Raw genomic sequence first — 288,358 nt, 5'->3', positions numbered from 1 at the left:
TCTTTCTGTTCTACCTAGAAGTGAAACCTGACTCACAGTGTTATGCTGGTCAGTTAATGTTGCTTACAATTAGATTCCTCCACTGTTTTTGAGAAAAAACAACAACAACAACAACAAAATGATATTTTGAAAGACTGGGTTTAAAGGTCCAGTGTTGAGTGTTGATTATGTTTCCTGGGCTTTTTAATCTTTCTGTGTAAAAGATTTTTGTGTAAAAGATTTTTGTGTAAAAAAACTCTGTGGAGAAGTCACACAACACCAATCAATTAATAACAGACAAACTAATATTTTAGTTGTTATGTAATGACAATAATTATTCCTTTATTGTCTTAAGACAATAGAAAAGAACAAGGAGTCAGAGAGAAAGAGGCTAATTTGCAGTCTCTTATATTATACTAAGATAATATGAGATTAGTACCATCCTCTTTTCTAGGAGGAAACTGTAGATTATCAAGGTCACTCTAAGGCAACTCTCTACAGAGAAACCTGCCTTCCTTTCCTCCTTTCTTTCTTTTCTTCTGAGAATTGAACCCCAGGGGCACTCTACCCTGAGCTATACTCCCAGTGCTTTTTTTTTTTAATTTTGAGACAGTCTCACTAAGTTGCACAGGCTGGCCTTGACCTTACCATCCTTCTGCCTCATCCTCCGGAATCACTGAGATTACAGGTGTGCACCAATACACTGGGTCAGAGAAACATTTTCTGCTTAATTGGTGGGTCAAAAGACAGGCCCTGGAAGTAGAAACTGGCTCTTACTAACTCTTAATGAGGAAGATGGGAAACTCTGTTGGTTCAATAGATCAAAAAGACAGAGTTTTTTTTTTTAAATTACTTATGGGAATCTAAGCAGGTTACAAAGTTCCACTTCTAAATAGGCTTTCATCTATTAAAAAAATGGAAACAATAATCATTCTAAAACAGGAAGTCTCAGGTCCAGATGGGTTTATTGATTCAAGCACCTAAGGAAGAGATTATACCAATTGCTTAAAATACCTTCCAGAAGATATAAGAACATGGAAAACAGCCTAACTCATTCTATAGGACCAGCAATACTCCTCATAATCCTATCAAGCCAGACACGTTTATTACAGAAAAGAAAACAATGAACCAATCTCTGTCATGAACATGGATGCAAACATCTGCAATAAAATATTGACAAATCAAATCCAGTAATGTATAGAAATAATTATACACCATAAAGAGGAGGGATTTCCCCCCACATACTGAAAGCTAGTTCAACATTCAAAACTGAACTATCATAATCCAGTACATCTATAGGCTAATGAAGAAACATCACACAATCATATCAATAGATGCAGGAAAAGTAGTTGTTAAAATCTAATAGTCATTCAAGATAAAAACTCTGAGTCAACTAGAATTAGAAAGAAATTTCCCTAACTCAATAAAGAATAATTTGCAAAAAAATCTATACTTAACTTTACATAATACTTAATGCAAAGAAAAAAACTTTTCTGTTAAAACCAGGAAAAGAACAAGTAATTCCTATTTCATGTCTCCTTTTCAACATCATAACAGAAGTCCTAGCTAATGCAAAAAATAAAAAAAAGAAAGGTATAAAGATTGAAAATGAAGAAATAAAACTATCTGTTTGCTAATGCCATTATTATCTACATAGAAAATATGAAAGAATCAACAAGAAAACAAGTAGTCCTATATCTAAGTTTCAGGATATAAGTTTAATAAATAAAAGTCAATTACCAGCAATAAGCAAATGAAATTTGACATTAAAAACATAGGACGGAGGAGGTTTCAGATGACAGAATATTGGAGGTTGCTTTCCTGGTTGCTCCATGGCATGAAACCAAGAAAGCAGATAGGCAGCTTCTCAGCAAGAAGGGTGCGGGGGAGACTTTACTGAAAATTAAAACTGGGCATTCAAGGCAGACTGGGAACTCAGGAGGTTGGATATAATAAAATAAGGAAGGAATCCCTAGTGCCAGTCCCACTGCCACCAGCGCCAGCCAAAGTGGTCCCTCCGTGAACAAAGTGGAGGGATCAGTGAATTAAAGAAATCAGCATTTATAGGAGGCCAGTGACATGTCTGGGCACACAGAAATCAGAGATCAAAGACACTGCCAGACTCACCCGAAAGGTGGGCTGCACAATAACCTTGGGCGGGAGAGCAGCTGCATCTCTCCCAGCTGCCCACGGTGGACAGAGGAAGAAGCCATTTTGCAGCCACACCCTGGGGCTGGGAGCTGGGGGAGCTGATTCCTGGGAAACCTGAGGTGGGCTCAACGTGTAGGTCTGGAAACCCAGACGGCATGACGTAAACAGAGCCTAAGGAATCAGGAGAAAATCAGAGGTGGAGATGGGCTAACATAGGGACATGCAGGTTGTGGAAGCCCACCTGGCTCCCCAGTCCCTCCCTGTTGAGTACTGGCTCCCAGGACCAGTTGGGGGAGTGGCCCCAGCCAGGAACCCAAAGGCAGGGGCAGGAGTGATTGAGTTCAGAGACTAAACTTGGAAGACCAGGAAACATGGGGTCCCTGGGTGATAGAGGGGAGAAAGGAAGTCAGGGAAGATTCCTGGGGTGCAGTCTCCTAGCGTGGGGCTGGCAAGTGCTAGGCCATGAAGGTGTACTGATTTAAAATCTTCAGACCCATCTCCACTCCACAAAGAACCTGAAGCCTACCTAGGCCTAAACTCTGCCTCCAGGAAGTCCACCTATAGAATCTCCTTTTATGCTTCTGCAACCCACCCTGAGGGTGGAGCACACATCACACTGCAGCCCACTCCAGTTGCTGAAACGGGAAGCTGAGAATTTCAATTATTTATTTCTTATGATTTTGCCATTATATTTTTTTATTTGTTCATGACCGTAGCATGTATTTTGGCATATTATACATACATGGAGTAGAACCTCACATTGTTGAGGTCCTACATGATGTGGAGTTACACTGGTCCTGCATTCATAACCAACATAGGAAAGTTATGTTAGATTAATTCCTATTTCTATTGCCCTTCCCTTCCCTTCATTCCAGTTCTGTTTCTCTGCCTCTACTTATTGTGCGTTAGCATCCACATAACAGAGAGAACATTGGACCTTTGGTTGTTTTGGGGGGATTGGCTTATTTCACTTAGCATGATAGTCTCCAGTTCCATTCATTTACCAGCAAATGCCATAATTTCATTCTTCTTTAAGGCTCAGTGATATTTCATTGTGCATAGATATGACATTTTCTTTATCCATTCACCATTTGAAGGCCACCTAGGTTGGTTCTGTAGCTTAGCTATTGTGAATTGAGCTGTTATGAACATTGATGTGGCTACATCACTGTAGTATGCTGATTCCAAGTATTTGGGCATATGTCATGGAGTGATATAACTGGTTCAAATGGTGGTTCCATTCCAAGTTTTCTGAGGAATCTCCATACTGCTTTCCAGAGTGCTCATACCAATTTGCAGTCTCAACAGCAACGTATGACTGTACCCTTCTTCCCACATCCTTGCCAACGTTTATTGCTGCTTGTATTTTTGATTGTTGTCATTCTGACTGGAGTGAGAAGGCATCTCAGTATAGTTTTAATTTGCATTTCTCTAATTGCTAGTGATGTTGAACATTTTTTTCATATATTTGTTGACCATTTTTATTTCCTCCTCTGTGAAATGTCTGTTCACTTCCTTTGTCCATTTATTGATTGGGTTATTTGGGTTTTTTTTTTTTTTGGTGTTTTTTTTTTTTAGTTCTTTGTATATCCTGGACATTAATGTTCTACCTGAGGTGAAGGTGGCAAAGATAGTCTCCCACTTTGTAGGCTCTCTCTTCTTGTTCTTGGTTGTTTCCTTTGCTGTGAAAAAGAATTTTTTAGTTTGATACTATGTCTTTTACTGATTATTGATTTTACTTCTTGAACTTTAGGAGTCTCGTTGAGGAATTTGCTTCCTAAGCTGACATGATGGAGATTTAGGCCTACATTTTTCTTCTGGTAGGTACAGAGTCTCTGATCTAATAGTTAGGTCCTTGATCCACTTTGAGTTGAGATTTGTGCATGGTAATAGATAGGGATTTAGTTTCATTTTCTTATGTATGGATTTCCAGTTTTCCCAGCACCATTTGTTGAAGGGGTTATCTTTTCTTCAATATATGTTTATGGCATCTTTGTCTAGTATGAGATAACTGTACTTATGTGGGTTTGACCTCTGTCTTCCATTCTGTACCATTGGTCTTCATGTCTGGTTTGGTGCCAATGCCATGCCATTTTGTTACTATAGCTCTGTAGTATGATTTAAGGTCTGGTATTCTGATGCCTCCTGCTTCAATTTTTCTCACTGAGGACTGTTTTGGCTATTCTGGGCTTCTTATTTTTCCAAATAAATTTCATGACTGCTTTTTCTATTTCTATGAATAACATCATCAAAATCTTAACAGGAATTATATTAAATCTGTACAGTGCTGGGGTGGTATGGCCATTTTGACAATATTAAATCTGCTATCCATGTACATGGGAGATTTTTCCATCTTCTAAGGTGTTCTTCAAATTCTTTCTGAACCTGATCTGCTTTAGGTTCTCATCTGTTTGTTGGCCTTGGGTTTGGGAATTCCCTCTGGTTGTCTGTTTTGTTTGTATCTGCTACTGCCCCTTTTAAAACATGGCCAGTGCTACATTAATTGTATAGGTAGTTACTTGGGAAAGATTTTGGCTGGTCAATTTAAAGGTTCCCCTCTGTTGACCATGGTTTGGGGGCTCCTTTCTGGTTGTCTCTTTCTTTTTTGTGCAATCTTGCAATTGGAGTTGATCTGTAAGTTGAAGATACCTATAGGTATAGGCCTGTGTAAGGTAATGTTTTTGCTGTAGCCATCTGGCTTTTGAATAGCTTTCTCGATTATTAAACGATCTTGCAGTTGGAGTTGGTCTGCCAAAGGTACAGTAAGTGGAAGACATTTGTATGTGCAGTTCTGCCTGTTTTAAAGCTTCCTGTCTGTCAATCCTAGTTTTGGTAATCCTCTCCTCTCTGTTTTCTGTATCTGTTACTGGCCCTTTAAGACCTTGACCATGCTGCATTGATCTTGCTGGTAGTCTCTTGAGCAGAGAGATCTTGGCTGCATGGGACACTATCAGTGTTGGTCTAAGAGAAAGACAGTTTACTATAACACAGTCTGGCCCTTGAATGGTTTTTCAGGATTATTATACAATATTGGAGTTCAGTTGTCCTGTTAGGGGTAAAGTATATAAAGGAGAATCTGTATGTACAGGCATTTATGCAGTTGCATGATAGGGGGTCTGAATAGTCAGGAATTAATCTGAAGGTAGGTAGCAAAAGGCACTGTCTCTGGTGTGCAAGGAGAGCAGGACACTAGAAGAGAGGGTGAAAAAAAGATTTAAATCTTTAAACCCGGTGCTGGCACTCCCAGCACTGTTCCTCAGCCCGGCCCCGGGCAGCCTCATATCATCTCACTGTGGGTCACACCTGTCCTAAACTGGAAAAACAACCCCAGAAAAGCTGCCTGGGTTGTAGAGAAATGGCCAAAGAGGACCTGGCCTCTGCCCTGCCTTCTAGCCCCTTTTGTCCATAGGGAGTGGAGGCTGCTGGACACAAAGGATGTGGCAGTAGGTTCCACCACTGTTCGTTTATGACCTGGGGACATGAATAGTCTCCCCTTTGAAGATCTAATGGGACACCCCATTTGGCCAGGGGATATCCATCACTGGGGCAAAGCAATTCTTGCTGTAACAGTATCCCATCAAACTAAATCCCTGGGGAGACTAGAAGAATAAAGAACTTCATCCTGAAAAGAAAAATACAGACAGCCTGTGTTTTGTAGGCAGCCTCTGCAAAAGGGATCTTCAAGGAAGCCTAAAGAAAATGATGGAAAGGGCCTCCTTGATTGCATTTCCATATGCCTAGTATAAGGAAAAGGCCCCAAAGTAGCCTCTGGGTACACCTGACTGTGGGTAACTCACTTAAAGTTGATGGCGTTGTGATAATGATAAGGAAGACAGATCAGGCTGAAATATTCAGTGTTCCAACTCCTTACATGCCATCTGGAAGGAAAAAAGATCAAAGCCCAGTTTTTGTATGTGCCAGGCTGTCCAACCCTCTCCTAGGGTAAAATTTGTTGTGTAAATCAAGTGCACAAATAACATTCATAAGGATTCATAAGGATTTAGAATGTAGATTGAAGAAAAGGTCCAAATCTAGAGAAGACAAAAGAAAGTTATAGGTATGAAAGTATATTTTAGTACAGAAAATCAGAAGGTTAAACAAATGTTTCTGGATGAGAAAGTATTTTGTCTGGTAAAGTGATATTTTTGTGCTAAATTCCAAGATAAAAGAAGACAAAACTGAGGATGTATACAAGTTGTGAATGTTTAAGTAAGTCACAGAAGGTTTTCGGAAGGTAAATCTCAAAAAGTTTGTGATTAAATTGGCTATAATTATCAAAAAGTTATTTAGACTTTAATGTACTGATATGAAGCAAAGTTGAAACACTGATGTGCTCTTATCTATCAAGATAATTTTCTTGTATCAGTTAAGTTTTATTACTTAGAGAAACTAATTATTAAAGGAGTTAGGATTTGTACCTGTTTTAAAGTGTTCTAAATGATTACTTTGTGATTGGTTAAATAAACAACTTATTTTTATAACAATATAGCTGACACTTTAAATATATAGACTTGGTACTAAAAAAGTGAGTTACTGGGCCACAAAAGAGACACAGTGGAAACTTGAATGCTGTTACTTCATAAAAAAGGTCAATCTGAAAATGCTACATCTGATATGATTTCCACTGCATGATATTCTGGTAATGGTAGGGCTGTGGAGACAGTAACATGACCCACGGTTGTCAAGGATTAGAAGGGAGGGAGGGATGAATAATTGGACCCCACTATTTTGGGGGATGTGAAACCATTTTGTGTGATACCATAATGGTAGATACATGACATTATATATTTGCTCAATTCCATAGAATGTACACCATTAGAAGTGAGCCCTAGTGTATACTGTGAACTTTCTGTGATTATTTGTTACTAACCCTAACAAATATACAACCATGATAGAGGATTTTGTTGAGGGGGAAGACTATGCATGTGTGGGGGTAGAGCATATATGGGGAAATGTCTATATCTGCCCTCAATTTGCTGTGAACTTAAATATTTTATAAAAAAGAAAATGTACTTAACAAAGTAGAATAAAGCTTTTTGAAATTAAAGAAATGTGGCAGAAAGGCTTAAAGTGAAAATACGTTTTAAACTATGAGTTTAGATTTGTTTTTATACATTTCTCAATCCTGGGTGTTGGCTATCTCAAGTATCAGGACTCTCTGCAACTATCTTAGGTCCTAACTTTTTATAACATTTATAATTCATTTATAACAAAGTCTGTGCTTCAGCTTCCTTCCTCCTACAGGCTGGTCGGATGTTCTAAGAAATAGATCTAATTTTTAAGTAAAGAAGTTCTACATTTAAAATCTCACAGCAACTACAGAGGAGGCATCAATATGAACTCGAATTTAGCTCCACATTAGCATAGATGGCTACATAAATAAATGTTTATAGATAATGTGTACACAAGGATTAGTGTGCATTCATTTCCCTGCTCTCTCAGCTGAGAGGCCTAGGAGAAGCTACCCCAGTAGTAATGAGCACACTTAGTGCTCAGGTCTTGGTCTCTAACACCTTTCTTCAGTAAAAGAATCAGGGATCCTTGAGGAAATGGTGGAGCCTAGGAGTGGACCAGGAAGTACATAAGATGAACCGGAGCAGTCCACAGTTACAGAAAGTAAGGGAGATATATTTTTTTTTAAAAGCTACAGTTTTGGAGAAGAGGGAGTCAAAGGAAAAATAGAATCCAACTGAAAGAACTTCTACTTGTCAAAACTGGAAGAATCTGAGTAGCAAGATGAAATGATATGACGTATAATCAAAGTATAAAGCAAAATGTTTATGAGTCCAGACTAGTATAAATAAATAATTGAATAAATCAATACATGAGGGAAAATGACACATCTTCCCCAAAGAATAATTCCAGGTAATTTAAATAGGTACTTCATTCCCAAGGAGGTAGCCCACTTTCTGAGTGTGGGCTGCACACAGTGACACTTGACCATTTTGTGTGATACCATAAGCTTCCCAGTGGAGACACTTGACCACCCACTGTGTCACCAGGGGAGGGTCAATGACAACAACGATAAGTTACATTAATTGCATGTGTCCTTGTTGTAATGTGATGAAAGGGGAAGTTTACTTCTGTGATCTTCCTCTCCAAAGTCCACAGTCCCAATTCAATCATGAGATAAACATCAGACAAATCCCAGTTGAGACACCTTCTACAAAACACTTGACGGGGACTCCTCAAAACCATCAACGTCATCGAAAACAAGGAAGATGAGAATCAATCAAAGCCAAGAGGAGTTTAAAGAGACATAATCACAAAAGTCCTATTTTATCCTAGATGAGCTCTTGGAATGGAAAAAAAGACATGAGGTAAAAACCAAGTATGGGTTTTAGTTAATAATAATGTGTGTCACTATTGGTTCATTAACTGTGACAAATGCAGATAAATTGTGTGAACTATCTGGAAGCTTCGTGTACTATATTATTAATTTTTTCTGTTAGTCTAATACTATTTTAAATCAAGAAACACTTATTAAAAAGAAAAAAAATACCCAAGCCTTCTTGGAGTCTTCCAAGTATAGTCTTCTGAGGTGGGTGGTGGCATTGAGTGTCTTTGCACATTTCCAAGCATGTTACGTGGTTATGAATGAAAGGGATTGAGAATGAATGTTGCTCTGACTTCCCAGGTTAAAGAATGTCCACCTGCAGAGGGAGCCAGGGGCCTCTACTCCTGTGTGCCCAGGTGTGCACGTCCATGCATGTCCCATGATTGTTTCTATGCAGGAAAATAAGCAATTTAATCAAAGGCAAGGATTTCACCCTGCCTACAGACTTGAGAGAGAATCTATTTATAAATGTGTGATATACATGCGTGCATGCAAGCGTGCATGCACACACACACACACACACACACACACATCAGATATGAATGACTTGGGTGCAGCTCCTTCACTCAGAGCACCTGCTGTCCAAGAAGTAGATTTTTTTTTTGCAAAGAGGATCCTAGAATTCCTGGGAGTAAGTGCCCATCAGGGCCAAGGCACATTCCTGCAGCCCTAGAGTTTTCCTTTAAACTGTCTTGTCACCACCACAGATGGGTGATTGCGCCAGTCTTTTTTACAATTCTTTCTATACCAGGAAACACCATTCCCTGGATGCCTACCCTGCGTCCTGCCCCCTGCTGGCCCCCATTCTGCTTTGCTCTTATTTTCAAGGCCCCAGGCATTACCTCAGAATAAACTAAAATCTCTTCAAATTGGATCCTTGAATAATTCCAGAGGGGAGAGTTTCTTTGTAAATTCTGTTTGCTTATGGATTCTGTACAGTGTTTGCAAATTCCGCAGGCCCGGAAAGCCTCCAGACTGATTTAAATCCCTTTTCCAATTACCCAGCACCATCAAAGATGTCACAGGCTGGAAGCAAAAATCCAGAAGGATTGTTTTCTACAGAGGGTGTGTGTAAAAGTCCAGAGTTTTTAACAAAGCATGTTGCTTGCAGGGTAAGGTCACCTGGACACCAAGACGTGTAGCTCCTGGAAGTCAGTCTTGTCCTGTGGGCTCCAGAAAAATCAGAGGATGAGGAGGTGGGCCCTGCCACTGGCAAGTGGTCAAGTCTTTCCCAGCATGTGGAAGATTTTGAACAAATTGAAAAAGAACATTTTAGAGCTCTGCCACCCACATTCAGCTTGGAAGCTCCCAAGAGCTGCAGAGACGCTATGGCTGCAAGCAGGTTGTTAACAGTTGGCCCTCCCACTGCCCAAAAGTTCTTGCATGTGAGAAATCTGCAGGTCTGATTGGCCAGCGGCTGGGTTTTTCTCTCTCTTTTTTTTTTTTTTTTTAGAAGAACCAGGTGGGTGATTGATGAATATTAGGGTGGGGATTCTTTGTTAGCTCATCTCAGAGCCCTGGGGATTTGGGGATTCTCACGTGGGAAGGGGAATCTTGGTCACCACTGAGAGGTCCTTTTGTGGCTTCTTGGAGCTGTCTCACTTCAAAGAGGATGAAGCCTCAGAGCATTTCTCCCCAGGAAAACTCACTCTCCCCTCCCTGGAAGAAAGAATGGTCCTATGCCCTAAAGTGCACGTCTTATTCAAGAAGTGAACCAGCGACAGCATGCAGCCTTCAGAGGTTCATAATGCATGTGCATTCATGTCCCTTACTCTTTACATAGGGGATGATCATAGGGACCTTTCATATGCTCCTCGTCCCCACCCCCGAGGCACTTCTTGGCTGAAGCTGGTGGCACTGTCAACAGGTTGGGAGATCCATGGCATTGGTAGCCTGGTCCTCTGCTGTGTTGCCTATGCTGATTTCCAGATCTCTCTGATCAGGGGACTTAGAACCTCTTCCTGTTACATTCTCATTCGATTTCTGATCTGGGATGATATGCAGAATATCTTCCATGAGCAAGAACTGATGCCACAAAGTTCTTCTGAGTCGACTACAGGGACTTTCCACTGCAGGGACCTTATTTTGGGGGGGAGGATATTGTCTCTCCTTCCTTTCATCCTGATCTTGGCGCTGTATAATAGCCCCTCCCCTTCTTTATGGGAGACACATTCCAAGGCCCCCATGTGGATACTAGAGACCATGGAGAGTATCAGACCCTAATACAAGCACTGTGATAGCAGTCTCAAAATCAGGATGGTTTTTTAAATTGATTTTTTATTTATATATGACAGAAGAATGCATTACAGTAGTGATCATCACATTTCATCATCTTTAATAACCCTCTTCACCTCCTATCTCACCCTATCTAGAGTTCATCTATTCCCTCACACTCCCCTTCCCTACCCCACTATGAATCAGCCTCTTTATATATATCAGAGAAAACATTCAGCATTTGTTTTTGGGGGGATTGGCTAACTTTGCTTAATATTATCTTCTCTAACTCCATCCATTTACCTGCAAATGTCATGATTTTATTCTCTTTTATTGCTGAGTACTATTCCACTGTGTATATATGCCACATTTTTTATTCATTCCTCTATTGAAGGACATCCAGGTTGGTCCCACAGTTTAGCTATTGTGAACTGGGCTGCTATAAACATTGATGTGGCTGTGTCCCTGTAGTATGCTGTTTTTAAGTCCTTTGGGTATAGACCAAGGAGAGGGATGGCTGGGTCAAAAGATGGCTCCATTCCCAATTTTCCAAGGAATCTCCATACTGCTTTCCATATTGGCTGCACCAATTTGCAGCCCACCAACAGTGTATGAATGTGCCTTTTCCCCCTCATCCTCACCAACACTTGTTGTTATTTGTCTTCATAATATTTGCCATTCTGACTGGAGTGAGATGAAATCTTAGTTTTGATTTACATTTCTCTAATTGCTAGAGATGATGAACATTTTTTCATGTGTTTGTTCATTGATTGTACATCATCTTCTGAGAAGTGTCTCTTCAGGTCTCTGGCCCATTAATTGATTGGGTTATTTGTTTTTTTGGTGCTTAGCTTTTTGAGTTCTTTATAAATCCTAGAGATTAGGGCTCTATTTGATATGTGAGGGGTAAAGATTTGCTCCCAAGATGTAGGCTCTCTATCCACCTCACAGATTGTTTCTTTCACTGAGAAGAATTTTTTTTTAGTCCATCCCATTTATTGATTCTATTCTTGATTTTAATTCTTGTGCCAAATGAGTCTTATTAAGAAAATTGGGGCTGGGCTGGGGATGTGGCTCAAGCGGTAGCGCGCTCGCCTGGCATGCGTGTGGCCCAGGTGCGATCCTCAGCACCACATACAAATAAAGATGTTGTGTCTGCCAAAAACTAAAAAAAAAAATAAATATTTAAAAAATAAAAAAAAAGAAAATTGGGGCCTAATCCCACATGCTGGAGATTGGGGCCTACTTTTTCTTCTATTAGATGCAGGGTCTCTGGTTTAATTCCTAGATCCTTGATCCATTTTGAGTTGAGTTTTGTGCATGATGAGAGATAGGTTTAATTTCGTTCTGTTGCATATGGATTTCCAGTTTTCCCAGCACCATTTGTTGAAGAGGCTATCTTTTCTCCAATGCATGTTTTTGGCACCTTTGTCTAATATAAGATAGTTGTAATTTTGTGGGCTAGTCTCTGTGTCCTCTATTCTGTACCATTGGTCTACCAGTCTGTTTTGGTGCCAATACCATGCTGTTTTTGTTACTATTGTTCTGAAGTATGGTTTAAGGTCTGGTATAGTGATGCCACTTGCTTTACTCTTCCTGCTAAGGATTGCTTTAGCTATCCTGGGTCTCTTATTTTTCAAGATGGCTTTAAAACAACTAACAGGTAGGTAGTATATACAGCATGGATACGCAAGACAAGGGAATGATTGATATCCCAGTGGGATGGATCAAGATGGGATGAGATTTCATTACTCAACTCAGACAGGTGCACAATTTAGAACTCATGAATTGCTCATGTCTGTATTTCTCCATTTCATGTTTTCTGACTTCTGTTTGAGATAGCAGATCATCTATGGAAATTTGGTAAACTATGGGAAGCCAAATTATGAATAAAGAAAACTAATGTAATATATCATCTGGCCTCTTCTGTGTCTTCTATCCACCAAGAATAGATCCCCCATTCCCAAGGGGCCTATCTCTACTCTGGTCTTGTGCGGTTAGTGACAAACTCAATCAAGTAAATGCTTCCTTGGTCTGAAAGCTAAAACCTCTTATTCCTTCTGTTCCAGGCACATGGGAGAACTACTAGCTCTATTGGTGGCTCATTGTGCTCAGGTAGGGGATGCAGTCTTGTAGCTGAATCATTTTCACAAATACGATCTGCCAAAATTCAGAATGACAACTTTTTCTATTAGGAGTTGACAAAATGCCACCCCATAGGCTTTATGTTACGTTGTATGAATGAATCTCTCCTGGTTGTGGGTGGTGACAGACAAATCAACTGGAACCCCAATGATGTGTATATGGAAATCCCAAGTCCCTGGAACCCTTTATGGAAAAGGGTGTATTACTTGAATGTTTCTTTGTATTTGAACCAGTGGATGTGCTCAGCTCTGCTGGATGAAAGACTTAGGAGAACACTGTTCAGAAGCCCTAGTTCAGCTCCTCGGGTGATGGGACTCATAGGTTCCCAAGGCTTGGAGCTATGTCTACCTGGCTTTTCTCACTGGTCTCCGAAAAACGAAACATGACCACCAAGTGTGCCATGAATGGAAGCCGTCTCTCTTGCTGCCATTGCCATAGTGCTGTCTGGCTTGAATAAGCACTGGGGTTTCTGAGAAGAGAGGTTTTGCTTTAGATTTGAGATGCCCAGGAAGGTTCCTGAGAAGCAAAAAAAAAAATTGACTTGTGCTTTGAAGAGTGACATTTGAAGGATCCGAAGGGACTCTCGGGAATTGTTCTAAAACATGGCACTGCACCATCATGAACACGGGCTTCCTTTCTCTTCCACCCTTCCATTTTTTGGAAATGAAAGACCACCCAAATGGTGTTCACCTCTACCCTTCTCCCAATGATCACGTCTGTCCCTGACCTCACTCAGGTATTTAGTTGATGATACTAATCAAGTCTTCCAAATAAAGGACTAATAGTAAGGGGAACTTCGTAAGCCATCTGAGTGATAAAACTTCTTCCAGCCAGTGTAGATTTTTCCCTTAGATTTCTTCTACTGTTCATGGGTTTTGCCTCGTCACTATTACCATGACTTCAGTTTGGGTTTTATTAAATTGTAGAAAGAATCACTTTAGAAACATCACTTTTTCCTCTGTGACCAAATCATGCCCTGTGAGCAAGATGGAAGAAAGTGTGTGTGTGTGTGTGTGTGTGTGTACGTACAGGAGTGAGGGAACATCGGTAGAAGTGGTGAGAAATTCATGAAGCCATTGGGAAATAATGAGTAAGATTCCTGGAACTATGGCTGCACTGATTTAATACTTCCTAAATAAGATAGGTCAGTCACAGGTGTGCATTAAGTTATGTGAGTCCTGCCTATTTTCTGCATCAATATCTTCCCTTCATTCTAATAGACTCAGATTATCTTATTTCCCCTCCCTTTCTTCCAATTAGGGCCTGCGCTTAAAATCTTTATCCACCCTACGATGTAAGTGATAGACGGCAGGTCATTCAAGGACTGCTTGTAAGGCTCTTTTCTACTCTAATTAGGTTATACTCAGACAATAAGCTCGGTGGTTACAATTTGTGAAATACCAATTATAGGATGATTGGTGTGGAAGGGTTTTTAAGTAGAGGCCTTTGGGGGACCCTACAGAATACCAATGATGGTATACCTGATCCACCTAAAGATAAGGCCAACTTTTACATGAAGGGATTTAGTGAAAGGTGAACATGAAGGTGAAAAATTATACTTGAACATAATAGTTCAGCACACTGAAAAACTGGTGCTCCTGAATTGGGTGAATATTTCCTCCCTTTTCTTTTGGCTGCTTAACTACAGTTATTTAAAATTCAGAATCTCCTCGTAAAGGTTTAATAGATTTGGACGCAGGCAACAGATTATCTGTTCTAATCAGTCAATCCTCCAACATTTCTTGAGGGTCTATACAGGAAAAGCATTTTTTTCTGTTAACACTACAGGATACACAATAAACACATGGCTACCTTTTCTGACCTGGTTCTTCAATAATCAGAAGTAATTTATGTAAAGCTCTCAGTACTTAGTACAAAAGAAATACCCAATGAGTCATTGCGATGGTGGATGTTTTATTACCATCATTACAGCTCCAACATTCCCTGGGTGCTTGGCTTTGAATGAGTTAATCAACCACTCCCAGCCTCAGTTTCCTCCTTCAGGAGGGAATGGAGATGATACGGCAGGTCTCATTTTATAAATCTGTTGTGAGTCTTAGATCACATAAAACTGCTTTGAAACTCTGAATCAGCAAACAGATTGAAAGAGCTGTCATTTGTTGGTTCAGTGGACAAGAGTTGAGTTCCAAACAGGTGCTCTTGCCAGCTCTCTGGTACCTGGAGCAGGCTTCAGAAGAGGTCTTGGGCCATATCTACTGAATTGGCTGCCAGGGGTATAAGTCCAATTCTTTGTTGAATTGGGTGTACAGGTGATTATGTCATCCATTTGATCAGTCATTCAACATTGATTTCTTGGTAGATTCATGAGAGACAGGTGGGGAGGTATGTGGATAAGGGATGACTGAGTCCCAGTGAGCTTCTGAGGTGACTCAGGCCTCTGACCTTGGACTTTAGCTGCTGCCTTCCAAGAACCATGGGGCAGGGCTATTGGAGATGCCACAGAGAACCTCTGCAGGACCCTTGGAAGGGCTAATGGTTTGTTGAGTTCTTGGCTCTATGATAACCGTTATGGAACACTATGTGGAAGGTTGTTGCATAATGAGCCTTTAGTTGACTAATAGGAAGACATTTTTATAATCTATCTAAGGGAATTGAACTCCCTTATTAAAACAAACTGCAGACTCTCTGAAGTCTTAGTCCTCGCTTGTAGTAGACTGCCCAGGTAAGGCAAGGCATTCGGGCCAAGTGCATCTCCTGTACTCCTCCTAAGTGTTATATGTCCCATGGGTTTGCTCTCTTTAATTACTGGGCCACCATTGCTTTGGCCTTCTTTCTAAAACTCTGTCCCAGCAGGGAACAAAAGTTTTCTGAGTTCTTGAATTTTCGGGATTAGAATTTTCTACAAGACTTAATACCATAGAGGTTTACAAAAAAGGAGAAAATAAAGAAATTGTCAAACGCGGAGCATGGTTTTTAATGGTTTCATCCACTGTCATTTGCAACACAATCTCCTGCGACGTGAACCAAGAGGTATATATTCTTAACCCAAGTATAAAAAAAAATTTTTCAAAATGCCCCAGCTTCCAGCTTTCCAACCCCTCCCATTCCCTGTTGATTGTACCTTAGTTACTTTATATATTGACACTTTATGTATTTTGAACCCAAGCCAAAGTCAATAAACAGCTTTGAAAGATCCTCCACGTAGCAGTTATCTTAGCCTAAGGTGCAGACCTTGGCCCCACTGACTGGCAGCTCTGTAATGCTATCTGATAAATGACCTCACACTTGTCACACTTCTGCACAGTGGCCTTTTCTCTATGACAGGTCCTGGCATTTAGATGAAAAAAAAAATCGAATTCAATGCAAGCATCTGCACAGGGATGGTGCTAACCAGTATGGTGACCTTGAAAAGGCACCACTTGGGTCTGTGTCAGGGGCAACGCCACTATGGTCTGGATCTGCTGTCATGCTCGCTTGAGACCACATTCCCTGAGGGCTGTTCTCAGCCAGACTGAGTGTACCAATGGCCACTTATAAGGCAGGTTCATTCTGGTGACACTCAGGAGACCTCCTCTAGGTAACTTAACTAGAGAACCCGCCAAACCTAACCTAGAACCGAGTTGCAGTCCAAGGCTCCTGCTGCCCAACTTTCTGCTCTGTTTCCCTTTCCATAGTTATCAGACCTTCACTGTGGTCTGAAGATGTTTCGTAACTCTCTGGAAGCCTCCCCCAGTAAATCTTCTGGACATCTAATCTCCTTCTGACATTTGCTTCTCAGCAGACCCAGACTAACAGCCAGGAACCCAGGGGCTGTTTGGTTTCCAATTGGAGCTGCATTTCCCAGTGTAACCCGTGTAAATTTGGAGATCCATGTGTTTCAGCCCTCCGGACATCTGCCGCCTCTGGGTGGTCCCTGTGGCTCAGAGCACCACCTTTGAGCTGGCTGCATTGGAGCAGAGTGGAATCTGCTTTCTTCTCTCAGGGCTTTTCCCTCTGTGTCCTATGACAGCTGTGTCACAGGAGAGGACATTAATACTTAGCAGCTTCCAGACTGGGAGGCTGACTTTTCAGGAATACAGCCAAAGCAACCCACCTGGGCCTGTCTATACTGTATTTTCCAAACCATTCCATGACTCTTTGGCAATCTAAGTGGTCAGAAGGTGCTGACAGTGGAAAAACAAACAAAAAACAAAAGAAAACCAGAAACCTCTTATTTTGGAAATTTTGAAAAAGGTGGACGTGCCATCACTGGGCCAGTCAACAATATGCTGATTGTTTGAGAAAGAAATTTAAAAAACAAACAAACAAACAAACAAACAAACAAACATCTGCCTGTATCCATAGTTGCATTGGAGAGGACTACACAGGCCAAGTGTGAGCTAAGGGAACTAAGAATGTCATGGTACAAAATGATTGCCAAGAGTCCAGTTTCCATAAGTCTCTGCAGAATTTTGCAATACAAACAATAAAGAAGCATTTAAGTAGGGCATCAGAATATTTTTGTTGTCTTATAATTTTGCATGTATTTTATTTTGTAACATGCCCACAGTCCCTATGCAGTTAGAAAACTCCTGACCCACTATGTGTCCTCAAATGTTTACCATTTCATCTCTGAGGAATGGACCCTGATTTGCAGTGCGTGCCGGTCTCCATGGCCAATCTCAGGCTCTCAGTATGATTTGACTGAACATGTTTTTGAGAAGAGATGCATACACTTGGCTCCCATGAGCAGTGGGGAGCAGCATCCCTCTTGTTCTAACTTCCCCTATACTTCTCTACTACACAACAGGCAAGGAAATCTCTGGGAGTAAGAAGACTAACTTTGCAAAATGTTATCTCAAGGAATCCTTGTCAAATTAGGATTAAGTTATGTTAAGGATTAAGTCATGCTTAACAAAATCCCTGATTTCTTCAGAATTTGTTTTTTGTAAATAATTTGTCTTATACTTTGGATCTGGAATGGGTTGATGGGTTGGTCCCCCACATGTGGCATGATTGGGAGGCAGTAGAACACTTAGGAGGTGGGTCCTGGTGGAGGATCACAGGGGGTGTGCCCTTGAAGGGGACAGTGGGACCCTGACTCTTTGTCTTTGCATTCTGTTATTAGGTGAGCAGCCTCCTCTGCCACACATTCCTTCATGACACACTGTGCCACCACAGGCATAAAGAACAGGGCCAGACAACCATGAACTTAAGCTTCTGAAACCACGAGCCAAAAAAAGTCTTTTTCCTTTAAGTTGTTTATCTTGGGTATTTTGTCACGTGATGGAATGCTGACTGACACAATATGCTTTATTCCTTAGTGTAAAACACCTATGAACCAAAGAAAATGATTAGAATGACTATTAGAAAGGTAATCAGAGGAAAAATGCCTTTCTCTTCCTAAAAAAAATACAATGGGGCTTCTCTGCCAGGAAGAAATTGTTTCCAGGTCCAAGTACTTGGGCAAATCAGGTTTGGAGATCAACTTCACACTTAACTTACCAGCCCAATAATAGCTAATAGATTTGAAAAGATTCTTATTGGGACTATGAACCACTAAGAAAAGTTGATAAACACTCTCATTCTTGCTACAGGAAAAAAATGCACTTACACTTTAAAGTGTGCCTATAATTACACGGAGATCATGGGATCCCCTTTCTCGCCTCTCTAGTTTATTCATAAGCCCTACATCAAGAACATCTAAAGTGATTCTATAGAACTCTTTTCTCTATACCTGCTACGATTTAAGCACGTCCTCCAAAAATTCATGTGTTGGCACTAAATCCCCTGTTTTATATATTAATGGTATTGAGAAATGTGGCCTCTGGGAGATAATTAGGATGATAGGAGATCATAGGACAGGGTCAATATTACGGTATTAGTGGATTTTTGTAACAAGAGGAAGAGAGACTTGAGCTAACATGCTCACCCTGTCTCACCATGTGGGTACCCTCTGCCATGTCATGACCCAGCAAGAAGGCTCTCATCAGATGCTGAGCAGATACTGGAACCATGCTTTGGACCTCCTAGCCTCCAGAACCAAGTGCGAAATTAACTTGTCTTGTTTATAAATTACCCAGCTCTTGTTATCCTGGTATAGCAACAGAAAATTGATGAAAAAAAAATACCTAAAACTTTCCAAATCTAAGCTGGTAGACCTCAAGAGAGTTTTGCATAGGAAATGCAATTGCTCTATATGTGAAAACATTTCTTGTAAGATTTATTCAGACCAAGTCTGTGGAATCCCACAAAGAGGTATGATTTTTTAAAAACCCTAATATTATATTCTTCAGTGGCATTTCTGTACACAGAGGTCTCTGACTTCTCTTAGGATTCTGTAAACTGTCTGAGTAATTAACATGCACCGGGGTGACCATATTTTAGCATTGCTTATTTCACAAGGGTGAGTGCTGATTAATGAGCCGACCTACGTTGAAGTGTCAGGAGTGGCAATGGGGAGGGAGAGAGAGCTGGGAGAGGTGCAGAGAGATGAGGTCCTTGGGTGAGATGGACTGGAAAGTATAAAGGAGTCTCATTAAAAATGCATGTGGTAGAGCAAGAAACCTCTAAGTGGCCTCATTTTTGTTCCTTTCTAAAAGATTTCCTGCTCCGGCAGGCCTCCAATGGGTGTATTAGGTCACTTTCTCTTTTCTGTTCCAAGCACTCTTCCATTTCTTTTAATTTCTGCAGTAATCGTCATCACTGTGCAGCGGTTCCTGTGCCACGATTTCACGGAAACAAACTTCCGTAAAAGAAAGAGCCTTAGCTTAGCATTAGCATTAACTTCTAAAAGTTGTCCCAATGGTCCCAGTTTTCTTCAGTACTGAATGGGCCAAATTCTGTCACATTGATCTTTAGGGATCAATAGGTGATCGATTGATCATTTTTTTTCCATTGGTCGTCACGGGTATTTGGTTTTGTAGGGATTTTAAATTATTTGTTAATTTTGTTTTTCAACTTGTGACAATGTTTTATGTGAGCTTTCCAAAGAGCCTCATATTAAAAGAAAACTTGTCTTCTTGATTCAATCCAGATCAGATGCCTTCCATGTGCTAAGCAGAGAACCTGGTGCAGGGGTTGAATGTCTGGTGAAAATAGACATGATTCCTGCCATCAGAAGCAGAGTGGAGACTGTTTACAGAGAGAGCACACAAATAAATCACACCTGAAATACTTGTGCAAAGACGAGGCATGAGGCGCTAAGAAAACGTGTCACGCAGGACTCGGTGAGGGAGGACCAGGGGTGACTCCCAGAAAAAGTGATGATGTGCTGCAGTCCTAAAGTGACAGAGAAGCAGCCAGGAACTTGAGCAGGTGGGGACATCTGAGCAGAGCAAACTTGTGCTCAAGGGAACCGTAGTGATGGGAGAACACAAAATGTACAAGGATCAGAAAAAGACGATGACTGCTCAATGTGAGTTAAAGAATAGGAATAAGGAGAGAGTGAAAATGATAAACATGAAATCTGGGATTGTTGTTATTTTTTAAAATATTTTAAGGTGCAGTTGGACACAATACCTTTATTTTTATTTATTTATTTTTATGTGGTGCTGAGGATCGGACCCAGGGCCTCCCATGTGCTAGGGGAGCGTTCTACCACGGAGCCACAACCCCAGTCCAGATTGTTGTTATGGTAGGTAGGTGAGGAATACCAGAGAGGAGTGATCTGGGAGGTGAGCACTGGGGACTGAAACTACATTGTAATACAAATGTTCCCCTTTATTCTCAGGGGACTGGTTCAAGGATTTCTCCAGAATACCAAAGAGGATGCTCATGTTCCTTATATAAAATGGCAGAGTGTTTGCATAGAACCTACACATCATCTCTTGTATGCTTTAAATCTTCTCTAAACGACTTATAATATAAAGTAAATTTTATGTAAATGGCTGCTCTACTGAGTTGTTTAAGGAATGATGACGAGAAATGAAGTATGTACACGTTCAGTACACATGATATTCTTTCCCCAAACATCTTTCCATCTGAGGTTGGTTGATTTCTTGAATGTGGAGCCCACGGAATACAGAGAGCCAACTGTACCTTTTTTGTTTTTTAAACTGGTTAGTGTTTGTGTTAGCTTTTTGTGGTTGTGACCAAAATACCTGACAAGAACAACTTAGAGGAAGGAAAAGTTTATTTTGGCTCAGAGTTTCCAGAGGTTCCGTCCTTGGCTGGCTGATTCCATTGCTCCAGGTCAGAGGAGAGGCAGAACCTCATGGCAGAAAGACCCAGTGCAGCAAAGCTTCTCAGTCCAGGGCAGCCAGGAAGCAGAGAGAGCGTGTGAGGAGCCAGAGAGACAAGATACAATCCCTCCTCCAGCCACACCCCTCCTGCCTGCAGCTACCACCCAGCAGAGAGTTGTCCTTTCAAATCACTAGTCCATCAAATGGTTTTATCTTCCAGTTAGTTATAACTCTCATGATCTAATCATTGAACCTTCGAATACTGCTGCATTCTATCATATGAGCTTTTGGGAGAACACCTCATATCCAAACCATAGCGTGGGTACATAAAAGTTCATTATAATATTGTTCATTTTTTTATATATCCAAAATATTTAATATGACTTTTTTTTCCTAAAATAAGGCCAATGAGCCTGAAAGGAAAAGAGAAGAGGAAAGAGGCAGAGAAATGAAGCTGTAGGTCACTTCCTCTGAGTCACCTTCATCTTCATCCTTCTCCTCATAACCACTTTCCTAATCTTTTTTGCCTAAATTCATCTCCTCGGTTCCTCTGGCTGCACACGTAGGGTTTTTCCAATGTTAGTGACATTCACATTCTCAACACAGCCACTTCTATAAATCCATTTACATTCCATTTGAATTTCATTTCTAGCATTATCACTTTTCCCATCTTTCCTATAACTTTTCTCTTTGTTGGCAAAGTCCCTCTTTTGAATATTCTTTTTGTGTGTGTGATGGGGGCCGGGATGTCATATTGGTTGATGATGACTTCCCCCTGGAAGACAAGGAGGCAGTGCAACTACATCGTTGGCTGTCTGTGCAGAAATCAAAACAGAGGAGCAGTGGCCAGCCATAGACAGACTTTGCAGGCGGTGATGTGGTTGGTCAATGACCATGATGCACATCTGTTATCTACACTGTGATTGTGGGCCAAAGACCAAGCAGTAGAGTTTGTACTTTCTGCTACTGCACACCATTAATATACTGTAGTAACTGAAATTGGAACCATGTTTTTGAAGGACTGGTGTTATTTAATGGAATTGTGGTACCGTGCATATGGGAACTCTGCAAAGTGCAGACTGCTTGAATCTACATGTGAGCCAGAAAGAATCTTTCCGTTTGGAGAACGTGGAACAGAGAAGAAAGCAGAGTTTTAAGAAAAATGAAAGACAGCACAGCTTAGATGGGAAGGAGGGGAAAATTTGGAATCTAGGATTCCAAGAAGTGAAATGCAATATTGGGAATGGTAGCAGATATCTGTTTAAAGAATACAGAAAGTTGGGGGGTGGAAAGGCAAAGATAATGGACACTGACTGAAGGAAGAAAACTCTCAAGGGAAAAATCAGAGGAGAACCAACACCGGCTACTCTTGCCTTAACATTTTGCTATGCTGGTCAAGTGACCATTAATAATTACATGGAGAATATCTGATTCATTTCTTTTTTCTATTTCTTGTATGTGATGTTTTCTTTTGTGTTTCAAAAGAAGAGATTATTATTATAAGGGCAAAGGTATCAAAAACATACATTTGAGAAAAGATAGCCTCTTCAACAAATGGTGCGGGGAAAACTGGAAATCCACAGGTAGTAAAGTGAAATTAAACTTCTACCTCTCACCCTTCACAAAACTCAACTCAAAGCGGATCGAGGACTTAGGCATTAGACCTGAGACCCTGTACCTAATATAAGAAAAAAATAGGCCCAAATCTCCATCATGTCAGCTTAGGAACTGACTTCCTCCATAAGACTCCTAAAGTGCAAGAAGTAAAATCAAGAATCAACAAATGTGATGGACATCATTATCCAAAGTACATGTATGAAAACGCTAATTGGTGTGAATATGCTTTGTATATAACCAGAGATATGAAAAATTGTGCTCTATATGTGCAGTATGAACTGTAATGCATTCCACTGTCATATATAAATTATAAAATTAATTTAAAAAAAGAATCACCAAGTGGGATGGAATCAAACTAAAAGGCTTCTTCACAGCAAGAGATTATTATAAAAATATGATCATCATCAAGCAGTTGTGGGTGAGTGGCCACTTAGATACTTGCACATATTTGTACACAAGACTTATGTTCGCAACTTTCCCCTTGCAGTGCAAGCTTGCCATACATAGTCATTCCCATGTTGCTACCAAGAGCTTGGGATTCACTGTGGGATGTGATGGACAACATCTGGATGAGAGTCAGTGAACGGGTTTGGAAGATGTTAAAGAGAATTGAGAGTGCACAAGAAACACTTTGCCCTACCCATGAAGTGAGCTCTCAAGTGATCCTCTGTAAATACAGAAATATGGGCTTTTTTTTTTTATCTTTTGCTTTTCAGATAGTGTAGATGAGTCAAATTCCCTTATAAGCTCCTATAGGATTGAAAAAGAGAATATTGCTTAGAGGTCTCCACGTGTACTTCTCAAAGGGCTCACGACAAATGACACAATATTTTGAGAATGAAGTGAAAACTGTGTCCTGAGCAATCAGACTAAATCCAAAGCCAACCTCTGAATGCATTCAGTACATTTGAAAACAAATGCCCCCCTACAAATGAAAGATCCAGGATTGGAACTTCTTGGAAATTGCTGTTGCTTAGATATAAAGCCACCTTAATATTTCACTATGGAGAAAGTCCCTACAGATCTCAGGTTAGTGTCTTAAAAAGCAGGGGGGGGGTTGCCGATAAATTTGGAGAACTGTCATCTCATTGGGTATAAAACATGATTTCTAATTTTATTATTTTGACTTCCTAAATATTCAGCCTAATGGTACAGTACCCTTAAAAAATCTGAGAATGTTTTTAGATTTAAAAGTAAAATGGATTCAGTTCTGGGTTTCTGCACAATTCTTGGGAGTACATTGAAACATCTTGATAGTTTTCAGAGTGGAGCTTCTTTGCATGAACTCATCAGCCTTTGGAATAATTTTAGGATTTTGAACTGTGAATATTCCTATTCCTAGGGGAAGGGGCGAGCGGGAGCAGGATTTAATAATATTATTATTATTTTTTTCTTTAGGGTACCATGGATTAAACTCAGGAGCACTCAACCATTGAGCCATATCCCCAGCCCTATTTTGTATTTTATTTAGAGACAGGTTCTCACTGAGTTGCTTAGCTCCTCACCATTGCTGAGGCTGGTTTTGAACTTTTGATCCTCCTGCCTCAGCCTCCAGAGCCGCTAGATTACAGGTATATGTCACCGCACCCAGCTATTATTTTAATTATAAAGAAAAATAAAATTAAATTCTAAGGTTTTCCCCCATTAACATAATGAAAATGGAAACCCTGTAATGTGGGGAGTGTATATTTCAGTTATCATCTAGAAGCTTTGTCTACACTTGTTGATATTTTATGCTAAGTAAACATGAGCCCTCTCCTTAACAACACAACAAATTTCCCCACTTTTTGAGAAGCCTAAAACAGAGCCAATCTTTAAAGTAAACAATGAGGGGTAACTTGAGAATTATATTTGTGGTTTTAGATGAAGATTTTATAGTGATTTCAATTGGGGAGTCTCTTTCTGAAAAGCAACCTGAATGCTGCTATGGTGACAGAAAGATAATAGTGTATATTTTACAAAGAAATAGGTATTAAGATTTTTATTTTGCCTAATATTCATAAGAGTATGTTGGAATTATTATCATTATGATTACCATATTTCTGATAAGAGAGTGAAATTTGAGATATGAAATGTAGTTTTCATTGGGATTATCTGCTTTCTGTAATAGCAAGGAAGATAATGTGAAAAAACTCTCCTGTTGAGTCAAGAGAAAAAAATAGATGAAAAGGAAAAAAAAATATTCTTAAAACTTTTGCTCTGAGGGTTTTTGCTGATGCAGAGAAAACAACTGAAAAAACGGAAGTTTTGGCAAACAAATTGGGCAAGGAGATAGAAGTCAAAGTCCGCCCAGCATGAGTGTCGGATATACCCTCACTCCCATTTAAAGCTAAGACTCAAAGGTCTTCAGTTTTTATCAAGAGTGAACCACACCCTGATTTACAGCCAGGGGCTGTGTCGGGGGAATCTCAAGACTCAACCGGGACCCCAGTGGTCTTATACCAGGGTTGCCCTCACAACTGGCAGAAGCAAATAAGCCTTGTCTCTATAGGAAGGTACCACATCCTAGGCCTTATACCTACAAGTTTTTATAAAATATCATGGTCAAAGATAGGAAGGTACACAAGGAAATATGACACCAGGATAAACCAATCAGAATAAATAACAGAAAAGAGAAAGAACCCACAGTAGCTTCAGATATTAGAATGATCAGATACAGATCATAAAGCAACACATAAGTTTTTTTCTTCTTTTGTGTGAAATTTCATTTGCTAATGTTTTGCCTATACTTTTCGCATTTATGTTTATTATCCTCGTTGAGTTTTGGTATCAAGGTTTTTCTCTAATCATAAAAGTACTTGGTAAATAAGCTCCTCTTTTTCTTATCTGAAGAATTTGAGAAACTTTTAAGTATTTTATTTCATTTGAATATTTTGCAGATCCATCTAAGCTAAAGAAACAACTGTCTTTTTGGGAAGAATATAGATGACTCAGTCAAGGTCACTGATAGTTATAGTACTATTTATTCATTTTGTTTCTTCTTAAATCAATTTTAAGAGAGGATCTTTTCCTAGGATTATTCTTTTTCAGTGCTGGGGTTCCAACCTAAGGCCTCATACTTGCTAGGCAAGTGCTTTACCACTAAGCTACTGTTTTACTCAACTTTTTCACTCCTATGATCAGAAGACATAACAGGAACAAACTAAAGAAGAAAAGTTCACTTGGGGATGATGGTTTCAGAGATCTCAGTCCATAGATGGTTGACTCCATTGCTCTGGGCCGGAGGTGAGATAGACCAACATGGTGGAAGGACATGGAGAAGGAAAGCAGCTCAGGACAGGGCAATCAAGAAGCAGAGAGAGCTCACTCCCCAGGGACAAAATTTTAAAAAACCCAAAGGCACAACCCCAGTGATCTACTTCCTCCAGCTATAACCTACTTATCTCTAGTTATCACCCAGTTAATGTCTATCAGTGGATTGATCCAGTGATTAGGTTACAATTCCCATAATTTAACCACGTCATCTCTGAACATTTTTGCATTGACTTGCACAGGAGTTTTGGTGTAGACTCTTCATATCCAAACCGTAACAGCTATATCCCTGGACCATTTTCTAGGAATTTGTCTATTTTCTTTGAATTTTCAAATAACATAAGTTGTTAAGACTATTTTCATATATCAAACGTCTGCAGAATACCTAATGATGCTCATTCATTTGTAATATTGATTATCTCAATCTTCATTGATAAACCAATTAGGTCAGTGTTGTTATTATCATCACTCTATAAATGAATGAAGTGAGGCAGGGACAAAAATAATCACCTGTCTTCTAAGGGATGAACCATAGATTTGGATCCAAGCAGGCAGTCTTCTTTTTCTGGTCTCTCCCTCCTAATAATGATGAAGATGGTACATCAAAGACCTGAGAAACTACAGCCTTTATATAATTTCGTGTTTTTAATCACTGTTCTGTAAAATGTTAACTTGGCGAGTTAAAATATGGATCTAAAAAGAGATCAAAGTTCCAAAACCTGGCAAATTTAACAACTTCTTTAGAATAAGACTATAGCAGTGAGATAGCCTTGCTAGATTAAAATTTCAGGCTTCTGTTTACAACAGGACCAGGCTTCTGTTTATGAGAAGAATGTGGGTTCTATAAACCCAGATTTACTCCTGGAATCAACAAGCAATCTATCTCCACTGCTAAAACCTTGGGCCAAGCCACCAACATGGCTTACCTGGGCTAATGCGATAAGTTACACTTGCTTCCCCTTTGATCAGGTTTCCAGAGAGCAGTCACTATTTTACCTTAAAAAAAAAACCCCAAAATATGTCATATCATGCTCTTAATTATAAACCTTCTTTTGGGGATATTTTGAAGTTTATTATAATGTTGTGGGGTTCTTTTTTTTTTTTTTGCTTTTATTACTAAGGAACCAGTCTTTGCCATGAACTGCTCAAGACACCCAGCCCTTGAAGAGATAGAGGATTAATTACCAAAGGACCTCGTAGATTGAGGAAGTGAGAGAAGGAGAAGGAAGCCACGGTGCTCTGCATCAATGAGCAGTTATCAGGTGAGCAGCTGAGGCTCCGTCCAAAGGAAGGGCTTCTGGGACACTGTATATAATCTGCTTCAGGGTTGTCCTACCTGTGGATGACGTGGGTCTGTTATTTAGCCACTCCCTCTTGACTGAGGTTGGTTGAGGTCTTTGGGGAAGGAATTAACATCCCGGCACTTCAGGCAAGTCCTGTGCACAGGCACAGTGTTTGGGGATGCCCTCAGAAAGACGTCCACGGGTGTTTGCAGCAAAAGCCACCTGCATGTAAGGCAGCAGTGGAGGTCAGAGAATATAGGGAAGCATCCATCCTTGTAAGGTTTTGATTCACTTCTCTTCTATCCTAAGTTTGCTCCATCTGACAGTTGATTCTTCAGTGACAGTGGGTCATAATTTTTTTTTAAACCCAACAAAACAAAACTCTGTAGGACGGTTAATGGGACGAGCCATAGTCCTTGATGCTTCCGATGGTCCCAAGGACGTAATAGATGCTCATCTCCCTCTTCTGCTATCCACTATAGATGACCTCTGTGCTTTTTGGCACTTCTGCTTTGATGGGTTGCTTGTGCAAGGGTAACCCAGACATTTGCCTTGAGCAGACTGAGCCACGGGTTGCTGTCTTCGTCCTGCCATGATTGATACGATGATCTGTGCATCATTATCACTGGGCTCAGAAGCGCACACACACACACAGAAAGCCTGGATTTCCTGCCATATTTTTCCCTGCCCCTCCTCCAGCAGCACCCAGGTATCCTAATGATAATAGGGATGGTTATTCCTACCAATAAAACAATCTTTTCTTTTTTTTTTCCTGCTTGTATATTGACATGAGGAGCCCAAATAAACAGGTGGAGGCCATAACTTTTGATTTAAAGGGTTTTTGGAATTCTTCCTGTAACTCTTGGTCCTTGGCCTTGAGCATCAGAACTTCTAATCAAGATGAATATAAAATTTCAGGATAGGATACACACATTTCTCTAGTCAGTTCCCTGACATTATGGGAAAGGCCGTTCCATACTAACCTCTTAGTTCCTGGACCCACATGGGCTAGCTCTCATGAATAATGCATCATAGAATGGTAAAAGCTTAGACTGTAAATGACCGTGCTCCATTCTAATTCTGTGGAGTGTCTTTGCTCTGCCAAGTGAATGCCTCAGCTGTGCCTTAGAAGACCAAACAACATTCAGTCAGCCTGATAGCTCCTGAGTGGAGGAACTCTGGGGTGTAGGGAACAGACGATGGATTTCACAGTCGCGTGCCCATCATCACATTTACTTGGCTGCTTCTGACTGAGTGATGGAGCTGCAGGCCCTGACTGAAAGACTCACATAGACTGTGCCCATTCGCACAGGCTCTTCCAATGTGTCTTTGATTTTTTAAATCTTGAACTTCTGGACCTCTGATCCAGTGCAGGCATTCATCAGTGTTCAAGAGACCTTACCTAGGACCACTTCTTCCACTCAAGAGCGGAGATCACAATGTCCCTGTCTACTGGGAGGATTTCTCCTCTGATGTCAGAGCAACTCCTGAGTAACGTTGTGGTTTGTGAGAAACTCACCTCTTCAGCTCAGGTAGCTGTGGTGAGGGAAAGGCAATGGAGATGTGTAGCAATGGTGTCCAGAGCACCTGTTTTGGTAACTTACTTACGCTTTCCAGAACTGCTTGGGCCCGATTCCAAGTGTGCAGGTTTAATAGGATGATGGATTATAGCTGAGCCTTGAAAATGCTATCACTTGTTGGCTGGAAGGATGACACCCCGTTCATGATGGGAAGCTTCTGTCGAATAATTTCTTGGTTGTTCCTTATCCCACACTCAATCTCTACCAGGGCCTCACTGGGCAAGTCAGAAATAGCAGTGAAAAATCTTTCAACAAAGAAAATCCCAGGACCAGATGGATTCTCAGCCAAGTTCTACCAGACCTTTCAAGAAGAACTAAGTCTAAAGTTCCTTAAATTATTCTATGAAATAGAAAGGACGGGAATATTCCCAAATTCATTCTACGAAACCAGTATGACCCTCATACTAAACCCAGACAAAGTCACATTAAGGAAAGAAAACTACAGACCTATATCCCTGATGAACACAGACACAAAAATCCTTAATAAAATATTTATTAACTGCATTCAAAAACACATGAAGAAGATAGTACACCATGATCAAATGGGTTTCATTCCAGGGATACAAAGTTGGTTCAACATCTACAAATCAATAAATTGTAATTATCCACATAAATAGAATTAAGGACAAGAGTCACAGGAGCATCTCAATAAATGGATAAAAATGCCTTTGATAAAAACTAGCACCATTCATGTTAAAAATGCTGAGAAAACTAGGGATAAAAGAACCCTACCTCAACATTGTAAAGGCTATATACAGAAAACTCTTGGGTGTACACTGTGTCTCTACTACTGAGATTAACAAACCTGAGAGTCCACAGAGTCCTTTTCTACCATAGGTTTTTTGAGCACTAGATCTGCTGACTTATATGGCCAAACTAGTAAAGATTCTCATACTAAAGAGTCATTTCTTGGTCTGGGTCCATTAAACACTTGCAGCTGTCTGAATAATCCTATGAATGGATAAGAGCAAGATTCCCAAGTGTGATGTAGAATAACTCCAAATTCCAAAGGTGCTTGTCAGATATTATATCTCTTAGAGGTAGGAGGTACAAAGTATAACAGCATGCCATTTACCTTGGATGGGATGCCCTGGCATACTCAGAATTTACAGTTCCACAAGCTTTACTAAATATTTACAGGATATCTATAGGTTTTTTTCTTACCTTCTGGTCTGAACAAGTCTTATCAAAGCTTAGGGACTACCTTCCATTTCCCAGTCCATAGGTCTGATTAATGTGATGAAATCAATATAATAAACCAGCATGATTCTATGTAAGTGTCAAGATGATAAAAATTCCTTTGGATTAAAGTATGACAAAGATCAGAAAAGGTAGAGATGGAAAATGTGTAAAAGTGTTTATCCCTGGTTATTGTGAAGTATCTTTGATCCATCTTGATTAGGCACAGAAAAGAGTGCATTTGCCAAATAAGTATCAAAGTACCAATGAGAAGAGGCTGCACGGATCTAGTTCTAAGTCTGGGAGAAATATCATATCCACACAACTGTAATTGGAACCATATCTTGGTTAAATTTATGAAATCCCCCTACCAGCTACCATGATCCATCTTGTCTTTGCAAAAGCCATATGGTTGAATTAAATGGGGTTATAATAAGAATCACCACCTCTGCATGTTTTAAATCTTTGAGGGTGGCACTAATCTCAGACATTCTCTCCTTACTGCAATCTCACTTCTGCTCTGTTATCATGGTTGGGGAAGAGGGCAGTTTCAAGGACATCCTCTTGGTCCTATCTGCAAATGTTTAGCTAGCTCTTACTCCTTCAGGAACCAACATAAAACCTCTGTCAGATGCAAGTAATATCTGTCCCTATTATGCAATCTGAAACCAAGGAAATGACCAGAGATTGTACATAGATCCATCAGAGTCACTGTGAGATGAGCTTCAATCAGGACTCAATACTTATCTCCAGGCATCTGTGAATCCTGACTCTAACAAGGTGCCATGATGTTGTCTGGGGCTTCAGAGCATCCATGTCAGCTCAAAATATCTGGGAATTCCTCTCTCCCCAGTTTATATTTACTCTGATAAATAGTTTTCGGCCTTTGGGGGAAGAATTGTGACAAGAACTACTGATATTCTTGCTGTTTTATGGCTGTTTCTTTTTCACAAAGAGACGGTTCTTGAATCAGTGGGCCCTGGTCTAGAACCCTCAATATGTTATCCTAGACATCTATTTTTCTGGTTCCTGCTCTTACATATTTTCCAGATCCTACAACTCTCTAGATAAATAATATCTTCCTTTCAAGAGAAGGGGCAATCCTTTGCACCTGTTCTGTGCAGTTAACCTTGGTCATGGGTCAAGAAACAATGACGGAGGGGGCCAGATCTTGAGGAGAACATTCTCCTCAGATCAGGTGTGTGTGTGTTCTCTGATGATGAGAGGCTGTTCTCCCATAACAAGGGGAAGACAAACACGTGTGCATATTCGGGTAAGTCAAGAAGACTTCAGGCACTCAAGTGCCTCTGTCCACCCCACATTCCACACCTCAGGTCTCCTGTTCCACCCCTTCTATCTCAAGACCCTTAAATTAATGTAGGAAACTTAGGACTCTACCACAGTTGCAATCAAATAGTGAGCCTGACTCTTGAGTGCAGTCTGTCCCCAGACTACAGGAGATGGGGTTGCCTCCAAACATCACTTGTACACCTCAGGCCAGACTCCGATGGCTGTCATTTTATTCTTTCAGGATTTCTGTGGTCATTGATAACAGACTAGCCATTCTACAGTCCTTCCTGCCTGTCATTATTGCCTCCATATGTTTCTAGAACGAAAGCTACTTGCAGAAGCCAATGTTATCTTCTTCCACCTGGGCCCCAGCCCCACCCTCAAAAAAGTTAGAGTCTTTTAGTATTTGGGATGCTTCATGCCACCAGATTGGTAAGCAAGATGATTCTAGAATCTCATCCTGAGGATCCTCCTAGGAGCTTTCTATTTCCAAAAGTTTTTGATAGGTATAAAAATGAGCATTTGCTGCATTTTCAATCACCGCAGAACTTGATGGCTTTGAAACATCACCTTTTTTTTTTTTTTTTTTTCCGTTCATGATTATGTAGGTCAGCAACTTAGGCTCAGGCTCAGCTTAGTATAATACAAAACGAGACATATGGGAGACCATAAATATTTGTTGAATGAATAAATCAACGGATGAATGAAAGAAAATAGCCTACTGGTGTCTTCTTCATTGATAGGATACCTGCCTTGATTCTGTCAGCCTTGGTCCCTGCCTAGAAGTGATGGCAAATCCCTTTTATATACACACTGTAGCGTCAACCACTTCTTCTAATTAGGAAATTTGACTTTTGACGTTGGGAGCTTGGCAAAAGCAGTTTCAGTGGAGTGGTGGCAACTAAGGCCTGACTGAAGTAGGTAAAAGGAAATGATCAGAGGGGTTTGCCATTGACTGCAGCAGCTTATCCCATCAGTCCTATCCAGTTAGCCTTGTAGCTCAAATACCACCTGTTTCTTGTTCCCATTCCAAACTCTCTCCAACAAATCCTTAATAAACCACTTGAATTCTTGCCTAAATGAGAACAAATTCAATAATCGGATTGATTGATCGCCTGTTTTTTGTTTTTTTTCTTTTCTTTTCCTGGTTACTATGTTGGGTAGCCTTCCTTAGCAGCAATTTCGAATGCTTGTCTCTCAAGGGTGGTAGTACAAAAGGGAAAGCCAATCTCTCTCTTCCAGCTAGTTTGCCTGTGAACCCTCTGTGGGCGTGTGACATTACAAAAATAGAAGTGGGAGAGCAGTACTCTCAGTTACTTAGGATTGCAACAGAGTGCAACGTGAAATTTGCTTTTGCAGCTGTTCTTTACAAAATGGATCCCATTCAAATCATGAGTGTTTTTCTTTTCCATTTCTTCTCCCCCACCCCCAATCCATATTAAACTCCATATAACAAGGTCGAGCGTTTTGGCATTGGTGAACTTGACTAGAACCCTGGCCAGGATTTGCTAGTGTGTGAGCAGGTGCCTTTCCTCCTGTTGAGAGTCCGATCAATTACAGAGGCTAAAATTAATAGGATGTTGGAATGATTTGGCATTTATTTATGGATATTATTTTGATTTTAAAGTCCAATATTTTCCAATTTAATGCATGTTTGAAGTGGTTCACTGGTGGTTCTGTGGAATTTAGCTTTTGATGATAATGGAGGAATCAGTATTTGTGAGCAGTTCAGGATCCAGCAGAATTGATGTCAAACATTTATTAGGGTTTAATGTTTAAATCTAAAAAGATTATTGAAATTAGTTTGCCTAACTAATGTGATAGCCAATAAGCTAGTAACCACATATGAAAATCTGGATGTAATATTTTCTGCATCCTGGAGATTAATGCTATTAATTATTGTTTGTCTAAGTGTAGATTATAAATATTACCAAATGCTTCCTTTTCAGATTCTGGGCAGTAAACTCTATTAGGAAAACAAAATTGACAGTAAATGCTTATTGGATATGCAGTCTTTTTGTCCAATATACACTTTTTGGAACATGTATTATGGTTTCTCAAATGTTTGAATATTGGATAAAGGAGGGAGTTTGGTTTAAGTAGAGAATGCAACCTTGGATTCAAGTCCCATTTCCCCCCACTGACCAACTATGTCCTCTTGGACAAGTAATCTTCCATTTTTAGGAAATTTTAGTTTGCTTATTCTTAATCAGGGTGTTATCTAAATCTCTTTCCTCTATACCGCTCAGGATTACAGTGAACTGAGAGGAGAAAGTGTATCCCATTCAACTTTCAGCCACAGCATTGCTATAAATGTTACCCTATTGTTTAACGCAAATACCCTGTGTCCAATGAACATAAAGACACCTTGTAAACAGTCACAACGTACCTGCCCAATGCAATTGCTCCAGATGTTTAATGGTCTAGGTCCTTCCTGGTTTATCTCCTCCTTTTCTTTCTCCACCTCCTCCTCTTCTTCCCCTTCTTCCTTCTCCTCCTTCTTAACTTACTTCAGTTACCACTCTTCCTCCTCCTCTTTTTCTCCTGCTGCTTCTTGTTCTCATAGAAAGGAAAAGAGTGTTTTTCCAGAGAAGCCTAAGGGTTTGTTCCCTGACACCGGACACTAGTGAAATCCATAGCTGATACAACCCTCTCTCTCTCAGCTGACTCTCTGAACTGTTTGTACATTCCCTCATTCATTTTCACTCCCCGGATATTTCGGGACATCTCCAAGGTGTAGAGTTGGCTCATTGGCTGATGGTAAGTGACTGAGACGTGGCCCACGTTTATGAACAGGTTTGTTTTAGAGACAAACAGCTTTGGCAGTGTACCAGGGACTGGCTATTTCATCATACTAGAAAATGAGAGGTAGGATTCCTTTCCCAATCCACAGGTCCTGCAATACCGGGGAATGAGGAGAAGGGAGTCATTTTTTTTTTTTCTGTTTCTATTGGAAATGGTCCTATCAGAAAGGCAAGAGACTGCATAGTAATTATCTAGAGGGTAGACTGTTCTCGTCCTACAGGGTATGTGTTGCTATGGAGGCCAAGGGGCACTAACATGGTGGCTGGATGCCAAGGAGGGGGAAAGAATAAAATTTGTATTTGTTTTGTTCATGAGACACTGAGATATGATTGAATCTTTGTAGAAACATTTTTTGGTATGTTGGTAATAAATACTTTTTCTTTTTTTTATTTTTCAAATATCTTCATCTATACACAAACACAAATTCAGAAATGCCTTCAGAGGTACTACAGGTCCTGTGGAACACATTGCCTTTGGGATTCTTAGAACTGGGAGTAATGAGTCAGGGAATTTAACAAGAGAATAGAAGGGATTATTTTCTAATGTTGAAGATAATAACAACAGTGAAAGCAAGTAATGGCAGATCTGAGCTGATTTCTATGTGCCAAGGGCTGTATATCAATTGCTTGATATGCATTCTATCTTTTAGGTCTCAGAACAAACACATGAGGAGGACTGAGACTATATGAGAATGAGGTCCAGCAAGGTTAAGAAAGTTGCCTGAAATAAAGTAGTTGATGAGAAACAAAGCTGAAATGCAAGCCTGTGTCTGCTGAATCCTAAAACTCAAGCATTTAATCATTACATTATTGAATTACTCTCTTTACATCACTATAATGAAATACCTGACAGAGGTTACTTATAAAGAAAAGGAGTTTCATTTAACTCACAGTTTTGGTGGTTCAAGGGCATGGCACTTGGCATCAACTCAGCTCTCTGTTAAGGGCCCATGGTACATGGTAGATGGCAATGAAAGGAATACATTGAGGGCAGTCATCTCTGGAGCCAGAAAGGGGAGAGAGGTGGGTGAAGTCAACCTACTCCTTTTATAACAGGAGACCTACCTTCCAAGATAAAGTCCCCAGGGATATAAGGACTGCCCACTTGTACCCACCTCTTAAAGATTTCAGAGCACCTCCTGCTATCCTGGGACCAAGCTTCCAATCACATAAACCTGTGGGGGGAACAGAATTAAATAAAATCCAAACAATAGCCCTTTTATTACATTCATTGAGATCTTGGATACCCCAGTTAGTCCCAAAGAATTGCATGTTACTTATTTATTAATGATATTTGATTTTGCTACTTGGTTGCATATCCAAATGCAGAATTCAAGGGTGTAATAAAGGAATATCATAATAAAGGAATATGTGAGGAAAGATACTGATCTCTGGTTCCTTCCCTGAATCTTATTTCTGGCCATCACCAGGCTAGCAACTCACAAGAGGATGTGTCATTCTGCTGGGGGAATAAAATTATTGTGGTCATAATGTGTTTGCAGGATATCAGAGAAAGTAGAAAATGTGTACACTGGGGTTGAATCCAGAACTCCATTCATTTAACTGTTTAAGAAATATGTATTGAAAATCTACAGAGTACTGAAGATCTAGCAATGAAGGATACAGCCTCCATCATGAATGGAATTATAGAGAGAAATAGATCAGAAAATTAGTGTCACACAGATTCAGGGTAGTGGAATAGAGGCATCCTCTGGGTGCCATTAGTATAACAAGGAGGATCATATATGCTATGATACATACTCTCATCCTTTACTCCAGGCCCCTCAGTGTGTACCACATGGTAAGTTGCCCAGGTCTTATCAACTGTGCACCTCTCCCATAGCCAAGTTGAATTCTTTCCTTCTCCCAGTGAGCCTTTGCCCTAAATAGCCAGACCAGCTTTCATGGTGCCAAGTTACTGGGTATGAAGCTTGCATATAGCAGAGTATTATAATTGACTGATACTTGTCTCCACTCTTCAAGTTCTCCAAGTCCTGTAGTTGGCCTAGCATAGGAAGAAAATATTAAATACATTGTTGAGAGAAATACTTGCCATGCTGAATTTCACCCCTAAGATAGGCATGGAGAAAAGCCTCATATATTGATTTTGCTTAATTTTGTAAACAAATATCAGAAATTCTAGATGAAAAGGAAAGGAAACATGGTCCCTGCCTTCACAGAGCATCCAATATGAGTCCTGGATTAGATGGTCCCTACCAGTGGGTAAGGTTTGCAAACAACTGGCCTTTGGATGTCACAATTATCCCCAAGTGATTGAAAAATCAGAATATATAGTCATTCCTGGAACCAAACATACCACAAGTAGATAGATAATCATCCTCTGTATGTGCAATCCCAAACACATAGACTACTGCCAAGCTGGGCCCCAGCTAACTCCTAGAAAAGAGACTCACTGATGATTGAGGAAGTCCATTGGGCTTCGGTCTAGTCCCTTTTAGGGATATATACATTTTAAGTGTCCCAAGGGATTTTTGTAAAAGTTTTTAGGAGCCAAAGAATGAAGCTATGGTGCTGTCATTATATCTACACATTTGAACTTCTAGTTGGGAAATAACCTCTGAAGTCATGCTGCCCTCAAGGGCTTCCCAGCTCACAATTGATGGAGCACAGGACTTGGGTGACCCCAACAAAAGCTCATGTCTTTCTGGAGCCTCATGGGAGCTGGGTTCTAGGAGAGGAGGGATTTCGTGTCCTTGTTTGGAAGAAAATTCTCCAGAATCGTATATATAGTCAAAGAAAGTCTTCAGAGGGAGCTTACTCTACAGGGGGAGGGGGTGTCACTCGGCTTCTGATTTCCTGACCCTGGGCCAGCAGCAGATCTCAGAACTGTTTCTCTCCCTGTTTTGTGACAAGGTGTGTATTTCCCTCTCTTTGCAGCTACAGCATAGCCCTTTTCTCTGAGAGTGAACTCTCTGCAGCAAAGTGAGGACAGCCCTCCCCTGAGCCCTCCCTGTAGGCTCCCTAGGCCTCTCTTCTCAATGCAGGAGGTGGTATGGGAGACTCAGTGAGGTTGGGAGCCGCTCACTGCCTCATGAGCTGCCTCTGCTCTACACACACTGGCTCCAAGGAGGTGGTTTATGATGGTGCTATGAAGATATAAAATTCTCAGAGGTGCCAAGGAGTTGAAGAAAGCTGGTAAGAGAGTAAGGGTCACCTGTGGAGTTTGCAGGACTGCTGGGTGGAATTGGAGCAGGGCAGGAATTGGGGATTCCTTGATAACTAGACAAGGAGAGAGCCCCAAGATCACCCAAACCCAAAGCCTTAAAATGACTGAGGTGAACATGAGGGTCTTGTTGGAAATTGGCTGGTGCAAATTTTAAAGTATGAGAATTACAATTTAATATTCTTTTTAACTAGGTTACTATCCTATAAAGCAATAGGTACCCCAGGAGACAAAGAATTTCCTCTCATTGTTAATGTGAATAGGAACTAAATGTCACCCACAGAAGAGTCCATAACACCACTACCCAATAGAAATCTGTGAGCCTGTATATATGATTTTCCAATTTCTAGAAATCCCATTAAAAATAAAGAGATAAAGTTAGTTTTAATGATGTATTTTACTTAACAAAATGGATCCAAAATATTATCATTTCAACATGTAATTAATATTCAACATAAAAATTATTAATGAAATGTTTTATTTCCTGTGATCTTGAAATCCACTGTGTTTTTTTATACTTAGGGCATGTCTCAATTCAGATGAGCCACATTTCAAATGCTTAATATCCGGAGTCCTATACCAGAGGAAATGTGGGACTAGATGATTTTTTTAAAAAAATGTTTAGTTGTAGATAGACACAATACCTTTAATTAATTAATTGATGGATTTTCATGTGGTGCTGAGGATCGAACCCAGTGCCTCACACATGCTGGGCAAGCACTCTACACTGAGCTACAGCCCCAGTCCAGGGCTAGATGATTTTTAATGTCATTTTATTCATTGCAAATGGACTGATCTCTACTTAGTCGACAAATATTTATTAAGCATCTACTCTATGTCATCACCGCACTAAGCACCTCAATAATGATGGCCAAGCTGAGAGGCTTCAGAATGCCTTAATGATTAGAGGAGACTCCACTCTGAAAAGAGCTGGTTTATAGCCTTTTATCTATTTTTTTTTTAACTGATGAGGAGAGAAGAGTAAGAAAGATGCTCAGACGGACCAGTGCTGAACTACAGGGGACACATACATTTTTGGAGAGAAGTAACCTTGAATTGGATTCCACACACCATGATTTACTGCTTACCATGTGACTAGTGCTATGTTAGATATGGTATTTGGGTGTAAAAGACAGTCACTGTTTTGCGGACAGATGAGGCAAGGCACCGAAGATAGCAGGAAACAGTTTTATTTGGCTGCAGCCAGGTTCAAAAGGCACAGCTTTTGCTGTAATCAATCAATCCCCTGAACCCCGAGTTCAGGGAGTTTCAGAATTTTATATCCAGCATGTAAGAGGAGGGACTCAGAAGTTCACAGTCTGTAGAAGTTCACATACAAGCAGTTTTTTTTTTTTTCCTTTCACTATTCTGGGCAAGTTAACCCTTCAAGGACAACACCTGAGAAGGGGAGAGCTTCTTCTCCCCTTTCTTTCCTCCCCCTGCCAGCTGTTACCATGGAGCCCAATTAGTAACTTCTCTTACCTTAGAAACGTAGACATCTCTGTGAATCCCCAGCTCACAGAAATGTACACATTTCTACAAACTACTCTACTGGATACATGTTTGTGAAAAACTAGTAAGGGGTGTCCAGCACCTGGAGTGCTGATTTCTTCCCAGCCAGTGGCCAAGTAAAACAGGGCAACACAAAGATAGGAAGTTCATCTACATTGAACTCGTTTGTAGAGACTCTTTTGTTGACAGTCCTAAAACCAACCATGGTGAAGGTTTCTGAAGAAGCCCAGTTATGACTTTTCTGTGGAGAAGGGGGTGCCACAACATCACAACCACTGCTCTCACAGAACTTACCATTTAAACATTCGTGAAAAGATGGGGACATCTCAGAGGTAGAAGAGTCCAAAGGCCACACATTTCTACCTCAGTATTACAGTCAATGCAGCACGGCTCCAGGAGGACCCCACCAGGGGAAGTGCTAAGTCAGAAGTTCCCTGGATAGCTCTCAGAGATGTGAGGACAGACCCATCCCCTCCCCGCATGCTACATCCTCACACAGCAAATATGGATTTCCAAGTCCTCGCTACAGGGCCTCTCCCTCCTGGGAGAACTCTGTCGATGCCTGTCCTAAAGCACACTCCGGAGCTCTGGCTCTGGTCTATCTGGTCAGTAAACAAAAGAAGATGATTATCTGGCATCGAACACTCATGTGTGAGGCATTTGCCCTACCAGATGCTTTATGGTAACTCGATCAATTATTATCTCATTAATCAAGGAGGAAATTCAGACTCCCTTCTAGAACCTGGACTTATCTTAACATACCCCAACTTCACTCACAAATTTTCCTTTTTAAACTCATAACTATCTTACATTGCTGTATGCATTTTATTTTATCATGGTGAGAACTCTTAATAGGAGATCTGCTTCCTTAACAAATTTTTGGCATGCTGCATGTTACAGTTGAGTATAGGTACCATGTTGAATGCCAGATCTCTAGAGCTTATTCATCTTGTTGGACTGAAACTTCATGATTGTTGATTTGTAATTTGCCCTTCCTCCTCCCCTTGGTTCTGCAAACCACCATTCCACTAGTTGATTCTATGAATTTGACTCTTCTTAGATACTTCGAATAAGTGGGAATTTGTCTTTATGTCCCCAGGGTTCATCCATGCTCTTGTATATTACAGCATTCCCTTGTTTGTCAAAGCTGAATAGTATTCCATTATACATAGATATTACATTTTCTTTGTGTATTTATCTGTTTGTGGACATTTTATGTTGTTTCCATATCTTGGCTATTGTGAAGATTAATGTAAAGATCACTGTAAAGAAGAGCTAATATCTCTTCAAAATTCTAATTTTGATTCTTTTGGACAACTACCCTAAAGAGGGATTGCTGCATCACGCTAAGATGAATATATTTTTAGTCTTTCGAGGAACTGCCACACTATTTCCTATATGCACTATCTTGCATTCCCACAAGCAGTATGGAAGGGTTCCAATTTCTTTACATCCCTTGCCTCTGTTTCCTCAATAAATGATACTGGGAAAGCTGCAAAAGAATGAAACTGGGATCAGTATCTCATATCATACACAAAAATCAATGTGAAATGCATTAAAGACTTAAACATAAGGCCTGCAATTATAAAACCCCTAAAAGGAATCTTAGGGGAGAAGTTTCATGACATTAGTCTCAGCCAGGGCTTCATGGGTAGGACACCAGAAGCACAGAGAGCAAAAATGGACACAAGTAGGAACTACATCAAATGGACAGTCTTCTGCAAAGCAGAGAACAGCAGCCTAAGGAGGAAGCCAGGGGAATGGGAGAAAATATTTGCAAGCCCTGTATCGTATAAAGGGCTAATCTGCAAAATCTATAAGGAACTCCTACAACTCAGCAGGAAAAAACTAGCAACCTGATTTCAAGTGGGCTAGGAAGTATTTGAAAAGATGATTCTCCAAAGAAGACATATAAATGGGTGACAGTTATATTAAAAGAATCACTGATCATCAGAGACATGTAAATCAAAACCATGAAATAATAGCTCATGCATCTTCTATTGCTCATAACTCACTACCCTTTTCCCCAATTCTGCATCAGGATATTGTTTTGGAGGCACCAAACATGACCATTTTGTTCCTGGTTCATCTTTCATTCTGTTGATTTTGTACTGCCCTCATTGGGTGATCCATCACCTTAGGTAATGTTCTCAGCTTCCCAAAATGTGATATCATGCGGTCACGGTCCTTATCTGAGACACTATTAAGTTTTAATAGAGCAGCATTCAAATATACTCCAAACTAGAGGGTTCTAAAGACCAGGTATGCAAACAAAGCTGTGCAAATCAGGATACAGTTTCAAAGAGGAGCCAGGTGGTTGGCAATGCCAAAGGAAATGAGGTCAAGCCGTGAGGTTCCCAGGAAGGGCCCAAAGAGTCATTTCATCAGCATGTGGGGCGCAGAAGCCAAACTGTGGGGCGTCAAGGCAAGAACAGGCAGAGAAGAAGTAACAGTGACCTTAATGCACCAAAGTCTTCCCTAAAAGGGAGCTCACCCCATTAACTCTGACTTCCTGCCATGAATGAGAATAGGTTTGAGAAAGAATCTAATACTTTAAGTGCTTCAAGTTCTTTGAAGGAATTTCTCCTAAATTTAAAGTGCTCCCAGGTAATAAAAACAGTGTTATTTTTCATCATCAATTTTGTTCTTGTTACAAGGAACCCATTCAAAAGAGAAATGAAAGAGACTGAAGGGGCAAGGTAAACTCAATTATCTTCATTCTGGGTGGGTTGTTCTAGAAGGGGCTCTCCTTTGTAATAGAAGTGCAAGCATTTTTTTTTTTTTTGGAATCTAATTTCTTATTTGCTGGCTTGCTACTATTCAGCTTACTCATAGTTTTTTTATCCATGGAGAGAAAAAGCAGCAAAACAGAGAACAGGAAATTTCACCACCTGCAGGAACTGTCGAAATGGTTGTTCATGCAAGAAACTCTGTATTCACACTAACCACAATCCCAGTCTTGCATCTTCATTTCCTTTGTAGAATGAGTATCTAGAAAAGAACTGGGTTTTAGATATCAGCCCTTCCAGAAACAATGCAAGAAAGCAAGTGGATTATTAAAAGAACACGTTGGACTCTTAGCTAAGAAATGTGCCTGTTGTAGTTCATTTAAGTTCTATCACCCCGTGAGGGCCACGTGTTTATTATCCTTACTTTACAGATGAGAAAATCAGTGAGAGAGCTGGAAAGAGACAGAGCCAAACAGTGGACACCAGAGCCCCACTTATAAATTAATGTTACGTGGTCTTCACTGCACACATCATGCATCTAAGTATGGAAAACACATCCTCCCTCAGTGTCTAATAAGTAAAGGAAAAATAATCAAGGGAATGTCAGGATCAGGGAAGCATTTGGAGAAGCAGAAGAAGGCTTAGAAATTCCATAAGTTGTATTTATCATAGGAGCAAATTGCCCTAGTGAAATGATGGCTATAAAAAAATCAAATCAAAAATCCCAGCAGTTACATTATTATTGCAAAACCTATGACAGTAACAATACAAATCAAACCTATCATGCAACCAGAAGTCTGTCGTTATTAGACCAATTCCAAGTGTTTGGTAAGAGGAAGGGTCGGAAGGACACAAAGCAGTTGCACTTCACAGTCAAGGTCATAAATGGGATGGTTAGACCAGTGCTGTCTGGATGTGGAGGTGGAAATGCTTTTGTCTGTTCTTCCAACATGGTAGCTCCCAGTCACGTGTGATAACTGAGTAGTTGGAATGTGGCTTGCAGGACTGAAGAACTGAGTGTTCATTTTATTTGATTCTCATTAACTTGAATTTAAACTGCTCCATAAAACCAATTGCTACTGTATTGAACAGTTCAGTTCCTTGAATTCAATCATCTTTTCCCAGAATTATGTTGTTTAAAAAAAACAACATCAATAAGCAAAACCACGGTGAGTTAATTTAGCATCAGATCTGAGCTCGATGCCCTAGGTTTTCACCTTCTTTCTAAAAGGTTGTAGTAGGATTGTCTACACATAATACCCCATCTAAATATTAACAGAAATGGGGAAAGCGATGATTTCTGGCTACTTGAACATTATCTGAAATTTAAAAAAGGAAGTAAGTCACTGAGTTGGCTGGTTAAGGAGAGATCCTGAAAGCCAAGGGACATTGACCCCCTCCACCCCTGCCCAAATTAGTGGGTAGTTGATATCATTTCACTGAAAACAACTCATATCTGAAAAGAAGTGAGCTTGCAAATTCAGATCCTCAGCTAACAGGTCAGACTGTGGAGTGATAAAAGGAGCTGTCACTCCTACCTGCTTTTGAAGAATCTCAGAAAAGCAGCTTATGAGCAAAAAAAAAGAGAGAGAGAGAGAGAGAGAGAGAGAGAGAGAGAGAGAGAGAGAAAGAAAGAAAGAAAGAAAGAAAGAAAGAAAGAAAGAAAGAAAGAAAGAAAGAAAGAAAGAGCAGGATTTGTGCTACCACATTTCCTCCTCAATAGTTGTACCTGCAGCTGGGTGTGGTGGCACACACCTGGAGTCCCAGAGACTCAGGAGGCTAAAGCAGGAAGATCACAAGTTCAAAGTCAACCTCAGCAATTTAGAGAGGCACTAAGCAACTTAGCCAGACACTGGGCTGGGGAGGTAGCTCAGTGGTTAAGTACCCCTGGGTTTAATCCCCAGTATGCCCCCCCCATAAAGTTGTACCTGGGCAGCCCTGTGCACCTGAGAAACACATGTCTTTTTCTTCTTGGAGGTAAATGTATGAATTCCAAGGAGGCTATGGCTGTGGGTGTCTATTTTCCAAAACATTTGTGCATCTTGCTCAAGCCCTGTTTTTTCAGGCTCCTTCACTCTCTTCCATCTCCATTTAAGAAACTAAAAGTACATCTTTGGCCCAAGTTCAGAGCTAGTTCTGACCTAAGCATGACAGCTCTCCTGCAAACCCGTCCATCTTGGGGGATGCCCACTGGAGAATACAGGAGACTGTCACACATGAGTACCCCAAGGACTGTCTCAAGGTAAGGGGTTAAGAATGAGAAAATGAGGACGTGGAAGACCTGGCATTCCTGCTGGATCCAGGGGATTTGGGCCACAGTAACCAAAGAAAATAGAGGCCCAGCAGAGGCATGTGGGAAAGAGAATTGGAATTTGTGTGCATTGCATTACTCGGGTATGGGACTTGGCAGACTCAACACAGAGGTATCCATTTCTTTATGGTGGTTCTATGCAACCTACCTTTGACAGATTTTGGCCCCCATCTAATTCTAATGAGAAAACTGTTCTAGAAGACTCTTCAGCAGCAGAGAGATAACTCAGGACTTGCAGAAAGTTGGAGGCATGGTTATGTTGGTGATGCCTTCCCAGGGCACAGGCTGCTACTGCAGGAAAGTCAAGTTTGCACACACTTGTTTCACACGTGTGTTTTGCACAAACCCCTGGTACATCTGGATTTTCAAATACAGTGATCCCCTTATCAGTGGTTTTTCTTTCTGTAGTTTCAGTTAACTGCTGTCAGCCATGGCCTAAAGTATGGCTGTACTGCAATGAGGAATTACAATCTTTTGAGAGACCACAATCACAGGGCATCTATTACAGTATCTTGTTGAAATTGTTCTACTTTATTATTAGCTGTTGCTGTTAATCTCCTCCTGCACCTAACTTATAAATCAAACTTTACCAGGAGCATACATGTACAAGAACAGCCTATTTCTATGTGCATATATGAGGTATATTGTTCAGTATTATCTGCGATTTCAGGGACCATCTGGGGCTATTGAATTATGTTTCCCAACAGTAAAATTCTACAAATTTGAGGGCTCAAGGAATTTTGCCAGAAGTAGCCAAAACCAGGTGGACAAAATGCAATTTGGGGATTCTGATGCGATAGGGAAGGCTGAGGTGCTGTATGATTTTAGTAGCATCAGGAGGACATCTTAAAACACTGCCCTGCCCCAACACTGCCTGAAACTGTGGCCAGTGGTGGATTTCTTAAGACCAACAAGCTTCCCTTTGTGACATCATTGTTCTGTCTTCCTTCTACATGACTCAGACCCCAGGGAGCCCGACCAAGTGGAGGGGGATCTGCATTTGAGTGTGGGGAAGGGAATTTGGGAGCATGTGAACCAGGGACCCAAGAATTAGGGAGGAAAAGGTGATAAGACATTGGTGACAAATTTTTCCTAAGTTTGCTTTAGGCTGGCACAGCTGCTTTAACTGTGATGGTTGGTGATACCCAAGCTCAGGACCGGTATTTCCAGGCACTTTGTGTTTGTTTTATATTGGTGTCATACATGCATCTCAAAATCACTGTCACATCCTAAACTGAACTTGGACTCCTTCCCAGCATCCCAGCTCAGCGAACGCCACTCCAACACTTGGCCACATGAACCTCACATTGTCTGCAACTCCTCCCTTATCCTCATTGCTCCCTAAGTTAGTCACCAAGTCCTGTTTTTCTATAAACCCTATAATGTCTCTTGGATTTTTCTCCTACTCCATTTGCTATTTGCACTTCTACAGCTACTGCTCTAGTTCAGATCATCATTACCTCTTGCCTACACAAAGGCAAGAGTCACCCTTGGGTTTCTGTACGGCTGGTGCATCCTACACAATGGCAACAGAGGGCTTGCCTGCTGGAAAATAATAGCTCCGATAATGTTCTGATTTAACACCCTTGCTGTTTCTTTCTTGCATACAGAATAAAACATACTCCCTAGCCTGGACTTTCAGATGCTTCCTGTTAGGAGCTGAATTCTGTTGTGTGTCACTTGACCTCCAGATTCCTTTGTGGAAGGTCTGACCCCCAGTGTCTCTGTGTGTGATTTAGAGATATGGGGCTTTAGAGAGGTGCTTAAGTTAAAGTGAGGTCATTAGGGTGGACCTCAATCCAACCTGACTGGTGTCCTGATAAAAAGAGGAAATTTGGACACTCAGAGAGACTCTGGGGATATACGTAGTGAGAAGATCACATGACGAAGCAGCCAGAAGATGACTGTGTACAAACAAAGGGGAGACCTCAGGAGAAACTAATCCGCTGACACTTTGATTGTGGACTTACGGACTCTAGAATTGTGAGAAAATAAGCCTGTTTTTAAGCTACCTAGCCTGCACAATGTGCTACTACAGCCTAGTAAGCAAATAAACTTGCCAATTACTCCCCATCTGTGTGTTCTAACTAATCTGCTAGCACTTTCCCTCACTTGCCCATGAGCTCTCATATGATTTATGGTCTCTGCCTTCTGTGGTGATCATTCTGCCTTGATTGCTCTCCCACTAAGCTTGCGCATGGATCCAGCTCATATCCTACGTCCTCCAAGGAGATTGAAGAGGAAAACTGAAGAAGTTCCCAGGGCCCATGCTGCTGGTGTCTCTTTGGGGAACTTGGTAGATGTGTCTTACTGGCACTCTAAGTGAATCAAGACCTGGCTCGACGGCAAGCCTAATCGCCTACAAACACAATTCCATTCAGGAAAGTGGAACTGGCTGCAAACGTGAGACTTTATCAAGTGATAGTAAAAGCGCTTCATCAAAGGCATTCCAAAGCAATCCCTAGTTTTTCAGGAACAAAGACATACCTGCAAAAATGCAAAGGCTCTGTAAATGAAGCTGTAGGTAAAGTAACAGATATAGATATGTTGTAGCAGACACAGCACAGGATGACCTTTTTTTTTTTTAACATTGTTGCTTCAATACTTTACTAGCTTAATAGACCATCCCATAAGGATGGATCTCTCTTTCTCTCTACTGGTACTGCCTACCTAAATCCATCCTCCTTTAAAAAAATATGCATTTCTCAGCTTCTTTGTAGGTTAGAGTCACCTTAGCACATCTGGCCAGTGAGATTATAGCAGAGTCATTGGGAAATACAAGAAGAATGTCCACCCCCAACATGAGCTGCAGATTCAACCAACATTTATTTACCTGCCTTTCAGTCTCTTTCTCCTCCCTTCTTCTTTCTCCCTGGAGTAGATATAGTGGCCAGAGCAGCCATCTTGAAACCACAGGGGCCAGTTGAGATTGTTGCAGATGTTAAAATATTCTCACCGTATAGAAGTAAGTGTGTGAGGTGGTAAGTATACCAATCAGCTTGATTTAATCATTTCATAATGTATGCAGTTATGCCCTGCATGACAACATCCTGGTCAATGAGAGTGGTCCTGTAAGATTATAAGAAAGATGAATGTTCCTATTGCCAGGTGACATCGTAGCCATGGTGATGTCAGAGAGCAATGCTTTAGTCCTGTGTTTACAGTAATGTTAATGTCGACAAAACTTCTGTACTTCCAGTTACATAAAACTATAGTCCATAGCATTGTGTATTGTACATAATACTTGATAAATAACCATGTTTTTGGTTTATGCATTTACTATGCTACATTTTTCTCTATTATAATTTTTATCGTTGTCTTAGAGTGAGCTCCTTCTGTTTATAAAAAAGTTTGGTGTAAAACAATACAATGAAATATTCCTGTAACAGCCACATACATCTCATATTTACCATGTCTTTCGATTGCATTTAGAATTCACACTGGAGAGTGCCAGGGATCCCAGCAGCCTGCAACAGGGCCCGGAGAGCCAGGCCAACTGATTCGCGTGGCCTGCCCTGTGGCTACAGAAGGCGTGGCGCCTCAGTGAAGCCATTAATTGGCAAGCAGGGAGGTTAGGGAAGGCCATTAGGTGGAATCCCACCAGCCAAGCCCACACGGACCCTTGGGCCGAGCACGGGTTCTCAGAAGGGGAAGGAAGCGGTACAGTCCCATCCCCCACAGCGGACACTCCGCCGAGCCAGTCAGCGGCCACCATCCGGGAAAGCTGAAGGATACACCGCCACTCTCCTTCAGAGTGCGACATCAAAACAGGTCGGTGTCATTCAGCTCACCCCCCAGACAGCGGGAATTCGCATAAAATCTCTCCTAGGCTTGCCGGGAGAGGGAGTATCAAGCTGAGCCTCCATACAGGCTAGGGGGAAACCAGAGACACCTGACCTCCAACCCCTCCTCCCAGTAGCAGCCAAAAGGAAACCTGGCTAGCCAGCGCTGGGGGAGGGGCAAGCAGAAAAAATCAAAGTGATAGAGTGCCAGGGATCCCAGCAGCCTGCAGCAGGGCCCGGAGAGCCAGGCCAACTGATTCGCGTGGCCTGCCCTGCGGCTACAGAAGGCGTGGCGCCCCAGTGAAGCCATTAATTGGCAAGCAGGGAGGTTAGGGAAGGCCATTAGGTGGAATCCCACCAGCCAAGCCCACACGGACCCTTGGGCCGAGCACGGGTTCTCAGAAGGGGAAGGAAGCGGTACAGTCCCATCCCCCACAGCGGACACTCCGCCGAGCCAGTCAGCGGCCACCATCCGGGAAAGCTGAAGGATACACCGCCACTCTCCTTCAGAGTGCGACATCAAAACAGGTCGGTGTCATTCAGCTCACCCCCCAGACAGCGGGAATTCGCATAAAATCTCTCCTAGGCTTGCCGGGAGAGGGAGTATCAAGCTGAGCCTCCATACAGGCTAGGGGGAAACCAGAGACACCTGACCTCCAACCCCTCCTCCCAGTAGCAGCCAAAAGGAAACCTGGCTAGCCAGCGCTGGGGGAGGGGCAAGCAGAAAAAATCAAAGTGATAGAGTGCCAGGGATCCCAGCAGCCTGCAGCAGGGCCCGGAGAGCCAGGCCAACTGATTCGCGTGGCCTGCCCTGCGGCTACAGAAGGCGTGGCGCCTCAGTGAAGCCATTATTTGGCAAGCAGGGAGGTTAGGGAAGGCCATTAGGTGGAATCCCACCAGCCAAGCCCACACGGACCCTTGGGCCGAGCACGGGTTCTCAGAAGGGGAAGGAAGCGGTACAGTCCCATCCCCCACAGCGGACACTCCGCCGAGCCAGTCAGCGGCCACCATCCGGGAAAGCTGAAGGATACACCGCCACTCTCCTTCAGAGTGCGACATCAAAACAGGTCGGTGTCATTCAGCTCACCCCCCAGACAGCGGGAATTCGCATAAAATCTCTCCTAGGCTTGCCGGGAGAGGGAGTATCAAGCTGAGCCTCCATACAGGCTAGGGGGAAACCAGAGACACCTGACCTCCAACCCCTCCTCCCAGTAGCAGCCAAAAGGAAACCTGGCTAGCCAGCGCTGGGGGAGGGGCAAGCAGAAAAAATCAAAGTGATAGAGTGCCAGGGATCCCAGCAGTCTGCAGCAGGGCCCGGAGAGCCAGGCCAACTGATTCGCGTGGCCTGCCCTGCGGCTACAGAAGGCGTGGCGCCTCAGTGAAGCCATTAATTGGCAAGCAGGGAGGTTAGGGAAGGCCATTAGGTGGAATCCCACCAGCCAAGCCCACACGGACCCTTGGGCCGAGCACGGGTTCTCAGAAGGGGAAGGAAGCGGTACAGTCCCATCCCCCACAGCGGACACTCCGCCGAGCCAGTCAGCGGCCACCATCCGGGAAAGCTGAAGGATACACCGCCACTCTCCTTCAGAGTGCAACATCAAAACAGCGGACACTCCATCCAGGCAGTCAGTGGCCACCATCCGGGAAAGCTGAAGAATATACCACCACTCTCCAACAGCTTGTAACATCAAAACAGCCAGCAGCAGGACCCCGGAGATCCAGGCCAACTGATTCGCGCGGCCTGCCCCGCAGCTACAGAAGGCGTGGCGCCTCAGAGAAGCCATTAATTAGCAAGCAGGGAGGTTAGGGACTGCCATTAGGTGGAATCCCACCAGCCAAGCCCACCGCCCACGCCCGGAAGAGGCCCAGCGATCTGCCAGCATTATAGTCACGACACCCCAATTGTAATAGGGACAGAGCAGAGCCGCCTTCCACTCCCGGAACAGGCCCAGAGAGCCGCCAGCGTGATAGACACGTCACCCCAATTGGAGTAGGGGCACAGCCGCCGCCCGCACCTGCAAGGGAGACTTTTCAAGTATACAAGAGCAACATAAATAAATAGGGGGTAAATTTCAAAACACAACAGTTGCACCAAGCAGAAAGAAACGCGGGCAGTATGAAAAGACAAGGAAAGAAAGGACCACAAGCAATGCAGGTCAACTCAACTTTAGAAGAGGTAATAGCTGCAACAGATGGAATATCAGATAAAGAGTTCAGGATATATATGCTTCAGATGATCTGGAGTCTCAAGGAAGACATGAGACAGCAAAATCAGACAATGAAAGATCACATTGACAAACAAATCCAGGAAGTAAAAGATCAATTTCACAGGGAGATAGAGGTAATAAAAAACAAACAAATTGAAATTCTAGAAATGCAGGAAACAATAAACCAACTTAAAAACTCAATTGAGAATACTACCAGCAGAGTAGATCACTTAGAAGAGAGAACATCAGACAATGAAGACAAAGTATTTCAACTGGAAAAGAACATAGACAGCTCAGCAAGTCTGCTACGAAACCATGAGCAGAACATCCAAGAATTATGGGACAATATCAAAAGACCAAATTTAAGAGTCATTGGGATACAGGAAGGCACAGAGCTCCATTCCAAAGGAATAAACAGTCTATTCAGTGAAATAATACGAGAAAACTTCCCAGAATTGAAGATTGAGACAGAATCCCAAATCCTAGAAGCCTACAGGACGCCGAATGTGCAAAATCATAAGAGATCCACACCTAGACACATTATAATGAAGATGTCCAACATACAGAATAAGGAGAGAATTTTAAAAGCTGCAAGAGAAAGAAAGCAGATTACATTTAGGGGTAAACCAATCAGGATAACAGCTGATCTCTCAACACAGACTCTGAAAGCTAGAAGATCCTGGAATAACATATTTCAAACACTGAAAGACAATGGGCTCCAACCAAGAATCGTGTATCCGGCGAAATTAAGCTTCAGGTTAGAAGATGAAATTAAAACCTTCCACAATAAACAAAAGTTAAAAGAATTCGCAGCTAGAAAACCATCTCTTCAAAAAATCCTTGGCAAAACATTACAGGAAGAGGAAATGGAAAACAACATTGAAAACCAACAATGGGAGGTAGGACAGTAAAGGGGGGAAAGTAGTCATAGAGGATAACAAATCAGGTTTAGTAACATCAATAAACAAATATGGATAGAAGAACAAACCATATCTCAATAATAACCCTAAATGTTAATGGCTTAAACTCACCAATTAAGAGACACAGGCTAGTAGAATGGATCAAAAAACAAGACCCAACAATATGCTGTCTACAGGAGACGCATTTGATAGGAAAAGATATACATAGACTGAAGGTGAAAGGTTGGGAAAAATCATATCACTCATATGGACCGCGGAAACAAGCAGGAGTGTCCATACTCATATCTAATAAAATAGATTTCAAGCCAAAGCTAATCAAAAGGGATATAGAAGGACACTTCATACTGCTCAAGGGAACCATACACCAACAAGACATAACAATCATAAATATATATGCCCCAAATAATGGTGCAGCTGTATTCATCAAGCAAACTCTTCTCAAGTTCAAGAGTCTAATAGACCAACATACAATAATCATGGGAGACTTCAACACACCTCTCTCACCACTGGACAGATCTTCCAAACAAAAGTTAAATAAGGAAACTATAGAACTCAATAACACAATTAACAACCTAGACTTAATTGACATATATAGACTATACCACCCAACATCAAGTAGCTACACTTTTTTCTCAGCAGCACATGGAACCTTCTCAAAAATAGACCATATACTATGTCACAGGGCAACTCTTAGACAATACAAAGGGGTAGAGATAATACCATGCATCTTATCTGATCATAATGGAATGAAACTGAAAATCAATGATAAAAGAAGAAAGGAAAAAGCAAGCATCACCTGGAGAATGAACAATAGGTTGCTGAGTGATCAATGGGTTTTAGAAGACATCAAGGAGGAAATTAAAAAATTCCTAGAGTTAAATGAAAACACAGACACAACATATCGGAATCTATGGGACACATTGAAAGCAGTTCTAAGAGGAAAATTCATTGCTTGGAGTTCATTCCTCAAAAAAAGAAAAAACCAACAAATAAATGATCTCATACTTCATCTCAAAATCCTAGAAAAAGAAGAGCAAAACAACAGCAAAAGAAGTAGAAGGCAAGAAATAATTAAAATCAGAGCTGAAATTAATGAAATTGAAACAAAAGAAACAATTGAAAAAATTGACAAAACTAAAAGCTGGTTCTTTGAAAAAATAAATAAAATTGACAGACCCTTAGCCATGCTAACGAAGAGAAGAAGAGAGAGAACCCAAATTACTAGCATACGGGATGAAAAAGGCAATATCACAACAGACACTTCAGAAATACAGAAGATAATCAGAAATTACTTTGAATCCTTATACTCCAATAAAATAGAAGATAGTGAAGGCATAGATAAATTCCTTGAGTCCTATGATCTGCCCAGATTGAGCCAGGAGGATATAGACAACCTAAACAGACCAATAACAATAGAGGAAATAGAAGAAACCATCAAAAGACTACCAACTAAGAAAAGCCCAGGACCGGATGGGTATACAGCAGAGTTTTACAAAACCTTTAAAGAGGAACTAACACCAATACTTTTCAAGCTATTTCAGGAAATAGAAAAAGAGGGAGAACTTCCAAATTCATTCTACGACGCCAACATCACCCTGATTCCGAAACCAGACAAAGACACATCAAAGAAGGAAAACTACAGACCAATATCTCTAATGAACCTTGACGCAAAAATCCTCAATAAAATTCTGGCGAATCGGATTCAAATACATATCAAAAAAATTATACATCATGATCAAGTAGGATTCATCCCTGGGATGCAAGGCTGGTTTAATATACGGAAATCAATAAATGTTATTCACCACATCAATAGACTTAAAAATAAGAACCATATGATCATCTCAATAGATGCAGAAAAAGCATTCGACAAAGTACAGCATCCCTTTATGTTCAAAACGCTAGAAAAACTAGGGATAACAGGATCATACCTCAACATTGTAAAAGCAATCTATGATAAGCCACAGGCCAGCATCATTCTGAATGGAGAAAAATTGAAGGCATTCCCTCTAAGATCTGGTACAAGACAGGGATGCCCTCTCTCACCACTTCTGTTCAACATAGTCCTCGAAACACTGGCCAGAGCAATTAGACAGTCAAAAGAAATTAAAGGCATAAAAATAGGAAAAGAAGAACTTAAATTATCACTATTTGCAGATGATATGATTCTATACCTAGCAGACCCAAAAGGGTCTACAAAGAAGCTATTAGAGCTAATAAATGAATTCAGCAAAGTGGCAGGATATAAGATCAACACGCATAAATCAAAGGCGTTCCTGTATATGAGCGACAAATCCTCTGAAACGGAAATGAGGACAACTACTCCATTCACAATATCCCCCCAAAAAATAAAATACTTGGGAATCAACCTAACAAAAGAGGTGAAAGATTTATACAATGAAAATTACAGAACCCTAAAGAAAGACATAGAAGAAGACCTTAGAAGATGGAAAAACATACCCTGCTCATGGATAGGCAGAACTAACATCATCAAAATGGCGATATTACCAAAAGTTCTCTATAAGTTCAATGCAATGCCAATCAAAATCCCAACAGCATATCTTGTAGAAATAGATAAAAGAATCATGAAATTCATATGGAATAATAAAAGACCCAGAATAGCAAAAACAATACTAAGCAGGAAGTGTGAATCAGGCGGTATAGCGATACCAGACTTCAAGCTATACTACAGAGCAATAGTAACAAAAACAGCATGGTACTGGTACCAAAACAGGCGGGTGGACCAATGGTACAGAATAGAGGACACAGTAACTAATCCACAAAACTACAACTATCTTATATTTGATAAAGGGGCTAAAAGCATGCAATGGAGGAAGGATAGCATCTTCAACAAATGGTGCTGGGAAAACTGGAAATCCATTTGCACCAAAATGAATCTGAATCCCTATCTCTCGCCGTGCACAAAAGTTAACTCAAAATGGATCAAGGAGCTTGATATTAAATCAGAGACACGGCATCTGATAGAAGAAAAAGTTGGTTATGATCTACACGCTGTGGGATCGGGCTCCAAATTCCTCAATAGGACACCCATAGCGCTAGAGTTAACAAATAGAATCAACAAATGGGACTTACTCAAACTAAAAAGTTTTTTCTCAGCAAAAGAAACAATAAGAGAGATAAATAGGGAGCCTACATCCTGGGAACAAATCTTTACTCCACACACTTCAGATAGAGCCCTAATAACCAGAATATACAAAGAACTCAAAAAATTAGACAATAAGATAACAAATAACCCAATCAATAAATGGGCCAAGGACCTGAACAGACACTTCTCAGAGGAGGACATACAATCAATCAATAAGTACATGAAAAAATGCTCACCATCGCTAGCAGTCAGAGAAATGCAAATCAAAACTACCCTAAGATACCATCTCACTCCAGTAAGACTGGCAGCCATTAGGAAGTCAAACAACAATAAGTGCTGGAGAGGATGCGGGGAAAAGGGCACTCTTGTTCATTGCTGGTGGGACTGCAAATTGGTGCAGCCAATTTGGAAAGCAGTATGGAGATTTCTTGGAAAGCTGGGAATGGAACCACCATTTGACCCAGCTATTCCCCTTCTCGGTCTATTCCCTAAAGCCCTAACAAGAGCATGCTACAGGGACACTGCTACATCGATGTTCATAGCAGCTCAATTCACGATAGCAAGACTGTGGAACCAGCCTAGATGCCCTTCAATAGATGAATGGATAAAAAAAATGTGGCATTTATACACAATGGAGTATTACTCTGCATTAAAAAATGACAAAATTATAGAATTTGGAGGGAAATGGATGGCATTAGAGCAGATTATGCTAAGTGAAGCTAGTCAATCTTTAAAAAACAAATACCAAATGACTCCTTTGATATAAGGGGTGTAAACAAGGACAGGGTAGGGACGAAGAGCTTGAGAAGAATATTTACAGTAAACAGGGATGAGAGGTGGGAGGGAAAGGGAGTGAGAAGGGAAATTGCATGGAAATGGAAGGCGATCCTCAGGGTTATACAAAATGTCATATAAGAGGTAAGGAGGGGTAAGTCAAGAGAATACAAATGGAAGACATGATTTACAGTAGAAGGGGTAGAGAGAGAAAAGGGGAGGGGAGGGGAGGGGAGGGGAGGGGGGATAGTAGAGAATAGGACAGACAGCAGAATACATCAGACACTAGAAAGGCAATATGTCAATCAATGGAAGGGTAACTGATGTGATACAGCAATTTGTATACGGGGTAAAAGCGGGAGTTCATAATCCACTTGAATCAAACCGTGTAATATGATGTATTAAGAACTATGTAATGTTATGAACGACCAATAAAAAAAAAAAAAAAAAAAAAAAAAAAAATAGAATTCACACTGAATGACTTAATTATTCCAGCTTTGTGTAAGTGCATGCTATGATCTTTGCACATTGATCAAAATACCTAACAATGTATTTCTTGGAACATGTCTCTACCATCAAGCAGCACATTATTGACATATATCAAAACATCATGCCATGCTCTATAATACATACAATTTTATTTGTTGATTATTCCTTAATAAAGCTGGGGGAAGTGGCTGTTGCAGAAACTTTGATGCTGACTTCTTCAAAGCCTTGGTGAACCCACCAGCTGCCATATACTTCTGGAATTCTTGATGTCTGAGTTTGTTCGAGCGACTTTTTAACTGAATCTCCATTATTGTCAATAATGTGCAATTCCTCAAAAACACATAGACTTGTTTCCTGAGTGTATCACTGTCTGGTCACATTGGGGCTCCTTCCATGTGTGCATCATCCTCCCCTTGGCTGTTCTCAGAGGGCAGGAGGCCCTGACTTTTATTTATTCTGAATCTCCCACCACTTCTAGCATATAGAAAGTACTCAGTAAATACTTGTGGGATTCTCTGAGTCTTTTAGGTCCCATTTCAGCCATGTCTTCTCCAGCCTGTGGTTTGTCTAATGCAGATTTCAAGATAAGAAAATGAAGATAGGCCATGCACTTGTGGTTAAAAGTCAGCCCCTGGTCCACAGTTGCATGATTTATCTTGGTATCCAAATTGAAGGTATTCCACTTGTACCTTTTGGGTCCAAGTCTGGCTCTTCCACACAAAACAAAACAAAGCAAAACAAAAAGAACCCTTCACTTCCTGCCATATTGCTTATATAGGTGGGGTGAGAGCATCCTCATGGATCTTTCTAGATACAGACAAGACACTGTAACATAGTTACAGAAATGCTCTTTACCTTTGTATTATTTTTCCAGGGCTGAAACAAGAAAATACCACAGATTGAGTACTTAAACTACATAGATTTATTTCTCACAGTTTTGGAGATTGGAAGCCCAGGATCGAGGGGTCAGCATCGTTGGTCCCCCCTGAGGCCTCTCTCCTTGCCTTGCAGACAGCCGTCTTTGCTCCGTCTCCTCCTGTAGCCAAGGCCATTTCTTCAAATAAGGTGTCATTCTTGAATATTGAGACTTAGGACTTCAACATATGAGCTTTGAGGGGACACAACCCATAACAACCTTCATATGTGACTTGAGTGTGTGTGTGTGTGTGTGTGTGTGTGTGTGTGTGTACTAATAGATATAGAACATTAGAATTCAAGGGACTTTGAAGAATTCCAAATCCCAAACTCCCACTACGGAGGTAAAGAGATGTGATCCAGCAGTTCCAGTGGCCTGAAACCTGTTAAGTTCCCCTGTACAGCATTTCATTAAGACATAAAGATGGATGGGAGGGTAAGGGGAATTATTAAGGAGTAAAATTGATCAAATAATGTCATATGCATATACCAGTGCACCACAAGGAAACCTACCATGCCGAATAATTACTATGCAGCAATTTAAAAAAAAAATGAAAGAAAGATGAGGACATAGTGGGAGGAAATTGCATTGAAATGACAAGGACACAGTAATTTATTAATCTCCATCCAATGTCCAAGACAGTATTATTTTTAAAGCTGTTTCTAGAGGAACCTTAGAAAAATAATAAATAAATAAATAATAAAGGAATATCTTGGGGACTATAGATAGACACTTTATGATAGAAAGACTTTGCAGTCAAATTTTTGGTAAGAAAGAAGGGAGAAGGAAAGAAGGAAGGGAGGGAGGGAGGGAGGGGAAAGTCATAGCTTATTCTTATTTAAACGTGCTTAAACCACAGAAAGGCATGTCCTGTAGATAAGGTACTCTCTTTTTCAGGCGCAGCCCCTGCAGTGAAATAGCTGCATAGGTAGCATTTACACCTGTGATTCCTGTTTTATAAGGGAAATAAATTTGCCTGTTATATGAGAAACAGTGGAAAATGAGCAGTTTTTACTGCATGCCAAGATCTCACCTTGAAGTCACGGAGGGTAATGGCTAATAAAGCTTTGGAGTGGGAGAGGCTGAGCCAGGGCGGTGTTCTCCTGATGAGCTGGCTGGGAAACAGCTGCGCGGATGGCAGGTCGCTGGAGCTGGATGGTTTATTAAACTGGAGGCAGAAAGGGGCTGCCTTCAGCTGTGGACCCCAATGCAGCTTGTGTGGGTCAGTCTGCCTGTGTGAAGGTGACGGAACATGGATAATGTGGCCCTTGGTGGCCATGGAGAGAAGGCAAAGTGAGCCCAGCAACGTTTATGCATGCCTCATTACTGCTGCCTTGAAGAAAGCCATGATCTTGGTTTGACAACTGCCCTGAAGCCATCTGATTTTTTTTAAAAACATCAGATTTTCAAAACTTATCCTCCCCAAATCTGTTTGCTCACCCCACCAACATTTAACTGAATGATCGTTGCAGAGCATAACAAGAGTAAATGCTCTGAGAATCCCCAAATAAACATATTGCATACTGAGTGTATATGTGAGTTTTAAATATTTTAATATTCAAACTTAAAATATTTGATTTTTCATGATTAGAATTGGAAATAGCCTTACGTACGAAAGTCTCCTGTTTTGTTTCTACATGAAAAAAAAAAAAAGTCTTAGAACTGAGTTGAGGGAGCATAGGGTGGATGTTGCCTGCTTTTTATGACGTCATTTCTTCAAGTATTCACATAAAAATAGTTCCTCAGAATCTTTTGGGTAACACTGTGTTGGAGGGAATGTGACCTGTAACACTTGGTTCCGAGGAGACTGAGGAATTAGAACTAAGATGAAGATGCGTTGGTCACTCCAGTTAGAGTCAGAGAGTCAATGATAAATAAAATATGGTTGAAGAGCAGCATGTTATTGCCTTAGGAGAAGCATTCTGGAACTCCCTGTTTACATGAAGGAACAGAAAAGAGTCTGTGCATTTGACAAATTCCAAGTTCTTTTGACTTCCATCTAAAAAATCCTTGAGTTGGTTGGTTTTATTTTTAAAGCCATCTTCCAGAACTATTTGTTTGTGGGTGAATACAGGAATGATATTTTTTAAAACAGAACTAGTATAATGGTTTAGGTGTGATTGGTGGGGGAAGAAACAGGAGGGAAAAAGAGAGAACACACTTTGGTAGGCAGAGTTTATGGGAGCCAGCCTACAGTTTTACTTCCCACACCTACTCTTGGGAAAACATCAGCATGAACAATTTAGTATTGCTGAACTCCAGGAACCTATGGTGTGATAGAAATCAAATCGGAGTGCGGCTTCCCCATCTTTAACCATTTCAGTCACACAAAGTTCCAGGGCTCTTCTGTTTCGTTCAGCATCCAGATTAACTTCTGGCACATGATAGGTGTTGAGTAAATGTGAGTTGGTCAAATAAGTGAAAAAGAATGAATCCCATGATTGTATAATTGATGACTGTTTTATGTTAAACCCACACACCTAACCTTACAGAACTCAGGGTTTACTGAAATAGCTACTTTTTACTTTCCCACAGTTAGCAACATATTTTAATTCATACACATGTCACAAAGCTTTCTTTCTGTTGCATCTGGTTGTCTCAGACTTAAGCAGGTTTATTCCTTAATCTGAGTTTGCCTAAAAGCAGATGCAGTCTTTGGAATAATGATGCTTATGGTTTTCGTACGCCAAAGAGAAATAGGTCTGCCAGGAGAAAGGGTTACTTCCCCAGACACATCAATCTATCGCAGTGCGTGTGTGCCCATGGAGACCACAGTCGCATACATTACAGGACAGAGCCTGCTAAAGTGGTGCAGTATGTAATGGTGTCATCATATACCCGTTAGGTTTGGGAACTGAAAGGGAGAGATTACACTGGTCCAAGGGTCATCGTTGCAACGTTGTGACTGGTGCCCATTCTACCAACTCAATCTAGTCCACTTTGACTGACCTTCATCTCCACTTCCGATTCCTTAAGTTCCCCCATATATTCTGGCCCCTTCCCTAAAGACCATTCCCTCAAGATGGGTTTAGGAACCCTGCAAAAGAACTTCCTGAGGCCTTTTTTGTTTCTATTTTATTTTGAAATGCAGATTCCAGAATCCCCATCCCTAGATCAATTGTGTGGTTATTCTGTTTGCCTTTTTGGTCACTGGTCCTTGTTGACTGGGTCCTTGGGTCCTTTGCTTTTTCTGTTGGTTTCAGTGACTGGGAGGCCCAGTCGGAGACTCTAGACCAGGAGAGGAGAGAGTTAGCTTGTTTCTCCCAGCTCCCTCGATGCAGCCTACCTCCACAGTAGCTCTGCTCCAACCCTGCTCCTGCTGAGTGGCTCCTCCTCAGTGGTCCAGCTAGCACTGGGCTTGGGAAACACAATCCAGCCAGGGAAAGTGATGGCAGGTTCCATGTTGTGAACTATGGAAGAATAACACAGGACTAGTATGTGGGAGGAGGATGTTGAAATGCTTTCTCCTGCGTGTACAGAGTCCACTGTTAATGTGAACTATCATGTCCCAATGGGTCTCACTTACAACAATGAAATAAACTGCAATAGAATGTACCATCTGGGAACACTGAACTTCATGGAGAGAGTAGTGGGCTCAGTCCTCCTCACCCCCACCCTCCTCACTCAAATGTGAGTGTGAAATACCTGTTTACTCAGTGTTGATCATATGATGCATTTTGAAACACCTGATTTTAAGGAAGCTCTTAGTGCCACATTTATTTTAGGGCAGTACCAATCCTTCACCTTTCCTGTTGTACAATGCATTTAAGGAAAACTGATATTCAAGTGATATTGCCAAGGCCATATTTCAAGGACTGTGGTGTATCTTGACTTGGCTTTGCTAGATCTTGGCTCCAGGCTCCCTCCATTAGCACATGGAGCCCATAGCCAATGTTTCCACCATATGTACAATTTTCCTGCAAGCTGTGTTTCTGCAAGAGAGGCTGCTAGAAATCCCACTTGTGAGGATTAAGGAAGATAATGTATGGAAAGTAGGTGCCCAGGAAATGTTTGTGTTCTTAGAAAGGGCCCAGCTAATGTGAACTGGCAGGGATGGGGAGATCTTGGAGTTGAATGTCACCTCCACGCTGTTCCCTTTCCTAATTTGCAGCAGGTGGTGATGGCAAGTTAAGGAGGTTTGTTCCACCCCCATCTGGATGTGTTTCATGTTTGGGTCATACTGGAGAATCAGACAAGTGTCTGTAAAGCTGCCTTGTTTCAATGCTCCAGCAACCACGAGGACTAATTGCTGTGCTAACAAAAACTAGAATGTATTCAGACTTGCCAGATCGATGGACACATTCAATTTTCTGCATGCACAGCTCAGCTCTGTCCCTGTCGCTGCCTGTGCATTCCAAAGAGACACTGATCTGGGGGAACCTCCAGATGGCTACGAGTCCCCTTGAAGCTTGGGATACTCCTCCTGAAGGGGAGAGCCCTGTGGGCTGATGACAGCCACATGGCCTCTGTCTATTGACTTCTTGAACACCTCTCCTAGGACCCTCTGCCTATAGGGGGTCTAATTTGTTTTCTAAACTCAAAATAGATATAGTATAAGTGAAGTAAATCCTGTGAGGCTCTGTGAAAATCCGGTTCTGTTCTTGGTGGATGACTAAAGGAAACAACACATATTCAGCTGCCTAAGGAACATCTCTACTTCATGCTTAATAGATCTTCCATATCCATACGTCGGCATCCATAACTAACATGTTGATCTTACTCCACGGCCTACTTTAGACTTTTTCAACCCATTTCATGACATCGACCTCTACTTATCCAGACTGAAAACAAAAACAGAAATTCCTAGAGTAATTCTGAACTCCTTTCCCTCCCACTTCACATCCCAAAGAGCAGCCAGTTCTCCAGCCTCACTACTACCACCCCGATCCAAGTTACTGGAATCTTTCACCTGAGTTATTTCAACAGTCCCCAAATGCCTCCTTATTCCCCTCTTCTCCCTGTTCAATCTGTTTACTAAACCCCAGCCAGACGGATGACTCTGAACCCTGAGTCAGATCAGGTTACTTCTCTGTGCAACCTCCTACAATGGCGTCTTACTTAGAAGAGATCCAAAGTCCTTCCCAAGGGCCACAAGACTTTCTATGATCTCTGCTCTTTGCTACCTGACCTTATTTCCTCTGCTACAACTAGACTCACTTCTTCAGAGCCACTTGAAGATGTCATGTGCCCTCCAATTTCAAGGCCTTTGCAGTAGGACCTTCAGCCTGGACGCGGTTCCCCCAGATATCCACAATCCGGTTCCTGCTCTTTATTCAGTTCTCAGTCAAAGCTACCTTTCCTGAATGGTCCTTGCTCATTACTCTAGATAAAAGAGGATCCCAACCATTGCTTTCTGTCTGCTCACCCTCTTACCCTGCTGTTTTTCTTCTTGACAATGGTAACCACCAGCTGATGGTTGAATGATATGTGTGGATGTGTGCGTGTGCGTGTGTGTGTGTGTGTGTGTGTGTGTGTGTGTGGTTACATGCAGTCTTTTCTCCCAATTTACTCCCTCTGGAATGTGAACCTCTTAAGAGAATTGTTCTTTATTGCATATGCTATTGTTAAAAATTTGCATGTTGCCAGGGATGGCGGAGCACACCTGTGATCCCAGAGGCTCTAGAGGCTGAGTCAGGAGGATCACAAGTTCAAAGCCAGCCTCAGCAACTTGGCGAGGCCCTAAGCAATTCAGTGAGACCCTGTCTCAAAATAAAAAAAAATAAGAAAGGTTTGGGGATGTGTCGGTGGTTGAGTGGCCCTGGGTTCAATCCCAGTACAAAATTAAAAAAAAAATCTGCATATTGGTAAAAATCCTAGAGGACAAGTTGTCACTAATCTGGGTGTTGGCAATTTCTGTCACAAGGAAAAAAAATGTCACTGTTGATTTCAGCATCCCCTGACAATGGTGGGCTAGGCATGGCCCTCTGCATTCATACCAGTCTTGGAGCAGTTTGATGCACACCATCAGAGAAGCAGCAGAGTTGGTTGGGTGTGGCCAATGGCAGGAATGATCCTAAGGAAAATGGGATGGGGAAAGAACACTGTGTCTCTTGGAGCAAAAGAACTAGCATTCAGAATATAAATGAGACAATCCCTAGGGAAGCCCAGAATCTTTCCCCAAGTGATGAGGCCCCCAGAGTAGGATTCATGACTGTTTTACTCACAGCTATGACTCATAGGTATGAGTAGCTCAACAGAGGCTTGTTGAATCTATATCTATATGAAAAGTTTGAGAATGACTAAAAGTTTAAAAGAAGGAAAAAGTAGAGACCCAGGAATATTAACTTAGGATTGTTGAAATCCTGTTTTTATCCTTCAACAGATTTGGCTAGGGCATTGTCTTCATCCATTTTCTGTTGCTTTAGCAAAATATCTGAGACTGAGTAACTGATAAAGAAAAGAGATTTACCTTGGCTCATGGTGCTGGAGGCTGGGAAGTCCAACAGCATGAATCCAGCATCTTTTTAACGTCCAGCAGGGCCTTGTATTGCTTTATATCATGGAAGAAGCTGAAAGGATAGGTGGGTGCATTCAGAAGGGGCTAAACATGAGCTGTGGGCTTGCTTTATGAGAGCCTGTTCTTATAGTAATAATCCAGTCCCACAAAAGGGAGAAGTGTTTCACTATTGTCAGCATCAACAGATTCCTACAAGAAAGGCATTCATCCAAACTCTTCCCAAGCCCCACCTCCCAACACTGCCACACTGAGGAACTGAGGTTCCAACACAGGAACTTTGGGGGAACACTCTCACACCAAAGCAGGCATATAGGTACACAAGGAGTATACCTACACAACATCCTATGTAACGTCTCTCCCCTCGTGAAACTAGGAATTGTGCGATTCACAACCTGGTGCTACAGTTTGTGGATCTGCCTTCACAACTCAGATTTAGGGGTCCTCGCCCATGAAACCAAGAGTTCTTGAAATCATGTTTTTCTTCCTTTTTCTGCTATTGCCATCCCTGGGTTTTGCTGGCAGTGAAATGGGAATACCCAACCCCCTTTCTTTAAACACAGAAATATTCTGGTGTTCACTGGGTTAGTAGCTGATTCATACCACAGGAAATCTGGGAATTGTAGATAGGACCAGATGGTTAATTCTCAACTCTCTCAAATTAACTCCTTCCCCTTTTCTACTATTCCATCTTCTACTATTTATTGTCAACTCTGTGCCAAGCACTGTGTCCCATATTGGGACTATGATGATGAAAGACATGTAATTTGTTTTAATTTTTTTTTGATAAGCAAAAGCAAAACACTAAACCAGGATGCTTGGGAAAAAAAACCCAAATTATTGTTTAGCTTAGATTCTGAAATTTCTATCTTCTGTTAGCCTGTGTGTGTCTGCAGCTGGAGACTGGTATGTGAATAAGAGTTGTGAATGTAAAGGGAATAAGATCCCCTAAAGAGGGTCCCCTCTAGAAGCTGGATCAAAAAGACTATGATTCATTCAATCGAGAAGCTGGACTTTTGAAGAGCTATGAAAGTGCTTTTGAGATTTGTCTATTACTATTCAAAACTTGGTATGTGTTATTCCACATAAGTGTTATGCAATGATTTGAAAATGAATACCACATTGAAATATGTCATAACAGTGCCTTGTACCACTGAGCTCTACCTCTGTGAGTAGAGGTTACCCAAAAGACCACATTGCGTGGTCGAGAGCCCACAGACTAGACTGTGCGTACAACTAGGTTGAGTTTTTCTGCTATTTTCAGAACTTGCTATTCAAAGCACTGCTTGTGTCGGCCGGGGCTGCCATACTTCCATGATTTATTTCCCATGTTTGCTTTTTATGTTGTGTTTTTACTATTTATAGCATGCTATTTTTTAAAATGGTAATTTGTGTTCAAGGTGGCATCTCCATTGGGGTATTTTGGAGGACACGATATTTTTAATTCTAAATTACAGTAACCATGATGTTGAATCCAGCATGCTTTTGACAGCTTTCCAGAGCTATGGAATCCTGGGCCAGTTTTTAACATTTTGTCTTAGAGATGGCTGAATCAACCATTTTCCAAACCAAAATTAAGCTGAGCATCTGTAAGATACGATATGAAGTTAAAGCCCTAGAAGTATATGAGAAAATCCAGAGGGTGTCATTGTTCACGATTTAGTTCAAAAGATACCAGGCAATGGCACCCACATGCAGGCCTTGGAGGTCGCAGCTGTTTCAAGTTTCATTTTCTTCTGAGGGACTCAGAGCCTCACGTTGGGCCTGCGCCATACGAGACAGGTCCAGAGCTCCTGCATTCCACTGTCTTCATCAGTGTAACAAAACTATTTCTAGAGGATCAGCTTATTGGAGCATGGCTGTAAGTCTCCCGTTATGCTGACTAGGCAGGGATGAAGCCTTCAAAGACACTTGAGACTACTTTTTTCCTAAATAGTTTAGAGTTAAATAACCATGATTTACAGTTAGTTATATAGAAACATTTAGACAATAATGTTCATTTATGTTTTCATCCTATAATATTCAATATGTGTTCAATGAATTATAGAAAAGTCTAACTTACATACTATCTCTGTGTTTGCAGTATCATTTCCATATAATTTCCATGCTATGGGTATTTGAAATTTCCTGGAGCGTGTGGGGTGGAGGTCATTGTACATGGTTTCCTGAGTCCCATTTAATATTGTACAATGACCTCAATCTAACATGTTCTCAACGCATTGCTGACCTTTCTGCTTATGATATCCTCAATCTGCTTACAAATATTTTCCTAAGTGCTGGACGGATTGGAGATACATGTGCACTGGCATAAAAGAGTTGAGAATATGCAGAATTTAGGATTCTTTCTATTGTAAAACCCTATTACTGCTGCATTCAAAAGACAGATATGTCAACCTATAGGTAAAGCCATATCAGTTGGCAAACACTGGGTCAAAAATATACACTTTTGAATAGCATGATTTTCTCACTCAAAACATAATGCAGGGGCAGGGGCTATAGCTCCGTGGGAGAGTGCCTGCCTAGCAGGTGTGAGGCACTGGGTTTGATCCTCAGCACCACATAAAAATAAATAAAGGTATTGTGTCGCATCTACCAACTAAAAAAATATTTTGAAAAAACATAATGTAGCTTCACTTTGTATCCTTTTCAATGATTTACATAGCTTTCCATTATAGGTATGTACCGTAATTTATTTCAACGAGTCCAATTAATTGACTTTTGGGTTGTTTCCCTTTTTGTAATTTGTAAATATGAAATAATTAATATCCATGGAAACATTCCTATTTGAACAAACATTGCTATAGAATAAATTCCTAGAAGATGAATTTTTCTTCCAGAGAAATGTACATTTAAGCTATGATAGGTGTTGCTAAAAATTACTTGTTTCTACATTCTTGCCAACTCTCACAGCATTTTTAATATTTGCCCATTTAATGTGCCAAAAATCATCTTTTTGTTTTAGTTTTTTTTTCATTTGGTCATTAAAAAGTTGAATTTTTTAATACATTTACTAGTCACTTTTATTTCTTCATTCAAAAACTATCTTTCATGCCAGATATAGTGGCACATGCCTGTAATCCCAGCGGCTCTGGAGGCTGAGGCAGGAGGATCGAAAGTTCAAAGCCAGTCTCAGCAAAAGTGAGGTGTTAAGCAACTCAGTGAGACCCTGTCTCTAAATAAAATACAAAACAGGGCTGGGGATGTGGCTCACTGCTTGAGTGCCCCTGAGTTCAATCTCTGGAATCCCCTCTCACCCCTAAAAAAAGAAAAAAAAACTATTCATGAATTTGTTTCATGATTCTATTGGATTGCTTTAATCTCATTGTTGGACAAGTCCCTTATAGAAAAATCTTATCACGTATGCTGTAATAATTTTTATGCTGATCAAATATTGATTACAATGAAGCCTTTTTCTGTTATACTCTATTATTAAAGTCATCTGCATTAAGAGACACAAATATCTTCTGTAGAGGAACAGGATTCATGAGATATCTATATGTCTCTCTATATGTACTATAATTTCTTTTAACCAGTCCCATTAATTGACACTTGGAGATTATATAAGTAAATATATATCCATCATGGGTTTATTAGATTATTTTATAGGATCAGAAACTACATAGTTCCACAGTGGCTGTCTCTGTCTGCAAGCTAAATTGCTGGAGGAACCTGTAGCTGCTCAATGTAAAAAGCCGGAGCCTCAGAAGGATTGAGACCAATGTCGCAGCCCCGGTCTCGAACTGAAGGCTTGGAAACTGCATGGAGAATTTCTGGCTAGAGTTTGCTTAGGAACAATGAAGGTGCTGGAGTCTGATGTCCTCAGGCAACTGCAGCCACAATCCAAGCACCTGCTCAGGAATAATGGAGCTTGCATCTGCTACAGCTTCCTCCTCCTTCTTCTCCATTTATCCATTCCAGCCATCAAACTATAGGACTGTGCCACCCACGTTCAGCCACATTCAGGGCACTCAATTTGCTGTCCCACATGCCCATCATTTCTGGAAACACCCCCACTGACACACCCAGAGATCTCTTAATCATAGTTATCTCTTAATCCAATCAAGCTAACAATCTAGATTAACCATCACAAATCTACCCTTTATCAATCTGGTACTCAAACATATCCCTTTAAGTCACAGTTACTCTCCAAATAAACACAATAACAAGGTCATAATTAGACATAACATGATATGACTATCTTTTGTACAGCCAAAACCATACTAATTCCTTTCCTAGAACGGGAGAGTTTTTTGAGGGATGCTTAGTCTTCTGAACTCCCACAACTTAAATGTAGATTTAACATCACTTTAAGTACTGACATTAAGTCAATCAATATTTTGCTACATGATAAAGGACAAAGAGAGAAATGTAAGCAAACATATATACTTATCACATGTGCATATATGCATAAACATATTCCTAATGTATTCCTAATAAGCATATCCTAATACTCATGGCAATTAAAATCCTCATTTCAAAATAGACATTATTATTGCTGTATGTATATATGTGACTGCATGACCCATGTGATTCTGCAACCTGTACACTCAGAAAAATGAGAAATTATACCCCATCTGATTCAAATGTATGATATGTCAAGATCATTGTACTGTCATGTGTATCTAATTAAAACAAATAAAAAAAATTTAAAAAATTTAAAAATCCTCATTTCAGTAACTAGTCATGTGCCCATGGTCATTATTTATGACTACCTGCTTGCATGACCCATTCTGTATTCCTCCTGCCTTCACCAAACACCTCAGCAGGTCTTGGTTCTTTACCTGGAGGAGAGATCCAGACCCTCATTCCTAAAGGGAATGAGACATTTGTCATCCTGTCTGGATGGGGTTGTTGTAGTTTCCCATTGACCTTAATAACAGGACATGGTAATACCAAGAGACACCCTAAGGGATCTCCTACACTGCAGGTGTACCCTTCCTTACCTCCATTGTGGAGTAATAGTTCAATCTCCCCTTGGTAATCTGGATCCCACATTAACTCCAACCTTAGACTATTAACTCAGAGGCATGAGGACCTAAGGAGCCCAATGTGGCCAGAGAGAGTCTTAAATTTCAATTCAATAGAATCATTGATGCCTCCTGGTAGAAGCTTTCCCCACTCTGGAGCTAAGACTTCTAAGCCAGCAGAACATAAGGTTGCGGGAACAGGAAGCAAACATTTTGCTCCTGGGTCACTAGAGGAAATGGTGAGTGTTACCATGCCTGTTTCCACCCCTTGATTCTCAGGCTCATGAACCCTACCTGTAGAAGAAATGATAGAGTAGATGCTAACTCAGTTCCTCTGGAGATGGTGGCTAAGGCATTCTCCAAGTCCACTGGTGGTAGTGTGGGCAGAAGCATTACAGGAAGGCAAGGCAAATCCATACCCAGAATAACGTTTATTCCAGTTAAGGACAAACTGCTGCCTCTCTCACAGTGCAAGTGGTCCAATATAGACAACCTGCCACCAGGAGTTGCTGGCTAGTCTCCCAGGGAATGACGCCATATCAGGGAAAATCTATCAAATATATTTATTTTAACATCATTATCAAAAAGAAGCAACATATATCGCCTAAATAAAGAGCAACAAATGTAAAGAACATTTTTGTTAAGTGTGCAAGACTGTACAAAGCTACGGAAATATCCATAAAGATAAAACATTCAATTTTTCCAGAAGATTCTTTTTATTCTTTTTAGTTATACAAGACAGTATAATCCATTTTGACATAATTATAAAAACATGGATATATCTTGTTCTAATTTAGTTCCCAATACTTCTCCTTCCCCTTCCCTCCCCCCATCCCCTGCTTCCTTCCCTCTACTGATCTTTCTGCCTTTTACCCATAGTTTTTTATTATTATTATTATTTTGTGGATGTGCACGATGGTGAGATTCACTGTGGTATATCCATATAGGTACATAATAAAGTTAAGTCAGATTCATTCCACTGTCTGCTTTTCCCTTCTCCCCTCCCTTACTTCCATTCTCCTTTGTCTACTGAACTTCTCTTCTTTTTTTAAATCCACCCTCTCCCATATTGTGGGTTTGCATACACATATTAGGGAAAACATTTGACGTTTGGTTTTTGAGATGGCTTATTTCACTTAGCATGACAGTCTCCACATCCATCCATTTACCAGCAAATGTCATAAAGTCATTCTTCTTTCTGGCTGAGTAATAATGCCTTGTGTATATATACCACATTTTCTTTATCCCTTCATCTGTTGAAGATTCTTGAAGACTAGATATTCTTGGAGGCCAAAAAAGTCTTGTACCACTAAAGAAGACACTTTGGTCATGATAGAAAGACCTGTATATAGTGGCTTAAAGCACAGCATTGTAAACCCCAGCAATGGTGGCACAAGTTGCAGATGGGACATGGGTCTTTCAGACAATCATCATTCATCAGGCATGTGACCCACTCTCCCAGACCATCCACTTCCTCATCTGTAAAACTCACATAATTATATCTAACCTCTGGCATTACTGTGATTATTAAATGATGGTTGATATACATACATGACATATGTTCAACAAACACTCCCATTCCCAACTCTACAAGTTATCTCATTAGAAAATCCTACCTGGACCTACTCCATTATGATATGAACATTTAAAATGTTTTGATTCAAAGTCAAAAGATATAAAGATTCAGCTTTTTTCCGGAAACACTCAATTGCTGAAATTTCTCACTCACAGGTAAATCAAGATTTCTATAAGGAAGCTGAAACTATGTTCTCACAGTCTCTGTGCATTTTAGATATTTAACATTATTGTTGGAAATGATGTTTACTAGGGAAAGGGCATGCTACAAGACAAGTATTCAAGCAAAATCAGGGTCTGGCCAAGGCCCAGAAAATGGATCAGGAAGCTTTTGTGGACTTGACCTTACAGGTCTACCTGTGCAAAGAGGATCTCAAATATTTGGAGGTAGTAATTTCTCAGGGGTTAAAAAAGGGACCTGTGATTAAACGTGTTCATAGTTTGTATTCTTGGTGTCATGTGATGAAAATGCACTTGACCTTTGCTGTCTGTCTCCCCAAACACCACAACTTCTGTTCAATCAGGAGGAAAGCACTGGGCTTTTTAATGTTTTTCATCCCAATTGAGAGACTCTACACAGTAACTGACCCATTTTTCTCAAAAGATGAGGATCAATGTACACTAAGAAAAATCTAATGAACTGTCACAACCCACAGGAGCTCCGAAAGATACAATGGCTGGGTTTGGCCGCCCACACTTGAAATTCCAGCAGCTGGGGAGGCTGAGGCAGGAGGATCCCAAGTTCAAAGCTAAATTCGGCCACTTAGCAAGGCCCTAAACAACTTAGTGAGACCCTGTGTCAAAATAAAAAATAAAAAGGGCTGGGCATGTGGCTCAGTGGTTAAAACAACAACAACAAAATGCACAATGACAACATGTGATGTGGCTTCCTGTATGGGATCCAGGAGCAGAAACAAGGCAGTGAACACAAACTAGGAATCTGCATAAGTGTGGGCTGTAGCTAATGTTGGTGTCCACTGTTGACTCATTAATTGGAATAAATGAAGTAGATAAGTGTTTGGTGTCAAGAACTGGAAAAACGGGGTATATGGGAAAACTCTTTGTGATGCTTTCACAATTTTTCTTTAAACATAAAACTATTCTAAAATTTAAAGTTGTTTTTTAAAAAATAAAAACAAAAGCGACTCCTTCACTCACAGTCTATTGTATTTCCACTTCCTACCCCAAAAAACAACAAAAAAATAAATAAATAAAAATAAAACTTCTCCAACGTGCCTAGGAAAATAGTATGCTTTCAAGAAGGTGAAAAGCCCCACCTCGAAGCTGACATTCAATTTTCTCAGGATGTGTCTCAGACACTGATCTCTTCTCCCCATCTGGGTTGTCCGCTGCTTGTTGGGCTGTTGTCAATTCAAGTTACTAGGAAATGTTCAAAAAATACTTACTGAACGGGTGTGATAATTAGGTCTTTGCTAAGCGAATTCTCAATTCGGGCCCTATTAGAGTCCTTGTCATAAAGTGACCTTATTCTACAAGAAGCCAGTCTGCAGACAAAGCTCTGGGGAGAGTGCAGGGGGGCAGCCTGCTCCTGCCCACACAGCCAGCCTTGTGTTGAGAGTACCATGGCAGCCCCGGCTCTGCTGGCTCACAGACTCTGGTTGGGTATTACATGGTCTTAAGCAGAACCAACGCAGGCAGAAACCACAGATCCAACATTTAAAAACAAACAAACAAAACTCCCTTAGCCAGATAACATGCTGGGAGCCTGCCGCATTTTATTTAAATTAATGAACCAAAGTATTTATCCGACTGAGTAATTGGCTAATGTAAATTTCATATTCAAATGAATGCACATTCCAAGCCAATTTGGCTTGCATTCCATCTAAAGACCCCAGAGTACTGTATTATTTGTACAGTATGTGAAATAGAGATATATCCCGTTCATATCTCATGTGTGAGTGTGTGTGCATGTGTGTGTGTGTGTGAGACATAGAGAGCACATACTGTAGGATGTGTACGTGTGTGCACATGTTTGGGTATGATATTGGTTACTAACAAGGTTGAGCTAGAGGAAGAAAAAGGTGAAATATCTTATATTTAGTGATTTTTTAAAAAATCACTTTTAAATGAAATTGTTGCTTAAGGTTTTTCTTTTATGTTGATAATGAAAAATGGTGGGGGTGACAAATGAGTCCTGACTTTTCAGGTCCCCAGGATGGTAACAGAAGGAGCCCAGCAGGTCTGCCCACTCCTGTTGTTAATTAAAGTATTTTCGCGTTCTCCAGGGTGTAATGCACCCCGGGCGCTGAGCCCCAGAGAGACTTGTGCAGTCTAATGATCACACATTTAAATAAACTCAGTTGGGGACCACTGGGGGAAAGAATAGATCCCTTCCCCACCTCATTAGGGCTGCCATGCTCTGCAGATGTCTGCCATGCACTGGCTCCATTTCTTATGAATAATGAACACTCTCAGGCTCCCAGTTGCTGGTGGCTGGAGGTAAGGTGGACAGCTCCTCGCCCAGCTGAGACCTGCATTGGGCAGGGAGTGCCATTCACAGTTCAGAGTTGGCTTTCTTGCCTTCACCAAGTAGGTCTTGCCAAAACAGATTTCCTCGGATTAGTTACACCCCTTGGTCTGGACTACACTGAGATTCTCATTTGTCAGCACTGTTAACAAATTTGTCTGTGTAGGAAAGGTGGAGGGATTTCCAGAGCTGAATTTGAGATGTCAGAGATTGAATGTGCCTGCACCAACATCAGCGAGAGCATGAAACACAGCATATATTTTAAATAGTCAACATCCTTCCAAACCGTGCACCTAAATTGTATAAATCTCCTGAATACTTGGAATTTCACTTGAGAGAAAGCAGGGGCAATTTTACTACAGAAGTATATAGAAGTATATAGTTTTTTAAAAAAAAGGGTGGAAATTAAGAGGACATAAACATAAATAATACCAAGATTTTGACATTTGGAGATGTTGGTAGAAGATTTGGTATCCTATTTCAGTTATGAGAACACAATACAATATACATCAGCAAGACTTAACAACCTACATTTTATTGCACATTGTATTTCCCAAAGTGATGTGGTATATGCCAACCACAATTGATCCTTCCAACAGCCTATATGAAAGATAAAGTCACTTGTTTTTCTAGATGTGTCACTTGGAGCATGTTCCAGAACCTGCCTGGACTTCCATTTCCCCATCTGAAAAGTTGGGGTAAGACAGGCAGCGGCAGTGTTGTTGTTGTTGTTGTTGTTGTTTTGGAAGTTTCAATGGGCTTAAGAAGGGCTTAGAATAGTGTACCCAGGAATAAGGTATATGTGTATCTGTCAATGGAATCCAAGATATTCAGAGACATGAATGTACACATTATATATATGTTACATATGTAAATAGATATAGACTTTATACATGCAATAGTCTCTCTCATTACACTAGGTCATGGGTTTCAAGTATATATATATATATATATATATATATATATATATATACACACACATATACACACATATGTAATATCTAGTATGTATAATATGTACATTAAAGTATATATTTTTAATATAATTACATGAAACAAAATACATTAATTGAAATGTATTTTCCATACTAACTGATCTGTCTTATATTGCATTAAACAATATACTACATTTAGACACTCATAAGGGTCTGTTTTTAAGTGACATCCAGAAGCCAGGGTAAGAGGGGAGAGTCCTGCATCCTTCAGGTCTCTGGGCTCCCTAACTGCCCCCATGAAGACGCACTTCTAAGCCCAGGAGGCAGGGAAGAGAGGAGGAAAGCAGATTCAGAGCCACTGTCCTTTCCTGCAGCTCAGGGCAGGACGGTGCACCTGCTGCGGCCAGCGCGGCCGCCTCCTCCCAGCCTGGCAGGCCCTGGTGGGATGCCTGCTCCGGGTGCACGCAGGCTGTGTGCCGGACTGTCCTCCTCTCTGGGTAAAGAAGCGGGTTCCACAGCCCCGACGAGGGCTCTGCTCCAGCCCAGGTGCAGGGACCCCTTCAGCGCTGGAAAGCCCCGCCTGCCCCCACCTCTTGCCAGAAATGAGTTCACGCTGCAGTTCACGTGTGAGAAAGAGGTGTCCACAGATTCTCCCTGCTGCCAGGGCTTACTGTGCCTGGGAGGGGTGCGTGTGTGTGCGTGTGTGTGTGCGTGTGTGTGTGTTCGTGTGTGGTGGAGGGACCTGTGTGCTATGCATGGTGTGGTGTGTGTAGCGGCCGTGGTGTGTGGGGCACACGTGTGGTATGTGAGGGTGGCATATGTGCATGGCAAGTCCAGTGTAAAACGGGCATATGTGGGGTGTCTGTGTGTTTCCTTTGTAAGAATTTCGGGGCTTTTCTTATTTGCCTGCACTTGGCCTTGCCTGATGAGGTTTGAGTTTTTAAAGGCACCTCCCACGTTCCTCTTAAGCACCAGGTGGGATCAGGAGGCCATTGCGCATCTTCTCCTGTTGGGAAGTTCCCCACACCCACCCCAGCAGGCTTTGGAGTGTTTGTCAGTAAGTCTGCCTCTGTCCTAATGCTGGCTCTGCACAGTGGCCCAGGGGTGGGTTAGAACAGCAGTCAGGACTCTCTCAAAGCAAACAGGACCCACAGTCAAGAGCTCTGCTGGGAGCTATCAGAGCAATTGCAAGGCCCTGAGTGTCCCGCACGTCGTAGCAGCAGAACTGAACCCCTGCCTCCCCACAGAAGGCCTCAGCAGCAGGGGTTGTCCTAAATGGAAGGAAATGGCTTCCTCTGCAACCTGGAGAAAAGCTCCTCCTGTCAATCAATGACAGCAGAAGCAAGCTGAACTCTTCCTTCTTAAAGGCAGGAAAAGCTTGCTCCAGGAGAGCTGGTGAGGACAGTTCTGAGTCTGTCATTTCAGTGCTGAGCATTGACTGATTTAAATTTAAACACGACCTGAGGACAGGAGTGGGCTCTCAGCTGCAGCCTCGTGTGACAGAGGCTGCCGACTCATGGGTACATCCACACAGACGTGGAGCATTCTCAGGTGGCCCACCCTCTGCCCTCTGGAGGTCCCCGAGTCTCCCTGCTCCCTGTCACCTCCCTGGAAGTTGAGCCAGAACCATTCCTCCCTGTCCCCTTCTTTCACAAGTGGGTGGCGTCACCCCCATCTGACGTGGGGACCTTGCGCCCCTTCCTCTTGTGAGTGCCACTTCAGGGATTCTCTTTGTAGGGCTCTCACTTCTTGTCAGGGACTTGATCGGGTTGAAAACACACGCTGACAGCATTTGGGAAAATCCCCTGGGCTACAGCCACCTCTGCACCCGTTTCCTTAGGACAGATGGTGTTTTGTGACAGCTGCCAGATTTACCAAGACCTTCGGAGTCCCAGGAAAGCTTCAAGGAACAGCACAAAGCTTACCAGAAGAGGGGCCGTGTCACAAGTTTCAGTTCTCTTTTCATTTAACTGCAGATCCTTCAATTTGGCGCTGCGTGTCCCTCCTGTGCCCCTTCGATTTCTATCCACATGCTCTTAGAGGAAGGGTTTTGAAAAATTTCAAGAACGTTGTCTTACTGGGAGTCATTTCCCTTGTCATGTTGACTGTACATTTCCACTTTGGCTACTTGATATGCTGTTCTCAAAATGCATGCTAGTCGGTTTTTATTATTTATTATTATTTTTTTTTTATTTCTGGCATGAATGCATCTCTTTTTCTCCATTTTATTTCCTCCGAATTAAAATCATTCCAAAGTATCCTCCAGTTTGCCTCTTGCCTGTGTCACATACTGTTAGAAATGACCATCTTTTATTACTCTGTCCATTGATTCTTCCTGAACAGACTCCACTTAGAATCTTGGTAGACCATGTGTCCGTTTTGGTATTGCGTTGCTATAACAAAATACGTGGAAACTGGGAACTTCATGAAGATAAGATGATTGTTCAGCTCACAGTTCTGAAAGATGGCAGCATTTACTTCTGGTGGAGACCTCATAGTGAAGAGCTTGTATGAGAGAGAAGTCATTTGTTGGAGATGAAGAGCAAGACTGGGGAGGGGCCAGTAAGCCTCTGACATTGCCTCTTTTCCCTTAAGCTACCTATGATAAGGTCGGCTGTGGACAACGGCCCTCAAGCTCTACCATGTGTGTCATCGTGGCCAAGTGGAGTCTTTTCACAAGTGTCTGAGTGGGACCCACCCTGTGTGAGCTGAGATCTCACGAGCACTGGCAGTTGATAGTAAAAACTCCACCTCCAGTGTCATTTCGACTTGAGAATTGGGGAAGCCATTTGGAATCACATGTGAGGCTAGTAGGTGGAGGAAACCATTAACAGTGAGATAAATGAAGGTAGAGGTGAAGGAGGTTATGTAGCTCCTGAGAGTCAGAATGAGGGGTGTCAATCCCAGATGTTTCTATTCTAGTCCAAGTGAGTCCAGGGTGTTTTGTTCTCATTTATGTGTTGATCCACAGTATCCTCAATATAGGTTTTCCTCTTAGGTGTGGTTTTTATGCTTTTACAACAAAGTTTTCAAGAACATGTACTTCATGACATGTCATACTTGTATTTTAGTATCTATTCTTTCCCTCATCTAAAAAGCCCTAATTTTTAACCAGCCCACGATCCAGCTCACAGATTGAATTTAGTATTTTTTTCCCTGTAGCTGCTAGTGGTCAGCGGACTGTACTAGTTTCACAAAGTCTTTCTTTTATATGACCACATTTCAAATATTAGAGTCAGGCCATTGACATGGAGACAATTCTAATCTGCGGACCTTATTCCTGTTTTGACAATGGTCCCCGAAGAGTGCTTTATAATGAGAGTCCCAAATGCTACATGATTGCACTCAGTTTTCTTTCTTTTTTAGTCTCTTCTGAAGGCTGGAATGATTCCATCTTTGCTTGATTTTTATGACCTTGACATTTTTGAAGGACAGGCTAGATATTCTGCAGAACGTCCTTCCCTTTGGGTTTTTTGATGTTTGCCCACAATAAGAACCAGGCTGTGCCCTTGGGGCAGCGATGTGAGAGCAATGTCATGTTTTGTGCGGTGCCATGGGGGCCAGCTCGGGTTGGTTTGTCCCCGTTGACTAGACTTGCCCTGAGAGCTCGGTTAAGGAACTCAATGCCAGTTTTTCCTGCCGCATTGCTACTTTTTTCCCAGTTTCATTCTTTTAGAACGACTGTTACTGGGGGCTTCTCTGGGCGGCTGTTCCTTACTGAGACGGCCGGATAATAAAGAAAGGATGGTGCAGATTTCGCTGGCTCTCTGAGGTTTTCCTGGTTCATCATGATGGAGCTGCGGCTCTCATTTAAAGACCTTGATGACTTAAATAGTCCCTTTCAATGTTGTGATGGCAGAAAAAAGAAATCAAGGGGCAAACAGACCCTTGCCACAAAGCTGCTTATTTTTACATAAAACACCCTGAACTGTGTACTAAGTTAAAGCAACACAGATGCATAGAAATAGAAGAGGATACGTCCATAGCCAGATGATCCAAATTAGGAATCTAGACTGTCTTCACTTCTTTAGTGTCTTTGACTATCAAGGAGGCTCTTGATGCAAGATTAGCTGGTGGGTGCAGAAAGAGTTGAGGGTTAATACGATGCTCAGTAATGAAATAAGGTTCTTAAAACTCTATTCCAGCTCTCTGGAAGCTCTGGGCCTTTTAAAACCTAAATCCCTTGAAGGTAAAAGAACTTTACTAATCTCTCTACTCCTAAATAAATAAATAAATAAAATGGGTAACTCTTGTGATGAGAATGGACAGATCCCACACAGGCAGTTGTTTTCGTTTTTCAAGTTGTCATCAAAGTCAGAGTGGAGAAAGAGGCAAATACACGGCTCCATTTCTAATCCATCAGGTCTGCCGCCTGTGGTTAGGCCTGGGCCCCAATGATGAAATACTTAGGGCCGTTCTGTTCCGCAGACCTGTTCCAGGTCCACACTGGGTACAGCCTTTTGTAGCTTTCAGCATTTTCAGGCTGCCCAATTGTCGGAAGATGATGAGAGGTTAAAAAGTTCAGTAAACATGCCAATTCAGGCAATTTCATAAGCCTAACCGAGGCCAGTACAAAGAATCCATTGTCAGAAACAATAGGCTGTTGTAATCCATGTGGAGCAAGAACCAGGCAAGAACACTGATTATTAAACTACCACTGTGTCACCGTGAGGGGAATTTTGAATCATTTTTGAGAATGCATCTACTCACCAATGTCAAAATTATTTCCCTGAAATGTTCTGGCAAAATTTATATAGACTTTTGATCGGCGTCTTTCAAAAAAGCGTGTTAAGTTGCCCAACATTAAAATCATCTCTTTATCGTCTTTTCAACATCAAAACCATTTTTAAAAAGGATGATTGGATACCACTCACATGGACTGCAGAAGCAAGCAGGGGTTTACATCCTCGTATCAAATAAAGTAGACTTCAAGCCAAAGTTAATCAAAAGGGATAAAGATGGACATTGCTTACTGATCAAGGGAACCATACACCAGCAAGACATAACAACCATAAGTATATATGCCCCAAACAATGGTGCAGCTATGTTCATCCAACAAACTCTTCTCAAGTTCAAGAGTCAAACTGACCACAACACAATAATCTTGGGTGACTTTACCACCTCTCTCACCACTAGATAGATCTTCTGAACAAAAGTTGAATAAAGAAACTATGTCAATCAATAACTTAGAATTAACTGACATATATAGAATATTTCAACCTGTATCAAGCGGATACACTTTCTTCTCAGCAGCACATGGATCCTTCTCTAAAATAGACCATATAATATGCCACAAAGCAACTCATATACTGCTGGTGGGACTGCAAGTTGGTGCAGCCAATATGGAAAGCAGTATGGAGATTCCTTGGAAATCTGGAAATGGAATTACCATTTGACCCAATTATCCCTCTCCTTGGTCTATACCCAAAGGACTTAAAAACAGCATACTACAAGGACACACCCACATCAATGTTTATAGGAGAACAATTCACAATAGCTAAACCTAGATGCCCCTCAGTAGATGAATGGATTTTAAAAAGTGGCATATATACACAATGGAATATTACTCAGCAATAAAAGAGAATAAAATCATGGCATTTGTAGGTAAATAGATGGTGTTGGAGAAGATAATGCTAAGTGAAGTTAGCCAATACCCCCCAAAAAACAAATGCTGAATGTTTTCTCTAATATAAGGAGCCTGATTCGTAGTGGGGTAGGGAGGGGAAACGTAGGAGAAATAGATGAATTCTATATAGGGAAGAGGGGGTGGGAGGGAAAGGGAGGGAACAGGGGATTAGCCAGGATGGTGGAATGTGATAGACATCATTATCCAAAGTACATGTATAGAGACACGAATTGGTGTCAACATAACTTTATATACAGCCAGAGATATGAAAAATTGTGCTGTATAGGTGTAATAAAAATTGTAATGCATTCTGCTGTCCTTTATTTTTAAAAAATCAATAAAAAAGAAAATCTAGAGATATAAGAAAGTAAATAATAAATGTAAAATATAGGGAAAAATCAACTGAATAATTATCTGAATAAAAAAACTTGAAGTGATCACTTATAAGAGGTGTCCAGAAATCAGCCCACATTGTATAACTAATAACCGATCCAGCTTGTAAAGAGAAATAAAAATTTATGACAAGAATATACGCTATGAAATCCTGATGAATAAACCTAATAATAAATCATTCTCAAAAAGTATAAAACTAGCCAGGCATAGTGGCATACGTCTCAGACGCCAGCTACTCAGGAGGCTGAGGCAGGAGGACTGCAAGTTTGAGGCCAGCTTCAGCAACTTAGCTAGACCCTATCTCAAAATTAGAAGGGGCAGTTGGGAGGGGCTGCAGATGGAGCTCAGCAAGAAATAAGTTTTTCTCTCTGATCCTGTACTTTCAGTATCTATCCCGGTCGGGTCGGGGGATACCTTATGATGCAACTTTAAACACCCAACCCATAATGGATATTCAACAAGTACTGGTTATGTAGAGGTATTAATTTCACTTTAGAAGTGTGTATCCCAAAATTTATTAAAAAAATCTCTAATACTGAACTCATGAGCCCCAGTTTTTATGGATGAGAGGGGAGAAACCCCAACCAATTCAATTTGAGCTGCAGAGATCCAAATTAAACTCCATGTATTTTGAGAGGATTTCCAGTGGATTTGCAGTTTCACCCTCTTCCTTCATCTTCCTCTCTTCCCAAGGATGAGGCTTATTCATCCTCTGAGTTTCAGAGAATTCCCTCCTCTGTGATCATGGGGCCATATCTCAGGCCTCCCTGACTTGTGTCATCCCCGTGGGTCTCTGGTCATTGGTACCATCTCTCAGCTGCATCCCATAGGACACTAGTTCTGCTTAAGTCTGCATTTTTCTGTCCTCTCCTCTCCTATCCTCTTCTCAACTTTTCCCCCATGTGGTTGATGGGGTGCCACCATGCTGAGTGAGTCTTTATTTTAAGTGGGGCCCAGGAAAAGAGAAAGAGAAAGGGCATCTGACCTCTAGTCTCGGAAGGAAGGGCTTGTTCTCCACCTCTGGTCTGGCCTCTTCTGCACACTTCTTTCTCCTATCACAGGAGTGACACATTTTAAAGGACAATCCCAGGGTGTGGTCCTAGGGAACAAGCCATAGGTTACTCACTCTGCTTTCAATCTCAGCCTCAGGACAATGATGTCAAAGTAGTTTTTAAGGTTGATCTCTTAACCAGCTTTAGTTCCCCAGGATAGAAAATCCAACCCAAGCTTTCGCTGTGCAGGTGTATGTTTTCATAGATTGTTCTTGGTTTTCTGAATGACAAAAGCCTTTGGAAATTTCCATCCTGACCATTTCTGCACTGGCATATGAAAGACAACCCACAAGCCCACAGGCTCCATGTTGTGACAGAGGATTCCTTGTTTAGTTAGATACGGAAGCAGAGATCTGCTTTGAACCTCAGTTTCTAGGTACAGAAATCTAGGGTCCTCTTTATGTGATGTATAAAACTTTCTTTAGCTCTAAATATTGCAATCCGATTTTCACATGAAATGGAGCAATGACTAGATGATAATATTCTAGATCATCTTCTACAACCGTCAAGTTCAGCAGTTTTAATTTTACCAGTTCCTAGTGTAGTGATTCCTGGAGGAGTGAATTCCTCACCTTGGGGATGCTGCATGCTTCCTTCCACTGATGAACAGAAGTCCTCCAGAAAGAAGCCAAACCACCAAACTTCCAGCAAAATCAAGGGCAGTTTCATTAGAATTCTTGAATATTGTTTGTCAGCCAGTGACTTGTGAATTGTGAGCAGATATTGCCTATTGTGACATTCTCGCTTGTTGTAACTGGAAACTGGAGACAAACCGGTCATGGCTTCTAATTGTGGTCATCTTTTGGAGAACTGCGGGATACTGCTTTATCTTGAGTCATGCTTGTCATCTTTAAAATATGTTACTCCAGACTTCTAGGTACTACGAATGATGAAAACTTCAGAATCCTATTTCCCAATTGTCCTTTCTCTTGTAAGATTACTTCATCCTGAAATCTCCCATCAGGGAACCAGGGCAAACGTGTGAAGAACTAGCAAGAGTTGGTCACGTCTCTGCTGGTCTGATCATATATTTCATTTTGTAAAAAAAAAAAAAATCATGCTGGATCTACTCCTTATGATCCTCCACTCCATGTTACAAAGAACAATTTTCTTGAAAGCTGTGCATTTTTGTGATATATGAAGTAATGAATAATGTAGTTTCAGTAACTGGAGATTTTTCTTGAAAGTCCAATTTGGTTTGGCTGAGAAGTACAACCTATCTAAGTACTTTGTCATCCAAAATCCAGCAATTGATGATCTTGTTTACAGAGTTTAAGTACCTACCCAATAATTGAGAAAGTCATGGATGTTATCCATTATTTATTATCCAACCAATTTCCCAACTCTACTTTAGAAAAAGAAAGATCGGTCAGAAACTAGTATTATTGTTATGGTTTGGATATGAAGTGTCCCCCAAAAGCTCCTGTGTTAATGCAGAAATAGTTGGAGGTGAAATGATGGGATGATGAGAGCTGTAACCTAATCAGCCCATCCTAGTTTGCATGGACTAACTGGGTGTTAATTGTAGCAGGTTGGACATGGTTGAAGGAGGTGGTCACTGGAGATGGTGCCTCTGAAAGGGTGCATCTTCCCTGAAGCCCCTTCCCTGGTCCCTCTTTGGGACCATGAGCAGAGCAACTTCCCTTCACCATGACCTTGGAGCATGATGCTGCTCCTCACTTCAGGCCCAGAGCAATGGAACCCGCTGGCCATGGGCCGAACCTCTGAAACCGTGAACCTAAAATAAACTTTTCTTCCTCTAAGTTGTTCTTGTAAGATATTTGGTTCACAGTGAAAAAAAGCAGACTCACAATTATGATAATTATCATCATCATCATCATTATCATCATCCTTATTTGAGGAAGGAATCTCAATGAACCAACAAGATCCTTGTGAACTTCAATTTCGGCCCCTCTAATTAGTTTGCTTTTAAGATGCAATATATTCATTCAGCTTGCTAATTCAGAAGAAGTGGCTGACTAATATCAGGATCTTCACATGCTTCTAAGAAGCCATTTAAAAAAGAGAGTTTAGGAATTTCTTGTAAGAGAGGAGGAGATCCCGTGAGAGTATAACAAATGATAAAATAACAATTGTCTGATTTCCTTGGAGAACAGCTAAAAGCAGCAACTGGAAAAGAGTCGGTCCTTAGAAGAAGGAAATGACAAGAGGTGAGTTTGCTGGTTTTGACAGCTTCTCACCAAAGGGCAGACAGATCCCAGCCAGGGACCTACAGGACATCAGCACCCAGATAGGAACAAGCCATGGTGTTACTGAAGACCCAGAAGACAGAGTTTAGGACTACCACGGCCACTGGAAAATAAGAAATTCTGCAAATAAAATCTGCCCCAATTTTTGTCTGATCTTGAAAGTATGTATGCATGACGTAAACCGCAAAACTCCAAAGATAACACAAATTCTAACTAATGCTATGTAATTAGTTTAGTCTGCAGAAAAGACCAAATTGAGTCTTTGAGGGTGAACTGACTGTTCAACAAATCAACGTATTTGAAGGAACAATAACAGAATCCGTGGTCTCTGTTTTACTCAGCTTTTTCGCTGCTATGACTAAAGGATCTGATGAGAACAATTTTAGAGGGAGAGTATATTTGAAGGCTCACGGTTTCAGAAGTCTTAGTCCATAGAAGGCTGGCTCCATTTCTCGGGATTCTTGGTGATGAGGATGAACTTCCTGGCAGAGTGTGTGGCTGAGGGAAGCAGCTCACACCATGGTGATCAAGAAGCAGAAAGAGAGACTCCACACTCCAGATACAAATATATGCATCAAAGCCATGCCCTAATTCCCACCTCCAGCCACACCCCACCACTTCAGTTACCACTCAGTTAATCCCTACCAAGGAATTAATTCCATCATTAGGTTAAGACTCTTACAACCCAATCATTTCTCCTCTGAACCTTCTTGCATTGTCTCACAGGTGAGCTTTTGGGGGACACCTCACATCCAAACCATAACACTCTACAGATCATCATCCATTATACCCAATAAATAATGTAGTATTACTCTACATATAAAGACACAGGCAAACATGACCCATAATCAAAGGAAAACAAATGAATGGAGATTAGCTCTGAGATGATTTGGTTATTAAACTTACCCAGTCAAGTATTTAAAAACATTTAGTACCTCCATGCTCATGAATACAGAACAGTCATTGCGAATGAACATGCAGGAAATCTCACCTGGGAAAAACAGGGTATAAAAAGGAAACCAATGGGAATTCCATAACAAGAATTTAAATAAGTAAATAAATAAAATCTCTGAAATAATAAATTCACTGATGGGTTTAACAGAGAACTGGAGATGAGTGGAAACAGGTCAACAGAAGTTATTCAGTCTTAAGAATAGAGACAAAAATGATCTGGATTAAAATTAACTATGCCTTGCTGGAAAAATATCCACAATCTTAGCATGAAAGAAAATAGAGGGTGGGCAGAGAAAATATTTGAAAAAGAAAAGAGACTACAAATTCCCAAATTTGGTAAAAAAAAAAAAAAAAAACATTAAGTGTGCAACTATGTTCCATACTGAAACATATTTTGTCCCTACCTATGAAAATTAAAATGTGGATCAGAACTCCAATTTGACAAACTAGGTTTCTTTCTTTTAAAAAAAAAAAGATGCTATTTTGATTACCAGATGTTGTTTTATTTGGGTAACCAGGCAAAATATCAGTAATTCTTAAAAACTCAATATATAAAATTCAAAACAGATGTTAGTAAACAATTAGCAGAATCTAAAAAAAGCAAAAGAGACAAAAGCAGTTAACAGCAAGAAGAAACTGGTGTGCTGGTGCTATTGAACCATGTTGGTTTGTAGGATGTGTCACAATTTATCAGCTTACCTTTCAATTTATTCTCAAAGAACCATATTATAGCAAAATTAAGTCAACTGGAGAGGTTATTTTAATAGTGAACTTCCACAGTACCTAAAATATATTCAGAATTTGAAAGATAGAAAGGACTTTTAGAGGTCAATGATATTGATAAGGACATTCAGCCTAATGAAAGTTTCCTCATTGTATTAAACCTTTTTTTTATTACTATAATAATGCAAGTTACTTTATAAAGAAAAGTTTTATTTTGGTTTGTGATTTTAGAGGTGCAAAGGCAGGGGCCACATCTAGTGATAGCTTTGCTGGGAGAGTCCCAAGATGATTCAGGATATCACATGGCAAGAGACAGTGTGCGTGTGTTTGGGGGTGTGTTTTCTGCTCTCTGTCTCTCTTCTTATAAATCCATCAGGATTCAGTCTTGGGGTCTCCACCCTGATGACCTCATCCAATCCTAATCAGCTCCATGACTTACACCATCATCAGAATAAGCTTCTGACTTTCAACACACCCAAGCCTCATCCAAGCCACATCAAAAGCCAAAAGCCAAAAACATCCCAATTCTGTTTCCTATCAACTGGCCTCAGGAATATCAATTAATCTAATCTTTCCTTGCCGAAGCCCGGCTGGCTGGGCAAAATAGCCGGGGGGTGATGAACAACTTGTGTACATTGATGCAGCAGGAGTGGGAGCCGTTGATTGTAGGACAGGAGGGGTAGATATACATTCCACACAGCTTATCTTAATTAACATAAACTAGATACAGCAGTCAACCAACGAGGAATCTCCACACTTAATGGCTCGCTGGCACCACCTCACAAACCACTCCCCCTGGCAAAATGCCAGGTGCCATCCTGACTTGTTTACATACTCTAACATTTCCTCACCTGGGAAACAGTTTTTGTAGATGTTGTTCTTGTTGTTTTGATAACAGGGATTGAACACAGGGGCACTTAACCTCTGAGCAACATCCTCAGCCCATTTTTATTTTTTCTGAGACAGGGTCTCACTAGGTTGCTCAGCACCTAACTAAGTTGCTGAGGCTGACCTTGAATTTGCAGTCCTCCTGCCTCAGCCTCCTGAATTGCTGGGATTACAGGCACGTGCCACCATTCCTGGTTTGGGAAATAGTTTTGTAGGAGAACTAAATGTGGAATTTGGGACCTGCCACAGCACTGGACCCACGGCACAGGTCTGTGCCCATCCCTAGTGATCTGACCAAGGCCACAGAGCTCTTTAGATGTGGGTCTACCCCCACTGGGCATGCGTCTTGTCATTTAGTGTTCTTTTCAATATTCCTCAGCCTCAAGAGCTTCCTGCCTTACTTTGTTCCCAGAGAACTCAAATTGGGCACACTCCTTTTTCTTTGGAATCCCGAAGTAATCCCCGAAGAAATTGCCAAATCCAACCCGAGGCTACATTTTAATTATAATATGAGAGTATTATGATACCCATCTGCTTCCTCCCCTAATTATCAGAAAAGGAAGTTGTGAGCTCAACGGTGCCTTCAGTGGGAATTACATCAAGGAGTGGTGAAAAAGAACCAGAACTTCTACGCTCTCCCTTACCAGCCTCATGACCCGGCAGAGGCCTTCATCTGGCTGAGCCCAGGTTTTCTCAGCTAAAAAGATGGAGAGGAGACCCGGCCCTGAGTCGCTCACAAAATTGTTTTTTTGACAAATGAAATCATACATGCAAAGGGGTCTGTAGATGACAAAAGGAAAAGGAAATGTGATATTCATTCTCTCTCTCTCTCTCTCTCTCTCTCTCTCTCTCTCTCTCTCTCCCCTCATCTCCCTCCTACCCTCTGTGCTGGGGATGGAACTCAAGCTCCACACAGGCCAGGCCAGTGTTCGACCACTGACCTGCATCCCCAGCCCTCAGTTTTGAAAGTTTTTTGAAGAGTTCGCTGCACAAATCAAATAGTGATTACTCTTGAAACTCAATTGGTCTGCGGTGTGCTTCTTTAATGTGGGCCACCTGGGCATCTTTGATTTATCTGATAATGGACCCTAAGTGTGATGCCAGGTGTTCCTTTGTCCCCACATCCTGGGAAGCATGTTGGAAAATGTCAGAGGTGACCACTGGACAGACACCTGATCTAACAAAGCTCCTGGTAGCTAAGACTTAGGGCCAAGAAAGCAGATGGTTTTAACTATTTAGTTATTCATTTGTAAGTCAATTGGTGAAGACCCAATGTGTTCAATTGCAAAAGTCTGTGTTAATACACAATACTTTCTAAATTAATATTTACACATTCTTAATAACCATCTAAACTCATATCTATGAAAATAAAGTGATATTTAATTCAATTAAGATTTGCTATGGAATATCTTCCTCTCTTAAATAAAATGTGTGCTTGAGCAAGTTAATTTCCTTATTTGTTTGCAAAGTACAGGTAAGTGTCCGTCTTATTATGTTTTTAATAAGTGATTTAATTCCCCAAGTAAAAACAAAATGAAGGTGGAAGTCAAAGGACAGATTTACGACCTCACATCCATCCAAATTGATATTCATTCTCTCTCTAGATTAATTTTGTTTTTATATGTCCTCTTTATTTAGCCATCTCCAGGTGAAATTCAAATCTGTCACCTTCCTTGGGAAAACCCACATCAAATAAGACGTATTTACTCTTTCCACCTGTTGGGGTGGAGAGTTTGCTATAAGTTCCCATGTCTGGTCTCAGCTCTCTTGTTGTTATAAGAAGATAAGAAAAAGACCTGGCCCAGCCTGTACCCATGGCATAGAATCTTATGGTGATGATCAAGCAGTTTATTGGTGTATTTTTAGAGAATGTGGTTAGAATATGCTTTCATATGCTATAAGTAGAAGCACAAGTGTACGCTAACACTCAGTCAACTGCTCTCCCTGCATTGGGCAAGCACCTCAGGCTTGGGTCTTATCCTATTTGGAGTTAGACTCTCTCTGTCTCCATAAAAATGCACAAATATACAAGATTTTTTTTTATCATATTCATGGATCCACCAGAAAGCAATTGACATCAGAATAAAAAACCTTGAAGAGTAAAGAAGTCAATAACTTCTCCTAATTTTTTTAAAAGGCCCTTTGTGTTCTCTTAACGCACACATGCAGTGTATGAGAGAGTGATGTACATTCACAGCAGATGGGTGGGTGCTTGTCCAAAACCAGGGGTCCCCAGTGGATCCCCAGTGGGTTCAGGGCAGGTATGTAATCATTCATTATTCTGTGGCACGTGGAGGACAGAAGCAGGACCAAGGCTGTGTGTGTGTGTGTGTGTGTGTGTGTGTGTAGGGTAGCATCTATAATCCCTCTCACCTTTTTCTTTCCTCATTTAATCTTGGGAAAGGACAGATTTTTTGAGGCATTTTGGATAAGATCAAAGAGGGGTGACCTTGTTTGGTTTATCTGTCTTGTAGATGCTCCACTCTGGGAAATCTGAAAGGCCTGAGACCTCCTCCTTCATAGCAGGTTGAGGACATGCCTTGCTAGTCTTGGAGGAAGCCCTGGAGAGAGTCCTGGAGGGAACCCTGGAGGGAGCCCGGAACATCACTCAGGACCTGCTGGTGCTCACCTGGGATGGAGCTGGGACTGTGGGAGGCAGCCAGAGGACAGGAAAGACTGAAGGGTGTGTGGGGAAACCGGCAGAGGGGTGAAGAGGAAGCCCAAAGTGGCTTCTTCATGGACTACATGGTAACTTGAAAGGAATGGCAAGAAAAAAACAAATCTTTTGCAACAGGAACTTTGTAAATAGGTGATAATCATTATAGTAAAAAAGTTTTCTTTCAAGTAATGAACTGAAGTAGCATACTACTCCAACACGGCAATTACTGGTGAAAGCTTGGCCACCCTTGTTTCTTTCACCTCCTGTTCCTTCCTCTTTCTTGAGGAAGACTGGCCTTCCTTGGGATGAATGTGGGCTTCCTCCATGGGAAGGTCTAGTTGGGAAAAGAAGTTCGGCTGAACTCCTTTGCAGACCTGTAACCAGTCTCTGGGTCACATTGTCAGTTGCACCGGACTAGAAAACACTAAATCAGTTAAACTAAACACTGAGAATTTGGGATGTGCAGACGAGTCTAGATGGGAATCTAGGATCTGACACTTTGCTGGTGGAGAGCTCTTAGGGAACTGGCTTCATTTTTCAGTTTATATAATCAGTGGAGATGATTGCGGTAGCATCTCTTCCGGTGGAGAAGATTTAAAAAATTCCCACAGGGTTCTTTAGCAAGTAGTAAGCACTCAATAAATGTTAATTGACAATGTTTCTTCTTATTTATTTATTGCATATTATTGAGTGTCTACTTTTTTTTTTGTCTTGGGTGATTACTTTTTACTAGGCCCTGTGATAATTGTTGGAGATATGAAGGGGAGTGAAATGCGTTTCCTGTACATAATGACCTCTTAGCTGAAACTCTTTCCACTTTAGAGATTCTAGATGAAGTGGACACATTGAGGTCAATCGCTCTTATGACTTCCTCCTCGGCATGCAGAGCCAGTGCAGACAGAAGATTAACATGCATGAATACTTCAAGTACAATGAAATGGAAATTTAAATGGCTTTCGCTGGAGGAAACAGGAAACACCAAATCCAACTGCCTGCAGCAATGGGAAATGTACCAGTTCATGTAACTGGAAGTCCAGAGCAGGGTGGGCCTCAGCACTGAGGGATCCATTGGCTTTATCTCTGGAGGGCTGGGGAGATCATGATAACATTTCTGATTTCATATTTTATACTTAACCTGGTCCAGAGAAATAAATCAGCGTTGCTTCCAGAAGTTTTCAGAGTAAAACAAGAATGAACCCTCCCAGACCCCTTGATTTTGGGGTCCCTCTTTCTTTCTTTCTTTCTTTCTTTCTTTCTTTCTTTCTTTCTTTCTTTTTTTCTTTCTTTCTTTCTTTCTTTTTTTTTTAATTTTGTACCAGGGTTTGAACCCAGGGGCACTTAAGCACTGAACCACATCTTTGTAGTATCTTATTTAGAGACAGGGTCTTGCTGAGCTCCTTAGGGCCTCACTAAGTTGCTGAGGCTGACTTTGAACTTGTGATCCTCTTGCCTCAGCCTCCTGAGCCACTGGGATTACAAATACGAGCCACCGCACCTGGCTAGTGTCCCTGTCTTAAGTCACAAGCTCACTTCTGAACCAATAACCTGCAAAGGAAATCGATGACCTTCCCTGCTCTCTGGGATCCTCAAGGGAAGGATCCTGAATGAGAAAATGATCTTGTTCCCAACAGATGTTATGAGAAAATGACAACAAGACCCTTCAGGAGTTCCTCGAGGAAAGAATTGCCATACTAAATGTCAGACTTTGCAAAACTCTTACAGAGGGCCCATTCCTGTGGCTTAGTTTATAGAAAAGAAATTGAAGGCAAAAAAAATAATAATAGAGTTTCCCCAGGTTGCAGAGCTGAATGTGGCAGAGTTGTAACCCTGGCTTAGATATCAGTATCTCAAATCTATTGTGCTCTCAATACCGGTCTCTTTTGTTTTCCATCCTAACTAATAAAAGCAAAAACAAACCACATAATTCTGATAGTTTTCCCATCATTTGGGGACTGCAGCAGCTGGCGGGTACCCAACTCCTACTGAGGAGAAAGGTAAGTGCAGTTTATTTGATATAACTTGTTTACAAGACCCCTCGGTTGCTTCTGAGGATATAGATTGCATTTCAGCATTCTGCTCCTGAGTAATCATTGCAGTTGTTCTTCTGTCCTTTATCAATAAAATTTTAAAAGGGCATCCGACGGTTGGAACAACTCTAGCACTTGGGGAGCAAAACTGTATTAATGTGCGGTGACTGTTGTCTTGTATCATAACCTTTCTAGATTTATGGCAAATGGATTCTTTGGATTTTTATGGTTTATTTTGTAGAATATAATTATTAGGAAGAAGTTTGTATGTATGTGTGTGTGTTGTGTGTGTGTGTGTGTGTGTTGTGTGTGTGTGAAACTTTCGCTTAATGCAACATTTCATGTTTGAAATGGAACTCAGGATCTTTTTTATTTTTTTGGTACCAGGGATTGAACCCAGGAATGCTTAACCACTGAGCCACATCCCCAGCCCTTTTTATTTTTTATTTAGAGACAGGGTCTCACTAAGTTGCTTAGGGCCTTGTTCAGTTGCTAAGCCTGACTCTCAAGCTGCTGGGATTATAGGCACGGGCCACCATCCTCAGAGGACAACTCTTATTCTAGTGATTAATACAGAAGTTCTTATGCTTAATATTTCTAAAAATAGCCAGTAGCAGGAAAAAAAATCATATACATTTAGTGAAGTTTTTTTTTTTGTGTGTGTGTGTGTGTGTGTGGGCATGGGGGTCCAAATACCTGAAACATTTTCTGGAATGAAAAGATGCGTGTGGGAAGTCTCAGTGACCTTCTGTCACAGGCCAGCAACTTGATCTTTGATGTCAAATCTTTGACGTATGAAGACAGTCACCGGGTCAGTAAGCCAAGCATTTTCAGCTGGCCTGTCACCACCAGGTCCCTTTCATTCCATAATATGTTCAAGTGGGATTCTAGTGTTCCATGAGAAGACACAGGGAAACCCAAAAAACCTTTAGGATACACAATCCCGTTCACTCTGTTTCTCAAATTCCCACTAAGAGACTTCAGTCACTGTTGAAAAATAATTCTGATGTTTAAATAATGCTTTGAGCTGGTGCTTGTTTATGCCACAGCACCCAAACTTCCCTTTCCTATCCACTGAGTCTTTTCCAGTGGGTATTGTACCATTTCTAAATATTTGATGAAAGCACCTAAGTGGATTATCCCTCCACCCTCCAGTGGCTTGTGGACTGACTCCCAGCTGGAGGTGTCTCTGTCCTAAGAATATCAAAACCCGTGACCTTTGGGATGTCAACTTGTTTCTCCATCTGTCCCCAGTGTGGATGTGAGAAGCTGGGATGCTGCTAGCTGGCCGCGCATCCCCTCCTTTGGAGTGTTGATAAGTTGATTCTTGTATAGGGAGCTTCTGTGGCTATTTTTCATACATATCCCTCTCTGAAGCCAGCTCAGAATTTAGGGTGACATTATAAAACTGAAGATCTGTGCTTTGTTCCCATCTCCTCTTTTTAGCATATGGCTTCTCTTAGTATCCTCTAATATTCTAATCCTTTTACTCCTGTCCCAAATGAAATGATCTACATTTTTCCAGCTAAGGAATATTAATTTGAGTACAATGCTACACCTTGAAAAAAAAAACAGCATGAAGGAAAATGTGTTTTAATCTGTTGCAATTTTGTCACTTTGGGCATACAAAAGACTGGATCCATGTGACCTATTTTAACAACAATCTATGAAATAATGTTGCACTCTTGCCCCCGAAGATTGATTTACATAATTATTTCTGAGCCTTTTATTATTGAATGACTAGATGGGAAGTTTGTAGAATATAGTCCTTATTGTCTCCATATTATTATTTCTTATAATTATTTTTATTCCCTGGTTTGGGTATATAACACCCACAACAACAGTTTCATTTTGTTTCATTTAAAATCTTTTAAAATTCTGCTTCTTTCCCAGGTTACTGCTTGTCATACATGCAAAGATGGATGCTTGCCGATGAAGCCCCAGTGTTCTTGGTCCCAACCATGTGTGCATGTAGTTCCTTTGTCTTTGAATCTGGATTTTGGTTTCTGATCCAAGTCATTCCCTTCACCTCCGTGCCTAATGCCAAGCTTGAAGGTAACCACCCAGATTACAACCCCAATCTTAGTGAAGCATGTCAGGCTCTGAAAGTCACACACAGGTAGAAATTGTGTTGATCCATCTTGTTTTCCCCTTAATTATAAACTACTTGAGGCCTGAGATTGGGTTTTGCCCAAAGAACAGAATCTACTCCAGTTTAATACAAATGTGGATCAAAACTTACCAGCAATGTGAATTGATGGCCCAGGCATAAGAGCCACTCACAGATGTGTTTTATTTGGCCAGAAGTGTGTTTTAGAAAACTCTGAGTGTGTTCAGACAGGGCATGCAGACTCTGGGTATGAATTTCTGCCACGCCAGTTGCATTAAATTACCTGTTGGGCTTACATGTATTTTAAATTGAGATTCTGAAGCTTGTTTTTGGCCATCCACCATCCATTTATGTTAGCTTTACCCCATTCCATCTTTCTTAGAAAAGTTATCTTTCCATTTTCTTTCTTTTTCTGTGTGTCTGTGTGCATGTGTACGCACATGTGCATATGTATGTATGTATTTTGATTCAAGCCATTAAGCACCTTGCAAGTGTCAGGCATGCACTCTGCAATTTTTCCATCTTCCTAGCCTGAAGTGTTTTGGGTGCTATGACGTCATCCCTTCTTACGTACTTGACATTATTTTATTCTTGGCAACACCACAAAGGCCAACACCCTTGACCGAATACAATGACCTCTGTACCATCCTGCACATTGTGAGCAGTTCTAACTCCCTAAACGTTGCAAGCGTGATGAGTTTCTATTTAAGACCCCAGTGAACGTGATTCCAGGAGGATTCGGAGTGACCAACTGCAGTCCTGTGTGGCATACATGTTCTTCCCAGGCCTTTAAAGGACAATGCAAGATTTATTTCTTACACATGGATTATTTTGAGGTTTTAATAGAAGTAAGTTGGGTTACAGATGGTTAAAAAGACAAGATGTTTTAAACTGGACACGTGGGTATTGCGTTCTCACCTAAAAGGCTGAGAAGGTCCGGAGCGGGAATGGGAACTCCAACTCATTCTGATTTGCTTCTTCATTCGCTGCCCATAAGGTTATGCTTTTGTGATCCACATGATGGTTGAGCTGAAGTCATCATGTTTACATTTCAGCCTGCAGGAAGGAAAATAGGGCAAGAAGGAACACATCCACAGCCTTTCAGGACTCACACCAGAAACTTCATATATACACATCTCCATGTATACTCCTTTCCCCCACAGTTCAGACAGCTGGCCACAAGTAACTGCAAGAGAACTTAGAAAATAAGATTCTCCTTGCAGACAAGTACTAAGCTAAAAACTGGAAGTTAAAGTTGTAGAAAAAAAAGGGAGATTGGATTTGAGGAAAAGCTAACGATCTCTAATTTCAATGTAAACAGAAGAATTATTTCAACAACCTAATCTTTTAATCTTTTGTGCTAAAAATATAAATGCCTATGCCCAAACAGAACCCAACACATTGGAAACCAAAGATGAAAAATTCCTGGTTCCCAGATGTATTATTTATATCAATAATATCTATTGAAAATAATATAAACACTTGCTTTAGACTTTTAATACTCAAATATGTTCCACTGAGTGCTTACGGTCATCTTAGGTTAGTGAACTCATCTAATGTGTGATGGATTTACTTGTTGAATCTTTCCATGAGAAATGAATCTATGTATGGAGAATAAATAATTCCCCAAAAACAGTTGATGAAGGGATGTCCCAGCATGTGAGCTTCGCTTAAGGGATGGAAGTAAGTGCTCAGGGCTCACAGGGCCTCCGGGGAGCCACACCAAGAAGATTTTCAGAGAGTGAGAGAAGCTGGGATAAAGGTGCAGCCCTGAAAGGTGATGTGCCATCGAGAGCTTGTCAGGAATCCTGAAGGAAGGACAGCTCTGATCCAGATGCGAGTTGGCAGCCCAGTTCCATGACCGGAGCAGCTGCAGACAGATGGCAAGAAGAAGGGGCAGCACTGCAAAGCCTCCCTGTGCTGTCTGGGGAGAGCTGCTGGGGGGCCTTCCTCAGCACTGGCCAGGGCAGAGGTGACCTCTCTCAGTGGCTTGGGAGCTGCAGGCCTTTAGGATGGAAGTTTGGCAAAAAGAACCTCATCGGCAGAGCCTCACTTTCCCTAAACCAGCAGATGAACAGAGGCCTGCCACTGCATCCATCCAACAGGAACCCGTGGGGCTTGGAGGCCTTGGCAGAGAGAACCCGATTGTCCTTCCAGAGGAGGTCAAGGAGAGGCCCGTGACTCTTAGTCCTTGATGCCTCCCAAGGAGACCTCGTGTCTCCATACAAGCCATGGCTTTCACCCTAAAAGCAGCAATGCAGTTCCAGGAGTAGGCTTTACTCAGGGGCAAACTGACCCACATCTCCTCCAGAAGAAGTTTGCTCATCATTGATTTGAGAGTGACAGAATCAGAGAAAAATATAGATGGGCTCCTGAGAACACAAGAAAAATCCAGAGATGGGTATTCAAACATCATCAGTTAAGTGGACTGAGGCTACAAGCCCACATATCCAGAAAACAACAACAACAACAAAAAAAAAACTAAACAAAAAAATAAATGAAGGCAGGATGACATCAAGACAAACCCTCCAAATCTAGAAATGAGAGAGCTGATATGTTGTCCTTGCCCCTTATTCTCAGTTATGCTTTCCACATTTTTTTGGTTATCTGGGGTTAACCATAATCCAAAAATGCTAAATGGAAAATTCTACAAATAAACAATCCCTAAGTCTTAAGTGAGTGTTCTTCTGAGTAGCATAAAGAAATCTCCCAATGTCCTGCTCCATCTTGCCTGGGACATGAGTCATCCCTTTGCCCAGTGTATCCATGTTGTATATGCTACCTTCTCATTAGTCTCTTACTATCTGCCTTAGTGCAAGTAATCTTTATTTTACTTAACAATGGTCCCACAATGCAATGCTGTGATCTTTTCAGAGTATGTAGTTATAATTATACTATTTTATTACTAGTTATTGTTGTTAAGTCTCTTACTATACCTAAGTGATAAAGTAAACCTTATCATAGGTACGTATGTAAAGGAAAAACATAATATATAAGGTTCAGTATTATTCTTAATTTCAGACATTCTTGGGAAGCTTTAGAGCACATTTCCCTCATATAAGGTTAGACTATTACATATAAATGGACATAGCTAGATCATATATAAAAACAGAACTCTGGCCCACAATCAACAACAACCTGCCCACAGATCAAACCTATTACCTATGTAGCCATCCGGGAAGCCAGAATGTAATCTTTAGGTCAAAGTTTTGAGGATTCAGACTGTTAAGGGTCTTAACAACCCAGGAAACCAAACAAATACTATGTAATAATTAGTCTAAAATGGCTAAGATTAATTAATAACTAACAACTTCCTCAATTTGTATCTCTACTTCTAATTTAGGATCAACCAGAGAAAAATGAACACACTCTTCATCAGTCCCAGTAGATGCCCTTCTCCTAATTAGCTGTGTCTAGTTTCCTGGTAGCAACAGTCTCCAATCCCAGCATACCTGCAACCAGCCAGCCCTTTTATCCACCATAAAGATTCCCCTCTGCCTGCCTGGGAGTCTCTGCCAAAATGCTAGCAACAGTGGCTGACTCTCTTGCCATAGCAAGCTCTGAATAAATACATTGCTTGTTCTCATTTGATTGCTCTTCATTTATTCTGCAGAAACTATGTTCCTGGTAAAAGTAATCCCATAGCTCTAAGTGCAAACTCTCCATTTATCACCTTTATTCTCTTTTTCCAGAAAGCCTCTTCCGTTTTCCCTCCACCCCTCCACATCATGTCCTTTCTCCCAAATCCTGCCACTTCCAAAACCCTATACCAGAGAGTAGTAACTAATCTGGTATATTCAGTTCACTGTACCCCCATCATCTGCAGAACACTGTTGGAATTTGATATCCCTAGAGTGCTGAAATATTTTGTCTTGTAATACTGGTTGTCTTATTCTCTAAGCTGAATGTGTTTCAGTGTCTTCCCACAAAACCCTGGAAATTTCTTTAGCAGCATCTCACAGCATCGCTACTCAAAGTGGGTTCATGGACCCAGCATCAGTATCCCCTTGAGAATTAATTGGGTCCTGGCTCAGACCTCTCTGATCAGAATGTCTCCAGTGATCTCCATGCACACACACTGCAGTCTGGGAGCCACTGCCCTCTAGCCTCTGGCACCGCTTCTGAGTCCTAGGAAGTATTCAATGAGTATTTGCAGACTAGAATTGATTGCTTCCCTTTGAATGAACCAAAGCTTCAAATAGCAGCACTGCCTTTTGTCTTCAAGGACTGAGCAAACAAAACTGAATGAACATTTCTTTGGCCTGAGAATACAGAGTGGGAAACACATTGAAAAGTAGCTCCTCCCTACCCATTCAGTCTTCACACACTTAAGAGCCTTCAAGGAACATTCTTATGGTCTGGGAAGAGTGAGTTAAATACTAGCAAGTTCACAGACTTCATGACTCTGTGGAAGATGCCTACTAGATGAGAAGTCTTGCAGAATGAAGTAAGCTAATGACTATGGAAGGGGCTGATTCTGAGCCAGGAGCTACATCAAAAGCCGGGCACTCGTGTGACTGAAGAAGTCCCTGGTATCTTAGAGCCAAGGGAGTATCTCCAACACAAATCCAACATAATGTATGTTCTCATGTGGACCAGTCAGAAAAAATAAAACAAAATACTGCCTGAACCAGTCTTTTCCTTTCTCCCCAAACAAAGCAATATATGCAAAACACAGACTCTGTTGACAGTTGAGACCAATTGGAGGAGTCAAGAATATACAGTTGTATTTGGGGGGATTCTTGCATATGATCTGTGCAGAGTATGTAGCTGCAATCACTACTAAAGGAAATCAGCTGCACTATGCAGAATGTTCAAACCACAGTGAACTTCACTTTAAGGAAGTAAGACCAGATGCCAGATGACTGAATTTTTTTTCTTCTTCTTATTTTTCTGAAAACACATGAAGTTGGCAAGGAAAAGGACATCTGAAATTGGTAAAAGAGATGGCAGCGCTGGCCTTCAACGAATGGAAAATCCCAGCAATCAGCAACTCTGCAAGCCTCATCACAGTAATTTCTGCATAGTCCATGGGGCCCATCAATAATAGAGGCTGCAAAGAGGGTTCTGGAAAAGAGAGTGAGAGGCACTCACTGGCTTCCCTAAAGTATCCAGAACCAATCTGAATCAAAATCCAGGTTGCAGTTACTGAGTAAGTGAGGCACCACTCCTTTGGCCAGTAGGCCTCATTTCGTACATAACCGTTTAAAAAGCACATTTCATACAAACAGCAGGCTTCATTTCCAACAGGCCTAGCTTCTGCTGCACAGATTCCAAACACTCCCTAAAAAATCAAACTAAAATTAGAAGAAGAACCTAAGATTTGTTATTGGCAGTGCTCTGAATGCAATGCCCCTGATGTGAAATACAGTTCATAAAACATAAAGAAAAGCAAATATATTTAGTCCAATAATACCTCCATCTCCCTTCTAAAGGAAAAACATGATTAAAATTCTGCGCCAAGATGTGAGCCTGCCTGCAGACGGCAAGGCTGGTAAATACATTAATGCCACCTTAAAATGTGAGTCTTATCAGGGAACCATCTCAGCAATTAGACACGACAGTGCAGAATAAAGAACTAAAAGCCAATTATGGGTCCCCTGGGCCCTAGAGAAATTTCATAAAAAATTAATGCTGAGTGAAATAGAAACCATCTGAACCACAGCTGGCAGACACGTGGGATGCACTTTGATCGCCAAGGCCCAGCAACAAAGAGCATTTTCCGTTATCGTCTGTTGTGCTGGAAAGTTCTTCTGTCTTATTTCCTGCTTGTGCTGAAAGGCATTTTTAGATTAAAGAAGTGGTTGGAAAGCAAGAGCTGCCATGAAGAGGATAGTTAGCTGTCGTACATAGAATGAATGAGCGGTTCTAATGTGCTCTGGGTGACTAAGGTGGTCCAGAGGACATGAGCAAATTTCCATAAGGCCAAGCCATCAGAAAGCACTGTTGATGGCAGAAATATCGAGGATGGGAAGTCCAGGGTGCATGGTACATGGTACTCTTCCCCTTCACTGCTAAGCTTAGGAGCTGAATGTAAACCAGAAAACACAACCTCTCTCTTCCTCCCCAATGAATCCCCCAAAGCTTGTAACAGAGTTCCTGACCCCTTCAAAGATCCAATAACAATTATTCTACCAACAGATGAGAGAGTGTCAACAGCAGGGCTGGCCTCCACCAGGTCCAGGCTGGCCGTCTCAGTTCATGTCTCCCATTCACTACATTTAAGAAGAACTCATGGCTGAGAGGATGTGGATAAATCCAATACTCTAGGAGCAACATGAGGCCATCTCCAGAGAGATTTACAAAAGTGTAGATTTGAAGGGAAATTTGCATTAAAATTGGGATGGTGGCTTAGTGAAGTTATATTTTAGCTGAGGCACTGGATTTTATTTGATTCAAAAACAAAACTTTATTTTCAATCCCACAACTGCTGTGTGATTATAAGCAAGTCCTTTTACCTCTCCAATCCTCATGCATTAGTCAGCTTTTCATCACTGTGACAAAATATCTAAGATGAGCAATTTAAAAAGAGGAAAGATTTACTTTGGTTTATAGCTTCAGAGGCTTCAATACATGGCCAGTTTGTCCTGTTGCTTTGGGTCTGATGTATGTAAGGCAGCACATCATGGCAAGAAGCTCATGGTGGAAGAAAGCTATTCACCTTGTGGCAGCCAGAAAACAGAGAGAGGAGGGGCTGGGTCCCAATACTCCCTTCAAGGGCACGCCCCCATCACCTAACTTCCTCCCATTAGGCCACGCCTCCTAAAGATTCTACCAGCTTCCTGTGGCACCACAGACTAGAGACCAAGCCTTTAGCATATGGACCTTGGGAAATACTCAAGACCCAAACCATAATACTTCAGTTTCCTCATTTGTATAGTAGAGATATTGTAGATGGTTGTTGTAAGGATTAAATAGCAGTCATGAAAATACTTTGTACAGCAAAAGTACTGTGCAATTATAACGAATTAGTGTTATACAATAGATCACAACTGGGTTTTTGGAACTAATTCCAAGTTGAAGAATAAAAGAAAGTACAGTTTCATAAGTGAAAATATTAGTAAAACAAAGGCTAAAAATCAAACTAAAATACTTCTTATTTCTGAACCTTCATCTAGGCTGTTCAAGTCTATGATACCCATTGTACATACAGGTAGCACTCCGTATCTGTGGGTGAAATCCACATCTGCGGATTTTGCCAAATATTTTCAGTATTTGGAAAAACATTGTGTCTGTACTTTTTCTTTTTTCTTTTTGTTATTCCCCAAACAATACAGAATAAAAGTTATTTACATAACATTTACATGGTATTACCAGTAATCTAGAGTTAAAAGGATTTAGGAGGATGTACAAAAGTTTCATGTAAATAAATACTAGATCATTTTGTACAAGAGATTTGAGCATCCATGAATCTTGGTATGGAGGGTGCTGGAATCAATCCTCCACTGATATCAAGATATCTCTCTCTCTCTCTCTCTCTCTCTCTCTCTATATATATATATATATATATATATATATATATATATATATGTGTGTGTGTGTGTGTGTGTGTACATATATATATATTTCTGACTTATATACCTTTCTGTACATATATATGTTGTATTTACTTATAAACACATACAATATATACACTTTATATGCATGTAAATATATATCTTATAGAGTTTGTGATACAAGAATTGTTATCTAAATGAAAATGAAAACATACGCTCTAATACTGTAAATAGATACAGACTTTTAAAATTTAGTGCTATATAAAGTTATATAAACTAGCACTGAAAAGGCTCTGAAAGAAATCATGCCAAGTTGACTCTCAAGTTGATTTAATTTTCTGGGTTTGGCTAATCTATGACATACTTATTTTTCTTTTCCTGCAGTGCTTCTCTCTTTCCAGTTCAGATTTTTCCTTAAGATTCCAGGTTTATGAAGTTGAAACAATGCAAGTGGAGAAAGGAGAGTTTGATGAAAGTGACTCCAGGTACTGAACAGATTCACCACCATTCAAGGACACCAGCTCTGCACCCGTATCTGCACTGTAGCTCAAGCTCTGAAGGACGCTTTTGCAGAAATGTCTCCATAAATGTCCCCAAATCAGGGAGGACATTGGTTAGTTATAATGGGTTCCCAGGTCTGGTTGTACCTGACTTTGACCTACTCCAGGCTTAAAACGTGGTTGATCTGATGGACCAACATCAACAACATAAGCAACCCAAAGAAGGATGGAGAAGAGAAACTTGAGAATTGGGACTGGAGGGGCAAATGATCAGTATTTAGGCAGGTGGGCGAGATGGGGCACACCTCACTTAACTAAAGATGACTATGTATGACTAAATCATTTTTCAGAGAATAAATCATGATTTATGCTTGTAATTATGTGATGCTCCCTTTTATGTGGTTTCCATTCTGGGAAACCCAAGTTTAAAGTGAGTGACTGACTTTGCAAGGTAAAAGATGAAACAAAAAGCAACACTCCATCCCTAACTCATGAAAGCCCTTACTTCGTGTTTTTGGTCAGCAACTCATCTTGCTTTCACTGATGCGAGACGTCGCCCTGGCTTTAATTTACCTATTAACAAAATATATTTCTGCATATGTGTTATATGCAAGATGATGTCTCTATAAAAGGTATTTGTTATGGGAGCAAAACATAAAAACATTTTGGAACGCATGAAATCATATAAACAGACTTGTTGACTAAATTCCAAAAGATTGGCTTTTCATATATTTTCCCCTTCTGGATTCTATGCCTTAAGGATAAATAGCATTTCTTACTCATCACACCATCCACCAGCAGTAGGTATTAGCTAACAATTTATTTATTTATTTAATTTTCATGTCTCAGTTATCTATTGCTGTGTAACAAAAGACCTCAAAGCTTAGTGGATTCAGGTAACAGACATTTGATTCTATTGCTCACAGTTTTATGATTTTGCTAGGGCTCAGCCCGGCAGTTTGCCTCTGCTCCATGTACTATCAGCTGTAGACCCTTGACTGGGGCCAGGGTGTCCAAGATGGAGTAAATACAACTTACCCACCCTGCAAGTCTGAGGCAATGGCTGACCTTGACTCAGGAAGGAGGTTGGGACAATGGAGCTCCTCTTTCTCTGCCTGTTTTATTAGAGTCTCTACCTCTCCACGTGCACTCTATACATAGTCCCTCCTCATGTCACTGGGTCCACAAGTGCAGAGAGACTTCTTCATGCTGACTTAAATGCAGTAAATAGAAACAGAGAAGAGCTCATGCAGCTTAGGGTGAGACCTGGCATAATGTCACTTCCATTGCTCTTCATCGCTGCCAGAGGGGACCACATAAGGGTGAGAACATGGGAGGCAGGCATGCATAGTTGAGTAATCTTTAGAAACCAGCTAAAATATAGAGCAAATGCATGACCACCATCATTGAAGAATCCTTCAGGTTCAAAGGAGAGTGTTTCAGGACAAGTGAAAGAAATTACTGCATAAGCCATGCAGTTATATAGAGAGAATGTCTGGCTCTAGGAGTTTGCAAACATGGTGAAAATAGAGAAAGACCTGGGCTCAGATCAATTTCAGTTCCCTAAAGCAGGATGTCACATAGCTAAGCTTAGAAAACATTGTTGTTTCAGATCCCCAAACAAGAAGTTTAATGAATTTTATGACCAAAAGAGAATTTGAATAATCAAGGACAATGGATTATAACACACCATGATTGCTAGAGGATTCCTTTTTGGAATTGGTGCCAGACCCCATAGAATACAAGAGAAGGATGGGCCACTTAACATAATGTCTTATATTCTTGGGCACCTGTGCTGTTTGTTTGTTTTTTAAATTGACATAGTAGACTCTTCTAGAAAAGTCACTAAACTTGAACTTATTAATATATGTATAATAACTATTTTATATAAGTAAAAAATGTATTGTGGGAAACATTTCAGTGGATCATGATATACATCCCTAGTGTTATAGCTCAGATTAGGGGTCCCCCAAAGCTCATGGGTGGGACAATGCAAGAAAGTTTAGAGGGGGAGTGATTGGATCATGAGAGTCTTAACCTAACCAGTACATTAACCCTCTGTTAGGGTTAACTGGGTGGTAACTGTAGGCAGGTAGGGTGTGGCTGGAGGAGGTGGGTCCCTGGGGACATGCCTTTGGGGTTTATATTTTGAACTTGTTGAGCAAAGCTCTTTCTCTGCTTCCTGGGTGCCATGTTCACAGCCACTTTCTTCCACCATGATGTTCTGCCTCACTTTGAGAGTAATGGAGTCAGCCATATGGACTGACAGCTATAAAATCGTGAGCCCCCAAATAAACTTTTTCTCTTCTATTCATTCGTCGGTCTTTTGATCACAGCAGAATGTAGACTAACATATACAGCATCGTCAGAAGAGAGGGGAGAGATGCACTAATAAGAAACATTCACAGAGGAGCTCTTGACAGTTATCAGAAACTTCACTGCAGAACTTGCCAGTTGAGCATCAAAGAATAGAGAACTTGCCTCATTCTTTGGCTATGTCTTAGTGCCCACATGTGATTATGCAATCGCCTGTGGCACGCTTTGGAAATTCATAGATCACTATCCAGAAGTTGTGCTGTCAGGAAGACCCTGCAGAACATCAAGTCCCTTTAATTTCCGGACCAGCCTTATGACAAGCCTCCTCTTCCAGTTTCTACATTTCATTGTTTGTCTCTGCTCTTGCTCCCTCGAGAAAAGCTCCACAGAGCTGGTGCTGGTGCCTCCCTTCCATAGCAAGAGGGTGGAGTTGTGGGGTCACAGCCCAGAGCCATAGGGCCCTTGGGCAAGGGCCTGTCATAAACTGGGGTATCCTCCACCTGTTTCCATAGGTCTCGTAAGAGTTTAGTGAGATGCCCAGGCAGGTTGCCCAGGAAGCCTACCTGGATGGGGGCTCCAAGGAAAACTGCAGCCATGCAAAAACTGCTCTAGTCTCTTGGCAGCTTATTTACAATCTTTCTGGGGCCTGCTCCCCTGACAGCTTCACTATGAATCTTCAAACTGGAAGATTTTGCATTTGTTTCCATTAGAAATGCCCCCATGTGCACCTGTACATATACAACTGCAACCCACCAGTTATAAATCTAACCCCCACAGAGAAGCTTGAATTGCAGATGAAAATTCCAAAGGACTCTGGACTGAATAGTACTATGATAGGTGATGACTATGATATCCTCACCTCCACCCAAATATTATCTGAAACGATTAAAAGTTAATTAGCCACTCCTCTAATAATGAGAAAATACAGACGCTAATAATTATTAGAAGTGATAACATTTGTCATGAAAGAGTTGAAGCTGTGTCACGTGTGTGGTTTTTTAGCTACTTTCTTCTTTGATCTTCATAAGTCTGTGCACTAGATGCTATTGCAATCATCATTTCACAGGTGAGGTTAGGTAATGTGCTCCAGGGCAAATGGGTAGCAGGTGAGGAAGCTTGGTTTCTAACTTCACCTGTCATATTACCCTTGGGGCCACTGCAAGACTACTATTGCTCTTGTGCACACACAGGCATGCACACAAAGCCTGTTAGCACACCGACCATTAGAGTGAAGCAAGCATTGCTTGTAGAGCAACCCCATTATCTGCTGTCAGTTGTGTTTTGCAATTGCACTACTTTTTTTTTTTTTCTTTTTGTACCTGGGGTTGAACCCAGGGGCTCTTAACAACTAAGCTACATCCTCATATCCTCAGCCCTTTTTATTTTATTTTGAGACAGGGTCTCACTAAATTACTAAGGTCGTTGCTAAGTTGCTGGCTGGCCTTGAACTTGTGATCCACCTGCCTTAGCCTCCTGGGTCTCTGGGATTACAGGTGTGCACCACCACACCTATCCTCAATTGCACTGCTCTTAATTAATACGTTTATTATAAATTTGTGTAATTATTGTTAGGTTTTATTTTTATTGATCATTTTGTTCATACATGTTGTTGTGTTATCCTTTTAATTGATTTTTTTTCGTAATGTTTGGTTACCACTCATGCTTTTTCCACTACAAGGTGAGAAACTCTTGCTTCATTTCAGCGGTCAAGAGAGAATGCAGAAGAAGAAATGGAATTGAATAAAATCCATCAGCCTTTTACCATAGGACTATCATATGCTGATGAGGCTGGTTATGACCTCCTATGGCTATATTTAACATTTGGCATAGAGATCACTTCCCTTCAACCTTGGAAGGTCTTTATCTGTAAAAGGTCCAGTTCTTATTGGCCTTGGTCATGTTTTGTAAAGTCTTTCCAGGCTTAAGAATCTCTTGGAGTCTCGTTAAATTCCACCAGGATTCTGGAGGAGATAGGAACCTACAGGGAAGGTGTTCTAGAGCCGGACCTGCGTAGAACTGAGCTCCCACGGCTAAGACACTACCCTGGTGCTCTTCAGTCCTCCCCTTGCCACTGCACACTCCTCATACGCATTACACACCCACTCATATATGAACACACTCACAGACACATGCAGGTAACATATGGAAGCACACACCCAACACCCTTACACAAAAACCCTTAGCCACATACATAGTCAGTCACTCATGCAGATGTGTGTGCACACCTCACACACAGACTTGCAGACCCACGGACACAGCTGGGTGCACACACACTCACATGTTATTTGATGGGTACAGTTTCATTTTTGTGAGATGAAAACATTATGGAGATCCACTGCACCATCACGTGAATATCCTTCATGCTATTGAATTACACACTTCTAAACATGGCTAAATGGTAGATCCTATATGCATTTTATCACAATCAAAAATAATTTGAGAAATACAGAGATATTCACGATAGTGTGAGTGCATTAATGAAACCTTTGATCCTTAAGGAGGGGATCCTGCAACCTTAAGGAGGGGATCCTGCATCTGTCCTGTTGGATGGCCCTGCCCTAGGACAGGCAGCCCCACAGCTTCTGCTCCAAGGAAAGGTAGGTTAAGGCTGATTTTCAATCACTGGCACAAAAGAGACATGCCTAGGGTAGCTGAAGTAATGAGAAAACATCTGCCCTCAGGAACTGTTGCGAATGTGGATTTACATCTGTACTAGGAGGAGAAGAAGGAAAAGATAATGGAGGAAGCAGAAAATATGACAAGAATTATCCTCTTTCTGACCCAAGCCGTATTTCAGTGGCAGGTTCAATGGTACTTTATAAATTCTTTTGTGGGGCTTTAAATGTCATTGTCAGCCTTTGTCTGAGCTCTCCTGTGGCCTCTAGAGAGGTGAGAGGACACAGAGGGCCCCTCACCTGCACTGACAGCTCACTGCTCTGCTGTGGCTAGAACATGGTGATAAACTCTTCACCCAACCTTGTTCCCGGCCTCTCCCCATGACATCTCCTCCTCAAGTGGAAACTTTCCCTCTAACTCCTCCAGTGTCAAGAGCAGTGGAGGAGAAAGGCCCTCCCAAGAGATGGATTTGATCATTCATGGTGGAGGGTTGGGCCTCTTTAGACAAGACCAGCGATTATTTATACCCACTCACCTCCCTCTGAAACGACATCTATAACCAACAAAGTCCTGTTCAGCAGGAAAAAAAACAACAACACAGTAGCATCCAGACATGAATGGGTTCTTTGTTTGTTTGTTCGAGATGTGAAATTTTGCATGGAAATCAAATAGACTTTGCTGGAACATTCATTGCCTGAGCAAATACAGTCTGCTTCCTGGGTATTGCCAAGTGGGAGAAAGACGATGGTTTATCTAGACAGAAGAGTCTCAGTACCATAGAAATGAAAACGTGGAATTAAAGGGTGGCGAGAAGGGAGCCTGGCTTATCTCCCTTGCTCTTGTCTTGTACCTTCTGTTAGTGTCCGATGTCCAGAGCTTGCTACCTGTGTCTGATGGGAGCCAGGATCCCTCGGTGATGTGTTTGGGCATTCCTGCCCTGTCCCTGGGGCAGGTGATGAGATGGAAATTACAGCTGCTTTCAAGTTTCAGCCCACAGGACTTTGGGATTGTGAACCCTTCTATTGATGAGGAATGAGAAGGTGTGACAGGGCTCTTGCTGGCTGAGCAGAGCAAATGGCCTCGGAAGTCCCATGGCAGCTGGCAAGGCTGGGAAACTGGGGGCAGAGCTGAATCACCCCACTGACCTTACTGGAGTTTCCTCTTGCTCCAGGCCATCATTGAGGTCTCAACAGCAATGTCCTTAAGGGACGGTGAAGGGTGGCCCTATCTGTATGAAAGTCCACTGTCCTTTGTGTAGGCCAGGAACTGTTTGTTTGAGAGCTCCACTCTGTATTAGAGGAAGGTGTGCAGAAGAGTTGCCATAGCAAACCAGAAATGGACCCGAGAGAGGCCTGCTTGCAAGGTGGGTTGGCCTTTGCCTGGCATCTAGAACTTGGATTTCAGGAATCTTCCTACCATTTCCTAATTGACAAGTGTGACTCCCTGTGCCCATATTCTGCAAAAACAAAAAAGCAAACAAACAAAAAACACTAGTGTTGTTCATCCCAAATGCCTGCTTCACTTTGGGGAGCCTGGAATTTGGATATGAGCGAGGTGGAAGGTGTCAATGTGAAGTTCATCCAAGAAAACCCTGGATATGGAGTCTCTTTGGAGCTCCCCTGGTCGATAGCATCACACATGGGTGGTCACATGTCATTAATGGGAGTGAAGTGTATCCTGTGGGGCTGGCCTGGGAGAACACCCTTGTTAGCTTCTGCTTCCTGTCTGCCTTGCCCATTGCTGGGTTTGATTTGTATTTTTGTTATAATAAATCATAGTTACGAAGATGACTGAGGCTGGTATGTCCTACTAGCAAATCACAGGGTCATCTTGGGGACTCCCGACAGGGAAGGGTGGTGCTACCTTTGCAGACTATTTCCTAGACCCTGTCAACTGATTTCAACCAAGTTCAGCAAGTGGGAGCCCATGGAGGGACAGTGGAAGAAAAGGATCACATTGAGACAGAGTTTCCCTCCCTCTTGACCTCAGACTGTGTTTCTGGTAATAACTGAATCTCAGGCTCCCACCAGACAGGTCCCCAGGGATCCAGCTCCAGCCACGGAACCTCAGCCCTTGCACCACCGTGCCAATTCCTCTCTGCTGTTGCTAACTGCTGAGTTGACTCGACATCTTCTGTTTGGCTTTTTGTCTCTCCTATCATCTGGGTAACCAATTCTATTTTTAAATAGAAAATATTTGATGAAGGTTTGGATTTGAGGATTTGAGAGACCATTAAATTGTCTCTTTTAAAAAATACCCAATGTGGTTTTTGTTTTCCTGACCTGACCACACCTGCTGAATTTCTTAAAAACCTTCACTATGCCACTCCCATGCCAAGCAAGGGGCATTCAGAGGTGGAAAACATTGTTCCACACATGGGAACCTCGGGGTCGTGAACACACACTGCTTCTGAAGAAGTCACAAACTTCAAGTTTCATCAGAAACCTCTGGTCTGACGTCTAAGCCACGGGACCATGAGGCAATGCTTTGTAAGAGCATGCTAACACCATGTGCGAGGACTTGGAGCCTCTGACACTCTTTCATTAAGCACAAGGAAGTACATTGCATTCATAGCACTACTGGCTTGGTGGCTTGAAGGCGTGAGAAAGCTAACCAATGTGGGAACATGCTCACCCAATCATCGGTAAGTGACAAGCCTGTCCTGAATGCACAGCTCCACCAGGGTTGGAATCAGTATAACCTCACCTGAAAGGTACGAGTATGGCTATTCTCCCCAAAATTCCACCTGGTCAGGGTGCCTAGAATCCTGGACTCCTAGGCTTAATGTTTGGCAAGAGAACTATCAGAGATGACGAGGGTCCTTCTAAGCATATAGAAAGGATGGGCTTTGGGTAGTTAGGTGGTCAGCAGCCTCTCTCTGGGAACTCTGGTTGGAGTCCCCACCCTCTTGTCATCTAGTCGGGGTACACTTAAGGAAACAGAACATGACCCTATAGCATGAGGAGAACCATAATGAGACAAACTCCTTACAGGACATCTGAGCAATTTAGGCCATGATCTGGGAGGGTGAATGAGAAATGATCATGCAGTAAGAGGGGAAGAGGTAAGAGGAGTGTTTCTGACAGGATGCACGACTTAAGAAGTTCAATGTGACTGGAGCAGGGTGCAGGTGGGGCCAGGGAATGTTAGCCAACTTTTCCTCCCAGTAGCCAAAATACCTGAATAGAACAACTCAGAGGGGGAAAAAAAAAAAAAAAACTTTATTTGGGGATCACACTTTCAGAGGTCTCAGTCCATGGTCAGGGACGCCATTGTTCTGGGCCCAAGTTGAGGCCAAACATCATGTTGGAAGGGCATGGTAGACAAGCACTGCTTTGCTCATGGCAGCCAGGAAGCAGAGAAAGATAGGTTCCAGGGACAAAATATAAACCCCAAAGTCACACCCCCCCAATGACCTTCTTCCTCCAGCCACACTCTACCTGCCTACAGTCACCAACCAATTAGTCCTTTGAAATTACCAACCCATCAAATGGACTAATCTACTGATTAAAGCCACAGCTCTCATGATCTAATCATTGCCCTTTCTGCACTAACACAGGAACTTTTGGGGAACAGGCATGTCTAAACTATAACGGGGAGTGGGGTAGAACAGCAAGACAGTGTGAGGAAGACAGAGCTGGAAAGCAAAGCAGGGTCTAGCTTGCACAGAGCCTTGTCAGTCAATGTTTGGAATTCATCTCCAAAGCAAAGTTAAGTAGCCACGGAAGGGCTTTAGGCAAAGAACTTGATTTCAGATTTGAGTCCTGCAAAGCTCATTCTGATTTCTTTCTGACTGCATTGTGGAGAATGGACTAGAAAGGGGTAAATGGGTCAATTCAAGAGGTATTCAAGAGGTAGAATAGAAAATATTTGATGAAGGATTGGATGTAAGGCTTGAGGAGGAGAAGAAAGAAGTGTCAAGAATGAACCACACGACTAACTTGGCAACTGCATGCAAAGGTCATTCGGTGAGGTAGGGAACTCCTGAGGTGGACCAGGTCTTTAGGGAAGACAGCCTATCTTATTTTAGAGGTGACGGGTATGAGCTGTCACTTGGATATGCCAAGTGAAGGTGACCAGAAGGCAGTGAGGGAGGGGAGACTGCAGCTCTGGCTAGAGATCTGGATTTGAAAAATGTTGTGAGATTGATGGGAACTGAAAACCACCAGTTACGGAGATGAGGAAAGCACATGAGCTATACTAGAAGAAACAGCAAGGTGCAATGTTCTAGTGGCCAAGGGGGTGGCTCTTCAAGGAGAGAATGGATGCTATAGTTCAGTGCTTCCAGAAGATTAAGTGAATAGGAACCTAATCCTGCTCTTTGGTTGGAGAATAGACGGTTGGAGACTGCCGTGATTGGAATGTGATTTGATCCCTCCAAAATGTGTGGTGACATCTGGTCCTCCATGTTAAGGTGCCAACAGGTGGGGGATCTTTAAGAGGTGATTGGGTTATTAAGGCGATTCAAGCAGCTCCAGGGGAATGGTCACTTATATAGTGAGGCCACTCCTCATGTTTCCTCTTTTCTGACCATGTCCATTTTTCCTTCTGCTTTTCTGCACATGAAGACACACACTCAAGCTACTCACTGGATGCTGAGAAGATGCAAGTGTCATGTTCTTGATGTTTAGAACCATAAGCAGAATGAACCTCCTTTCTCTACCAATTATCCAGGCTCTGGGATTTCGTTATAGGAACAAAATGGACTAAAACTGTTTCAGATAGAAGCCAGATGGCAGAAGCTCAGTGATAGAGGGGAGAAAAGGAAATGAAGGATAGGTGGGGGATCATGGGTTGAGCAAAGGGTTTTAAACATATTGAAGAGATTTGAATTGAAATTTTGTCAATGCTGATGAGCAGCAGCTGTGAGAGAACAGAAGGAAGGATGGATAAGAAGTGCAGCAAAGTCCTGTCAAGAAGGTAAAATGGAACCAAGTGAAGGGGACCCAGAGCACTTACTTTGGACAACAAGGGTTGAGGAGGGACCTTTCCCAGTTTAGCAACAGAAAGAAAAAGAAAAAGGAGGAAACTTTAGATAAATTCGCTGACAAGTTCATAGATTTGGTAGAAAAAAAAGTGGGAGCATTTCTAACCAAAGACATCTATATTTTTTTTTTCCCTATGGCAGGTTCAGATATTGAGGATAGCAAAGAAGATGGAATTAGCCACAGTTGACATAAGAGTATTTAGAAATAACAAAGGCTCGGGGGAGGGGAGAAAAAAATGGAAATTTTAGGAGAAAATTTTTCTTTTTAATTTTTTTCTTTTTTTATTTAAATATGACAGCAGAATGCATCACAGTTCTTATTACATATAGAGAGCACATTTTTTCATATCTCTGGGTGTACACATAGAATATTCACACCAATTTCTAATTTTTGAAGATACATCAGTATGGCTTTCAGAGAGAAAACAAAGCGTCACTTTCTAATTTGTGGGGCGCTTTTCAAGGCAATTTACTCATCCTGGGGCTGGGCATCGCTGTCCTGCAGGAAGTTTTGTGGTTAGGCGGTGGCTGTGGCTCCCCAGATGATTCAAGAACGCAGGCTTATTTGCACAAGAGGGACACATTGCTTTGCTTCATGCATGGTCACAGCTGCCTGTGTGACCTGTCTGTGAGAGGGCAGACCCTCCCTCCTGCCAAGCCACATCAGCCAAACTGGCATTGCAAAAACATTCCTTTGTGAAAGACCCTTCCAGCCCATCTGACCAAAGAGGAGGGGAGGGGACCGCCTGCCACTCCAGCAGCCAAGGGAGGAGGGGGTGGGGGCGGGGTGGGGGGAGAGGTGCGCAGAACTGGGGATGGGGATGGTGAGGAGATGCGAAACCGGGAGCAAGAGGAGTGCGCGGGGCCGGGGGCGGGGAGAAAGGGGGCGCATGCCCCATCAACAGGGCAGGGTTGCAGAAGTAAAGGGGAAGTCCTCTAAACTCCTCTGCTAGCTCCAGCTTTTAGAAGGGGGAGGAGAAAACCCGTAGGACGGGCAGAGGAGGGTGGGAGCTGTTGGAAAGTTATTTAAGAGCCAACTTTCTGATCCTTTTGCCTCCGTCCTTTTGAGGAAGTCCCCAAGAGGCACAGAGCAAGCCTACGCTAGGGCACTTCCTTGGGGAGCTCACGCAGGTAAGCGGCAGCCCTGCACCCTGGGACCCTGAGCCAGCTGTCCCCTGTGCCTGGCTCTCTGGTGAGGGGGTTGCTCCTGCTCCCAAGGAGGGCAGAGGCAGCTCCATTCCTCCAGCCCCAGCTCTTGGCCCCTTAGCTTCGCAAGACCCAGCTTCGCTCTAGAGTGGGACACCTCTTAGGGACTCCACGAAGCCATCCTGAAAGCACTGCTTGCTGAGGCCCATGAATAGGGGAGTTGGGGGTGCTCCCCCAAGGGACAAGTATGCAGCAGGGGACAGGAAAGCTAGCACCAGGTAGGAATGTCTACTTGCCTGCAAAGGAGCAGGTTCTCCCATCCCAGCTCCTGCCCATCAGCTTCCCAGTACCAATGCAAGGGTTGAACTTGAACCACCCCCTTCCCCAGACCCACCCAGAATGGCCTTGGGGTATCCCAATTCTTTGCTTTTTGGTTTTTGAATGTGGGTTGAATCCAGGGTGCTTAACCACAGAGTCACATCCCCAGCACTTTTTAAAAAAATATTCATTTTTGGTGTAGATAGACATAACACCATGCCTTTATTTTTATGTGGTGCTGAGGATCGACCCCGGGTCCCACCTGTGCAAGGTGAGCGCTCTACCACTGAGCCACAACCCCAGCCCCCCAGCACTTTTTATATTTTATTTTGAGATACCATCTTACTGAGTTGCTTAGGGCCTCTGTAAGTTGCTGAGGCTGGCTTTGAACTTGCAATCCTCCTGCCTCAGCCTCCCCAGTTGCTGGGATTACAGGTGTGTGCCACCCACCCGGCCAGTTCTCTGCTTTAACTGCTCCCTCTCCTGATATTCTGTGGCCCTGCGGCATCCTGTCCTACTCCAAACCTGCCTCAAAACCTGCCCCTGGAGTGGTCCAACCCTTACCTTTGCTATTTTTCAGCAGGGGACTGCTTTTTCCTGCTTTCTTTCCATCATTAAACCTGTTTGTCTCTCCCGGCTCCCTCCCTCCCCTCAGCCCCTCAGGGACTGTGCGTAAATATGTTTAGAGACATTATGGATACCTATTTGGACCTTATCCTTCCAAACACTCCTGTCTCCTTCCAAGACCAAATACCTTGGCAAATGGCTCGGTCCTCAGCCTCTTGCTCTATTGCTCCACGTTTCCCAGACTAATCTAATTGACTCTGTCATGGCAGGCCTCATCTCTTGAGGGTGTGCCTGGTTTGTGAAAACAGCCAAGTTACCAGGAGTGATGACAGGGTGATCCAGGTGATCAAGGTCCAGAAACAAAGTCCCCTTCATTTGGTCAGTTGGTCAACAAGTGCTTATTGGTGGCTGAGCTAAGGTGTGTGGTGTTTAGGTTGGCTGTTTGCCTGCACAGAGTCCAAATTGCCTGTGGGCCTCCTTCCCACCACCGAACCTCTCCATCTCCTCACTTGTTTCCAAAGCACTTCCACCCACCCTAACATACCAACTGATTGATTTAAAACTCTGGGTGCGGCCTCTCCCTAATCCTACTGCCCTATAATCTCCCAGGGCAGAAATTCTGTTCTGTTCTCTGACACGTCTATCCCAAGTACCTAGAACACAGTCTGGCTCCTAGCAGGCCCTCAATCAACATTGATTGAATTAAACTGCAAATGGGAATGCTTTGGAAGAAAACACTTACCTGGAAACAGTTGTATGAATTTATTTTTAAAAGTGACTTAGGGGACTGGGGTTGTGGCTCAGTGGTAGAGCACTTGCCTGGCATTTGTGAGGCACTGGGTTCGATCCTCAGCACCACATAAAAATAAAACAAAGATATTGTGCCCATTTACAACTAAAAATCAAAAAGTGTCTTAGGTCTTATAAATACATATGAAGTGGGCATAGGTACATGCTTAGGTCAGTCAATGTTTCTCTCTCTTTTTTTTAAGAATTTTAATATTTATTTTTTAGTTTTCGTCGGACACAACATCTTTGTATGTGGTGCTGAGGATGGAACCCGGGCCGCACTCATGCCAGGCGAGCGTGCTACCGCTTGAGCCACATCCCAGCCCCAATCAATGTTTCTTACAAAGATGTTGCCTTCCGGGATTTTGGGGAAGGGAAAACCCTGCTCCCTACAATGTTTAAAATTTTTCATTCCCTCCCATCAACCCACTTTCCCCTGTTTTCCATATGTTTTGGTGAACAAACCTCCCCCCCGAAATCCTTGGGGACTGCACTCCATCATTGGGTTAATCCTCGCTGCCACTTGTGAGTTTTTATTTATGTGAAACTCAGAATGTGTTGCTCGGGTGCTGTCACACGCCGATAGGTCTGTTTCTCTATTTTGGAATCCTTGTCTCAGATGGAACTCATTTCACACTCCCTTTCCCGTGCTCTCCTCCTCTTCTCCCAAGGATCTTGCAAATCTGAGAATGTCAGACACTTCCAGAACCACCTTTGGGGGCAGGAGAGCAATCCCACCCAACAACTCCAATGCAGCAGAAGACGACCTCCCCACAGAGGAGCTGCAGGGCCTGGTGCCCCGGGGTGTCAACCTGCAAGGTAGGAATAAGCCATTGCATCCAGGCAGAGCCCCGGCTGGCCTCTCTGCCCCCGTGGATGCTGCTACGTGAGCATCCTCTGTCTCGGCAGAGCTCCAAGAAAGGATGCCCCTGCTGGTATCTGCAAGAAAGGACTCCCAAATCCTCTTCTGAGTGGGAAAAGCACCAGAGACCCAGCTCCTTTACCCAGTTCTGCCACTTATTGACCTTGTAACCCCCGGGGAAGTCTCTTTGTCTTTCCACTTTCCAACTACATTTCCTCCACAAAACAAAGGTGCTGAATGAATGCACCTTTGAGCAACCTCGACACTTTTGAGAATGCTCTCTAGCTGGAAGATTCCACTTCCAAAATATTGTGTCTGTTTTTTGATTGTCTGGCTTGCACCTCCTTCCATCTCCCTCCTCCCTCCTCCATCCATTGCTGTGAATTTCAGAGCTGGCGAGAGGTGCCAGATTCTGACAGTAATAGAGATGGAAGCCCTCTATTTGTCTCTAGATCAGCCAGGGGAGCAGGCAAGGCAAGCTGTTTCCCCTGCCTCTTGCCTCCTCCTGATCCCATGGGAGCTGCTCTGGGTATGGCAGCCACCAGCTGACCTTCTCTCAGCCCTGTCAACTGTGACGGGCCCAGGTGCCAGAGCTGGCTTGGTGATGCGGGTGCCATTCCCTTGGGCCACTGCAGGGATGTTCAGATTCATGACCCTGAATGGCATCTAGCTGAGAGCTCTTTTTGCAGGATCATTTATGCACCCAAATCCAATTTTTCTCTTTAGGGTTCTCTGTGTTGCATCTCGTTGGGGGATAAACACCTTCTTGCTGGGGTTGGTGAGCACTGTCACTCTGTGGCTGTGTGTGTGAAAACCCAGGTGGAGGCAGAGCTCTGGGTAGCAGCGAGAAAGGATGGCATTGGTTACTTACAAATCTAGCATGTCAGAGAAATTTTCAGACCTTGCAGACAGGTTGGGTTCTGCCACTATCACGTTTAGACAATTTGATATCAAACTGTGTAAACAGAGAGGTATTCAGCAGGTACCCTCCAGATTTGGGGTAGAGACTCACAAAACACAAGGTCATCTTCAATTGAACACAGAGGACAGTTTTGGAAGGAGCAAGATGAACTCATTTGAAACTAACTCTCCAAACTAGGGCCACACTCTAAAACCTCACTAATAGAACCACAGAGCGGAGTTGGGAAAGGACATGTTAATCAGTTTATCTCAACCCCGGTGACAGAGGTAGTTTGGAAACAGATCCAAAGCAAGCAGTTCACGCCTTCACTGCCCAGACCAAAAGTCTTTTTTTTCTTTTTAAGAACTGAAACAAAATTGGAAAGCAGACATCCAACTATCAAGGAGGTCACCTTGGAGAATTCCATTCTCTAGCAAAATTCCCCTCTGGCAGAAAAGACACTGGGCACCTAGACTCTAGAATAAGTGGGTAGTAGGAGCAGAAAGAGCAAGGGGCACCATCATCCTTACCAGGATGGGTGAGGAGAAATGGAATCCTCCCACAGAAAGTGCAGGGGAGCAAAGAGCCCTGTTGTGCAGGGGGGCAGAGAACCGAGATTCCAGTCCTAGGACCCAGGGCAAGTCATCTTGTGCTGTGGTCTCAGTTTACCCATCAGCAAAACAAAAGTAACACCTTATAGGCTGTCCTGAGGATCAGATGGATAGTGTCTGTAGTAGGTCTAACCTATAGCACATGATTAATAAATATTTATTGATTTGGAGCATGTAAATAATCATACCCCTACAAGATCAGAATAACAAGTATCCAGTGATCCTACAGGAAATATACAACACTTTGTAAATCTGAAGTCAGAACAAAATGTTGCCAATAAGGCATCAAAACTGTCAGAGAACATGTTCAGGTCAGGTAATTTAAAAAAAAATCAGACATAACTGGTTTTGTTTGTTTGTGTTGGGAGGTAGGGGTAACAGAGAGGTTGACTCAATTATTTTGAAAAAATATATATATTTGGCATTATTTACTTGGCAGTCATAGGCCCGCAACCCAAGTGACACCCTGGGATAGTCATAGAGATCCTGACACAAGGACATGAAAGTCCAGTGACTGCAGAATGATTTGAATGAATGAACAGTCACTTGCAAATCGAATGACCCATCACCCCTACCATCATAATAATCTTATTTTTAATGACAAGTTCCAGACTTCAAAAACATGCATTCATTTAATATTTTCACACAGGTGAGCTAGTCACTGATGCTGTGGAGGACATGCAGTTGATTCCTCTGAATCAACTAGGAATCATAGCTGTCAAGTCCCAAATGAGGAGGACAGAAAACAATATCAGTATACAAAAAATCTAAACAAGAAGGTGACTCTGTACATTTCAGATTTCTGATTGTCCAAAAAGCAGATTTCTGACACTAAATATATCAAGTTCTCTCCAAGTTATACCTGCTAAGAGACTAATGCTAGGAAGGCAAAGTCATTTCTTCTGTTTTGTTTGTTTGATGCCATCTTATTGCAGTTCACCCAGTAGCCACTAGTGGCCTCCAAGAGCACTCTTCACTCCCTGGTCACCTATCAGGATGTCTTTGGCTCTGGAACACAAAGCCAGAAACCAAACACTACCTTCTCCTTCTCCTTCCCTTCCCCCTCTACCCCTCCCCTCCACCCCCACCTCCTCCTCTTCCTTCTCCTCCTCCTGCTCCTTTTCTCCTCCCCCTCCTCCTCCTCCTCCCCCCCTCCTCCTCCTCCTCCTCTGCCTCCTCCCCCTCCTCCTCCTCCTCCTCTGCCTCCTCCCCCTCCTCTTCCTCCTCCTCCTCTCCTCCTCCTCCTCCTCCTCCTCCTCCTCCTCCTCCTCCTCCTCCTTTTAATTTTAATGATGGCTCTTCCCTTTCCTAAGCTGCTATGGAGGAACTGATTAAGAAGCTCAGAGAGGAAAAAAGAGGAAAATGTCAACTTTGTCCTTTGGATGAAACCTGTAGCAATATATCCTGACCATCACTGCATATGATGTATGTAATATACACGGATGTGTACAATGCCCTTCTCTCATGGCTGTGAATATTTAGTTAGAAATTATTGTATTAGAGTGGCAAGAACTGTAGTTTTAGCTACTTGGGAAGTTGAGGCAAGAGGATTACTTAAGACCAGGAGTTCAAGGTTGACCTGGGCAACATGGCAATATCCTACACCTAAAAGGTGTGGGGAGGATTTTAGTAAAGCAAAATCTTTATCAAAATGTTTGGACTCACATAAACTTCCTCCCATACACATCATAACATCTAGGAAAAACTGAATTATTTGAAGTAAAGATGGGATCTCAGAGGTGGGACTAGCCAGTCAGTGGATATCTGATCTGACATCCTCAAATTGTTTTAGGGATTCTTTTTGTTGTTTGGTATTGGGGGTTGAACCTAGGGGTGCTTTATCACAGAGTCACATCCCCATTCCTTTTTATTTATTTATTTTGAGACATGGTCTCACTAAGTTGCTTAGGACCTCACTAAGTTGCTGAGGTTGGACTTGAACTTGTGATCCTCCTGCCTCAACCTCCAGAGTCATTGGGCAGGAAAAGTACTGTGACAATCTCCTCAGATTGTTTGGATTTACATTAATTTCTAATAGACTATTCTGTGTAGTCAGTTGGTGTGAGATATATATCATATATATATATATGTGTGTGTGTGTGTGTGTGTGTGTGTGTGTGTGTGTGTGAGAGAGAGAGAGAGAGAGAGAGAGAGAGAGAGAGAGAGAGAGAGATATCTCCAGGGGCTAGTGTTGAGATATATATATATATCTGTAAAGCCTTTTTTTGGTGTCAAATTATGTGCGGCTGGAAATGTGTTCCAGGAGATCACCTTATATTCTTGGGTGAATATAAGGACTCTGTGTTATTAGCAGTAGGCAACCATTTGCAGTTGGACTCTGCTTGTTGGACTCTGTGTTATTAGCAGTAGGCAACCATTTGCAGCAGTAATTCGCATATTTATTTGCATTGAAATCAAATAAGAAAGCGAACCTGGTTTTGCAAAAAATGTAGGGTCTAGTAGTTTTCAGGCCAATGGACCTTTTGTTTTTCTGAGGATCTTCTCCCTCCCATCAGTGTCAGAACCAAATCAACCAACTAACCAGTTAACAATCAACCTCTACTTGATGGGAGTAAACTCTGTGGATTCAAGGTTACTGAAGGAATAAAAGAAGCATTCTATGTGTGATTAAGAAATTAGTACAGTTCAGCCTTTCACTCAGTTTGTCAAAAACATACACTGGTTGTCACATATGTGCCAGGAGCAGCTCCAGGCTCTCTCCAGGGACACAAAAATGACTAAGTCAGTCCCAAGCCTCCAGTCTAATAGATGGAGAGCTCTCAGTCTAATAGATGAAATAAACAAGAAAAGATCATCGCCATTCAGTGCAATAACTAAGTGAGATTTATGAAAATACCTGTGAAATAATCAAAAGGGACATCTTGTAGTGTGGCAGAGCAAGAAAGAGTGTGAGAGAGGCTTCATATGACAGATCTCTGAACTGGGTCTTAGAAGATGAATCAGAATGTTCCAGAATGTTTATAAGGTGCATGGAAGGGCCTCTTCAGCAGAGGGAATAGCATAGGCCAAGTAGTGAGGAGTGACTATGGGAGTAAGAGAGAAGCCTGGGAGATGGCAGGGATCTCACTAAACTAGGCATTGAAGACCTTGCCTTTCATCCTTGCAGATTCTGAATAGCAAGATTACATTTTATAAAGGTAACTGTAATGTCGGGGAGAAAATAGAGAGAAAGAGGTACTCCAGGCTACAGGAGAGGGATTCTAGCCCAGGGAGAAGGTGTGAGCCCCTTTTCTCTTGGTCTATCTCCTTCTAGGAAGTTGGTCATTTCTTAAACATTTTAAGGTACTGGGGATTAAACCCAGGGGTGCTTTATCACAGAGTCACATTCCCATTCCTTTTAATTTAGTTATTTATTTATTTTTATTTTGAGATATGGTCACACTAAGTTGCTTGGTCTATCTCCTTCCAGGAAGTTGAAGGGCCTCTTAATAGCAACTGTTTTAAAAATTAGTTGCTGAAGAAGAAAATGTCTAAAATGATTCTAAATAGAATAGTCTAAAATTTCACATATCCCAAAGAAATGCAAGAGACCTTTTTCCGATTGTTCTCTCCACCACCGACAGACCTACTTCACGAATAGTGTTTATGCCTATAGGTTAGTAACAACATTACCAAAGATTGCATGGAGAATTCAGCTCACCAGGGAATTCCTAGAATATGAACCTAAACATTTTACTTATTTCAAGATTCCATCTGTGACAGGTACAATCATTCTCAGAAGAATATTTTTACAACCCAGGGAGAATATAATCCTTTTTTTTTTCATATTAGAGAAAGAGTAGGACAGAGAGGCAACTGGTTCCTGAGGAGAGATTTTTTTTTCCTTCCACAGCCCATTTTCTGATGTGTTTGGAATTAGGCTAAATTGTGTTAGGTAGACTTTTTGAAAGCTGTCACTTTGAGAGAACAAGCTGCCAAGTTTCCAGCAGTAATATCTCTTTTAAAAAAAAATGGGACTTAGCACTAAGCTGATCCATTTTGTCAGGAACTGGGCTTGGACAGGGAGATGCAAAATCATTTCCTGTTTGTGGGGAATGAGCCTGAAGGACAAGAGAGCTCTTTCAATCTAAGTTATGTCTAGTTCAGCCAATAAACAAAGCAAAAATCAATAGGCCCTTAACAAATGTTCACTGAATACCCATGACCTAGGAAGGGGCCCAAGTAGACCAAAGAGAAAACAGAATGCACTGTGACATCTTTATATCTATGGTCATATTTTATGACAACTATTGGGAGAGTCCTTGTTATGGTCAGGTAATTAAAAGAACCAAATACTGTTCTTGGCTTGATCTATGGGTGGCTATGGAAGAGATGTTCTTTAATCAGTGATATTGGGGACCTCACCTCTTACTCTCATACTTGGAAGAACCCCCTAGTATTATGGTTTGAGTGTGTTTTGTCCACCAAGAGTTCTTGTGTTGGAGGCTTGATCCATGGTGTGGTGATGTGGGAGGTGGTGGGACCTTTAAAAGGTGGGGCTTAGTGGGAGGCCTTTAGGTCATTGGGAGCACTGCCCTCAGAAGCCATTAAGGTAGTTCTTGCGTGACCCCTAAGTCAGTTCTCAGGAAAGGAAATTGTTATAAAAGCTTGAGCCTGACCTCTGAATGACTCTCTGGCTTCCTTTCCTGTCTGGTGATGTGATCTCTCCCTCTTCCACTCATCCCACCATTTTGATGCCATATGCCATGAGGTGATGCAGCCATGAGGCCCTCACCCCTGACAGCACCACATGGTCTGGGCTTTTATCCTCCCAAACTGTGAGCTTAATTTTCATTTTTTTGTTTATAAGCACTTCTTTTGTTTATATGTGCCCTGTTTTAAGTATTCTTTATATTGCTTTATAAGCTAAAATTACAAGACAATTCTCTTCTTATTTTAAGACTTATCACTTAAGGAAAAAACATAATTATGAATTACTCTTGGGTGAGCCTATTTGAGTGATGAGAAATAATCTCTAAATATTTCAAACATTCATCCCTATCAACAAAATTTTTAGTGTATTCCAGTAATGAAAAACAGACTAATACAACTAACAGACCCATTGACCTGTTAGTATATTACATTGAAGTGAGGTCAATGCAGCTGCCATTTCCTTCTCTACAGTATACACCATCCTGTGAGCCTTCCATATATTCTATACATTTGCAGATCAGAACATTATTTCTTTAAACCTCTGACCTCTTAGCATAGCTTTTAATCTTCCATATCTCAGCCAAGTTTCACTTTTAAATGTTTTTTCCCCAAGTTTCAATCTTTAAATGACTTATTGGAATAATATTGCAATAGAAAATGAAAATATCACTTAGAAAATACATTTTGGAAAATTCCATTCCTAGACAAAAGCATAACAATACAGACTACAATATTTTTAAAATAAACTCTCTAAATGTTTTTCATTATGAAAAGCACTGTAACCCCATAGATTTTCTTTTAGCTTAGGCTTTATGTACTCATAGGAATTCATCAGCATTTTTTTTACTTACCCTTTGTTATAAGCAGTCTGAAGACACAGGCATTTTTATTCCAACGTGTAACAAAGTTTCTTATCTGGAGGCCTTGTGTTACAAAGTCTCCTATAACTGTCTCCAATGATATGCATGGATATCCCAGAAACTTGCAAATTTTGAGGATGAAATTGTTTGAGAAATGATATGTAAAGAACTATGATGACTAAGCCTACGGTAAATGGAATAATCCATTTTAAAGTGAATAATCAGTTCTAAGCTCCAAATTTTCAGGTCCTACATTGGCTTAAGTGAAAGGAACCATATTTGCTGTGGGCTTTTTGCACATTTCCCCAGGCATGCTGACTAGACGACTGAGACATGGTCCAGCCTCAAAGGGCTTACAGCCCCATGAGTGAGACCATTTGTATAAAGGAGATATCAAGTTGTTAATGGTAATGGGTACGTTATTTTTTAAACCAAGGATACTTAACCACTGAGCCACATCTCCAGCCCTTTTTTTTCTATTTTATTTAGAGATAAAATTTCTTTAAGTTTCTAAGTGTCTCACTAAGTAGCTGAAGCTGGCTTTGAACTCCCGATCCTCCTGTCTCAGTCTCCAGAGCCACTGGGATTATAGGCACGTGCCACCATGCCCAGCTAATTTGTACGTTTTTTTGAAAAGAGAAATGTATCAGGAGGAATATATTCTAAGAATGGAGAGGAGAAAAGGATTTTATCCATCAGCAGAAATTCAGGAAAGGAAAAAAATGCAAGTGTGTCTTCTCAGAAGACAGGGAATGTAAAAGGTCATAGGTTTAGGAAAGCTGAAAGAAAGGTTCTAGAAAGCTTTCCAGTGTGCATTCTTTACTGGAGTGACTTTGCATTGCTCAGATCCAAACTTTTCACCAGTCCTCTGAGAGACCTGCCTTCTTAACTCATTGACTCCAAGAATCTGCCCAAATGCTCAGGGCTATTATCATTCTTTATTATTATCAGTTGCTGAGCGTTTACCATCTGCTAGAATTAGAGATATGGAACTCAACACATTTTCTTATTTAATCCCTATACCAAGTCTATTTTGCCAAAGAGGAAACTGAGGCTCAGGAAGTTTATATGACTTGTCCAAGGTCATAAAGACTAAAGTAAGTAGCAGAGCTGGGATTTGAGTCCAGATATTCTGGGTCCAAATCACAGGCTCCTATCCATTGTGCTATTCTAACTTTCATAATAATAACAATAATAACAACAATGACAGTAATAAGAAACATTTATTGAGAATTTACTAGGTAGCACGCACTTCAGAAGGTAGGTACTTGATTTATATTAAAAGTAGGAAAACGGTAGCTCAGAGAGAATAAATAACTTTCCTGAGGTTGTATAATTAGTAAGTAGAGAAGCATCTCCCAAAGCATATTCTGCACAACACTGATCTTCAAAGGAAAAATTGTCCGTGGTCATTTAAATATGGAAACCATTGCTCTTTGGCAGCTTTGCAGAGCACATCAGCATATTCAAGTCTCCTGTTACTGCTGTGGTAAAGAGTCCTGATTAACTTTGGGTAGGCCAGCATTTTCCAAATCAGTTTAATCAGGGAAACTGAGCCTTCCAATACCAACCGACATCCCACAGAACTAGCACATCACTCTACAAGGATAGATTGACTTTAACTAGACTCACCAGCCACTAACCAGGTTCAGTAGCCTGGGAGATAAAACTGAAAAGCCATGTTTTCTTTTGCAATGGAAATTAGGCTGATGAGCACTAGATACTAAACAAATACTTGAATCTTCCACTTCAACTTAATTTTTTTTTATTGGCAGAGCTCCTTGGGAGGATAAGGCATCTGCTAATATGCTCATTTTCAAGGACACCTGATGATGGGGGGGAAGGTAGGAATCCAGGAGGCAAGTCCTGGGAATGCTCTGGGATCAGGTCAGGTGGACCAAACTCACCGCCCTCCTAGCTAGCCTCCAGCACTGACACCATCCAAACCCTGGGGACTTCCAGAAGCAGTTTAAATTTATATTTGTAAACATAAAGGTTTGCAAAGTCCAAACCCCTTGACGTGGCCTACAAGCCTGGCAGGAGCAGGCTCCTAGATGCTGTTCCACTACGGCTCCTCCTACTACACCCACCAACCAATCTTCTTTCAGTTTCTTCAGGATCCACGCCTTGATCTTTGCACATGCTCTTTTCTCTGCTTGGAGCATTGTTCTAGGTTTTCCTTTCCACGTGGATTGTTTACTCCTCTTTTGACCACTCTTTATCTTATTTCCTCCAGAAAATCCCCTAGTCTGGTTAGGGGTTCCTACCAAAAAAACCCCACCCAGTATTCTATACATCCTTTAAAAGGCATAGTTATCCCACAGTATCGTAATCATCTGATCATGTTTTAGTATCTGCCACTATGTGTGTGCTTAGATTGTAGTTATTAAGCAATGGCCTTGTCAATATTTATATCCACCACTTGGATGGCATCATAAAATGGCACATTGTAGAAATCCTGGAGGGCAGGAAGATAGAATCTTAAATGTATTGAATGTACAGTTAGGGTATAAAATTACTTTAAGAGCAATAAGCCAATTCAATAAAAAGGAATTTACTATGAATCTACATAAGACCTCAAAATTGAGCTTAAAAGAAGAAAAAAATTGCATAAACAAAAATGGCCCAAAGCAGCACATATTAGTGGTTTGTAGGGATCTGAATTGACATTTAACTCAATATTCAGGGAAAGGACATTAGAAAACATTTTCAAGGGTCTTGCTTCATCAGATCCTTAATATAGATCTGCAGTAAGGTGTGTCTAAGATACTAATGAAACCTCAAACTGAATTAATAGAAATACACTATTTATTTATTTATTTGGTACTGAGGATTGAACCCAGGGGCACTTAACCACTGCGCCACATCCTCAGCCTTTCTTATTTTTTCATTTTGAGTCAGGGTCTTGTTGAGTTGCTTAGAACCTCACTAGGTGCTGAGGCTGGTCTTGAACTTTCCAGTTCTCCTGCTTTGGACTCCAGAGTCGCTGGGATTATAGGGGTGCACCACTGCACTCTGCAAACTACACTATTTATTTTGAAAGATGTAGTGATTCTCATTGTAGTTTATTTTAAAAAAAACCACAGCCAGACTAATGTGCTCAGTTCCAGGGAAAACACCTCCAGAGAGGAATCGACAAAATGAAATACATTCCAAAACAAATGATAGGTAGAAGTTCTGAAAATAATATCGTACAGAACAGCTGAAGAAATGGAGACTCAGAGGAGGCCTAAGAGAAGTCTCTAAATACCTGACAAGTGCCAGATGAAATGAATAGGGGACTTCCTCTATATTTATCCCAAAATCAGAACCAGGATCAACAACTAGAAAAATTATAGGGAGGCAGATGTCCATTTATCTCAAAAGAATTTTTAAAATCATGAGACTTGTTCAAAAATTAATTGTTTGGCCTGTGAGAGAGTTTTCTGCTCACTCGGAGACTGGGAGCTCAGGTTCTAGGACTTTCATGGAGATGGTTCGTGCAGTGTGTAGTAGGTTGACCAGATGGTCCAGAAAGTGCTTCTGTGAAGTTGTGATATTCATAGATTTCTTCCATGGGTAATGATGAGTGAGGAATTTATTAAATCTATTCCTGAGGACTTAGATTTGGAGGTATTTTTAAAAAAGTATTTAAAAGCACTGTGCTAAAAAAAGAAGACCAGAGGAGTTGGTCACTGAACTCATTTTCACCTGGGACATCAATGTTCCTCCAGCTCCTTCTTGAACTCAGGCTGGTTGAACTCTGGGGATTGTGACCTTAATAAAGTCAGAAAACTTAGGAGAAGGCAGATTGGATAATAAAGGTCTAGAAAATTAAACATAACAGAAAGAAAGTTCCCTTCAGGGGACCATATACTACAACAGGCTTCTGAGATGAGGCAAAAATAAAACAGCATTCTGCATTTTCTGCTGTAATGCGCTACTCAGAGTAACCCATGGAGCACCACGCCACCTGAATGGCTCTGTCAGAGCTCATGTTCCACAAGCAACTGTACACCTAGGAGCCCACCATGTGCCAGACATAGTGCCAGGCCCATGTGTCACATATCACTACATCTTCATAGAAGTTCTCAAAGTTTTAGTATGCTAATTTTAAAAAGGTAATTAGCTTATGGCTGCCAGGAGGCAGGGAGGTTGGGAGGGAAAGTTTGAAGAGCCAGGGACATAATATAGTCCCCCAGGACATGCCTCTAGCCACCTGCTTCCTCCAGTCATGCCCCATCTACCTACAGTTTACCACCCGCCATTTCTTTCAGCCATCAGTGGCTTAATTCATCCAATGGATTAATCCACTTTTGATTTCAGAACCTTAATCATTGGCTATAAGCCCACCTCTGTGCCTTGCTGCATTGGGGATCATGCTTTGAACTCATGAGCTTTTCAGGGGACATTTCAAATGCAACCTATAACAAACAGAACCCAGCTTCCTAGTTTTACCTATGAGGGAAAAAAGGGACCCAAGGGGACCAGGAATCCTGCACAAGATTCCTGTATAAAAGCAAAGATGTCTTTGGAGCACTGCAGAGAGATGCCTTAGCATGTGTATAAGCTCAGAAGCTGTGTTCTCAGAGAGTAGCATGTTTACAGCCACAAGGGAGAGTTGTGTAGCAGGCAGAGTTAGGGACAGGGGGGGGGCAGAAAGCCAGGGGCAGCCCACCAGCCTTGTCCCCCCAGTGACCCTGTAGAATGTCAAGTGCACATACAGAAGTCAGCCTCCAGAGTCAGTCTTCTAAACGACGGCATAGACAAGTAGTTGGCATTACTTTCCCATGAAGCAATCATTTGCAGAAGAGAATGGTAAAGGACAAGAGGGGAGCGAACCTCTATTCACGATTATTATGTGTTAGACTCTGCTAAGTCCTTTTATGTGCCATTTCATGTCATCTCATGTCACTTTCACAGAGATGTCAGCTCCTGTATCATGCTTCTGAAACGAATGTTGGTATCCTCATTTTATGATGAGGAAACGAGTTTAAGTAATGGAGAGGAAATTAGATGACTAGTAAACATGGAACTGACATATATACTTCTGATTCCAAAAGACAGGAACATCCTGGAAATTTTGACATCAAACAGACCGGGGTTTGACTTCCAGATGGGTCATGAGGCAATGAAAGGCTGGTTCTTGCTGTGTAAATGGAAGCGATCATACTTACCACATAGAGATGTCATTTTCCTGTCTCCAGACCTGTTCCCTCTCTTCCCTGCCTCTGAGGGACCAGGTCTACTTTTAGAATTACACAAGGATGGGGCATTTGACCTTTCCTGTGGGAAGAGGAGAATTTTGGATTAATGGCCAACTTTGTCCTTAGAAGGTCCCTTTGAGGCTTTGTCAGATTCAATTCTCCCCTTTTGAAAGATAGGAAAATTGAAGTGGCTGTGTCACATAGGGAGGCACAGTCATGACGGGAAGAGGCTAACATAACACAAACCAGCATGAGACTGAGAATCTGAAGACTTGAACTCTGGCCCTCGCTTCTCTGTGTCTAGATCTATTAGAGAAGCATCCGTCTCTCCCAAAGTGAGTGTCCTGTGATCTGAAATGAGACCAGGGATAGAAAAAGCTTTAACAAATCCTCTTCCAAAGCAAGAATATCACGAGAGGCTGACTCTCAAATTGGCTCCACGCCCCGTCCCTGTGCAGAGTTTCATTCAACAGAACTGCTTTCCTTCTTTTTTTGGGGGGAAAAAAAATCTTGGTTTTTTGAGATTGTATTGCAACCACAGTTACTTAACGGTGTCCTCTGCTTGTTTTCTCTGTGTGTAGACTTCCTGAATGTCACAGCCGTTCACCTGTTCAAGGAGAGATGGGACTCCAACAAGATCGATCACCACACTGACAAGTACGACAACGACAAGTTGATTGTCCGTCGAGGACAGTCTTTCTATGTCCAGATTGACTTCAATCGTCCCTACGATCCCAGGAGGGATTTATTCAGGGTGGAATATGTCATTGGTGAGTACTATGTGCAAGACCTACTCACGATACCATGGTTGAATTGCAGAGAAAGGTGGATATTGCATGATTTCCTTGCATCATATTTATTATTTATTTAACAATGGTTGGTACTGAGATTACATCCAGCCTCTGGATGGGTCACTTCTAAGATGGGTCTGCATCATGCCCTACATCCACAATTTGAGCCTACACTGGTAAAAAAAAAATCTAGTATAAATAAAAGTAAAATTGGTTGGCATAAAATGTTAATTAACTAAAGTATTTTTCTCCAAACAAATCGGTTTTGGCATCGTATAGTCATGATGTTTTATTGACCACCATGTTGGGTCTTGTGTGCTGAAACTATTTGACAATCTTAGCACATGATCTCCACATATGCATTTCCCAAAGTGTGTTCTGAGCTAATCTCATGGGTTGGTCCATGAAAACTAGATGATCCAGCAAAGTTCACTAAACACTCCATGTTCAGAATCTCCTCTTGAAAGATTGACAATGCACATTAGCATCAAAGGTTCTGGGAAGTAAGGTTTAACTTTGTTTGGTCCAGTGACTTTCAAATTAATTTGATCATGGCGTCCTTTTATTAAGTTATACCTACTAACATTTGACACATTTTGGCAAACATTTCTCTAGGAATTTACAAAACAATCATGGAAACATGTGCACAGAAAAGTAAGGGTGGCTTAGTAGAAGGAAATCTGTCAATCATCCCTCATGTGAATTAAGGGACAAACTTAGGCAATCAATCAATAGTGCCTGAAAGATACATGGTAAAATTCAGCAGGCATTTGTACACAAAGCTTAAGAAAAGTAAAAGTAGAAGTTCTTCAATCATAATAAAGATTATTTACCTCCAAACAAAATTTAAGTGGAAAAATTTTAACAAATTTAATTCTAACCACAAATTAGAAAACCCTATCGCTACCCTTTTTGTCTTAAAGCCTTGCTTCAAAAATTTTAGAAAATGAAAAATATAGAAGTATCTGCTATAAATACTGAAAAATAAGAGGAAAAAGTTCACATTTTGCTAAAATTATGATTGTGTAAGTGAAAAACCCAAAATATTCAAGGCAGAAAAGTGCAGTATTTATAAAACTTGGCAAATGACTAGACAGAAGATAAATGCATAGAAATCAACAGCTTTTACCTTTGTCTAGAAAATTTCTATTTGTAATAGAAATTTTAATTTCTGATAGAAACAAATTTTTTATTTCTAAATGTCTAATAGAAATTAGAAAAACATATTTCATACATGATAGTGACCAAAAGTTTGAAAAGTCAACCAAATTTTATAAAGCAAGATTCAAAATGTATATACAGCATCTATTAAATTTTAATGAAAGACATAAGAAATCAATGAAAAGGCAAACATGTTCTTGGATGGGAAGTTTCACAATATATTTTTTAAAACTCTCCCAAGGTGTTAGGCAAAGGGTATAAAATTTCAGTTTGGAGAACAAGTTTTATGATCTATATTACACAGAATGGTGGACTAGTTAAAAATAATGTATTATATATTTCAAAACTACTAAAAAAGTAGTCTTTAGACAGGTGAGTGGCACACACCTGTAACCCAGTGGCTCGGGAGACTAAGGCAAGAGGATCACGAGTTCAAAGCCAGCCTTAGCAAAAGTGAGATGCTAAGCAACTCAGTGAGACCCTGTCTCTAAATAAAATACAAAATAGGGTTAGGGATGTAGCTCAGTGGTCAAGTGTCCCTGAGTTCAATTCCAAATACCAATAAAAAAGAGTAGACTTTAAATGCTCATACCCTAAATGGTAAGTAGGTAAGGTGAAGGTGATGGATATGCTGAATAGCTTGATTTAGTAATTGCATGATGTACATAATATCACATTGTACTTCATATATATATATATATATATATATATATATATATATATATATATGTATATATAATTATTATTTATTAATTTGTTAAAGTCTTCCAGTTAGAATCCCAATGGAGTTTTAAGGGCCTTCTGGTTTTTTATTTTGTTTTTCTTTTGGACTTCAATAAGACAGTCTTAAAGTTTATTTAAAAGAATAATTACCTGACAAATCCCAACAACAAACTACACAAAAATTAAGAAGATACTCTATTACTTATATCAGAAGCAGCTATTGAGTCATACTATTGGTTCATACTAGGAAATCTACAAGTATATTTTAGTATATAAGAGAAGTTAGAGATTTCATAGAGTAAAGAGATGTATATGGGGTTTTTTATTTGTTTTCTGTTTGTTTGTTTGTTTTTTTAATAAAAGAAACCAGAAACTCTGGCTCTCTAATTCAAAAAAAATGAAAAATTGATTCTCATACCATATGCAGTAATAAATATCATATTGCATAAATATTGGTGTAAAACACAAAAAATTACAAGAAGATTTGTGAGAAAATTGAACAGATTAAACTAAGTTTGTGAACACTGAAAATTTAGAAAACAAAAATTGTGTAAACATATCAAACTAGGATGGAAGAACATGGCCGCCGGCGAAGAGGCAGCACATTCAAGGCGTCCGTGGTAAGGGGATCAGAGAGACTCATTAATACACCCACAGGCGTCAGGCTGAGAAACTTCAAGCAAAATTCCACTGAAAGGAGACCTACCGGGAACTAGTAAGTTTAATTGGAGGTGTCTGCTTGTCACAGACTACTGAATCTCGGCAACGCAGAGCAGGGGCACAGCCCCGCCAGCCGCCTCCAAATGGCTGCTGCTCACTCGTAGCAGCAATCTTAGGAGTGGGCGTGGCCTGCCTGGGCCCACACCGGCCTGGCTCTGTGAACCGCTGCTGGCCGCTGCCAGACGAGCGGCCCACAGGGTGCACCGAGCTTAGGAGCGGGCGCGGCCTGCCTGGGCCCACACCGGCCAGGCTCCGTGATCCACCACCGGCCGCTGCCGGGTGGTTGCAGTCCACACGTTACAGCGAACGTAGGAGCAGACATTGACCGACTGGGCCCCCGCCACCCGGCTCTGTGAACTGCCGCCGCCCACACGCTACAGCAAACTTAGGAACGGGCGCTGCCTGCCAGGGCCCACGCCCGCCGCGGCTTTGTGAACCGCCGCCGGCTGGTGCCAAATAGTCGCTGCCTGCAACCTTGCAGTGAGTGGGGGAGCGGGCGCTGCCTGCTCGGCACCGGCCGGCCCGACTCTGTGAACCTCCTCTGGTGGTTTGGAGCTGCAAACGACCACCCCCCACCTGCCAGCCCAGTGCTGCAAACGACCAGCTCTGGGAAAGGCCCCGCCCACAGCAGGAGTGGAGACTCACCCAGTCCGGGTGGAAGAACTGCTGCACAGTGATTGACTCCCGCCTACTGAGGGGAGAGACTTGGCCCGGTAGGCATAGCTCCATCTACTGGAAGAGCAGTTAATCGAACTCTAGGACTACATTTATAATTTTTTTTTTTTTGCTGTCCTTTTAAATGTTTTTTTAATCCATCTTATTTTATTTTATTCTATTTTTTTAATTTCATTTTTCATTTCTACTATTATTATTTTTTTAAATTCTTTTAAATTTTCTATTTTGTTCTTTCCTTCTTTTCTCCTGCCTTTACATTTCTTTTCAATTTTCTTATTCCCCCTTCCTTGAATTCTACCTGCTTACTCTCATTCTCTTTAGTGACTTCTTCCCATCCCTTCTAATATCTTTCCTCCCAAGCATCAAATAAATTTATAGGAGTAAACAGTAACTCAGCAGTCAAACAGAACAAGAAACAATATGAACAGCATGAAAAAGCAAGGAAGAAAAGGAGTGCAAACAATGCAGGACAGCCTAAATATTCAGGAGGATATAGAGTCACCAGAAAAATGGTCATATAAAGAACTCATGGATCACCTGAGACAGATGGAACGGAACCTTAAAGAGGATACGAGACAGCAAATTCAAGCAGCGAAAGAACACATTGAGAAGGAATTACATAAACAGATAAAAGAAGAAGTTAAGCATCTTTATCAGGAGATAGAGACTATAAAAAAGAATCAAACAATGATCTTAGAAATGAGGGAAATTATAAACCAAATTAAAAACTCAAATGAGAGTATCATTAATAGAGTGGAGCAAGTAGAAGCCAGAACGTCAGATAACGAAGACAAGATATATCATCTGGAAAAGAGTCTAGCCAACTCAGATAGGCTGGTTAAAAATCACGAGAGAAACCTACAAGAGATATGTGATAATATAAAAAAACCAAATTTAAGAGTCATTGGGATAGAGGAAGGGATAGAGATTCAAACCAGGGGAATGAGTAATCTACTAGATGAAATAATTGCAGAAAACTTTCCAGAAATAAAAAAGGAAACAGATATACAAATTGTAGATGCATACAGGACACCGAGCATACAAAATCACAGTAGACCAACGCCAAGACACATTGTTATGAAGATATCCAATATACAGAACAAAGAGAAAATATTAAAAGCTGCAAGAGAAAAGAGAAAGATTACATTCAGGGGTAAACCAATAAGGTTAACAACGGACTTTTCAACTCAGACGCTGAAAGCGAGAAGATCCTGGAACAACGTATTTCAAACACTGAAAGACAACGGATGCCAACCAAGAATTCTGTACCCAGCAAAATTAAGCTTCAGATACGACAACGAAATAAAAATCTTTCACGATAAACAAAAACTAAAAGAATTTGCAGCCAGAAAACCAGCGTTGCAAAGCATCTTGAGCAAAACACTTCACGAGGAAGAAATGGAAAACAATAACCAAAGCCAACAGTGGGAAGTACCTCAGTAAAGACAGATGGAGCGGGGAAAGGTAATCATGGAGAAACAAACGAAATATAAAAAAAAAAAAGAGATAAATAATCAAACATGGCTGGAAGTACAAACCATATATCAATAGTAACTCTAAACATTAATGGTTTAAACACTCCAATAAAGCGACATAGGCTGGTAACATGGATTAAAAAAACAAATCCAACAATATGCTGCCTCCGGGAGACACACCTGACTGGAAAAGACATACACAGGCTGAAGGTGAAAGGTTGGGAAAAAATATACCACGCACACGGTCCGCGCAAGCAAGCAGGTGTGGCCATCCTCATATTGAATAAAATCGACTTCAAGACTAAGTTAATCCAAAGGGATAAGGAAGGACATTATATACTGTTAAAAGGAACCATTAAACAACAAGATATAACAATTATCAATATTTATGAACCAAATAACGGTGCTGCGAAATACATAAAACAAATTCTCCTCAAGTTCAAGAATCAAATAGATCACAACACAATAATTATGGGTGACTTCAACACACCTCTCTCACCATTGGACAGAACCTCCAAGCAAAAGTTGAATAAAGAAACTATAGAACTCAATACCACAATCAATAACCTAGACTTAACTGACATATATAGAATATACCAACCATCATCCAATGGATATACTTTTTTCTCAGCAGCACATGGATCCTTCTCAAAAATAGACCATATATTATGCCATAGGGCAACCCTCAATAAATATAAAGGGGTGGAGATTATACCATGCATTTTATCTGATCATAATGGATTGAAACTGGAAATTAATGATAAAAGAAGGAAGGGAAAATCCAATATCACATGGAAAATGAACAATATGTTACTGAATGATCAAGGGGTTACAGAAGACATAAAGGAGGAAATCAAAAAATTCTTAGAGATAAATGATAATACAGACACAACATATCGGAATCTATGGGACACAATGAAAGCAGTTTTAAGAGGGAAATTCATCGCCTGGAGGTCATTCCTCAAAAAAAGGAAAAACCAACAAATAAATGAGCTCACACTTCATCTCAAAGCCCTAGAAAAGGAAGAGCAAAACAATAGTAAATGCAGCAGAAAGCAAGAAATAATTAAAATCAGAGCGGAAATCAATGAAATTGAAACAAAAGAAACTATTGAAAAAATTAACAAAACTAAAAGTTGGTTCTTTGAAAAAATAAACAAGATTGACAGACCCTTAGCCATGCTAACGAAGAGAAGAAGAGAGAGAACTCAAATTACTAACATAAGGGATGAAAAAGGCAATATCACAACAGACGCCACAGAAATACAGAAGATAATTAGAAATTATTTTGAAAACCTATATTCCAATAAAATAGAAGGTAGTGAAGACATCGATAAATTTCTTAAGACATATGACTTGCCCAGACTGAGTCAGGAGGACACACACGATTTGAACAGACCAATATCAATGGATGAAATTGAAGAAGTAATCAAAAGACTACCAACCAAGAAAAGCCCAGGACCGGATGGGTATACAGCGGAGTTTTACAAAACCTTTAAAGAAGAATTAATACCAATACTTTTCAAGTTATTTCAGGAAATAGAAAAAGAGGGAGTTCTTCCAAATTCATTCTATGAGGCCAACATCACATTGATTCCGAAACCAGTCAAAGACACTTCAAAGAAAGAAAACTACAGACCAATATCTCTGATGAACCTAGATGCAAAAATCCTCAATAAAATTCTGGCGAATCGGATACAAAGACACATCAAAAAAATTGTGCACTATGATCAAGTAGGATTCATCCCTGGGATGCAGGGATGGTTCGATATACGGAAATCAATAAATGTTATTCACCATATCAATAGACTTAAAGATAAGAACCATATGATCATCTCGATAGACGCAGAAAAAGCATTCGACAAAGTACAGCATCCCTTTATGTTCAAAACATTAGAAAAACTAGGGATAACAGGAACTTACCTTGATATTGTGAAAGCTATCTACGCTAAGCCACAGGCTAACATCATTCTGAACGGAGAAAAATTGGAGGCATTCCCTCTAAAATCTGGAACAAGACAGGGATGCCCTTTATCACCACTTCTATTCAATATAGTTCTCGAAACACTGGCCAGAGCAATTAGACAAACGAAAGAAATTAAAGGCATAAAAATTGGAAAAGATGAACTTAAATTATCACTATTTGCAGATGACATGATTCTATACATAGAAGACCCAAAAGGGTCTACAAAAAAACTACTAGAACTAATAAATGAATTCGGCAAAGTGGCAGGTTATAAAATCAACACGCACAAATCAAAGGCATTTCTGTATATCAGTGACAAAACTTCTGAAACGGAAATGAGGAAAAACACTCCATTCACAATATCCTCAAAAAAAATAAAATACTTGGGAATCAACCTAACAAAAGAGGTGAAAGATTTATACAATGAAAACTACAGAACCCTAAAAAGAGAAGTAGAAGAAGATCTTAGAAGATGGAAAGATATACCCTGTTCATGGATAGGCAGAACTAACATCATCAAAATGGCAATATTACCAAAAGTCCTCTACAGGTTTAATGCAATGCCAATCAAAATCCCAATGGCATTGCTTGTAGAAATAGATAAAACAATCATGAAATTCATATGGAGAAATAAAAGACCCAGAATAGCAAAAGCAATTCTGAGCAGGAAGTGTGAATCAGGTGGTATAGCAGTACCAGATTTCAAACTATACTACAGAGCAATAGTAGCAAAAACAGCATGGTACTGGTACCAAAACAGGCGGGTGGACCAATGGTACAGAATAGAGGATACAGAGACTAATCCACAAAGTTACAACTATCTTATATTTGATAAAGGGGCTAAAAGCATGCAATGGAGGAAGGATAGCATCTTCAACAAGTGGTGTTGGGAAAACTGGAAATCCATATGCAACAAAATGAAACTGAATCCCCTCCTCTCACCATGCACAAAAGTGAGCTCAAAATGGATCAAGGACCTAGATATCAAATCAGAGACTCTGCTTATGATAGAAGAAAAAGTTGGCTACGATCTACATATTGTGGGATCAGGCTCCAAATTCCTTAACAGGACGCCTATAGCACAAGAGTTAACAGCAAGAATCAACAAATGGGACTTAATTAAACTAAAAAGTTTTTTCACAGCAAGAGAAACAATAAGAGAAGTAAATCGGGAGCCTACATCATGGGAACAAATTTTTACTCCTCACACTTCAGACAGAGCCTTAATATCCAGAGTATACAAAGAACTCAAAAAATTAGACAATAAGACAACAAATACCCCAATCAACAAATGGGCCAAGGACCTGAACAGACACTTCTCAGAGGAGGACATACAATCAATCAACAAGTACATGAAAAAATGCTCACCATCGCTAGCAGTCAGAGAAATGCAAATCAAAACTACCCTAAGATACCATCTCACTCCAGTAAGATTGGCAGCCATCAGGAAGTCAAATAATAACAAGTGCTGGAGAGGATGTGGGGAAAAGGGTACTCTTGTACATTGCTGGTGGGACTGCAAATTGGTTCAGCCAATTTGGAAAGCAGTATGGAGATTCCTGGGAAAGCTGGGAATGGAACCACCATTTGACCCAGTTATTGCCCTTCTTGGTCTATTCCCTGAAGACCTTAAGAGAGCGTACTACAGGGATACTGCCACATCGATGTTCATAGCAGCACGATTCACAATAGCTAGACTGTGGAACCAACCCAGATGCCCTTCAATGGATGAATGGATTAAAAAAATGTGGCAGTTATACACCATGGAGTATTACGCAGCTCTAAAAAATGACAAATTCATGGAATTTGCAGGGAAATGGATGGCACTAGAGCAGATTATGCTTAGTGAAGCCAGCCAATCCCTAAAAAACAAATACCAAATGTCTTCTTTGATATAATGAGAGCAACTAAGAATAGAGCAGGGAGAAAGAACAGGAAGAAAAGATTGATATTAAACAGAGACATGAGATGGGAGGGAAAAAGAGAGAGAAGGGGAATTGCATGGAAATGGAAAGAGACCCTCATTGTTAAAAAAAACTACATAAAAGAGGTTGTGAGGGGAATTGGAAGAAAAAACAAGGAGAGAAATGAATTACAGTAGATGGGATAGAGAGTGAAGATGGGAGGGTAGGGGAGGGGGGATAGTAGAGGATAGGAAAGGTAGCAGAATACAACAGTTACTAATAGGGCATTATGTAAAATGGTGAATGTGTAACGGATGTGATTCTGCAATCTGTATTTGGGGTAAAAATGGGAGTTCATAACTCACTTGAAACTAATGTCTAAAATATGATATGTCAAGAGCCATGTAAGGTTTTGAACAACCAATAAAAAAAAAAAAAGAAATGGAATGTGATGGGTATTATTATCCAAATACATGTATAAAGACACGAATTGGCATGAATATACTTTATATACAAACAGATATGAAAAATCATGCTCTTTATGTGTAGTAAGAATTGTAATGCATTCTGCTGTCATATGTAAATAAAAAATTGTTATAAGTTCAAAAAAAAAAACATATCAAACTATCACAAATGGCCATGTATATGACCAAATGACCCAAAACAAAATTATTATCAAAAATATCCCAAATGAAATAAATAGACAGGAAAGACCTTGAAAATCATTCAAAGCATAGATTACAGATAAATGGTTAACATAGTAAAAAAAATAAGCTCTTACAGATTGACAATGTACAAATAACCAATAGAGATGTATACAAAGAATGTAATCAACAAAAGAGAAACCCCAAAATAGCCTGTTATCATAGGAAAACACACTCAAATACAGTAATAGACTGAAGAAGCAGATATCTCTCAGACTGGAAAAAATTTGGAAAAATGTTAATATCTTTTTTTTTCCCTCAGCACTTTTTGTATTTTATTTAGAGACAGGGTCTCACAAGTTGCTTAGGGCCTTGCTGAGTTGCTGAGGATGGCCTTGAATTTGTGATTCTCTTGCTTCAACCTCCCTAGCTGCTGCGATTACAGGCATGAGTCAGTGTACCCAGCGGGAAAGTGTTAATATCTTTTGCTGATATGCATGCAGAGAAAAACATGCATTGCTGATATAAATGTGCAATTTTGTAATGTTTTCTGAAAGCAATTTAGCAATGTCTACTAATAGTAAAAATACATATAGCCTTTGACCTAGCAATTCCAATCTTAGGCATTAATACTAAAGATACTTAAAATCCAGTTTATAAAGTTAGGTATTACCAACTATAACATTGTTTATAGTGACAAAAAAAATTAGCATTTCAATCATGGAATGGCTGAATATATTGTGATATGTTCACATAACGGATAGCTAGTTTTAAAAAAGATCTAATGAAATCTATGCTGATGACTTCAAGAAAGGTAATGAGTTAGAAAAATGTATAGAGGAGTATATGAATATTTTCTATGATTTTAACTGTACAGTAATCATCCATAATATGTGCAGGATACGTTCCAAGAGCTTCAGCAAGATACCCTAAACCACAGATAGAACTGAAACCTATACATTTTATGATATTTTGCTACACATATGTACTTACAATAAAGTCTTACTTATAAATTATGCACAATAAGAGATAAACAGCATAATTATAATAAAACAGAATAATTATAGCGATAGAGTATAACCAATGTTACGTAAATATGGTCCTTTCTTCCTCACTCTCAAAAAATATCTTCCTCTGCTCTTCACCTTTCTTGTGATGACGTGAGATGATAACAAAGCCGCCATGATGAGATGGGGTGAGGTGGATGGCGTAGACCTTGGTTCCTAGCACCAGGCAGCTGCCTTAGGCTTGCTGGAACGTGACCACTGTGGCACCATGACAGGCATGTGATCACTGAGATGGTGACCAGTGACTAAGGGCCAGGTAATGTCTATATTGTGAGTTTTTGCTGGACAAAATGTTGATTCACTTCCTTCATGGGAAGGAGAAGAAAGACACCAGATTCATCGCACTATGGAGAATGGTGCATGTTATAAATTACTTATGACAATTTTTAAATTGTTTATTCCCCCAATTTTTCATTTAATATTTTTAAACTGTGATTGAAACTGTGTAAAATGAAACTGCAGATAAGAGGAGACTACTGTATTGAGCAGAGATCTGTCCACTATTGTGAGTATAAAAGAGAACCAGAAAGACCCAGTTAGGTGCTGACTGGGCTTCTTGTGGGGGTACATCCAAAATAAGGGGGGAAAAGCAAAGCAGGGGTAGGAACTAGCAACAAAAAGAGGAACAAAGCAAACATGAGATGATTACATGTGTGAAAACATATTGATGTACATGAGAATATATATGAATATGTGTTTAGGTATATATGTGTATGTGTGTGTGTGTGTATAAATTAAACTAAAAATAAACAAATAATCTCAGACCCCCAATTACTTGAGAAATACAGTTTGTACTTAGCATTTACAAGTGCAAAATGGTGTATAAATGTGGGAAAAGCCATTGGTTGAAACCAGAATAGAAGTGGGAAGGGGAGAAAGATACAGATAAACAACATCCACGTGGTGATTGGGGTCCTGCATAGAATTGTCTGTTATGCTCATTGTGGGGTGAGAGGAGGGAGAGCTGCATTAGGATGCCCCGTATGTTAAGTGAACTAAAATAACCACAAATTTAATCGTATTTGGGGCATAGACTATTATGGTTAATATACATTTTAAGTATTTTTGTCATGGATAATTCCAGTGAGGAAAGAATCCACAGCTAACATTGTTAACAATTATTTAAGATCTGATGAAAATTCCTTTTTATTTCTCCCACAGTTCATAACCAATCTCTTTTCTGTGTACACGTGGTAGGTATACATAAGTGCTTGTCTGAGCACAAGGACTAGACCTCATTCAAAAGCCCTCAGCAGACTACTCTTGAATTCTGTGCCTGTCAGCTGACACCCATTTGGAACTCCTCGTGGTTTTGTCCTAACTCTAAGGGAATTTTTAACCTCTGCCTTTAGAGCCAGGAATTCAGGACAGTAAGAAGTGGTTAGGGATGTTGTGGCTTTGAATTGGACTTTCTGAGGCCTGAGACCCTCTCCTAAAGACCATTCAGAAAATAATCTTAGAAGTGGAAGTCTCAGGAAGGATGATTGAGTTGAGTTCCTAGGAGAGGAAGATGGAGGAGGGGATTGGTGTGCAGAAAGCTCACTGGAGCAGGCTCTCCGAATCGACCTCTGTGAGGCAGGAGGGATCAGGGCTGGACCAGGGAGAGCTGGAGAACCAGGCCACCAGGGCCTCCATGGGCGGGATCAAGGTGCACTCTAGAGCTGGGTGGGGTCTTCAGAGTTGTCCCATCCAGGCAGAAGTGTGGGTCCTATCTACCAAGGCACAGGTGGCGGTGCGTTTATAGTCAACCCGCAGGAGGGCATTGGAACCTCAGTGCGGGTGGTTCTCTGCCACTCAGGGCAGACCGTTAAGAGCTCCTCAGTGAATGGGAACATTCAGGAGAGGTCTGAGACCCATACCACAGCATCCCCACAGTGAGCATTTGAAGTCCCTTATTTAAGAGAAAATAAAAAAGTGGTATTGCTCTCATTACTTCAGCAAAAAAGGAGAGAAAGCATGGGTAATCTTACTTGTAAAATGAACACTTACATATCTTTTTTAAACCGACTTGCATTTAAAACCCTTCTCAGAGCCTTTAACATCTGCTCTCAGAGTTAATCTGTACTCCAGGATACATGGCCATTAAAGGCATTGTTACATTGGGGGGGGGTTCTATTTCCAAATTTATGGTAGACACAAGAAAAGGAAAGTGGCAGAATTCCACATTGTGCTATTTAGTGTTTGAGAAATCAAGCGCACTTTTAGAAGGCAATTAAAAGACAGGTGATGGGGATTTGTCTTGACGGGTGTCTTTCTGCACATCTTGTCATCAGGAAGCTACAGAAGGGTCTCAGCTTCTCTGTTGCACTAGTGCTAAGACGGGGGACAGGGGATGAGCATTCTTGAGCCCTCAGTGGGGCTAAGAAACAATTCTCCTAACATGCTGTACTTGTATAAATAGGAGAGAATAAAGCTCTGGAAATTAGATTGTAAGTGTAATGCTGTACTGAGAACAGACAAGTATTGAATGTGAACTGGAAATGAACTTAAATGCAAAAGTTTTTATATATACAGGTGCACCACAGCATTGGGAAATCTAGAATGTGAACAGACTGCTTAAAAAAACACACACACACACAACAAAAAAGACATTACTTTTGTTTAGTTAAAAAAAAGTATATATATTCATCATACATACATACTTACATATAAATTATGCATTTTCATATGTATATTCATATATAATGAATAGGCAAATCTTTTTAAATATTTCTTATAGAGTGTTTAACACAATGGGATATCATCAATAAAGATCAAGCCATTATTATATAAACATACACTTAAGTTCTAAATACTTGCACTGAATTACTTCCACTTTGAATTGCTAATGTTGCATTGTTTCCCTGTGGACTTTATATAAGGTCAACTGGGATGTGTTGATACTTGGGGCGTCTCCTTGTTGCTATCCTCAGAACCTAGGTCACGGGATATATTCATAAGTGACTCTGCCTTCTATGCTCCTTCCTTTCTTCCTTAATATTTAAGTAAATAAAATTTTAATATAAAAGTATTTTTTTGTGGTACCAAGGATTGATTCCAAGTAATTTATTACATTAAGGAAGATGGCCCCAGATTACTCCAGATGTGCTGGGTTCTCCAAGTAGAGAAAGTGAGCAGGAGAGTTAGGGCATTGGTTCCACTGGGGATTTATGATCTCGTTATTCATCAGCACAGCTCTCTCCTAGAATTAGGTGAGAAGTGTTAATGAATTCAAAGAGGTGGGTGTGGCTGAAATATGTGCTCCTAGCCTTTTCTCTCTTCCCACCTCTGAGCCTGCAGCCCCCGACAAATCATGAAAGGCTTGGAGAGAGTGTTAATTATAGGCTTGCTAACCTGGAGCTGGAGCTGTGAAAGGTAGGAACAGCTTGTGGTGTTAATTTGCTGTGACTTCAACATGGACCCCCTACTTCTTTAATACCCAACTGTGGAAGAAAGCAGGAAAGAATTCTTTGTCGTTTCCTTCTCAGCTCTCCCAAGGCCAGAGAGGTTGCTTGACCTAGTCAGCCCTCCCAGGTAACCACACGGTGGTCTGTGAGCAAGTTTCCTTCTTCCTGGTGCCTGTCAATCACAGAAGCCGGAAGGTGTCAAAGTCAGGATTTCAGAGGTTCCTTTGACTTTTTCCTCGGTTCCACAATGGCCCCCCTAGCTCCATGCTTCATATTTCTACTTATAGCAGAAAGAAAAGGGGAAGGATGGCAACCGTCAGACCTGCGCCCCTTATCAGGAAAATAAAAGCCTTTCCAGAAGTTTCCGGGAAGCCATACACAGTTCATTGGCTACGCTTATCTGTAAGGGAAGCTGTGAAAGTACTTCCTTTGCCCAGGCTCTTCAGAGGAGAGGGTCTAAGGAGAATGGATGGTGGTAGACACCAAGAAGACATGCTGGACATCCCACCCATGTTTGCCACCCAGGTGCAGCCTTCTTGAGAGGGTGGCTCATGGTCCAGGCGTCACAGGCCCAAGCACATCTAGGGCCAGGCCAGCCGCACCAACCCTGCATCATTCACACCATCAATCATCCAAATATCATCACCAACGCTTCGTTAATTGTATTTCATGCAATTTTATTTTTTTGCATTATAATTCTTAATACAACATATATACCACAACTTTTCATGCCTCTGTTTATCTATAAGGTATGTTGGCCCCAAATTCAAATCTTCACTCATGTATTTTGTATAATGATGTCCATCACCTTCCACCATCCTTGCTGATCCCCTTCCCCGTCCCTTTCCCTCCCACCCCTCTTCCCTATCTAGAATTCATCCAATCTTCTCAATTCTTGAGTAGCATTTATCAAAAACAAGCAGCCATGTCAGAGTCAGTTGTAAGGATGGGGAGGATATAAAGGATTCTTAATCAAGATAGCCTGCTCCAGCCCACGTTATGGGTTAGGAATAAAAACTGGAGGAGAGATGCTCAGAGAAAGGGGGAGAGCCTGGCTCAGGGCTGTGGTTGTAGGAATGGAGAAGAGTGATGGGATTTGAGAATTAATTAAGAGGCAAAACCAATGGAAACTTGTAATTGTATGAGAGGTGAAAGGGCCGAAATAGTCACTCCCAGGTCCCAGGTCGGTGTCTGATTGGGCTTTGAGGACAGATTCCAAATGAGATAAAGAATGCAGGCTGTTTGGGAGTAAAAAGGTGACTGTGGGAGGTGATAATGGTGATAATGTCTCCCACTGATAATGTGCAAAGGCATTTCCCACCTAATTCTTCCAGTGGCTTTTTGGGTATTTGGGTGATTGTCATAATTTTTCAGATGACATTAAAGTTGGAATGAATAAATAACTGACCCCAGATCCTAACCTGCAAAGTTCTGGGACTGCTATTCAAACTCACATCTGTGTGTGAGCCTCTCCTGAGCACAATGCATGGGTTCTCCAAGGCAGCACTAGGGATCAGAATGCGAGTCAACAGATGCGATTCTATTTGAACCTGGTGCATTTGAGGCACGGAGGGTATTCAACATGCCCAATAGACAAGACGAGTCTGGAGTGCAGAGAAGTAGTTGGTGTTGGGTAGATGGAGATGGAGAAATTATATACATATAATGGGCACGCTCACTTGGAAATCGAGAAGGAAGAGGATTAAGACTCAAATTCTAGGGAAAAACAACTTTTAAGGAGTCAGTCCAGGAGCTGGAGTCCCTGAGGGAGACAAAGACCAAATGATTAAATAAGGAGAAGGCAAACAGGGAAGACCAGTGGCAATAAATCTAAGAGAGTTTGGCAATTTGCAGAGGAGAGAGATAAGGACCTTACAGAGACTTCAGCAGTTAGGGGACTTGGGTTACCTGGTGAGAAGCTAAATTTCAATGATCTGAAAGTCAATGAGATGTGAAAAGTAGATGTAGCCGATGTGGACTGATCTTCAGGAAATTTGAAGGAAAAGAAAACATTTGCTGGTAGCTAGAGAATAATGCAGGTTGGAAGAGGGGTATTTTGATTCAGGCATTTGTTTTAGGACTGCAGGGACTTGAATGTATATATAGGCAGAGGAGAAGGAACCAGTCAAAAAAAGAATCATAGAGATTCAGGAGAAACATTGGATGATTGAAGGAGAGTGTTGGAGGAGGTAGAAGCATAGAGTGCTCTAGCATGGGTGAGGCCTGCACCAGATAAAAGAACCCCTTCCCCTCTCAGTGTATTGACAAAGAGGTGAGATTGTGAATGTTTTAGGTAGAGAGATCCAAGACAGCATCATGCCTGTTGACTTTAAGTTATTTAAAGCTGTAAGAGGTAAGCAGTTGTTTCAGGAGCCAAGGGGGAGTAAAGACATTCTTATATCAGTGTATTAGTCTGTTTTCTGTTGCTATAACAAAATACCTGAGGCTTGGTAATTTATAAAGAAAATAAGTTTATTTAGCTCACTGTTTTGAAGGCTGTGAAAGTCCAAGAACCATAAATCTCATTGGTTCAGCCTCCCAGGGAAGAACTCATTGATTACATCACAACATGGCAGATGGCATCACAGTGGGAGCATATACAAGAGGGAGAGATACAGGAAGCCAGAAACATCAAGCTTTTTCTTTTTGTCATAACCCTTTCTCACAGGAACTAACTCACTCTGCAAGACCAGCATTAAAGCCTACTGAGGGAGATGCCCCTAAGGACCTAAAAACTTCTCAGAGGGCCACAGCTCTTACCAATTCTGCTACCTCCCCATACTGCCACACTGGGGACCAAGCTTTGGGGACACACCCAAATTCTAGCAGCCTGAAAGCCAAATCTTTGAAGATGATGTCTCCCCATGGATTTTTGTTTCAGGAAGTCCAGATAAAATTATCATACTGATGTGTGATTTTCACATACAGAACATAGCTTCTCTGTTGAGAAATTTCTTGCCCCCAAATCACACAGCTGGTATCCTGGAGAGAAATCTGTCTTAAACTGCTCTCTCTCCCATTTTATGCTGCCTTTGGCTGAAAGAACAACACATTGCTGTTCATCATTTTGAAGGGAGACTTCTGTAGAACATCGTTCCCAATTTTCGCTCCTGCATCGACGACCCCGTTCATTTTTAAGCATTACTGTGAAGTTGCTAATAATGACATCTAAGAAACGAGGACAGGGTTTCCCAGAGAGCTTTCCTTGTGGGCACCTGGCATGGGAGAGGCTCCCTGGGAAAAGGAGGACTTTCATGGTCAAACACGCCTGGTTCATGCTGTGTTTTGTGTCTCTCCTCAGAGTCCCAACACGTGTACTCACGGCTCTGAGCAGGTACACAGTCAAAATGGATCGTGGGCAGCCCAACGTTTACCAAAATTGTTGTAGTACAAATGGTCTCTTACCACATTTTCATTTAAATAAGGCCCTTCAATTAAATGCAGAACCCACCCCACAGATTGCTGAAGTACCTGTTATTTACCTTTATATTATAAATACCAAAGATGCGGGTGGTGAACTTGGAGTGCATTTACACTCTATGTGTTATAGTAACTTAATATAATGTCCATGGTTGGTGTTTTTTTTTTCTTTTTGACAATTTATATTTCATGCCCACATGACAATAAGTCTATCGATAATTTGGCATTCGTATTCTGTAACTTTTCAAAAGGGATTTTTAAAAAATTTGTTCTAATTAGTTACACATGACAGTAGGATGCATTTTGACACATTGTACATAAATGGAGTAGAACTTTTTATTCTGGTTCTACATGATGTAGAGTTTCACTGGGTGCATAATCATATATGTGCACAGGGTAATAAAGCCCGATTCACATCCCCCCTCCCCACCCTTCACTCCCCTCTGCCTGATCCAAAGTGCCTCTCTTCTTCCCCAGCCATCCTGTCCCACTCATTGTGACTTAGCATCTGCATATCAGAGACATCATCGGGCCTTTGGTTCTTCGGGATTGGCTTATTTTGCTTAGCATGATATTCTCCAGCTCCATCCATTCACTAGCAAACATTATGATTTCATTCTTCTCAAAAGTGATATTTTAAGTCTCCCTTTTGATACTTGAAAATTTTTTTTCCATATTTTTATTTGACTTTTTTTGTTTTTAACTATAAAGTCCTTTGCCTTTCCTTTGGAGTGTGTTTATTGATCTCATTGAGTGCCTGCCCGTGCAGGGCCCCATGTTGGGATTAGAGTGGGGGTCAGACGTGTTCAGACCCCTGCTTCAGGGGGGGGCACGTGTGGAGGGGGTGGCGAGTGGTGGAGAGTGAGTTCCTCGCCAGCTTCTTGGGCAACATGCCTGGGGGCACGTTGGAGACAGTGACTGACTGAGGAGAGTGACTGACTGGAGGAAGTCCCCAGGAAGCGCTGTGTGAGTTGGGTTTCAAAAGACCAGGAGGAGCCGACCAAACACATATACTCCAGGAGAAAAAAAAATAAAAGAGAAAGAAAAGTTCCGTGGAGAATGAAAACCTGGAAACATATCGATGGCTTTGACTTGATTGGAAGTCTAGCTGTTCCTCCATAAATCACCTCTAGAGAAGATCTGGGAGAGGAGTGTTAAGAAGGTTGGATTTTCCCCCTTCTGGATAACTGGGGTAAATGCAGTGAAGAGAAATTGGAAGGCTGAGACTGTTGTCAAGGACATTAGTAAGAGACTTGGGAAAAATCCCCCTAATACATAATAGGATACACACAGGCTGTCTAACTTTTTTCTTTTTTTTTCCCCTCAAAGGAATCTCTATTAATGCTATAACAAGAAGTAGTAAAATAGGTGTCTTTTTCCCCCTTTACATCATACAGTAAGATTCACCTGAATAAAGTAATTTGCTGTGTTTCAAGGAATAAGAGTGTTCCCCGGGCCTGGCCCTCTCCCATCTGAGGCTGCTTTCAGGGACAACTCTCATTGGCTAGTCAGGCTGAGAGCAGCAGAGCAGCAGAGAGAGATTTAGACTCAGGCAGATGCGGGTCAGAATCCAGGCTCCATCCTTGAGAGTCACAGTAGAATTTGCTCCACCCTCGAAATCACTGTTTCCTTGTCTAAAAATAGAATTATAATACTTAGTTCTAGCAGCCATGCCATGGTTCAGATGAGTGTCCCCTAAGGTCCAGCTGTTAAAGGTGCAGTGACCGAGATGGTGCTACTGGGAGGTGGTGGAACCTTTAGGGGGGCCTCATGGGAGTTCTTTAGGTCATTGGTAGTGTGACCTTAAAGGGGATTATGGGACCCCAGTCTCTTCTTCTTTTTCCCTCCTCCCCCCTCTCCTCCTCCCCCTTCCCTCCTTCTCCCTCCTCCTTTCCTTCCCCTCTTTGATTTGCCTTCACTTTGGCTCCTCCTCTGTCTGCCTCTGTCTCCATGCCTCTGTCTCAGGATGACCTCTCTGGCTTGTGAGGTTGCAGGAGCCTGGCTCATTATCGCCTACGTAATTGAAACGGATCTACCAGAAAGTCTGGAGCTGAACTCAGGCCTGGCGCAAGGTGGGCCCTCGGAGACGTTCCACAGAAATTCTGAGAAATCCCATGCCTGTGACAGGTGGGGGGAAGACACTTAATGAAAACTCATGTGCAGCCTTGCTCTTCGGTCTCCAGTTGGAAAAGAGACCCTGTGAAAGTGGAATTAAAATCCACTCGAGTCGGGATGAATGTGGACTCATTATTCAGCGTCTGTGCCCTCTGGTTTCTCCTTGAGCCCTGGTCAGGACTGAGGAGGGAACCACCGGAGCTCTTGGAACTGCGTAGTGATGGTGGCTTGCTAATAAGATGACCCAGTTACCAGCCTTATTTTAAAGAGTGCAACTGTATAGGAGAGCTGAATCTTTACCGTATTCCTTAAGGAAGTATAACCTACATAAAGTGCGCCGGCAACAGCGGCCAGACAGGTAGTAGATGACCACAGGTGACTATAAACAGCTGGATCTCTCTTCTCTGCATCTCAGCCCCTGTTAAAATCTTGTCTCTTCTCAGAATTTCTGATCCTCTCCATCTCTGTCTCTGATTCTCTCTTGGTCTCTTTCTCTCTTTCATGCAAACATCCAAACTGTCCCGAGCTTGTGTCTGGTTAGAGGAGTAACAAGAGTCACCCTGGGGAGGTGGGCATAACTGGCCTTGGCCAGTGCTTCTTCAGCCTCCAGGAGGCTGGGGAGGGACCCCTAGAGGTTGCCCTTCTCCGGCTGAACCCCGGATCGGCCATTTGGATGCTCTCTTGGGCATGGTGGGGAGTCTGGCTGTCCTTTCCTCGGTTTCTCTATTGCATTTCTTTTCTGTTGAGGAGCCTTTATAGCATCTCATCCAGTTCAAGGAATTCCTGATGCAGAAACCTCTACTGGGTCCAGCCCTGGGGGACACCCACAGGGAGCTTCAAAGGATGTCCATCCACAAGACACTAATTTTAAAAAGTCACTAAGTAAACATGAGAAAGATCCATAGAATAGAGGGAAGGGAACCGGGGAGGGAGGAGGAGAGGGAAAGGGAAAGTGCTGGGAATTAGAGCAGATTATATTCTATGCTTTTATAATAATGTCAAAACAAATCCTAAGGTTATGTATAACTAAATGATCCAATAAAAAAATCATGGGAGGTATTATTATTTTTCTCCTGCTCAATAGAAGAAAAAAGAGGAATTTAAGACCCCATCTCTGCCCTTACTTTCATTTAAATTTAATTATTTATTTTTAACTGACAGACACTGATTGCTAATGTTTAGGGTGCTGAGATAGTTCAGTGCATGGATGCATTGTGCATCTCAAACACATATCATTTCTTGGTGATGAGAACATTTAAAGTCCTCTCTTCTAACTCTTCTGAACGACACAGTACAGTACTGTTAACTATGAGCCTTCCATGCAATGGGACACCAGAAGTGTCCCCCCTGCCTAGCTGCATCTTTATACCCACTAACCAATCTCCCTGTCCCTTCCCCCAGCTCCCCAACCTCTGGTAAACCCCCTTCTAGAATTCGATGGGCTTAGCTTTCTTAGATTCCACATATAAGTGAAATCACACATGCTTTGTCTTTCTATGCCTGGCTTATTTCACCTAAATTTATGATCTCCAACTCCACCCATGTTTCCACAAATGACTGGGACGTCATTTTTATCGCTGAATAGTCATCTGCTGTATCTGGGTACCATTTTCTTTCTCCATTCATCTGCTCTCTTGGTTACTGTGAACAGTGGTGAAATGAACACACAGGTACAGATGACTTTTTGACAAACTGATTTCACACTTTCTGAGTGTATACCCAGGCGTCCATCCCTGTCTTTAAAGAGTTTACTACAAATGACGTAAATAAGAGGAATTCTCTAAATCATCAACAAATGCAACCACGGACGTTATGAATGCTACACGGATATAATTCTCTACCAGAAATGTATGATGCAGGCAGGCAGGAATTACTCCAGAGACTCAGGAGGGAGGGGACAGTCCGAGACAGGTGGGTCCTGGGATGAAACTTAACGAGTTGAGAGCTTTCCAAGGGGGAATAGGAAGTGTGTACCCTCCAGGCTGGGAGGAGGGTATTCTTGGAAGTCCAAGAACCTATCATTTTGCTGCAGCACACAAGCTTCTAATGAAAAAGAAATCCTTCGTTGAATTAAGTTTTCTGGCTGTATTGGGGGCTCCGGCACTACTCACTTTTGAGGCAATAGAGTTGTAAAGAGTTTGCAGTGACGGGGGAGGCCCATCTGGGCAAGTTTATGATGAGTGTGCTCCCTTATGAAATCAGTCTGTAGCAGTTGCTTGATTAGTGAATCTTCTCACCATGGTGTAGTAGAGTTTGGGGCTCATGTTTCCTGCTTAGGTAAAACAGGAGGTGTGCTATCTGCATTCTCCATACAACAGATCGTTATCCTTCCCAACAGTCCATTCCATCATGCCAGACTCAGATGCAAGCCCTGAAAATCTATCTGTTATCAATGATCAGAATCTCATTAACATAATCAAATGCAATTAAGATGCCACTGGTTTCCAAGAACAGTTTAAAAGCAGCTCAAAACTTTAAATAAGTCTCTGCAAATGTGGGAGCCCAAGAGAGACTTGAATGATCTCCACCCCTCTGTATTTGTTCACTGAATACACCAGCAGGGGAGGATCCAGAAGGGAGAGGCTGATAGTCCATGCTGTCCTGCTAATTTAGAGTTGATCAGAATCTCACACTTTGAATTGTGAAACCAAATATCCTTTAAAAAGATAAAGGGTTCTGGGGATGAATGTATAGAATGATAATAAGATAGATCTTAATAAAAACAAACTCATTCATTCTGAACATCATGGTCATCAATCATAGGTTGAACACCTGTTGCCACTTCTCAATCTACAGTCAGGCAGTGAGGCAGCTCTCTGCAAGATGAGACATAAAAGGTTGCTCGGGAACCGCCTGTTAAGTTCCTCCATTGTAGTTATAGCTTTGAAGGGAGGCATAACATTGGAGGTTTCTTAATAAAATGAAAATGCTCCATGCAGACAGGTGATATTTTCCAACCTACTCCAAGGGTAAGTTTTGGAGCATGGATGGAAAGCACAGGGAGCCAGCCATGGAGAGAGGGAAGAGAGATGGTCCTGTGAGTCAATGGTGGTGGAATGAAGATGTTGAGCATTAAGTTGTAATCAAGGCAAAAAGGAGAAGCTGAAGAAGGAGGAGAAGTGCACGGGAGTAACTGCCCACCAGGTAGTCAGGACTCCAACAAACATGTGCTTTTAAATGCTTTGCTATGTGCATCTGCTCATTGGTTATCAAAGCATGGTGCATTTCCTGAAAACACATAATCATACCTGTTAGGACTGAAAGGAAAATACCTGTCACTTTGCCTGACCTACTTACAAGTCAGAAAGCTATCGGCATCCAAGAGGGGATTTGATAAATTCTTGCACAAGTTCAGCCCAAGGCCTGATGGAGCTCAGTGGATCCCAAGTAGAAACTAATTGGAAGGAACTTGGGAAATCAGGCATAGGGTGGGACTGCCTATAGTAAACCATGGATATATGGTCATCAAATCAAAGCTGAGGCAAGATGAAGGAGCTAGAGGAATGTGGTGGGGCGGGAGAAATCTCATGGTGTTAAACAGGTTGGGTGGGATACATGTTCAAAGATGGCATCAAAAGTTGATGAGGCAAGGCATCAGGAGCCAAGAGCATGATTGTTTTGGGTGAGCATTGATAAGGTTGTGGAAGTACAGACAGAATGGTGGGACATCCAACATAGGTCCAGTCTAGCAGAGGTAAAACTATTCAAGATGGGGCAAAGCGAGGGGAAGTAGACTCAGCTGCAGGAAACGGACCAAACAGGCTCAGAGCTGGAAGGTAGCTTCAGCGAGCTATCTGGGGCAGAGTGGGGGTGAGGGTCCTTTTCACCTCCTCACTGCCGGGGCCAGGGATCCTGAGCTTCCTGGGGACTAGGCAGAGGCAGCTCCCTCTGCAGTGAAGAGCTGAGTCTCCCTTCAAGTCTGTTTGGCTCCATCCAGGGTTTTGCTCCAGTACATCATAACCACTCAGGGTTCTGGGTGGACTAGCTGGATACTCGATCAGATCACCTGGGGGAAAACAAGGACTCACCAATGTGGGCACTAGCAGAACTTAGAGCAAGGAGGGAATCCATAGGCCAAAGACACAACTGTGGCTCAGCCAGTAGAAAACCCAGGTCTTGACCTCTTCTAGTTACAGGAAATATTTATAACTTATCAGGAAACAGAGGTGCTGATCTTGCAAGTATACCAAGAATCTCATGCTGCCCGCTAAGTGGCTCATAAACCACTTCACCTGGACCAGCCTTCCTTAGCAGAACCTTGTCACTAAATGTCTCCACGCCTCACCCTATAAAAACAGTCTTTTGACAACTCATTCCAAGAGACCTGGTCTCAGCTAACAGCCAATGGCACAAGTCTACACATTCTTTCTTGCTGAAAGTTGTTGTAATAGCCAAGAAGGCTAATTGCACTAGCTTTCACTTCCATGCTTACACTTTGTAGGAGACAATGCCTTCACATCCTAAAGGAATTAACTGCCATAGTAGAATCCTGTTCATGGGGTAACATTTGAAAAAACACTGGGCTCCTTCCTTCATTTCACAGTCCATGGACCCAGCCTTCTTCCAAGATCTTTCTAGAACCCAGGTCCTATATCCAACTGGGAATACTAGGACGGAGCAGTAATCAGGATCTGAATTCCTCTGATCCCTTCTCAAGGGAAGAGGTGAGATTTGAGAAATTCACTTCAAATATAGTCCAGGCAGAGAAATCTGAACCTTTCACCTCATTCCTTAAAGAGAAGAGAAATGAGACATTGTTACGGACTAACTGTTGACACACCCTCTGAACTCCTCTATTTGCACCCTCACCCCCACCATGATGGTATTTGGAGGTGGGGCCTCTGGGATTTACGTAGGTCATGAGGTGGAGCCCTCATGAATGCGGTTAGTGCACTTCTAGAAAGAGGAAGAGACCAGAGCTCTATGGATCTCTCCCTGCCATGTGAGGACCTAGGGAGAAGGCACCATCTATATACCAGAAAGCAGATCCCTACCAGCAACCAAATCTTCCAGCACCTTGATCTTGGACATGCCAGCTTCCAGAACTGTGAGAAATGAATGTCTTTAGTTTAAACCACCCAGTCTTTAGTATTTTGTTATAGCAGCCCAAGCTGACTAAGGCAGGTATCCAGGAATGAAAATCTTTGGAACATAACATTTCCTGCAGTCTGGTAGCTAAATGGAGCATGTTTAACGCTTACACGTGTGGGTCTGCGGAGAAACACATGGGCTGAATTTCTGGGGTGAGAGGACATTCATCTTCATAATGCTATCAACTCTTCCAAAGAAAGGAATTGTGTTTTCTGTTTGCATTTACAAGAATGAATGCTATTCCAAGTCTTGCTTCCTTGTCTGGAGAAAATACAAAGGCAAAACACGGTTCTCTCTCAACCTCATAACTTAACTTTGAGATACTCCACATCTCAAAATTAAGTTGACAGGTTACCTATAGGTTCAGAAAATTGGGCTTGGGGTAGACAAGAGCCTTTAGTAATCTGAAGCAATTAATTTCACAAAAAGAGACTAAAAGATGTTTCAATAACTAAAGCAACAGACATAAAGGAGTGGAGACAGCTAGGGTGGCATTTCCATCAAACAACTTTTTATTTGTGCAACATACTTCTAAGTGATAGGGAATGACATACTGGCTCCATTATTTCTTTTCCATCATTTCCATCTTTTCTAACTTTCATATTTGTGAAACAAATTGCTTTAAACATGTCAAAGACACTTGAGTGGAGTGTTAGCCAAATTTTAAAAATAAAGATGATTCATAAAGACAGCACTGGTGTTTATAGCCATCAAGATAAAATTTCAGGCGGAAAAAAAATCACAGTCCTGATTATGTAGGGCGCGAGTATAAGGTCATCATCTCTGGAAGTTAGAGAGAAATATCTTTTTTTGCTCTCTGCCTTATTTCCCCTAGATTTATTGAAGATCCTGGCCTTGGGGGAACTCATTCATACCCGTTTGAATGATTTACTAAGTAACCGACCACTTGAGTATTGATTTCTGCATCCTCTGGGCTGTTTGCATTACCATGTCACAGGTTGAGCACCTCAGTGACATCGGGGTCCCCACCAGATAGTCTATGATCTCATCAAGTCGATGCTGCTGCTGATTCTGTTTTGTTTTGTTTTGTTTTGGTAGCAGGGATTGAACCCAGGGGTGCTGACCACTGAGCCACATCCCCAGCTCTTTTTTTCTATTTTTATTTAGGGACAGGGACTCAGTGAGTTGCTTAAGTCCTCACTAAGTTACTGAGTCTGGCAAACCGATGCTTCTTGAAGGAAGGGCTACCTCATGCTCCTGTTTGGAGCTGCATGTTGCCTAGCACAGGGCAACTGAGAGGGCATCCCTTCAACATATTCTTCTGAAGAATTGAGATTGATGCTCCAAATAGAGTTTGAAAACTGTTAATCATCTTTTTTTATTATTGGTGCATTTTAATTACACAGAATAACCACTTCCATTGTGGCATATTTACACTCCTCTTAAGAAAATTAAAGACCTGTATCAATGATGGTTGGGAAAATGAGGACATGAATATGCAGGATAATTGTGGAGGACACACACACACACACACACACACACACACACACGCTCTTAATTGTTTGCTTAGAGCATATATATATTTACTTAAAATTTTTGTTTCTAATTTTGAAATATACTTTAAGTAAACTTACAAGAACAATACAAAGAACTTTTACTTCTATTCCAGAGCCATTAGAGCTTTCAACCTTACGTCGCATCACCCCTGAATTCTTCAGTGTGCATTTCCTATAAGCAAAGACATTCTCCTTTATAGCTATGAAAATTAGGGCATTAACATTGATACTTTACGACCATGTCATCTTCAGAACCCATTCAGGTTTCACCAATTGTTTCAATAATGTCTTTTATAGCCACAGAGTCAAGTCCAGGATCACATATTCCATTTAGTCCTCGTGTCTGGCATCTCGTCTCTTCAGTTCCCTTCAGTTCAGAACAGTTTTATTGTCTTTCTTTGACTTTCATGATTCGACTCCTCTGAAGTTGCAAAGGAGTAATTTTGTAGGATGCCCCTCAGTTGGGGCTTTGTCCTCATGGTTCATGTTTCCTCATGATTAAAATCAGATCACATCTTTCACAGGAATATCACAGAAGTCTTTGCAGGGCATCTGTCTTCATCCATTTTCTGTCGCTATAAACAAATACCTGAAGCTGGGAAATTTATGAGAAAAGAAGGTTTTTTTTTTTTTGGCTTGCAGTTCTGAAGGCTGGGAGGTTTAAGATTGGGCAGCTGTGTCTGGTGAGACCCTTTCTGCTGGTGAAATCTTGGCAGATTCCTGAGTCAGTACAAAGTGTCACATAGCAAGAGGGAAGGTGTACAGGAGATAGAGAAAACAGGCTTTTATACAGACTCTGTCTTGAGATAATCCATTAAACAACTAATTCATGACCGGATCAATTTATTCATGAGGGCAAAGTCCCTCACATCCTCTAATCACACCTTAAAGATCTCATTTTGTCCCACCTCGTAACACCTGCCAGGGAGGGTTACATTTCAACATGGGTTTTGTTAGGGTCATTCAAACCATAGCAGCATACTACTGGGTTGTACATATTTTTTTTTTTGATCCTATTATTGATGATGTAAACTTTGATCATTGGATTATTGTGACACCACAGTTTGGGCACCATTGGAGATTTTTAAATTAGCATGGAAGATGTTGATTGGGGAACATCAGCTCCAGGGGAAGGAAGCAGTACAGGGTGAGAGACAAGTCAGATCACAATGCAATCACAATGGAACCTGAGCTGACCCCATCTGGACCTGTGTACCTGTGTGGCTCTTTAGAGATCTCCTGTGGTAGGGACAAGGGGACTGGGCTTTGTATGCCAGTATTGGTCAGGTATTCTAGGGAACTAGACTGAGCTGTGACCCTGGATGAGGTAGTTTTCTTCAGCTAAAGAAAAATTGGCCCACCAAGGTCCCTTTTCTGTCACCAACCCCAACTACTGGGGATAAGTCCCTGCCATTCCTGAAGCAGGGTCTGGGTATCACATCACAGATTATTCTGTTAGGATTATTCACTGCTAAGTTTGTAGCTAATAAATACTTTACAGGAAGATCCTCGGGAGTAGGAAGCTATTCCATTCATCATTGAAGTCCGTATTGATAGAATGTTTGATTGATTAGTGTCGGTAGGAACTCCTGATTTTCTCTTTTTACTTAAAAGGGCTACTTAAAACTGTTATTATCATTAATTAAGTTGATGTTCAAACAGTCCTAGATTCTGCCAGTTAGAAATTCTTCCAACTGGCTTGATTTCCTTACTTCCTTACTTCCTGGCACATGAAGAGGGTTCAGGCTCATTTTTTATTTTCCCTGCTTCAGTCCTGGGCACAACCATTTCTCCAAGGGGCTCTGCTTCCTGTCAATCAAAAACAAGATTTAGAAACCAAGATCTGGGGCCCAGGTGGACTCCTGGCTGTTTTTGTAGTACCTCCCATTGAAGCCAGGCCACCATTTTGTTTTTACCCCTATGTCATACCTAGGGCAACCTCTGACCTCTGACCCCCCGGCCTCCCTAATGGTTTCCATTCCCAAGGCTTCTTCTAGTGCACACCTGAGAAGACTTGAGTGAACACGAATAGAGGGACAATAATAACAGATGACATTCACTGGGTTTTCACAAGGGGTCCCGAGTGAGTGTGATTTTGTGTTTGTGGTTGTTTTTCTATTTCCTGCTGTAACAAATCATCACAATCTTAGGGACTCAAAGAACAAAAATATATTATTTTGACGTAAGGTGGAATGATAGGTAAAGGTACAAGTCTCTTCCCTCAGAGAAGTATCAGTGGAATTTTCCTGCTGATTCCTGGCTAGTCCTGGTATTCCTGACCTGGCACTGGACCTGGCATATGGAAGGGTCTTAGAAGGAGTCAGGGCCCACATAATGTGAAGCGAAGGGCAGACTTCTTCTCTACATTTTAGGCGATGAATAGAATTCCACTACGGCAGTTTATTACTTGATGACATTAAGGCATTATTTCCTACAAAGTAGAAACCTGGAGGTGAGGATAAATACAACTCGTCTTCTCAGATATTCACATTTTTAGCAAGAATGAATGTATTAGACTCTTGTCGTTAGCTGTTAGCTCAGCATCCATGAGTTGCCAAGTGACTGTTTTATGGGGAAAAATATGGAGATGTTTGTGATCAGGAACTTCCAGAGAGGGCTGGCCCGAATGAGTCCCAAAGGCAGGATCCTTCAGGCACCCAGAGGACAGTGTGAAACTCTAGTCCACGTTCAAAGCGCTTTAGAGTTTAAGAGCAGTGTGGATCAAAAATAAAAATGAAGCAAGAAAAGAGAAAAAAAAAAAAACGATTCATCAAAGAACGTTCACTAGAGCTTCATTTATAAATGTGAAAAGCTGGATCCATCTCAGTCGGTCACAATAGTATTTTGGACAAATTTCCCTCCCTGGACACTTTACCAAAGGAGTGGGACTTGAGTGTCATTCTTGGAAGGCCAAATTGCTCCCTTCCACGGACACGCAAATAGGAACTCGGCAGTGACCTTTGTTAAAGAAGACCTTGGGCAAATCCAAAGGGAACAAGTGACCAGAGAAAATGAGGGGGGTTGGAGAACAACCCACGGCCCTGAGAGACAATGAGGGGGACGGTGGTCTCCCTCAGGGCATCCTGAGACAGGGCTCCACTGGTCCAGCAGCTTGGGATGCTGTCCCTGTACATCCTGGTGTTCAGCTTGTTCAGGGTCTCTTGCTTATGTCCCCTCCCCTCCCCCTCCCCTCCCCCTCCCCTTCCCCTTCCCCTTCCCTCCCCTCCCCTCCCCTTCTCCTTCCCCTCCCCTCCCCTCCCCTCCCCTTCCCTTCCCTTCCCTCAGGGCTGGCTCTGATTACTGTAAAGAGGACTTTGCCCCCCCCCCCTGTGCAGCCAGCAGCCCTCTGACCTTGTCCTTGTCCTTGTCCTTGGCCCCCTCTCAGCCCCTCCATTTCCTTCCTGCAGACCGGGTGCAATCTCACTGGGCCGCTGAAGGCTTCTCAATGCTCTGAGGAGCCCCATTTCCAGCTCTCCCAAGGACACAGCCCAAACCCCTTTGTAGGGGGTCAAGGTCCCTGTGGCTCTTACCTGCCCCCGGGGGCCACTTCTCCTGCCACAGGTATCCCCAGTTGCTCTGTATTTCCTTTATGACCACGGTGTCACCTTGTCCCCACTTTCTCCTCCTCTAGGATGATATCCCAGAATAGTTTCTCTGATGAGGTTTCTCAGCCTTCCACAGACACCAGCACCCTCTTCCTTTCCTGGGTCTCCGTGGTGTTCCTTGAGGCTCGCAGTCCCAGCCAAAGCCTGGCGCAGTGTGCACACATTTTAAACGTGTGTTTTGTTGACGGAGCGCCACGGTCTAACTTCACAGGGATGAGAGGTTCTCAGGAAGACATTCTCCTCTGGATTTCATCTCATGCCCTTTCCTTCCCCTCCTGGGCCAGGGTTTTCCCATATCCAGATCATTGCCTTGGTCAGCTGGCTGGATTGTGGTTAAAGCTGGGAATCAAATGATCAGCCTCAAGAGGAAGCTCTATCATTTTTTTTTTTTCTGTGCTGGCTCCACACATATTTTACAAAATTACACATTACTTAAAAAAAAAAAAAAAAAGGTTTTGACTGACTTAGGAAACATTGAAAGAAAAGCAAAATAAATTAAACTAAGCAAAACACTTTAAACAGTATTTGGCTTCTAAGATATGGAATTAGTGTAGGTGCCCATCAACGGATGAATAGACACAGAAAAAACAGAACATGAAAGCAACGAAGTATTATTCAGCCATAAAAAAGAATAAAATGCTGTCAGGTATCGTAAAATGGATGGAGTTGGAGGACATCATGTTAAGCAAAACTGCTGGACACAGAAAAACAAGTTCTGCTTGTTCTCTTTCATATTTGAAATTAAAAAAAAAATCAGCCTGAAATTAGCATAGTGATTACTAGAGAATGGGAAGGGTACTAGGGGTAGTTGGTGGGGGCAGGCAAGGATGAAAGAAGAGTGGATGGATGTTGTCCACCATGTTGAGTGCATGTATGGAAATACCACATAGAATCCTATTCATATGCATAATTAATACATGCTAACCAAATAGGAGTTCTTAGCTTCAACTTACCAAACATTTATTGAACACCTACTATGTTCTAAGCATCATCCAAGCCACTAGGTGTACAAAATGAAACAAAACCCAATCCCTCTCCTCAGAAGCTTCCCCATCCTTCTCCAGTTTTCTGGAGCCAGAATAAACAGCCAGGAAGGCTTCTTCCTTTAGGAAACATCAGGAAATATATATGCACAATTTCCCCATAGGATGGTGTGGAAGGGGAGGGGCGGGTTCCTGAGCCTTAAAGAGATGACTTGTTTGGGGACATGTGCGTTTCTGTTAGTTGTTATCATCAATGACTTCTGGTATTTCTAGTAGCTTCTTTTCTAGGGGTGTTGTTTTGTTTTTATAGTTGGCAATCTGGTGTCTCTAAAAGCTACCCAGAGACATATTCAGTCCTGGTCCCCCCACACCCCATCCCCTCCTAAGAATTTTTGCTACCACACAGCCCACTTGCCTTTATGAGGCTACTGTGCTCACGCTTCCAGCCCTGTGGCATGCATCACACTGTCACCGTGGTACTGGAAGGGCCCGTTTGGAAATAGATTGATGATTTTGAACACGCTAGGTGCATCTTGGGAAAAACAAACGCATCAAGCGGAAAAATGAATTAACATCGTGAAATTTACCTTTCCATCTGGAGACATGATTTATCCCTGTGTTCCTTGGAGACGATGCACTTACGAGGATGCTCTATTAAAGGGCATCTGCCATTAGGATCAGAGCTCAGCTCAGAACATGTTTACGTTCAAATGGAAAACAAGCCCTGGAGAAAAAAGTTGAGAGTGAGGAATTTTTGTTTCTGGTGAAGGGTTTGGAACGGACCATTGGTTTGCTGTGCAGGCATCTCAACCCAGCGGTGCTAAGGTCTCTGTGATGTTCTTAATGGGGCTTGACTTTTACAGAGCTCAGCTGATATTTATTGGGCATCTACTCAGTGCAAAGAAACATGACGTTCTATAAGACCTGTACAGATATCTAAGAATAGGTATTTAGATCAGTTTAATAGGGAAATTATTCGAGGAATAACTAAGGAGAAAAGTTTTTGCTTGGCCTTTTCTGTTAATTAATGAAGACTTACAAGGCCAAAATTTTACTATTATCAAGTGTAACATTTCAGAACAGACTTGCAGCTGACATGCCTGAGAGATGGGACAAATGTGTGTGTCCTGAGTTACCAATTTCTTTCTTGCAGGAACAGGTGATTGACAAGTGAGTCTTCCCTGTTGCTGGTACCTACCCCTCCTTGATACTGAGTGGAACATCCTCCATGTTCTTCCAGGTTCTGGTAACAAGCAAGCTGTTGGGAGCAGTGCTATTCACAGCAATCTCCAGCCGCTCTGACCACACCATGTGCTAATCAGTGGCCTTCTCAAGACTCCCTGCCTGGGTCCTAATCCCCACCTAGGACATTGTGTTTTTAACATCAGTTAGTCCAAAGTGACAAAATAATTCATTTAAAAAAATAATAAATTCCTCCAGTGGGTTCTACCTACACAGAACTTTCCAGGTAGGGGGTCTCTAAACTGTGAAGTAAATGGTTGAAAGTAAATATCCCAAGGTTTACATAGGTATTTGGGCTGTAGATAGGTCTCTCTTATCTACCCCCTGAATGACCCTAATATGAAGAAGTCTCCACAAAGATCAAGCCCAGCTAGCCACAATTGGAAAAGAACTACATCTTACAAAATTAAATATTCTTATCCCCTTCCTCCAGTACCAGGTTGGGGGGATTAAGGTGGACGCCCTCTCTATTCTCAGATTTAAATGCCAGTGGAGTGAATCTCTCACTAAAGGTACAAAAGAGGCATCCAAATACAGGGTATGGTTCAAGCAAAATTTGCCTTCAAAAGGTAGTCTTCTGGCCTCAAAACTAGTTTACAAATTCAATCCAGCGTTTGCACTAAGAGCATATGTTGACCTCTAGATCACTTGAGGAGATGGCAGCAATTGTAAATAAGTGTGAAATAACGCAGTCAGCAATTACCATCTCTTTTCATGTGTAGTAGCCCAGTTGCAAAGACGATATCTTTAGAAAAAGAGTGAGAATCCTTTCTGGGACATTGTATTTTCTGCTTCTCTTTTTCTTGCTCTGATTTTTCTTTTAATACCAAAGTTGTACAATTTGAGAGGGGGGGAAAAAAAGAAAGGTTTCTCCAGGCATTATTTACTTTTAGCCAACACATACACTAGGTCGCCTGTGGAGGGCCCATGTTCCACATTCCGATGGGCCCAGATTAGCTGATGGGCAGCCGAGGATGTTGACGGATGAGAGTTCCAAGTGAGGCCTGATCGTGATCTCGAAAACATGCTAGCTCCTGGGGGGTGAGAAGGGCTGTTTAGTGAAATGAAATACTACTCTGTCACAACTTCCTCACTCACAACTCAATCATGGAAAATTCCTTCCCAGTGCCTGACGGCCCTGAAATCATTACACTCAGAATTAAACAGGGTGTAATGGATCCCCCAACAAGACCCCGAGGTGCTATTGACATGTCGGATCTCACATTAATAACCAGCTTTTCCAAGCAGTGAATATAAGAAGTCCTGCAAATACAGGTTCTTTTTTTTTTTCTCTCCTTTTGGAATTCATAGAGATATTCTGGATTTGCTTCCATATGCTGATCATGGCCCTGTGGTCCCGCCATCGTGACAGGGCGGCTCAACCTTCTCCCTCTGTCCTTCAGTGACTGACATTACTTTAGAAATTTCCAATTCGTATCTGCCTTGGCCTGGAGACCCTCACACAAGTTGTCCTCTGCAGATCCATTTTCTCATTGTCCAAACACTTACCACTGCCGTACTTCTGACTCAGAAGTCCATTCACCCCACTGAGAATCTTCCCACTGTCCTTTGTCTTATACTTCTTCAGATTTATAGTTTGTTTTTTTCTGGTGGCTTCCTTTGTCTTCTCTGTTTCCTTTCCCGTATCCTCCACCTGACCCCATGAAGGCAGACTGTGGTCCAATCCCTGTCTCTACCTTTGCCCAATTATGTGACACCGTGCATGTGACACCCTTGCTGAGCCTCGGTTTTCCATCTATAAAATTGCCCCCACTGAGTTTGCCTAGGGACCCCAGGAAGGGACCCTCCATTCTCAGCACTAACAAGAATTTTTAGGGCCTCGGGGTTGAGCATTTTAGCTGTGAGTAGTAAAATCAATAAGGATTCCTCCTTAGAAGTCTCTGAGATGGTGAGGAATTTAACCAGCAGACTGTAAGAACCCTAAATGCTGTCTTAATAATGGTGCAGGTCTTTGTTATTAGCTGGGTAATATATTCTCTTTAGAAAGAAAAAATAGGTTTTGGTATTTTCTCTTTAGGCCCAAGTTTTAGACAGTGGGTATCTATAATATATCATCCTTTAAATAAATAAAATATAATATCCTCTAAGGCAGAGGTGGAAAAACTTTCACTGTAAGGTTAGATAGTAAATATTTTAGGTATTGCGGACCATATGTCCTCTGTCACAATTACTTGACTCTGCTATTGTAACACAATACTGTGTTCTAATAAAACTTTATTTGTTACACCCATACAGCACAATTTTTCATATGTCTGGTTGTATATAAAGTATGTTGACACCAATTCGTGTCTTCATACATGTACTTTGGATAATGATGTCTATCACATTCCACCATCCTTGCTAATAAGAATTGTAATGCATTCTGTGGTCATTTATTTAAAAAAAAACACAATAAAAAAAGAAATTCACAAAAAAACTCTTTATTAACTTGGATAAAATTAATAAAAGGAAATTTATTGGGAAAAAAAAAACTTTATTTGTACAAATAGGCAGCAAGCTAGAAAATAGTCTCTGGGTCATAGTTTGCTGAGCTCTCCTCCAAGGAATGACTGATGATTAAGGTGATCATGGATGACTCAAAAAATAGAAATTACAAATGGATGGCAGGTTCCAGGTGACTCTTCCATGATGGTTCTGGAATAACTAAGCCTTATTTAGAAAATAGTAAGATACATTACCTTATTAAATTCTCTTTCTCTCTTTTCTTTCTTTCATTCATTCTTTTTGTTGTTGTTGTTCTTTTTTCTCTCCTATACAAGTTCTTCTAACGTAGAAACCAGTAACTCAAGATTTTATGTATTTATTTATGTATTTATCTATGTATTCATTCATTTATTTATTGGGGGAGGGCCTTGGGGATTTAACCCAGGGACTCTTTCTCACTGAGCCACATGCCTAACCCTTTTTATTTCTTTTTTTAAATTTTGAGACAGGGTATCACTAAGTTGCTTAGGGCCTCACTGAGTTGCTGAGGCTGGCCTTGAACTTGCAATCCTCCCACCTCAGCTTCCTGAGTTGCTGGATTTATAGGCATGTGTGACCACGCCCAGCTCAACTCAAGATTTTTAAATCTGTAATAAACTGGGCTTTTAAAGTAGATTTTGTTCTTCAGTCTATTGATAGTCAACGCACCCCTTCTGGCTTCCCACTGCTGCTGCAGAGAAAGGATGAGTGAGAGGAATCAGAAAGTCTAAAAGAAATGGGGAAGGAACAATAATGTCCCTGTAGTAGGTGCCTCCCATCACAATTATCACAATTTCCATCTTACAGAATGGATGAAGTTTTAGTTGACAGAGGAAGAATGCTTTGACCAGTGTCACATCTAGTGTTAGAGGGTTGAAAATTGATTTCCTTCTGGTCACCATCCTTGTCTCAACAAGAGTGACCAGTTTTCCCAGAGACACACACATTTCTTCAGTCTCAGAGCCAGAGTGGAAAACATTACTTTTCTTCCTCCTGCCTGTGCTTTCCAGTAACTGCTGAATTTAAAACACAAACACTAGATGTTCCTGGTCAGCACCTGCTGTAGACCAGACATAAAGCTTTCATCATGAAATTTGTTTTGTCTTTCCTTTTCCAGAAGTAAACTGCAATCCATCAAGGAATAAGAAGTTCAGACAATTAAGTGATTTGCCTCAAATTGCACTAAGAGTTAACTGTGGAACCAGAATCTGACATGGTTCTCACCAACTCCAAAGCATTTTCAACACAAATGACTTTCATAGAGCTTAGTATTTAAACTCCCAGACCCTCAAGCCAGACAGTCTGTGTTCCAATGTGAGCTCCACTGTATACCAACTGCATCATCTGGAACAACTTTTTTTTTTTTTAATAATTCCTTGTCTTGGTTTCCTGATTTGTCAAATTAGGATGGTGAAAATTGAATCCTTCTCATAGTTTGTTATAAGGAATACAGAGGAGACAGGAACATAATAAACACCACAAGCATTGTTTTCTTCTCTCTCTCTCTCTGTGGACTACAAGTTCTCATGGGACTGTTGGTCTGTTTTGCTTGTGTTATATCCTTAGAACTTAGAATGATGTCTAGCACATAATAGAAAATATTGCTGCATAAATGAAAAATGTTCAAGCTAGTCTTTTAGCGGTGTTATAACTGGATTCAATGCCAGTAAGAGTAGACACGACTCTGTTTTTATTTTCCTGTGTTTTGGGTTCTTTTAAAAATGTTTTGGCATAATTTGGATTTTATAGGTGAAATTTAGTGTGTCTTTTAAGTCACACTTCAACATGTAATCTAGGCTGAGCATCTTTTTTATATTTTTTAACTTGTTCTTATTAGTTTTATATGATAGTAGGATGTATTTTGACATATTATACATATATGGAGTTCAACTTTAACATAAAATTCCAAAATCCAAAGTGCTCCAAAATCCAAAATTGTCCAAACCTATTTAAGATCTTTCATGACACCACACGTAGAAAATTTTACACCACAAAACTTTGTTGTATGCAAAAAAATCTTTTAAATATTGTGTAGAATTGCCTTCAGTCTATATGTATGCAGTAGGTAGAAAACATACATGAGTTTCATGCTAGACTTGGTCCTATCTCTGATATATCTTAGTGTATATGCAAAATTAACAACAACAATAAAAAAACCTGGTCAGAAGCATTAAAGATAAAGGATAATCAAACTGTACAGGAAACCAGTGACTGTATCAGTTCTTTCAATATTCTTACCCAACCTGAATGTTAGGATGAAGAAGCAGCTCAGGTTTGAGCACATCTCAAGTACAAAGAGTATTTTCAGATACAGTCTTCTGGTTCTTTGCTATTCTCAAAGGTAGTTTACACCTCCTTTCATTTTTTTTTTTTTATAAAAATCTGTGATTCCAAACTAGTATGTAGTGGCATCAGCTGCTGGGAGCACTGCAGTAATTGAATTATGGGTCCCATTGATCTGACAAGATTGCCTGTACTGTCTACACTTCAACAGGGAGCGGTGCGGGAGGCGGGAGGGGGGCTCCAGGGAGCTACAAGCTCTCTGGGGAAAAGATCAACCACATCCCTGAGTCTGAGCAAACACAAAGAGAAAGGCTAAACAGGAAAAGGGTGGACACAGTTGCCCTTGGAATAAACATGCTCTGGCCCTGTGGGTTTATGCAGGGACTTCTAGAGGCTGAGTCCTATTTATCCCCAAGAGCCCTACTTGGCCCCTGTGGCACCATGGCAAAAAATCATGATTAAGTCTCATCAGATTTATGATGGGTATATATGATATTCATTCTGAATGGTGATTAACTGCTACCCCTGACACATAGCAAAGCACTGGGGTTATCATGTTTCTCCCTGGTTTTGCACTGTATATATAAATCATTATTTTCATTAAAATGAAGCAGGCTTATAGAATTGCACTGTAGTAACTTATAGGCCCACCTCCTCCTAAGAATGCTTTTCCTGTGACAATATGCCTACCAAAGGATCTTTTAGAGACCTCCATAATGGAAGAGACTAAAATGAAGTATTGTTTATTTGAGGAGTGCTTTGTAGGTTTTATGTAACACTATTGAAGTGCGTAAGTTTTGCTCTTGAAGTTTCTGCTTACAACCAAAATAATTTGCAGACTTATCTTATTTGTATCTCTTTTCAAGGGAAATGAATCTATTATATTTTGAAAAGGTGTATTAATGAAAGATTTGCTGCAGTTTAAAATAGCAATGGATTTGATGATTCCTGCAAATTAGACTGTAAATGAAACTATAAATCAACGAGACAAAGAATGCTGTTAGGTTGACTTTGTAGACACAGTTCAGAAAACCACTGATAAAATTTAGCTTTAAGATTAAGACCACAAGGGCAGGGTTGTAGCACAGTCATAGGGCGCTTGCCTAGTACTCTCAGCACCATGTAAAAATAAATAAAATAGAGGTCCATTGACAACTAAAAATAATTTTTTTAAAACCTTTCTTTAAAAAAAAAAGATTAAGACCACGAAATAAGAATCCCAAAATGGTGATAATAAAGAAAAATAACACTTACCTTGAGATAGCTTATATATAAAACATGATGAGCCTGGAAATATGGTGAAATGACCTGATGCTTAATCTCTTATTGAAATAACAAGTGCTTGTTGTGTTTGAGAAATTAATTATATGCAAAGCATTCACATTGTTCTATTATTTTGCCTTTCTATGGTTGGGTACTATTATTGTCCTTATTTACTGGTGAACATGAATAGAAGAAAGTGGGTGTTTATAATGGTCAATTAATTTTCCAGAAGTTGCAAGGGTAAGATGTAGTCAAGCCAAGATTGAAACCCAGGTCACTTACCAGAAGTCTGAAATCTTAACCATTGCCTGTGATGTAAGCCTAAATCATTAATGGGATTGGAAACCAATATATAAAAATAAATATAAAAATGGTTACATATGGACACCCTACCAGCATATTCCTATTATAGGAAATATCATAACAAAGAAATTGTACTCAGAATCAACAAAAGTAATTTGCTTTATGAGCCCCCCAAAACAGAATTGTGTATTAACAGTACTTCTATCTAATAGACAATTGCAACGTTTTAGAGGGTAGAATTTTAGGGAACTGATAATACCAAAGTCCCCTATAACTTTTGATTTTGCTTCCAAATTGGTGTTTCTACAACTAGTTTGAATTCACTCTCTGACCACTGTGATAGTTTGAGTAGAACTTGACCCCTTCCCTGCCAAAACTCAGGTAAAATTTCATCCCCATTGTGAGATATTAAAGGGTGGAAACCTAGTCTGACTACGTGCTTAGAGGTGGGCCTCTGGGCAGGAATTAGGATTAGAGAGGATCATGGAGGTTGAGGTCCCCATGATGGAATACTGGTGACTTTATAAGAAGGGAAAGAGAGACCAGGACACGTGGAGGGTTTGTGTCTCGCCACATGGTTTCTGAGCTGTCTCAGGTCTCTGCCTTGACCTTAAACCAGAACAGTGAGCCACACGAAACCTCTTTTCTTTATAAGTCAGCTAGTCTGTGGCATTGTATTATTAAGCAACAGAAAATTGACTAAGACATCAAAAAGAGTCTCTTTAAGTCTTTCTGTCCTTTTTTTAAATAAAATAAATCTGAACTTCAAAGAAATTAAGAAAACTATTATTATTAGGGGTCAGACAGATGAGGATGGGGAAGAATACAAGGTTAAGAGAAGAATTCTATAAAATGGGCTCATGGGGCTGACCCCCCATATGCTTTCTTCTTCAAGAAGCAATTTACCTGCAGCCCTGCCTAAGTGGACAGGATAGGTCACATTCCTCAGCAAACTCCCTGTTAACTTCAGGAGAAATCCAGGTCCAAGATAATGTCGAGGGGAGGAACACAGGAGACTTTCATGACCAGATCCTGAAACTCTGAGAGATCAGGATAGTTCCTCCAATCATAAAATCTATAAGAATGCATGGTTAAGAATCCAAATAGAACTGGCCGGCATGGGCCAAGGGGACACAGAATTGCCATGGCAGTGGGACTTGAAAGTCTGATGTCATCTTGCTGTCAGTCGAAAGTCAAGAGGTGGACTTGGGCAAGACTCTCTGGAAACTTCTTTGGGATCCCCAATAAAACTCGAGTGCCAGAGAGGCACATGGTCCCTCTCCTCTCCAAGAGGACCCAGTCTCTCCCTTGGGGAGGTCCATTTCCCTTTGCCTGACCCTTCCATAGAAGCATTCATCTGACTCTGAGCAACTTGTCTGAAATCTTTCTGACTGGATCACAGGAATCAGGGTTTGAAGGGAGCCTCAGTTCCTTGTAGGTCCCCAGCTCCAAGCTTGTTGATAGAAAAAAATGAAATTCAAGCTCAAGCTTTAGGATTTCAAGCCCTAATGCAGTATTTCCCCCTTGGGGCCCCCGAGTGAGAACAAAATGGTTTGTGAACTCTGCTCACACTCACAGGTCCCTCTGCTCCTTCTCACAGGTCGCTACCCTCAGGAGAACAAGGGGACGTACATCCCAGTGCCGGTCGTGCCCGAGCTGCAGAAGGGAAAGTGGGGGGCCAAGGTCATCATGAACGAGGACAGGTCTGTCCGGCTGTCCATCCAGTCCTCCCCCGAGTGCATCGTGGGTAAATTCCGCATGTACGTGGCCATCTGGACCCCCTATGGCATACTCCGAACCCGCCGAAACCCGGAGACAGACACGTATATTCTGTTCAATCCTTGGTGTGAAGGTAAGGGGCAAAGGTTTGTTTGTTTTTTTTTTTTTTTCTCATTAAAAAAAAAAAAAGTCACATGTTTCCAATCATCATCTTTGGAGACTTAGCAGGATTATTCTAGAGGATGTGACCCTTTCCTACATACACTGTTGTTGTTCATGATTAAAAGAGAAAGATACTAAATTTGTTCTCCGTGTTTGTGAGAATGAAAACTGTCTGTGGAAAGGTATTGCTGCTAACACATTTATTCTAAGAATTAATTGAAGATTGCTTAATGTTGCGAGTTTGTTGTGGAACAATATGTTGGTGATACAACCTACATGGCTGCTGTATGCTATTTCTGTAAACTCAATGGCTTATTCAGCTTGACTTTCAAAAGTAGAAGAATCCATGACTTTGTCTTCAAAACACAGAATGAAAGTCAACCATGTCCATAGTGCAATTAACTTCTTCCTCTCCCTAATTCAACAACAGAAAGCCTCGACGATCCCACAAACTTGTTTAGATGCCTGGTGGGTGCACATTTTGCAAATCTGTACCTTGTAGGTACAAACATGTAGTTGTATTTGAATACACTTCTACTCAGACTCTAATACTATTTTGATTCTTCCTTTCTATCTACTGCAGAAACTTAACCTAGTTACATTCAAATAAACTCAGTCAAATTCAGCAAGTTCTCTATCAATTCAATTTAAAAACCATGTCACACCCAGGATACTCTCCCCTACCCCATCTCTGCCCTCCCATGCCTCCCCGGCTGTTCCCACACTTCCTGTGGAGCTGACAGAGGCAAATGCCACATGAAGGGGAGGGTCAACTTTTAAATCTTCAGCAACAAGGAAATGAAGCATAAAAACTGAGAGCAGGAGACATTTTATATCATCCTGCATTGGGCTCCAATATTTTCCAAAAAGAAGCGATATTATTGTTGATTTTTAAAAAAAATCAATTTTATTTGTTCCTTTAAGATATAAATGACAGTAGAATGTATTTTGGCAATTATACACACACATGGAGCATAACTTATTCTTTTTTTTTTAAAGAGAGAGTGAGAGAGGAGAGAGAGAGAGAGAGAGAGAGAGAGAGAGAGAGAATTTTTAATATTTATTTTTTTAGTTTTCGGCGGACACAACATCTTTGTTGGTATGTGGTGCTGAGGATCGAACCCGGGCCGCACGCATGCCAGGCGAGCGCGCTACCGCTTCAGCCACATCCCCAGCCCCGCATAACTTATTCTAATTAGGATCCCATTCTTGTGGTTCTACATAATGTGGAGTAACCCTGGTTGTGCATTCAAATACAAGGCTGGGAAAGTTATGTCCGATTAATTCTACTGTCCATCCTATTCCCCTCCCACCTCTCTTCCCTTAGTTCCCCTCTGTCTAATCCAACGGACTTCTTCTATTCTCCCCCTCCACAACTTCCCTTATTGTGGGTTTAGCTTCCACATATCAGAACATTCAGCCTTTGGTTTTGGGGATTGGCTTATTTCACTTAGCATGATATTCTCCTTGTTTAAGAAAGCTTCATTTGTATCAGGGTTGAACTGAATTAGGTACAGATTAGTGGACAAAAATGTTTTCTACTCATGTAGAACATAAATCCAATCCTACTGCCCTTTGAATGAGCTGGTCTGGTAGTGTTGGAAGATGGCATTGAGCTAATCCTATTCCCCCTGTTCCCACCCTCCTCATCTCCTACCCAGCACTTCAGACTCATATTCAAAGTTGATGCTAACTACATATATTAACTGGGCCATGTGAAGTTCAAAGGTGAACTTCTATTTTTATTAATGACAGGAACCAAGTACAAAGCATTTTGCAAATGATTGGTGCTAATGACACAGATGGGGAGTCAAATTATGTGAATCTGGGGAGAAGAACCAGACAGTGTATTGGGAAGTTATCTATATCTAGCAAGGAAACATAGATAAAGGAAGAACTGAGAGATGGTATCAAGCCCTTGGGAAGATCAGCATTCAGGAGTCCAGGAGAGGAATTGGCAAAGATGGGAAGAGACTGAGGTGGAGGAGTATGTAAGAAGCAACCTTTCCAAGAAAATTATATTTTCCCTAGGTTCAATCCCTGATCAAAAACAAACAAACAAAACAAACAAACAAAAAACACTTACCTTGACCTTGACATTGATCTTCAGTCATTTCCATGGTCAGCAGCTTCCAGAAATTTTCTGCTCAGAAAGTTGCATAGACCCAGAAGTAAAGATGCGTATACTATGGAAGGACCTCCCTTGATATGTCTGTGCAGAGAAAGAATTGGAGGAAGGTGAGACTTCTACCAAAGAGACCAATTTGGAAGCTGTGGTCCAAGACCAATGTGGTCTATTGATAGACAGGACCACAGTGGTGACTGTGGAGGTGAGAAGTCCCTTTTGGACTTAGAACAGAAATTACAGAGGAATTAAAGATGAAAGGTAAAGACAGATGAGTTGATAATAACTTTAGATGTCTGGTTTGGCCAACTGATTTGACGATAGTGCCATTTTCAGAGCTAGAAAGACTGGCGGAAATGGAGGGAATATCCAGGCATGGAATGAAGAGATTGTTGGGAAATGTTAACTTTGGTGACATCTATGGGACATACAGGTGAAGATGCCAATAAGGGACATGAATAAGCAAATATAGAACTCAAAGGAGATGGCTGAGCTAGCCCTGTAAACACGGGCACCATCAAGATCAAGTATAACCCAAAACGGACTCAGTATCATAGGCAATTAGAGTCAAGGCAGAGAAGTCAGAAGAGGAGGTTGAGAAGAAGCAGTCAGTGGGATGCAAGAATGTCCAAAGACCACAGAACGGGTATATGGACTGATTGAAGAAGACGGTGATGAACTGTCAAATGAGGCTGTTGGGTTGAATTGAATAAGAAAAGAAAGTGGTCATATTTTGTGGAAATATGGGCATACTGGCAATCTTGAAAGGGCCATCTTACTGAAGCCAGGGGACAGACACCAGGGAGATGGGCATGGATGGCAGCATAAATGGAAGTGAGAAAGAAGTGATGGCAGGCATCACCACCTCCTTCAAGAAGGCCTTCTGCAGAGCCTCGGTGTTGAGGTGAAGGTCAAAGAAGAGTGTTTTAGACAGGAGAGAGAGAGTGTGATTTTATGGTGGTGGAGTTTTCTGCCCAGAGAGGAACAGTGGCTCATAGCCTGCAAGTTGGGATCACCTGGAGAGCTTTAAGACCTCCTTCTGCCTCAGACCTCCTGCCCTAGGCTGACATCATGACATGATTGGTCTGGAGCACAGCCTGGGGCTTCTGCGATTTTCAAAAACTCTTCCGGGGATGGTTGAGGTCAAGGTTGAAAAGCCAGGCTTTCAGAAGTGAGCTCCTGGCATGCGTGGCATTCAGGAACAGGTGAAGAGGTGGTCCCTCCACCCTTCCTGAAGGAAGGGCCACAGGAGGAGAGGGGAAAGATTCTCTAGATTCAGTGGAGGGAGCTTGTGATTCTCTTTCTCTCAGCGATGGGTCGAGCAAAGTCGTTTGTTGAGAACAAGCAGCAAAGAGGAGCTCAGGAGGCTTGATGGAGAAGACAGAGTAGAAGGTGAGCTTATGACAGAAGCGCAGCAGGTGGCCTCCTGCTCTCCAGAACACAGGGAAAAGAGACACAATCCCCTTCATTCCTTGGCCTGTGGAAGTCTAAATATTTCTGCAAATTCCTGGGTTATATCTGTCTCTGGGGCTATCTCAATTTCTAGGAATTCTTTCACCCCACTGCTGACCCCTAGAGACCCCCAAGTAAGATACTCAACCCTTCTTCAATCTCAATGTCATTGGCAACAGTCAAACCATCACACAAAATACCCATGAATGTCTAGACCTTAACTGCAGTTGGACATGATTGTAAGAACTGGAAGGATTTTCTCAGTGATTCTCAAAGCCAGAGGACATCCGAATCACCTGTAGGATTTGCTAAGACAGATTCCCTTGCAGCACCCTTAGATTGAATAGGTCTGGGGACAGGCCTGAGAATTTGCCTTTCCAACCAGTTTCCTCAGGCTACTAGCACCCCACTTAGAGAACTGTTGATTTACATAATAATCACAAGATAATCATGACAAAACACCGGAGAGTACAATTTACTCTCCTTAAAATCCAATACCTCTTCTCCAACCTAATCCTGATCTCTCTCAACCTTACCACCTCTTCTCTCTCCCACGATTGATGATGTTCCTTATTCTCCAGACTCCTCTCTGATTCTCTCTCAGGAGTAATGCAAAAGGGCTCATTTTTAAATATTATTAATTTTGTATTCCATCAATAATCATGCTTTGGGGAACTTCACACTTTTAGACAATTCCCTCCAGAAAAAGTCTGGTGCCTAGCTTTTAAGGAGGAATCTTTTAATCTCCTTATCTTAATATACACGGATATCTCTCAAGGAATATTTATGAAGTGAGAGAAAGAATTCATCTTTTTTCACTGTCTGTGTGAATTTCCAGCCTAGCACCCAAGGCATAACCCAAAAGAGAAGGACTATATATATATATATATATATATATATATATATATATATATATATATATATGATGATCCCCACTAACACAGCCAAACACACAACTGCCCAGGAATCACCATGTTTTCTACTTGTGTATACTAATGCATAACAAGGGCCCCATGGAGTAGCTGGAAAGTGGTTTGAAGGAGGAGTAGGGCCTTTGCCCAAGTGGAACATACAAAGAAGAAAGGGGAGCAGTTCTCAGAAGTTGTCAACAGAGAGTCAGGAGGAGCAAGATGCTGGGGAGGTCCAAGTGGCAGCGGACCCTGGGTTGAAAGTCACACCAGCACGTACAGCACTTAGAGAATGTTCAGCCCATTCCTGGGAGCCCTTCAGCCTGCTTTGCATTCATAGGCAATTTGTTCTCCTTAATCACTAAATCATTAATGGAGATCAATAGCAACACCATCCTGGTGAGGACAGAACGGATGCAGGGACAATTATCGCTTAGTCTTTAAGTTAATAGTGCTAACCAGGCTTCGGGTGCATCCCATGAGGGGGCCACAAAGGCAGCAGGAGTGAGTTGGGTGTTTATTGTGAATTCATCTTGTTCTTCTGACCATGTGGGAACTCTGAATTATTGAATGTGTTTCACCCTTTAAATGTCAAGTGTTTCCGTTTGCTAGTCTGGAATTACTGCCAGAGTGAGTTCTGCAAGGTGTGGATTTCTGGGGGCTTTGCCTAGCTCTCTAGAGGGGTCCTCGGTTATGTTTGGTTGGGTATCAGTTATCTTTGTGGGGTCTTCCTTCTCTTGCAACTTGTTCCCTCCACTTCATTCCCCATCATTTACCTCCTTCGACTTTTTATTCCTAGTATTTAACACAGTCCCTGGCACACACTAGATGTTCAACAAATACGTGCTGCATTGGTTCAGTAGTTCCAAGTTCATACATTTGGTGTTCCCCTACCCCATCCTTCACACCTTAGTGGAAAATCTCAGTCCTCCCCATCTTGAAAAAGAGTCAAAAACCTATGGCGTGTTTAGGGAAGTCTATTTGTAGGTGATGTGTAGGTAGATTTCTCTGTTAGCATCTAACACCCAGTTAGCATCTAGTGTTTCTAACTGGTTTATTCAGGGTCATTTCTGCATTTTCTTTTAAACAAAGAAATCAGTTTTGTCCAATGTGAAAAAATGTAAATAAGTTTCCAATATCTTGAAAGCTTTTAATAGACAGTAAAGAAATATGGCCAGCTTGCATTTTGTTATTAAATTCATCCTTAGGCTCTTTGATTTGTAATTATATAGGGTCTATTAGACTCCAGGACAGAATAACTTGCCAGGACTTGTATTCTCAGAGGAAGAATGACCTCTGATGGCGACCCTTGAGTCCAGACCAGAATTCATACCCTCAAACTGGGGTCACTCATCCATCAATCCAAATATTGATGGTGTGTCTCCCCCAGGGCTCTGACAGCGCAATTACCCATGCAAAGCACAACAGTATTCCTTATTCATTCACAAATATTAAGAGTCAAGGCTTCATATAGCACTAGGGATGTGGCAGTGAAAAAGACAGGCACAATTTTTACCCTAATAGAGCTGCTAACAAGGATTTTACAAGTGAGCTACATAAAAATCTAATTACAATTGTAAAAGGTACTAAAATAAGTCAGGACATAACAAGAACATAAAACAGGGGCCTCTGACCTAGTTGGGGAGCAGGGAAAAAACAATTGATGTACCTTCCTCAGCCTCTAGAACAAAGCATGTGAACAATAATAATCAAATAGTTATTTTACTGAACTTTAATGAATTTTCAAAAAAGCTTATGTAAAACTTTAAATCCTTTATTTATTCAAGAATTCTGTTTAATAAAATGATTTAAACAGTAGTCTCCTCTTATCCGTAGTTTTGAATGCTGAGGTTTCAGTTTCCCAAGGTCAACTGTGGTCCAAAAGTACTAAATGGAATATTTCAGAAATAAACAATCCTGTAAGTTTTAAGTTGCATGCCATTATGAGCAGTGTGATGAAATTCCACACTAACCAGTTCCAATGCTGCCCTGGACATGAATCATTTCTCTGTGCAGAGTATCCACACTATATATGTTACCCACCTTTGGTTACTTAATAGTACCTAAGTTATCATCAATAGACTGTCATTGTATTGTAGTGCTTGTGTTAAAGTAACCTTTATTTTATTTAATAATGGTCCTAAAGTAAAAAGAGTAATGATGCAAAGGAGGTACCAGGGCATAAAGCATGGAAAGACAGGCTAACTCTGGTACTATGTGGTAATGCTGCAGGACACACAGGAAAAAGAAAACATAGTGTGGGGATGGGGCTTGGGTGCTATCCAAGGTTTCAGGCCTCCACTGAGGGTCTTGAAACATATCATCCGCTATGGAAAAGAGAGGAATGCTGAGTCACTTAGAGGCTCATTCATCCTCTTTCTACCAGGTGAGTGTCATCCAGTGTGGCACTGTAATCATCTAAAGGGACCCCAGAGAGCTCACAGTAAATGTTCTTTACAGAGGCATATATGTGACCCCCAGAATCAAAGTACAAAGCTATTTACAAGATGCTTCTGGAAGAAGGAGGATTGGAAGGGTCTAATGCAGAATCACCTTCATCTACTAATTCATGTGGCTTACCATTCTTTCAATGTGGAAGTTTTTATTCTCTTCAAAGCATGCTCATAGTTTGTCTTCTAGCTTGTGTGTTTTGGAAAACACAACCCTTAACTCATTGAGCCTTGTACAATGTGTAGCATGGAGTTGGTGCATAATGAATGTTTGCAGAACTGGGTTGATAACCACTACTACAAGAGGCCAGGAGTGGATCAGTGGGCTCATATTTCAAGAAAGAAAACAGGCTCAGTAATGTCACATAAACTTCTCAAGGTCATACAGAAAAGTAGGAAACAAACTGGTACATAAACCTGGGTATCCCGACTCCATCAGAGCAGGCTCTTTTGGTTTTTAAACAAAAGTCATTGATATCTGGCCTTGTGCAGGAAAAAGAAATAAGAAGCATAGGGCTCGTTGAGCAAATTCTCTGAGGATCTGTCCGTGTTAGAAAAGTCCTGCCCTTAAAAAATAAATAAATAAATAAAAACAAATGAAAACCAGGTTGATAGCTATAAGATCAAAAAATAATTTCCTCTGAAAAAAAAAAAAGAAAAGAAATTAAAGCATGCCAGCAAGGGCACAGGCTCCCTTAGAGAATATGTGCTAAGTAAAGAAGTTCTGACATTTTCTTTGTAGAATTGCTTCATGAATAATAGTCTGCCTTCTGAAGATATCTAAACTAAAAAGTCCTTAACCAGCAAAACTGCCAAATGAGCACCCCTCGAAGAAACTTCTCCATCGGGCACACTCTATCACATCACGCCACATGCTTGCAAGGCATGCAGGGGTGCTCAGCTGCTGGGGAACCGCTTGCCTGTGATCTGTGGACTCATCACACCCTGGAGCTGATTGGGGACAAAGGCAAGGGCTCTGGAGTATCCCCATGTCAGGAAAGTGGTGGCTTTGGAATCTTCCAGAACAAAAAGCAATTAGACTCTGGAAATGCCATTCCTCCTTAATGGGCCCCAGTGTTTCCCAGCCCCGGCAGACAGGAAGTTATTCCTGATGTGCCTGAAACACTCACAGCCTGCTGGAAGTTGCCACCCCTTCCGATTTACATGGAAATGGTGACACCAACCTGGAGTCACATTTGCTCAGCATAGGTCTCCCCTCTTCCTTTGGTGACACCTGGCTTTTACCCAAGGGGGGGGGGCAAGTCCAAGAGAGGCCCCATCCCCTCCCCACTTCACTAGAAGACACCACCGTAGGCCTTCAAAGAGGCCAGACCATTATTCCTGGTGAAAGACCGGAGACAGAACCCAACGCTGACGTAAGCTGCCAGTCTCTCAGAAATGCCCCTCGTGATGGCCTCCCTGGCACCACAGGTTGATCCCAGAGCTCTTGTTTGCCAGGGGTGAGTCTAGTGATGTCAGAAACAGGGCTTGCTTTAACCTTCAAAGAGCATGTAAATAGCACGAGGAATTTCTGAGCCCAGGCCATGATGAATGGCCCCGTCTTCTCCCAAAGAGGCCCTGAGATACTAGAATCAATAGGCTCAACCTCCATCTTTACGTGTTTGTTACAAATTCTTATTTCTCCAGGTGGGGGAGCCACTGGTCATTTCCAAGGGTGCCTGAAATCAGCCTTAGCAGTGAGTCCTAAAATTTTGCAGCTCACAATTTTCTTTCTTTCTTTCTCTTTCTCTCTCTCTTTTTTTCTTTTAACTACCTCACTCTTCCCACCAGAGGAGCAGTAAAATAAATGAGATCATCATTCTTTACTACTTGCCTCGTGCAAATTGTTGGTCACCCTGGAACGGGGGTTATTTACAAGGCACTTTGAAGGTCTGCTCTAGTGGAAGTGTCGCTCTGGGGAAGTAGATGGAGATGCTGTGTCTCCTTTGATGGAGCCATGTGTCATCTGTTTTCCTCTTGAATTTTGTTGTGGTGATGATGGTCCTTTGCCAAATGTTACTTAGAAACCAAAATTCGTCATGATCCATGGTGATTCCACTTCCGTTCTGTGATTATCTCATCCAAAATTCTCCACTCAAGTGTTTGAGAAGTGAAGTTCCCAGACCCCACACTTGTGCACAAGCAAACACACACACACACACACACACACACACACACACACACACACACACATGCACCTACACACACCTACCATGAGTAGACCAAACTGTTGGGTTTCTAGAACGTTCAGTTGTTAGTGTGTTTTCCTATTAGTGGAATCCTCCACTTTACTAAGTGGGAAACCAGTTGTCCTTGGAGCAACGACCTAACCTGAAACCAACCCAGAATTTTAAAACAAACAAAAACAACACCAAAAAAGCCAACACCAAAATCTCCAGAGGCAAACGTTTTCCTATTTTTATTAGCCTTTCAAACTCAGGGACTTTTTTATTTTTTGGAGTTTCCATAGTGATGTACAAAAAAAAAAATTTTTTTTTTCACCTGGCTCTGGACAACTATATTTTAAAGTGACAGATCTGAATAAAAACAGGGGAAGGAAAGCACTGCTTTCCACCTTCAATCTTATTTTAAAACCATACATAAATTTAAAATTAAAATTGAGGCTTCCCATTTGGCTTCCTTGCCTCCTTGAGGATTCATGATTATGCCTGCTGGGTTTGAGCTAAGATTTAATTCAGCTGCTGGAAGGAAAGGGGTGGCTGAGCATGGAACCACACACCTCTTCCTATTCATACTTTGCAAATTTATGACTTCCCATCAATAATAACCCAAAGCCCAAAAGTAAATCCTTCATTTTCTTGGACTTCTCTCTCAGTCTCTAAGCACCTGACACCATCTCCATCTCTCAATCTGGTAGCAAACATTTGCTGGTTTCCTACCATGCACCTGATACTGTTGTGCTGGGTGCTACCATTGTGCTGGGTGCTAGGGACACAGTAAACTGGTTCCAGCTAACCATCAAATCCTGGCTTCACCTCTCACTAGCAGCATGGCCTTAAGAAAGTCTCTCAACTCATCTCTGCCTCTCCCCTCATCTATAAAGTGGGGATAAAATAATACTCTTCTCATAGGAACATCACATCACAAGTGAGGTCATTTGTTTTCAGACAGCGTGTCAGAAGTTCCTAGCACATAGTGAAGGCCAGCTGCAAGCTTGTTTGATAAATAATGATTAAACAACCATCTCCATGCAGTAGGATGAGAATTACCCTCAACATCCTTCTGACGCTAAGAGAACAAGGCTTAATTTGGCCTGTGCTGAAGAAAGTCCAGAGAGACTTAACGAGGGAGGAAAAGTTATGATGATACGATGATATTTATAAGCAAATTCGTAAAAAAAAAAAAAAAGAGCATAGCCCTAGTGCTTTTCAAGAAAAATGAATCCATAAGAGTTGGACTTGTTTACCTCTTATTAAAAGACTGATTCACTTAAATGCAAACGCATTTATAAAATAACTTTCTAAAATAACACTTTCTAATAATAAAAGAGTAATTAGAAACAATGAAAGCATGAAAAGAACTGAGAGGCACTGACTGTTTCAGTCAGCTTTCAATTACTATTTAAAAAATACCTAAGATCATCACTTTAAAAAGAAAAAAGGTCTTTTTGGATCAATTTCAGAGATTTTAGTCCATGATCCCTGGGCCCTGTTGCTTTGGACCTGTGGTGGCACCGTAAATCATGGTGGGAGCCCATGGTAGAGAAAAGTGTTCACCTCATGGTGGCCAGGAAGCAGAGAGACAGGAAGAGGCTGAGGACCCAGTGTCCCCTTCAAGGGCACACCCCTGTGACCTAACTTCCTTCCACCAGGCCCCATATCTTAAAGGTCCCACCCTTTTCCCCATAGCACCATGCCGGGGACCAACCCTTTAACACGGGGGCCTTAGGGGGACATGTAAGATCCCAAGTATAGCACCAACTATAAGCATTTTGGTGTATTTCCATCTATTGAGTGTATTCTTGAATGGTTTTCATTTTAAATGGACAATTAAATACATTGTCCTTTTCAAATATATACACATGTAGACAGATATATGGTAAAGTTAAATTTCCACTTTTACCAACCTCCCAATCCTAGAGAATTCCAAGGAAAAGCCAACTTTGTACACATGTTCCAGATACCTTGCTACAATGTCACGTATCTGTGTTCATGTATACACCTGTAATGTTTGGATTTTTAACGGCTAACAGGATTTGGTTATTCTTGTTGCCCCGTGATCTCTCATACAATATGTCTTGGAAAGTTTTCTTTTTTAATACATATATATTCTTTTGAATGACTGCTCAGGATGGTTGTATAATAACTGATTTAGCCTTGTATTGAAAACAAGATTTTCAGTGGTTTAGACTTTATTTACCACCATTTATTTACAGCCATTTTCACCATAGCATGCCCTGCTCTATTGAGTATTATAGGCATTTCCTACAAATGTGTTTCAATAAAGTAGATAGTTAGAAATACCATTGCTTGGTCAAAGGGAATTCACATTCTAAATTTGCATAGATACTGCCAAATTGCCCTTTTAAAAGTCTTTACTACTTTAGAATACGATCACAATATATAAAGTATCCATTGCTTCACACACTCATTGGTATTAGGTGTTATCATTTGTTTTGATATTTGCCAACAGGGTGAGAAATCATGGTTATTTTGTAGCAATTTTAGTTTGTAGATCCATAATTATTAGTGTAGTGAATATCTTTTCATATATTTATTGAGGCTGTGTTTCTGTACCTCTTCTTCTCTGGTACATGTCACCATAATACTCAATTTGAAAAAAAAAAGCAGAAAATCAGTGTACAGTGATAAGCATTATATTTGGGGGAACCTCAAGTTGAGCTACTCAGGACAGCTTGACTGTCGACTCTGCTTCATTCAGATGAGAGACTCTACCTCTTCTCTCTGCACACCTACAGAGGTGACCACCATCCTTGGACCACTGGGCTTGCCAGGGTATGTTTTTCTCATGGTGACAGCAGATTGTAAAAACACCTGCTCAGCTAGCAAGTACACGCAACCCCTGCACTTATCACTTCTACTAATGCCACGTTAGCCATCGTAAGCCCAAACCAAGGGGGCAGAACTGCTAGTTATGTGGCAAAGGCCATCAACATAGAAATGTATAATTCAGGGCCAAAAGCCCAATTTACCACTGGGCAAGTCCCCAGATTTTCTTCATTTTTTTACCTTTTAAATATTTTTCCACATTGTTTCCTTCAGATAAACTTTTGAATTAAAATGCAGAGTTCTAAAACAGTCAGAGTGCCAATGTAAAGTGGGTTTACATTGACCATGTAGACTAATTGGGGTAGAATTTATATGTTTGTAATATTGAATCTTCACCCAATTAGAAACTTTTTGGATGTTTTCATTTACACTGATTATGCTCTTTGGCAAAATTTGTATTTATTACAAAAAAATTTCCAAACAAACTCAAAAGTAGAAAAACAGTAGAATGTGTACTCATTTATAAATCTCCCAGAATCAGCAATTATTAGGATTTTTCCACATTTGCTTTGTCTATCCTTTTCCCTTTAACTTTGTTTTAGTATTTTCAAGCAAATCCAAGGCCTCATGTTATTTTACCCCAAGTATTTTATCACATATCTTTTTGAAAATATATATTTGTGTATGTATGTAGTTATGTGTATGTTTGTATGACCATGAGTATTATATAAGTGTGTATATTACACATGTACATGCATTCATGATATGTCTGTACACACATACATACACTGTCAGGCACACACTATGACATTTTGATCAATGACAAATCCATGTACAACAGTGATCACTCAAGATTGTACTATAGACTGACATCTTGGCCATCTTAGTTTGTGTACATACACTTTATGATGCTTGCACATAATGAAATTGGCTAATGAGGCATCTCTTAGAATGCATCCCCTGCATTAAGTGATGTGCTGCTGTATAATTATTACAGTCAATAAAATCAACAAGCATCCTTTAGTATTATTTAATGACCAGTTCTTAATCAGATTTCTCCCATGTGTAATGAATTACTTTTTACAGTTTCTTCGTTCAAATCGAGGCCTATAAATTAAACCTGGTTGCTATGTCTCTTAAATCCTTTCTTCTAGAGCAACCTTCTTCATCAGCCCACCCCAACCCCCCACCACATACACCATGAACTCACTGAAACTGGGCCATGTCTCATGTACAACTGCACCTTTTCTGAATTTTGCTGATTCTGTCTGCTGGCATCATGAAATATGTCTGTCTAACCCTTGTGACATTTTTGGCTAAGCAGTTAGATCTAGAGACCAGATCAGATTGAGCACCAAATATCTGGGAGGTGGGGAGAGCAAAACTTCTTCGTAAGTGACACTTACCAGGGCACTTACCCAATCAAGAGACACATATGTCCAGATTTATCCATAGGGTCAGGTTTGATTAGTCTCATTTTACCATTGTGAAGTTCTCTTTTTGACGGATGGTTTCAGTTTGTTATTTTATTAGAAATTGTGAAATGGTGACATTCTAACTACCATTCCTTCTGCGAATTTATTAGCATCCATTCTTGGTCACCTTGGGTAAAATTCATATGCCCTCTCTGATTTTCAGTTTTCTAATGAAGAGTTGATTCCTAGCACTCTGCAAAGGTGACCAATGCATTTTTACTTATTTTTTCTTTTCTTTTTTTTAAATTAGATGACAATACAATGATCTTGACATATCATACATTTGAATCAAATGGGGTATAATTTCTCATTTTTCTGAGTGTACAGGTTGCAGAATCACATTGGTTATTCAGACATGTATATAATACAGCAATACTAGTGTCTATTTTATTCTTCTGCCCTTCCTATCCCCCCTTCCTCTCCCCTCCCCTCCCATCACTTGCCAATGCATTTTTAAATGATCACAAATATTAAAATGGTGAAATGCTTAACATGTTCTAATCCTTGGCAGTGACTATTATTTTGGATATGTGAATTTTTCCATCCCTTGCAAGTAAGAGCTTCTTTAAGTTGGGTTCTGACTCCTTTATCATGACCCTAGAATCCCTTCCTTGTCTTAGGTCAGGAAGAAAGGTTTCGGGAGAGGCTCCCATACTTCCTGACCCAGGCCTGTAAACCTATAGTGAGTGATTCTCTTAAGGAGCCCAGGTACCTATGAGTTGAGAGATGTCCCCAGCCTGTGGCACTGCTGGGAGGCGATGAACTTTAGGAGGTGAGGCCTAGTGGGGGGGGGCGTGTCCTTGAAAGAGATATTGGGATCCCAGCCCTTTCCTGCATTTCCTTTTTTTGCTTCCTGCTATCAGGTGAGCAGCTTCTTCTCCCCATGTGCCCCCACCATGATGAAAGGCGCTTCCACAGACCCCAAAACAATGGAGCCAGCCGACCATGGACCGGAACCTCCATGAGCTCAAATAAACCTTCTCTCCTTATGAGCTATCATCTCAGCCATTCTGTCCAGTTAACAGAAAGCTGGCTAGCACAGACCTCCAGACTGCAGTGATGATGGAGAGAGATTCATGCATCTGTTATTTTGACCAAATGATCTCTAGGGGTTTTTCTTTTTCATTTTTTTTTTTACATAATTGAACATATGTAATTTGTGTTTGTCATGTAACTTCCTCTTTGTTACAAACGCCTTGAAGCATTATTTAATGTTCTTCCAAAGTATATTTTAAGGGCTTTATTGTTATTCCATTGTGTGGAAAAATTTGTAGTCTTTTCAGAATTTTTCCTCATTTTCTTCACTTTAAGTACTACTTTGGCAAACAAACTCTCTCAATAGCTGTTTGATGCATCTCTGACTTATTTCCATTTGATTGACAGATTCAAACTCTAGACCAAAGACTATGGTAATTTCGAACCAATGACGTGGTTTCTGAGTTGCTTTATAAAGTATTGTGCCAATGACAATGCTGACAAACTAATAATACTCAACACTAGACAAAGTGTGTCAATTCAACACACTTCATCTGGTGTTGAGTATTATTAGTTTAAATCCTTCCCTCTTTATATACATATATTTATACATATTATAAACATATATACCTATACATAAAATATTTATTTTATTGTTTTATTAGCTTGCAGTTCTTGTGTTTGTACTTAGTTGAACTTTTTTTGTATGGTTATTTCCCTCTAACATTTCCTCTTCTGTGAATGGGCTGTCCTTTATATACATTCTTTTATACAGTGTATGATTATCTTATCAATTTGAAATTCTTTACACATAAGGAAAATTTACTAACATGTACTAGAACTGCAAATAGTTCCCTATTTTGTGATATTCTTTACATTTTACTTAATCTGAAATTCATAAGTTTTACATTTACACTAAATAAAATGCATTGATCTTTTCCTTTGTGATTTTTTTTTCATTACTTTCGTTTGGGTAAAACTTTCTCATCTTCAGTGGTCAAATATTCACATTTATTTTATTTTAGGTTTCCTATGCTTTCACTTTTCAAATTCAGATTTGCAGTTTATTTCAATGCACATAAAATGTGTTGTTCTCTAACAGCCAATTTTCCCAAGTGAATTTAATGAATACTCTAGCCATTCTCTTTGATATTTCCTTTATTGCATATTAGAGTCATACAAAGATATGTGTATATAGTCATATCTATTTCTGGGATATTTATTTTGATCTATTTATCCATTTTATATGAATTGGTTAAAGTATAGTAGCTTTATTGTACATTCCAACATAGGACAAGCCCTTGAACATCTCATAGTAAGGGAAACCTAACATCATCCTTCAAAACATTTCAAAATGGCACTTGCAGACCTCATGGGACCTAAGAGGGATTCTGTTGCCACAACAAGCATTTTAAACCCATTTGGCTAAGTTGGCTATTTTGCGATAGTCACAACAGTTAAACCACTACAGTGAAAGAATAAAAATACTAAAAAAAAAATACATAAGGAATCTTTCATTCTCTGGGTGTTCAATTCCATCTGGTAAGTAACTATGTGCATATAAAAGTTCAATGCCCTTAGATATACTCTCACGCTATTTTCTTTTAAAAATAAAAGTGTTCTTTCATGCATGTACTTAGAGACATTGACCTCAGACTCTGTGTCAGTAGTCACTTCTGTATGTGTGTCTCTGGCCAGATGTATTTGGAAGTGAAGCTATAGTTTCAGGTTTGGGGTCCTCAGCCTAGACAGAGATTGCCATTAGTGGATTTCTGCCTCTGGATCACCACCAGGCCAGCTATTTCTAGGCAGCATATTTCACCCTTTAAAAAACTGAGTGGCGGATGGGACACACTTGTTATACGACCCTGGAATCTTCTGGAAAGTTAAAACAGCTTTGGGAGGAATGAACTATCAATATACACAAAAACATGGTTGGATCTCAAAGTAATGAAAAAATGGGGGGGAAAGTCCATACTGTGTGATTCTATTTATATAAAATTCTAGGAAGTTTACAGAGACAGAAATATAATTAATGATTCCCTAGTGCTGGGATGAGGGTAGGGTGGGGAGAGAGAGAGAGGCAAGAGGAAACTTTGGGGGTGATGGATGTGTTTATTAACTTGATTGTGAAATTGTATGCCTTAAATGTGTGCAATTTATTGGACAGTAAAATGTACAGTTATCTCTGGGATCTGCAGGGGATGGGTTGCAGGCATCTTCTCCAGGAAAACAAAATTCATGAATACACAAATCCTTCTATTAAATGGTGTAGTATTTGCATAGGTCCTAAGCACACCCCTCCCAGCATACTTTAAATCATCGCTAGATTACTCATAGTGCCTCATACAAAATAAATGCTCTGTAAATAGTTGTATTGTTTAAGGAATCATGATAAGAAAAAAAAGTATGCATGTTCAGTACAGACACAATTTCTTTCCAGATATTTTCAATCCATGATTGGTTGAATCTGCAGATTCAGAAACCAAGGAGATGAAGGGTCCACTGTATGTGGTGTGTGTATGTGTGCACACTTGCAAAAAAAAAAAAACAAAACAGGCAAAGGTAGCAAAAGACAGGAGAGGAAGAAGTTACAAGAAGGTGCAGGAGAGTAGAAAAGACAAGGAAATACCCAAGGATATGGTGTTAGCCTCAGTACATCCCAGAATGGGAGTCAAAGTCTGTTGGACTTAGCAGAGCTTCTCAGACCTCACTGTGCACAAGGTGCTGGGGAACTTGCTCACAGGCAGATTCTGCCTCAGTGGGGCTGTGAGGGGCCTGAGATTCTGCGTTTCTCACAAGCTCCAGACAATGCTGCTTCTGGTCTTTTGACCATTCCTTGAACCTTGGGGATCTAGAGCATTCTGTTCAATTTGGCCTCATGAAAATCACTCAGGAGTTAAAAAACAAAATGATAAAATCCTCATGCCCTCAATCTCATCCCACTTCAGACATTCTGATCTGTTTAATCTAAAGTTCAGTCTGGGGAATCAAGAATATTTAAATCTCCCCAGATGGTTCTAATGTGAAGCCCAAGGTGTGTGAACCACTGTATTTTTTATATATATATATATATATATATATATATATATATATATATATATATATATCAAACCAGGAGGACAGAACCCCCAAAAGGTAATAGAGCTAGCAGATGAGCTAAGTCAGTTCAGTATAACAAATCACTCCTGCAGTCAGAGCCAAGGTGGACTCTTTCCAAATATGCAAATGTACCTGAGTATGATTTATACCCACACAGTCATATCTTTGTTAAAGACACTTGTCTATATACACACCAGGCCTGGGAATAAGTACCACACTAATGACTAAGTAGGTAGGTGGGGACCCAGGCCTTCCTGTGACCATACCCACCAGGAAGCAAAGGCCATGACCTGAACTAAGCTGACCAGGGCACACACACCTACCAACACATCCACAAGGATTTTTTATGATAAGGAGACCACTTATGGCCTCCCTCCTCCTCCAACCTGATGGACCATAAACCAGGTGTGACAATCAAGACTGCTGTCTTCTGATGTGTCCCATATTTGTTGTTTGGTTTTTTAAAAAATCTCCTTCCATTCAGCTAGTTTTCTATTGATGCTAATAGGTTGGAAATTCTTTTCTGATCTGCCTTACAGATTGGTATCTGCATAATAGAATTCTGCTTCTGAAACTACTGATGCACCAGAATCCTAAAATGTTTAATGAGACTTGTCAATTTAATTGTGCTGCTTGGAACCTACTGAGAGAGAGAGACAGAAAGAGAGAGAGTTTGTCAGCGTTTTGCTGACAAATGTCATCATCTCTAGACTGATCTCTGCTACTGATTATTTTCACTATGGCTAAAAATATTGGGAAATGAGATGTGCTTAGTGAAACCATAGGCATTTTTTCTTCGTTAGGTAGATTACATTGCAGTTTGGTAACAAAATCAACTTGGAAGTGTTTGAAAGCAGTCTGGTTTGGTAATGGTCCTTGTGTTCAATTTCTGATGCAGAGGATGCTGTCTATCTGGACAATGAGAAAGAAAGAGAAGAATATGTCCTGAATGATATCGGGGTCATTTTTTACGGAGACTTCAATGACATCAAGAGTAGAAGCTGGAGCTATGGTCAGGTGAGCCGCTTAGAATTTGTCATTGTCAAGGGCGTTTTTAGTTAATATATTTTTTTTGTCACATACATTACTGCAGGGTGCCATACATCGATATTAGACAGGTACAATTTCCTGCTTTTCAGGATCTAAGACTCCAAGACAGAAGGCATTGGAGTAGAGACTTATAAAGACAACTGCATAATTTATCAGCTGAAACCACATATCTTCCTCTGATGACAAATGTGGCAGAGATCAGAGATTCTGTGGATGTCATGGCTCCAATTGAGAAATACTTTGGCATCTTAGTATAATGAAATCTCATTAAGTCAACCTAGAATGGATTGAAAACCTCATTTTCTTATTTTTTTTAAAAAAGGTGTTTTGATAACAATGCAAAGAACACTGCAAGGTGTGTGTCTGACTAAAAGAAAAACTTAGAAAAATTATTAGTCTGAGATGCCACTAATTAAAAAAGAGTATTAGCATTTTTATCAAGGAAGGGCCATTGGACTTTTACATAGACACATGTTATCAGCTGCAACCTCAAGTTACTGTCTAGATATAAAATAGCAAATGGTATTTCCTTAAGATATTCAAGAATTCAAACTTTCAATTTGGTGTCTTTAACAATGGTGCAGATGAATAATATTTTGCCACATTTCCATACACGAATGCCTGGTCTATGATTCAAAATGCTTTTTTTGTTTGTTGTTGTTAGCACTACAGGAAAAGGTGAATGTATAATTTCTCAGAGATTCCTGGCTGAGATGACTGTAACTGTGCATTATTTTTCTGAGTATCCAGAAAACCTTGGAATCTCAGAGATTCCACAGAACCTGACTACAACAAGTCACATGATACATTCATAACTTCTGGTGCCTTGCTTTGACCTCCATATGGGATTTCCATATGTCTTTCACCCTCAGCCCCAGGCTGACCATTGGGACTCATGTCATGAACTCTTATTGCCACCAGCCAGCTTTGTGACAAGCTTCACCCTAACTCCTGAGAATGCTGTATCTAGTGTCCAGGCTTGCCCACCTATGTTTCTGATATCCTGCCGAGCTATGATTTATGTTTGCTTGCCTTGTTTTTAGATTCTTTCCTGGCTCCCCAGTTAAAAGCCCTCTCCTTCCTCAGAGACATCGCCTTTGACTACTGTCTGTTGTCCAGTGCCTTTATGCTAGATCCCCATTTTCTAGCCATAAGGTGATGTCTTAGTCTGTTTTCTGTTGCTATAACAGAATACCTGAGGCTGAGACTTTATAAAGGAAAAAAAATCTATTTAGCTCATGGTTTTGGAAGCTGAGAGTCCCAGGTTGGAAAGCCCCATCTGTTCAGTCTCTGGAAGGTCCCCCTAGGCTGTATCACAAGATGAAGGAGAAACAAAAAGAACTAGCCATGTACAGAAGGGCCCAGGCACATGGTGTGGGCTTGCTTTATAACCTGTTCTCACAAAAACTAACTCACTTGTGAGACTGTTTATGGCCCTAACTTGACTCTCTTCGGATAGCTAATGGGGGGAAAGTTATCAAGGTAAGTAGAAAGGAAAATAAGGAGACAGGGTCAGGGTGCTCCTAGCCAGCATGCCTTCAGGTAGGCACCCTTGATCTCAGGCCCTATGGCTACCATCATTCAAAAGAGACCATTAGTTTAAGTCTTTCAGCCACAATAATCAGCCATACCCGTTGCTTGCAGAGATTCAGGGAATAGTGAACTCTGTAAATAGTTCTTTAACTCAAGAGCCGCTAGCATGTTCACAAACACAACAGAGATGTGTGGCTTATGAGAACCAGAATAATGAGTTCTTTATTTATTTATATAGCTGAAAAACTGGTGGAAATACAGATTACTGCACCCAGTGCATCAGTTTGAGGTACCCCCCAGAGTTGATATTCTAACCAGATTTAGTACAGAAGGAGTTGGTAATGAGCCAGAAAGATGGTGGTCTCTGTCACCAGTACTCAGGTCGGTGACATGCAAAGTTCCTGTATTTAAAGTTGTCTCCTCTCGCTGTGTCCTACAGTGTAGGCAGAGACTCCCCATCTGGACAGCTTATTATTATTTGGCCTTTATTCCTCTCAAAGACAATGCTGGTGTCCCTGGGGCCAGCATTCCTTCTAAGGAAGCTGAATTGGCTCATGGGCTCTGCCCACAATAATGCTATCTCCCTGCTCTAAGCCTAAGATATTATCTAAGTGAAACTCCCTTGGCCCTGAGGTCATCAAAGGGATATCTTAGAGGACAATTGCTATGTGCAGCCTCCTTCTATTGGGGGTGTAAGCTAAGTGGGCCTGAAGTACCTTTCTGTGACACACCTTAGAGCCACTTATTTTCAAGACACATAAGAACTCGTGTTACTTCCAAGGTCTAAAGACTTCCCAGTGACTCTGTCAATCAGTCCTTCCTTCACCTGCAGTCATATCTTGGATAGCTCTTTTAAATTAACTTGTACAATTTTTCAAAGAATTTCGAGTCAGCTCATGACCCTTGGACACATCTGCTCTCTAGTAGTTCTTTTGTATTTCTAGCGTCCTTTGATGTTCCTCTGTACGTCACTGGAAAAAAATTTTTATAAAGAACTTCTTTCTTCCACTTTAGCAGTTCATACTAAACATTCTGGGAGATCACTGTGTAGAAAATACACATTTTTTTAGGCACTAAGTTGTGATTTTATTTATTTTTATTTTCTCATAGAGACTTTTTTTTTAATATCAGAGATTGAACCTGGGGGTGCTTAACCACTGAGTCACATTCATTCCTAGCCCTTTTTTATTTTTTTTATTTTTAAGACAAGGTCTTGCTAAGTGACTTAGAGCCTCACTACATACGTAGCTGAGGCTGGCCTCAAACTTGCAATCCTCCTGCCTTAGCCTCCGGAGTCTCCAGAATACAGAAACTATCTTGTTTTAAGAGTGGTTATTAAGTAGCTTCTCGTTTTTCCCCCAAAAATAGTTTGAAGATGGCATCCTTGATGCTTGTTTGTACGTGATGGACAGAGCACAAATGGACCTCTCTGGTAGAGGGAATCCCATCAAAGTCAGCCGGGTTGGATCTGCAATGGTAAGCAACGTCTATTGATGGCTGAAAACTTCCACATGCACCACTCACCTCAGCATAGATGTTGGTTCATTAAAAGCCGTTGAAATAGCAACTCACACTTAATAGACTTTTATTTGTGACACTCTGACTTATGACACCCTGCATAGCTCTTGACTTCTCTGAGCTTGTCATGTGCTGTAAAACAAAAATTTTATCTCAATACTGTATGTTTCTTGGGCTCTAGTCAAATGCTGATGGATATCATCCTATTGCACAGTTATCCTTAAGAACCTCTTGCCTGGCAACTAAGAACTGACTTAAAAAAATACATCAATGACTAATCAAAGGGTCAATCAATCAAACATCAAGGAGCACAAAGATGTACAAGACCCAGATTTTCTCCACATTTACACTGGTGTTAAGAGTAAACAATAAATAGCTCTATAGAATTCTAGCCTCTATAGCTGTGATATCTCACCGGAGCGCTTTATTGCTTATGAAGTGGGTGTCAATTCTGCCCAGTCATCTAATAAGGTAGGTGCAATAGGTATTCCCGTGCCATTTTAAGGAAGCAGGGTGATTTCAGTTTGATAAAAACGAAGCTTCCACTAGAATTCAGGTTTATTAACTCCAAAGCTAGACAGGTGCTACATTTCATGCTACTCTTTGTAGGATATCGTGAGATGTCTTTGAGGATGCAGAGATCCTGCAGTGGGATGGCTGAAAAGGATAAAGAATACCCATGAGTGGGAAGCTTGGAGCCAGGGTTAGAAGCAGATTAAATGGGACCCTGGGTACTCATACGCCAGCATACAGCTCTTGGTGGAAAAAACATATGTATCACATTTGGTTCAGGAGCATAATATTCCTGAAAAAAAAAATCTTAAAACAGGCTCTATTTCATACAAAGACTGAGAATTTTGATTTTAGCAATGTCCTTAAGTTTTATAAAACATTCTCCCTGAAGAATTTTATCTTTGAGTTGAGTTTATATATTCTTTTTTTTTTTTTTTGAGGGAGAGGGGGTTACTGGCGATTGAACTCAGGGGCACTCAACCACTGAGCCACATCCCCAGTCTTATTTTTATTTTATTTAGACACAGGGTCTCACTGAGTTGCTTAGAGCCTCGCTTTTGCTGAGGCTGGCTTTGAACTTGCAATCCTTCTGCCTCAGCCTCCCCTGAGCCACTGGGATTAGAAGCGTGTGCCCCTGTACCCAGCTATATATTCTTTTGATTTAAACAAAATCAGTATTGCTGACATACAAATATTAGTCCAAGGATGATATGGCATGTAATTTCTTATGGTGGTTTCTATTTTTTCAGAACTAAGTTACTTGTAAATTTAGGACATATGAGGACATAAAAAGTGGAGGTGGTTTTAGGATGAGGGTGCAGCTCAGTGGTAGAGTGTGTGTTTTAACCTGGGTCAGGCCCCAAGTTCAATTCCAGCACTGAAATAAATTAAAAGGTGGCTTTGTTTTCTGTTGTTAGTTATACTACATAATGAAAATACAATGAGTTCTAAAGATTTTGGAAATATTATACTAACCATGGATAGCAATATATATTAGACCTGCAATATATATTAGATAACTATTTTTCCTACTTCAAAAAAATATTTTTCACTTTTTTCTCTTCTTAGAAGTTACCACAACAAGTTTGCAGTGGGAAGGGAAGAGCTAGGAGTTATTAAATACAAATGAATTCCTTCCTAAGCGATATCTAATGGCATGGCTCTCATCCTAAGCTTACTCACACATTGGGTATATTTTTACAAATCCAGAAATCCCTGAAACACAAGTCAACACAGGAGGAAAGCGGAAAGGGAACATCTAACATAATGCTGTCTCTAGTGGCCTCTGGCCAAGCAGAAGTTGTTAGGTATGGAATTAAGCCCGAAATGCTATTGCAAATTGCCTTGAAATATATTTTTTTTTAATTACAAACAGCCTATGAAGTTCTAATTTGGAAAATGTTTATCCCCAGTTACAAGGTTTGGAATTAGAGAGTCTGTCTGGGCAATGGTTTGGCTCTGGTTGGTTTTGGCTTTTGGAAGGGGAGACCATGTATGTTAAGGGGTAGAGCATCTCTACTCTTACCTGACCAATTTTAAGCCACATCTCTAGTTCCTTATCCTTGTTCACACACAGAGAAATTGTGATGGTTTGCAAAACCCTTTCACATCTATGTTCTCCTTCAATCCTTGCAACAGCTCTGTGAGTCGTTCCAACATCTATTCGGTTGTGGTGATTTTTAAAAACTAAAATATTGAGCCTCCAAAAAGAGAAAACAACCCTAAGAAAAAAGTCTCAACTGGTTTTTAATCCTTCAGGCCGTTGGGCTCCTGTTCGCAAATCCTTGAAATTCAAAATTTCGGAAGTGAAATTTCATGAAATTTGATATTTCTTAAAATCATGATAATTCTGAGTGCAGTTAAACAAAGATCTCGGGGAGGGGAAACCCTTCAAATTTCTCAAAGGTTTGCCTTAAAATCTGAAAAGTTGTATTTAGAAAACCCAGCAAGAGCTCTGAGTTAAAGAGTCTAGCAGGAATCCAGATTCACAGGAGGACAGGCCTCTGGATGCTCTCCGGGAATGAGGCCCAGGCTTCAGGAGCAACAGAGCTTGATGCACCAGGTGTTTTTGTTTTTATCCTGAGTCCCTCTCAAATGCCTCACAGCCTGTGGCAGAGTCTGGAATTCCTCTCATAGAAAAACCAACTCTCAGAAAGAGATGCATGTGACACACCAATCCTCCCGGAGGTGAGACACAGTGACTTCAGTGCATGCCAAGACCAGGGCAATGGCAGGCAGACTTTCCTAAGAGCAGCCGATGCCAGGAAGGAATGGGCACAAACAGCCCTGCCCTAGTTGGGTACCTGAAGGAAATGGAGCTGAGTAGGGGCAAGAAGCACATGACCTGGGACCCTCGGACACCTTGACTTACGGTGGGCATGGCTGATTCTGGCAGCCGTGAAGTTTATCATGAAGTGTTCTTTAAAAGCAAAGTAACAGTAACCCAAAATAACAGAGGCAAGGAAACACTGTGCATGGTGCTAAAAAAGCACAGAGAATGACTGAAACTGTGCAGACTTTCTAATAACAATCATATGCACTTGGATTTTAGGTGCACAGTCCCCAGCTAAAAACCTTTATGGTCCAGTGTACATGACCTTGACTAATCCTTGTGAGGCCTCAGATGTCAGTAGCTCCTTCTCCCATCCACACCAGTTGTGACACCCCAAGATGTCTTTGGATATTGTAAAATGCTCCCTTGGGGTAAAAGGTCATTCCTAGTGAGAACCCCAGCATTCAGCCCCTCTTCATCTCAGTTTTCCTGGCTGTGAAACAGAAATGACATTTTCTCCTGGCCTGCGTAGAGGACTAATTTGTTCAAAACCTGCTGGTTGTATTCTGCTAAGGAAGAGACAGTGGAGACAGCATTGCATACAAAGGACCAGGCCCCATGTCAGGAGATAGGACCTTGGACCTTGGATCTGTTTCTGCTGCTAACATAATATATGAGCTGGGGCCAATAACTCAACTACAGGGTTCTCTTCTTCTTGAAAATCAAACTTTGTCTCTGTACTCAAATCACATTTGTAATTTCCATTGACAGCAAGAATTTCGTTTTTTTTTCTTTAATTCTTCAAAACAAAGTTCTCCTTTCTTCCGTTTTTCTCCCTTATACATTCAGTATACCCCTCTTATGGTGGGTTGCTGTTACTTTGCTTTCAAATAGAAGTAAGAAAACTTCATGATAATCTGGACACCCTTGGACTACTGGACTTTCCCAAGAGAAAAAAAAAAAATCCTGTAATCCCCTTGTCTGGGGATTGGGCCTGAGGTTTTTATAGCCTCACCTAAGCCAATTTTATTTAGGCTTTTCTAAATACCGATTTGTGCATTTTATAAAATCTATACTGAAGATTTGTTTAAGAGAGAAAAGGGGGAAAAAAGAGGAAATTAGAAAAAAATAAAAAGAAGAAGCTTGTCCAACGTTGTGCTTCTTCTCTTCAATTGCACCCCTTGATCGCTGTCTCCTTTCCACCTCATTTCTAATGTGACAGTCTCCACCAAGAAAATTACCAGGGAATGTGCCAGGAAATGAAGTTAAGGAGGATGCTTTGTGCCATCTGAAAATCCACTTCACTCACATGCCATTAGTAAAGCATGCCAGCCCCAAATTGCTATGAAGCCACCAGACGTGGATTCTGAGCTCCCCGTCATACTATCAAAACGCTTCTGCCCTGACAGGTGACAAGAACAGCCTGGTCCTGGGGGAGGGGGTGGCAGTGATAATACCCCGTCATTACTGCTGCTGGTTACCTGTCCACGCCGGCTTTGCCCCGTGACTAATTGGATTTGGCAGGAACCGTAGGCAGAGCTCTTTCCCCAGAGAGACGCAGTTGCTGCTGCAGGGGCCTCTGCTACTGCAGAGAAGGGCTTGCTTCGTCACCGTGAACCCTCTGAGCCTCTCACCTTCATGCCCACTTGTTCCTCTGTATGGTGAGATTTTATCCATAAAAGAAGAGCTGTGTTGAAAGGAGCACACGAGATCTGGAAGATTCTCCAGGGGACTTTTTGATGAGGAAAGGAGAGGCCTTGGGAAGGGATGTCATTCACTCAAGGTCACACCACTAAAAATAAAATGGCTGAGCTGGAACTAGATATTGCCCTTGCTCTCAGGCCGTATGGCTTTAGAAGGCTCCTACCAACACATGATGACAAATAACACAGCTCTCTATCGAATTGAGCAGCTGTCTCATAGAAAAGAAAAAGCCCCCAAGCGATTGAGCTCAGAACAGGTAGGTGAATTTCAATAAACAGGAATAAACGAGGAAAGGTGTAAATCAGAAGATTCCAGATAGAAGAAGTCAATGGGTGCCTTGGAAAGAGGTCCCAAAAGGATTAGGTACCACATGTGGTATAATGGTGCTGGTGGTGAAGATAGCAGTGGTGGTGGTGGTGGTGGTGATGGTAGGTGATGGATGGTAGGTTTTTTCTTTCCAGCACCATGGTGGTGACCATATGGTTACAATGGTGGCAAGCGTGGTGGTAATGGTAAGGATTAATGGTGGTGGCAGCGGTGGCAATGGTAATGGTGGTGGTAGCAATAGTGGGGTGATGGTCATAATGATGGTAGTGGTGGTGGTGATGTTGATTATGGTGATGTTGGTAGTGGTGGTGATGATTGTGATGGTAGGAAAACACTCACCCACTCGGTCATTCATTCAACAAGTATTTATTGAGCCTTAGCACTACCCATCTGGGCACAAGAGCCCAGTCGTGAACAAAACATTGTTTCTACGTCGACAGACTAGTAAATAGAAAACTTCAACATGATATAGCAAATTCTCTTGTGGAATTAAACATACGATTGTTTAGGAAAACAAATCTCTCAAATTTAGCTCAAAGTTTCCCCAGGACTAAACCCTGGCCTAATGAGTGTTGAGATATTGAATCAAAAGATAGAGGAATGGCTAACAAAGACCCATAGCAATAATAAGCCACACTATTATTCAGAGAAGCCCCCTCTCCACAGTGGAAATTATATCCACGTTGTCAGTCACTAGAGCGTAGTAAGGGTATATATCGATTTGCTCCTCTTGGGACTTGTGTGTTTTGCAATTCAGAAAACACAAGGTTGCCACAACTCAAATTTGTCCCATGGGGTCCCAACACCCACACTTGCTTGATTCCTTGAAACTCTATTTTGATTCAATTATAGTGATTTAAAAAAAAAGATGATATTAATGGGGGGGAATTTGAAGGTGGTAGGGAAGAAAATGTCAATATAATTACATATTTTAAAATTCCAGGGCTTTCCACTGTTGCCAGCCAGGACTTTCCAGCTTCTCTTGAGGTGTGCACGTTTATTTTTAACCCTAGTCTTTTGCTAATATCGAACCATGGTGCCATCATTAATCCCCATTAATACCTTGTTCTGACTGTGCCTTTGGGGAATTAACTCAAGATTGAACTTTTTTAACCAATCGATGTTCTGCGTACTCTTTAGTGTTACTAAAAAGAACTTGGACTCCAGCTAGTAAATCAAACTGACCACAACTGGAGGCAGGTCCTGAGTTCTTCCAGAGCCCAGGACAAGATGCATAGCTATACACCTTTGAGACCAAATGGGTTTCATGGCTTCTGATTCTCCAGCACCAGTGATCCCACAGATAAACTGAAAGTAAGGCTAGTTTCCCTTTGTCCATCTTTTCTACCTTTTCCCCTGAACCAGTATTTAGAAAGGGTTTTTTTTTTCTTTCCACACATGAAAAAGACAGTCATGCCCACACTGCTTTGAGTTGTTGCCTCGCAACTCCACAGGGAATTTACTACAAAACCATGTTTTGAACAGTTTTTCCTCTAGTTGTTTACTTGCCCATCTTGAATGGAAAGCTGAACATTCAGAAGACTTCTTCATGCAACAAACCTTCATTTAAATTATTCAGATTGCATTTAAAATTTTGCTTGAGTTAGAAATTCCACATCCTGAGTCATTCTGAATGAACTTCCGAGTCAGAAATAAATACATAAACTCTCCTCGCTGATCATACCATTCACCGCAGTATGATTCCCTAACAGTTTTCATTTTAAAAATACTTTCAAATGTATGAAGCAATGTCTAACTGCTCCTTTGGTTCAGAAGACAACCAACCCCTGCCTCCTTTCTTGGAATGAACGTCAAAGAAATCTGAGGACTCAGGTGGTCGGTGGCCATTGTCTCCAACCTTTTACCACCAAGGAACCTTTTCCCCATTTCACGGAATGAATCTTGTGTCTATCAAGAAAAGCATGATTACGTAATAGTAATTTGTTTTCCCATTTCATTCTGTGCCTGGTTTATGTAATTGCCCACCAGAACTTCCAGTGGTAATGGCGGTGGTAATGATCAGTGCCACCATCATCAGTGCCACCACACTGATGTAATTCAGTGCCACCTTTGGGAGAATGAACATACAACCTCTGCTTGGTGTTTTGTAAGAGTGATGATGGATCACCAACTTACTAACTTGCTGGATCCTAGAAACCAAAATTCCCAGGTTGATGGCCATTGTCAGATGGAGGCTCCAGGGTAGAGTCAAGGCTCCTGCCCAGAGTTTCTGTGTCTCAGATCTATTGACTTTTATTTGAGGTTATTATCGTCTGTCTCCATGGTTCATGCCTGGGTGTCAGGGAAGACATTCCTCAGTTTGGAATGGCAGAAAAAGGAGAGGCCTCTGGTGGTGTTTGTAACCATTCAAATGGCAACACAACTCAATCTGTAGGAGCTCCCATGGTGGCCACCTTTGGAGAATCTTCTGATTAGTAGAAAGGTTATGGCAGTCCAATATAGTAAAATACTAAATTACCACTTATGAAATGATTTTTTAAAAAATCCTAACTTAGAGTCAAAGTACTCCTAAAAATCGAAGGTATTTCTGTAATTCCTGAATGACCATGGAAATCCAATGATGAAGGGGAAGTCAGAACAACTCTCCTACATTTTTTTTTTAATTGAACCCATAGGTGCTTTACCACTGAGCTACATCCCCAGCCCTTTTTAGTTTTTTAGTTTATTTTTATTTTTTTTTTTTTAATTTGGAGACAAGATCTTGCTAAGTTTCTCAGGGCCTCCCCAAACTGCAGACGCTGGTCTCAAAATTGTGATCCTCTTGCCTCAGCCTCCTGAGTTGTTGGGATTACAGGCATGAGTCACACTACACCCTGCATTTAATACATTTCTAACAAAACATGATACCATAAGGTCACCGTATTCACCAGGGATTCTCATTTCTGTTTATTAAAGATTTTCAACAATTTCTTTGGAAGCCAATGGAAAAACAGAATGTCCCTAACAGAAATGATCTTTACAGACACTATTGAGAAATCACATCCGTCCATAAATAACCACTGTGCAGATGAAGAGACTGAGGTATCAGGAAGTTGAGTAACTTTATCCAAGGTCACAGGTGGCACTGGAGATGATATCTGGCTGCCTGATCCCTCTGTTCTACCCTCAATGTTACATTTCCCCTGGATTTGCCCTATTCCTGTCCTCTCTCCATATCACATGAGCTCCTTGGCTACAAACATAATGCCTTTTATGTACTCTGTCTGGTTCAATCACGCTCCTTTAGGTGGGAGGAAATGAGGGACAGTGAGCCGTTTAGACCTCATTTTTTTTCCTCTCTGGTAAAAGCCAGAAATGTAATGAAGTTTCCATTATGTGGGCAAACAGCTTGGTTTCTCAATTATTAAGGTTACATTTCTTATGCCTGTTCTTCCCATATTTTTTGGAGAAAAACAGACATTTATTACAAGCCATCTCTCGAATGTGATAATCGTAGTCAATCTAAATGTCTTGCTTTCCCTGAATTGCTTCCTGGAATGAGGTTTCAATGCAGCATCTATTTTGTAATCACCCAGGCTATTTCTGAAACACGGGGGTGCTTGCTTTTCAGCACTCCCTCCAAGCTGTGGAGCCGAAGCTGCGCTGATCTCCTGGGACAAATGTCCCCAGGATAGATGGAGAGTCTGCAGTAAAGCCAGAGAGGTCCAGAGGATATGCCCTTCATGCACTTGGGGTTTCTGTCTCTTCCTTCTCTTTCCTACCTTCACCTCCTTCCTCTCTTGCTCCATATTTTTCCCTCTCCCTTCCACCCACACCTGTCATTCAAATATCACCAGAGACCGGTCCTGGACCAACCAGCCCTACACCATGCAGCAGTGATACGGCAACGAAAGAAAGAAGACAGCACTTGGAGCTTGCAAACTCTCAGTTTCTCTCTTGGCCCACTTTTGGCTATTTCTGTCATGATTGTCAATTAGTAAAATATACTGAGGCCAAATGAGAATCCTCGGTTACTGAGAGAGACACAAGTTAATCGTCTCTTGTTGCAATGATTATCATGAAAAAAATGAATGACTCATGGACATGTACCAAAGGATAGTTGATAGGAGTAGTTATATGTATCACAATGCAGATTAAGGTTAGTTCACGTTGTTTTTTTTAAATTAAAGTTAAATTTACATGTACTAAAAAGCATGGATGCCAAATGCACAAATCAATGGGTTTGGGTGGGGAAAATCACCACCCCAATCAAAATATAAACATTTCCATCTGTTGGAAATTTCCCTTGTGCTTCTGCTAGTCAATCTGCATCCCCACAGACAACCACTGGTCCGATTTCTTGCAATAGATTAGATTTGTCTGTTCTTAAACTTCACATAAATTGATTCATACAATATGTATGGGGCTGGTCTTTTTACTCAATCAATGGCTGCACATTTTTAAAAATTTTATCCTATTACAGATAGTATTTTATTGTATCAAGTGTCATGATCTGTCCATCCACTCACCTATTGATGGACATTTGAGATATTTCCACTTTGGAGCTATTACAAATAAAGCTACTATGAAAATTGTTGAGTGATTTTTTTGTGTGTATATGTTTTCATATGTCGGGAGTACTAGCTAAAGATGGCATGTCTAGATCATAGCATATGTATATGTTTCATTTTATAAATATATGATAGTTTTCCAAAAAGTTTCCATCATTTGATATTCCTGCCAGCAAGGTATGAGAATTTTGGTTATTTCCACAGCTTCATCTGTTCTGGGTGATTTCAGCCTGCATAATTTTAACCAATCCAATGGGCACAGAATGGTATCCAGTTGTTATTTTAATTTTCTTTACTCTGATGAGTAGTGACATGGAGCACTTTTGCATACATGTATTGCCCTTTGTGGATCTTTTTCTGGTGTGGTGTCTTTTCGAGTCTTTTTCCCCATTCTGATTGGGTTATTTGTATTTTTATTGGTGAGTTATAGCTGCTCTGTGTACATTTTGAATGTGTGTCCTCTGTCAGATATATTTAGAGGATATTTCTCCCCAGACTCTGGCTTGCAGGTACATTTTCTAAATGGCATATTTTAAGAACTAGTTTAAAAATTTTATGAAGTCAATTTTTAAATTGCTTTTTCAATTTTTTTAGGTTTTTTTTTTTTGGTTGTAGGTGGACCCAATAACTTTATTATTTTTTTTTTTGTGGTACTGAGGATTGAACCCAGTGCCTCATGCATGCTAGGCAAGTGCTCTACCACTGAGCCACAACCCCAGCCCCTCGGTGGTTTTATGTTTGTTTGTGCTAGGGATCGAACTCAGGACCTTGTGGGGGTTGGACAGGTGCTCTACCACTGAGTCACACACCCTGCCAATTGCTTTTCAAAAATAGTTCGTGCTAGAAAATGTTATTTTAACAAGTCCTTGCTTTCTTTTCAAAGCTTTCTAATGGAGTTTTTACATTTTGACCCATCTTGAGTTATATATCTGTGTGGTATGAAGTAGGGGGTTCAAGGTTTACCTTTTTCCCAATGTATCTATTTATTCTGGTGCCATTTGTTAAAAACACTATTGGAAAGGTTTTCATTTGTTGGAAAAAAAATTATTTGCGCCACTGAATTGTTTTGGTGACTTTGTTGAAAATCAGGTAACAAATATAAGTGTGACTGTACTTCTGGACTCTCCTGTTCCCTGGGGTTTTTGTCGATTCTTATACCAATTCAACCCAGTATATCGATTACTGGGTTGCTATAGTAAATCTCCAAATCAGGTAGTTTTTCAACTTTGTTCTTTTTCAGTATTGCTTTGGTTACTCTGGGTTCTTTTCATTTCTATACAATTTCAAGAACTTGCCAATTTCAACATGTCGGTTGGCGTCCAAACTGACCCACTGAGGTGACCTCGTAAAGAAATATTAAAAGATGACCTCTACCCATCCTCCAGTGATATCATGTTCATTCATTCAGCAGAATTTATTGAGTGCTATTCCTGGGAATACAAAGACAAAAGAGCATGGGAACTTCCTTCCTTCCTTCTCTCCTTTCAGGAATATACGATCTGGTAATGGAAACAAAGACGACCACACCAATGACATAATATGATCCTCCTCTTGCCACACCCTAATTGCCTACACTAACAGCCATTTAATCCATATCAGTGGATTGATCCACTGACTAGGATCTAATCCACCTCTCGGGATCTCATCATTTTGCCTCTGAAAATCCTTGCATTGTCTCACACGTGCGCTTTGGGGGAACATCTCATATCGAAACCATAACCAGTGCCATGTGAGCACAGAGTCAGGACATCAAAGAAATAGAAATTTCCAGAGTGAAACCAGCCGAGTGTTAAACAGTCAATAGGTTCCTGACCAGGAGAAGAAGGGGTTTGCGGGTGGAAGGGCATTCATTCAGGAGAGAGCATGACATTTCCAATAATAATACCAAGGGGAGAGCAGCTTGCTGAACCCAGCACTATGAAAAGTGCAGGAGCAGGTGGATGGCTTTCTTTTTCTTGGGATCACGTGTGTGACCCTGTCTATTGTTAAGTGTCATTGAAAGCCCTGAAAGAATCAAGGTTGAGGAGCTGGGCAAGGGAGAAAATAGGATGACTGCCTCCCTATTTCTTTTCTCTTATGTGAATTTGCTGGGATGCCTGTCCATGGAGTTACCCAATAGAGCACCTCATCTGCAGGCCTCTCCCCTCCTATCCCTGCTGCAGGACTTGGTCCATCGCAGGGCAGCACAAGAAACAGATAGCTGCCTCCCAAGACTAATGGGTTTCCAAATTTTATTTTCTAGAATTGTTTTCTAAAATATCGATTGAACCCAAGTACACAAAAGAGAAAGGTTGGAGCAGCTTTTCTTGTAGCAAAGTGGTGACTACAGCTGCCCCCACCAAACTCAGTCCTCTCCTGCTTCACCCTCCAACATGGTAAACACGGAGGTTCATTACAAAATCCCAGAGTGTCATGGAGCACAATTGAACATCCCCTCTCCCACTTCCACCTGTGATTAAGAATGATCCCCACCAGACTGTAGCTGGGGACTTGTGGTTCACAGAACCATGGAAGGATTTTTACAAGTAATAATTCTCCTTTCCAAACCTAAGTTTATGCTTTAGAAGCTAACGCATGCTACCCCAAATTTATATCCAATCGTCTTTGAGAAACTATTACAGATAAGATTAGGTATAAAAATTGGTTTTTTATAGAATTTTTTCTTATAGAGAAATCCTAGTCTTTATGAGAAAATCACATTAAAATTTAACAAGATATAATAGATTTATAACAGAGAAAAGTCATTTCATCATAGCACACAAAAGAAAAAAGTATATTTACATATTTAAAAATCACTGTGCAAAATGTAAGTGTCTGTACTACAGGAAATTAGAAAAATAAGAAATGCCACTTTTTTACTTGCCAGTATCAACTTAAAATCTACTTAAGCCCCCATGACCAAAACTGGAGAGAAGTCCACTGTGGGTCATGCTTTAGGGTTCTTCCTATTCCTTTAGATTTTACTGAAATCCATGCCTTATTCTTGCTCTAGGGTGGAGGTCTACCCCGCATGAATGCGAACCAGCTCAGAAGTTCAGGGCAGGCCAAGCATGACCAGTTCTCCTAACTCTGTCCCATTCACCAAGGGCCTCGTACCCACAAGGCACTGCGTTTCTACATTTCCCACATTTCCCCAGGAAGAACCCTACCTCCTCCATGACTGAGCCTCCCTTTTTAACCCTCAGACCATTGCCGCTGCCTCTCCCCATATTTGAACAAGCCCAATTTCATCCCTCTGGGTCGACCTAAGCCTGGAAAGCAAACCAGCAGCCCACACCACTGGGCACTTTCTCTGATGCAGAAAGGATATTGGAGGGCCTGGCTTATTTCACTTAGCACGATGTTCTCCAGTTTCATCCATGTACCAGCAGATGTCATGATTTCATTCATTTAGTGTGCCAGAGTAAAACTCCCCTGTGTCTAGGTACTACGTTTCTGTTATCTAGATGGACACCTGGGCTGGTTCCATAACTTGGCTATGGTGAACTTCACTGCTACAAACATGCACGTGACACTATGGTGCACTGATGTCAGTCCTTTTGGAGTGGGACAGCTGGGTCATATGATGGCTCTAGTCCTAGTCTTTTGAGGAATCTTCATACTGATTTTGAGTGTGGTTGTACTAAATTGCACCAACAATGTAAGTGCACTTTTTTCCCCTACATCCTTGCCGGCATGTTAATATTATTTGCATTCTTGATGATTTCCATTGACTGGAAGAAGACGAAAATCTCAGTGTGGTTTCAATTTGTATTCTTTAATTGCTAGGGATGTTGAATTTTGTTTCATCTATTTGTTGACCATTTGTATTTCTTCTTTTGTGAATGTCTATAAATGTATGTTTGTTTAGTTCTTTGAAATTTATTTAATGAGTTATTTGGTTGTTTATTTTTTCCTTGGTTTTTGATTTTGTGTGTTGTGTTGTGTGTGTGTGTGTGTGTGTGTATGTGTTAAGTTTTTTGTGTTCTTTATATATTCTAGATATTAATGCCTGGTCAGAGGAATAGCTGGAAAATATTTCTCTCCCACTCTGTAGGCTTTCTCTTCATGCTCTTATTTCCTTTGCTGTGCAGAGGTTTTTAAATTGACATCACTCCACTATGGATTCTTGGTTTTATTCCTTGAGCTTTAGGGTTCTTGTTAAGGAAGTCAGTGCCTATGCTGATATATAGAAGTATTGACCCTATATGTTTTTTTCTAGCAGTTTCTTATATGAAATGAAGTCTCAGGGTAAAACGGAGTTTGTCTGATCAAGGCACATATAGTTTGGCTCGTAACACTATAATAATTATATTTTAAATATTTTGAGGAACCTTCATACTACTTTCCAAAATGGCTGTACTAATTTACACCCCCAACAAAGGTGTGCAAGAGCTCTCTTTTCTCTACATCTTTGCCAACACTTTTTGTTCATCTTTTAGATTTCAGGCATTCTAACAGGTATAAGATTACATCTTGTTGTGTTTTTAATTTGCATTACCCTGATGATTAGAGCTAACAAGCATTGTTTAATATATCTGTTGGTCATTCTTCTTTTGAGAAATGTCTGATCACATCATTACTCATTTATTAATAGGGTTATTTGTTTTCTCTATATAGATTTCCTTATTCATTTTGGATATTGGTCCATTTTCAGATGTATGGTTTGCAAATGTTCACCCAGTGCATGGGTGATAATTAATAATAATATTAATTATCTCTTTACTCTGATGATTGTTTCCTTTGCCGTGCAGAAGCTTTTTAGGTGAACACATCCATTTGTCCATCTTTGTTCTTGTTGCCTGTGCTATGGGGGAGTCCTAAAATCCAAGAAAGATAACGTTGCCCAAAGAGATGCTGTGAAGCCTTCTCCTTATGGTTTCTTCTCCTAGTAGTTTTATACTTTTAGGTCTTATGTTTAAGTCTTTTACTAATTTTGAGTTGATTTTTATATGTTGTGTGACACAAAAAGGATATTATGATAAATAAGCCAGGCTCAGAAAGACAACTGCTATATGATCTTATTTACATAACGAATCTAGAAAAGTCAGTCTTATATAGAGACAGGGTAGGAAAAAAAAAGATCATTACAAAAGTCTAGGGAGGGAGTTGGGGAATGGGGAAAGGGAAGATATTGATAAAATGATGCAATCTTTATAGAATGATCAATTACATTGCACAGTGACCACAGTTATTGGTCCCCATGTCTGGTATATTTCAAAATTACTAACTGAATACATTTTTAACATTCTCACTATAAAAAAAAAAGATCAGTTATTGAGGTGATGGATGTATTAATGAGTTTGATGAAATCTTTGCATAATGCATACATAAATCAACACTTCATATTGTACTCATTAACATACATAATTATTATTTGTCAGCTAAAAATAAGTGAAAAGAAAAAATTCCTCAAAAGAATCAGCCCAAATTTTGTCAGCAAGAAGAAGCCATTGCTAATATTTTATTGACTCATTCCAACTAAATATATAGATATGTAAACAGATAAATATAGCTTTTAAATCATATAAAAGTATAAAAGCTTAAAGAGTCCTAAGTGTTTCCACATCCTTCCCAGTACTTGATATAATCAATCTTTTTCATTTTAGACTTTCTAATTAGTGTGTATTGTTATTGCTGTGGGGGTTTAATTTGCATTTTCCTGATGACTAATGGTGTAAAAGACATTTTGTTATATTTAATTGTCACCTAAATATCTTCTTTAATCTACTTATTTATTCAAACATTTTGCTTTTGTTTTAAAATTGTATTTGCTTTCTTATTATTATTGAGTTTTAAAGGCTCTTTACAGATTCTGGATGATGACCTTTATCAGATATATGATTTATAATTTTTTTTCCATTCTTATCTTTTCACTTTCTTTGAGGTGCCTTCCAAAGAGCAAATTGCACCTGTCCCCCCCACCTGCCCCCAGTAACTTGAACCCAGGGCACTTAACCAGAGAGCCACATCCTCAGCCTTTTACAATTTTTTTTTATTTTGAGACAGAATCTCTCTAAATTGCTTAGGATCTTGCTAATTGCTGAGGCTGGTTTTGAACTTGTGATCCTCCTGCCTCAGCTTCATGAGCTGCTGAGATTACAGGCATGCACCACCGCACCAAGCCAAAGGGCAAATATTCAAATATTCTTAATTCTTTAAAATTATCTGTTTATTCTAATTGGTTATACATGATGGCAGAATGCAATTCATTTCACATTACACTATAGAGCACAATTTTTCAAGTTACTGATTGTACACAAATATTCTTAATTTTGATTAAGTCTAGGATATGTGCTTTGATTATGAATCATGTTTTTACTTTTATGTCTAAGAAATCTTTGCCCATACCCCAGGACACATACATATTTCCTGTTTTCTTCTAGAAGCTTTATAGCTTTAGGTTTCATATTTAGATCTATGATCTATTTTTGAGATAATTTTTATATTTGGTACAAGGTATGAGTCAAAACTCATTTTTTTTTCCATGCGACTCTCCAATTACTCCAGTCCCTTTTGTTTAAAAGAGTATCCTTTGTCTATGAGATTCTCTTGCAACTTTGTCAAAACTTAGTTGATTGTACTTGTGTGGATTTATTTCTGAGTTCTCTACTGTGTTCCATTGATCCCTTTGTTTGTATTTATGCCAAATGGTGTCATGTTAATTAATTTAAAAGTATTACATTTAATTGTACTCCAATTCTATTTAACCTTATTAAATTTTACTTTTAATAGAAGAAAAAAACTGAGTCGCAACAGAAGAAATTGTTAAACTTCAAATAAACATTTCTTTGCTACAGGAGACGTTATTTCCTAGCAGATCCTCCTAAAGTTATTTACAAATTAAGAAAACCATTAAAAGAATAGAGTAATTATGTATTTGAAAATTACATTTTAATTTTAGATGGTGCAAATTAACTATGAGCGACCAACACATTAAAACATTAGCATTTTAATTCTTCTTCTCTTCTTCCCTCCCTGGTGCCTAATTTTTCCTATGGTGATTATTGTTTTTACATTATCAAGATTTCAAATTCATTCTGCAACTGTAATTGCCAGAGATGTTTAACTTTACGTGGATTTTTCTCACCACCCAATCTTCTGTCACAGTGTCTTTCTTTAATCCAATCCTTAATTGCCTCAATGTTACATTTCAAGCACTTTATGAGAGCTATCCTCTTCCCCATGATCCTGCGTGTTTGACAGTGTGTGCTGGTCATCTTCACCCACCCACGGCATCTGAGCTGTGCCAGGTGTCCTTGGGTCAACCGTTCTTGCTCTTAGGATGATGGAAGTACTAATTGGCAGGATTTTGTCGCTGGGTGGTACTGTGGAGGAGTCTGCAGGCAGGTGGATTGCTTCACTTGTTGCTCATTTCCTCTTTTGTCTAGGTAACTGAATTACTTATTTTGTCCTAAAGTCCAAATTGATTCACATTTCTAGGCAGTGAGCAAAAATAACTATGGAGCACAATATTGCACTAAAATGTATATATTCAGTTGTCCCCTCTATCAAGTAAAATGTTCTAAGGACACAAATCCTTATGTCACATCATCTTTGTCTTCAATAACTGTTAGCTTCTCTCTAGCATCATCTGCTTGCATTTTTCATTAGAATTTTTTTTAATTATGTCAAATTTGTCTTTTCTGTCATTAGTTTTATTTTTAGCGGTGCTTTTATTCCTGTTTCTTGTAGTTAATTACGTATTATTAGCCTTCCAATGATACAATTTGATCCTTAATTTGTTCCTTTAGAGCTGTGACCTCTTAAGAGATTGTGAGAAAATTCTTTGTGTCTCTTAATTGCTTTCCCTTTCTGTGTATAATTTTTTTTTCATTCTGTCTCTGTCTCTTCTCTACTTTATCCTTACCCCCTTACTGTATTTTTTCCTTTGGTTTGTGTTAATATTTGCCTAAACCTTCTCCAGGGATCCTATTTGCTCTGAGAGATGGAATCTTTTGTTGTTGTTGTTGTTGTTTACTTGTTTGTTTTGATACTACTATGCATCTTTATTTTTTATTAATTTTTTTATTTATATACGACAGCAGAATGCATTACAATTCTTATTCACACATAGAGCCCAATTTTTCATATCTCTGGTTGTATATGTAGTATATTCACACCAATTCATGTCTTTATACATGTATTTTGGATAATAACGTCACACTCCACCATCATTTCTAACCCCATGTCCCCTCCCTTCCCCTCCCACCCTGCCCTACCTAGATGACATTTGCAGGTAAATGGATGGAGTTAGAGAAGATAATGCTAAGTGAAGTTAGACAATCCCCAAAAAACAGATGCCAAATGTTTTCTCTGATATAAGGAGGCTGATTCATAGTGGGGTAGGGAGGGGGAGCATGGGAGGAATAGAAGAACTCTAGATAAGAGATGAAATCTTGACTCTCTTTTCAATCTGAGATTGGTTGGATTTCTCCTCTGAACTACAGTTTGAGGCCAGTGTGCTACATCCTCCCTACTCTTTAATACCCACAGAGAGACTGGAGAGAGAAAGGGAGATTATCTGAGAGGAAGGCAATCTTCATTAGAATTCTTGGACTCTGCCCTTTCTTTTAAGATTCTGTTGAATCCTCTCTCCAGAACTCATCCCCCTCAGTGGAGGTGTAGCCATTCCCATGGGGGATTCTCTTGGGCTTCTTATCATTTTCCCATCATAGCCCCAGAGTTTCCACCTCTTTTGAGGTGCAAACCTGTTTCCTATTCTCAACAAGCATTATTTCCACGATTCTGGTTGGAACAAGAAAAGGAATGGCATTTTTTAATTCAGCTTTTTTCTTTCCAGATTTTGAAAGATAAATTTTAAGCCTCAAGATTCTGTTGACTCACCCAGTAAGGAATTGATGGATCTGAGCTCTGCTGCCTGTCTGCTTCATTCCAAAATTCTTATTTTCTCTTGGCTCCAGGTTTTGAAGTTGATTGCATTGTGTTTGTTATGCCACTGAGGTTCCTGGTAATAATGGGGAGGAGGCTGTTTTTTCAAATTTCAAATTCTGTAGGAACGATGCGGGGGTCAATACCAGTGCAACCTTAATGAAATTAAATAATGCTTCTTCACATGGTCTGCTTGACCACTGGTAACCCAAGACCAAGACATTTCATTCTGCCATTGGTCAAAGACTGATATGACAATATAATGTCACAGCAGCCAACTGTGACATATCCTTGAAGTACCAGCATGCCCTTGAAGTGTCCCTCACATATACTCTGTTGTTTGGGGAAGGAGAGATTACTTTAACCCTTTCCATCTGTCACTTAAGATTTATCTCGTTCAGTATCTGAGCTCCTTAGAAATCAATGTTCTAATTAGAAAACAGTAGCTAATCTGGGCAAATGCTAATAAATGAGAGTTGTGATTTGTCTAGCAACAGGAGAAGCACTCAGCATTAACAATTAAAATATCTATAGAGAAGAGAGCTTTTTTTTTTTTCTTACTCTTCCCCTTAGCTGATCGAGTTCAGCCTTATGCTATAAATAGCTCTTATAATTTATGGCTATCTATTTGAAAACCAGTCCACAGTTTAGGAACTTTTACCTCTGGGATGCATAGATCCTATTCTGTTTCTCAATGATAAGGGAAAAGTATTGTGAGTTCAAATCTGGAGCTGCCTGCCCACAAAGACCAGACCACATTATAGTCTACCCACACTCTCCTGGGCTTCACTATCATACATACAGATATTTTAGTAATTGGTTTGTCTGCAAGAAGAATGACTGTTGGTGAATAAAGACAAAATGATGGGCTAAAAAACCCTTCTGAACCTCAGTCATTTCAGGGATCCACAGGCTAATGTCAAAGTTCACATCAAAGGCATGAATTTAGAACTGGCTGAACAGGTCTTTCAAAAACCACGAAAGTATATTTTTGTACATTGAATACATTAACTGAGTAGTTACCAGAACACTTGTTCACCCAACTGACGCCTGACCTGTCTGGATGGAGGGCAAAATAGTATGTTTAAATGGAATGGAATAGGGTTTTTCTAGATTGCACTCTGCAAAAGGACTCTCCTTGGGAAAAGTCACTTGGTGCTAGAGTAAACCTCACATTTTAATGGAGGGTGTGTTCTTCACAGAAGAAGGTGCTTGCACATCTAAGTGTCTTCTGTTAGTGTTTTCTATTCCATCCTATATTATTTACTTACAAGATACCCATACAGGGGTCCCTGAATCTGACAAATGGTTTTAGGACTCCAAGTGCTGTTTGAACTCTTTCCACCATGTTATGTGGATGACCTTTTCTGATTAGCTCACAATATCGTCTCCTCTACTAAACCTCTAGCATTATCACCCTCTAAACCAACTGATTACTCCCTCCTTTGGGTTCCACTCTACCTATATGTTTTTCAATCTAAATACCAGTAATTTTTACTTTCTTTCTTTTGGGGGGAGTGAGGAGGTAGCCAGAGATTGAACTTGGAGGCACTTGAGCACTGAGCCACATCCCCAGCCCTATTTTGTATTTTATTTAGAGACAGGATCTCCCTGAATTGCTTAGCACCTTTCTTTTGCTGAGGTTGGTTTTGAACTCATGATCCTCCTGTCTCAACCTTCCAAGCCGCTGGGATTACAGGTGTGCTCCATTGCACCCAGCAGTAATCTTTACTTTCATTTGATTGGTTTCTTGTGCATCTCTTCCAGGGACCTGGTTTTATTATTTTCAATGTACAATGCCTATATGCTTGTTGAATATACAAGAGATTACTGAACTACTTTGAAGCACCAATTCTTTGCTAATATTTGTTGGAATTCAGAAGGACATAGATTTTATCTTTGTTCTCTGTAAACTCAGGAGCCAGTGAGGAAGACAGATTCCTCTCCCACTAAATGCATCAAGCCAAGGAGAAAGGTCTGGGTAGGTGCTGAGGCTGTGCTCTTAGTTGGTGAGGCAGCAAATACATAAAAACTCACCATATTTCAATATTTCATGTATGACTTTCATAATCCAAATGCACAATATTCAAATCATATTTTGCATTGTTTGCTAAAATATTTTCAGCATAATCCAGACCTATGCTTCTCAAACTGCTGTACACACAAACCCCCAGTGGATCCTGTTAAAATACAGATTCTTTCTTGTTCAATAGGTTTGTTCAGGGAGAATTTACGGATTCTACTGACTCCAATAGAATGCCAAAACGGCTGGTCCACAGACCACACTTTGAGTAGCCAGGCTTTAAACAACATCATGTCAATTATAAAAATTATTGTCAATTATAAAAATTGTTGAAGTAGCACTCATTTTTAGAAAAAAAATCCCTCTGTTCCACCTAGACTCTTCTGACTATAATCAAATGTGATGAAAGTTACATCAAAAGAGGTAGATTCAGCAGAGCTCAGAGATACTGGCAGGTTGTCTCACAACTGATACTTCCTGGCTTTCTTTAGTTTTATTGGATAAACACAAAAGATCTTTGCACATGCACTTGAGGTCTGCTGTTCCTAAATGATTACAGTCTGTGTGGCAGAATTTTCTGTAATATTCCATCTTGCCACTCTCTGCCTAAATGTCCTCCATATCAAAAACATAGCATCCCAGAAATTCCTTTTAACAAAACTATAAAGCTTAAACCACTTTAAATAATCATTAGGAAAATGTTTTTTAATAAATAAAAAATCTCTATAAGTCACTCATGGGAATCTATTTTCCTATTAACCCACCATGGTTCTTGTGGTAACATCTGTTAGCTTGTTCAATTCTTTACTGCTCATCATAGAAGTAGAAGCCCATTAGAACACTGATTTCTCTTTCATCAGTTTTGAGTTCTTCTTCCACCAACACAATATCCCTTTGAGTATTTTTCTTTTGCAGTTCTTCCTCTGGTCAATCTCAACACTATTCTAGAACAAATCACATTCCCTAGGTATAAATTCTGCAAATCATAGGTAGAGAACTCTTCCTACCTGCCCCTCAGCCTTACTCTGCTTTAATATTGTGCTATTTAAGAGAGAGTCTTGGTTATTTGGCCTCCTCTTTGCATACTTAGTTTTCCCTGGCGACATAGTGGTGAATTGAAGAAAAGTGGAACTGTTTGCATCACGCAGGACACACGGAAGGCGCCAGAAACTTTAGATTGCCCAGTGCCATAGCGTGGAGGGGACTCATCAAAATGACCTTTCTTTCTTTCTTTTTGTCTCTCCTTGCCTCATTTAGATTAATGCCAAGGATGATGAAGGTGTCCTCGTTGGATCATGGGACAATATCTATGCCTATGGCGTCCCCCCATCAGCCTGGACTGGAAGCGTTGACATTCTACTGGAATACAGGAGCTCTGAGAACCCAGTCCGGTATGGCCAATGCTGGGTTTTTGCTGGTGTTTTTAACACATGTAAGTATCCAGCTGAGTAATATTTTTTAATGCAAAGGAAATTTTACTTCAAGACATTTTATCTATAACCTGGCAAAGGGACTGAGCAGTCCCCGTTGGCGCTATAGAATTTATGGGCGACTATTCTGGGATGTAGTCAATGCATAATTAAATCGTACTGGGCTAAATATGCTCATAGCTCTCTGACTGCAGAATCTTTATGGAAAGAATGATGGACTGTATCCTGCATAATCCATCATAACATCCAAGGCCGTGGAGGGTCACAGGGGCCAAGTAAGGCGGTAGGGGGAAGTAGGAGCCATTTTCTTCCCAGAAACCATACTTTTAAAAGGTTAAAAAATTTTAAAAAAAACTAATTATGATATACATGCACATATGTATATTACTTATTTGTTATTGAGAAGTTGTATAAATCTGTTTATTTTCTTGCTTGCATATCATTGAGAAGTTTTGAAAGTATATCCACTTAATTTTAATCCCAATTATGAAAAGGATTGTGGCAGGTGGTCTCATCTTCATCTTTACACGTAAGTCTCAGGGCCCCTGAGCAATTAGATATCAGAAAGTAATGAACAATCTTTACCTTCTCGGTTGCCTCTCCAGTGTTTAATCCACCCAACATCCAATCTGTAGAGCCAAATAGATAGAAGCAGAATTATCCTCTTTAGTCTTGTGAATCATTTTTCAAGATGGCATTTGCCTCCCTTGGCCCAGAAAATGTTACAGTTAATTCAGTGAATATTTTAAAAAATACATTTATTTCAGTATGTTTTCATCATTGGTAATGATTTTTATTCACATGCCACTTCTACAGCCTTAGAGAAACATTATGCTCAAGTCGGAATGTCCTTCTGCCTGCTCATTAATAAAGAATGCTTTACATACTTTTCATTTTTAAATGAAATAAAAGAGAAGCTGGAGGCCAAGGCAAGGCCATTTTTAAAAATGATTGTTAAAATCCACCTATCTTAGTTCAAAGTTGTGACAGTCTGGTACTCACTCGGTCAATGATCTAAGACTGTGAAGTTTTGTTTTGTCTGTTCTGTTTCCGGGTGGCATTCAACTGAATAAAAATATTTTCTTAAGCTTTTGATGATAGCCAAGGGCTAAAGGAATATGTATTTCTTGGGAGCAATAATAGACAACAGTCTCTGTCTCTTAGAAGTGTTGGTCTTTCAAATTTTAGATAGAAACTTGAACTTCATGATGGTCTAAAGATTGGAAGGAGACCCTCCCTCTCCTACAGATTGCAGGCCAAGATGATGAGAAGGTGCCCAACACAGGCAGCCACTCTTGTGAAATGATTCTTGAAAAAATAAAATGGACCCAAGTCCTCCCCATGCCTACTATCACGATACTAGTTCGATTTGGGGGAGCTTAGAGCCAGATAAAATAGTGAGCATTTCACCATATCCACTCATGCCTTCTGTATACAAAGGCTGTCCCATCGTGCAGAAAACAGGCCTTGGTCGTCTATAAAGAAGATGCAGAAACATACAGTAGAAATGAAGTCATAGAAGGAGTAAACTTGAAGAGGGAAATTGCAGGGAAGGGGTAGCAGGCTTTCTAGAACAAGCCTCGGCCTGTGATAATACGAATTAGCGGCCAGCAACTCACATTAGAATCCACCAGAAATAGAATGAGAGGAACGATCATCTCATTGGTAAGACCTTGGGTGCAAAAGGACTGCCAATCAATCGAGGCAGGTGGGTGTCAAAAGCCAGGGGTGAGTGCCATTGACGTTGTTTGGGGTGTTAAGATGAAGTCTTTTAAGGAAGGGGACCCTTGAGTCTCTACCAGGCTCAGGTTTGGATTCCCAAGGTTGTTCTGTTGAAGGAGGCGCATAGCCTTTGTTTAAAAATGCTAAACTATTCTGAAGGAGGAAAAAAAAAAAAACGACAAGTCATTAATCTTAAAATTGTCAGCTGAATTATTTTCAATGAGTCCTGATGTCTGGCGTCCTGGGAACCAGGGAGGGCATTTGGATTAAGTTTAATCAATAGGTACATATGGCAAGAGCTGCATCCAGGCAATTTATTATCCAACAATTAAAATGAATCTGTGGTGTCACCCTCCAATGAGTGTCACTAGAGTGAACTCCAGCCAGGAAGAGCAACCCCACTGAAGAATCGTTTTGTAAATTCCCAACTTCCCATTGGCTGTTGTTTTCTTAAATTATTATATTATTTCCAGAAACAAGGAACCATTAACTAAGTAAAGATGAACTATTAGAACCTTGTTATTGGAATTGCATGCTAGTGGGCTTCATTTAATAACCCACTAAAATTCTAAAGCATCACACAGTGAGATGTCTCTCTGGGGTCCCCAGGAGGGTTGGACCCATCACTTTTCTTCAATGTGGAACATTTGAGAACATGTCCAAAGAAGTTTTATTTTGAGAAAGTCTCATGTGCAGAAGGACCTTCTACTATGCATTCTTTAAATACTGGTGATATGTCTGGCTACGGCTCTTTCCTTGTAGTTTTGCGATGTCTTGGAATTCCAGCAAGAGTCATCACCAACTATTTCTCGGCCCACGATAATGATGCCAATTTGCAGATGGACATCTTCCTGGAAGAAGACGGGAGCGTCAGTAACAAACTCACCAAGGATTCAGTGTGGTGAGTTTGATGTACAAGGACCTTGTCTGTTATCAAATTAGAGTGACATTACACGCTTACCAGAAGACAGACTCTAACGTCTCTTTCTCTTCTATTTTAAGAATGATTCAATACCCTAGGCAGAAATGTCTGATTGTCGAATTTTTTTTTTTTAGCTTATAAATTAGAAAAGTGACTGAACTGGCAGTTTGGGTTGGTTCCTAGCAATAAAAATAATCATGCATTGTCATGGCGCCCAACTAAAAAGGCCACAGCTTTAGTTCCTACATGTGCCTGAGCTGATTCCTCTCCACCTTAGAACATGAATATGGTGGATGATAATGAGGGGTTGGAGTAGAGCGTTCTCTTCTGGAGCGTCCCAAGAGTAATATAGCAAACATTTACTAAGCCCTTACTACATACCAGTGTTGGTGGGTGTATGATCTTTTCTAATTCTTTTTGTGTTGCTGTTGATGTTGTTGTTGTTTTTAGATATGCATGACAGTAGAGTGCATTTGGACATACTGTACATACATGGAGTATAACTTCTTCTAATCAGAATCCCATTCTTGTGGTTTTAGGTGGATTTTGTTAATATCCCTATTTACAGATGAGGAAAGTGAGGCCCCGGAGCGGTGGCTCAGGGTCACACCCCTGACAAGCAGGAAATAAACTCCAAGTGCCTCCGACCTTTAACCACAACCTAATTTTTACCTCTGCAAAGTAGGGTCATTCTTTGATGATAAAGATGAGGTTCACCTTGATTGTATTCTCACCTTTCTTTCACCTAGAGATAGAAATGGCTGCAAAGCTAACCACAGGGCCCCTTTACTACCCTGAATGGCTGCCTTAACTGCTGGTTCTACCAGAAGCAGTGAAAAATCCCAAAGAAATCTCATTTTTCTTTGGGACCCCCTCCATCCAAATCAGTACACTGGAAGGACGAGAAACATCCTGAGAATCCAAATTGTCAGGATATTTAGGAAAGTCTCTATGGCAGGAAATTGAGACACAACTTCAGCTGTTGCCAGGCATGGAGCTATGTGGAATTTCCAGCCAAAAATGTGTCTCCTGCAGTTGTTCTTTATAAGTAATAAAGTTAAAACACTGTCAGTTGTAAAAAAAAAAAAAAAAGCATCCAAATGGGGATGGTAGGAAGCTAAAAGCTCATTTTAAGAGAAATTCAAAGTTAGAAGAGCCCGCGTTCCCCCGTGCTGCAGGAATGGATCACAGTTCCAGGAGCTGTATTAACTCGCCAAGACCCGTAAATGCTCATTGGAGAATGTTGAAAGAAGGAAATCGCTGAACTAGTAGCAAAGACGCTACTAGGAATAAAAAAAAATAGCTCAGTTCATTTGAAGGGAATGAGCTGAGCCATGGTAAACCGGAGAGTGCGGGCAAGACAAAGGCCCACCTCTGCAAATGGAAAAGCAATTTAAAGAACCACTGAAGCCCGTGGAATTACAGTACAGCAGCCCTGTGTGGATCTGGAATGACAAAAACAGACCAAAATAGCTGCTCCCAAAGCCCACTGTGACAGTTGAAAATGGCAAAATGAGAATTATTGGGCCTGCTCTGTTCTCTATCTCTTACACACACACACACACACACACACACACACACACACACACACACACACTGCCTTTGCAGGCAACTTGAATTCCAAGCTATTTCTTTTTTGCTCCTTGATCCAAACACCTTCATTATAAGTCCCCAGGGGGCCCCCCACCAAATAACCCAGGTCGCCCCTGAACAGAACAGATAGGAAATTTAAAACCAAGAGATTTGGTCTTAGTAACTCTTTTCTCTTTCAATTGCCTGCTCCAAATTCTATTCTCTGTCCCTAACATCCTTCCCTTTGCTTCTCCAGTGCTGCCCTCAAGGAGCCCAGCCCTTGGGTCTGTGCCCCCTGACCTGGGACTCTGGGCCGCCCTCGGCCGCACACACTGGGTCCTCATCCTTACCCGCCTCGCTTGGCTCATAGTGAGGTTTTGCCCAATGATGACGGAGCATCTTACCACCGATGGTTTATGCTAAAACAGCTCAGGACACACCCAGGGATTAGAGGGCTTAGTCAAAACGGCCTGGCTCTGCCACTGAGCAGCTGTGTGACCTTGAGAAAAGAATGACCTCTCTGTCTCTTTCCTCCTCTAAAGTGAAGATGAGAAAATTCCCAGTATCACTCAGCACAGAACGAGTATAACAGGTGCCTAATGAATGTTCGCTGTTATGATTGCCTCCGTTATTAGTGGCACAGCTGGGATTTCTTGAAGGCAATATGTTGCCATCACCCCAAGTACCTTGTTGTCCAAAGAAGAGGGGTGGCCCAGTGTCCTGAAATGACACTTTGGGGATAGTTTTTTTGTTTTTTTTTTTTGTTTTTGTTTTTTTTTAAGGAGCAGAGCCAGGCACAGGGGCACATACCTGAAATCCCAGTCGCTTGGGAGGCTGAGGCAGGAGGATCATGAGTTCAAAGTCAGCCTCAGCAACTTAGCAAGGCCCTGTCTCTAAATAAAATATAAAAAAGGGTAGGGGATGTGGCTAATTGATTAAGTACCCCTGGGTTCGATCCTGGTACCAAAGATAAACAACAAACACCGAAATGTGTGTCTTCCCCTTACAAACACTGGTGCATGTTAGGAGCTATAAGAATTCCAGGAAGCCAAGAGTATGACAATGGAGGAGGCTAGTAGGGGCTCTCCCTGGACACACCAACCAGGGCATAGTCATCACAGCCACACCTCTCTGAACTTCAATTTCCTTGTCAGTAGAAGGAGGGTAATATTAGCAGTTACCGATTCCTAATGGGGTGGCTAAAACAATTATTTGAGGTTATCCTGATGAAATACATGGATCTCTAATCCAAAAATTGGAAATATTCCAAAATCCAAAACTTTTTGAGCACAACCTGATACTTGAGTAGAAAAGCCGGCATTTGGTTTTCCGAAAGAGGGTCACAGTCAAAGCCCAGGTGCACTAAAAACATGTCATAAAATTACCTTCACATTATATGTCTTAAGCGGTGCATGAAACATCAATTAATTCTGTGTTTAGACCCGGGTCCCAGCCCCAAGGTATCCCATTATGTGTGTGCAGATACTCCAGCATCTGATAGCATCCCAAAGCACTTCTGGTTCCAACCACTTCAGACACAGTCAACTCAACCTGTAGCTGCCACAGTGGTGGATTAGTGTCAGCCACTGGTGAGGAGGCGTTTCCTGAGCCACAGGGCTGGCAGATGACAGAGGAGGCAAAGCTTTGGGGCCATGCTTCAGGTGGGGGTGATTTGCTGGGCGTCAGCTGACCACCTGGAGGTCAGCATAGTGTAGACGGGCGACATGCAGCTCCGTGAATTTCCTAGCAAGGATGGAGGGGCAGTTGGCCTCACCCAAGGTGCCTGGACTTCCCTCCTTCAACAGGCTACACTGCAACAACCCTCCTAGTTTGTGTGTGGCCCCTGCTCCCAGACCTGCCCCTCTCCTCTCTGTGTAAAAGAAACCATGGGAAGATCTCTCTGTCCCTCTCTCTGTGTCCCCCTTATGCTTCAAGAGCTCTTCCGCCGTTGCCCCCCGCCATGGTCCACAGTTTGTGATGAATTAATTTATCCACTTGGGTCTGGGTGACCCAGGTGGTCCTCTTCCCAGAACTCAGCCAAGTCTTAGGGTGCCCCAAACAGAAATAAGCCAGCAGGAAGTTTCAGAGAGACAGAGACAGAGAGAGAGAGAGAGAGAGAGAGAGAGAGAGAGAGAGAGAGAGAGAGAGAGCCCTCAGGAATATGAGAGGCCATGTTATCGCTCTACACTCCAAAGTCAAGGGACAAAGTTTGGATTCCATCCCCAGCTCTGACTTTTGACTTATGATCGCAGGCTGTCTGTAGAGGACAGACAGCTGATTGTCCTACTTCCTGGCTTTCCACCTCAGGTCCCTGTGGGTGGGAATGCCCTCATCCCACAGCGACTACAATTCTGCAGAGTGGAGATTCTGTCACTGACAATAGAGGGAACAGCTCCATCACTGTTCAGGGCAGGCTGGGGGGCTCAAGAACCTTGCAAGGGCACAGCTGGGCAGTGTAACTGGCCCCCAGGGTGGCCTATGAATTTTCAAGTGGGCAAACGCCCAGGAACATATCCTGGAAGGAGCAATCTAAGCTGCCTGTCCCCATGCGCTGATGGGTTCTGAATTATGTGTGACCTCTGGGGGAGGCGTCTGTGAATCACTGCGGACAGTTTAATGAAGATGCTCGCCTAATGCTTCTCTGCAGTCCAAACGGTGAACAGGGATAAGGGAGAGTCAGGGCTCCTGCAGATGGACACAGAGGACAGTGACATTGTCACTTCACCTTGGAAGAGCTCAGTTTGATGGGCTCATCCTAGGAAGGTCACAGTGGAAATGGAAACAGTTTTAAAAGACAGGAATGGTGGCATTTATTAGGGTCACGGAAGGTGTTGCAGTGCAAAGCTATGTTCCTTCTCAGCAAGGGCATTGTCCTGTGGCCTTTGGCTGAGGTGAGCGTGGCCCGATTTGATGATTCAGGGTGGAAAATTGTGCCATCATCATGGCTTCTCCCCACCGGAATGCAACCCACATCAGGGGAGCATTATCTGAGCTGTCTCAGGTTGGTTGATTTTGCCAGCATGTAACAGTGCACAGGGCATAGAGCACACCCTGAATGAATGGTATTGGTCGGGAGGTTTTGTAATGCCCACTAAACTGAATGGATATCATTTCATCACCCAATCCAAGCCCCGGATGCAAAGAATTCAGAGAGAAGTTAATCAGGGTCATTGCCCTGGAGAAGCTCTATCCAGGGTTTATGGGGAGACAACCACATAGACAACATTATATTAAAAATATAAGGAGGGTTATTATGTGAACTGGCAATCAGGGAGACCTGGGAAAAGATTTCCATCCTAAGGCCTGGAGAAATAAGGCTGTCCCCATGGGAAAAGGACATGGAGTCAAAGCCATTATCCCCCTGCCACCTTCTGGCTGTGCTTTTCCAAGACGGAACATGCTGGAAGCGCCCTGGGCCCACAGATGAAACCCGGGGTGCATCAGTAAAAGTCTATGGGTAAAATGAAACAAGCAAACATCAATCTGCTCAAGGACCCGGCAGGCAGAAACCAGATTTCATCCAGCGTCATCCTGTGTGCCGGCTGTGGTTGGGAGTGCAGAACTCATTCTCCCTCCACCATCCGGCCTTTGCAGCTTTGTCTTCAAAAACAGCAAGAAGCCCTCTCTCTTTACTTCACCTGGAGAGGCAAATGCCCCCGGGCTGTGCACCCAGAAGGAGCAGATGCAGTTATAACTGTCTGGGGCTGGAGATGGGTTGCTGCTCTCTTCCTTCCCACCAATTCGGGTTCTCACCTCCTTAAGGCAAACCCAGGCCTCTTTCTCTTAGGTTCAGAGGGTCCAACAATCAACAGGTTTCCAGAGTCCCTCTTGGAATCAACAGCTTCCCTTCCCACTGACCTTCTGGCTCCTACCTGCCCAGATTGGAAGCCCCCCACCCCCCATGTACCCCTTTCATGCTGATCACATCACCAGCATACAGTAGGTCTCCAATGTAGACGGCTCCACTGGGGGTTTTCAACATTACGATGGTGTGAGAGTCCTATGCATTCAATGGAAACCACACTTCAGATTATGAATTTGGATCTTTTGCAGAACTCGTGACATATGGTCTGATCCTCTCTAGAGCTACCAGCCAATAGCAGCGAGTCACAGCTCCCCATCAGCCCCACGGTCCGTAGGGGAACCCACAACGCTCTACAGTGTGCTGTTATTAAGTTAGTAAGCTCCGTAGGTTGGGTGGATTCACTGTATTTTCCCCTTAGGATATTTTCAGCTCCCAGTGGGTTTATCTAGACATGATCCCGCTGTAAGTCCAGGAGCCTCTGTAGGACTCTCAGGAACATAGAATTCCACACGAGGTGGCTGGAAGCAGCTCTGTCCCTGCCAAGGGACAAGAAGAACGATGCTGAGCACATGTGTGGACCCTAAGGCCCACCAGCTGACCCCATCTGCTTCTCAAAGTCCAGCTACCTGGCCAATTGGCAGATGGCCAGGACAGCCCAAGTTAGAGGGTTGCACATCTTATGTTGTATTAAATAACCTTGCAAAAAGCTGGGTGTGGTGTGCACACCCATAATCCCAGTGGCTCCGGAGGCTGAGGCAGGAGGATTGCAAGTTCAAAGCTGGCCTCAGCAACTTAGTAAGGCCCTAAGCAATTTTGCAGGACCCTGTCTCAAAATAAAAAATAAAAAGGGCTCTGGATGTGGCTCAGTGGTTAAGCACCCCTGGGTTCAATCCTGGTACTTAACCCCCACAAAAAATCATTGTGAGTGTTTAAAGAATTAACATGTCTTTATTTCCTGCATTGTTTTCTTAATTTGTAATTAAGTAGGCCTGGTTAAAGTGTCCTTTGGATTTAATTTTTTAAATAATCATGAAATAGCTAATTTGTATTTATCAGTTTCAGCTCAAAATCACAACAATCTAAGAATGAGTGAGTGATCCAAACAGAAAAGAATCAAAAATTTTATTTTGTATTTCCTCAGGCTTTTGTGGAAAAATGATAAAGTTAAACAACTCTTTTAATTTTTTTCTTCTCTCTCTCTCTTGCTCTCTCTCTTTCTCTCTCTCTCTCTCTCTCTCTCTCTCTCTCTCTCCCTCTCTCTCATTTTTCAAGGCTGCACCTAATTAGCTTAGTGATCTTGGGCTACTTGCTCAACTTCTCTGGGTTTTAATTTTCTCATATACAAATGTAAGACTTTGGTCTTAATAAGCTATAGACTCCTTCTTAGCCCCCTCCCCCACAATTTTTAAAAATAAATTTCACTGTCCTTCCAGCCAGACCTTTCCTCCAGTTTCTGCCATTTGCCTTGAATGAACACCTGCTCATGAGACCAGGCTCACTCACATATAGGTGTTGCTTTGCAGACTGGCTTCACATCAGCTCCCCTCAAAGAAAAGAAACAAGAATTAAAGTCAACACAGTAGATTTTTATAATTTGTTTGTTGACTAGCCTCAGTACATCTGATTCTAAAATAAAAAGAGGAGAGAAAACCTCCTTCAATAATTGTTGGAAAGATTACCACTGTTATCGTTTTGTTTTTAGTTCCAAATGTACAAACCCATGCTGCAATGGTTAGTATTAATCTTTAAGCAAAGCACTTCCAAAGCAAGTGATAGGGCAGAAATTAACCAGCGCTCACACCTGGGAGCTAGCTCTCCTGCAGTTCTGATGTGCAAGGCAATGCCAACCAAGGTCTACACAGGGTAGGTACATTTTTAAAATTTAGACTGTTCCATGTTGACATTAGTCTAGATGCTCTGCATATTTCAACTAGTTGGACTTTTAATATTGTTAAATTAGCTTGTTTTAATCACTCTCTGTGAAAAGTAGAATGATCTGAAAACTAATTCCAAATAAAATAGTATAGAAGAAAAATGTTAAGTACATCCCTAACTGCTCAAAGATGCTTGAGGATTTGTAAAATCATCCAACAACCCTTCTGAGCTACTAATTCTGAATGGCAATCAAAGATGTTTGTTTCCAAACATTATCTTGCTAAAATATTTTTGATCAACTCATTTTCTTAAGAAAATCAACCAGGAGCTGGACCATGAGATCTGTCACTTGAGAACTAGGAATATACACTGGACGCACACCAGTATGTTAAAAAAGGATTTTAAAAGTTATTTGCCATCTTCAAAGCGTAAAAATAGCTTGTGTGTGTGGATTTCTTTCTCTGCATCAGGCCCTGATATCAGTGGTGTCATGCCCAATTCATTTATTCTTTTTAACAGGCTTTTCAGGTAATTTCTATTTATTGTTCTCATTTATAGAAGAGGCAACCGAGACACTGAACTTAACCAAGGTCCCAGCCAGGAAGGGACAGAAACTGCATTACAAACCCAAGGGCTGATCCTGAGCCCATTCTTTTTTTTTAATACATATCCTTATTGAAAAGCAACTCATATACTGCAAAACTGACCCTTTTGAAGTGCCAGATTCAGGAGTTTTTAATATCTTTACAGTGATGTGCAGCCCTCATATCTAATTCCAAAATATTTAATCACCCACAAAAGTAACTCCATAACTATTAGCAGTAGTCCCCATCGTCACAACCCAGGGCAATCACTGGCCTACTTTCTTTCTCCATGGATTTGCGGGTCATGAACATTTCATATGGATGGACTCATACACCTGCGACCTGTGTATCCAGCTTCTTTCACTTAGCACATTTACGTGGCTCATTCGCGTTGTACGATGTGTCAGTACTTTACTCCCTTTTATTAGTGGATGATATTTCATTATAAGAATAAGCCACATTCTGTTTATGCCTTTTTCTGTGATACTTTTGGATTGTTTCTGCCTCTTGCCTCTTACGAATGATGCTGCTACAAACAGTCAGGCAAATGTGAACATATGTTTTCAGTTCTCTGGGATGCACATCCAGGTAGAATTGCTTGGTCGTATGGTAACTCTGTGTTTAACTTTTGGAAGAACTAAGAATTTGGTGTCCAAAACAGCTACACTATTTTACATCCTCAAAAAGTACATTTCCAACTTTACATTCTTGATAGCACTTTTATTTCCCCTCTTTTCCCCTCATCTTAGCCATCCCAATGGAGATGAGGTGAAATTTCATTGTGGGTTTAATTTGCATCTCCCTAATGACTAATGATATGGGATGCCTTTTTCTGTTTTCATTGTTAGCCATTTGTATAACCTCTTTGGCAAAATGGCTATTCAAGTCCATGTCCCATTATAAAATTGGGTTATATGTCTTGTTGTATCTTAACTGTTCTTTACATATTCTGGATACAAGTCTGTATGTGATGTATAAATATTTTCTCTTATTTGTGGACTCTCTTTCCACTTTCTTTGGTGTCCTCTAAAGCAATAAAGATTTTATTTATTTTTTTTGTCAAATCCAATTTTTCTACTTTTTCTTTGGTTGCTTATACTTTGGGTATTGCAGATAAGAAACTATCACCTACTCCAAGGTCGAAAAGATTTGTTCCTCTGTTTTCTTCTAAGACTTTTCCAGTTTTAGATCTTACATCTTGGCCTTGGATCAATTCTGAGTCCACTTTCATATATAGTGTGAAGTAAAAATGGAAGTAAAGGAAGAAGAGAATAAGAGACTGAAGTCATCTTATTGATGATGCGGCAGGAGCGGGACACTTCCCGTGTGCTCCCACCCTTCAGCATTTTGACTCTGCTGTGTCTAGGTGAAGATCTGTTTGAGTTTATCCTACTTAGAGTTTCTGAACTCCTTTGAGGTATATAATAATGCCTTACATTGAATTTAGAAAGTCCCTACCAATTATTTTTTTAAATGTTCCTCTTTCTGTGACTTGATGTCCTCTCTTTCTGGGACTCTCATTATGAGTATATTGGTACACTCACTAGATCTCATGTATCTCTGGGGATTGGTTCATTTATCTTCATTTTTCCTTCTGGTATTCAGACTAGATTATTTCAGTTGACTTCCCTTAAAGTTCACTGACTCTTCTTCCTTTCTGCCTGCTCAGGTTTATTGAAACCCTCAAGTGATTTTTTTTTTAATTTCAGATATTGTACATTTCAGCTCCATAATTTCTAGTTAGGTTCTTTTGAGAATATCGATTTTTCATCAATATTCTGTATTTGGTATGGCATCATCCTGGTGGCTTCCTGTTTTAGTCAGCTTTTGTGCTGCTGTGACTAAAAGACCCAACAAGAACTATTGTTTTTTTTTTTTTTTTATTGGTCGTTCATAACATTACATAGTTCTTAATACATCATATTACACGGTTTGATTCAAGTGGATTATGAACTCCCGCTTTTACCCCGTATACAAATTGCTGTATCACATCAGTTACCCTTCCATTGATTGACATATTGCCTTTCTAGTGTCTGATGTATTCTGCTGTCTGTCCTATTGTCTACTATCCCCCCTCCCCTCCCCTCCCCTCCCCTCCCCTTTTCTCTCTCTACCCCTTCTACTGTAAATCATGTCTTCCATTTGTATTCTCTTGACTTACCCCTCCTTACCTCTTATATGACATTTTGTATAACCCTGGGGATCGCCTTCCATTTCCATGCAATTTCCCTTCTCACTCCCTTTCCCTCCCACCTCTCATCCCTGTTTACTGTAAATATTCTTCTCAAGCTCTTCGTCCCTACCCTGTCCTTGTTTACACCCCTTATATCAAAGGAGTCATTTGGTATTTGTTTTTTAAAGATTGACTAGCTTCACTTAGCATAATCTGCTCTAATGCCATCCATTTCCCTCCAAATTCTATGATTTTGTCATTTTTTAATGCAGAGTAATACTCCATAGTGTATAAATGCCACATTTTTTTTATCCATTCATCTATTGAAGGGCATCTAGGCTGGTTCCACAGTCTTGCTATCGTGAATTGAGCTGCTATGAACATCGATGTAGCAGTGTCCCTGTAGCATGCTCTTGTTAGGGCTTTAGGGAATAGACCGAGAAGGGGAATAGCTGGGTCAAATGGTGGTTCCATTCCCAGCTTTCCGAGAAATCTCCATACTGCTTTCCAAATTGGCTGCACCAATTTGCAGTCCCACCAGCAATGAACAAGAGTGCCCTTTTCCCCGCATCCTCTCCAGCACTTATTGTTGTTTGACTTCCTAATGGCTGCCAGTCTTACTGGAGTGAGATGGTATCTTAGGGTAGTTTTGATTTGCATTTCTCTGACTGCTAGCGATGGTGAGCATTTTTTCATGTACTTGTTGATTGATTGTATGTCCTCCTCTGAGAAGTGTCTGTTCAGGTCCTTGGCCCATTTATTGATTGGGTTATTTGTTATCTTATTGTCTAAGTTTTTGAGTTCTTTGTATATTCTGGTTATTAGGGCTCTATCTGAAGTGTGTGGAGTAAAGATTTGTTCCCAGGATGTAGGCTCCCTATTTATCTCTCTTATTGTTTCTTTTGCTGAGAAAAAACTTTTTAGTTTGAGTAAGTCCCATTTGTTGATTCTATTTGTTAACTCTAGCGCTATGGGTGTCCTATTGAGGAATTTGGAGCCCGATCCCACAGCGTGTAGATCATAACCAACTTTTTCTTCTATCAGATGCCGTGTCTCTGATTTAATATCAGGCTCCTTGATCCATTTTGAGTTAACTTTTGTGCACGGCGAGAGATAGGGATTCAGATTCATTTTGGTGCAAATGGATTTCCAGTTTTCCCAGCACCATTTGTTGAAGATGCTATCCTTCCTCCATTGCATGCTTTTAGCCCCTTTATCAAAAATAAGATAGTTGTAGTTTTGTGGATTGGTTACTGTGTCCTCTATTCTGTACCATTGGTCCACCCGCCTGTTTTGGTACCAGTACCATGCTGTTTTTGTTACTATTGCTCTGTAGTATAGTTTGAAGTCTGGTATCGCTATACCACCTGATTCACACTTCCTGCTTAGTATTGTTTTTGCTATTCTGGGTCTTTTATTATTCCATATGAATTTCATGATTCTTTTATCTATTTCTACAAGATATGCTGTTGGGATTTTGATTGGCATTGCATTGAACTTATAGAGAACTTTTGGTAATATCGCCATTTTGATGATGTTAGTTCTGCCTATCCATGAGCAGGGTATGTTTTTCCATCTTCTAAGGTCTTCTTCTATGTCTTTCTTTAGGGTTCTGTAATTTTCATTGTATAAATCTTTCACCTCTTTTGTTAGGTTGATTCCCAAGTATTTTATTTTTTGGGGGGATATTGTGAATGGAGTAGTTGTCCTCATTTCCGTTTCAGAGGATTTGTCGCTGATATACAGGAATGCCTTTGATTTATGCGTGTTGATCTTATATCCTGCCACTTTGCTGAATTCATTTATTAGCTCTAATAGCTTCTTTGTAGACCCTTTTGGGTCTGCTAGGTATAGAATCATATCATCTGCAAATAGTGATAATTTAAGTTCTTCTTTTCCTATTTTTATGCCTTTAATTTCTTTTGACTGTCTAATTGCTCTGGCCAGTGTTTCGAGGACTATGTTGAACAGAAGTGGTGAGAGAGGGCATCCCTGTCTTGTACCAGATCTTAGAGGGAATGCCTTCAATTTTTCTCCATTCAGAATGATGCTGGCCTGTGGCTTATCATAGATTGCTTTTACAATGTTGAGGTATGATCCTGTTATCCCTAATTTTTCTAGCGTTTTGAACATAAAGGGATGCTGTACTTTGTCGAATGCTTTTTCTGCATCTATTGAGATGATCATATGGTTCTTATTTTTAAGTCTATTGATGTGGTGAATAACATTTATTGATTTCCGTATATTAAACCAGCCTTGCATCCCAGGGATGAATCCTACTTGATCATGATGTATAATTTTTTTGATATGTATTTGAATCCGATTCGCCAGAATTTTATTGAGGATTTTTGCGTCAAGGTTCATTAGAGATATTGGTCTGTAGTTTTCCTTCTTTGATGTGTCTTTATCTGGTTTCGGAATCAGGGTGATGTTGGCCTCGTAGAATGAATTTGGAAGTTCTCCCTCTTTTTCTATTTCCTGAAATAGCTTGAAAAGTATTGGTGTTAGTTCCTCTTTAAAGGTTTTGTAAAACTCTGCTGTATACCCATCCGGTCCTGGGCTTTTCTTAGTTGGTAGTCTTTTGATGGTTTCTTCTATTTCCTCTATTGTTATTGGTCTGTTTAGGTTGTCTATATCCTCCTGGCTCAATCTGGGCAGATCATAGGACTCAAGGAATTTATCTATGCCTTCACTATCTTCTATTTTATTGGAGTATAAGGATTCAAAGTAATTTCTGATTATCTTCTGTATTTCTGAAGTGTCTGTTGTGATATTGCCTTTTTCATCCCGTATGCTAGTAATTTGGGTTCTCTCTCTTCTTCTCTTCGTTAGCATGGCTAAGGGTCTGTCAATTTTATTTATTTTTTCAAAGAACCAGCTTTTAGTTTTGTCAATTTTTTCAATTGTTTCTTTTGTTTCAATTTCATTAATTTCAGCTCTGATTTTAATTATTTCTTGCCTTCTACTTCTTTTGCTGTTGTTTTGCTCTTCTTTTTCTAGGATTTTGAGATGAAGTATGAGATCATTTATTTGTTGGTTTTTTCTTTTTTTGAGGAATGAACTCCAAGCAATGAATTTTCCTCTTAGAACTGCTTTCAATGTGTCCCATAGATTCCGATATGTTGTGTCTGTGTTTTCATTTAACTCTAGGAATTTTTTAATTTCCTCCTTGATGTCTTCTAAAACCCATTGATCACTCAGCAACCTATTGTTCATTCTCCAGGTGATGCTTGATTTTTCCTTTCTTCTTTTATCATTGATTTTCAGTTTCATTCCATTATGATCAGACAAGATGCATGGTATTATCTCTACCCCTTTGTATTGTCTAAGAGTTGCCCTGTGACATAGTATATGGTCTATTTTTGAGAAGGTTCCATGTGCTGCTGAGAAAAAAGTGTAGCTACTTGATGTTGGGTGGTATAGTCTATATATGTCAATTAAGTCTAGGTTGTTAATTGTGTTATTGAGTTCTATAGTTTCCTTATTTAACTTTTGTTTGGAAGATCTGTCCAGTGGTGAGAGAGGTGTGTTGAAGTCTCCCATGATTATTGTATGTTGGTCTATTAGACTCTTGAACTTGAGAAGAGTTTGCTTGATGAATACAGCTGCACCATTATTTGGGGCATATATATTTATGATTGTTATGTCTTGTTGGTGTATGGTTCCCTTGAGCAGTATGAAGTGTCCTTCTATATCCCTTTTGATTAGCTTTGGCTTGAAATCTATTTTATTAGATATGAGTATGGACACTCCTGCTTGTTTCCGCGGTCCATATGAGTGATATGATTTATCCCAACCTTTCACCTTCAGTCTATGTATATCTTTTCCTATCAAATGCGTCTCCTGTAGACAGCATATTGTTGGGTCTTGTTTTTTGATCCATTCTACTAGCCTGTGTCTCTTAATTGGTGAGTTTAAGCCATTAACATTTAGGGTTATTATTGAGATATGGTTTGTTCTTCTATCCATATTTGTTTATTGATGTTACTAAACCTGATTTGTTATCCTCTTTGACTACTTTCCCCCCTTTACTGTTCTACCTCCCATTGTTGGTTTTCAATGTTGTTTTCCATTTCCTCTTCCTGTAATGTTTTGCCAAGGATTTTTTGAAGAGATGGTTTTCTAGCTGCGAATTCTTTTAACTTTTGTTTATTGTGGAAGGTTTTAATTTCATCTTCTAACCTGAAGCTTAATTTCGCCGGATACACGATTCTTGGTTGGAGCCCATTGTCTTTCAGTGTTTGAAATATGTTATTCCAGGATCTTCTAGCTTTCAGAGTCTGTGTTGAGAGATCAGCTGTTATCCTGATTGGTTTACCCCTAAATGTAATCTGCTTTCTTTCTCTTGCAGCTTTTAAAATTCTCTCCTTATTCTGTATGTTGGACATCTTCATTATAATGTGTCTAGGTGTGGATCTCTTATGATTTTGCACATTCGGCGTCCTGTAGGCTTCTAGGATTTGGGATTCTGTCTCAATCTTCAATTCTGGGAAGTTTTCTCGTATTATTTCACTGAATAGACTGTTTATTCCTTTGGAATGGAGCTCTGTGCCTTCCTGTATCCCAATGACTCTTAAATTTGGTCTTTTGATATTGTCCCATAATTCTTGGATGTTCTGCTCATGGTTTCTTAGCAGACTTGCTGAGCTGTCTATGTTCTTTTCCAGTTGAAATACTTTGTCTTCATTGTCTGATGTTCTCTCTTCTAAGTGATCTACTCTGCTGGTAGTATTCTCAATTGAGTTTTTAAGTTGGTTTATTGTTTCCTGCATTTCTAGAATTTCAATTTGTTTGTTTTTTATTACCTCTATCTCCCTGTGAAATTGATCTTTTACTTCCTGGATTTGTTTGTCAATGTGATCTTTCATTGTCTGATTTTGCTGTCTCATGTCTTCCTTGAGACTCCAGATCATCTGAAGCATATATATCCTGAACTCTTTATCTGATATTCCATCTGTTGCAGCTATTACCTCTTCTAAAGTTGAGTTGACCTGCATTGCTTGTGGTCCTTTCTTTCCTTGTCTTTTCATACTGCTCGCGTTTCTTTCTGCTTGGTGCAACTGTTGTGTTTTGAAATTTACCCCCTATTTATTTATGTTGCTCTTGTATACTTGAAAAGTCTCCCTTGCAGGTGCGGGCGGCGGCTGTGCCCCTACTCCAATTGGGGTGACGTGTCTACCACGCTGGCGGCTCTCTGGGCCTGTTCCGGGAGTGGAAGGCGGCTCTGCTCTGTCCCTATTCCAATTGGGGTGTCGTGACTACAATGCTGGCAGGTCGCTGGGCCTGTTCCGGGCGTGGGCGGTGGGCTTGGCTGGCGGGATTCCACCTAATGGCAGTCCCTAACCTCCTTGCTTGCTAATTAATGGCTTCTCTGAGGCGCCACGCCTTCTGTAGCTGCGGGGCAGGCCGCGCGAATCAGTTGGCCTGGATCTCCGGGGTCCTGCTGCTGGCTGTTTTGATGTTGCAAGCTGTTGGAGAGTGGTGGTGTATTCTTCAGCTTTCCCAGATGGTGGCCGCTGACTGCCTGGATGGAGTGTCCGCTGTTTTGATGTTGCACTCTGAAGGAGAGTGGCGGTGTATCCTTCAGCTTTCCCGGATGGTGGTCGCTGACTGCCTCGGCGGAGTGTCCGCTGTGGGGGATGGGACTGTACCGCTTCCTTCCCCTTCTGAGAACCCGTGCTCGGCCCAAGGGTCCGTGTGGGCTTGGCTGGTGGGATTCCACCTAATGGCCTTCCCTAACCTCCCTGCTTGCCAATTAATGGCTTCACTGAGGCGCCACGCCTTCTGTAGCCGCAGGGCAGGCCACGCGAATCAGTTGGCCTGGATCTCCGGGGCCCTGCTGCAGGCTGCTGGGATCCCTGGCACTCTATCACTTTGATTTTTTCTGCTTGCCCCTCCCCCAGCGCTGGCTAGCCAGGTTTCCTTTTGGCTGCTACTGGGAGGAGGGGTTGGAGGTCAGGTGTCTCTAGTTTCCCCCTAGTCTGTATGGAGGCTCAGCTTGATACTCCCTCTCCCGGCAAGCCTAGGAGAGATTTTATGCGAATTCCCGCTGTCTGGGGGGTGAGCTGAATGACACCGACCTGTTTTGATGTCGCACTCTGAAGGAGAGTGGCGGTGTATCCTTCAGCTTTCCCGGATGGTGGCCGCTGACTCCAACAAGAACTATTGTAAAGGAGGTAAAGTTTATTTGAGGGCTTGTGGTTTCAGAGGTGTCGGTCCTCGAACAGCCTGCTCCATTCCTCAAGGCTTGAGATAAAGCAGAACATCATGGCAGAAAAGTGTGGTAGAGGGAAGCAGCTCACATGATGATCAGGAAATAGAGAGAGAGATAAATCTCTACTTGACAAACACAAATATGTACCCCAAGCCCACGCCCCAATTCCTATCAATTCCAGCCACACCCCACCTGCCTTCAGTTACCACTCAATTAATCCCATCATGTGATTAACTCACTGATTGGGTTAAGGATCTTGTAACCTTCTTGCATTGTCTCATATGTGAGCTTTGGGGAGCACCTCACCTACAAGCCATAACACTTCCCTTAGTTCTTTGAATATGTATATCTTAGTTGGTTAAAAATCTTTGTCTAGTACAACCAACATTTTGGCTTCCTTAGTCACAATTTATCTTGACTGCTTTTTCTTTTCTGTATATGGGATATACTTTCCCATTGTGTGTGGGTGCACATGCCATATGTTAGTTTTTGGACATTTTAGATCATATAATGTGTCAAATCTTCAAATCAGATTTCCTGCCCCCAGTTTGTTATTGATGTTTGTAGTTTGGGGTGCTGCTGCTATAGGTTTACTTGGTGACCTTCCTGACTAATTCTATAAAGTCTGTAATTTTTTGTCATTTATGGCCACTAAAGTCTATGCTGAGTAACCTGTGTGGTCAGATACCAATTGCACAGAAATTTCCTTAGGTAACTTCAGCCTCATGGAGCTCCTGAATGTGTGGTAGGAAAAGCAATGCCCCAGCCGGCAGTTTGTGATTCTGCAGTACCCTTCACTTCCTGTTTGAACTGAGCCTCAAGGTCAACCAGAGATAAAAGATGAGGACCTTCTTGGGTCTTCCTGAGCATGCTTATCACCCTGAACATGTGTGTGGCCATCTAGACTCTCAGGAATATGTTGGAGTCTTCAAGGTCCCCCTTGGACACCTTACTCCCTCACTTTTCCAAATTTGACCTATTGTTTATAAGTAGAAATACAGTCTAAAATAATGATCAAATAGTATAGTACTGTAGAGTAAATACATGAATTAGCAACATTGTTGCTTATTATCAAGTATTATGTCCTGTACATAATTATATGTGCTATACTTTTATAAGACTGGCAGCACCACAAGTCGGTTTGTGCCAGCATTACAAAAACACATGAGAAATGCATTACCCTGAGGTACTAGGATAGTGTCACCATCACTAAGCGATAGGAATTTTTCTGTCCCATTACAATCTTATGTCATCACCCTGATACATAAAGCCCATCATTGAGCAGAACAGCAATATATAGCACATGGCCACACACACACTTTTATTTCTCTGTTTTTCCTATATATCATGGGATATTATATTGATCCTTTAGGAATTATGTGTGGATTATCAAAGCTTTCATTTTGTAAAATATAGGGATATTACAATTTAAAAACAAAATCCAAAAAGGAGCATCATTCTTTGGAGGTTGAAAATTTCGACACAAGACATTTCTCCTGTTTCCATCGTCCACCTACCCTCCTTTACCTGCCAGAATGTCTTCAGAGTGTCTGTGACCCTTATTCTGCTCAAGTCCACTTGAGAGTGGACAAGGAGGGAGTTCAGGTGAGAAGAAGTTAGAGGTCAGTACAAGCACTTCTTAGGAAATTAGGCAGAAAGGAAAGAAACTGAGAATCATCTAGTAAGTCACACAGAAAATACTGATATTTTCATAGTTAAAAAAAGTCATTTCTAGTTAATCATAAATTCTGCCAAAGGAGAACCATCATATATATCATTTGAAGGTTACTAAAACAATTAGAAACTAATAAAATATGCACCACCTAGGCTAATTTGTTTTGCTAATAAGACATCTTAAAATCTTCATAAAAATAAGAGTCATCAGCTTTAGATTATTATATTCATAAACACATTTATAATGCAAAACAGTGAGTTTTATACCTATTGAATCTGTTAGCTGAATTAAAAAAAAAAAAGAACACTCTCTTTCCTTTCTGAAGGAAAACCTCCATCAGAATTTGTTGTGTAAAATGCTTCATACCTTAGAGTTATACAAATGCCCTCAAAATTCAATCTTATCTTCGTTTTCAGTCGGAGTATCAATTCCTGGCTTGTTATACCAGAAGAAAGTGGTAACATAAATGGGGGTCTCGTTTTCAAAGTGAGGCCAGCAAATAGGACCCACCTGGGCTCAAAGAGGGCCTTCTGCTCACCAACCATGACAAACATGGCTCATGTGAATGGGTAGCATTTATGTTCTTGAGCATTTCTGGGGGGTTTTGTTTGTTTGTTAGTTTTTCTTTTGTTTGTGAGTTTTGTTGTTGTTGTTTCTCTGTATGTTTATGCAAAATTTCAATTTTTCTGGTACATTAAGAAAAGTCAAAGGAAGGAAAACAATGAAAGGGGTAGGGGAGAAGAAGTAATTTGCATAATCATTCCCTAATTTTCCAAAAAAAATGCATTTGTCAAATTTTCTTACTAAATAGTAAAGTCACCTGTATCTGAAAGATTCAGCAGAGAGTTGAGCAGCTGTACTCTCAGGACTGAGGAAAGACACTCCCAGGGGAGTTCTGCATGGAAACTGTTAGGTACTATTTTAGGGTACATGCGATTGAACACACCATGGCTGTCACCCCACTAGTATGCCCTGACTATAGTAAACCAGCGTTTGGAAGTCAGCATCCTTTCTGATTGGCTGCAGCATCCAAGTGGTGATTCACACTGGTTTTTAATGACCTTGACTATCACCCCTGCTGTGTTGGAATTACAGAGCACCCCCAAGTCCACACCCATCTGCAGGTCCCTCCATTGATGTCTCTTGCCCTGCACCACAGCAGATGGTGGGTAGGCAGAAGGCCATAGTCTGTAACCTAGCTACTTGGGAGGCTGAGGCAGGAGAATCTCAAGTTCAAGGCCAGCCCAGGCAACGTAGTGGGATCCTGTCTGAAAATAAAAATAAAATGGGCCGAGTATGTAGCCTTGCCTAGCATGTGCACGGCCATGGATTTGACCCCCAGCACAGGGTGGGGGGAGAAGGCGGGGACCTGTAATGAATTCTGAAGGAACTCTGTAGCATCGCTTGCCTTTGTAGGATGAGCAGGAATACACCCCTTCCTCACTTCTCTTTTTTCCTGGTGGGCAACTATTTCCTACAACAGCATCCTCATCCTCCCCTCACCTCTGTCACAAGCAGCACCACACTAAGGAGGCTGTTCATACCGATTACCCAGGACCTGCTCAGGTGGCTCCCAGGGAGAGGCATCAGAAGCTGCTGAGCCTCAAGGGGTGGGGCCACCAGCCTAGTGTCCACCTGATTGGACCTCTGACTTTTGACTGACATGATCCCAGGGGGCTTCCACATGCCCCTTTCTGGTTTCAGATGGATTTGGAAGGAGTGTGGTACTCCAGCCTGCGTCTCTCCTCTTAAGTACTCCTTCCTGTCATCCAGCTTCATTTTATTTCCTGACAAGTTTTTCTTCGATCTCAGATTTCATGCCCACTTTGAAGTGGCCTAATGATGGTTGGCTAGCCTAAGAGTCCACCAAACTGCTCCCATTTCCTTCCACCAACTCTTACTCAGCCCTCTCCACTGCCATTGGAATGGCCAGAGTTTAACAATCCCCAGGTGTGAAGTCCTTTTTCCAATATTTTTTCCTGTATGAGGAGTATCCAGCAGAACCAGAGAGTCAGTCTGTCCACCCCATACACAAATAATTTGCAACATATCCAAGTGCCTGTCTTCTCGCCCTTTCCATTTTTGCAATTAAAGAATTAAAAGACTTGGCTTACACTTGACATTGGTCCAAGATATCTCCTACAAGGCTTTCCCCCCTCTTATTTGTGCTCTCCCTTGAGCCCTTATAAAGCTACACAAACAAAATTACAAGCCCACATTTCTTTCTTTTTAAAGACTCTTTTTCTCTGAAACCTTTCTGGACAGATTGTAAATGAGATGACCCAGAGGAATGTTGAAACAGTGAGCCAAGTTAGAGGCAGAACAGAACTTCTTCCTTCAATTAACCATTTAATTTGCTTTGAACACATAGCACAAGAGCCCCGAAGCCTATGTTGGTCTCAGCTTAGGTCCAGCTCTCCTGCATCTCATGGGCTCATGCACCTCTGAATAGGACCCAACCACTGTCAGGAACAGGGAAGACTTTGAACCCTACTTCTCCTGATAAAAATAATCCTCATAATGTTTTAAGATGAATACTAATATATGTTTATTATAAAGTTTTCAAACATTGCAAAAAAAAAGTAAGAATCATCCACTTTCTAATTACTCAGATATTTGTAACATTTTGTTAAATGTTTATATGTCTCTTTGTATGCTATATGTATTTTTTATTGCTCCATAGCAAAGTACCACATATTTAGCAACTTAAATCAACACAAATTATTATCAGTTTTTGTGGGTCAGAGGTTTGGGTACAGGTCGGATGGGTCTTTTGTTCATGGGATGATAATAGTGTTCTCTGGGACTGCTGTTCTGTCTGATGCTCAGGGTCCTCTTCCAACCTCATTCTGATTCTTGGAAAAGTCAGCTATTTGCAGCTATAGAACTCATAGAAGTTTCCATCTTATTTTATCCAATAGGGGAGTATCTTTGCTATTTCCATCCCTGGCCTGCTCTGTCTTTGACCTGTAGAACCAGATTTAAAGGGATCATCTGATTAGGCAAGGCTCACCCTGATAATCTCACTCTTTTAAGTAACTCAAACTCAACAGATCAGTAACCTTAATTACAAATCCTACGTGGCATGTAAGGTAGCAGTCACAGGAATGATTTTCCATCCTGTTCTTAGATTTTGCTTGCTCTCAAGAGAGTCATACAACGGCAAGGGTAATCAGAGTCACTTAAGTCTCACCTTCAAGGGACAAACTGTATATGGAGTTCTCTAGTGTGATTTTGATAAATGATCATGCCATGGACATCTTTCCTGGCTAACAAACATAGATCTGCCTGTGTATGGACAAACAGCATTCTATTTTGGGTTTCAAAATACTGAATCATGTATTAGATAATCAGGTAGTTCCCAACTCTTCCTTCTTATGAATTATGCTAGGATAAACACTTTTAAGGACTTGTCTTTGCATTTGTGTGATGGATTCCCATGTGAAAATTCAAAGCAACTGGGTTTATCAAATCAAAGGATAACCCAAAGCAAAGCTGCAATACCCCATGTGGAGTCCACTAGCAGTGCCTGATGCTGTCTTTCTAATGAAGCCTTTGGTGAAAGTTCTCAGATCCTTTGTACCAATGCTACTGATTTATTAGCATCCTTGGAAGGAGTTTTAAAGTTACTAGCTGTCACAGCACAAAACATGGGAAGTAACAAAAAGCAGAGATATCTTCACTTGTCATCTCTATCATTCACTCCACAAAAAAAAAAAAAATGTTTTCATTTTAATCAGACAGCACTCCACGAGATGGGACCTTTATTTTAATTTCTACACACCTTGCTTCAAACGAGATAATAAGAAAACTAGATCAGTATAGAGGCTTATAATTTCTTTAACATTAAAGGAATATTGCATATTTGACTCTCAAATAGAAACTTGGGTTTCAAATGAAGGCTCTAAGAAAATACAAAACTTGGAATCTTAAAAACAAGAAAACAAAGATTTAATAACACCTGCCTTGTCAAGAGATGTCCTCACAATTCTTTTAACCAATACAGTCATCCCCACTTATCAGTGTTTTCACTTTGAATGGTTTCAATTACATGTGGTCGACCATGGTTTGAAAACATTAAATGGAAAATTCCAGAAATAAACAATTTGTAGTTTTTAAGCTACATGTTAAATTACATAATTTAAATTGCATAATGTTTAAATTGTGAGTAATAAGATGAAACTTCACACCATTCTGCTTCGTCCCACCCAAGGCATGAACCGTCCCTTTGTCCAGAGTATCCGCATTGTATATGCTACCTGCCTGTTGGTCACTTAGTAGTCATCTTGGCTCACATATCAACTGTGGTGGTATCATAGTACTTGTATTTAAGTAACCCCCTTGGACAAGAGGGTAAGAAAAGGCATAACCACATTCTTTATCACAAATTTTTTTATAGTATATCTTTATAATTGTTCTCTTCTACTGTTCATCATTGCAGTTAATCTCTTACAGTGCCCAATTTATAAATGAAACCCTATCATTGGTATGTGTGTGCAAGAATAAACCAAGTATATAGATAGGGTAAACTCTCCTGGGTTTGAGGCATCTACTGGGGTCTTGGTTAAGGAGGATGACTCTATTTAGCACCTCCTTTGAGAAGGTCCATTTCCAGTGCTGAGGATAAGGGAGTAAATAAGATGAACCAGCCTCAAAAGTGGAAATTGCAAGATGAAAACAGAAAGACTACTATGGAGCTAGGAGAGGAAATTTTAAAATAAAAGAGAGCATTTTCAGGAACCAGCACATATTTCCTAACCTGGAATAAATTAAATCAAGAAATATCTGTACAGGAGGAGTAAGTATTTTAGGTCTATTGCACAGCATGGAGACTATAGTTAATAAAAACAAATTATATATTTCAAAATTTATAATTTGTGATAAACTATAAATTTATTATAATTTTGAGAGTATATTCAAATATTCTCACCACAAAAAAATGGTAAGTGAGGTGCTAGATACATTAATTAGCTTGATGTAATCCTGCCACAGAGTGTGCATGCATCAAAATGTCAGTGTCCCACAAATACATACATATGAATTTTTTATGATGTATTATTTTTATCATTGTCAATTCAACTTTTTAATGCTAAAAGAATTTAGCATGAAAATTTAGCAAGCCAAAAGGGACTGACACTAAATGGAATCTCAGCTCCCCAGAAACGTGTTCACACATTTGCATCAAAAATGATAACTATCTGATAATAAGAGATAATTTTTCCCTTTCCAACCAGTGTCTCTATAAATCATGTCAATGTTCTAAAACAAACAAAAACAAAATTTTAAATGTCTGTAAATGATAGCTACTTTCATGGGAGAACTTGGGATCTAGAAAAGCATGTGTACACACAGAGTTAGATCTGCCAAAATTAAATCCTTGTGGCATTTCCCACAGCCATCCCCGAGCACAAAATATCACACAATGCAAGATGCACCCACAGCTGTGCAGGAAGCCCCCTCTGCCCTGCTCATGGCCAGCCTGGGAGCTGAGCCACTGGCTTGGCCCCGGTTGGTCAAGTCCAGCCCCACCAGGAGATGTCACTTCTCTCCCACCCCACCCCATGCCTGCAAGTTCCTGATCCTACTATAAAACTCTCCGATCCTCAACACAACTGAAACTGGAAAGGAAATATCGTGTCACCAATTCAATGTCATAATGAGCAAAAAGAAACTTTTCTCCAACTCTGGTCATTTGAAAAGAAATATCTTCAATGAAAGTCTTTACTTGAGATCTGAAGATCTGAAGTGCAAAGCATATTTATCTTATTTCGGGCTATCCTTGTCAAGGAGACTTGAATTTAAATAAGGACACCCTGGAGCCTATTAATCTGATGTGATGGGGTACAGAGAAAGCCTGGGTATCCAAACACCCAAGATTGTAGAGGAGGCAGGACGGTGTCCACTCGGGATTGCAAATGTCTTACTGCTGTTTTCCCCTGGATCCCTCTGTGGGCTGGGGCACTCTGTGCTGTCCTGGAAGGAGGCTAGCACACACATTATTTAACATGCACCACTTCCCTCCAGCTTCAGAGCAGGGATAGAGTAGCTCTCAGGCAGCAACCAGCCTCCTGCTCCTGCTAAGGGATCCACACTGACCCCAATCCCACCTGCGCCTCTCTCCTGGCCCAACAGACCCTGCCTTGCTTCCTACACCTGCCCAGCGGAACGCTCCTGGATCATCCTCTTGCACTCTTGGAATCTGAGCCTCTTTATTCCCACAGCCTCTCTCCCAGTTCTCCCCTCCACAAGAGGTCTTTCCTCATCTAAATAATCAAAGCTGTCTTCTTGCATTGTGTCATGTGCCGGCCGCCACCCCTTCTTTCCACGTCCTTCACCATCCATAAGGACCCCAAGTGACTTCCTCTGTGTTCAATCCGGTGCCACAAGTATATGCACAAGTGTCTCTTGGGTCACATCTCCTGGATTTCCCATAGGTAGGCAACATCCAGGTGTCCACCATTGAGCTGGCCACCCACCCTTGCCCACCACCCCCAGCACAAACCTTCTGCTCTTCCTTCTTTATTCAGAATCTTAGTCTGACAAAGCCTTCGCACTCCCTGGAGCCCTGCCAGTCTTCAGATGGCTCTCTCCCACTCCATGGTGACAGCCATCCCTGTACTGAAAGCTTTGGTCCATGACAGACCACTGCAGCACTTCAGGGTGGGAGGGCCTTGGGTGGAAAGAGTCAGCTCCGTCTCTGCTCTGGCCTCTCCATCCACTTCCACAAGCACAGATTTGCAAAGTTCACTCTCCTTCTTGAATGATTCCAATGGCTTCTTATTACCTGAATCTAAAGCACAACTATTAACTTGACAGGAGAGTATCTCACAATCATATCCTCACCTACCGGATTACTCAGAGATTGAGAGTATAGACCCAGCAGCTCTACTCTTAACTTGCTGCGTGACCTAAGACAAGGTTCTTAACCTCTCTGTGCTTCAGCTTCTTTTCCTGGTAAACTGGGGGTAATTATAATAGAACTCAGACGGTGCAGGGACCATGGGATGTGCTAATAGACACAAAGGTTTTGGAGCCGCGCCTGGAACATAGGATCGTTGGGTGTACTACTTGCGGAGACTGCCTGCCCACCCTAATTATGGTCACTTTTCTTGTGCCACCACACAGCACACTCCAACCACCAGCACACAGTTCCCCACACACACCACAGTTGTAATGTCATGCTTCCACGACTTTGCTTTATTCCCTGTACCCATCTACTCCATTCCCCTTTATGTTCTGGGACTCAGACAATTCTCACTTTGGGTGGTCTTCCCTAAGGCCCCAAGACAGTCCCTCCCTGAGACCAGTGGCACCCCGAGTGGGTGTCCGTCTTGGCAAGCGTCACTTCAACAATTGTTTCTTTTTTTTTTTTTTTTTTAATTTGAGTTACCCTCCCTGGGGCACGGGTCACCCCCATCTCTGTTCTAAGTACATAGATACTCTCCTCTACGCCTCCTGGCAGACCTACAACGCGCTGCCAAGTGGGGTGCACCTTTGTCATTCCTCCATTCTTTATGGGTAGGAATCTATGTCCTGATCATGTCAGACTCTCCAGCACCTAGCAAGCTGCTCAGTGCATAGTGGGTGCAGAGTTAAATTAGCATCTCTTAACTGAGTCGATCAGAAATGAGCTACACTTGCCAAGTGCAGTGGCACACCCCTCTAATCCCAGCAGTTCAGGAGGCTGAGGCAGGAGGATTGCAGGTTCAAGGCAGCCTCAGCAATTTAGGGAGGCTTTAAGCAACTTAGTGAGACCGTGTCTCAAAATAAAAACTAAAAACGGAGGGGTATGTGGCTCAGTGGTTTAAGCACCCTTGTGTTCAGTTCCTGGTTCCAAAAAAAAGAAAGAACTGAGCTACACTCTCAGGAGAGATGCAAGGACAGTTAGGGACAGAATGGTGGCTGTTGGATCTGAAATTCAACAGTGCCATAAACAAAGACGGCTGTAAGTCCCTCTCGCCATCATTAAATCTTTATTACTATATGAACATTTTCCGTAGTGCCCAGAGGTTAATGTGCTCTCGTTTGATTCTGAGCGATCATATAATTTCAGGTCTTTCCAAGGACATAATAATACAATTCACAATGACATTTTATTCCATGTTCTTGCTTCAAGGGTCATATGCAAAGTTCTGAGGAATTTTGCCTGGCCCTTACCTCCTGGGTTGCCCACCTTTGATAAAGGGTAGAGACACTCACCCTGACAACCTGTTCTTCCCGTTGAGCACCAGATGGGAATGGCCACAAATGGTGGAGAATTAGCATCAGGAGCTGATGTTATAGTTTCTATGGCAATGACCTAAGACCGTAAATACAAGTATGTATTGCTTATTAATTGCTACAAAGGAATATGCTTTTTATAGTTGAAGCTATGTACAAGAAATTCAAAGATAAGTGTTTCTGTTTCAGTGTGTATCCCCTTTCCCTAGAGCATAGAGCAAGAACTGTTCCGTTAGGCAGAAGAAAATGGTTGAGATCAAAACTGTTAAACGCACTGATTGAAATATCTCTGGGTGACCTTGAAGCTGGTCTTAGTGGAGGGGGAGCCACAGCCAGCTCTGGAAGTCCCTGCATGGGGTGCCAACAGGAGCAGATCTGCCCAGCAAACTTGAGCCTAGGGTCCAGGCTATTTCCAGGAATCCCCAGATTTAAGGCAGTCCATTCCAATTATGTGAAGCCGGCAAATGTGTGGGGTCACTTTGGGATTATTATTATTATTATTATTATTATTATTATTTGCAGGGAGAGGTGGGTGGGGGAGTAGATTTCGGGAATTGAACTCAGGGGCACTCCACCATTGAGCCACACCCCAGCCCTATTTTGTATTTTATTTAGAGACAAAGTCTCACGGAGTTGCTTAGCACCTCGCTTTTGCTGAGGCTGGCTCTGAACTCGAGATCCTCCTGCCTCAGCCTCTTGAGCAGCTGGGATTATAGCATGTGCCACCACACCTAGGGCTTTTGGATCTCTTGAAGCACTAAACCTGGTGTGAAGCTTAACCTCTTCTGATTGTGTTTTCTAAGGAACTACCACTGCTGGAACGAAGCGTGGATGACCAGGCCTGATCTTCCTGTGGGATTTGGAGGCTGGCAAGCTGTGGACAGCACCCCCCAGGAAAACAGCGACGGTAAGGCTGCATCACCCTCTGGGAAACGTTCCCGTGATGACATTTATTCCCATTTTTACATTGGCATTTGGGGTCTGGGCGGTCTGGGCAGGCTTAGGGTAGGTACTACCTGTCAATCAGATTCGGTTTCATTTCAATAGTCAGCTTTACCCTGATGAGTTTACAACTTTCTGAAAAAGAATATAAAACTTCACATATATAATTCATCTCCTCTTGCTTTGATAAGCAGTTTTGAAGACAAGAGGAAAAAAAAATAACTATGTAAGCATTTTTAGTAGGCTATAAAATACAGTTCAGCCTTCCCTGGTCCACGGTGATCAGATATAAAGAGGGAAAGAAAATAAAGAACTTGACAAATAATTATAGATCAGTCTTTAAATTGTTCTTCCAGAACCTGTTTTTTTTTTTTTTTTTCATGTCACTTGATTCCTTTCAAAACTTGGGTGTGGACGTTGGTCTTCTAATTTGCCAACTCTATGAAGCGGTGGCAGCTATGTCTGACCCTCTATTTTCATAAGTCCCTCAGCCCCCATTTCTCTTTAATAAGCTCATACAAAAAAAAAAAGTTAGTGAACTGGGGATGGTTGATAATCTATGTCTACTTCCTCAGGTGTTGATAGGAAATAGCAAAATGCATACATATGCATTTATGCAGAAACAGTACCTATTCATAGTGGCACTGTATTCTAAGACTTGGCTGAAAGGAAGAAAGTTTAACACTTTCCGCGGTGCTGGGTTGTAAGTCATGAGAATTCCAAGAAGAATGGCAGCTGATCTCTTAGTAACTATGGTTAAAATTTAAAGAATGTTAGAAAAGTAAACATGAACCCCGAGGGCTTTCTGAATGCAGCTTGGGCAGTGGCCAGGGTGTGTGGTTAAAGTCCAAATTCTATTTTCTTTTTTATTGGTTGTTCAAAACATTACAAAGCTCTTGACATATCATATTTCATACATTAGATTCAAGTTGGTTATGAACTCCCAATTTCAAATTCTATAGTTAAACTTGACATATGTCCATGATGTCCAAAAACATAAAACAAACAAACAACACAACTGCCAAAGACAATTAACATTCCCAGCATACCAGGTCCATGAATGGAAGTAGTTTAAAAAGGGATAAGCCCTGGCAGGCCAACAGCTTCATACAAACGTACCTGCATCTGTGTTTGTAGGTCGCAAAATAGATGCAGAAATAATGCTGCCAGGTTCTTTCCCTGGCTTCCAATTTCGGGTTGAGTTTCTCTCTCTTTTTTTAAAATATGTTTTTAATTGTCAGTGGGCCTTTATTTCATTGATTTCTATGTAGTCCTGAGAATCGATCCCTAGGAAGCTCTTTTGATGACACACAGTGGTCATCTGCCCTCTCTTGCCAGGGAAAGTATGTGGGGAAAATCAGTGATGAAACCCAGGTCTGGTCTCTTTAGTGCCACACTCAGTGCTATGGCCTGTCCAGTATGTGGGCAGGATTAGAGACAGAAAAAAACTCATGTCACCTTCCTCTGTGTGACCCAGGCATGTACCGGTGTGGCCCCGCCTCGGTTCAAGCCGTCAAGCATGGGCACGTCTGCTTCCAGTTTGACGCACCCTTCGTGTTTGCCGAGGTGAGTGGAAAGCCGGAGGAAAGCATGGTCTCCCTCCCCGACCTCTTAACACTCGAAAGGATAAGATGCAAGGTTGTGACGTTTTTCCCCATTCCCAGGTACAGGGTGTATGCTTCGTGTTTACAAAGCTAGTTAGACAGCTTTCCGACCTTCAGGATCTTAATGTTAAATGAAATTCTTATTTAACGGTTTTCTTTCCTTGATGTTTCTCAGTTGTTTTTCTACCAAAAGCAAATAATCTCCTAACCTTAGCTGAGTTCTCTGTGCCCACAAACTCACTGGTATCAGCAGCTCCAGAGAAATCAAAGGACTAACTGGATCACTCAAGTGAGATTGGTAGAGACAGTCCATGAATGGAAGTTTCAGGGTATTTGTCTCCCGTCTCAGGCCAGCCCAGCAATTTGTGTAACACAACACACACACACACACACACACACACACACACACACTCCAAGTGTAGTCTTTGGGCACTGCAATCCACATCCTGCTACTCCAGGCTCCTTATAAGGAGGACAGAGAGGGAGGTACAAAGGGGGCTGCTCCAGTGGAGAAATGCAACCCAATTAATGGTTCATGGGACCCTTGGGTCAAGAGTCTGAAATTGCAGAATGGAGTAGGGGCCAGAGGAAGAGGGAGCCATTGAAGGGTGCTCCAAGGAGAGCACCCACGATCAAGTGAAATGTAAAGAGGTGTCAGGTAAAGAAGGCTCGGCTAGGAGGCTGCCCAGGGGGTGAGGGGATGTTTGAAAGGCTGAGAGGCAGAACTTCCCCTGAATATATTTGCACCAATAAACACACTGAACACTCTCTCCCGTGCATTGAGTTCTTACTAGGTAGTCACTTTGCCTACTCTTTGATGCTCTTAGCAATCCTTTAAAATGGGCATTAAGATTCTCCCCCTTCTCCAGAAAGGAAAATTGAAGGAAAGAGTCTTTAAATGACCTTTCCACCCTCATCTAGCTAATAAATATTAATCCTAAGATTTCAGCTCAAGCTGGTAAGTGCTACAGGCAGCGTACTCTAAAAGGAGTAAATGGTCATTAGTAGTGTGTGCCAGGCCCTGTGCTGTGGAACTCAGAGGCTCCTGTCCTTGGGAAGCATGATTCTGGTTGCGAGGGGCAGTGTACCAACACCCATGAGTGATACGAGGGCACCCTGAAACTAATCAGGTGAGCAGTACAGTCAGCATAGGACCTGCATTTATGCCTAGAGATGCATTAGCTGGGAAACTGCACCCAGGAAATGAAGCAGAACATCAAAGAGCACAAGGCACTGTCTGAGGAAAGGGGGACCCAGGTACAGACAAGGATGATACCTCATGAAAGTGCACATGGTCCCCCACTTACAATCACTCCATCTGTGATTTTTCAACTTTGCGTTGGTGCAAAAGCCATGCACATTCAGTAAAACCCATGCTTCAGAGTTTGAATTTGGACCTTTTCCTGGCAGGATCCTCTTGGGTGATGCTGGGCCGCAGCCACCAGCTGTAGCTCCTGATTAGCCCCCATCAGGGAGAAATAAAACCAACCCCAAAAGGCCGTGATGCTCAGCTGAGGCTCTTGACAGGTCAGGTATAGTAAATCCATTTTCAACTTTGGATCTCTCCAACTTACAATGCACTTATTGGGGCACAACCCTATCATAAGTCAAAGGACATCTGTGTAGCCCTAGTAATAGGAGCAGAGCAACATGGGGTTGCATGGGAGAGATTATTAGTACTTATTTAGGCAAAGGTGTTAGAAAGAGGAAGGAAGGAATTTTAGAAAGAGGGGGATGACTGGAGCATCCTAATGCCATGTAGGGCAAATCAAACGCTCTGCAGACCAGGGTACCAGTGAGGCACCAGGCTGTCACACCATGAAGACTGAAGGAAGTCCACTTGGGAAGCCTGAGGTCCTGAGAGATTTGTCCTTCACCTTGGAAGCCAGGGAGAGACCTCACTGAGGAGGAGTGAGAACCAGGGCACTGGTGGCCTTGTGGCACATGGATGGGATGGAACTGTCATTGGAGGTAGGGGACCAGCCAAGGGGCAGAGTTACCCCCTCCCTGCCAGAGATGACAATGGCCTGCACTAGACACAGGACAAGAGCAGGGGAAGGAGGAGGCAGCATGGAGCACGGGGAATGAAGCAGGTGGTAAAATAAGTGTCAATATTCAGACAGCAAAATCGGGGATCTGAAGTCCATGAAAGGAGCTACTTTCCCGGCACTCTACCTGCCGCCATTGCAGCTTCTAGAAGTCTCCGGAGACCAGGCTGACTGTACTTGGAATTTTATCTGTTTGATTTCACTTTGGGATTTGAAGATTTGTACAAACCTCCCCAGCTGCCATCCGATAGTTTACAATGCTCCGAGAAGCTCTTAATGGGAAATCTCTCTAAAATCCACAAAACCCTCTTTTTATATTTTTTTTATTATGCTTTATGGCTGCGACGAAGGAGAGAGGGCAAGGCCCTCCCTGCACAGGCGAACGGACTAATGGCTGCTAATGCAAGCACTTTGGGCTGTTATTAAATATAAATCAGGGTGTTAGGGATGTCATAGGGATTTGAAGGTTATAATCACTTCCCTCTCACCCACCGTGGAGTTGTGCTTTGGCACGGGGAGGGGGAAGCTCTGGGGCTGAAGTGGGGGTGAACAGAGCTGGAGGACCCCACGCAGGGCAGGGCGCAGGGCAGGGCGCAGGGTGTGCCTCAGGTCGGTGGCGCTGGCTCCTGCCTCCCCCTCCTCCTTGCTACATCACCCACCTCTTGCTGCCCCAGGATTTGCTTGTTCTTTCCTCTCATGGTGACCATGGCCTCCATCATCCCTCCCTCATTCCTGGACCAGGTCAAGCATCATGTTCACTGACTTGTCTTAGAGGAGTGCGCATGGAGAGAATCCTCCCTTCCTTTCTTCCGTGGAGGAAAGTGATCCTTCACGTTTCTAGATTTCTGCCGGCCCTTGAAGCCTGGTTTCTGACCCCTGCCCCCCTCATGCCCTCTTCACCATGATGAGTCCCTCCAGCTCTGAAGGTCCTCCTGCCTCTTCTCTCCCCAACCCAGGGTGGCCCAGGGCTTCTAAAGAGATGAGAAGAGAGCAGAGGGGCTCTGTCACTGGGGTCATCCGAGTCCCCAGGCTCAGCAGACTCTTGGGTTCTTAGCGAAGAATTCGCTACTCCTGTTAGCAAGACATTTTGCAGATTGTCTCTTCCATCTTGATTTCCGATTGGCTCGCTGCCTGCTTTACGCATCTCAGCCCAGACCCACACACGCATGCGCACATGCACGTGGGAACACTCTCGCCCGCACTCAGGGCTCTGAGACGACTTTTGCAGCAGCCCTGACGGCCCCCCAGGTCCTCGTTAACCACCCCCGCTGCTCCGGAGGCTGCTCCTTCCCTACTTCTGGCCAGTCAGTCTCCGTAGGCAACTTGTGCAGCTGATTCTTAGTAGATACTTTGCTCTCAGTTCAAACTTGTCAATGGTTGAAAACTTGCAGCTCTTCTTCTAAACATCTTCCATTCAGATCTAAAATAATTCATCCATTCATTCAACTAAGAGATAAAACTTAAGAATCTTTTTTTTTTAAGTTTTCTTCTTATCCTTCTTCATGCATCTTGTTGGAAATATCTTTAAAAATAGCCCGGATCCAACCATTTCCCTGATCACGGTCCTTACCCTCTGAGCTCTACACACTGCACTGAGCTCTCTGAAGTTGCCTCCTAATTCACCTCCCTATCCCTGCTCTTATTCTTCTCCTATCTATTCTCCAAAAAAATAGTCAGAATTATCCTTTAAAATGTAAATTCAAAGTTGTCCCTCTCCTGCCCTGAATCTTCCAGTGGAAGATTCCTAGCAGCCTTACAATTAAATTGAATATGAAGCTTCCAGAGTTTCTGGGTGATCCGGTCCTTTGCTTTCTGGACACCCCACCCCTTGCTGATTTCCCTCCAGCCCTCTTGATCTTCTTTCTCTTCTGGAAGCATCCAGACATGCTCTTGAGTTTTTACCCACACTGTCCTTTTGCCTAGGAGAGGGACACTCCTATGGCGGAGGACAAATTTGCATGTCCTGTTCCCTCACTGCATTCAGGTCTCTGCTTCGGTCGCTTCTTCAAAGAGGTCTTCAGTCTCCCCATCCTACTTGAAAGATTGCTACCTGCCCTGATTTTCTCCACCTGCCCTGCCTTGGTGTTTATTTTCACCTTTCTAAAATAGAAGCATCAGGAAGGTAGAATCTGTTGTATTCTCACTGCTGAGAGCATATTCGGTGTCTAGCAAATTGTTCTTTCGTTGTTGAACTATACGATCAAGCAAACGAGCTGCTAGAATAGCATTGAAGAGAAGTGCTCCAGTGCTGGCAGTTCTGCTGGGGGAAAAGGCATGTGTACAAAACACAAGAGAGCACACACAGAGGCCTGGCACAGTCCCCAGCCGAGGACAGGGCCAGCACAGGGATGGTTAATTGGTGATTGTGCCAGGAAGGTCTCCTGGCCCAGCTGGGCACCCATTGCCTCCATATGCTCCTGACAAAGCAGCATGCTCTCCGCGGATCATTCAGTGAGGTTATCTCCACTTGGGAAAAAATGGACAAACCAAAGTCAACTCTGTCCTGGGTCCTGAAACTAAAAAAGCAAGTCCATCCTCGGCAGAGGTCTCAGCTTCTGCCAGCTGTGCAGATGCGTTTATATTCTGTGGGTGGAAGTTTGCAGAGAGAACCCTCCAGCCTCTGAGGCCTCAGCCCACCTTTGCTGAGCTCCTGGGCCTCTGAGAAATGACAGAAGCTACATGGGAAGTGCTTGTGTCTGACCGAGAGGCAAGGGTGTTGCATCGGGAAAGAGTATCAGATTTCGTGTCAAGATGCTCAGTTTGACATGAGCATTACCCCTTCCATCTGTAGAGGTAGAACTACATGGTCACTAAGACTCTTCTCCATTTAAAACAGGGAGAATAAATAACCCTGAAACCTGAAGAGTTTCCATAAGTAACTCTACCGACCAGCCCTGTGAAGAAAGTATTATGTAAACTAGGTTCAGAGAGACTGAGTAACTCAACCAAAGTCACACAGCTCAAGTGCAATATTCCTTGCAGTACACCCTTGAGCTTAACAATGGTCCTACTATATAGAGTCATTTGGTCTTGGTGGAGCCTATCAGTGGCTTTTGTTTGTTTCTTTGTTTGTTTTTCTTTCTTAAAAGCCCCTCAGTGATTCTTCTATAAAGAACCATTACACTAGTGGCCAAAACGGAAAAGAAAGCTTGCCAATGTCACTTGGAAAGAGGACTTTCCCTCCACCTCCCACCCCCAATATATATAAACACATAGATGGGATGGATTTTGTGTAAATCCATCCCATCTATGTGTTTCCCATTTTCACTCTACAAGGGACAGGGTTGTTGGGCTGGACTGGGATTTTAGCCTCAATTAACTTCTTAACCCCTGCTCAAGGGGAGCCCAGGATTTGCCACCTTGCTATTTAACCTTGTCTCTCTAGAAAGCCATGAGTTGCTGTGAGGGCTGTTATTAAAAGGCTATTTGTTTCAACAGCGGCAGGTGGAGGAGGAGCCCCCTGGGCATGCATGGTCCCCTCCAGAGGGAATGCCAAAGTTCTCAGGCAACTCACTTAAAGTTTCCTTAACTTATTTCTGAAAATGACAAATATCCCTTAGATAGGTTCTCTGTCCCTTCCTGTCCTGATGCTTGATTGCATATTTGAGACTTTTATTTCGTGTGGCTAGCACCATTGAGTTCTGCTGAGGACTGGGGTCACCATCAATTACCCTCAGAAATCTGAGTCTCAAGTGTGGAAACACCAAAGCCCCAAGCCTGGTAGTGTTCATGGCTCTATGGGGTCATATGGAGGAGGAAGTCGACTATGAAGCCCAGGTACATGGGCCATGGGCCAGCCCCAGGTGAAGCCCAAGGGGATGGGCCATGGGCCAGCCTGGGATAAAGGTCAAGAGGACAAACTAGGAGTTGGCTGAGGACTTAATACTTCTTCACTCCCTCCAAGCCACAATCACTTTGCCTGAGCCTTCTGAGTTTTGGCAATCTCACGTCTAAAGTACGGATAATGATGTAGACCTCACAGAACTGTTGTGTTTCAAGATATCCTTGAAACATTGTGGATATTCAGGAAATGTTGGCTACCTCCTTCCCTAATAGAGACCAGACTTCATGAAAATTCACAACATTTTGTAGGAACATGGAGAAAATTTGATCTCTGTAACCTCAATTTTAAAAGTTAGGAATACAACATCTTGTTTCCCTGGTACCTAATAATGGCCATTCCATTTTTACTCAATTTTGAGATTTTTCAAGTCATATTCACATAGATCTGATCTCAGTCTGGCCTCAGAGCTTCTATAAGGTTGGCAGAACAAGTGTAGCTAATTTTCATGTTATAGAAGCAGGAACTGAAGTTCGTAGAGGTTAATATGACCTTCTCAAATGAATGCACCCAGGATCAGAGCTTCTGGTAGCTAACCCAGTGTCTCTCTCAAGACCTTCCTCCCAGGTGCTGCACCTGCCAATCCCTCTGACTATCTCAGTCTTCCTTCCCTCCATTCTTTACTTCTCAAACTCCTAAGCATCCTACATGTTTCAACTTGGTTGCTACTTTCTAGCCAACCCCCTTTCTCTGCCACCATCCCAGGGACTCCCAAGTATCTTACCTTCCTAAGGTACTTATTATACTGAAATGCAGGAGTTCATTAAAATTGCCCAATACATCTTTTAAAAATATAATAGACTTAGAGTCCCACCCAAGACCTTCACAAAGCATTTCCTGATTTTTTTTTAAAGTTATCCAGGGGATCTTCATGCATGGAATCTCCCTTACTGCTGTGTAAGCCTTATTTGGAGGGACCAAATCTATTCTGTTCATTATGAGAACTCTGGCACTTTGAACAACATCTGAGAATACTATTAAATAATGCATAGTTATCAATAACCTGTGCTGAGTGTGAGCTCTATGTCAGGCACCATGATAAATAGTTTGCATGCATTTATTTCAGTTAATACTGCTGGCCATCAAGAGGGAACTATTATTACCCTACTTAAAGAGAAGGGAAATGAGGCTGAGAAAGGGACTTGGAAAATATATAGAAAATACATCATGAATATGTATTTTCATGTTTCCTACCTGCTACTATGCTAATCAAGGAAACACCCAAGAAAAGTATTATAAAAAATGCAATAACAGTTTTCTGGGAGAATCAATTTTCAAGCACAGATTTAGAACCCTGGAGGAGTTTGGGGATCATGTATTATGGTCCTAAGATACTATTTCCAAGTAGCACATTTTGCTGGCTGAACCACCAAAAAAATTCCTTGAACTTCTCTTGGATGATCTAGTCTTATCCTTCTACTAAAATACTTTTGGCTGCAAGTTACAAAATTAATATGGCCCCAACAGTTGGAGATTTGCTTTTCTCATTTAAGAGACCCTGCAGCAGGCAGTTCCAAGGGTGGTTTAGCCACTGAATGGCATCACCAAGCCCGCAGACCCTCTCCTCTTTCTATTCTGCCAGCTTCTGATTGGCAGGGGTGCTTCTCTTTACTGTCCTGAGGTGGTTGTGGCAGCTTCAAACATCACTTTGCATGGAAATATCTGAAAGCAGGAAGAGAAAGACAGACTCTCCCACGCACCTCTCTCTCCTTTTGCAAAGGAGGAATTCTTTCTGGGAAGACACCTGGCAGACCTCTTCTCCTACAAGGAGGTCACACCCTCTACCAGCTTAAAAGAGGTGCAAGAAGGCGAGAAATGGACATAAAATCCTTCTGGCTGTCTCAAAAGTGGCTGCCTTTACCAGTATGAAAATGGGAAAAGGAGATGGTTGCTGCTGATAGCCCCAGCCCCAGATAGCCTTCATTTAAATTACTTATGAGTACACAGATGCATATTCTTACTTCAAAATGATCTTACAGTGAGTGTAGTCCTAGGAATCCAGTGCTGTTGAAGAAAGGGACGATGCAACTCTAGGGATCTCTAGATGTCCACCCCCATGGAAAATTAAAGATTTTGGTGACAAGGACATTTTGATTTTGCCTTTTAAAAAAAATACAGACATGATATTTGTACATCTTTATGTATACATGTGGTCATTTGATACATGAATACAACGTGTAATAAATCAGGGTCATAATTTCCATCTCTTCAACCATTAATTATTTTTGTGTTGGGAATGTTTTACTCTTCTAGTCATCTTAAAATATATTCTAAATTGTTTTAATCAATAATTACCCGACTGTGATAGACAGACGGACAGAGAGAACAAATTCCTCATCTCTCTCTTTTTTTTTTTTTTTTTTTTTTGGTGTTCTGTATTGAAATACTTTCCATTCTTTCCCAATCTTTAGGAACCACTCTTTCACTCTTTTCTTCCACAGGATTGACTTTTTAGTTTCCACAAAGGAAAACATGTAGGATTTGTCTTTCTACGTCTGGTTTATTTCAACTAAAATAATGAACTCCAGTCCCATCTGTGTTGCTGCAAATGATACGTTTTTGATTGTTGCAATGTCTGAATACTATGACATTGTCTATACACCACATTTTCTTTATCCATTCGTCTACTCCTGGGCACCTAGGTTGATTCCATATTTCAGCTATTGTGAGCATTGCTTTGATTGGCAACAAGGTCCTGTGATGATGACGAATGTTCTCCTCTCCTGTTTCCAGGTCAACAGTGATCTTATTTACATCACAGCTAAAAAAGACGGCACTCACGTGGTAGAAACCTTGGATACCACCCACATTGGAAAACTAATTGTAACCAAACAACTTGAAGGAGACGGCATACAGGATATTACTGATACCTACAAATTCCAAGAAGGTAATTTACCACAATTGAATGATTTTTTTAAAGTTTTGCTCCAGTTCATACAGCATACAGTCACTGTCGCCCTGAAATGTGTTTTAGAAAACGCACTGGCATTTGAAGCATTTGGAAGTCAAAATTCTCATGAGTGAAAGACACATCACAGCTTCAGTTCTCCATTGTAGTTTTATTTGGTTGCTTGCTTTGGGCAGAATTCTCCTTCCCTTGGCTTGTGAAATGAGTTGGTTCAAAGTTGTATGTATTTAAACGGAATATAGAATATGTTCTTGTTGACAAGGACCTTCATTTTAAATAATCCTTTTAGAACACACGGTCTAACTAATATAATCTTATCTTTAGTCCAATAATAGAAATTTAAATAACTGCTTCACATTTGTTTAGTACTTTACAAATTATTTTTAATACCTTGTTCCACTGAATTGTCATAGAAACCCCATGATGGAGGTAATGGAATATTAATAGGTTAGTAAATGTCTCACTAATTCAGGTCAATTATGTTGAAGGCCAGTTTCAATTATAAAATAATGTTATAGTGGGGTTTTTTTTGTTAACTTTTATTGTACAGAATACTCCAAATGACACTATTGAGTTCAATTTCATCTCAATCAATACTGAGTGTCTCCACAATTGGTTTGGTGTGAGGCCTCCTAGCAGAGAGCAGGACATAGTTTCTGTCCCCAGGCAAGAGATAGGATTATTATTCAGAGAACAAAGAAGATGGCTACTTGATCCAACCAGGAGATGCAGAAAAAAGTGAAGCTCAGGAAGAGAGGTCACAAACCTCAGCTAAAGAAAGCTGGACAGAGCTTCCAGGCAGTAGGAACATAGTCCAGTATGTTTGGGGTCCTGCAGGCCTTAACAATGCATCATGCTCAGATGCCCAGTGACCAAAGACAAAGCTTCCCAAGGTCAATCAGGGCCAGGAGGTGAGGATGTTGGGTGTCTTAATGGGAAAGTGGAATATATTTTGCAAATGATTCACCTCCAGATATTCTTGAGTGCGGCATTTATTTTGGTGAATGGATAAAAATGATAAGTAATTAGCATATACCTAAATATTTATCGGTATTCCTGAAGTGCTAAGGAGTGCAGGAATTGTTTAAAATATTTTAGACAGTCTCCTTGCTCTTATTTACAAAAGCAATTTGCACTATAAAGAAAAAGCTTGCTGAATTAAAAATGAGGGTGCCTCATGTTAGAAATTCAGAATTTTTGTCATTTGAACTAGTGAATTTTTACTGCATTTCTGAAAAGGTTGCTTCTCTCCTTCATTTGGTTATTATCATCCATGGCATGACATAGATAAAAAGGGTTCTTTTTCCTTTTCCCTGAAAGTAACGTTAAAAAAAAAGCACAATAAAAGAAAACAAACAAGCAATGCCCTCTTATTATAGAATTACAAACAAAAAGATTTAGAAAGGGAAAAAAAAAAAGAAATTCCGTAGAAAATGTGAAAGAAACTAGCTGCAATGTTCTCTCATTAGATGTTCCTGCATTCATCTGTTCAACAGCTTGCACTTAACCATCTGCTGCGTTGCAAGAACTGTCTGGGGGTGGGGGCTTGCAGGGACCTGCCTTCCTCTCCAGCTGCAGAAAAAAACAGAATCAAGCACTGGCCAGGCTGGGTGAGAATTGCTCGGCACAGGCAGACAGATGCTGCCCCCAACCCAGACTCAGGTCAGGGAGGGCCTTGTGGTCCTCAGCATACATATTACTTCTGCTGTACTTACAGGGGCTGTCATCGTTTTCCAAGTAGATTTGAAGGAGCAATTCATTTATTCCCATCTTGGGGCCCCCCAGAAGGGGTGCTGTGATTTATCCACCTGTTTAACACATTGAATTAGCACCTCCTGTGTGCTAGTGCACTGGGCACAGAGCAGTGATCACAACACTGATGCTGAAGAATAGATGGGAAAATGGCAGGGAGCACGGGGGTGCAAGTTCTCCAGGAAAAGTCAGGGAGACAGAGAATACAGCATGGACTTTCTTACTCTGGGAGAATGAAAGGTGAGCTCCTGAGCTCAGAGCAGTCAGCAAGCCCCACAACCAGATGTCTTCTCCAAAACAGGCAGCAGAACACAACTGCCATTAACTGTCAGGCTCATCGGTGACAGGTGACAGTGAAGGCCAAATCAGGAAGGGGACAGCATCCGATGCCAGGAGAGGAAAGATCAAAAGTATTCCATGAAAGAGAATTTGGGGGATTGGTTAAACAAAGACCAAAATAAATAAAATGCACCAAATGTTTGTAGAGAAGACTTCTGAGGTCCTGGCCTCCAGAATTGGGCAAGAAAACCAGGATCAGGGCGAGGTCAGTGTGTGTTCTGATCCAACTGGAAGACCTCCTACATCCACATACATAGTTGTAAGAGACCACCCCCCCCATGCTGCTTCTGGGCTGGAGTTTGATTCCAGGTGAATAATTAGTCTCTTAATCAAGGCTGGCATCTACATTTCAAACACTAATTTTGGAAAGGATGGCGTGGAGTGCTATTTGGAGAAGGATGCTGAGAATCCCTCTGAACGGTGAGGAGGGTGATGGATTGTTGATGTCTGCCACGGGCAGACAGTGAAGGGCTGGCTGTGTACGCGCCACTCTGATCCTCATAGCGAATCCCTCATATAATTTCTCTGCATCCACAAGTACTGAGTGTGGATACCAAAGCATGGAGTCGAGTAAAAACATAGAAAAGAACTTCTGACCAGACTTAGGGATCAATCATTTTAATTAATTAAATTGCAGGAAGATCATTTTTTTCACTTTGACAAATGAAAGCTTAATATCAATTTTATGACTGTTTTTTCAAAATATAAGATTCAGCAACTATAAAGCATTGAAAACCAGAATTTGGAAAGCTTACACTGTAGTGATCTGTCTTCTTTTATGATGGTGTCTCCACCCCAGTCCTTCTTTACTCCATTAATTATGACCCCTCTGTCACATATTTTCATCTCCCCTGCTCTAGTTTTTCCTTTCAATTAGCATTGCAGTGTTTGCTACATTAATTTTAAAAAAAATTTAGCGGGACATGATGGCACACACCTGTAATCCCAGGGGGTTGGGAGGCTGAGGCAGGAGGACTTCGAGTTCCAAGCCAGCCTCAGCAATTTAGTGACGCCCTAAGCAACTTAGTGAGACCCTGTCTCTAAATATTAAAAAAATGGCTGGGGATGTGGCTCAGTGGTTAAGTGCCCCTGGGTTCAATCCCTGGTACCAAAAAAAAAAAAAAATCACAAAATCCTTTTCAACACAGTATTCCACACCAAATGTGCCTCTTTGTGTCTTTGCATTGTGTTTTCATCTTGAAAGAGCTGCCTGAATGTACATTCTGTCTTCTTCCTTTCCCATTCCTTCTTTGCCCACTGGCACCCTGATTTCTGCTCCCAGCATACCCTGGAAGCTCTTCTTCCCAAGTTTGGGCCATGATAATTTCTTCCAAGAAAAATAACAACTCTAGCTTCCCCACCTCATCCTCCCCTTCCTTCAGTCTAACCCCTGCCTTGCTGCCCAAGGGATAAAACCTGACATTTAAGCCAGAGCCTGTTATAGCACTGCTCAAAAGCCCTCGCTGTCTTCCCGTTGCATTCAGAGCTTTGCAATCACAAGGTCTCTCTTTGGTTGATTCTTTGACACTCCCCCCTCACTATACCTCTGGCAATGCCCCACAGACATCAGACACAGCACCAGGCACACTGCTGCAAGTTCCTCCAGCAACCCAAGCTCCTGCTCACCCCCATGCCTCTGCTTACTGTGTTGAAAGACCCCTCCCAAAAGGCTCCTTGCCCCCAGGCAGGTCGAGGGTCTCTCCTTCATGTCCCCAGACACCCCACCAACATCTGCCCCAGCATCTGGGATGTGCGTGTCTACACTGCGATTGTTCTCCACTTGTCCCTTTGGTGCCCATGAGGGCTGTGTTTCCATCATGCCTCACACTTTGCCTGAGACATCACAGAGGTTATCACAGCACCAAATGACCACCTGAATGGTCACCAAAACAGCACTTTCCAGATGGGATTAATTGCATGTAAAATGATTTAAACTGGACTATTTAAAATTATTATGAAGGCTTCCTTCCTTCATAATAATTTTAAATAGTCCAGTTTAAATCTCTGGCTGAAAGCAGCTTGTGTCTGCAAACCTAGATCCTTCAGCCAGGAGGCCCCAGGTCCTGGGGACTCAGAGGCACACAAGACAGACCCTGTCCCTGGAGCTAGGACTCAGCAGGGGAGGTGATGTCATGCAGAGGCAAGTGCTCTGATGAGGAAAAGGAAAAAAATACATGTGTTTTAGAGAGAGATGAGAGGACTAGGGTTTGGGCACACATTGCACAGAGCGGGGAGGGGCTCAAGCAGCTGACATTGGAGCTAAGATCAGGACAGGAGAAGAGGCTTCATCCAACCTAAAAAGATGGTATTACTTCCTAGTTAACAGGAAGATGTTTTGACCTTGCTCCTGAAGGCTACAGAGGAATCTCAGAAAATACAATCTCTCTTTAAATCACCTCTCGTATCACTACAAGATTGCCCGTGGCTCTGAATTTTGTAAGACACCAGAGCACAGAGGATAACTGCCGAGAAACAAGAATTACTCTATCAGGCTCTGGGAAACCTCAAGATTCTCTCCTGCTGGGCCCGTCCTTCCTGTAATAGCCCAGTCGGCCTCTGCCTGGCAGTGCCCTGCTCTCGGGGCAGGTGCTTCCCCAGAAGGAGGCCCAAGGGTCCACCAGCCAGGACATCTCTCTGGTTGCTCCCAGCTCCACACAAGCTTTTTCTCCTCCCCTTCCCCTCCCACAGCCAGCTCAGCTTCTGTCCCCAAAGGCAGCACCTCTCTCCTCTCCTTCCCGCTGCTGGAATTTGCCTCCTGCCTTTTACCTAAATGCATATTTGGCCCCCATCCAAAGTGCTGATCATTACTGCCCTCTTGCTCACGGACCCGTCTGCCAGATGATGTCCGCTAAAATATCTCACAGCACTTTCTGCTGCCCTGGCCCCACAGCCTGCTTCCCTTCATTATCTTCCTCCTATTGATCCGACAACGTGTGCTGTAGCCAGTGCTTGTCCTAGACCAACCGTTTCTGGCACATTCTTGCAGTCTTGACAATCAGGGAAATTGTTCACACATACACACACACACATCCACGTTTGCACACAACACCTGCTGGCGTTTCCTCTGTCCTTCCAGAGGGTCTTCCATTCATTATGCATCTACTCCCTCCGATCCACCTAACCACTCCATGATGAAGCTGTCCTGATTTTGCAGATGTGGCAATGGATGACATCACAGTGCCTCGCTGGTGGAGTTGTTGGATGAGGTGGTGCACAGGCATCTATCCCAACACCAGACACATAATTAGCACTTATTAGGAGTCATGATTAATTGGCCTCTTCACCATCACTGCATTCAATTATTCACTAAAGTAGAAGATAATATCTTAACATTAACATAATTATAAAAACCAGCATTCTTTATTTAAAGTGTCTTTTTTTTTTTCTACTAGCCATTGTGGTGACTGGTTTTTATAAGTCCAGGAATTTGCCTTCATCTCTTCATCTCTGTCCTCCATGATGCATGAGGATATCAGAAACATCAAGCTCATTTCTGAAGCCAAACTTCATGTAAAACTCTGTGGGGACAGTTAGCCTCTTCCAAAGAAAACCCTTTCTGCATCTCCCCCTGCCCTCATCTCCAACCCAACCGCCTCAATAACTCTGCAAGACACTTCCTCAAAACAGCATCCGCATCTCAAACTGCACTAGAACTTTGGTGCACCCCCACAAGTCAATGGACAGCCCTTTAAAAACAGATCAGAACACAAGAGATATTTGTGTTTAGGAAAATTGAACAGGTCTCCTTTCTGGAATGTTTTACTTTATTTTTTTTTTCATTTTTTAATTGGTGCATTATAGTTGTACACAGTGGTGGGGTTTGATGTTACATATTTGGACATGCACACAGTATAGCAGTATGATTTGGCCAATATCATTCCCCATTATTTCTTTTTTCCCTCCCCTCCTCCTCCCTCCTGGTCCCTTCTCTCTACTCTACTGATCTCCCTTTGTTGTTTATGTGATCTCCTCGCCCTTTCTTTTCCTGTTTCCTCTCTAATTTGACCTTCTGAATTTAGCTTATTTCACTTAATATAATGGTCTCTAGCTTCATCCATTTTCCTACAAATGACCCAATTTCATTTTTCTTTATGGCTGAGTAAAACTCCACTGTGTATGTATCTACCACACTTTCTGTATCCATTCATCTGTTGGACACCTAGCCTGGTTCCAGTTTGGCTATTGTGAATGGTTCTGCTGTAAACTTGGGTGAGCATGGGGATTCAAGCAGTGGCATTGCAGCTTCTCAGCAGAGTGGGTGAGACAGGGACTTCTGTAGGACTGTTTATCTCAGAGCCTCTGATAGGCCTTGGAAGACTGTGAACCTTTAGCTATCTCTAGACGACTCAGGGTTATTCCAGCAGATCTAACCCAGAAACAGGGAAGACTAGTTAGCATATTGCCAGATCGCTATGTCCTGGGGTGGCCATGATTTGGGAAAACTTTCTGCATTCTGCCAACAGCCAACAGACCACCTTGGAAGGTGGAGAAGGGTGGGGCAGGAGCCCTCCAGAGTTAACACAGAAAGGAACAATTGGAAAAGGCCAGATTGGGAAGAGAAGGAAGAGTGGCTTGTATGCGGGAGAAGGAACATCCAGGAGCCAGAGAAAGCTTATATTGCAGGAGGTGGGACAGAAAGAGACAACTATTTCCAAAATCCTTGCTTAGTGGACTCCAGATTCCAGCTCTATGGCTAGGACTCAGGGCAGGAAAGAAATTGACACCATAGTTTGAGAAGAGTTCGATTTTTATTTAATTTTACCTGCTGCACCCTGCACTAATGGCCCTGGAGAAACAACCTTAAGAGCAACACCTTTTGTATCCTTCTTTCCAGACAGACCTTGGCATGGCCACCTACTCACCCAGCAGCCCAAGTAGATGGCTGCCTCTCCAAGAACCTCATTTTGCAGTATTCATAACAAAAATAATCACCGGGGAAGTGGTGGACCTTCCCAGGCAGCCAACCAGGGCAGCGTGGTGTGTTCATGCAGATAACCTTCTTTTTGGTGGATTGTATTTTTTTTAACTCCATCATCATCTCTGGGTCTTTTCTAGGTCAAGAGGAAGAGCGGCTGGCCCTCGAGACAGCGCTCATGTATGGAGCTAAGAAGGCCCTCAACACAGAGGGCGTGGTCAAATCGAGATCAGACGTGGACATGGACTTTGAGGTGGAAAATGCCGTGCTGGGAAAGGACTTCAAGATCACCATCACCTTCCGGAACAGCAGCTCCAACCGTTACAGCATCTCTGCCTATCTCTCGGGCAACATCACCTTCTACACTGGGGTCTCCAAGACGGAATTCAAGAAGGAGACATTCGACGTGGCGCTGGAGCCCTTATCCTGTAAGCAAACCAGGGTGTGCTCCTCTCAGAACCTGGTATCTGGCTCTCTGTCCCAATGACTGACAACGCCCACTCAGAGCTGTCTGTCAAATGCAAGTTCTCCCCAGAGCTCAGGAACGTGAATCACACCGGCAGAATTCTCCTATCCTAGAAATCCTCAGTTTTCATCTTTCTATTTCACACATAGAAGTGAACACTTAAATGTTCAAAGCCAAGAACCCCATGAGTCATGAGAATTAAAAGTCACCTCACTTCTGGCTACTCAAAGTGTGGCCCCCGCACCAGCAGACCAGCCGTGTCAGCATGCCCAGGAGCCCCTTAGCCATGCAGAATCTCAGGACCCACCCAGGACTCCTGAATCAGAATTTGCATTATACTCAGATCCCATTCCAAGGGGATTGCACCGTACCAGAAACTGGGAAATGTGTCCAAATGACCCATCTCTGAAAATAGGCCACTTATTGGTATCTCTCTCCTGAGATAGGAAAGGCTTTTGGTGTGTTTTGCTTTACTTACCAAGAAGGTAGAGAGAGATAAACTCTGCGTAGAGGCTGTTTCTTAAAATTGATTAGCGAGACGTCTAGGGAGAGACCCCATCCTGAGAGGAAGCTGCAGGCAGAACGTGCCATCCAGGAGCCGTGCAGGGCTTCCGGCTCTCTGCTGTCTCTCATGGGGCTTCCTACTCAGCCTTTGCAGCCTCCCTTGCACACACATTTTTATCACTATAAATATTCAGAATATTTTAAGCAGAGTGGGATCAACATGCGTTAGCTTGCATCCGGGATTACAGTTATGGCTGCTCTCATTTTTCCTGGGGTTGCTGGTATCAGTGGCCACACAACTGGCAAAATAACTCAGCCCGAAGGAACTGGTCTCCGGGCAGAGCACGTGGAGTTGGAGGAGACTGGGAAGGACCTGACAGGTTAGGGCACCGGATTTCTGTTGACCTGACACGTGGCATTGAAGGAAAAATGAAAAAAGGGAATAAAAGGTGTGCACACAAGTTTTATAAAGCAGTGGCGAGCAAGATTGATGTGCACCCCCCGGGGTGACACACAGGTCTTAATTGTTCTCAAAGTTTCTAGATCTGATGACTCTCCCAGCCCACAGTATCTCTCAGAAAAATGAGGAAGTATCTCTAAAGATTCTAATTCCAAGAAACCTCCCAGAACGTGAAGGAATGAATAGGCCTAGACTCGGTAATGTGGCTAACAGTTAAGAATCATCATGGTATTTTCTTTGAAAACTAGAAGATTTAAGACTTTTATTATTATTATTATTATTATTCCGAGGGGGAGGAATGGATTCTCATATAAAGGAATGGTATGAATGAATGAGCATAGAGCCGTGGCCCACCCCTGTAATTCCAGTGACATTAGAGACCAAGGCAAGAGGATTGCAATTTTGAGGCCAGCCTCAGCAACTGAGCAAGACCCTAAGCAATTTAGTGAAACCAAGTCTCTAAATAAAACTAAAGGAGGCAGGTAGTGCTGGGGATGTGACTCAGTGGTTAAGTACCTCTGGGTTCAGTCCCCAGTACCTATATCTATATCTGTATTTAGATAGATAGATAGATAGATAGATAGATAGATAGATAGATAGATAGATAGATATGGATATAGATACACACACACACACACACACACACACACAGAACTGAGGAGGAGACCAGTCCTCGTAATTGTTTAGAACGGGAGTCCACCCCACAAACTTGGCCTCTTCTGCATACAGCCAGTTCCCTTTTTGCTTATGACATAGCTAGCATGCCAACACCACACCACTTGGATCCTCCAGTCACTGGAATTGTGAGCCAGATAAACTCTTTTCTTTATAAAGTACCCAAGCTCAAGTATTTTGTTAGAGCAACGGAAAATAGATTAGATCAGGAGTAAAAAAATGGTGGATTCAGGACATATAAGAACTCTGCTTCCAGTGAGCTGAGGAGCCAGTGGAGGGTTTCTGAGATGCTCTAACAGGTTTTGAAAGCTCATTGTGTTGAGAGTCTACAGGGAGAGCAGGGCCCAAGCCTAGAGACCAGCTGCTGCAATTTTTCACCTGAGAGATGGGGCAACAGTAACAGAGTAGTGAGAACTAGTCATATCTGGGTGTGTCCTGAAGGTAGAGGCCACCAGATTGGCCAATGCATTGGCCATGTGGTGTGAGACAAGGAGACTGTGGAGGAAACTGCATGTGGCAATACCATGGTCAGATCTCAGTAAAGATGAACTTCCAACATTGTGGGAACCTGAGCTGGGAGGATGAGTTGATGTGTTCAAGACCCCAAAGAGCAGCCAGAGAGAGGCAAAGCAGGTGACAGAGTCCAGGTCCCATTCAGGCAATAACGGGGAGCCCAAGGCTGCAAACTTGGCTGATTCTCCTATTCCCTGTAGTCTAGCACACATCCTTGGACAGGAAACCCAACAGCTGCCCTTTCCCACTTCACAAGGGTTCTGTCTGTCAATGCCTTTCCTGGTTCTCCTTAATCCAATTAAAGAATGAGCTTACTTGAGTTATGGACTAGAAGGCACAATAATTATTTTTATAATAATAAAAATGATCCCTCTGAGTCACGGATGTAGAGACAGCTCACCAAACCTAAGCCTGAGTCAATATTGACATAGCCCCGCCCACTCAGCCCACCCCAGGGCTGATCTTCAATAACCAGAAGGGAGTCGGCAACTCTTCCTTTACTTCACAGATAGGAGTCATGAATCACCTGCAACAAATTGCATATTGCCATCTGAAATAAACTGCCGTCCACGGCAAAAAGCCACGTCCTTGTAGACCTCACTCAAGCACTCTGAGGTGCCTCTGTTGCAAAGAAAGTTTTCCAAGTGGGATGGGAGACATACTTTCCAGCCTGATGATGAAAGGGCGTGTGTGGGCCAGAATCAGCTTGGGAGATCTGAATAACTTAAACCTCCCAGTACCTTCAAAGGTGCTATCATTTCCACTTGGCTATATTTAGTTTTCTTTGCTTTTTGGAAAAGAGTGGAGGCTGCTCCAGTCTGTGTCTCCCTTGGTTTTCCCCAGACACCGTAAATGATATTGGCCTCATCCCAGCTCTGCAGCTCACAGAGTGAAAATCTATTCCTCCTTCTCTTGCCACGTTTAATAAACTTTATCTAGAACAATTTCTTGTGCAGTGGCAAAACACAGCGCTTACATAACGGACTAACTATTTCAGGAGCACTGTTCTCTTGGGCTCTGAAACACAGCCTGATTTCTTTAGTGCTGTGTGATTCAGGGAATGTGCTCCCTCTGAGAAGAAAGGAGTCCTGAAGCCGAGATTATAAGGGTAGCAAGAGCGTGTCCCACTAGCCTAAGAAACCTTGTGGTCAAACACGGCCCCTCTAGAAATATGCAGGGGGGAGTTCATTTTTTATCACACTTACTGAGGCAGCTGTAGGCAAAGCACAGTGTCCTCCTAGACCTGACGCTTTTCCACTCCGTCCATCCAGACCTGAGGATGATGAACAGGTCATAAGCTCATTTGGGGTCATACTTAATGGAGAGAGGGCTGGAGTCTCACTCACTGGACGGCAGGAGGACGTGGGGTCCAGACTCAGGTCCAGTGAAGACTGCATGAGTGGGTCATTCAAGAAGCAGCATTCAGGGATCAAAGTCAAGGTAAGAGCCTAACTTCAAAGAATAGGCTCCGAATAGAATAGCACTCTCCAGGGAACCAAGCCAACCCAGCCAGTTGCTGAGTCCTCATCTCCAGTGGACTAATATATTCCAGCCATCTCCAGAGCTGAGGGCAGGATTGCTCAGCCCTGCTTCTATTGACATCTGGCTACCTCTCTCGCGGGGCTGTCCTGTGCCTTGTAGGATGTTCAGCAGCATCTTAGACCTCTACCCACCAGGTGCCAGCAGCAACCCACCCCCAGCCTTTTTGGGACAACCCAAAAAGTCTCTGGACATGGCTATGTGTCTCCTGGAGGGGACAATACAGCCTGCCATTGATAACCCCCAGTCTAGGATGGCCCATCTTTTTGGTTTTCCAGGAATCCATGCTTGATGTTCTTTGGATGCAGAACTTTCCATTTTAAAATCCAACCTGTCCTACATTTGCCCTAATCCTGCCAGATCTCCACCCCTTCTCGTGTCTGAGCCTCCTGTCCTGGGAGCTTCTGGCTTACACAGGCATCGCCTGACGTCTGATTCCAATCCTGACTCAGACGCGTGACAGAGTCAGAAAACTGGCTCCCGGCGATGGTGCTGCTGCTGGTGGGCAGCCACATCTGGAGTGGCAAGAGCCTGGGTGAGAAGGCTGTTCCCTTCCTTGCAGCCAAGGCTTTCCACGGGGCTGGTCCTTCAGGGCTGCCCCTGGCGGTTGGAGCCATGCTTCCCAACGCAGGCTGCACACCAGAGTCAGCTGAAGAACTTGAAAAGAAATGACTGATGCCCAGCCCCCAATCTCCAACCCTCTGACTCCATTGGTCGGTGTTGGGATATGGAATGGCAGTTTTTTTGAAGACTCCAGGTGGTCGTGATAAGGAACCAGGACTGAGAACTCTTTTGATCAGGGGCTAGAGCAGTCACAGCTCCTACACATCTGTAAAGAGACTTCCAGGGTGGGCACTGCCCATGGCAGAGGCCTTTCCTGGACTCTTGGTGATCTTCAGGCCGGGGCTGGCTGCCACAGGTCCACTCCAGGTGTGAGAGTCCCACCAGGGATGATGACCTTGGCTGATGTGTCCACCCCTGAGAGGCAGCAGTGAGTCAGGAACCCTCCCCTGGGCCCTGGTGCTTCCTCGGCCACAGGCAGCATTCAGCCTCCTTAGGGGACTTCTTCTGTGGAGTTGGGTGGGCTAAAACGAGCTGCTGTCAACACTTAAACCACCAGCCATGGGAGCTGTTCCCTCAACAACTTCTTCAGAAAGAACACATTTTGGGCCAGACCTTGAGCAGGAAGGTAGAGGAGATGTTCAGTCTGTGACTGTTTATGGCGTGTGTGGCCTGTGGGTGGGTGGGGATGGAGGCATGAGTCACCCACTCACCTGCTGGGTCTGCCAGCTGACGTGGGGCACAGACACCTGGCTCTGGCCAGGTGGCAGCAGATGCCAATGTGCTCTGGGCCTGTAGAAGAACTGCCCTTTGCTGTCTAGCATCCTGGGCTGTGGGAAATGAGAGGGAGGGCCAGAGCCACAAGACAGAACTCACCATAGGAGGACGATCAGAGGGGAGCCAGGGCCACCCCCATCTTCTTGGTGTCACCCTTTGTAGCTTGTCTCCAGTTTCTAAAAACTCACAGCAGTGACTTGAGGAAATAAGCATTTGGTCTTCTACATGACAAGTAGGGGAGGGAGGGAGAGAGAGTCCTAGGTGGGAACCGGGTGCACCAACTTCCGTCTCTTAAATAGAAAAATCATGATATCAGATTGGTACAGAAAAAGCTGGAGAGAAAATATAAAGTGCTATAAGGACAAGGTTTTGGTAGTTGACAGTTTTGCCCAAGGGTGGCCGATGACCTGCAGGAGATGTTGCTTATTCTACAAGGGGATGGTTCTTGGAACTAGGACTTTGGACTTCACTGTCCCCCATCCGCCATCTTGGATTGACCCTACCCAAATCAAAATAGCCAATTAACACACTCCTTGATCCTCCATTTTAGACATCTTTGTTTTTGCTTTCCATTTTACAACAACAAAAAAAAAATCCATGTTTGGAGAGCTTGACACATTTTCTCTAGTAAGATTTCACTGAATATGAAATTTTCCAGCATATTCTTTCTTCACCCAAGAGACAGGAGGGCTTGTCCTGGATTGACTCTTTGTTCCATTTACCCCCAACCTTGGCTACACTCCTGGTGACTTATGTGCTAATGTGGGAAGGATGAGAGACCAAGGGGAAAAGAAAAGCAGATCTTGTCTCAGGTCTTGGTGACAGCCTGTTTGTTTTTCCTCCCGTCAGTCAAAAAAGAGGAGGTGCTGGTCAGAGCTGGGGAGTACATGAGCCAGCTACTGGAACAAGGATTCCTGCACTTCTTCGTCACAGCTCGCATCAATGAGACCAAAGACGTTCTGGCCAAGCAGAAGTCCACTGTGTTGACCATCCCCAAGGTCATCATCAAGGTCAGTTTTAGCATCTCAGAGAAGAGAAAAAGGCAAGGTTGTTCACTAGATGTGTGTGTGTGTGTGTGTGTGTGTGTGTGTGTCCTGCTTGAAAAAAAAATAATAGAGTTAGGATCCTCCTGTTCTTTGAAAGAACTAATCTGCCCTATATATAATCACGCACATATAACACTCCTCGTCTCTCCAGATTTAAATATATAGATGTGACTGCAGATATAAATATAACCTGTGGATATAAACACACTTGTGGAGGAAGATCAAGATGCGTAATGCATCACAGAGACTCAGAACTTTCCGTGTCTCTGGACTAAAGTGGGTCAGGCATGCCATATGATATGTGAGCCGCCTGCGTCACCTCCATCTGCGTCCTGGACAGTGGGATTGTTCACAGAGGTATAATTTTATACAGTAGGATCATAAGCTGAAATGTACAGTTCCGTGACAATGACTTTCGCAATCAGTAGCAGATTGGAAGCAGGAAGTTCCTTTCTGCTTTTCCCTCTCAGTAACCCCCTCGCCAATACCAAGAGGGCCACTTTCCCAACTTCCGTCACCGGGGGTTTGTTTGGTCCACTTAGGTGATGGTTGCAATGGTGCCTCACCAGGTACCCCCAGACATTTCCGTGAAAAGCCCTCAGAGCCATGGCAGGGGAGAGCTGAGGGTGGGCGGGAAAGAGGGAGCCTACTTCTCCTGCTTCCCAGGGGCACCACTGCAGCTTTGGATGGTGTCTGTCATCAGCCACCTGCTTGAGACCCCTTTGCACCCTCAAATCAGGAATCTGAGCAGCTGGCAGGGAGCTAGGGGGAGTGACACTTCCTGCCACTTACCCAGGGCTGAGAGCCCTTCCCTAGGATCTGGAGAACATTCTTCTTGAAGTGGTTACATGATAAGCAGGGATCCCGAGCAGCTGCATTCCCCTAAAGTGGTGATGAATCAAAGCTCCATAATAAGCCTATGATATCTTAATGGCCCTCGAGGTGGGGGGCAGTGGGCCCAAGTGGGCCCAAGTGGGGAGTAGGCCTTCTTTCCTGTGAATCATTTGTAAAACTGGTAACCATTGTGTGGCATTCAAAGTGGCGGCTTTCTTTGGGGACATTTTTTTTTTCCTTTCAGAGACTGGGTTCTGAATGCCATTATCAAAGATGCACATGTATCAATGGGAGGTAGGAAGTTGCACATTTCCACTCCACCCATGAGAAAACTGAAGGTCAGATAGGCTGTATAACATGTCCAAGGTCACACAGCCAGCAAGTAGGACAGCTGGGCCTCCAAGCCTCGCAGCCTGGCTTACAGAAGCACGGCTGGGAACTGGCTCCCTCCGCCAACTTTCTTGGTTTGTTCCTGTGTGGAAGGCACCTGAGCCACCCTAAGGTGAGATCCACCTGAACCTGAAGACAATGGTACTGCCCACTGAGGAACGTGGACTACTCCAAGCCCCCTTTAGCTCTTTCACCCCAGTTACCACCTGTAGACCCACCATGGACCTAAAAGGCCTTAAGAGCCTGGATTCAAATGAGGATGTGAAGGTTGCAGGCAAAATCAGAAACACATGCAAAACAGAGGAGTGCGTCCTGGGGCTGCTCCAGGGGTGCTTCATGCGGGGAGAACTGGAATTCAACAGCTTGAGGCACAGAGGGCCACATCAGGGAGGTCTGCCCTGCTCCCTACCCAGGAAGGCTACCCCTTCATGGCTGACTGTCCTTGGAGCCGGGTGCCAGGCCCACCCCAGCTGCACAGTGGAGACATCTTTGGCTGTTTTCTTGGGGATGTTGAACAGGGCCTGTCTATGGATCCTTTCCCACCAGGGGTGAGGCCTGCATACTCACCTAATTACAAAGCAGTGGCTCGTCCCCAAGAGTGTCTCAAGAGAAAGCTTTTCACGCTATGGAGGCACACATCGCAGCACAACATAGAATTTAATTGCACCCCTGATAATAATCTGGATGTATGAAGGAAACGGAGACCTTTGATCTTTTAGGCATTATTAATTTGACGGAGTATTTGTTCTCTTCTGGGTTTACGGAAAGAGTAGTTTAATTCCCCAGGAGCAGAATCAGAAATACCTTACTCCACCAGTGAGCGGACCTGAGCCAGGAGGGTATACTTTACAAAGAGTTGTTTCCGTTTGGTTTGGTTTCCACCAAGGAATCAGGAAGGCTGTGCCCAGTGGAAACTAATTTAGAGGCAGGACATTTGACTGAGACTGGAGTGTGAGGGAGATTTGAAATCTGGCTTTTGTCCAATGCCACATTTGTTCAGGAAAGAGGTGAGGGTGTGGCAGCGCACAGGAGCCGTAACCACCAGCCTCCTGAACCCCAAGGGTAAACCAAATCCAAATGGGGCAGGAGGTGTTCCTAGGAAGTGTCTCACACCCTCAAACACCTCAGAGGCATCTCCAACCTATGAGAGGACCTTCCTCATTCTGGAAACTCTGGCTACAAGCCAGGGCGCCTGGGACCCAGCTTAGCGGACTGGTGATAGGAAATCCAGGGCCATGGTCTGCAGATGACAGTTCTCACACTGCAGGAGATGGGGGCAGGGAAAGAAGACCCGAGGAAGACCAGGGAGGAGAGGGAAGAGAACAGTAGGAAAACATGGAATTGAATTGTCGCACAGGAGACCTCAGTGAGATGAGTTAGGAGAGGGAGTGAAATGCAAGCCAGAGTGCAAAAGCTACAATGGCTTGGAGGTCCAGCATTATCTAGGACATGTGTACCCAAATGCTAGGAAAATGCTAGAATCCTTCCTCTTTCTTTTTGAGCCTGAATTGGATTCCCCACGGACTGAATCTCCCAAGGTCACCATGGATCAAAGTGCCAGGCATGGGGTGGAAAAACAGGAGAGATGCTAAGTTATGGGGACATGGCCCTCGGATCCGTAGCTCATGGACAAGAGGAGGGATAAGGCCAGCACACGGTGCTAACAGTGATAGCAGCTGTGATCTATTAAGCACAAAATTACTAGGCACTTCTCTCTCCTATTATCTTTTTGAATCCTCCTTGTCACCCTACAAGGTAGGGAGGTGTTAGTAGAATCTTCATTTTGCAGATGTCCAGAGAAGATAGTACCTTGCAGCATAGGGCTCTGGGGCCAATTATGAGAGTTCAAAACCTGTTTTCTCAACATAATACCTGTGTAACTCTGCACAGATCATTGCACCTCTCTTAGATTCTGTTTTCTCCGGTGTGTCATAAAGGTGATGGCAATTCTGGCTTCCTGGGGTTCTTGTGAGTTTTTAATGAGCCAGTGGATGTCTGCTGCCTGAGTCACAATAAACACCTGGTATACATTGGTTGTTGCTATTATTGCAATTTCATCTGTTTGCAAGTGACTTGCCCATGATGGCGCACCTGGTGAGGGAAGGCGAGAAGCTTCTAATCTGGGTCCTTCTGATTCAGAAGGATATGCAGGTAACCACTGGGCTGCCTTGCTCTCACCCTGGGACTCTCCCAAGAAGCAGGGTTGAGACTGCTTTGACTAAGAGGTCTATGTGTTTCGAGAGAGGAGAGATCACTCAAAGTTGAATGCTCATGACTTAAGACTCTAGAAGGGTAGCTGATCCTCGATGAATGGATGGCATTTAACCAATACAGATGGATGGAGAGAGCATTCTAGATACTAGAAGAAAACATGAGCAAGGGCAGGCAGGAAGCAGATGGCAGGTGTGGAGAGCAGCAAAGAGCCAGCCTTGGTTGGGGTGGAGGTTGGAAGCCAGGCCTGAGTAGTGATGACCCAAGAAAGGCAGCTTAGGGCCGTTTGGAGGTGAGTGTCACATTTATGGACGAGAGCTTTGCAATTGACTCTGTGGACAAGAGGCTTCCGTCCCCAGAGCATGGCTAGAACCTGGTCATCAACTCTGTCCTCCCCAGAGCCCTCCTTTCTTTTTCTTCGAGGTCTTGGACAAAGCATTTTCTGGTAACTTCAAGCTCAGCTGATACTGGAGTCACCTGGCAGCTAGACTCCAGCTGCTCTTACCCAGCTTCCTTTTTAGAAGTTCCTGGAGGGTATTGGGCCCCACCTACCTGCATCTAAGTCATTATCAACCAAAGCCATTAGACCAATGGCCACACGGTCTTATATCCCAACGGATTCCATCTTGGATTTGATTTGTCCTCGTGGCAATAAAGATTGGGTTTGGGTTAAATTTGTTTCCAATTAACGATTCCCAGCACCCACCATGTGTGAGTCATGGTGTGTGATCCTCATATGGAAAATGGCAGGGAGAGACAGTCATTAAACTTTAATGAGCACACATATCTTTCCTCATGCTATCAAAATATTTTGATGAGAAAGTGTATTTTATTAAAAGCAGACATAGAATTTTTCTCTGCCTTCCCATGTTCTGATTGTTGTAAGCTGATTTAAGTTAGGAAAAAGCTCTTCAGCATTTTAATTTATGATGAACAGCTGGGTTTTTTGAAGAGGATGGGGCCACAGCGGGGAATCCAGCTGGTGTCCAGGCTGCAGAGTGGCTTGTCTGGGGCCTGTGGCCCATAACATGGGAACAGCAACCAATGCCTTTCTCCTATTCTGAGGGCAGGTTTTACAGTTTTCAGGCCTCATGGAAATCAACTGCAACAAGACAACCAGGAGGGTCAGCAGCGACCCCTGATGTAGAGAAAGAGAATGGCAATGGCTAAGACATGGGCCGGGGGTCAGACTTCCTGGTTCATAATCCTATCTGGGCTGTTTGGGGCTAATATCCACTTCATACGTAAAATAGGGACAATAATAATAGGTCTTACAAGAAGTGTCTCTTTCAACACCCCCAGAGAGTGTTCAGGGACTTCCTCTGGGCAGGCTTCCCTTAAGGGCAATACCTGGACAGACTGTGTCCATATGGGATGAGAGGGAAACGGGGGACCAAGTCCAACCCACGCATCATTTTCCAAGCCCTGCAGCCTCGTAGGGAGCTGCATTCACCATAAGAAAGGGTTCCCTACTCAGGCACCATGGTGTTCCTCTGCAATCCCAGCAATTCAAGAGGCTGAGGCAGGAGGATTGCAAGTTCAAGGCCAGCCGTGGCAATTCAGCAAGACACTGTCTCAAATCACAATTTTTTTTTTAATATTTATTTTTCAGTTGGACATAATATCTTTATTTTATTTATTTATTTTTAGGTGCTGAGGATCGAACCCAGGCCTTGCATGGGTTAGGCAAAGCGCTCTACCGCTGAGCCACAGCCCCAGCCCTCAAAATTTTTAAAAAGGGAAAGGGGATATTGCTCAGTGATAGAGTGCCTCTGGGTTAAATCTCCAGGACCAAGAAAAAAAAATTAAAAAGAAAGAAAAGAAGGGCTCCCCCCACCCCCACTACCTGGCCCAGGGGCACTGCAGCTCAGCCTCGCATCCACATCTCTTCTGACCGCCGACACTAGTGGGGTTGGCCTCAGCCAGAGTCCTGACATTCTGTTCCAGCTGGAGCCTTTCATTAAATGTCCACAATTCTTACTGACATTAACCTTGGAATCCTCAGATTCCCTGCTGCCCATGTCCTTGAGTGAGGCAGGCAGGCTGCTGAGATGAGTGCTGGGGTCCTGCTCCTCCAGCATCACAATTCATCCACCTTCATCCCAAGGACAAATTAAACTTGGGGGAACCACCGAGAGTCCCAGAGTACTTGACAGCCACTAGGTGAGATGAGAGCTTCATATTTTTTCTCAGTCGGAACCCAAATATCAATGTCATCAAACCAAAATAAGGAAACAGAGCCTGTGTTCCGATCATCCTGAGCCCTGATCATTTTCCTCTGTGTGTCAGTCACCTCGCTGTGATAAACGCCTGAGGTAAAGCAACTTAAAGGAGGAAAGGTTTATTTTGACCCAGGGTTTCAGAGGTGTCCGTCCGTGGTGCCTGGACCCTATTGTTTTGGGTCTGCAGTAGCTCAGTACTCATGGCAGGAGTGTGTGGCAGAGGAGGCTGCTCACCTCCTAGCAGCCAGAAAGTAAGAAGAGCAAGGAGAAGGGGCTGGAGGACCAGGATCCCTTCAAGGACACGCCCCCTAATGACCTGACTTCCTCCCATGGGGCCCCACCTCTTAAAGGTGCCACCACCTCCCAGTGGCACCACAGGCTGATGATCAAACCTTTAACACATGGGCCTTTGAGGCCTGTTCCAGATCCAGGCCATAATACTCTCCATGCCTCTGACCAAGCCCATTCTCTCTCCAGCTTTCCTGTGCTCTCAGAGACTCCCTCCTCATCTCTAAAAGTCAGCCCACCCCACCCTTGAAGAGGGAAGTCAGGGGCAGGGAGCCAGCAGGGAAGTGGATTAATCCATTTCTCTATGGTTCTCCTCTCTGTGCCTCATCCTTCCCCTAGGGGGATGTACCGGTGGAAACTGCCTCACCATCAACCAGGAAATTTTTTTTTCTCCCTTAAAAGCTCAGATTTCATACATGCTAGTATGTTTCAGATGCTGTGCCATCTGAATATTACATTGAATTGTTCCAATAACTGCATTTAAAAAACTAAAGACCAGAGATTTCAAGTGACCTGCCCAAAGGACACACAGTGGCAAGCCCCCTTAAGGTCTTCAGACCTTGAGTTCAACTAACTTTCTCCTTAGCCTCCCTTGGAAGATCATCACTTACACACGCACACACACACACACACACACACACACACACACACACACACTCCTACGCTCTTCCCAGATACACTGCCCCAGGCCATCTGTGGAGGAAACAAAACACATTTCTCTGTGAGTTCCTGTCCTCAGGGACTCTGAGCAGATGAAGCCTGTTTACCCCAGGGGACCCCAGGTGAGGCACCTCCAGCCACACCTTTAACAAGCTGAGGAAGCTGACTACCCATTCGTGGCTGTTGGTCATGGAGAATGATGGCCACTGAATCAGACGGTATGTGAGCTGGGACAGATAGGAGGGCACGTGCTAGCTCTATCCTGGGTGAGTCCTGCCACTCCCAAATGTGATTGCCATCCCGCCCCCCAGCACTGCTCTGCATTTGAGATAGAAAATGAGACATCACTGTCTGCCACAACACCTAAATCACACTGCGGTCTATACATTTCTCCATACTCTATGTTTGCATAAATATGTCAAGATATTCTCTACTGTCATGTATATCTAAAAAGAACAAATAAAAAAAAGACACACACACACAAAGAAAATATTCTAGAGTAAAACCAGTCCCACCTACCTGTCTTGTAATCCCACTATATTGGGGCTACTGGATATTCTTTTAAAAATGATATCTCTACCTTTACCCTAAATAGAAAATCCTGTTATCATCAGGTAATGGATATCAAGGTCCCAAGGCCATCTTGTCACATTTCACTCGGGCGTAGGAATCTAATTCTTTCCCCACGAAGTCAAAAAGAAAGGTAGGTGGTAGATGTGTTTTCAAATTTAGTTCAGGGTCAACTTATAATCATTGTCCTCAACGGAGGTTTTAGTGATAACATAAAAAGCTAACACTGCAAATGATTCTTCAGTGGATTTCACAAAATAAAGAAGCTATTCTCACCAAAAAAAAAAGTTACTATTTTTATCTCTCATCTGTCAGAGATCACAGTGTAGGTAGTGTTTAAAGATGAATGTTTTAGAATCAGAAAGACCTAGATTTATATCCGGGTTGGTTCTGCCAACTTACTGTCTCGGCAAGCATTTTTATTTATCTTCTAAGTTTTACTTTTCTACTAATAGAATAGAGGTACTAATAATAAGGTCTACCTCCAAGTCAGACCTATAGGGATTAAATAATGTAAGTAAATTATCATGTAAGTAAAATGATGAAAATCATAACTGTATTATGAACACTACATAAAGGTAAGTTATTGTCCTCATTGTTGTTATGAAGCAGTCACTATAGGGTGTCATTAAAGGAGGATGTGGTACTAGTCTATCTCTATTCAAGTCTCATCACTTACTCTGTGAACTTAAAACAGTTGCTTAACGGTTCTGTGTCCCAATTTCTTCATTGTAAAATGAAGACTCACAGAATCTACTGCATGGATAGGGGATTAAATAATCCTCATGTGAGGATTAAAAGAAGTTGATAAAGCTTTCAATGATGATGGGAATATTCTAAATCTATACCGTCCAATATGGTATCCATTAGCCACATGAGGGTCTTGAGCCCTTGCAGTATGGCTAGTGCCCCTAAGGAGATGAATTTTTAAATTTCAGTTAGCTTTAATTAAGAGAATCAGCTGCATGTGACTAGTGGCTACCATATTGACTAGCATAGACTGACATCACAACCTGACCATGCTAACCTTTAGCGTTATTCACTAAATGCCAGCCCAGGTCTTAGCTGGGAGCAAGGCAAGTGCTGGAGCCAGTGAGCAGAGTTTTCAAACAAGCATTTGCTTCTTACCAGCAGTGACCATAATATGAGGAAGAAGGAAAGAATTCAATTTCAATAATACATGGAAGTCGTGATTGAAAGCACTTGAAATAAGAACTGTTAGGTGAATCTCATAAATTGTGTGAATCAAATTGCCAACTTAATTCATTCTCACTCGTTTTCAAACTTTTTTTCTTCATTTCAGTTTCAATTTTGAAAACGGTTATACATTTTGTAGAGTCATGGAAGATTACTTGTGGTCTCCTAAAAAGTAATTCCTTCCTAAAAAGTTTACATAAATATCACTCCATCGCCCCTCCTTTGGGGTGTGTGTGTGTGTGTGTGTGTGTGTGTGTGTGTGTGTGTGTGTGACTTTTCTGTTTAAAAGAATGGGAGTAGATGCTCATAATCATGAAGTACTATAAAGAACAAGAACTCAGGCCGGATGCGATGGCGAATACCTGTTATCCCAGTGGTTTGCAAGGCTGAGGCAGGAAGATCAGAGTTCAAAGCCAGCCTCAGCAAAAGCGAGGTGCTAAGCAACTCAGTGAGACCCTGTCTCTAAATAAAATACAAAATAGGGCTGGGGATGTGGCTTAGTGGTCAAGTACCCTTGAGTTTAATTCCTGATACCAAAAAAAAACCCAAAAAACCCCAGTATGTCAATATTGGTGAGTGGCATTTAACTTGGGAATGCATCATATTAACAGATTGGTTTTTAAAGAACAGAGATATTTTAAAATAGTATATTGAAAGATAAATCATAGCCATCAAATAGTTGGAAAAGCAATTGATATCACCAAGTAAGACTTACACTTTTTTTTCTCAAGTCTGTGTATTAGATATGCTTCTGTAAAGTTGATACACACGAAAGTTCCTGCTTGATCGAACCTTCTCTGGGTTGCCTAAAGTGTCTCTTTACTTAAGGTTTTATAAGAGCAAGAATATCAGAAATGCAGCTATACGGATATGGAATTGTTTGTTATAGCATTAAAGAAAAGAGAGTTGTGAAAATTCATGGAAGAATTCAATAAGAACAGACCTTGTCTCCCAAAATAGTCATTGATCTCAGCATTTCATAGACACCGTAGCATGACACAGCACCTGATCAACACATAACATGAAAATACTATGTGTAGGCTCCATTTTCCCCAGAGGAAATGGGAGGGAATACCTCCACCTACATTTCCCAGACAAGGAAGGGTGATATTGACGACTGGGCAGATTTTTATATTGGGGTTGATCTGAGTTTTTAAGATTCAGTATCATCTCAGTAGTCAGGGCCAGGAAATTTAAATTCTGAGGGCAAGAGACAAACAACAGAAAGGGGACACCACGTCTTTGTTAACTGCAAAAGAAACACACTCCAATCAGAGAAAAGTCCCTCCTTCCACCTCACCATCTCCCTCAAGTCTTTCTCCATCGGGGACATTCAGGCATTATTGATATGCATGTGTCAGCAGCTAATCACAGAGATAATTGATGAGGCCTGGCTCCTGAAATTATCCAGAAAGTCCAATCTTCTGAGCATATTCCAATCTGAAGTTTACCCACAAGGCCCAACCACATACGAGGCATTCCCAAGTTAAATGCCACTTACCAATATTGACATACTGGGGGTTTTGTTTGTTTGTTTGTTTTCCTTTTTGGTAACAGTCTTCCAAATTTCGGGTTGAGCATCCCTAATCCAAAAAAAAGCTGAAACTTTCTCAATGAAATCATGATGTTCAAAACATTTTGGATTTTGGAGTATTTCATATTGAGGACGTTTAACCAGAAAGTCCATGCCAATAGCCTAAAATCTGGAAAACACCCAAGTTTTTCAGGTAAAGGCACTTCAAGATAAGGGATTTCAGAGAAGGGACATTTGACCTGCACTATCACATTTGTAAGGGTATACTTTGTTTTACACAGCTCAGGAATCTTCTTGTAGAGCCAGCCCACCACATGGGAAAGGTTCTTAGTTGGGGTTCATGGGCTCCTCCAGAACCTGGGAAAGACTTTATGAGTCCATAGTGAATCCCCTAAGATATTTAATCCACAGTGTATGGATCTTGCACTTGTTGCTGTGTAGGTCTATGGGGAGGAAGGGTTAGGAGCAGCTATCAGATTTATCTTTTAATGTTTTTATTAGGACATTATAATTATATATAATTGTGGGGTTTATTTTGAAATAATCATACCTGCATGGGACAGAAGTTGCTCCCTTTCAATCCCCAGTACTTACCTCTTTTCCTCCCTCCTCCCTCCCCCGTGGTCCCTCCTCAACTCTGCTGGTCTCCCTTCTATTTACTTATTGGTTTTTAATGGGTGCCTCATAAATAGACATAAAGGTGAAATTCGCTGTGGTGTGTTCATGTTTGTGCATAATGCATAATTGCTCATAGGTGGACTTAACACATAATTTGGTCAGCTTTATTCCACAGTTCCTTCCTTTTCCCGTCCCTCCTTCTCTCTCCCTCAAACCCTTTCCTCTACTTCACTGATCTCCCTTGAATTCTCCTGGGATCACCCCCACACACACTACTCCACTTTCCCCCCTTATTTTGTTCTGGCTTCAGCGTGTGAGAGAAAACATTGAACCCTTGACTTTCTGAGCCTGGCTTATTTCACTCAGCATGATGTTCTCAATTCCATTCATTCACAAGCAAATGCTGATTGATTTTTGAGGGCTCAGGCCCATACCTGTAACAGCATGCCATGGAGAAGGGAGTTGGCCCCCAAATGTTTTTCTCAGAGACAAATAAAATCATCATAAGCAAACACTTTGACCAGTAATGTCTCTGAAGCATCCCCACCTTCTCTAATTTAGAGAGGTTTTTTTAAAAAATAAATATTAATCTTTATTTTGTATTTTTAAAAATCTAGAGGATTTTTAAATTCCTTAAATGTGGGGGAAAAAATATCCTGGACACACCAGAGGATTAAACCAAGGGGACCATGTAACTAACATATTTCAATGTACTTCAGTGTTTACATTGACTACATCTGGGAAGAAAGCAACGAATTCAGAAGGACTTCCACATGTTTTGTCTGTACCAATGGTTTTTAACTGGGCGGGGGGCAGGATTTTGCTACCCAGGAAATATTTGACAGTTTCCGGAGCTGCTTTTGGTGGTCATGAGAGGTGTAGGGGCGCAATTAGCATCCAGTAGATAGACCCAGAGATGCTGCAAAATGTCCTACAGCCCAGACAAAAAGATGTCAATCATGTTGAGGTTGACTCTGGGCTAGACCTTGACTCTTGGCTATTCCACAGCCTTCAAAGCAAGCTAATCCACTCGCACTCTGTCCCCAGCAGCCACAAAATTAATGTCTGGTTCACATTCCAGTGTGTTCCTTATTTAATTGACCCCTCTCCCATTGAGCCTGATTTATTCACAGTCTTGTCACCGTGGCTCCAAATCCAACATTGCTCCCCACCCAATTTGGAAAACTCCCTTGCTCCTGGCTGGTGTCTGGACCTCAGGACAAAATGGTTTGGGTTGTCTTGTGAAGGCCTAGTTGTTGCCTTCGCTGGCCGCCTCTGGTCATGGAGTCCTAGGCTCTAAGTGCAGCCTCTCTAGTTAGAAAGACTTGACCTTGAGTCCCTTTCCAGTCTATAGCTTCAAATTCTCATGCAAGATACTTATTTCTCTGAACCACAGTTTTCTCTTTCATAAACTGGAACTCCAGCACCAATGATCCTTCCGAGAAAACCTTATTCTTCTTAGAGGAACAACTATTATTATGTTATCATCTCCTTTCTGGGTTCCTTGGAGCTGGTACAAATTCAGCTCTCGTGTTGTGGGGCTTATGTGAGAACCATAAATTCTCAACTGGGGTTGGTCCTTGGTAGTCAACAAAGATGCTGAAAATAAATGAATTAAAACCTCCACTACTTGAGATTCTAACTTAATCGTTGGGCGTAGGTTAAGATCTCCATAGTTGTAAAGCACTAACTACTAGTAGATAAGGCACACAAACCAAGTGTACCTGCTGCTGTTACCATCTTGACCATGTCTGCTCCACTCCTGATCCCCCTGAACCCATCTCTCCACCCACCTGCTGCCCAGGACAGGGGGTTTCGAATGTAACAAACATGAGGAAGTTGCTGAAGGTTTTGTTTTCTTACAGATTTTAAAAACAACAAAAAAAAATTCCATAGTCATAAACTGAATCTTAAACCAAGACTTAAAAAGTAAAGCCATAAGATTTGATTCTTAGCTACAGAGTCAGTAAGCAAGGGTCCTTTTCTCTGGGTAACATCCTTCCTTTTTACCTCCACACAAAAGAAACTTTTCTAGGTTATACACTTGCAAAAGAAATAAGGTCTAACAATGACTAGGTTGTTACCTAGAAAACTCAAGCAACCAGCAAATTCCATTTCTAAACAGTTTATCTAACTTAACAAATATTTACTGGACACTGGGTTGCTATTGGAGTTAAAAGTGTACTAAAATAAAAGGTAAATAGAGCTACCTAGAGCATGGCTACTCCAAAAAAGCACGAGCTATAATGTATTGCACCTTTGCCATGAACCTTGCAAACAGCTTTCTGTGCATTATCTCATCCCACCCCTTTCTTATGAGGGAGGAATTGTTATATTATTTTTTTTATCTTGTTCTCAGGTGATTTAGGTCTTGTACAGATCTGCCCATTTGGCATACACATGCCCTAAGCAAAAGAAATCCTATAGTCCCCTGGCCATTTTCCAGCACATTAAGTTTGTGCTGGGAAAGTGTGCAGTTACAAGTGCCTGGTGCATAGTAAACACGGTGTAATGGATAATAATAATAATGACAATAGCCTTCTACAAACATCACCCTGTATGAACATCAGGCCAGTTTTACAGAAAAGAAAATTGAGTCTTGGAGAGTATTAGTGAGTCACCTGGGTCCCCACTGTCAGCAAGGGTCAAAGCTGGCATTGAACTCTGGTTGTCTCTACTTGACAAATACCTGATACTTGGGGGGGGGGGGTTGTTATGGACAAATTCACCCACAAATAGCTGTATCTCGTCCTAGACTCCTACCCTCCTGGGATCCGCTCTTGCAGCTGTAGCTGAAAAAATTCTTTCCCCTGTTTCAGTGTCCAGAGTCCTCCTCTTCAAGTTCAACAACAAGGACTCTCTCCTTAGACACTTAAAGCAAGAAGGCACGAGCCCCACGGGGCATTCTCTCTCTCTCTCTCTCTCTCTCTCTCTCTCTCTCTCTCTCTCTGGCTCAGGAATCCCTCACGTCCTGGCAGGAGGTTTGAGTCCTTTCCAGAAGCCAGTTCACTCAGCTGCCCTGGTGGAGGAGGCTGCTGCTACACCAAATGCACTCCCACGCCGCCTGCGGTCACGAAGCAGCCAGTGGCCACGGCTATTAACCCGAACTCTAATTAGGATGGCTTTTATAATGAGGGAAAGAGTGTGATTCTAATTAGTAATTTTCCATCTTTTTCTCCATAGGTATCCTCAAGTCAGAGCCATAGGCTGTCCTCCTCCTCGGGCTGGTTGCACATACTATAAAAACTTCAGCAAAAGTGAAAATGGGGAAGGAAACAGAGAAGCAGGAGAGAGGTCTTACAGGCTACTGATGAGCTGTGTTCTCCCTTGACTCAGGTCCGAGGCGCTGCGGTCGTCGGTTCGGACATGGTTGTCACTGTTGAGTTCACCAACCCTTTGAAAGAGACGCTTCAAAATGTCTGGATGTACCTGGAAGGTCCTGGAGTCATAAGACCCAAAAGGAAGACGTTCCGGTACGTGCTGGGAGAAAGTGGGAAGGCAACGTGGGGCCGTGGGACGCTGTCTCTGTCCCTCTGTGTCTTTTCTGATCACATCTACTCTCTAGTGAAAGTGTCGAAGATGCAACTCCTTGATGGATCCGGTCTGTGGGGCATGGGGTAAAAACAGGGTTGGATTGACCATCACGTCCATCATTGAATCCTTAAAGCCACCCAGAAGGGAGATACAGTTACCAACTCTCTTCTTTTGTTGGGGAATTTGGAGCTTGAACAGGTCAGTGGGCTGCCTCCATGACACACAGCTTATAAGCAGAGAGCCAAATTTCAAATTCAAGGTGGCTGATTGCAGAACTCATTCCCATCATTTTGACACATGACTCCTCATGTGTCACCCACTAATATTCACTGAGCACCAAGTAGGACATTGAAAGATGCCCTTTCTATGGGTCCTTTCTTTCCAACTCCACCTCTTAGATTTAGCAATCCAATCCCTGTGGTTCCATTGGGGCCAAAAGGCTGCCCCAGGCTCTGTAATAATATGAATGGAACTCCGCCTCTTCCACACCCGGCACCATCAGACTGTGCCCTGCTGGTTTGCTTCTATGGCACCTATTGACTGTGACTGTCATCCAATAGGACAGCCCATTCCACAATCAGGTAGCTCAGAAAACACACCTTTTCTACCTTGAGATCCTACCAATGACAATTTTGTTATCTGGTCTGACACAAAATAAGCTCCACGACTCTTCCATCGGATGACTTGCAAATGTTCGCAAGCAGGTGTCTCGTCTTCCTTGAGTCTTCTCTACTTGGGACCAAATACCCACCCGACTTCATCTTTCTGGCCACTAATGTGGTTTTAGCTCCCTCCCTCTCCGGCACTGTGCAATTTGTCTGTGTTCCTCTTAAAGTGTGACACTCAGAATGGGTCCCAATCTTTGAAGGTTATTACTTTCATTTCTACCACAAATAAGTCCCTGTCAGCATCCATCAATCTAGCACATTTCCTACGGGGTGACCTTCTAAGGCAAAGAAAGGGAAGTGAGAGGTTTGGAAACCACCTCATCACCATCTATGTTAGGAATTTTCCCAACACCTCTTACGGAAGCCACCCCATTCTGTAAGCTGCAAGGCCTCACTCATCCTTTCTGGGACACCGCCATTACCCACAAAAGATTCTCTGCATTTCTTTTCAAATTACAGGTCCCACAGTTTTCTGCATCCTATCTTAAGAGATGCCTTATTACCAATGCAGTACACAACACAGAAAATAATTCGAGTGCTTTTTTAAAAATGGCAAGCACAAGATATAACAACCTGCCTGTATTAATAGGACAGTCACGGGGGGAAAAAAAGAATAAAATTAGAAATCAACCCCAGCGAGAGGGAGAGGTCAGCAGCCATAGCCCTGCTTTTGTCAGAAACGACAGTCTTGCTCACCCATTCTCGCACCTTCCCACTCAAAATCAGATGCAAGAATCGCTCAGGCAAAGTGAAACACGTTTCCTCTTCCAAACAGCCCCCTGCTGTATCCAATTTTTCCTTCTCGAACAATAGCCACACAATCTGTATCTGAGGGTACTGGAAACTTCTGCTAGCTTCACACCTTGGCTGTCCCAAGAATCCTGCGTTGCTCAAGGTGAACACGTCTATGCTGTGGTTTACCTGGGTGTTCCTCAAAGGTGCAGATGTAAAAGTGTGGTCCCCCCGGGTGGCAGTGTTGGGAAACTCTGGGGACCTTGAAGACATGTGGCCCAAGATGGTTTCACGTTCCACGCTTCCCAGGCCCCCCCCCTCCCATCTCAGATGCTGGAAGGTTCCGTTTCCGTAGATCCTTTTCTTTTTTTAAGTTTCTGCACTTCCAGACCACCCAATAATTCATCCGCCAGATTCATTTTTTTCTCTTTTAAAAAATGATCAGGTTCAGTGAGTTATTTCAAGGGAAAACTTCCCCAATTTTGTGACTTGAGTTGAAGCTTTGTTTCCCAAGTAGGATAAAAGCTCAGCCTCCACACACAGAGGACAAACCGTAGGTAGCTGCAGTTTGTTGTTATAATAATCCCATTTGCCTGTGTGCATTCAAGATGATAAATGGCCAGAGTATCCTGATAGCTCAGCACATTACTGAGAATCATTTATCACAACATCCATCCCCTGGAAATGAGATTATTCCAACATTACTCCACTTACCAAAATGAGCAAATGATTTTTTTTCTCACTTTCTGTTATGCATTTATCTGTAGGTAAAATGACATGCATGTGCACTTTAATGTGGGGATATTTTCATATGCACCCATCGTTATGCAGATCGTTATATGACCAAGAGCAAATAATGAGGTGAAGCTCAAGATCTGGTGACTATTTGAGGTGGTTACCTACCTTGCACGGTCCCAGGTCAGATCCTTAAGCAGGACAGTTGTTTCACAAGATGCTTCTGATTGATCACGTGAGAAACCAGGGTCAAGAGAACCTATGGATCTGGGTAAAAATAGCTTCTGTTGACAAATACATATCTTTAATTCATATTGAATTGATCACTGTAAATTAAGGACAGAGAGTTGCTTTTCTGTACACAGACTCAAAGAGCTTTTGTAAATTGTTCTGCAGAGAGTCCAGGCAAAGCAAACAATAACCACAAAGGTAGAGGTGATAGGAATAATAGCCGTAATACATTTCTGACATTTCTTGACACTGACCGTGTCTTGCCTCAATTCCAAGTGCAGTACAAATATTAACCCACCTACCCTCTCTCGCTCTGTTCAGCGTCCAACGGTCTCCACCTTTTATAGGGGGAGGAAAACAATGTCGAGGTCAATGTTTTTCAAACCTTGAAACATAAAATCAACTTACTGGGTTTGAAAAACTACATAGGTTATGTATATATGCATTATTCCCATCATTTGTTTTTTTTAAGTCACTGATGAAAATAATGTAGAGAGCCACACTTCTAAAGAACAAACTTAAGGAAAGCATTAACAAATATTAAATTAATATAGACATTTTAGATGATCAGTGTCAAAGTCAATGCCTGGAGCCGCACCGTAGAGGGAGCTCCCGAGGGCTCAGATGCCTTCTCCAATTCACAGGAAAAGAGGTGAGAGAAAACAGGATTTCTAACACAGTGCCTGGATTTCTGAGATGTCAGGCCTTTAGCCTTTTAACCCCAGAGGAGGTGAACCCAGAGTCAGCTGAAATACACATTGTTTTATTGATGTTAGAGGAAATCTTGGCATTCTAACTTCACACAGAAGAAGTCCGGTCTGTAGGTATGTGGCCCTCTGTTTCTCCCTTCCCTTTATCTCTGTCAAGTGACAGTGTACGGTCCCAGGCCCCTGAGGGCAAATGGAGACCCATCTGATTGAGGTCCTTGGGCCACACCCGACTTTCCTTACAGTTCTCTTTCCCACTGACCCCCCCCCTCAGCCTCCCAGGGCAAAGCTGAGCACTGTCCCTAGCTCCTTTGCCTGCCCGGCAGGGCAGGTCCCTCCAGGAGGGAGGGTCTTACTCCAGCTTATCAGCCTCCTCCCCGGGGGGATCTGTGGATCTAGCCAGAGAATTCCTTTTCTGAGTACAAGCACTCTCTTAGGTGCCCCGACAGGTCTCTGTTCCTGAGAGATGCCCCATCGTCCTTTTCTGACTCCAGTTCTTCCCACAGTCCCAAGTCCCTTCTCCAAGCTCCCAGGACCTGAGTGCAGAGGAGAACGCTGAGATTCTTGTCTGGCTCAGCCATTTAGCTATTGGCAATGGTGGAGAAGCCACTCGCTGTCTTTGAAGTGGACTCCTCCTTACCTGTCAACTGGGGGATAAGAATGCCTTCGTTGTTGGGTGGATTAAAAAAAATGCAGCCCAGGGGCTGGAGCTATGGCTCAGCGGTGGCTCATTTGCCTAGCATGAGTGAGGCACTGGCCTCGATTCTCAGTACTACATGTAAATAAATTAAAAAAAAAAATAAAGGTCTATCAACAACTAAAAAAAAAGAAAAGAAATGCAGCTCAGTTTCCTTGTCCGGTTAATTCCATTTTTCTCCTGAATCCTCATCCCCTACCTTCCCATTCTTCTGAATCGAGGCCTTCAGATAGAGTAACCTTGGTCTCCTGTGTGCTCAGAAAAGTATTCCTTTAAACTCATCCCTCCCTGCCTGGTGCACACCCCAGCCATCTTCCAGGTCCATACACCACTGGGAAAGAATAACTAAACCACCACTAACTACCAAGTAAACCACCACTAACTACCCACTAAACCAGCTATAGATGGTCAAGTTCCTTTCAGTTTCTGTTCAGCCCAAAAGTCCAAAATGACCCAAGGCTTGTCCTTGCCTGAATGTTGCCATAACCTAATGATTTGATAAAACTTCCTCACATGGCTAATTTATCTAGTGAGGATTATAGATGGAGGAGCCGTTCTATCACTCTATTGTTATCTCGTAAACAAAGACCTTGGTATAACTGAAATGACAGCAACAAACATTTTCTGAATTTTTAAAATACTTTCTGACTGTTTCACTACATACTAGATCCTGTCCTGGCCTCTCTGCTCGGATGATTTCCTTTAATTCCCACATGGGTGCTGTGGGATGATCCACATCTTCATTTTGCAGATGAGGAAACTGAGGCTTAGGGAAGGTTCATCAATTCCCCATATTTTTACACTTAATAAGCAGGAGTATCAGAGTTAAGCCTGGGTATCCTGAATCCAGAGTCTATGGAGCTTGTAACAACTAGAAAATATTTCATCATACAGACACCAGGCATTACACGTTAGTCCAATAGCATGTGGGTTATGTCCAAAATAGATAGATCCATTCAAATTTGCTTTTTCTCTCTGTGGACCCATCTATCAGGCACCTATCCCCACGGCATAGGCCCCATGCATAATCGTGTTCATTATGGAACCATACCACAGCACGGACAAAAATGATTTTTCCTCACAATCTCCATTTTCAAAACTTCTAAGCTCAAAACTGCTAAGTATTTTCAGAAGCGTTAGGTCTCCAAACCCACAGGAATTCAAATTCAGAATGTATCACTTCCAGTGACCACAAAGGAACTTTGAGAATCAGTAGGTCGACGTTGAATGAGTCCTATCTGGAGTGAGTTCCACCTTGCATGGAGGCCCGGAGAAGCCGGACTGGTCTGTGTCATTTCCAGGTGGAAACAGTTGGTTGTTTTGCTTTGGGGCAGACCATTTTAGCAGCCTTCATTTGGCTTGCTGATATTCAGACTTTTGTGAAATTCAAAATAGTCAAAACTCCATTTGGCAGGAATGTAGAAAGAATAGACAGTTGACTATAATTTCGGCTCTTCCATTATCTGGACCATTAGACTCTGTGACCTTGGAGATTCTCTTATCTGTAAAATGACACAGTTGAACTAAGTCATTTTTAAAGCCCTTGCCCACTCCAACATGCTTGCCTCAATAAACCCATGGAATAGATTCCTTTTTATCTTTCCAAGATGCTCATAATGGTCTTGATTCATCTCCCTTCCACTCCCCCAGAATAAGGCTGACCCAGGTTCCAGGCCAGGTCATCCAGCACTTGCCCTCCCTGAGAGTCAGTAAGCAGAGACCAGGAATCCTCCACGCACAACACTTGCTGGAAGTCTTAACTATTGAACGAAAGCAAAAGTCTTGCTTGAAAAATAAAACCTGTGAAAAAAGTAAGCACAATGGTCAGAAAAGGAGTCGCATGTAAAATAAAGTGTAAAATACAATATACATAGAAAGAGCAGGCACTCAGAAACACGTGGGGTCAAAGCCCGTCTCCACCCATAGACCATGTGATCTTGGAAAACTGACTTCACTGCTTGATTATCTATATGTCAAAGCATGTCCATCTACTTTGAGGCACTGTCACACATACAAAATCTGCATATTGTTTCCTCCAGAGTTACATAGGAGAATGTGTGAGAAGGATCCCATGAAAATCTATATTTCCCCAACCCTGATGGACCTCAGTCACCCCCTGAAGTAGGCTTGTCCTCAAGACTTGGGGAGGTCGTAGAGCATGCACCGAAGAAGAAGAGGAGAACTCTAGGACCATCAAAGATTACCCTAAAGTTACCAGGATAGACATTGGCAAGTAACAGAAAGCTGAACTGATCGAAGGAATACAATATGGTGGTTGAGAGGATTAGCAATGAGTATAGAGATACTCAAAGGCAGATGGCAGCAAACAGGGTCCTAGTCCAGATGTTCAGCCTGGGAACAAGGTCTCTCCCCTGGGGGTTGGCAAGACCTAATTAGAGGGTCAGCAATGGCAGTTGAGGATTCAGATAGCCATCTAATCCCGGAGGAAAGTAGAGTTGGTTGGCTCATGGTTGGTTGGTCTTCCCAGCTTTCTGTTGTGAAGCAGAGGATATATACAGGTGGAAGGAACCATGCCCCAATGGGGCTGTTGATGAATGGCTCTGCAAAGCCTCAGTACGGACCTCATTTGGGTTCCTATGTGCCGAATCAGCCAGCCAAGTCCTTCAGTCCTCTGGCCACCATCAGCTGAGAGGAGGAGGTCAGGTGGCTCAGGTAAGGATTGTCTGCCTCTTGATCAGGTGGGAAACTGAATCCACCAACCTCTCGTCTCTTCTCCATCCTTCCAGTGAAATCCGGCCCAACGCCACTGTACAGTGGGAAGAAGTGTGTCGGCCTTGGGTTCCTGGCCGTCGGAAGTTGATAGCCAGCCTGACCAGTGACTCCCTGAGACACGTGTATGGCGAGCTGGACCTGCAGATTCAAAGACGACCTTCCCTGTAAACGCACAGGAGGCTGAGATGGACCCAGGCTTGGCTTCTTGTAGTGTTGGCTAAGGATATTCCTAATGCAAAAAGAGCTCTTGCTTTAACTTAGGTGTGAAGTCTCAGACAGGACTGGAGGGAGCCTGAGAGTGGGGACGCTATATACAGCAAAGACACTCTTTTCCAAACCTAAGCTATCCAGCACGAAAGTTAGTTTTGAATCACTCTACCTTCCAGAGGATTCTGAGCATTAGCTTTAATTAAGCTCTAATTAAGCTCTCATAGTGCATAAGAGCAAAAGTTATCATTTATCATCACAAATGGCTTCAGCGCCAAATATCAGAGGGCTTCACTTAATGGGGAGATTTGCTCAATACCTGCCCTCATTTAAAACTTCTGATTTCACACTCAGCCTTCTGGGGGCAACGTACTCCCCCAAAGGGAGAGAAACACATGACCCGGCTCTTAGAATTCTCTTCCCCTTTCCTGGGATCAGGTTCTACCCTCCGTGTTAGAATCCTTTTCCCAGGAATGTGAACACAGCATCATTTTTCTTCTTGGCAAAGCCAGGAAAAGGTCTTTCGTCTTGCACCTGCAGCCAAGAGAATGCCTGCCAAATTTCACAGATTTACCTTTCGAGAAGATGTGGCCCCACATTAACAAATTGCATTTGTCCAAAACTTAATCACCTAGGAGGAGATAAGAAAGCAGGTGCGATGCTCGGATCTATTGAATAATGTCGTTTTATGGTGCATTTTAATAGGTGTCACACTGTGGCCTGATCAGTGGGAACCAATATCCCTTCCTTTAACCTTTCTTGGGGTATATAACTAGAAAGTAATGAGGCTGGTTTGGGACTGGAGGAATAAAGATAATTCTCCTTAATTAGTGATTATAGTTCACCTGTCTCCCTGGGATCATCTCCTTCACACAATGACACAGGTTCAGGTCTTTTGACAGAGATAGAATGAGCCCAGCAAGTTGGAGAAACTGGTAGATTGAGTGACTAGACACGTAGAAGAACAGGCAGCCACTGAGTCTCTCTTTCCTTCGTATTGCCTAAGTTGAGATCCTACCTCGACACCCAGGTGCTGAAAGGTAACAGGAACACAGCCCTGCAAACACCCAGTGCCAGTTCTGGCCCAGTGACAGGATGCCAACATCATTTATATTCTGCACCAAGGCTCCAACAGACAAGGTTACTGGTATTTATTTACAAGGCAGATTTATGGTCAGAATTTCCCATTGAAGTGCTTCTGGTATGATTTAGGTGAGTCGATTGTCATTTTTAGAAAAAAAAAAACATACATAGACAGTCAGAATAGCATGCTGTGTTCTATAAAACTACATTTCTCAGCCTTTGAAACTGATTTTGCACCTTCAGTGCTAAGTCACGAAGGCTACTGGGTCCCCTCTATAAGTATATCCCACATAATTCCATTAAGTCATCTCCCAGCATGTCCCAAGCCTTCCAATACCCAATTTTTTAAATGAAATGCATTTTGCTAGACTGTTAAACGGGCTTAACTTAGTATATTGTTATTAATGCAAATGTGATAGATGCTTAAAATAAAGTTAATCTGATTATATTTGCATCTGCAAGGAAGTGAATGTTGTTAATTTTTACTCCAACGTATAACTAGCCTCAACTGCTTGAGAAACCATTCTGTCTCTGCAGTGGACAACCCACCCCTGGATAAGACAACAAACACTTGTCCTTTGGAGAAAATGACTCTAGTAGATATAGACGTCAAAGTTAGCTTTTCTCTCCTCTTTACTAGCCACATTCACTGAAGGAGGACGTTTGCATATTCAATTTAAAAACTAGCTTCCAAAAGCTGAAAATGCTCCATAACTATTTTCCCATGAACAATCTCATGAACAACGATGATGAATTAATATATGGTCAGCATGGAGATCCATCCAAAAAAAAAGAGCACCTGCTATGGTCTTAGGATGGAAGACACATGGCCAGTGTGTAGAAGACATCCCACACTCATGCCAAACCTGGTTGAAGAATTGCACCTCAGACGGAGCCTCATACTTCTCCCCAACACAAGGCAGAAACTAATAATTGATTTGAAAAAAAAGTGAAAAATAAATATTAAAAAAATTCTGTCTCTCTCTTTCTCTTCTCTTTCTCTCTTTAAAAAAAAAATCATTTTAGCTATGGTAGCAAGCCATGCACGTCAGTTAGAACCCTCTATCCATCCTTTTCTCCAATCACCTATCTATGTATCCATCAGGCGTCGTTCTAAAGCCAAGGAATTCCAAGATGAACAACCCATGCTTCCTGCCAGAAAGAGTACAGAAGTCAGGAGAGAATCAAGATAGAGAAACAGATAAAGGACAACAGGGTAGGTAGGATAATAAGGTATGCCCAGAATGCCATAGGAACAGAGAGAAAAAGGTCCCTGGAGAAGGTTACCCCCATGTCTCCAGGAGCAAAAAAATGAAAGGGTTAAATTGGACCAGGAACAAAGAGTAGGAAATAAGTTAGAGACTGATAGAGAGGATGTCACGTAACAAGCTAGTGGGAGGAGTACAGGTGGCCCCAATCAGCTTGGTGTGACAAGATGGTGGGTATCCGGCGAGCAGAGGCAGGACCGGGAACAAAGGCATGGGTCAGAGTTGGAGCGCCTCCTAGAATGACAACATATTCTACTGTGGAGCAGAGCCAAGAGAGGCTGCTAGCAACTAAATGGATGTAGAACTAAAAACTGTGGGTAGCTCAAGGAGGAACAAGGCAGTATGGCGTGGGAGACCTAACTCTCAGGTCAGTGACAATGGTATGAGATGGGAGGTGTGGCCATGGTTGAGTTCAGGAATGGGAAATGAGACCAACCAAGGCCCAGAGGAATGCAATGAGAGAGGTAGCCCATGGAAATCCATCCATGCCAAACACTGATAAGAGGGTGTGACGCACAAGCTCCCAGGAGCTCAAATCTGGGCAGCCAAGTAATCACCAGGGACAGGACCATTGCACACTCACAATCTTGCCTCTGGGGTCGGTCAGTTCTGTCTCCAAGCAAAGGTCTCTGAGTCAGTACCCAAGTACTCCCGGTCAGTACTGCCTCCAGAGACAAGTCTGTTCTGTTCTCAGCACACGAACTCATTCACAGTTTTACCTTCCTAAGCACCTACTTTTTAGAACAAAAACAAACCCCCCTAAAATAGAAGCTTTTTGGTGCATCTGTTAGAAATCACTTTATAAGAACAAATAAATTTTTTAAAAGGCACCTCAGTTGCATCAGGAAAAGGAACGAGGAAATGGTGTTCACCTCACTTGCCAAGAATTACACTAAGCATTTTCTGTCTCTCCAGACAGTGGACATTTTTAGAAAATACCCAGTAAATTTTCTGCTGATATAATTTATGAGCTCCCATAAATCTTCACACTAATTATTGTTCTAGAACTTTAGTAATTATCTAAGCAATTAGATAATTGGGGTTTCCTCAACCCCAAAACTAACATAAGGTGTCCTAATGAGTATTTCCTGTTAGTGAAACCCATGGGGTTGAAACAGGACTCTTCTCTCTGGTTGGAGCAAGTTTAAACAGTAGAAAAGTAGAGCATGAAAATCAAAACTACAATCAGACTTACCATTTGTTATCTCAACAAGCAAATTATAAATGACCATAAAATTACAGATACTCTTCCCACCCAGAGGTAAGGTCCATATTCTCTTTCCTCCCTTGAGTCTAAGCAGCTATGTGACTGCTTTGACCAATGGAAACTATGCTACCTATTCTAAGCTCTCACCTAGGGAAAAGGGAAGCTTCTACTTCTTGTCTCTTGAAATCCTCTCCATAGAAGTCCTGAGCTTCTGTGCAAAAGCTTAGCTACTCTGAGACAGCCTTTCTGGAAAAACCACACATAGATACTCCAATTTGCTGAATCCAAATTCAGCCTTCTAGCTACTACTCTCAAGGCCAAAGACTAAGTGACGACTTTGGGGGCACTTTGGGCCAGCCCACCCACCAGCTGCAAACCACTAAGTGACCTCATTCAATGACACGGAGATCAGAAGAATCATCCTGTCAAGATCTGCCAAAGTTCCTGTCCCATCAAGTTCTATAAAATAATAAAACTTAGTCACTGGGTTTGGGGCAATTTGTAATGTTGTACGGTATCACCAAGATACTTCGCCTAACAAGCTCAAGGAAAAGAGTAATTCACAGATTAATGCTATTCTTTGCTTTAAGTCAACGGTGGTTTTGAGCATTGTCTTTTCTTTCTGGATACAGAGAGAGAGAAAAAAAAAACTATATATACATTTTTGGTTTTTCTTCAGCCGTCTCCACATATTTCAGGAGACCTAACTGGTTCTCCCAACTGAAGTGGTAGAAATATTGCCAGTTCCTTTAAGTTTTCCTGTGACACTGTGGTTTTCTGGCCCTTTCACTATCCTCATGTCCACCAGAATTTGGATGCAACAGGGACAACTTGAAGATGAGGGAGGGGCACAGTGATGAAGGAAGACAGTCCTCTTTCACAAACACTTAGGAGATGTGCCTTCCCACTGAGAACCTCAAAGAGAAGCCAGGTCATCTCTCACCCCCATAAACACAAATTCTCTGAGAGGTAAAGTTCTTAAGAATGGCCAAATGGCCTGGTCATGAACCCATTTTATATACATATTTTTTCTCTTTGGACATTCAAAAATACCCTGACATATACACAGGTTATACCAGCCCAGCTCTACCTATATAAAGCAAAATAGAATAAAATCTTTTTTTTTTTTTGAGGTGGGTACCAGGGATTGACCCCAGGGACATTCAATCACTGAGCCACATCTTCAGCCCTTTCCATATCTTATTTAGAGACAGGGTCTCACTTAGTTGCTTAGGGCCTCGATAAATTGCTGAGACTAGCTTTGAACTTGAAATCCTCCTGCCTCAGCCTCCCAAGCCTCTAGGATTATAGGTGTACACCCCTGAGCCCAAGAAAATCATTTATTTGTATTTTAGTTATACAAGATGATTATCCCTTATCTAAAATGCTTGGAACTTCTGTATAAGTGTTTCAAATTCCAGATTTTTTTTTCAGATTTTGGGTTATTTCCACAATCATAATAAGATCTCTTAGGAATAAGACCCAAATCTAAACATGAAATTCATTTATGTTTCATGTACCCCTTAGACACATGGTCTGGAGGTAATTTTATACAATATTTTAAACAATTTCGTGCATAAAACAGAGTGGCTGTGTTTGTTTGGTTTTGTTTTTGCTGCTGGGAATCAAATCCAGGGCTTTGTGCATGCAGAGCACACACTCTATTGACCTACATCCCCAGCCCCATGAAGCAAAGTTTCATGAGGTAGAATTTTCCACTTG

General features: G+C 41.8%; 1 protein-coding gene across 1 annotated transcript; it reads left to right on the top strand.

Moving 5' to 3' along the window:
• Nucleotides 1-109,918: 109,918 nt before the first annotated feature.
• On the top strand, nucleotides 109,919-285,076 carry F13a1 (coagulation factor XIII A chain). Its single transcript, XM_077801735.1, has 15 exons — nucleotides 109,919-109,988; nucleotides 112,349-112,496; nucleotides 125,332-125,520; nucleotides 165,169-165,420; nucleotides 183,805-183,923; nucleotides 186,858-186,965; nucleotides 208,486-208,660; nucleotides 211,143-211,281; nucleotides 238,224-238,327; nucleotides 239,840-239,928; nucleotides 248,589-248,742; nucleotides 255,910-256,197; nucleotides 262,114-262,274; nucleotides 276,171-276,307; nucleotides 282,886-285,076. Exons 2-15 carry the CDS (start codon nucleotides 112,367-112,369, stop codon nucleotides 283,037-283,039), a joined length of 2,199 nt encoding a protein of 732 aa, XP_077657861.1. The 5' UTR covers nucleotides 109,919-109,988; nucleotides 112,349-112,366; the 3' UTR covers nucleotides 283,040-285,076.
• The last annotated feature ends 3,282 nt before the right edge of the window (nucleotides 285,077-288,358 follow it).

Source organism: Urocitellus parryii, chromosome 8, assembly GCF_045843805.1.
Source record: "Urocitellus parryii isolate mUroPar1 chromosome 8, mUroPar1.hap1, whole genome shotgun sequence".
Classification (NCBI taxonomy): domain Eukaryota; kingdom Metazoa; phylum Chordata; class Mammalia; order Rodentia; family Sciuridae; genus Urocitellus; species Urocitellus parryii.
This window is presented reverse-complemented; position numbering and strand designations above follow the sequence as displayed.

Bases quoted from the DNA above. Each gene is read 5' to 3' on its own strand.
- F13a1 (XM_077801735.1), top strand. From the start codon at position 112,367: ATGTCAGACACTTCCAGAACCACCTTTGGGGGCAGGAGAGCAATCCCA. The intron at 112,497-125,331 runs GTAGGAATAAGC...CTCTGTGTGTAG, and splicing joins CCGGGGTGTCAACCTGCAAG to ACTTCCTGAATGTCACAGCC. The intron at 239,929-248,588 runs GTGAGTGGAAAG...TCCTGTTTCCAG, and splicing joins CACCCTTCGTGTTTGCCGAG to GTCAACAGTGATCTTATTTA.